Here is a 288,358-nt window from a genome sequence, read left to right as displayed (position 1 = left end):
CATGTTGCAATCTTGGCTATGTGCTTCAGTGGAGTAGTTGAGAGCATAGGGTCTGAGCACAGGCAACAAAAGGAAAAATATATGAACTGGACTTCACCAAAATTAAAAATGTTTGTGCATCAAAGGACATTACCAACACAGTGAAAGGTACCCTTCAGAATGAGGAAAAATATTTGCAAACTACATATATGATAAAGGATTGATATCCAGGATCTATAAAGAACTCTTACAACTCAATAACAACAAAACAACCCTCTTTAAAAATGGGCAAAAGACTTGAATAGACACTTCTCCAAAGAAGATTTACAAATGGCCAATAAGCATATGAAAATATCCTCAACATCACTAATCATTAGAGAAATGCAAATCAAAGCCATAATAAGATACCAAGAGGATGGCTATTAGGAAAAAAAAAACGTTGGCAAGAATTTGGATAAATTGGAGCCCTTGTGCGCTGCTGGCAGAAATGTAAAATAGAGTAGCCACTATGGAAAACAGTATGGAGGTTCAAAAAATTACACATAGAATTACCATAGATTCCATTTCTAGTATATACCCCAAAGAATTGAAAGCAGGAACTCAAAACAAATATTTGAACCCTCATGTTCACAGCAGCATTATTCACAATAGCCAAAAGATGGAAGCAACACAAGGATCCATTAATGGTTGAATGGATTTAAAAAATGTGGCATATACATACAATGGAATATTATTCAATCTTAAAAAGGAAGGATATTCTGACACATGCTACCACATGGATGAAACTTGAAGATATTTTGCTAAATGAAATAATCTAGACACAAAAGAATGTGTATGATTCCACCCATATGAGGTACCTAGAAGAGCCACACTCATGGAGACAGGAAAAAAGAACAGTGATGACCAGAGTCTGGGAGAGGGAGGAATGGAGAGTTATGATTTAATGGGCATGAAGTTTCAGTTTAGGAACATCAATAAGTTTTGGAGACGAATGGTGGTGATGGCTGTACAAAATGTGGACACACTAAATGCCATTGAACTGTACACTTTTAAACGGTTAAAAAGTAAATTTTACAACATGCATATTTTACAATAAAAATAGAAAAATTAAGAAAAATACAGCATAAGGACTGGAGTCAAAGTGCCATGATTGACACCCCAGCTACCCCACACTACCTGTGGGGCAAATAATTTAGCCTGTCTGGGGGCTACCAGGAAGATGGCAGAAGAGTAAGACGCGGAGATCACCTTCCTCCCCACAGATACACCACGAATACATCTACACGTGGAACAACTCCTACAGAACACCTACTGAAAGCCGGCAAAAGACCTCAGACCTCCCAAAAGGCAAGAAACCCCCCCACGTACCTGGTGCGCGAGGAGAGGGGATTGAGGGCGCTGCTTAAAGGAGCTCCAGAGACGGGCGCGAGCCGCGGCTAAAAGCACGGACCCCAGAAACGGGCAAGAGACGCTAAGGCTGCTGCTGCCGCCACCAAGAAGCCTTTGTGCGAGCACAGGTCACTATCGACAACCCGCTTCCGGGGAGCCTGTGAAGCCCGCCACTGCCAGGATCCCGGGATCCAGGGACTACTCAACCAGGAGAACGCACGGCGCGCCTCACGCAGGCGCAACGTCTCGCCGGCGCAACGTCACGCCGGCGTAACGTCACGCCCGAGCAACGTCACGCAGGCCTCTGCCGCCGCAGGCCCGCCCCGCACTCCGTGCCCCTCCCTCCCACCGGCCTAGAGTGAGCCACAGCCTCCGAATCAGGAGCTCCTTTAACCCTGTCCTGTCTGAGCGAAGAACACACGCCCTCCGGCGACCTACAAGCAGAGGCGGGGCCAAATCCAAAGCTGAGCCCCTGGGAGCTGTGAGAGCAAATAAGAGAAAGGGAAATCCCTCCCAGCAGCCTCAGAAGCAGCGGATTAAAGCTCCACAATCAACTTGATGTACCCTGCACCTGTGGAATACCTGAATAGACAACCAATCATCCCAAATCGAGGAGGTGGACTTTGAGAGCAAGATTTATGATTTTTTCCCCTTTTCCTTTTTTTGTGAGTGTGTATGTGTATGCTTCTATGTGAGATTTTGTCTGTATAGCTCTGCTTCCACCATTTGTCCTAGGGCTCTATCCGTCCGTTTTTTTTTCTTTTTGTTTTTTCTTTCTCTTAATAATTATTTTTTTATTTTAATAACTTTATTATATTTTATCTTACTATATTTTATTTTACTTTATCTTCTTTCTTTTTTTTCCTTCCTTTCCTCCTTCCTCCCTCCCTCCCTCCCTTCCTTCTTTCTTCTTTCCTTCCTTCCTTCTTCTACTAATTCTTTCTTTCTACCTTTTCTCCCTTTTATTCCGAGCCGAGTGGATGAAAGGCTCTTGGTGCTGCAGCCAGGACTCACCAACTTCAGGACACTAGTCCACAAGAGACCTCCCCGGTCCACATAATATCAAACGGCAAAAATCTCCCAGAGATCTCCATCTCAACACCAGCACCCACCTTCACTCAACGACCAGCAAGCTACAGTGCTGAACATCCTGTGCCAAAAAACTAGCAAGACAGGAACACAACCCCATCCATTAGCAGAGAGGCTGCCTAAAATCATAATAAGTCCACAGACACCCCAAAACACACCACCAGACGTGGACCTGCCCACCAGAAAGACAAGATCCAGCCTCATCCACCAGAACACAGGCACTAGTCCCCTCCACCAGGAAGCCTACACAACCCACGAACTAACTTTAACCACTGGGGACAGACACCAAAAACAACGGGAACTACGAATCTGCAGCCTGCAAAAAGGAGACCCCAAACACAGTAAGATAAGCAAAATGAGAAGACAGAAAAACACACAGCAGATGAAGCAGCAAGATAAAAACCCACCAGACCTAACAAATGAAGAGGAAATAGGCAGTCTACCTGAAAAAGAATTCAGAATAATGATAGTAAAATGATCCAAAATCTTGGAAATAGAATAGACAAAATGCAACAAACATTTAACAAGGTCCTAGAAGAACTACAGAGGAAACAAGCAACGATGAATAACACAATAAATGAAATTAAAAATACTCTGGAAGGGATCAATCGCAGAATAACTGAGGCAGAAGAACAGATAAGTGACCTAGAGACACATACACACTGAAAGTAAGGGGAGGTAAAAACATATTTCATGCAAATGGAAACCAAAAGAAACCAAAAGAAAGCTGGAGTAGCAATACTCATATCAGACAAAATAGACTTTAAAATAAAGACTATTAGAAGAGACAAAGAAGGACACTATATAACGATCAAGGGATCGATAAAGAAGAAGACATAACAATTGTAAATATTTATTCACCCAACATAGGAGCACCTCAAAGCATAAGGAACATACTAACAGCCATAAAAGGGGAAATTGACAGTAACACATTCATAGTAGGGGACTTTAACACCCCACTTTCACCAATGGACAGGTCATCCAAAATGAAAATAAATAAGGAAACACAAGCTGTAAATGATACATTAAACAAGATGGACTTAATTGATATTCATAGGACATTCCATCCAAAAACAACAGAATACACATTTTTCTGAAGTGCTCATGGAACATTCTCCAGGATAGATCATATCCTGGGTCACAAATCAAGCCTTGGTAAATTTCAGAAAATTGAAATTGTATCAAGTATCTTTTCCGACCACAACGCTATGAGACTAGATATCAATTACAGGAAAAGATCTGTAAAAGTACAAACACATGGAGGCTAAACAATACACTACTTAATAACAAAGTGATCACTGAAGAAATCAAAGAGAACATTAAAAAATACCTAGAAACAAATGACAATGGAGACATGATGACCCAAAACCTATGGGATGCAGCTAAAGCAGTTCTCAGAGGGAAGTTTATAGCAATACAATCCTACCTTAAGAAACAGGAAACATCTCCAATAAACAACCTAACATTGCACCTAAAGCAATTAGAGAAAGAAGAATAAAAAAACCCCAAAGTTAGCAGAAGGAAAGAAATCATAAAAATCAGATCAGAAATAAATGAAAAAGAAATGAAGGAAACGATAGCAAAGATCAATAAAACTAAAAGCTGGTTCTTTGAGAAGATAAACAAAATTGATAAACCATTAGCCAGACTCATCATGGAAAAAAGGGAGAAGACTCAAATCAATAGAATTAGAAATGAAAAAGGAGAAGTAACAACTGACACTGCAGAAATACAAAAGATCATGAGAGATTACTACAAGCAACACTATACCAATAAAATGGACAACCTGGGAGAAATGGACAAATTCTTAAAAATGCACAACCTGCCAAGACTGAACCAGGAAGAAACAGAAAATATGAACAGACCAATCACAAGCACTGAAACTGTGATTAAAAATCTTCCAACAAACAAAAGCCCAGGACCAGATGGCTTCACAGGCGAATTCTATCAAACATTTACAGAAGAGCTAACACCTATCCTTCTCAAACTCTTCCAAAATACAGCAGAGGGAGGAACACTCCCAAACACATTCTACGAGGCCACCATCACCCTGATACCAAAACCAGAGAAGGATGTCACAAAGAAGGAAAACTACAGGCCAATATCACTGATGAACATAGATGCAAAATTCCTCAACAAAATACTAGCAAACAGAATCCAACAGCACATTAGAAGGATCATACACCATGATCAAGTGGGGTTTATTCCAGGAATGCAAGGATTCTTCAATGTACGCAAATCATTCAACATGGCACACCATATTAACAAATTGAAGGAGAAAAACCATATGGTCATCTCAATAGATGCAGAGAAAGCTTTTGACAAAATTCAACACCCATTTATGATAAAAACCCTCCAGAAAGTAGGCATAGAGGGAACTTTCCTCAACATAATAAAGGCCATATATGACACACCCACAGCCAACATCGTCCTCAATGGTGAAAAACTGAAAGCATTACCACTAAGATCAGGAACAAAACAAGGTTGCTCTTATTCAACATAGTTTTGGAAGTTTTAGCCACAGCAATCAGAGAAGAAAAGGAAATAAAAGGAATCCAAATCGGAAAAGAAGAAGTAAAGCTGTCACTGTTTGCAGATGACATGATACTATACATAGAGAATCCTAATGATGCTACCAGAAAACTACTAGAGCTAATCAATGAACTTGGTAAAGTATCAGGATACAAATTTAATGCACAGAAATTTCTAGCATTCCTATACACTAATGATGAAAAATCTGAAAGTGATATTAAGAAAACACTCCCATTTACCATTGCAACAAAAAGAATAAAATATCTAGGAATAAACCTACCTAAGGAGACAAAAGACCTGTATGCAGAAAATTATAAGACACTGATAAAAGAAATTAAAGTTGATACAAATAGATGGAGAGATATACCATGTTCTTGGATTGGAAGAATCAACATTGTGAAAATGACTCTACTACCCAAAGCAATCTACAGGTTCAATGCAATCCCTATCAAACTACCACTGGCATTTTTCACAGAACTAGAAGAAAAATTTCACAATTTGTATGGAAACACAAAAGACCCCGAATAGCCAAAGCAATCTTGAGAACGAAAAACGGAGCTGGAGGAATCAGGCTCCCTGACATGAGACTATACTACCAAGCTACAGTAATCAAGACAGTATGGTACTGGCACAAAAACAGAACTATAGATGAATGGAACAGGATAGAAAGCCCAGAGATAAACCCACACACATATGGTCACCTTATCTTTGATAAAGGAGTGTACAGGAATGTACAGTGGAGAAAGGACAGCCTCTTCAATAAGTGGTGCTGGGAAAACTGGACAGGGGCATGTAAAAGTATGAGATTAGATCACTCCCTAACACCATACACAAAAATAAACTCAAAATGGATTAAAGACCTAAATGTAAGGCCAGACACTATCAAACTCTTAGAGGAAAACGTAGGCAGAACACTCTATGACATAAATCACAGCAAGATCCTTTTTGACCCACCTCCTAGAGAAATGGAAATAAAAACAAAAATAAACAAATGGAACCTAATGAAACTTCAAAGCTTTTGCACAGCAAAGGAAACCATAAACAAGACCAAAAGACAACCTTCAGAATGAGAGAAAATATTTGCAAATGAAGCAACTGACAAAGGATTAATCTCCAAAATTTATAAGCAGCTCATGCAGCTCAATAACAAAAAAACAAACAACCCAATCCAAAAATGGGCAGAAGACCTAAATAGACATTTCTCCAAAGAAGATATACAGACTGCCAACGAACACATGAAAGAATGCTCAACATCACTAATCATTAGAGAAATGCAAATCAAAACTACAATGAGATATCATCTCACACCAGTCAGAATGGCCATCATCAAAAAATCTAGAAACAATAAATGCTGGAGAGGGTGTGGAGAAAAGGGAACCCTCTTGCCCTGTTGGTGGGAATGTAAATTGATACAGCCACTGTGGAGAACATTATGGAGGTTCCTTAAAAAACTACAAATAGAACTACCATATGACCCAGCAATCCCACTACTGGGCATATACCCTGAGAAAACCATAATTCAAAAAGAGTCATGTACCAAAATGTTCATTGCAGCTCTGTTTACAATAGCCCGGGATGGAAACAACCTAAATGTCCATCATCGGATGAATGGATAAAGAAGATATAGCACATATATACAATGGAATATTACTCAGCCATAAAAAGAAACCAAATTGAGCTATTTGTAATGAGGTGGATAGACCTAGAGTCTGTCATACAGAGTGAAGTAAGTCAGAAAGAGAGAGACAAATACTGTATGCTAACACATATATATGGAATTGAAGGAAAAAAACATGTCATGAAGAACCTAGGGGTAAGACAGGAATAAAGACACAGACTTACTAGAGAATGGACTTGAGGATATCGGGAGGGGGAAGGGTAAGCTGTGACAAAGTGAGAGAGTGGCATGGACACATATACACTACCAAACGTAAAATAGATAGCTAGTGGAAAGCAGCAACATAGCACAGGGAGATCAGCTCGGTGGTCTGTGACCACCTAGAGGGGTGGGATAGGGAGGGTGGGAGGGAGACGCAAGAGGGCAGAGATATGGGAACATATGTATATATATAACTGATTCATTTTGTTGTAAAGCAGAAACTAACATAGCATTGCAAAGCAATTATATTCCAATAAAGATGTTAAAAAAATTAGCCTGTGACTCAATTTTCTCTTCTGTAAAATGGGATAATCAGAGTGCCTAAGTCATAAGGTTATTGTGAAGTCTGTGGCAGATGAGAAAAAAAGAAAATCCTGGCACATAATGAGTGCACAAAACATGTTAGCTATTGTTATTGTTTCTTTGGTATATGTGCTAAAAACTCCTTGATGCCGTGGACAAATATTTCTTCCTTTTCTGCATCCCCCATAGAGCATGTTATATATACTATTAAATACTTATTGACTGATTTATGTATTTATAGACAAAGATGAACCTATTGACTCTCTATCAGTGGTTGTTTTTCCAACAGAATATAAATTAATATTGATCCATTCATTTTCTTGAATAAGCCTCTTTGAATCAAAGATATTTATTTACAGACAGCTGGCTAAAGCTGGGGTATTATCTTGAAAAGGACATAATGCACATGTTCCAAGGCCAAGGGAATCATGAGGTCTTCCCCCTCACTATTATGTTATTCTAACCAACCTATAGAACCAGCCACAGAGTACAAAAACCACGTAATTGTCTGGGACACCACCATCTAAAGAAAGATTCAAAGTACGTTAAATAGATGGTAAAAACCCTGAGCCCCAGAAGCTGGTACCTTCTTAAATCTTTCCACATCACTGACAAGAGATTGAGGTGTGAAGGACATTCAGACCACTATTAATAAACTCTGGCCCAGGTGAGGTTCAAGACCCCTATTAAATGTTTTTTTCTCATTATAACAGTTTAATTAATTAGACTGATTTCTCTTTTTTTTGTAATAACATTGATATACAGTATTATGTATGTCATAGGAATACAGAACCATTTTCAGGGATAACTGAAGACCCCTATTAAATTCAAAGGTAAGTGTATCTGAGGATGCTGTTGGTCTCAAGTTGATGGCAGGAACAGGGCATTTGCTAATTCTCTCCATTTCAAACAAAACTATTTTAAAATAAAAGCTTCTTCTCCCCCACCCCAAAATGCTATAATAAAATATTAACATCCATTCTCATAAATAACAGGTGATTTCTGAAATGTACACCATTTTCACAAGCATTTCCTAAGGTGGGTTTTTCAAAACCATGGCTGATGCTGGTTTCTAAAGTGATCTTCTATCGGACTGACAAATTCATTTAACGGTTTATTTCTCCAGCAGCTTGAGTGACTATTTCCCCTAGATATCTTTTGCAGAGCCCATACCCTAAAGCTTCATAATTCCATTAAATCAGTGCACAGCTGGGCAATTCTTTCTTTGCTCACATTATAGTGATCCCTGGGGAATTTATGTAACTCTGCGGCAATTCATTTTCAAGTCTGTACTCTGAAAAGGAGGATGCATCCTCATAAGCAAGCTAAAAGCAACATGTTGGAGAGCTAAACTAAACGTTCCATCAGGAAAACAAAACCATTTGCTTTCATGTATAGGCTTTACCTAAATGCCACCAAAATTATAAGACAAAAGATTTTTATGGGGCTTCCCTGGTGGCGCAGGGGTTGAGAGTCCGCCGGCCGATGCAGGGGACACGGGTTCGTGCCCCGGTCTGGGAAGATCCCACATGCTACGGAGAGGCTGGGCCCGTGAGTCATGGCCGCTGAGCCTGCGTGTCCGGAGCCTGTGCTCCGCAACGGGAGAGGCCGCAACAACAATGAGAGGCCCGTGTACCGCAAAAAAAAAAAAAAAAAAAAAAAAAAAAAAAAATTTTATGTAGTCCAAATAGATACCAAGGAAAGTGTAGCTGAGCAACTATTGCAGGGCACAGCCTCCTTTCTGGTACCACCACTTAATTTCACTTTGGGCGATGCTATGGGAAAGGGTTCAGCCTTAGAATTCATGGGCCCTCAGGAAAGACTTCTCATACAAGGGTAAAAAGACATGAACTCCCCTAGTCCTTCAAAGAGCACCAAAGTCAACCGCAAGAAACCCTGATAAGACCAGAGAGTCTGAAAATTAAAGGACAGATATTGTGAGCTGGAAAGAGGACAGGCCTTATTTACAGTTAGACTTACCTGCATTCCAATCCTTTATTAGCTGAGTAAATCACCTAGACTTCAGGGTCTCAGTTTCTTCCTCTGTACATTAGGGATAATAATTCTTTACAGTTATAAATTTTTAATGAGTTAAACTATGTAAAGCGCTTAACCCAATACCTAGAACATGACTGATGCCCAAATGCCCTCACCTGGACCAAAAGATAAGGTCTGAAAAGATCTGGGCTACAGAAATGAGGAATTCTTCCACTTAAATGTTTTGGGTCCTCAAATAGCTATGGTGCCTTCCCATCTTAGTAGATCTGCCCACCTTTCCTACTGCTGGGAAAGTAAGGCTAAGGGACCATGGGAACATTGACTCAATATTACCACATCCCTCACCCCATTCCAACATTTACTCTTTTGAGCATAGACCTTCTCATATCTGAAAACTCCAGACTCTGTTATCTCCATCACTGGCCAATTTCTCACATCCCTAACTAACAATATCCCTCATTGCTTTCTTACATGTCAACCACAGCCTCTCAGCCTCACGTGTCTTTTTGTCTTTTGTCTCAACTGCTGCTGCATTAACCATCAACCAGCTCTGCATGAGTTTGGAATGATTTGATTCAGGCAGAACCTGGCAGTGCCTTACTTGAAGGCCATGCCACGTGCCTCTCATCAACTTAGGACTTCCTTGTTGACACTGAGGTGTGAGTGGTCTTGCTTAGTATCCACAGATGCATTCTGGAGTTTCAGGGAAGTCCCATCCCAGCAGAGCAAACCTTTAACCAACGGCTGACAAGAAAAATAGATAAATACTTCCCCTTTCTCCTCAACTATCTATAGTCCTGAGATGTCCTTTCACAGGACAGTCCAATGACAGGAAGCAGGCTTAATTAGTGCTACTAGTTCAGCAACACACCTTCCAATTAGCTTTCCCTCCTTCCCTACCTTGGTTCTTTATACTCATTCTTGCTTCCCTTCAGAAAAACAGTAGCATAAATTCTTGTATCAGGCTCTGCTTTCTGGGATACCTAGGCTAAAACACCTGCCCCTGCTGAGGGGACATGACCTGTACCTGTACCAGGTAACTCTCCCCATTTTGCAGGGGAAGATTGAACAGGGATGAACATCTAACACAAAGGCTGCCAATCTACTGCCTAAGCCAGTAAGCAAGACTCTAGACCTTGTCTGAAAAGATGAGCTACACAAACTGAATTCCTCTCTAGGGAACGGGAAATACAAAATAATAGGTGAAGCTAATTAGCAGACTGTGTCATAAAGAGAGAAGGTAGCAGGGCAGCCATGAGGGTCTAATCGATCCATTCAGCAGGGGAGGGAGGAGGAATTGTATTCATTTATTTGTCATTGTAACCCAGTACCTGGTAAAGGGCCTACCACATAGTAGGAGCTTAATATACTTTTTGCTAAATGACAAATAAAATTTTACTCCCACTTTTCTCCTTGAGTTTAACTCCTCTGCACCCAATCCTTCCCTGCAGTCAGGACAAGAATCATCTAGCATTTTCTCAACTGCATCGACACTAGTATCTTCCACTCCCTGTAGCGCACAATAAACCACACCTTAAACCTTGCCATATCTCTTAACTGCTTCCCCTTCAGAATGAAGCCTCTTGAAATGCCTCTCCCTGACCATCACATGTCCTATTCTGTCATCTCACTTCTGGCATGCTCTTTTCCCTCATTGTTCTTCCTTCATCACGGTCCTTCATTCCTTTTCTGGCCTTCCTTATTTCATGCCTCTCTACCCAGTCAGCAGCCCGTGGTTAATTATATAATAAATACTTCTATTCCTGCATTTAACTAATCCTTTTATAGTACACATAAAGGCATAAATGTGCCAGTTCCAACATTAACAGACCACACTGTTTTCCCCATTCTGTTCCTGATCTAACAAGCACAGCTAGAAAATACCACATCTAACTTCAGCTGGACCTTCCACACAAATGAAATTATAACTTTTTTTCTCGCATCCCATGATCTTGCTCATACCACTTTAATAATTTCTCCTTCTGTAGCCCATACCTGGTAAGTGGCAAGACCTCAAGTCTTTTTCATGATTCTCTATGCGTTCATAAATGGAGAGTTGTTTCAAGTTCCTTCCCAATGGACTCAGGGACACCCTGCAAATCAGAGGATGTAGCTAGATGCTAGGCATCCACCTAACTCCATCCAGTAGTATATTCAAGCCTCAGCTAAGACCCAGCCAAGACTCCTGGTTGAGTAATTCAGTGACCTTCCCCACTCACTGTGTTACAAACTTTTTATACATGTTTAACCTTAAAAATAACTCCATAAGGCTCTCATTATCTCAGTTTCCATATGAGGAAACTAAGATCCAAAGAAGGTTGAGTAAATTTCCATAGGTCACAAAGTTAAAAAGTGGCAGAGTTAGTATGAAACCCAAGCTTTCTTATCCCAAACGATGCTCTACTACTTGATAGTAGTCTTTCAAGACTACTATAAAGATACTTAGCAACTTGTTTTTATTCCCAATGACGTCAAAATAATACTAAGCCTTCAGGATTATATCCTTGGATAACCGACAGTATCACTGTTATTGTTACTAACATGTTGCTTCCTTCTTTCTCCACCAACCCCTTCTTAGATGCTACCAATACTTATGAAATCTCTCAGAGAATAGCTTTCCTTTCCAGCTCCTAGTCATTATTTTAATTCAGCCCTTTGCCATTATCTTTGATCAATTGGAAAAAAAAGGGGGCTTCTAATCTGTATTCTCTCATCTCAGTATCTTCTTAACTCAATTCGTATTATTCATAATTGCTATCTTTCTCCAACAGTTTTCATCACATCATTTTCTCTTCTACCAGAAAAGTTAATAACTTTTCCTTTTTTGATAAATGTAACATTAAGTGACTCCCCTCCTTCATCAATCCGTTAACATTAAACTCAGTTTCATCTTTTATGCTATTTTTCACTAGAATTTCACCCTCAAGCCTTACCCTTAAAACACAATGTATGGACTTCCAACTCGAAGAACACTACTTTGTGTTATTTGTTCAACAAGTCTATACTCCTAAAACTATCGAAATGACCAAAGAAAAAAGTTTTAAGGGTAAAATATGTATCAGTGTTCGAAAATATTGAGTTTTCCCTTAAAAGTTGGAAAATTTGACAATTTTTATAAACTATGGTCCATGCCAGACCAGATAAAGGGAAACAATGACCACAATTCAAATCAACCGACAGAAGGGTGGAAAAAGTAGTATGTCCAGATAATTTGGATAAGACACAAAGGCTAAAATATATCTGGTTATTGGATAGACTATAGCCCACAATCTTGAAAATATTCTTCTGGATCCAGAAGAAAGTAAGGAAAAACCTCAGGGATATACTACCAGTGAGAGAGAGAGCACCATGAGTTGAAGCTGGAGAGGAGAGGAGCAAGAAAAAATAAAATCTGGGGTTACTATGAGGGAAATGCTGGTACTGAGATACTAAGCCTGACTCAGGGTTGGGTGAACAGAAGCTAAAAGTCCAACATTAGAATGAGACCCTTGATGCTGAACAAAATGGATGGACCTAGGTCAGTAGCAACCAGGGAATCCAGGCAAACCAAACTCAATCGTCCTTAGAGGAAAGTATTTCTATTATAACCCCAAGGATTTCCATAGATTATGAAGTCATCATAAAAACTAAGTAAACCCACAAGGAGAATGTTTACCACAGCAATGAATAAGCAGAAAAAATATACAACATATTTAAAACCACCCCCATAACTTCAAATTGTAGAATTACCATCTATAAATGGGATGAAGTGAGAATGTAGCATTGACATATATACCCTTCCAAATGTAAAATGGATGGCTAGTGGGAAGCTGCTGCATAGCACGGGGAGATCAGCTCAGGGCTTTGTGACCACCTAGAGGGGTGGGATAGGGAGGGTGGGAGGGAGATGCAAGAGGGAGGGCATATGGGGATATATGTATACATATAGCTGATTCACTTTGTTGTACAGCAGAAACTAACACAACATTGTGAAGCAATTATACTCCAATAAAGATATTTAAAAAATGATAAAATATGAAATAATTCTAAATAAAATACTGAAAGAAATAATAAATTCAAAAAAGGAAACAGCCAAGATGAAATTTTTAAAAGATCAAGCTACTGTTAAAAATATAGTTTTTAGAATGAAAACATAATCATTGCAATTATAAAGTTTCTCTATAAGTAAACTAACAACTTAGATAAAGCTGAAGACAGAATTAGGAAATTAAAAGATTACCCTAAAGGAAGTACACAGAATGAAGCAGACAGAGAAAAGGAAATGCAATATATGAAATTAAAAGATAAATAGCCTTGGACTTCCCTGGTGGCGCAGTGGTTGAGAGTCCGCCTGCCGATGCAGGGGACACGGGTTCGTGCCCCGGTCCGGGAAGATCCCACATGCCGCGGAGCGGCTGGGCCCGTGAGCCATGGCCGCTGAGCCTGCGCGTCTGGAGCCTGTGCTCCGCAACGGGAGAGGCCACAACAGTGCGAGGCCCGCATACCACAAAAAAAAAATAAAAATAAAATAAATAAATAAATAAAAGATAAATAGCCTTGAAGAACTGAACGAGGTCTCATAAAGTAGTAATAGAAAGAATGGAGGAGAGGAAATATTCAAAGACATAATGTTTGAGAATTTTTCAGAACTGATGGAAGATTCTGAAAGATATATGAAAGATATCCATACCTACACATATTGTAGTAAAAGTTCAGAACACCACAGCTTAAGAGATCTAAAAAATAGTCATTTCTTCTGAAAAGAAATGATAACTATCTAAAGGCAGGCTTTCAATAGCCACAATAAAAGCCAGTAGCCATAGAATTGTCTTCAAGAAATTATTTCAAGAAAATAACTCTCAACCTACTATTTTGTATCCATCAAAATTTCTTCAGGATTGAGAGTGAATTAAACATATTTCAAGCATTTTTAGATGAACAAAATCTGAGAGAAAAACAGTATACTTTCATAAGAAATTTCTGAAAGATATACTTCTGAAAAAAAAAAAATCCCAGAAAGAAGATCTAAGAAGAAAGGTGAGCAGAAATTGGTAAACATACAGATAAATCTATATAAACTGTGTCTTATAAAATAATAAATAAAATGTCTAATTTGGGAAGTTAAATGATAGAACTTAAAGAGTAATAATAGCATGGAAGTCAGAAGAGATGATTGGAATAATTGTTCCAGAACCCTTGTATTGTTCAGAAAGGGGAGGGTATAAATGGTTGATTAAATTTAGTCATTGTTAAGTTAGTGGACACCCCCTTAAAATGTCAAAATTATAAAAGAAAATAAGTTAGAATATATCATTTCTAATCAGTAGAGTAAGATAATTGGATAATAAAACAAGCAAATTTGAAAGAAAGAGAAAGAAAAAAGGAAAGAGAATGAAAAAAAGAAAGAGAGAGAGGGAGGGAGGAAGAAGCATACAAAAAAACAAACAGAAAGTATAAATGAAGATCATAGAAATAAGTAAATATATATCACTAATCACAGTACTTATGTATTGATATATAGACCAAACTTGCCAGTTAAAGACAGAAATTTTAAGGCTAAACGTAAAAATTCTACATTAGACACACCCAAAATATAAAGAGAAAATTGTTGAAAGATATGTCCAACAAATAATAGCCCAGAGAAAGCTGGGGAGAGCTATATTAATAATATAAAAAGAGTCTTTAAGATAAAAAAAATTATTAGGAAGAACAAGAGATACTACCTAAAGTTTCAAATTACAGTAAGATTTAACAACTAGGTATGTAATATGGTCCTATCTCAAATTACACAATGCAAAACATTCAAGAACTCCAGAGAAAAATTGATAATCATCATGATAATATAAGAATGAAACACACCTTTTTCAATTATTGATAGTTCAAGCAGAAAAAAGTCTATAAAAATATGAATATTTTGGACTACCAAACTTGATTTAATGAAGACAGATAGATTTCTTCTCAAGCACACGATACATTTATCAAAATTGAATACATTAATCCATAAAGCAAGACTCATCTTACATACAATGTATATGTGTGTGAATATATATATATGTTCTACATTATACAGAGAGAATATAAATAGTCTGTGTGGCGTGTGTTTTTGTGTACTTGTATATATATTGCATTCTCTAGCCACAAAGCAGTTAAATCAGAAATCATTATTTAAAGAGATGAATTTTTAACATCTTCTCATGAAAAATTTCTAACACATGCAAGAGTAAATGAAGTAGTACATGTTGAATGCTCATGTATCCTTCATCTAGCTTCAATGATTATTCAACTCGTAGTCAATCTTTTATCATCCATACATCCACTCCCATCTGAATTTTTCTGAAGCAAATTCATCCATAAATATTTGTAACTCTATAAAGGAAGGACTTTTTTCTTTAACAGTATGATAATACCATTATATATATTTTAAAATATATAAAATTCCTCAAATATCCAGTCAGTGTTCATATTTCCTTGATTATCTTATACGTTTTCTTAGTTTGTTCAAGTCAGGATCCAAATAAGGATCATACATTGCATTCAATAGATAAATCTGTTAAGTCTCAAGTGGGTATATTATTAAGACCCCATATGATTGAAATTCTAAAACCACACTTCCAAATAACTCATAGACCACAGAAGAAATGATAATGGAACATTGAAAATACTTGTAACTGAACGAAGAGCAAAATACCAACGTAGTGTTACTTTGAAAAGCAATGAAAGCAGTAATTTGAGGAAAACTTTACACTTTAGTGCTTATATTAGAACAAACTGTGGAAATTAATGATTTAAACATCCAACTTAAGAAATTGGGTAGGGGGTAGAATGATAGACTATAAACAGAAAACAGAAGGAAGAAATTTAAAGCAAGAAGGGACTACTGAAATAGGAAGCTAAAATATAACACGGGATCAATGTGATGGAATACATAGCTCCAGTTCTTTGACACTCATCCCATTGATAGGAGGGGTCTATTTCCCCTCCCCTTAAATCTTTGTTGTGCAACGACTCTGACCAAGAGTATGGCAGAAAGGATGCTTTGCCAGCTCTACATGCAATTTTCACTTCCCATAGAACATTCTTAGCATTCCAAGCTGCAATGTAAGAAGTATAAATACTCCATTGGAGAGGCCATGTGGAGCAGCCCTGTGATACATGGATAGAGGGAGAAACCTGGCTGAGCTCAGCCCTCTGGTTCTCCTTGCCAAGGCATCAGGCATGTGAGTGAAGCGATCTTGGACTCTCCAGACCAGACCAAGAACCAATAATACCACCAGGTAAACCCAGTCAATACCATGTGACACAAGAGAATGAGCCAGGAAAACTATCCCTGAATTCCTGACCCACAAAATCATGAGATAATAAAATGGTGGTTGTTATAAGCCAATAAATTTTCAAGGTTGTTACACAGCAAAAGATAATGAGAGTAATAATGCCAAAAGTTGGTTCTTTGAAAAGACTAATAAAATTTGTCTCTCATCTCTAGTGATATTTGCCAAGGGAAAAAAAGACATAAAACATATTTTTTTAATTAAGGAAAAAAAGGGCTTGGATGCTAACTAGACTTATTGTGGTGATCATTTTGCAATATATACAAATATTGAATCATTATGTTGTACACAAGAAAGTAATATAATGTTATATGTCAATTATACCTCAACTGAAAAAAAAAAGGACTACGTATCAGACTATATATCGAAGAGGAAACTCTGGATTAAAGCCATCAGGCAGGATGGGGACAATCTGATGCGGTAGAACAAGCAGTTGTTTGAGGTTTGGATTCTTCCGCTAATTAACTTTGGGAAAGTTATTTAAATCTATCAGACCTCAGTTTGATAAAAATGAACTAACTAAAGCTCTTTCTATAGTTATAATTCTTTGACATTGTGATTTTTCATATGTTTAGTCTCTGCTATTTATAGGGGCTGTACTTAAGAAATAGTGAATTCAGGGCAAGGAACAAAGTAGAGTTCAGAAGGTAACCAATACTACTTGTTCTCTTTGCTTAAACTGGGGAAAATAATTTGGAGACTAACTTGCCTTTTTTTTTTTTTTACAAAATTTCACTATGTCTATTCAAGATCTTTTTGGGTCAATAAAGTCAATAAATATCTGTTGAATTAAATTCACACCAACACACAAAAAGGTTATTTCCCAGAATAAAAGAAATATCACATTAGCTAGTCTGATAGACATAGCCTACGATGAAAGAATTAGTTTTTATCCTTATATATTCTATACAAACACTGTATACTAAATTCTATACTAATTTATAAAGATTTTTCAAGACTTTGAGAGTCCTACAAATGGCTCATGCTACAAATATGATGTGAAGCTCAATTGCATTTAAGTGCTTATCGAAAACATGGCCACCATTTCTACTTTGCTCTACATTTTCAGCAGTAACTTAAAAGTTCTGTAAGACTTAACAATTTATTTGTGTCTTTCTGTTGGTTTTTAACATGGAATTTAGTTAATGATGTTTTGTAGCATGTTAAATTTCTGCTGATATTTTGAAATGATTTTGAACCTTATGGATGGAGGGGGTGGAAGGGCCATAGTTCCATCAAAATGTTCTAGCTTGTTACCTTAGAGGAAATAAAAAGCTCTATCATGTTTCCACCTTAGTTTCTGGTGAGGAAGTTTATTAGTTTAAATGCCTTTTTAAATTTCAAAATACTTGTATCTCAATTCTAAAATTTAGTGTACAAAAAAAAAAAAAGCTAGACCAATTGACATAATGAACAGGTTATAGGCTGCAATGGAAAGATTAGGCCATCCTAAAAAAGATATCACCAGGATTTTTGAAATTTCATTTTAAATTAGCAAAGCCATTTCCCATATTCAGTTGTTTTCTAATGAGGATAAATATTTGCATGGTAAAATTAAGAAACAGTTATGATTTAATGTATGCAGTATAAACATAAGAAGCATCATACTCACAAATAGATACAGATGACTCTTACTCTGAACATATAAAGACATCTTTAAATAGATATAGCTATATAATATTGACATATTTATGTAAGAGTTCTTTACATTCGTACTACAATTAAGATTAGGACATCAACCTTGACGCTTACCCGTTACCATTTCAAAAAATAAAATGAAAAAACCCTAGCCACATGCTTTTTTATTTCCAAGTGTCTTCTTTATCTTTCTGAGCTAGTTCATCTACTACAAGGCATTAATAATTTATTTCTTTCCAAGTTATTTTTAGGGTGCTTTAGCTTTATTAAGCTGTCTACCAAATGCTAAAACATTAAATAATGAGTTTTCTCTTCTATGCCTACCCCATAGATAGGAGATTTCTTGCTTCAAACCTCAGTGCACACATGTAAACACAATTACTCAAAACAAAGCAACAAGTGAGAAGGAGGATTAAAATAAGAACTCAGACATTCTAACTCACAATCCAGCATTCAACCCCCTAGAACTTGCTGTTTTCCTTTGTCCTCTTTGCTGTGAACCAAGATACTTGTTCTTTAGCAGGGTGTTTCTGCTGCAAATCCAGTTGCTACTGCATTATGCAATGAAGTCAGAAGCCTGAGCTTGTGACATCAATATAGGTTGCTATGGTAACTCTTTCCATAAGTATTACAGGTTCATTGTAGGCTCAAAAAAGAGGACTTCAGCAGAGTAGCAAAATAGCTGGCATTATTCAGCCTAAATTACAACAGTAATTGATGCAAAAAATGTCTTATACTAGCTATAGTAAATGCAGATTTTTATATTTATGTCGTTATTGAAAGTCATTTTCTATTTTTTTGAAAGAAATGAAAATTCTTCAATAGAAGTAGCATTGTCACTGACCTTCTGATATTACAGATCTACATGATCCAAGGAGAAGAGAGTCACACTGTAATATAGTTAATTATTCCCCACATTGTGTCATTCCAGAAGTCAAGTAATGTTATACATTATCTGTTATGAATACATTCATAATAGCATGATTCCAATCCAGTTTTCTCATTACAGGCATTATAAAAAGGTCCCACAGAGCTGTTTGTATGAAAGCAATTTTAGATGACAAGTTTTCTCAATGAGTGTGCCTATTTTTACCCAAACAATAGAAAAGATCACCTTTTTATTGCACATGTTCATCCTTATTTCCCTGAATATTTTTGCTAATGCCTCAGTTTTAACGGTTAAGTCCATCTCCCTGTGTAGGAGACATTTGGAAATATTCTTTATCCATTACATTCTTCCAACCTGAATTTGAAGCTTGTGGCTCACAATTACAAAGCCTGAATTCCTTTCTTCCATAGCTCCTTTTTTTTTTTTTTAATCATCTACCATCATCAACATGAGGATGTTAGTTCAATTCTGCAACCAAGCTCAGGCTAGCCACTAGGGTTACAATGTGTCGGGCATTAGGTATAAGAAGCATAAGACATACATGTCACACATGTAATAGCAGCAACAACACTAACAATATTTACTGAGTACCTGCCATGTGCCAGACACTATGGTAAGCACTTTACATCCATTATCTCATTTAATCCTCACAACAATACAGGGAGAGAGGGAAGTACTTTTATCCCCATTTTCTGCATCGGAGAACTGAAGCTCAGAGGGGTAAAGTCACTTGCCTGAAGTTGCAGAGGTAGCTAGGGAACACAGCTGGCATTTGAACTTAGATCTGACTCCAAATATTTATCTTTTGACAGAAATTAAGGAAAATTTCTTGTTACTGTGTTAAAATTTAAAATTGCATCACAATCCTATTGATAAAGAACTCCTTCACATACACTTCACTGAAGCATAAAGGCAATGATAGTCTTCAGGTTGACTTCATAAACACTTTTGATGACTGACTTTCCTGTTTTTGTAACACTCAGCAGTTCAGAAAGTGTTTGCATGAAGATATTTTTATTCCCTTAGGTTATAAATGAAAATATCTCTCAAAAATATTGGTCTATAACTTTTCTTAGACAGTTGCATTGATATTCTCATACACTCCAAGCTACTGGACTATCTTCAGCTCAGATAAATATATTACTAATGTATATAGTGTGGCACAGTTTACAAATCATACTAAACATTCACCCGTTCAGCACATTTTCACTGAGCCACTATTATGAGTCAGGCACTGTGCAAACTGTTAGATATGAAACTACAATAAAAAACTGAAATGGTCTCCAAATTAAGGAAGCATATAGTCTAAAATGGGAGTCATTGATCAAATAACAACATAATAAATGTAAAACTGGAACTGTGTCCAGACAGTAGAAAATAAGAAAGGCTGAAAATAAACAATCAACCCTGAATGATACAAAGAGAACAGAAGAAACACAAAGAAGCAGAAGGAAGAAAATAATAAAAAGAAAAGGAAAACCTGAGGAAATGTAATGCAACATATGATGGGAACACAGCCAACTTCGTTCTTTGAAAAGACAAATAAAATTGACAAACCTCTGGCAAGGGTGATCAAGAAAACAGAGGCAAGGCAAAAGTAAACACCTTTTGAATGACAAAGGGAACACAATTAGAGATACAACAGAGATTAAAAAGGAGGTAAGATGCAATGAACTTTATGTTAATACATTTGAAAGCATAGATAAAAGGAACAAACAAAATTGATCAAGAAGAAACAGAAACTTAAATAGGCCTAGACACACCAAAGAAATTGAATTAGAAATATAAAAACTTCCCAGATCAAAAGCGTGGATGGTATCACAGGTAACTCTACCAAAATTTAAGAATGGATAATTCCAGTCTTACAAACTCTTCTAAATAATTTTTAAAAGCAGGAACTATCCAAATAAATTATTTTATGAGTCTAATATAATTTGATTAAAACAAAAAGCTAAACAAGAACAGTATGAGAAAAGAAAAATAAAGAACAATATCTCCCATGAACATAAATACAAAAATCCTAAATAAAGTATAAAATCCAGCAAGTATAATAAAATGCTGTATCCCTCTTTTCTTCCAAATGCAACCATTAATCAGCATTTTTGAATCTATTATTCTCCACTTCTTATTTTACATCTTAGTAATAATACTGAACTGTGGCATTTCCATGGACATACCTTACATTTCTCACCTCTGTGCCTTTCCTGATAATAAGTCCTCTACCTTGACCGCCATTCCTCGTTTAGCTAGATAACTTACTTAATCTTGAAAAAAATCACCTCATCCCTCTCTCCTTCTGGCCAGAACTTTTTCTTATGATTTACCATATAGTACAAAGTATTTTAATGGGTGTCTTTCCCACAAAGAACCATATGGTTACAGATTATGTCTTTTTCATCTTCTAACCCTTGGCTATTAATATGTGCCTGGAATGGCACTAAATCTTCTAAATCAACTTCATGTAGTTTGCATTTCGACCACATAGTCAGTCTGATGAACTAATACAATGACCTTCATTTAGATCTTCAATATCACTTATATTTACCTCCAGTACTCAGAATGTAACCTTATTTGGAAGTAGGGTCTTTACAGAGGTAATCAAGTTAAAACAAGGTCATTAAGATGGGCCCTAATTCAATATAACTGTTGGCCTTTTACCAAAAGGAAATTTGGACAGAGAGACATCTGCAGAGGGAAGACTATATGAAGGAAGAATGCTATGTAAAGATAAAGGCAGAGATTAAGGTGATACGTCTACAAGGCAAGGAATGTCAAAAATTGTCACAAATCACCAAAACCTAGGAGAGAAGCCTGAAACATAGTCTACTCGACAGCCCTCAGAAGGAACCAACCCTATTGACCCCTTGATCGTAAATGTTTACCCTCCAGAACTGTGAGACAATAAATTCCTCTTGTTTAAGCTAAGCCACCCAGTTTGTGGTACTTTGTTACAGCCCTAGGAAAATAATAAGTATCTTCAAGAAATCTTAGAATAAATCTAAGCTTCTTGCTAATGAATAAGGCAATTCCCAACACTTTCTTTCATTGGGTACCATATTGATAGAGCCAGTTCATGATAAAAATAGCTAGATCGAAATTTCACCTGTGTTTTTATAGCCTCACAGGGAAAATTTGCAAATAAATTTGTACAACCTAACACGTTGCCACCATTTGCTAAAAGAAGGTTAATATTTTTTCTGGAAAGAATGCTTTCCTTTCTTCCAGAAAACAGACATCTGATTCCTAAATAATCATTAAAATTTTTTTATTCTAGGCATCTAAGACACATCTAAATACTCAGAATGGATTGTTTACCCGTCAGTACATAGTTAAATTCACATTAAAACAGTCTCAAATATCAAAAAAGTGTTTTATTTTAACAACAATTAATAATTCATCTAATGTCTAACTTTAAGGGGTCTGATGGGAAGCATGGTGGAAGATTCTTATTGAGGTTTTGGAAGAAGACAAAAACATGACATGAATCATAGTTAGGAATCTATATTAATAGCCACATTACCAAAGAACATACAGAGCTAAAACATTAAACATTTGCTATGTTCCTGTCGAACACTGCAGTCCCCTTTAGGGAAAAAGGCATAAATAAATATGTCCCTCTGAACTTACTTTTTCCAGATGGGTGGAACTTGAGGGATGCTCTGAGCCAGCAGAACGGTCACTCCCATGCACCTTCAGGGGGAAACGTATGGCTTTTAGTAGAATCTAACAGAGTCACTGATCCTGTTCCTGGACTTGATATGATTTCCTTCCTTTCTCCCCCCTTTCTTCTACTGTCCTTCCTTCCTTTTTAGTATAAATGTGCTTTTCTATTAAAGCAATGCATGTTTGAAGTTTTAAAGAAGCCCCATTGTTTTGTGCACAGAACTGTCAAAATGAAGGAGCATTTTGAAGCAGGCATCCTGTTTCTTATTTTCTCAGTTCTGAGTATGAATTTAGCAGCATAACATATTGGTTGGGTACATGTTTCAGAGTCAAATAGCCCTTGTCAAACTGACAAGATCTCTTATTAGCTGTATACAAATTTAGGAGTAGTATTTAGCCATCCTGTGCTTCCACACCAGTAATTAAGGATGAAAATTGTACTGCCATCACATGGTCTGAGAACCAAAAAAAGATGGTACCTGAAGAGCACATAACATAGGGACAACCACCTGGTGAATACTTAATAAATGTAAGCTAATAATTATGCTTATAAAGAAAGAAAACACCAATTATATGACATTCTGGAAAAGTCAAAACTATAGCAATGGTAAAAAGATCAATGGTTTCCAGGGGGTTGAGGCAGGGAGGGCGTTAGGTGAGGTTTGAACACATTAAGCACCTTTTTAAGATGGTATAACTATCTGTATGATACTATAATGGCAGATATATGATAGCACACATTTGTCAAAATGAATAGAACTTTATAACATAATGAGTGAACCTTACTGTATGAAAATTTTTTTAAAAACCTATTTGGAGGTCAGGGTATTCCTGGATGGAATGCAGAATGTGATAAAACTAATTATATCATGAATGTATGAAATAAATATAACTATTACAAATGTATGAAGCAACTCACTGCAGGGGCTGGGGGGAAAAGAAGACCTAAGTAAGTCTGGAAATGAATGAAGTCTAAAAGACTCTAGGCAAAATAAACTGTTACATAAGCACTGTGTGTTGGTAAAGTTGATTCTCATGAGGATATCAGTAATTTTGATACTGCTGTACATATATACTGGAATTGAACAATTAAGTAATTAGATGCTGGATGTTGGAAGCCAGGTTGCTCACTGTAGCTGTGGGAGATTACAGATAAGAAAGAGGAGGAGGCCAGAATGAGCCATGTGGTAATAGATGAGTGTTGGAGACATCAGTATGAACACATGTTTAGCTTGGTATAGATACAGATGATTACATATAGAAATAATTATAGAAATATGTACATACATGGGTTAGTATATACACATATAACCCCTTGCTCTGTCAGTAGAGAGGGCCTAGAAATAATGACACCCCAGCAGCAACAAGCACACCTATCATTCAGATCTTGTTTTCTAATACCATATTCCAATTTTAACATCAGGGCTTCTTGGAGAAAGGCTGATTCTAGGACTGAGACAAAAAATATATAAGATGATCCTAGAGCATCTTGTAGTGCCAGAAAGTAAAAAAAATGCTTTTTAATAAATAATGGAGTATGCAAAGGGACATAGCAGACAACTGAAAAAGTCCCCAGTTGTCAGGTTGGAAAATTTTATCAACAAAATAAGTGGCATTGGCTTATAATCCAAAACAAAAAATAAATCTATGAGTCCATACTGATATAGATAAATAATTGAAAAAATAAATATCAATCAAAAAATAAGGAAGAATAGACAAATCTCCCACACAGAAAAATTCCAAATAATTAGTGTCAATACTCTGCCCTCGAGGAGGTGAAGCATAAATTCCCACACGTTGGATGTGAGCTGTTCATAGTGACTTCCTTCCAAAAAGTACAGAATAGAAAAGGGGGAGAAAGAGCAACTTTATAGAAAAGAAACCTGGCACACTAACTCAGCCAAGTGACCAAGGTCAACATGGACAGTAATAAGTCATGTTGATAGTACATACCCTTCACATGACGCGATGAAAATGGCACTTTACCTTTTTAGTCTTCTTCCCAAAAACCCACAACCCCAGTCTAATCATAGAGAGAACACATCAGGCAACTCCCAATTGAGGAGCATTTTACAAAATACTTGACCAGTACTTTTCAAAACTGTCAAAAGTCACCAAAAACAGGGTAAGTTTGATAAACTATCACAGCCAAGAGGAGCCTAAGGACACATGAGGACTAAATATAATGTGATATCCTGGAGGGGATCCCCAAAGAAAAAAAGGACATTAGGTGAAAACTAAGGAAATTAGAATAAATTATAGACTACGGTTAAAACAACATATCAATATTGATTCAAAATTGCAAAAAATAGGGCTTCCCTGGTGGCGCAGTGGTTGAGAGTCCACCAGCTGATGCAGGGGACGTGGGTTCGTGCCCCGGTCCGGGAGGATATATGGGAACTTTGTAGTGACTTCATCTGTTTTAAAATTTAGAATTTGTTTTAAAAAAGAAAAAAATTAAAGACAATTATATTGAACCTAAAAACAAAAACATTAACCAGTATTACTAAGTATTATTTTTTTTAATTCGGTAGACAATTAGTACAGGAGATACCTAGCAACTACTAGGACTTATAAACTTGAATGGTTTAATCATTACTCCAACTAATCCTGATCTAATTATTATACTTGATTCAATTCACGTTGAATCTCTTCTCAAAGTGAGACCCTCCTTAAAGTTCATCTGTTATGTTCAGAACCTTTACCACCCACTTTAATTTGCTTACAAGGAAATCTTACAGATGTCAGTGGCTTTTATACTCAACCTGCAGTTCCTAACACTCTACTCCATTTTTCAGCACTCCTTGATTTATAGCTCAAAGGACAATTTGCCCTTTTTAATCCAGTGAAAAACTATTTAAAAAGCAAGAGGTTCGTCACAAATTACATTAACTTACTAGTAACACAAATCCACACATGATGATTTTTCCCAATGTAAATTAGGTTTCACATCACTTATGTCTCCTGTGTTTAGTTCTTGGCCTTCTGAAGTCAGAGTTTACATATTTAGTTTTTTCCTCAAGTAATTCCTCATCTAACAAACTTCACCACCCACAGTAGATTTTATGTGGTACTATTTTCTTTTAAAAATGTGAAAGTGCAAAAAAAACAGTAACTTAATAGTTTTCTATATGCTCCCAGGAAGTTGTTCCTCCCCTCCCTACTGTAACACAGAAATGTACCTCTCTGAATTGAAGTTTTTTGTGACGCCTATGCTTTGGGGGGGCTTGAAAGTGACTATGAACAGAGAGATGAAAAGTAACAGTAGAGACAGGAAGTTGAGCTCCGCCATCATACAGTTTTTGAAGGAGCTGTTTGCATATGGTTATTCATCCCATTTCTCTCTCCTCTGCACACTCTGGATTATACTCCATAATCTCCCTATCAGTGTTCTCAGGTCTTGCACATGTAGAACCTGATATGAGTATAGGATAAGCATAACTTAGAATTTTATGATTCTTCACAAGGTCCTAAAACACCTAGAGACAATGGCCCTTGACTTAGATAGGGCAGGTAGAAACGTAGATGAAAAGAGAGAGACTGAGAAATTTCACCACTTCTCAAGTGCTCAAAACCAGCTCATCTATTCCCAAGCCCAGTGGACCTTCCCCCCCACACGCTGTGTACATACCACTCGGAGCCAACTTGAACCTACATCTGGAGGATATTTTACTCAGTGTGAGTATCCCCTTTCTTCCTTCTTGGTAAAGTATAAAGCGATGTGGTAAGTTGGTGATCAGCTCAGTGCTCCTACCTTGTTTACTGGAAAGAAAAAGACTTCCTCTGGTGACTGGTAAAGGGAACCAGCCTTGTGTCCAGATTGAAACTCTAACTTGAAAATTCCTCCCAACCATAGAGAATATTTGCAAACGAAGCAACTGACAAAGGATTAATCTCCAAAATTTACAAGCAGCTCATGCAGCTCAATATCAAAAAAACAAACAACTCAATCCAAAAATGGGCAGAAGGTCTAAATATACTTTTCTTAAAGGAAGATATACAGATTGCCAACACACACATGAAAGGATGCTCAACATCACTAATCATTAGAGAAATGCAAATCAAAACTACAATAAGGTATCACCTCACATGGGTCAGAATGGCCATCATCAAAAAATCTACAAACCACAAATGCTGGAGAGGGTGTGGAGAAAAGGGAACCCTCTTGCACTGTTGGTGGGAACGTAAATTGATACAGCCACTATGGAGAACAGTACGGAGGCTCCTTAAAAAACTAAAAATAGAACTACCATACGACCCAGCAATCCCACTACTGGGCATATACCCTGAGAAAACCATAATTCAAAAAGAGTCATGTACCAATATGTTCACTGCAGCTGTATTTACAAGAGCCAGGACATGGATGCAACCTAAGTGTCCATCAACAGAGGAATGGATAAAGAAGATGTGGCACATTATACAATGGAATATTACTCAGCCATAAAAAGAAACGAAATTGAGTTATTGGTAGTGAGGTGGATGGACCTAGAGTCTGTCATACAGAGTGAAGTAAGTCAGAAAGAGAAAAACAAATACTGTATGCTAACGCATATATATGGAATCCAGAAAAAAAAAAGGTTCTAAAGAACCTAGGGGCAGGACAGGAATAAAGACACAGATGTAGAGAATGGACTTGAGGACACGGGGAGGGGGAAGGGTAAGCTGGGAGGAAGTGAGAGAGTGGCATGGACACATATACACTACCAAATGTAAAACAGATAGCTAGTGGGAAGCAGGGGCATAGCACAGGGAGATCAGCTTGGTGCTTTGTGACCACCTAGAGGGGTGGGATAGAGAGGGTGGGAGGGAGATGCAAGAGGGAGGGGATATGGGGATATATGTATACATAGAGCTGATTCACTTCGCTATATAGCAGAAACTAACACAGTATTGCAAAACAATTATACTTCAGTAAAGATGTTAAAAAAAAGAAAATTCCTCCCAAACAAAATTCCAGCCTGCCCAAATTTCTATACAGTGTGGCTTCTGAGTGAAATGGAAAAAGCAAGTGGAGCCAATTTATATACCCTATACTTTAACATATTTGGTAATTCACAAGCCTTAGAAAGCCTTATGCAGCTGAAAGCTTGGTGTCTATGGTTGAGTTTGTGTGTGAGTGTTGGGTTGATTTGCCTTTTTATGCACCTGAAAGTCAGTTACAAAAGGAAGATAAGCTATTTTGTGAAACTCAAACTCTTTCAACCATAGTACTTGTGACAACTGCTACTGCATGTTTTATCAAATGACATGTGGACTTAAATTGAGATAACACATTTTTAAGCTACTAGGACTCTTTGAAATTAAATGTACATGCAAGGTTATACACATTGGAGATGCTAGATCCCCACAGAACCATGAGATAACATGGTATAGAAGACAACATAGCTATTTGCACCTTGCCTCACCTCCAATTCTGGAAGCTGGCTTAATTCCATAACCAATCCTGACTGCGTCTGGTCAAAGGTATCTTGTTCTGTTCCACAGAAGCCCTGTGAATCTGACTTGTGCCTGGTCATCTTCATTCTGTAGTACCCAAGGGAGGCCAGATTATTTTACAGTCAAACCTCAGAAATGTGTCTGCCCCACAGCAAAGCAAGCAATCCATTTAACACCTTAACTTTTCCAACCAGACCAGACCTAACCTAAAATTAACCCTTCCATACAAAGTGACCCAAATCTGGTGTCTGAATACAGGCCTTTTAAAAGACTTGTCCAAGGGAAGGCATAAGACTAACTACTCCGGTGTACTCACAATCCTTCTTTCTTCTACTACCACCCCCCTGCCCAGATCCCACTTCTGTGATGATTCTGGATTAGCCTACTGAGTGCAGGATTCAAAAATAGAGGCTCAGGTTCTCATAAAAATGTTCTGCAACTTTAGGTCAAAATCACATTATTAATTGTGGTATTTTGCTCAGTTCCCAGCCAGGGTAATTTTATTCAGTTCACCAAAGTATGCCTTTGCAGTTTCAACTGAACTCCTTTTTTTCCTCGTTATTAAATAGAATAGCCAAAAAACTATAGGTCTGCTAGTTTTCACCCTACAAATAGATATATTTTTCGGTAGGTGAAGTGATGCCCTACTTATTCCCTTTCCCTGCCACAGATCTGAGTCTTGTATTAACCGCTCTGACTCTCCAGGACCTGCAAAATTGTCAGTGCCTTTCAGTCTAATCCCTTTAAACTTTAAAAATTATTATTCTTCTGACATATTGTTTTTTTATGTCATGCTATTTTTCAGAGAAGTGGTTAGGAATGAACAAGTGATTATAGAAATGAGCAAGTCTCTCCAAAAAGAGGAAACATAAAAAATAAAGGTGACACTGAGAAGCAGAATCTCTTTTTTTTTTTAAGCTCCAAGCTAAAGCACACTGCCCATCGCACTGTGAAGGAATGCTAAGTAAAACTCAGTTTCCTTTTTGTCTTTTAAGATTATATCATGTGTACTAAGTTTATAGAAAAACAGCCTCTGCTTTTATGGAGCCTGAGAGTCCTTGCTTTATCACAGGAAGAAATCTGCAGACTGTCAGGTTCTAAACAGCTGTGGGTTCATTCATTGGTCAGAAGGCAGCATGATGACAATGGGTCAGGGGTGTCAGGCTCTGAGGAGTAGTACGAGTAAACAACACTTCCTAACATCTAGTAATGAATAAGGTTCTACTTAGTCTTTCCCCCAAAATAACCCCTTGTCACTTTTCCCATTCACCTAATACTCCCCTATATACATCCTAGTTATTGTAATTTTACTTGTTATAAATATGCTCAGGAGTAGACCTGGTTTTAGAGAATCAATCATCTCTCTACTCATTGGCGTCTTTATAAAATTTTAGACTAGTAGAAATCCAGTAAACTAATAAATGACAGAGTCAGATCTACTACAAATGGCTGTTGCTGAACAGAAGCAAGGGCATTACCTTGACATTTAGTGATAGAACTTTAGCAAATGGCAGTTCTTAGAAAAGAGTTTAAGTGGGAGTGGATTTTGAAGGCCTCTATAAGAAGAGGAAATTTTGCAAACATCATATGTATAATTGTTCTTGCATTACCCAAAAATTTAAGGTATGTAGACTTGAGCTCACAAAAAAAAGTAAATAATAGATGTTCTCTTAGTCAACAGTTAACAAATGTTTATTGAGTACCTACTACATGCCAGGAAATTTCTAGGCACTGAGGATGCAATGGAAACAAGGCAATGTCCCTATTCTCAATATAAGCTCTTATATTCAGAAGAAGAAAGAAAGAGGGTAAACATGTAAATAGACAAGATCATTTCAGGAGATAGTAAGGGCTATGAAGAAGATAAAGTATAACTGGGAGTTACTGATGAGATGGCATTTGAATTGAGACGTGTTGAAGTCATGCATATCTGACCATGTCTTTATAAACGTGGTTCTGAGATTGGCTTTCCCAATTTGAAATGGGTGTTTCTGAATAAAGGCCTTACCTCCATATCTCTCTCCACATACCTTTTTTTTTTTTTCCCTATCTTTTTTCCTGTGTCTCCCAATCTAACCTTCCTCTCTTTCTACCTTTATGCCTACAGGTCACTCTCCTTTTTCTTCTCTCTCCCCTTCCCCTTTTCCCTTATATCTTCCATTTTGCTTTCTTCCTACCTCTTCCCCTCAAGCTCATTGCTTCCTCTCTGCAATGTTTTCCTTAGCTTCTTAAAAAACGTGCCTGCCTGGCCCACTGGGGCCACCTGAATTTCTGTTCTAACACCTTCCTTCTTACTTTCCTTACCGTAGAAGGAAAACTCTTCTACGTAGAGCAAAACTCTTTGTATTTCTTGAGGAATTTAACAAATATAGTCTTACATTTGCTTCTCTAAAGTAGTTATGTCCTTCTTAACTTACTTTAGCCTTTGAGTTCTCTCTCTGTGCCCCTTACTAGGAAAAGAAATTGAGATATGCAGTGTTATGCCAGGTCAACAATACATAAATATTTGAAAATTTTTGAGTGTTTTGATTCTCCTGAATACACGTAAATTTTAAAACACAGTGCTATATTTTATATTTGGAGGAAGTATGTGCTCCAATTTTATGCTTTTAACTGCAATCTCATCGATGTGTTTCAATGGTTTTCTCTACAATTAAAGTATGCAATTATCTATACTTATTATGAAAGTCATCTTAATAGAACTTTTATTAAAACGGGGAAGGCTTAATGTACCATAATAAGACACACTGAAAATATTTATTTTCAGCTACAGCCTCATAAAAAATGTACGTTTCCTTAGAAAGGAACTCTGTACAGAATTATTTTGTGTTAATTCTACTAAAATGGAAGTACCTTTTACAAATTAATACATACATAAAGTAACACATTCTGGTAGGTAATTTCTAATTTTTGTTGTAATTTTCTTGAATGAAACTATAAGTTTGAAACTATTTACAAAGTCAATAAATGACTTAAATAAGACTGGGTAAAAATAAGAAAGAATAAGGACATAAACATTTAAACAATGTCAAACAGGACTCACTGTAAAGATATTTCACCCCAGTACATTCTCATTTCAGAAATATGGTAAATACTGGGACGTCCCTGGTGGTCCAGTGGTTAGGGCTTGGCCCTTTCACTGCCAGGGCCCAGGTTATATCCTTGGTCGGGGAACTAAGATCCTGCAAGCGGTGCGGCATGGCCAAAAACTAAAATAAAATAAAATAGAAAAATTTAAAAATTAAAAGAAATGTGGTAAATACTGCATGTTTATCTGGTAAAATATACAGTAATAAGACACATCCTCAAACTGATGAAACTCCTGTATGTTTAGAAGATTCTACCACCGCAGACAGTATTCCCCGGCCAATAACCCTCCCTCGACATGCTCACACAGTGTCCCATCTAGCTGCCAGCTTTGGCCTAAGGAGGTTATAGTTTGGCCCCACAGCTTAAACAGGAAATTTTTTTCTCAAAAGGGAGTACACCTTTATCTTCTGAATTTAAGGATAGGCAGGCCCATCTTCCAGAAAGCAAAATATTCCAAAGAGGAAACTCTAGGTGTAAGGGGACCACAGTGAAACAAGAGCGCCAGTAGAGTCTGAGGGCTGTGGCAGAAATCTGGGGCATTGGCTACTGGGTATTCGTTTCACTCCACACCAGGACTTCAAGGGGTAATTCTAGGACAGACAGAAGTGTTAAACAAAAGAGATTTTCAGCATGTTCTCAAGTGAAAAAACCTACTAAGTCATTTCCACTTCACTCTTCTGACGTAATTACCCTGTGCCTTCATTTCCGCAGTTTGAAAATGGGAACTGGATAAATCTCATAGTGTTGTTGTGGGGATTGAATTAGTTAATTCAGTTAAAACACTTAGAATCAGGCCTAAAACATATTTATCATTCAGTTAATGACAGCTATTGTCCTTGCTGCCACTGCTGCTGTTGTTATGGTAGTTAATAGTACCAAATGCAGAGATGGTACTAATTATGTGGTTGTGGGACTTAAAAGAATCTGTAAATCTGAAACATATACGTAACCTAGACGCTAGAAACATCCATGTTTACCATCTTTTTCTAAGATCCTTGTCAGATATACTTCATCATTAAACTCATCTTTCTAACTACCTAGAAAGAAAGTTTTATAAGTCTAGTTTTATTTAATATATTTTAGGCAACTATGCTTGAAAATGCTTTAAGGAATAGAGAAAACAAATTCAAATTATGCTCCTAGTTTTCAGGGAAACAACCAACATAAGACACCATTATCATCTGTGGGCGAGTTATTTGGAAACTATGGGATTTACCATGTAAAACAGATAAGGAGGACTTTGCCTATCTTGGTAAATTGTTTGCAAAATGGCTGATTTAATATCCTTCTCTGCACCATGGGGAGTTCCCTCCTATGATGACTCTGCATCTGGCCATGTGACTTGCTTTGGCTGAAAGAATAATAGCAAATGTGGTGCAAGCAACAGAGTGAAAGGTGGTTGTATTAGTCAAGGTTCTCAAGAAAAGAAGAACCAATAACACTCCCTAACACCATACACAAAAATAAACTCAAAATGGATTAAAGACCTAAATGTAAGGCCAGACACTACCAAACTCTTAGAGGAAAACATAGGCAGAACACTCTATGACATAAATCAAAGCAAGATCCTTTTTGACCCACTTCCTAGAGAAAAGGAAATAAAAACAAAAATAAACAAATGGGACCTAATGCTTTTGCACAGCAAAGGAAATCATAAACAAGACAAAAAGACAACCCTCAGAATGGGAGAAAATATTTGCAAATAAAGCAACTGACAAAGGGTTAATCTCCAAAATCTACGAGCATCTCATGCAGCTCAATAACAAAAAACCAAGCAACCCAATCCAAAAATGGGCAGAAGACCTAAATAGACATTTCTCCAAAGAAGATATACAGATTGCCAAGAAACACATGAAAGAATGCTCAACATCACTAATCATTAGAGAAATGCAAATCAAAACTACAATGAGATATCATCTCACACCAGTCAGAATGGCCATCATCAAAAACTCTACAAACCACAAATGCTGGAGAGGGTGTGGAGAAAAGGGAACCCTCTTGCCCTGTTGGTGGGAATGTAAATTGATACAGCCACTGTGGAGAACAGTATGGAGGTGCCTTAAAAAACTAAAAATAGAACTACCACACGACCCAGCAATCCCACTACTGGGCATATACCCTGAGAAAACCGTAATTCAAAAAGAGTCATGTACCACAATGTTCACTGCAGCTGTATTTACAATAGCCAGGACACGGAAGCAACCTAAGTGTCCATCATCTGATGAATGGATAAAGAAGATGTGGCACATATATACAATGGAATATTACTCAGCCATAAAAAGAAACGAAATTGAGTTATTTGTAGTGAGGTCGATGGACCTGGAGTCTGTCATACAGAGTGAAGTAAGTCACATATATATGGAATCTAAAAAAAAAAAAAAAAGGTCATGAAGAACCTAGAGGCAAGATGGGAATAAAGACTAAAGACACAGACCTACTAGAGAATGGACTTGAGGATATGGAGAGGAGGAAGGGTAAGCTGGGACAAAGTGAGAAAATGGCATGGCCATATATACACTACCAAATGTAAAACAGATAGCTAGTGGGAAGCAGGGGCATAGCACAGGGAGATCAGCTCGGTGCTTTGTGACCACCTAGAGGGGTGGGATAGGGAGGGTGGGAGGGAGGGAGACGCAAGAGGGAAGAGATATGGGAACATATGTATATGTATAGCTGATTCACTTTCTTATAAGGCAGAAACTAACACACCATTGTAAAGCAATTATACTCCAATAAAGATATTAAAAAAATTTTACAATGACTTTAATATATAAATTGGCCAGGTTTCTGGAAATTGCAAGAGAATTTTTAAAATAATAAATAAATAAATAAGTTTTAAAAGTTCATTAAAGAATATCAATAAACTCTAGTATATTAAGAAAGCATAGAAATTAATTAAGAGTAACAAACAAAGAAAAAGAGTGAAAATGAAATCTACAAAACTTGCAACAATAGAAGAAATCAGTCTAATATATAATATGTGTACCTGTATATCAGTCCTAAAAGAGGAAGTGACTTTGGTAAAGATCTAGTTGAACTTTACCTCAAATTAGAGAATCAAAGCAAAACTGTGGAAGGTCATCAGTAAACATCTGACACTGATGTAAATGCAATTGTAAATTCAGTTAAAATGTTCAATATTGAAGGTAACATTATTTGATTTTTGTTGATAATATAATAAATACAAATTTTGGAAGAAAAAAGAAACAGTAGACTTTTATATTATATAAAATATTAATATTATTACGCTAAAATATATTAATATTATATTAATGCATATAGGTTTATAATTTAATATATTAAATATACTATAATGATAACATTTATAATACAATAATATATTATTTGTATGTATAAAACCTATTGGTTCTGTTTCTTTTTTGAACACTAATACAAGCATCTTTCACTCCTCTGCTTGCATCACATTTCTCTCTCACTCTCTCTCTCTCTAAATATATACATGTAGAGAGAGAGAGATAGAGAGAGGGAAAGAGAGATTTATTTATTCTAAGGAATTGGCTCAGGTGATTATGGAGGCTGAGACACTTCATGATCTGCCACATGAAAACTAGATACCCAGAAGTGCTGGTGGTGCAAGTTCCAGTCCAAGTACAGAAGACTGATGTCCTAGCTTGAAACCAGTCAGGCAAAGAGAGCAAATTCCCTCTTACTCACCCACCTTTCTTTCTAGTCAGGCCTCCAAGGAATTGGATGAGGCCCATCCACACTGGGGAGGGTAATCTTCTTTATTCAAACTAACAATTCAAAGGTCAGTCTCATCTCAAACACCCTCACAGACATACCCAGAATAATGTTTAACCAAATATCTGGGCACCCGTGGCCCCATCAAGTGGACACATAAAGCTAGCCATCAGTGTTCATCAGCGGGCTTCCCCTCTTTTGCTGCTGGACTCTTCCTCCATCATGTAAACAAGTTCAGGTGAGCCAGCCGGAGGCTGTGGGACCACATTGCAGAGAGAGACTGCAAGTCCACCTGTCTCAGCTGAGATCCCAAATGCATGATTGAATTCCACCTCCACCAGCCAGACCACACAGGCCCACAGAAATATGAGAAACAATAATTGAGGTTTAAACCATTAGGTTTTGAAACAGTTTTTTATATAACAAAAGCAAACCGATTTGCTAACTGAACACAATTTTAAAAGCTGATGTCACAGTTAAAACCAAGACCATATTCTAATCTGTGCTTAATAAATTTCAGTCTAAGACAGAAAATTCTACTCTGTACCTGTTGCTTGGATACAGAGCATGTGAAATATGTAAAACTATTTTGGTTTTTTGTTATTAGCATCAAAGGATTTATACAAACTTTTAAAATAACAGATCAAACTTTTAAAAATCATAGTTGAGTAGACACAAATGTAAAATGAATCCCAAGGTCAACTTACAAAAAATGACAAGAAGCAAATTAAATTTTATGTGAGTATAAAAAAATACTGGAGATACCACTTCATTTCTAAAATAATGACATAAACATTAACTTCAATATCAAATAGTAAAAGTTTTTGTAATATAATTCACATTCTATAAAATTCATTAAGGTGTACAATTCAGTAGATTCTAAAATACTTAGAGTTGTGCACAAATACCAGAATATTTCATCACCCCAAAAAGAAACCCTGTACCTGTTAGTAGTCACTGCCCTCTTCTCCCCCCGCTAGTCCCTGGCAACCACTAATCTACTTTCTGCTTCTATAGATTTGCATATTTTGGACAGTTTCTTACTACTATGAATAATACTGCTATAAATATTTGTGTACAACTTTTTGCATGAACATATGTTTTCAATTCTCTTAGATATACACCTAGGAGTGAAAATGCTGGGTCATATGTTAACAGTATGTTCAACATTTTGAAGAACTTCCAAACTGTTTTCCACAGTGGCTGCACTATTTTTTATTCCAGTCAGGAATGTATAAGGGTTCCTATTTCTCCCGATCCTTAACATTTGTTATTTTTCCTTTTTATTTTTATTTTTTTATTATAACCATCCTAGTTGATGTGAAATGATTTTGGTTTTGATTTTCATTCTCCTGTAACTAATGATGTTGAACATCATTTACATGCTAATTTTCCAACTGCGAATCTTCATTAGAGAAATATCTGTTCAAATCATTTGCCCATATTTTAGGGTATTATTCTTCTTCTTTTTGAGTTGCAAGAATTCCTTATATATACCAGATACAATGTTCTTATCAGATATATGATGTGTGAATGTTTTATTCCATACTGTGGGTCATTTTTTCATTTTCTTGATGTTCTTTGAAGCACAAAAATTTTTAATGTTGATAAAGTCCAATTTGTCTATTTTTCTTGTGTTGCTCACGCTTCTTGTGTTATATTTTTAAAACTATTGCTTAAACTAAGATCATGAATATTTACTCCTATGTTTTCTTCTAAGAGTTCTATCACTTCAGCTCTTACTTATAGGTTTTATCCATTTTGAGTTAATATTTGTATTGATAGATAGGGTGAGGAAGGGTCCAACCTTATTCTTTTGTATATGAATATGCAGATGTCCCAGCATCATATGTTGAACACACTATTCTTTCCCCCACTGAATTGTCTTGGCATGGTTGTCAAGTCAATTGACTATAGATGTGTGGGTTTACCTCTAGACTCTCAGGTTAAAATGTTATGTGATCTATGTGTCTATCCTTATGCAAGTACCACACTGCCTTGATTACTGTAGCTTTGTAGTAAATTTTGAAATCAGGAAGTGTGAGTCTTCCAACACTGTTTTACTCTTTCAAGACTGTTTTGGCTTTTCTGGGTCCCTCACATTTCCTTGTGAATTTTAGGATTAGCTTGTGCCTTACTGCAGAAAGGGGAGTTGGAATTTTGATAGGGATTGCATTGTCTGTAGATCACTCTGGGGAGTACTGTGACCTTAACAACAGTAAGTCTTCCCACCATGAGCAACGTATGCCTTTTTATTTATTAGGTCTTCTTTAATTTCTTTCAACAATGTTTTGTGGTTTTCAGTGTACAAGTCCTGTGCTTCTTTCGATAAATTTATTCATAAGTATTTTATTCTTCCTGATGGAATAGTAAATAGAATTGCTTTCTTAATTTCATTTTGGGATTTTTTTATTGCTAGTGTACAAAAATACAATTAAATTTTGTACAGTCATCTTGTATTGTGCAACTTCACTAAACTCTTGTTTTGCTCTAATATGCTGTGTGTTTGTGTGTGTGTACACTTAGTGTTTTATGTGATACATATTATCATATATATATGATATTGTCATCTGCAAACAGAGATACTTTTACTTCTTTCTTTTCAATCAGGATGCCTTTTGTTTCTTTTTCCTGCTTAGCTGCCCTGGCTCATACCTCCAGTACAATGCTGAATAGAAGGGATGAGAGGGTACATCCTTGTCTTGTTCTTTATCTTACAGGGAAAGCATTCAGTCTTTCACCTTAACTATGATATTAGCTGTAGGGTTTTGTAGATGCCCTTAATTAGGTTGAGGAAGTTCCCTTCAATTCCTAGCTTGTTGAACGTTTGATGCTGAAATAGTGTAGGATTGTGTCAGATGTTTGTTTTGTCAAATGTTTGTCTCGAATTTTTGTCTATTGAGATAATAATTTTTTCTTTATTCCCTTAATATGGCATATTACAATGATTTTCATATGTTGAAACAACCTTGCATTCTTGGGATAAATCTCACATGGCCATGGTGTTCACTTTTTATACGTTTTGGATTAATTTGCAGGTATTTTGTTGAAGATGATGGTATATTTATTCCTAAAGGATATTGGTCTGTAGTTTCCTTTTCTGTGATGTTTTATCTGGTTTTGGTATCAGTGTAATACTGGCCTCATAGAATGAGTTGGGAAGTGTTCTCTCCTCTTCTTTTTTTTTTGGAGGGTGGGAGCTATGTGAATAATTGGTATAAATAATTTTTTAAATGTTCGGTAGAATTCACCAGTTTGCTTAGTGATATTCCTGAGCTAGTTCTGTAAAGTCTCTGTTCTTTGTCATGTGTGGCCACTGAAATCTTCTTCAGTTAGCTTAAGAATCAGCTAATGATAAGTAATTTTTTTTAAATTCCTGAAACCAATAAATCTCCCATTCATTATTGAGGAGCTTTGTACACATGTTAAAGTAATCTCCAATACTCAGTTTACAACTCTGTCTTAGCTTCCACTTCCTGCTCGGCTGCTTCAAGGTCAGCCAGAGGTGAGAGCTAAGGGCCTTCTCAGGTTCCTTCTGAGAATGCACACAGCACTACACATGTGCATGAACTTTTAGATTCCCAGGAACACGTCCAAACTTTCCAAAGCCCCTATGGACACCTCATTGCTCGGCTTTTCTTTTCAAGCTGTTTTGGTTAATCTGTTGTCTGTGCCAACTGTTAACTATCACTTTAGGCATTATGGTTTTGAAACATTTGCCTGTAAATGTTTTTCATAAATGCCCCTTGGGGAGAGGCTTTTAGTACTGGGCAACCTTGAGTCAGATCAAATAAAGACAAGCATTTCCAGTTGGAAAACCATCTAACAGACCAAATAATATCAATTCTTTGCGAATGCAGCTTTGAAAGAGCCCCAGCTCTGTTCTACTTCCTCAAGTACTGGGAATGCAGGCTCTTTTTTTTCAAGGCCACTGCTGAGTTGGGGAGTGGGAGTTTGGAGTTGCTATCCTTACCAACATTTGGTAGTTTTTCTTGAATAAATACTTCCTGGCTTGCTTCCTTTGGTTAATTTCCAGAGTTCTGGAAAAAAAAAAAAAAAATGATCCTATTTTGCCAGTCTGTTGATGTTGCTGTTGTTGCTTTTACGGAAGGATACATTTTTGGATGCCAGTTTCACTACGCATCTCCATTAATAGTAAATTAACCTCATCAAAATTGAACTAATATGATACAGTCAGTTCACCAGTATTGACCAGTAATCTTATGACAACTCAATCTTGCATACTAACAGAGGGAAAAATATACTATAATTAATTAATTAATTAACTAAAATAAATAAAAATATGCTAGTGCAAATCAGGTATTTCAACCATGAAACATGGCTGCAGGTAGTGACACAGGAATATCTTCTGCAAATATGAAGAACAATTAAGTATAAGCATACTTGTGTAAGAGAAACACTATTCAATGGCAGCTCCAGGATCTAAAAGAATAACTCAGAATTTTTAAAATTAGGACTAGAAATTATAAGATGCAGCTAAGAAATTAAGAGTAAATTCTATTCGTAGAGTTAACTCATCAAAATGAAAGCAAAGGCTCTTTATTAAAAACAGCCTGCATAAGAATAGTAAACTCACTTTGTACTTAAACTCTCATCAAGGATGATTGATGACAGAAGAAAAAACTAAGAAGGAACATATTTTTGTGACCATACTTTTATTTGCTGACACTACAGAAAAACAAATCTCTACTACACAAAGAATGAGTTCATAATGGAAAAACACCGAAGCATCTAAACTTGACTGTATACTGTACTAAGGCAAAAACAAACTCAGAAAATGCTCTACGTGAAAACAAAGTTGATTTGCTGTTGATCGTATTGGTAATTTTGCATTTTCTTTCAGCTAGAGGTTTATTTTAAAATTCAATCTCCCCTGACTGAAATGAGGTTTTTAAAAATCGTGTATTTCATATTTGTCCTCACAGCAGTCAATGAGGTAGATGAGATAAACAGAACTATTCTGGGAGACACAGAATTCTAAAGTAAATGATAAAGTGTGCCTTAAAGTGACATGCAGTGCTTTGTGACCACCTAGAGGGGTGGTATAGGGAGGGTGGGAGGGAGACGCAAGAGGGAGGAGTTATGGGGATATATGTATATGTAGAGCTGATTCACTTTGTTATAAAGCAGAAACTAACACACCATTGTAAAGCAATTACACTCCAATAAAGATGTTTAAAAAAAAAAATGAAATGGACTAAGTGCTCTTTCAGTTGGATCATTCAGTATTTAAAAGGCCACTTTAATCTGATACCTTTTGGGGCACAGACAACAAAAACAGTTAGTTAATGATTGTGCATCATTATAAGAGGCAATTTAGAAGTGTATACAGAGCCAAACCCTACCTACAAAGTCATCACAAACCCCTAGGTTAACTAAGAGGACTGCCATTGTCCTTCAAATTACACCACATGGCTTTAAAAAGCTAACATCCTTCTAAGAGTTTGCCTGTCTCTCAGGATAGTGGATTAATCCCTAATCTCACTTATCTGACTTCCCATTGCAATTACAGTCACTTCTACAATGTGAACAATTTATCATCCACTATTAGTTTTATGTGTTTTAACACTGTCTTTTTATGTAGATAATATGCTCCAGGTGTTCTTAAATTTCTCTATCACCCTCTCCTCTCCTATCCTCTCTTCTTTTATTCACGGGGTCTCCTTATTCCATTCCATCCCATTCTTTCCTGGGCAACAAGTGCCGCAGTGCTTCCCTCTACTAGAGCAATTCATTCAAACAGTTTTGAAACCCTAAAATCTTGCCTAATTAATTAAAAGAAACATTTCAACTTTACAGTGGTTCTGTCCTGTCTAAATATAATTTTGAGACTTTCTCCTGTTTCATTCCTCATTTTCAAAAACTCACTTTCCAGTCTTATGTCTGTAGAGGGTTGCCTATTTTACTGTCCCCATTCCTCATTATCTAGTCACTGAAATATGGATTCTACCTCAACTATGCCACTGAAACAATTCAGAAAAATGGTACAGATGAACTTATTTGCAAAGTGGAAATAGAGACACAGATGTAGAGAACAAACATATGGATACTAAGGGGGAAGGGGGTGGGCGGGATGAACTGGGAGATGGGATTGACATGTATACACTACTATGTATAAAATAGATAACTAATGAGAACATACTGTATGCACAGAGAACTCTACTCAGTGCTCTGTGGTGACCTAAATGGGAAGGAAATCCAAAAGAGAGGGCGATATATGCGTATGCAGAGTTGATTCACTTTGCTGTACAGCAGAAACTAACACAACATTGTAAAGCAATTAGACTCCAATAAAAATTAATTTTTAAAAATTCCACCTCTAGAGATTTTGATTAAGTAGGTCTATAGTGGGACTCAAGAATTTGCATCTCTGACAAGTTCCCAGGTGATGCTAGTACTGCTTGTCCAAGGAAAGTACTTTAAGAACCACTGGTTTAAATCACTGACCCAAGTTTCCTACTATGTGCAGCCAAACGCATTTTAATGGATAAAGCGACGCACTCCATTGTCAAAACCAGAATCTTGTGTCTCACTCCAAACTCTCTTCTTTTCTCCACATGTATAATCTATCCTGAAATGTTATTCATTCTACCTTCTACATATTTGTATGCTTTTTCCATAGGGAACATCATTTCTTAGTTTAAGGCACCGTCATCTCTCCCTTGGATTACTGCAACACTCCAACTAGCCTTCTACTCCCACTCTCTCCCCTTTTAGCAAGCAGTTCACTGCCATCAAGGGAAGATTTCAGAAATGCAAATTTTGTCATTTCTCCTTTGCTTAAAACTTCACAGAGGCTCCCCGGCCTTCTAGTACCTTGAACAGCACTCCTCGGTCCCACATACTGCAGACCCATTCCTGGTCGCTCTGCATCTTACACTTGCCTACAACAGGTTTAGGTTTCCGGAATGTCTCTACTTCAGAATGTCTTGAGTTCACTGTGCTCCTGGCTCCTCTGTGCCTTTCATATACTCTTCTGTTCTCTTCCACCCTAGCCCTTCTCCTTTACTTGCATGGACCTTATTTATCTCAAACTAAAGGTTCTGTTTAGATATTTCTTCCTCAAAGGATTCTTCCCTGATCTCCCAAGTGTGGGTCTGAGACACCTCCCTCGAGCTCTCACAACACTCTTTGCTTCCCTTCCAACGGCATGTCTTTTATTGCCTCGTAATGACCTCTCTCCTCATCCGTACACTTGGGGGGATCAGGGACCATATCTACCTCATCCGCCTTATGAATCCCTCACATAATGCTTAGGACCACATTGCCATTATCCTCTCGTCATCTTCATCATCATCTTCATCATCTCACCTTCCTCCTCCTCATCTAACAGACACTAAACTAAAGGTCTTACATATTTAATGTTCTAACTACCGTATCTTGCCCATAAGGAAAATTAGGTCCAAAGAGATGAGGTAATTCACCCCAGGGAGCAGTTAGCAATGAAAGGGCAGGATTTGAACCCAAAGCGAGTCTAACCCTAGAGCTCACTCTCCATTCCTTCTTCTTCTGCTACAAGGACCCCGATTTTCCTCCAAGAAACCACCCCCTCTCCACCGGTTCCCCACCTTCCCTTGCCTGAGATTCCACTTCTTCTATTACCAGCCATCCCTCCCACCCCCAGCAGCACACCTGTGCCACACATCCAGTGGCCTGCGGGAAGAGGCTTAACTGCAGTTTGCCAGAGGGGTGCAAAGCCTGTCACTGGTCCCATTCCCAGTTCACCCAGGTATCTCTTTACCACTCTCTGGGGAATGACTGCCCAGTGACCCTTTTCACTACACAGGTAAGACTGGGCATATATTGGAAACAAAGTGCTATCCTTTCAAGAATTTATGTAGTATGCCCCAATCCAAATTCTGAAAACACTAGGTTCTAAGAGGAAAAATAAGTGTCAATGGACTCTTTAGGTTTGATAAATTAATAAAGCTAATAGAACAAAAAGAAAAATTATTCTGAAATACAAAAATGAAAAATCCAACTGTTTATAAAGCCCATCTCCAGGCCTCTCCTGACACTTGCACACTCCTCTGTTGCTATCCTGTCTGTCTCTGTGGCATATGACAAATTCTGTGAACTCTTGAGCACAAGGACTGGTTTTCATCCCTGGATGCCCATCATCGACAACAGTTCCTGACATAATACTGGTGGTCAAAAAAAATGCGAAAGCAGTTGTGCATATAACCCAATGCTTCCATCAAAGTCTCCTCCCTCTCAGCAAGATAGCTGAAAAAGAAATTTGGTTGAATAATTTTGAATTTGAGCTTTAAATTTGTCTGACCAGAGGCAAGTATTAGCATCTGAGAATTAAAATGGAAAGTTAAGTTGTCCTCTCTTCTGTCATCTCCCATCCTCTGAGGCAGAGAGATTTACATAACTGTCACCCTGCCCATACTCCATCCAAATTTCACTTTGCTGCCACGCATGGCCCCTCTGACCCTGAAGTAGCACTCTCTTACGCCTTAATCAACTTCCTTCACTCTGGGGCAGCCTATATACAGCCTCTCATTTTCTACACAGGCAGGCATCTTGATACCATTCAGTATTCTCTAGTGACAAGGCCACGCAAGATAGAGCAGAGGGAAGGGCAAGGTGAAGGACAGACCCCGGGGCTTTCCTGCCATCACTCCTCTCTTTCCTTAGCCAGGCAGTGGCTGCCCTGGAGAAACAGTGCACAGATGTCTGGCAGCCCACTGGAGCAATCTATTCTTGACACTGAAGAATTTTTTTTCTAGTCAGCACTGTGATAATGTAATGAGTAGACTCAGAGCCTCAAAATTAAAGTTTCCTGAGAAAAGAACATCCTGAAGATTGTTTGACCTGTATCACTGAAATTCGTTTTGATGCGTGGTGACTCAATCCTCTTTGTTCATTGCAAACATAAACAGGGCTGATTTTTAAGGGTGTGCCTGGTTAAACATATGGTAGACACCCTCTTTATTAAGACTAACACCTGGTTAGAAGCTGCGGTTTATTTTGTGGAGAGTGTTTAGTTTTCACACAGAATAGAAATTGAGAAAGAGGTAGTTAAATGATATTGACAGATGTCAGATCATGAGTGTCCTTCTATATCCTTCATTTTTACTACAAAGGACATTATTAGGACACTTGGCAAAACTTTGAATGGGGTCTGAAGATTAGAGGGAGGTGATGTATCATTGTTAATGTCTGATATTGATGGTTGTATTACCGTCATCTTGGGCACCTACCATATGCAAAGAACTGTGAGGTACAGAAAAAAAAGGACAAGAATTGTCCCAGGTTAATTACAGTGTAACAGGAAAGATATCAGGTGCATGTAAAAGACGGGACCTCAGACACTCCTGAGAGAAGCTTTTGTATAGTTTTTTGAACCAGGGTTTCTCTATGGTCCATCAGAATCTTTCTTCAGCTATTTTTACATCTTGATTCTGATATTTTGTCCTATTTTAAGGGACTTACAGAGTTTGGTTTGTTAGGTTGGGAAAGAAAATCTTATGTATTATTGCGTTTTAGTGGTACATTCCACAAAGCTTAACAGTTCTTCCTTTATTTACCTTATTTTTCTAGGAGAAATGTATGGAATTAAAACAGACTAAAGGACCAGGCTGTATAACACTATTTCAGGAACCTCAAACTTAAAGCCAAGGTACATGAACTTCAACCCTCACTCTATTAATAAACTACTTGCTGTGCAAATTTTGGAAAATATTGACCTGTCTCCCTCAGGAGGTTTTCCTGAGGAGCATATTAGATGATTTGTAAAAGTAAGTTGACAACCATTGTAAAGTAATTATACTCCAATAAAGATGTTAAAAAAAAAAAAGTAGGTTGACAACATATAATATGCAGTATAAAAATAGGGTGTCATATTTAAAGAAGTTACTAAAATAAGATAAACACAAAGACTGTGTGAAAAAGAACACGTGAGACTACTTGTTGCTAGAATTACCTATTTTCTCTGCATACTTTCAAAGACCTTTGGAGTAGGGAAGACTTTCTGAATCTTAAGTGCTTGTCTGAGAAGTCTAAAGAGGTAGAAGTCCTCTTCTACTATGTGATATTTAAATTACATCTATAAGTAAATTTAACCCAATAGGTGCTAGACTGTATTTTTGGTTATTTGGCGTAAAGGTCCAAATCAAAAATTGAAGTTCAAACTCTTCTCTCTGGATAATTTGATCAATTATTCCTTAGAACTATTTAGAAATAAGGCATGACATAACCAAAAGACCAACTGACTATGACTAATATCATCAGTGTGGGGAGCCTAATTGCATAATTTGGGCTCAAAGTGGATATGAGGAAGTGGACCCCATTTTCTCCTGTGCACAGAGCTTAGTTCATACCCCAGGCTTTCACAGTACTGAAGGCACTCACAAGAGAATAAGATTCTTACCCAAATGTCTAGGACTTTGTTCCTGCAGCATAGCATAACCACCTAAGCCTTACATCTAATCATTATTTCCTTTTATCTCAAACAGTAACCCTTACATTTATTAGCAGAAAACCACCGTATAACACCCTTTAGTCTACATTGCTATTTTTTTTTTACTGTGATGCTTATATTCTCAGTACTACTTATGTACCATATATTCACAAAATTAAAAAGGGTTAAAAACTTTTTTTTTTGGTCTAAATATCGAAGATCAGTTCATTCAGGTAGTACAAAGTAGATGAGTTTTCTAAAAGAAGATTTCTTTTCTTTCATATGTTCTTTGCAGGCTGGCCAAGAAAATGTATAAATACTCCACCAAGTCACATCTTGTTACGAGTCATTTGATTACTGGTAGCTGGCATGTAGAGCAATGAAAATGCAGTTTTAAAAACTTAAATGCTGAGCTGGTCGCACTCAGACACCAGGCAAATATAAATACGAATCCTGTGATTTTATCATAAGGAGGCTACTTGTTTTATTTATTTCCAGCTTCCAGCACAGTGTCTGATCATAGTAACCACTCAGTAAATATTTGTTTTACATGATCTGGTAAAATAGAAACAGCCAGAGAAAATAGCTAGATCTGAATATGGACTGTGGTAAGTTTTCTTCTTTGCTATGCTTTTCCTTTCTTTTCTAGAAGCCAAAAGTGTTTTCTATACAGGTAATTCACACCAGCAATTCCCTTACAGCAAATTTCCAAGTAACTGTAAGTCTCCTTAAAAGGTTACATAGAGAAAGTCACTGTTCACAGTGGTTAGAAAGCATTCTAATGAGACAGACTGCAGCTTTTTGAAAAGGATATGAAGTAACCTGAGCCCTGCACAATAGGCTCTTACCCCAGACCACCCTGTATAGAACTGCTCTTACAACACGATTTGCAGGGGGAACAATCACCAAGGAAGAATAAATTAAACATGCAACCATTTTTCAAAGTGAGTTATTTTATATTCTAATAGTTTTTATATGAGATACTTTCTAATTAATCTCAAACTCTTCAACATAAGCAATGAAAAATAAATCCTTAAATTTCTTTTCTCTAGGCAAAATGTAAAATTGAGGCTAAGAATCTATACTGATTGTGGGTCTGGTTCATCCAATGACACTGCAAATTCTTTAACTTTCTTCCCATCTCCCTACAAAGTATTATAAACCAAGAAGAATTTTCAACTTAAACATCATTATAAATTTAGGAGATGTGGTAGACACAAACGACAAATCTGTATTAAAATGAAAATATAGACACAAGGTCTAGAAACATTGTCTGTTTTTAATTTGTTTAAGTGGATGTGCTCTATGTCGTGAGGCCAGGAAGGAAACAAGGTTATCATGTTACAGTCAGAACCTGGAGAAGTTAGAAGCCTTTGTCCAGACAGGTATGGACACAAACCACCCAGAGGAAGACTTTTCCAAGCTTTGAATATGCCAGTGCAAGAAGAAAAGAGTACAAAAAACAACTAAGATAAAAAGATCAAAGATGGTGGGTCTGAGAGACAGTAATACGAGGTGGGCGTGAGAGAGAATGAGGAAGTAGAGGAGGAAAATCAAAGATAAATATGTCTATTCCAACGTACTTGAAGACTTTTAAGAATGTTTATATACACAATGGAATATTACTCAGCCATAAAAAAGAATGAAATAATGCCATTGCAGCAACATGGATGGACCTAGAGATTGTCATACTGAGTGAAGTCAGACAGAGAAAGAGAAATATCGTATGATATCACTTATATGCGGAATCTAAAAAGAAATGATACAAATGAATGTATTTACAAAACAGAAACAGACTCACAGACTTAGAGAATGAATTTATGGTTATGGGGGCGTAAGGGTGGAGGGAAAGGATAGTTAGGGAGTTTGGGATGGACATGTACACACTGCTATATTTTAAAAGGATAACCAACAAGGACCTACTGTATAGCACAGGGAACTCTGTTCAATGTTATGTGGCAGCCTGGATGGAAGGGGAGTCTGGGGGGAGAATGGATACATATATATGTGTAGTTGAGTCGCTTTGCTGTGCACCTGAAACTATCACAACGTTGTTAATTGGTTATACTCCAATATAAAATAAAAAGTTTAAAAAGAAGTGTTTTAAGCTAGGACGAAGTAAGAGAGTGGCATGGACATATATACACTACCAAATGTAAAATAGATAGCTAGTGGGAAGCAGCCACATAGCACAGGGAGATCAGCTCGGTGCTTTGTGACCACCTAGAGGGGTGGGATAGGGAGGGTGGGAGGGAGACGCAAGAGGGAAGAGATATGGGGATATATGTATATGTATAGCTGATTCACTTTGTTTTACAGCAGAAACTAACACACCATTGTAAAGCAATTATACTCCAATAAAGATGTTTAAAAAAAATAAAATAAATGTGATGGTAAGAACTCCAAAAAAAAAGAATGTTTAGATACTTTGACATGGTAATTTTACTTCTAGGAGTATATAATAGAGGAATAGTGTGAACTTTGAATAATGCATAAGAGTAATTTATGTTGGAAAAATACTGGAAACAATCTTGCGCAAAAATAGGAAAATATTAAGTAAATTATGAAGCACTAATAAGATGTTTAATCTTGAATAGAGTATTTCAATGACATGAGAAATTATTATGGCAGAATGTTAAAAAGAAAGAATAAAATTGTAACTAGAGTATAATGTCAACTTTGAAAATAAAAAAGAAATAAAGCTTGAAGTAAATATTTTTAAATGGTAAAAAAAGAAAAAAATTATAAACATGTCCATTCCAAAGAGAAATTCCTGGGACCAAAGACAATGATCCCACCTACTACATGGTCAGCAGTGGCTTAAAACCCTTCTTAGCATAGTTGAATTCGTAAGACTTTATCTTCTCATGACTCTTTGTCCCTAGCCCCTGCACCTACTCATGCTGTTTATTTCACCCCATGTCAACCTAATCTGGACACCTCAGTATCAAGCAATTTTTTTTTTTTTTTTTTTTTTGCGGTATGCGGGCCTCTCACTGCTGTGGCCTCTCCCATTGCGGAGCTCAGGCTCCGGACACGCAGGCTCAGCAGCCATGGCTCACGAGCCTAGCCGCTGTGCGGCATGTGGGATCTTCCCGGACCGGGGCATGAACCCATGTTCCCTGCATCGGCAGGCGGACTCTCAACCACTGTGCCACAAGGGAAGCCCCTTCATCACTTTAAATATGTCCTGCCAGTCCCTTCTGGCTTGCAGAGTTTCTGCTGAAAGAGCAGCTGTTAACCTTATGGGGATTCCCTTGTGTGTAATTTGTTGTTTTTCCCTTGCTGCTTTTAATATTTTCTCTTTGTATTTAATTTTTCATAGTGTGATTAATATGTGTCTTGGCATGTTTCTCCTTTGATTTATCCTGTATGGGACTCTCTGTGCTTCCTGGACTTGATTGACTATTTCCTTTCCCATATTAGGGAAGTTTTCAACTATAATCTCTTCAAATATTTTCACAGTCCCTTTCTTTTTCTCTTCTTCTTCTGGGACCCCTATAATTCGAATGTTGGTGCATTTAATGTTGTCCCAGAGGTCTCTGAGACTGTCCTCAGTTCTTTTCATTCTTTTTTCTTTATTCTGCTCTGCAGTAGTTATTTCCACTATTTTATCTTCCAGGTCACTTATACGTTCTTCTGCCTCAGTTATTCTGCTATTGATCCCTTCTAGAGTGTTTTTCATTTCATTTATTGTGTTGTTCATCACTGTTTGTTTGCCCTTTAGTTCTTCTAGGTCCTTGTTAAATGTTTCTTGTTAAATGTTTCTTTTCTCTATTCTATTTCCAAGATTTTGGATCATCTTTACTTTCATTATTTTAAATTCTTTTTCAAGTAGACTGCCTATTTCCTCTTCATTTGTTAGGTCTGGTGGGTTTTTACCTTGCTCCTTCATCTGCTGTGTGTTTTTCTTCTCATTTTGCTTAACTTACTGTGTTTGGGGTCTCCTTTTCACAGCCTGCAGGTTCGTAGTTCCTGTTGTTTTTGGTGTCTGTCCCCAGTGGCTAATGTTGGTTCAGTGGGTTGTGTAGGCTTCCTGGTGGAGGGGACTGGTGCCTGTGTTCTGGTGGATGAGGCTGGATCTTGTCTTTCTGGTGGGCATGTCCACGTCTGGTGGTGTGTTTTGGGGTGTCTGTGGCCTTATTATGATTATAGGCAGGCTCTCTGCTAATGGATGGGGTTGTGTTCCTGTCTTGCTAGTTGTTTGGCGTAGGGTGTCCAGCACTGTAGCTTGCTGGTCGTTGAGTGAAGCCGGATCTTGGTGTTGATATGGGGATCTATGGGAGGTTCTCGCCATTTGATATTACGTGGAGCTGGGAGGTCTCTTGTGGACCAGTGTCCTGAACTTGGCTCTCTCACCTCTGAGGCACGCCCGGATGCCTCGCTGGAGCACCAAGAGCCTTACATCCACACAGTTCAGAATAAAAGGGAGAAAAGGAAGGAAGGAAGGAAGGGAGGGAGGAAGGAAGGGAGGGAGGGAGGGAGGGAGGAAAGAAAGAAAGAAAAAGAAAAAGAAAAAGGAGGGAGGAAGGGAGGAAGGAAAGATCAAATAAAGTAAAATAATATAACGTTATTAAAATAAAAAATAATCAAGAAAAAAAATTCTTAAAGTAGGAAAAAAAACGTACAGACAGAATCCTAGGACAAATGGTAAAAGCAAAGCTATACAGACAAAATCACACACAGCAGCACACACATACACACTCACACAAAGAGATAAAGGGAAATATATAGATAGATAGATAGATAGATAGATAGATAGATATCTTTCCTCCCGAAGTCCACCTCCTCAATTTGGGATGATTCGTTGTCTATTCAGGTATTCCACAGATGCAGGTAAATCAAGTTGATTGTGGAGATTTAATCCACTGTCCCTGAGGCTGCTAGGAGAGATTTCTGTTTCTCTTCTTTGTTTGCACAGCTCCTGGGGTTTAGTTTTGGATTTGGACCCGCCTCTGTCTGTAGGTCGCCTGAGGGCGTCTGTTCTTCGCTCAGACAGGATGGGGTTAAAGGAGCCGCTGATTCGGGGGCTCTGGCTCACTCCGGCCCACTCTGGTCGGGGGGGGGGGGGGGGGAGGGAGGGGCACGGAGTGCGGGGCGGGCCTGCGGCGGCGGCAGACGCCAGCGTGACATTGCACCAGCCTGAGGCGCGCCGTGCGTTCTCCTGGGGAAGTTGTCCCTGGATCCCGGGACCCTGGCAGTGGCGGGCTGGACAGGCTCCCGGGAGAGGGGTGTGGAGAGTGACCTGTGCTCGCACGCAGGCTTCTTGGTGGCGGCAGCAGCAGCGTTAGCGTCTCATGCCCGCCTCTGGGATCCGCGCTTTTAGCCGCGGCTCATGCCTCTCTCTGGAGCTCCTTTAAGCAGCGCTCTTAATCCCCTCTCCGCGCGCACCAGGACACAAACAGTTAAGAAAAAGTCTCTTGCCTCTTCGGCAGCTCCAGACTTTTTCCCGGACTCTCTCCCGGCTAGCCATGGCGCACTAACCCCCTGCAGGCTGTGTTCATGCCGCCAGGCCTCTCCCTGCGCTCCGAAGCCCGGGCCTCAGCTCGCAGCCCCAACCGCCCCGGCGGGTGAGCAGACAAGCCTCTTGGGCTGGTGAGTGCCGGTCAGCACCGATTCTCTGTGCAGGAGTCTCGCCACTCTGCCCTCCGCGGCTCCGAAGCTTCCCCCCTCCGCCACCCGCAGTCTCCCCACCCACGAAGGGGCTTCCTAGTGTGTGGAAGCCTTTCCTCCTTCCCAGCTCCCTCCCACTGGTGCAGGTCCCGTCCCTATTCTTTTGTTTCTGTTTTTTCTTTTGCCCTACCTGGGTACGTGGGGAGTTTCTTGCCTTTTGGGAAGCCTGAGGTCTTCTGCCAGCGTTCAGTAGGTGTTCTGTAGGAGTTGTTCCACATGTAATTGTATTTCTGATGTATTTGTGGAGAGGAAGGTGATCTCCGCGTCTTACTCTTCCGCCATCTTGAAGCTTCTTCCGGGTTTTATAATTTACACGTCTTCATACGATTATTAGATATTTTAAGTACAAATTCTACATACCTCTAGATATATCTTTATACCAGAGAAGAGCCTCTAATTGTAAACCCAGTGACCATGAAAATTATAAGAATGAAACAGCACTTCTATTTTCTCCTGAAGAGTTGAATAAATCAAATTCTCTTCCCATTTGCTGTGATTCAGAGTATTTGTAGTTTCTAGGTTAAATGTATGGAGTTAGTGAAATGCCATTAGAAATTTTAAGACTCATAATACATAAAAAAGACATTTTTAGCAAGACAAATATTAGAATAATACTGTATCTTTTTATTAAATGTATTCATCAATTTTTATAGAAAGAACAGTCAAAATTTTAAACTCAGGTTTGGTTTTTTAAAAAAATGCTGTAGGGCTTATTTGTATTTTTCTCAATACAGTTTATAGTGTTTATTTTTAATATATACCACATTATAAAATATTCCATATAACTTTTATAAGGATCAATTTTACAGTAAAATGTCTGTAATATATTAATGTGCTTTTCAAATAATTTTGACTATAATAAAACATTTGAGCAAAACTCTGCTAAGCATATCTTACCAGAATCCACTTTCTATGTCTGACCTTAAATTACTTTGAAATAAAGAGTAATAACATGATACATAGCCATACCTCTAATGTATAAAAGATACATTTATAAGGAAAAATATATGCACACTTTTTGTCTGATGGAATCATTGCCTTTAATATAGATCACAATAAATAAAATGGTCTTTGTTTTTCCAACACATCCACTCATCTTTCTCTCTTTAGAAATCCAAAACTTCTAAAATTCTCATTTCTGTGATTTGTTTATTGAAAATTTGATGAAAATTTTACATTGATTTGTATAAACTTTGAACGGAATAACTTTTATTGAATAAATTTTTACTGAGCATCTACTATGTTCCAGACACTATGTTAGGCCCTCTGGATATGCTGATGAACAAAATTATTATGATCCTTGCCTTCACAGAACTTAGAAATTGAAGGAAAATTAGACATTTCATAATAATCTCACAAACAAAAACACAGCTACGCACCTGAGGAGTCCAATGAAAGAGAAGCACGGGTTTTACAAAAAAGCTTAAGAGGTTGAGGGAAAGGGTTAACTTAGGTTAGGGAAGTTAAGGAAAATCTATCTGAGGGAGTAACTAGTTCTGCCTGGAAGAAGAGAAGGTTTTAGCAGGTGAAGCACTGGAGGAGGAATGTTCTAGGCAGAGAAAGGAGTGTATGCAAAAGGCTTCCAATACAAAAGAGCTCCATGCACCTGAGGTACTGAAAAATGGCTGGGTAGCAGCAGCCTGTGGGGATGATGGGAGATTGAGGCCAGCAAGATTGACAGTGGTCAGAGCTCACCTGGTCTTATATGTTTTTTATTGAGATAATTGGCACAGCCTGAATGGGGCTTCAACATAAGAGGGTAGTGATGTTAACTTCCTGGTTTTGATGGTTACATTTTGGTTACATAACACAATGCCCTTATTTGTAGGAAATATACACTAAAGTACTCAGGATTAATAAAGCATCATTTGGGCAATTCACGCTCAAATATTTCAGGGAAGGAAAAAGTTCTTTGTGTGGTACTTGCAACTTTTTAGTAAGCTTGAAATTGTTTCTAATAACGAAAAAAGAAACAAAATTTGAGAGTGAAATTTCCTTTCTCCTACCGTTTAAGAGATTTCCATTCCATTTTTGTGGTTTGCTTTTTTTAACAACAACAAACATGTGAATGGAATAATTTTGCAGTATTCAAGGAAATATAACTTGTGGGGCAATTTGTCTTCCTTATTAGATACAGATTCATGTAATATGTTTCCTGTATATTCAGAAATGAGATATTAGGAAGCAGGTGTTTTTTTTTAACACCTTTATTGGAGTATAATTGCTTTACAATGGTGTGTTAGTTTCTCCTTTATAACAAATTGAATCAGCTACACATATACATATATCCCCATATCTCCTCCCTCTTGCATCTCCCTCCCACCCTCCCTATCCCACCCGTCTAGGTGGTCACAAAGCACCGAGCTGATCTCCCTGTGCTATGTGGCTGGGAAGCAGTTATTTTTAATCTAGCACTCTAACTGGTCTTTCTATAGACAGATACACTACTCTGTGTAGACAGGTGGTTTGGAACAGAGAGAGGGAAAAACAGGTTCCACCTGGGTGATCTACCTGTAGAGCACCTTTCTTTGACCCTTCAAAGTTCAGTCTTCGGGCTTCCCTGGTAGCGCAGTGGTTGAGAGTCCCCCTGCCCATGCAGGCGATACGGGTTCCTGCCCCGGTCCGGGAAGATCCCACATGCCGCACAGCGGCTAGGCCCGTGAGCCATGGCCGCTGAGCCTGCGCGTTCAGAGCCTGTGCTCCGCAACGGGAGAGGCCACAACAGTGAGAAGCCCACGTACCGCAAAAAAAAAAAAGTTCAGTCTTCCCCCAGGCTCTAGGACAGGAAAGACACTATCAGGCCTGCTCCGAACATTTGAGGAACGAATGGAGGCCTACATACCAAAGGTTGCAATATTTTTAAATTATAAACGAAGCTAATAAACTATCAAATAAAATATATTTTATCTTTCTTGACAGTATACCTTCATAGACATCTAGAAGGTGCATTTCGAATTTATAAATAAAAATTTGAATTCCATCTTAGAATTCCTCCCTAGAATACATAGTTCAAGGAAGAATGACCCATACCCATTCTCTTCCCACATCAGGGTCCCGCCCACATGCAAAGGCTGTTCCTCACACTTATGTGGACATCTCCACAGAGAGCTACTCCCTCTACCCCTCTACCACCACCCCTTGGGTCTAGGAATAAACTATAGGAATTCCTCCAGTATCTCAGTGATTCTCTTGGGATTTCCATTACATGATTTTTTATAACATTCCAGGACTTTTGATAAATATATACATTCACGTCTAATATTAGTTAAACATTATATGTTTACTAAACATCTATAGTTTTGTTTACATAGGTTCTTTTCTTTTCATGTAATATAAATAATAACTTGTATAGCTCTTCAGCATGTTTTGTTGCTTAAGAATAAGGCTTGAAGATCTATCCAACTTTACCTCTGATTTTGCCCTAAAAAATCATAGATATCATTATGTACATCAGATTGAATGTACAATGGCCAGACCATGTAAATGGAACTCCGTCACACAATCTACAGCAACCAGCTCAGGAAATCAAACTATTAGCTAGAGTAACCAGCCCAGAAAGCCAGCCTGCTGACTGTAAGTCAGACTTGTAGGAACTAGCAACTGACCCAGGAAGTTAAACAATAATCCCTAAAACAGTTAGCCCACATGGCCAGGACTTGATTAATAACTGACAGCTTCCCTAACTTTTGTCCTGGCTTCCAACTTAGGGCCAATTAGGGGGCATATACGCACCCCTAACCAATCACACAGGATTTCCCACTTTTACTTAGCCCACCTACAGCTTTCCTATAACAACAGCCTTCAGCCTTCAATCACAGCACACCTGAAGCCTTTCCTTTTATTTTGTATAAAGCTTTCTGGCTCCTCTGCCTGTCTTTGCGTCTCTGCCAAACACAAGTAATAGTGGCTGACTCTTCCTACAACAAGCTCAGAATAAATAATCTTTGCTTGTTCTCATTTGGTTACTCTTTGTTTATTTCCACATGTAGCAGGCAGTGATAGATTTCATGCTTAATATCATTTATTGTAATGAAGCAGTTGGCAAATTTAACTCTAACATATGTTTGGTTAATATTTATTTATTTTTAATTTACTGAATTAAGTAAATAATTTAAACAAATAACTATTTATTATTTTATCATTAAAATCTCAGTTGGACTTGTGTCCTTTATAGAACTAGCTGTGGCTCTAGTAAAAAATGGAATTTAGACTGCTTAAAAAATATATTCACAAGGCTTTATTCATTTCCACAGTTAGAAATAAAAGCAAACTTTTCAACAGTAATTTATGCAGTGAATGATAGATTCCTTGAGTTCTGCACATAAGGATGAGTCATCACCAGGGTGTTTTATATAGTGAAAAATAATGCTCATACCTATAAAGACTTTTTACATAATTCACTTAACAAAAAGATGTTAAATCTGAATATATAATTGATTTTATTATTGCAAAAGCATTTGGTAAGTGGAAGAAAACAGCATGACACTTAGAGCAGTAGAATTCTAACTCATCATAGGTTGAAAATTGACATGAGTTCCCAGATATCTTCTTAGTCCCTATAGTAAACTGTTTACGAGGTCTGTGACATGAAGTTATTTTAAAATTCAAACCATGAATCAGAAGAAATAATTCTGAAGTCAGATAAAGTAACTGGTAAATTCTAATTCCAGTATTTTCTGTTCTCCGCAAATAGTAGCAAAGCCATTTCCAAATTGCAGCCATCTCTTCCTCTCCCCTTCACTGGGTACAAATCTTCCTCCAGTCTTCCAACTCACTCCCAAAGTCATTTCTTCAACTTTTTCTTCTTCCATTTTCCCAGGAATTTCTCAAGTTGTAGATGTGAGGTTCTCCCTCAGAATCATCAGAAGGCACCTGTAAAAATGCAGCTTCCTGGGCCCCGCCCCAGACCTTCTGAGGGGCCAGAGGAATGTGCATTTTCACAAGCTCTCCAGGTGATTCTATTGCACATCTGGAGTTGAGAATTACTGTTTAAAACAATTGTCTACCTCAGAAATCTCGTCAAATCTCTTGGATTCACAGATGGTTTAATATGATAATGACAGCATAATATATATTTTTAACCTTAGTTTCTTTTTTGAAATTGAACTGGTTTCTCTAACTTCTGATACGATATATTTACTAGATAACTTACTGTCAATCCACAACTCAGGAAAAATAAAACCAAATTTGTCATATTTCTTGCAAAAGAATCTCCTGCCCTCCCTTCTATCAGTCTCTTAGTTACCAACTATTTAAACATGTAAAAATAAGAGTCACTAATCATGTAGCTTCTTCTTTCATTAAGTGTCTGACTATAGGCAAATTTGATCTTTAAGTCAATTACTATTACCTGAGCACCTACTATGTGCTAGGAAGCGGTGATATAAAGATGAATCAGGGGCTTCCCTGGTGGCACAGTGGTTGAGAGTCCACCTGCCGATGCAGGGGACATGGGTTCGTGCCCCGGTCTGGGAAGATCCCACATGCCGCGGAGCGGCTGGGCCCTTGGGCCATGGCCGCTGAGCCTGCGCGTCCGGAGCCTGTGCTCCGCAATGGGAGAGGCCACAGCGGTGAGAGGCCCGCGTACCGCAAAAAAAAAAAAAAAAAAAAAAAAAAAGATGAATCAGACCTGATCCTTGCCTTGAGATACTTACAGTCTAAGTAGCATGACAGTCCAATAAATAAATAATCCTCTGTGCTAAGTGCTATGGTATGAACATGTCAAAAGTGCCAAGAATACATAGATAGTGAACCAGTTAATGATTCCTATGGGGACTGTGAAAGGTACAAAGAGGAGGCAACATTTAAGCTAGCGTTATCTGAAAGATAAGTAGCTCACCAGTCAGAGAGCAAGGAAAGGACATTCAAAAGAAAAAAACAGGACCAAGAACATGGGGATATAAAAGCAGGTTGGATAGAATAGTTCTTTTCCTGGTACATGCTGTGGAGTGACTGTGGTATAGCCATAAAGGTGGGCTATGCCCAAGTTATAGAGTATCTTGTGTGACATGCCCAATAGTTTGGGTTCATTCTATAGGCATTGAGAGTCACCAAAGGGCTCTGTTTTCTTTTTTTCTTTTTAATTAAATTATTATATTTAAGAAAAATGTAGACGTAGGAATTTAAAAGTCAAATTTTAATGGTTCTGATGAAACTAGGGGCAGGACAAGAATAAAGACGCAGACGTAGAGAATGGACTTGAAGACACAGGGAGAGGGAAGGGTAAGCTGGGACAAAGTGAGAAAGTGGCATGGACATATATACACTACCAAATGTAAAATAGATAGCTAGTGGGAAGCAGCCGCAGTGCTTTGTGACAACCTAGACGGGTGGGATAGGGAGGGTGGGAGGGAGACCCAAGAGGGAGGGGATATGGGGATATGTGTATACATAGAGCTGATTCACTTTGTTATACAGCAGAAACTAACAACATTGTAAAGCAATTATACTCCAATAAAGATATTATTTTTTTAAAAAGTCAAATTTTATTACAAGGCTTAAAATAAAATCAGTATGTTTTCTATTTCATCCCTTTCCATCCCCAAGTCCTGCTCTCCTCAGGCAGCCACTTTCCTTACTTAGAGTTACTCCTAGTATTTGCCTCCATATTTCAAAATAATATGGACCATTGAAGAAATTTCATTGTGAAATCAACAAATATCTGTATCACTGAGTCTTTTCTTTTGGCTGATCTCTTCTACAAAGAGGAATTCTCTGGTCTCCTGCCCAAGAGAGGCAGTGGGATCAGGCTTCACTATTAGTTACACAGATTCTGACTCATCCATCATATGTTCTACTTACTTGACTTTTCCCTAGACGGCAGTTTCTGATGCTTAGCATGTCCAGTAGACTTCCTTTGATCTGAAATTACGTCAATTATTTACTATCAAAGAAATTATTACATTAATTTCAGCTTTATACTTTGAAGATTATAAGTCACCTAAATTGTATATAGCAACTGGACCTAGTTTCTATGAGACAGATGAGGAAAGTGAATACAGCTATAGTAAGGGTAAAGGTTGGGAAATGCTGAAGTCTTCTAATGTAGAAGTCAGTAATCTATGGTGCATGGGCCAAATCTGCTTCACCACCCATTTTCCTACAGCCCACGAGCTAAGAATGCTTTATATTTTGTAAGTAGATTAGAAAGCTCCAAAGATGGGGGAGACCTTCAAGATGGCAGAGCAGTAAGAATTGGAGATCACCTTCCTCCCCACAAATACATCAGAAATACATCTACACGTGGAACAACTCCTACAGAACACCTGCTGAACGCTGGCAGAAGACCTCAGACCTCCCAAAGGCAAGAAACTCCCCACATACCTGAGTAGGGCAAAAGAAAAGAATAAACAGAAACGAAAGAATAGGGACGGGACCTGCACCAGTGGGAGGGAGCTGTGAAGGAGGAAAGGTTTACACACACTAGCAAGCCCCTTCGCGGGCGGAGACGAGGGTGGCGGAGGGGGGAGCTTCGAAGCCACGGAGGAGAGCGCAGCCACAGGGGTGCGGAGGGCAAAGCAGAGAGATTCCCACGCAGAGTATCGGTGCCGACCGGCACTCACCAGCCCGAGAGGCTTGTCTGCTCACCCGCCGGGGCGGGCATGGGCTGGGAGCTGAGGCTCGGGCTTCAGTCGGATCGCAGGGAGAGGACTGGGGTTGGCTGCTTGAGCACAGCCTGAAGAAGTTAGTGCACCACGGCTGGCCGGGAGGGAGTCCGGAAAAAGTCTGGACCTGCCGAAGAGTCAAGAGACCATTGTTCCGGGGTGCGCAAGGAGAGGGGATTCAGAGCACCGCCTAAATGAGCTCCAGAGATGGGCGTGAGCCGTGGCTATCAGCGCGGACCCCAGAGATGGGCATGAGACGCTAAGGCTGCTACTGCAGCCACCAAGAAGCCCGTGTGCAAGCACAGGTCACTATCCACACTGCCCCACCTGGGAGCCTGTGCAGCCCGCCACTGCCAGGGTCCCGCGATCCAGGGACAACTTCCCCAGGAGAACGCACGGCGCGCCTCAGGCTGGTGCAGCCTCTGCAGCCACAGGCTCACCCTGCATCCGTACCCCTCCCTCCCCTGGCCTGAGTGAGACAGAGCGCCCGAATCAGCTGCTCCTTTAATCCCATCCTGTCTAGTTGAAGAACAGATGCCCTCAGGCGACCTACACGCAGAGGCGGGTCCAAATCCAAAGCTTAACCCCAGGAGATGTGCGAACAAAGAAAAGAAGGGCAATCTCTCCCAGAAGCCTCAGGAGCAGCAGATTAAATCTCCACAATCAACTTGATGTACACTGCACCTGTGGAATACCTGAATAGATAACGAATCATCCCAAAGTCGAGGCGGTGGACTTTCGGAGCTACTGTAGACTTGGGGTTTGCTTTCTGCACCTAATGTTTTTCTGGTTTTATGTTTATCTTAGTTTAGTATTTAGAGTCTATTATCATTGGTAGATTTGTCTATTGATTAGGTTGCTCTCTTCCTTTTTTTTCCTCTTTATATATAGATATATATATTTTTTTCTTTTTATATATAGATATTTTTTTCCTTTTTCACTTTCTGTGATTGTGTATGTGTATGCTTCTCTGTGTGTTTGTCTGTATAGCTTTGCTTTTACCATCTGTCCTAGGATTCTCCGTGTCCGCTTTTTTCTTTTTTTTTTTAGCATAGTTTTTAGCACTTGATATCATTGGCGGATTTGTTTTTTGCTTTGGTTGCTCTCTTCTTTCTTATTTTTATTACTTTTTAATATTTTTTTATTTTTAATACTTTTTTTAATTTAATAATTTTATTTATTTATCTTTTTTTTCTTTCTTTCTTTTTCCTCCCTTTTCTTCTGAGCCATGTGGCCGACAGGTTCTTCGTGCTCCGGCCGGGTGTGAGGTCTGTGCCTCTGAGGTAGGAGAGCCGAGTTAAGGACATTGGTCCACCAGAGATCTCCTGGCTCCATGTAATATAAAACGGCGATTGCTCTCCCAGAGATCTCCATCTCAAAGCTAAGATCCAGCTCCACTCAACAACCAGCAAGCTACAGTGCTGGACACCCTATTCCAAACAAGTAGAAAGACAGAAACACAACCCCACCCATTAGCAGAGACGCTGCCTAATATCATAATAATGTCACAGATCCCAAAACACACGAACGGATGTGGTCCTGCCCACCAGAAAGAAAAGATCCAGCCTCAACCACCAGAACACAAGCACCACTACCCTGTACAAGGAAACCTACACACCCCACTGAAGCAACCTTAGCCACTGGGGGCAGGCTCCAAAAACAACGGGAAATACGAACCTGCAGCCTGCGAAAAGGAGACCCCAAACACAGTAAGTGAAACAAAATAAGAAGACAGAGAAACACACAGCAGATGAACGAGCAAGGTAAAAACACACCGGACCAAACAAATGAAGAGGAAATAGGCAGTCTACCAGAAAAATAATTCAGAATAATGATAGTAAAGACTATCCAAAATCATGGAAATAGAATGGAGAAATACAAGAAACTTTTAACAAGGACCTAGAAGAACAAAAGAGCAAACAAACAATGATGAACAACATAATAAATTAAATTAACAATTCTCTAGAAGGAATCAATAGCAGAATAAATGAGGCAGAAGAATACATAAGTGATCTAGAAGATAAATAGTGGAAATAACTACCACAGAGCAGGATAAAGAAAAAACAATGAAAAGAATTGAGGACAGTCTCAGAGAGCACTGGGACAACATTAAATGCACCAACATTCAAATTATAGGGGTCCCAGAAGAAGAAGAGAAAAAGAAAGGGACTGAAAAATATTTGAAGAGATTATACTTTAAAACTTCCCTAATATGGGAAAAGGAAATCATCAATTAACTACAGGAGAGTCCCATACAGGATAAATCAAAGGAGAAACATGGCAAGAAATATTAATCAAACTATCAAAAACTAAATACAAAGAAAAAATATTAAAAGCAGCAGGGAAAAACAACAAATAACATACAAGGGAATCCCCATAAGGTTAACAGCCAATCTTTCAGTAGAAACTCTGCAAGCCAGAAGGGAGTGGCAGGACATATTTAAAGTGATGAAAGAGAAAAACCTACAACCAAGATTACTCTATCCAGCACGGATCTCATTCATAGTCAACAGAGAAATGAAAACCTTTACAGACAAGTAAAAGTTAAGAGAATTCAGCACCATCAAACCAGCTTTACAACAAATGCTAAAGGAACTTCTCTAGGCAGGAAACACAAGAGAAGGAAAAGACCTACAATAACAAACCCAAAACAATTAAGAAAATGGGAATAGGAACATACATATCAATAATTACCTTAAATGTAAATGGATTAAATGCTCCAACCAAAGACATAGACTGGCTGAATGGATACAAAAACAAGACCCATATATATGCTGTCTACAAGAGACCCACTTCAGACCTAGGGACACATACAGACTGAAAGTGAGGGGATGGAAAAAGATTTTCCATGAAAATGGAAATCAAAAGAAAGCTGGAGTAGCAATTTTCATATCAGAAAAAATAGACCTTAAAATAAAGGCTATTACAAGAGACAAAGAAGGACACTACATAATGATCAAGGGGTTGATCCAAGAAGAAGATATAACAATTGTAAATATTTATGCACCCAACATAGGAGTACCTCAATACACAGGGCAAAAGTTAACAGCCATAAAAGGGGAAATCAAGAGTAACACAATCATAGTAGGGGACTTTAACACCCCACTTTCACCAATGGACAGATCATCCATAATGAAAATAAATAAGGAAACACAAGCTTTAAATGATACATTAAACAAGATGGACTTAATTGATATTTACAGGACATTCCATCCAAAAACAATGGAATACACTTTCTTCTCAAGTGCTCATGGAACATTCTTCAGGATAGATCATATCTTGGGTCACAAATGAAGGCTTGGTAAATTTACAAAAACTGAAATCGTATCTAGTATCTTTTCCGACCACAACGCTATGAGACTAGATATCAATTACAGGTAAACATCTGTAAAAAATTGGAGGCTAAACAATACACTACTAAATAACCAAGAGACCACTGAAGAACTCAAAAAGGAAATCAAAAATACCTAGAAACAAGTGACAATGAAAACACGATGATCTAAAACCTATGGGATGCAGGAAAAGCAGTTCTAAGAGGGAAGTTTATAGCAATACAATCCTACCTCAAGAAACAAAAAGCATCTCAAATAAACAACCTAACCTTACATCTAAAGCAATTAGAGAAAGAAGAACAAAAATACCCCAAAGTTAGCAGAAGGAAAGAAATCATAAAGATCAGATCAGAAATTATGAAAAAGAAATGAAGGAAACAATAGCAAAGATCGATAAAACTAACAGCTGGTTCTTTGAGAAGATAAACAAAATTGATAAACCATTAGCCAGACTCATCAAGAAAAAAAAGAAGACTCAAATCAATACAATTAGAAATGAAAAGGGAGTAGTAACAACTGACACTGCAGAAATACAAAGGATCATGAGAGATTACTACAAGCAACTCTATGCCAATAAAATGGACAACCTGGAAGAAATGGGAAAACTCTTAGAAAAGCACAACCTTCTGAGACTGAAACAGGAAGAAATAGAAAATATAAACAGACCAATCACAGCACTGAAATTGAGACTGTGATTAAAAATCCTCCAACAAACAAAAGCCCAGGACCAGATGGCTTCACAGGCAAATTCTATCATTTACAGAAGAGCTAACACCTATCCTTCTCAAACTCTTCCAAAATATGGCAGAGTGATGAACACTCCCAAACTCATTCTACGAGGCCACCATCACACTGATACCAAAACCAGACAAAGATGCTGCAAGGAAAATAAAACTACAGGCCAATATCACTGATGAACATAGATGCAAAAATCCTCAACAAAATACTAGCAAACAGAATCCAACAGCACATTAAAAGGATCATACACCATGATCAAGTGGGGTTTATCCCAAGAACGCAAGGATTCTTCAATATATGCAAATCAATCAATGTGATACACCATATTAACAAATTGAAGGATAAAAACCATATGATCATCTCAGTAGCTGCAGAAAAAGGTTTCGACAGAATTCAACACCCATTTACGATAAAAACCCTCCAGGAAGTAGGCACAGAGGGAACTTACCTCCACATAATAAAGGCCATATATGACAAACCCACAACCAACATCATTCTCAATGATAAAAAACTGAGACCATTTCCTCTAAGATCAGGAACAAGAAAAGGTTGCCCACTCTCACCACTCTTATTCAACATAGTTTTGGAAGTTTTAGTCAGTGCAATCAGAGCACAAAAGGAAATAAAAGGAATCCAAATCGGAAAAGAAGAAGTAAAGCTGTCACTGTTTGCAGATGACATGATACTATACATAGAGAATCCTAAAGATGCTACCAAAAAACTACTAGAGCTAATAAATGAATTCAGTAAAGTAGCAGGATACAAAATTAATGCACAGAAATCTCTTGCATTCCTATACACTAATGATGAAAATCTGAAAGAGAAATTAAGTAAACACTCCCATTTACCATTGCAACAAAAAGAATAAAATACCTAAGAATAAACCTACCTAAGGAGACAAAAGACCTGTATGCAGAAAATTATAAGACACTGATGAAAGAAATTAAAGATGATACAGACGGAGAGATACACCATGTTCTTGGAATCGAAGAATCAACATTGTGAAAATGACTATACTACCCAAAGCAATCTACAGATTCAGTGCAATCCCTATCACACTACCAATAGCATTTTTCACAGAACTAGAACAAAAAAAATTCACAATTTGTATGGAAACAAAAAAGACCCCGAATAGCCATAACAACCTTGAGAAAGAAAAACAGAGCTGGAGGAATCAGGCTCCCTGACTTCAGACTATACTACAAAGTTACAGTAATCAAGACAGTATGGTACTGGCACAAAAACAGAAATATAGATCAATGGAACAGGATAGAAAGCCCAGAGATAAACCCATGCACATATGGTCACCTTATCTTTGATAAAGGAGGCAAGAATATACAATGGAGAAAAAACAGCCTCTTCAGTAAGTGGTGCTGGGAAAACTGGACAGCTAAATGTAAAAGAATGAAATTAGAACACTCCCTAACACCAAACACAAAAATAAACTCAAAGTGGATTAAAGACCTGAATAAGACCAGACACTGTAAAACTCTTAGAGGAGACCATAGGCAGAACACTCTGTGACATAAATCACAGCAAGATCTTTTTGACCCACCTCCTAGAGAAATGGAAATAAAAACAAAAATAAACAAATGGGACCTAATGAAACTTAAAGGCTTTTGTACAGGAAAGGAAACCATAAAAAAGACAAGAAGACAACCCTCAGAATGGGAGAAAATATTTGCAAATGAAGCAACTGACAAAGGCTTAATCTCCAAAATTTACAAGCATCTCATGTAGCTCAATATCAAAACAACAAACAACCCGATACAAAAATGGGCAGAAGAACTAAATAAACATTTCTCCAAAGAAGATATACAGATTGCCAACAAAGACCTGAAAGGATGCTCAACATCACTAATCATTAGAGAAATGCAAATGAAAACTACAGTGAGGTATCATCTCATACCAGTCAACATGGCCATCATCAAAATATCTACAAACAATGAATGCTGGAGAGGGTGTGGAGAAAAGGGAACCCTCTTGCACTGTTGGTGGAAATGTAAATTGATACAGCCACTATGGAGAACAGTATGGAGGGGCCTTAAAACACAAAAAATATAACTACCTAGCAATCCCACTACTGGGCATATACCCTGAGAAAACCATAATTCAAAAAGAGTCATGTACCAAAATGTTCATTGCAGCTCTATTTACAATAGCCAGGACATGGAAGCAACCTAAGTGTCCATCAACAGATGAATGGATAAAGAAAATGTGGCACATATATACAATGGAATATTACTCAGCCATAAAAAGAAATGAAATTGAGTTATTTGGAGTGAGGTGAATGGATCTAGAGTCTGTCATACAGAGTGAAGTAAGTCAGAAAGAGAAAAACAAATACCGTATGCTAACACGTATGTATGTTTTCTAAAAGAAAAAGAATGGTTCTGAAGAACCTAGGGGCAGGACAGGAATTAAGACGCAGATGTAGAGAATGGAGTTGCGGACACAAGGAGGGGGAAGTGTAAGCTGGGATGAAGTGAGAGAGTGGCATGGACATATATGTACTACCAAATGTAAAATCAATAGCTAGTGGGAAGCAGCTGCATAGCACAGGGAGATCAGCTCGGTGCTTTGTGACCACGTAGAGGATTAGGATAAGGAGAGTGGGAGAAGGTGGGTGGGAGGGAGACGCAATAGGGAGGAGGTATGGGGATATATGTATATGTATGGCTGATTCACTTTGTTATAAAGCAGAAACTAACACACCATTGCAGAAAAATTATACTCCAATAAAAATGTTAAAAAAATAAAAAAAATTTAAAGTAAAGATTTCAAAGTAAAAAAAAAAATCCAAAGATGAATACTATTTCATGATGCACAAAAATTATATGAACTTCTAATTTTAGTGTTCATAAAGTTTTATTAGAATATTACAGTATTCAATTCTTACATATTGTCTATGGCTGCTTTCATGTTACAACTCTGTAACTGAGAAGTTGTGACAAAAACTGCATGGCTTACAAAGCCTAAAATATTTACTATCTGACACTCTTTACAGAGAAAAGTTTACTGACCCTTGTTCTAGAAGAATTAGTTGTGGCAATGCAAAGAGCACTAGGTATGAGGACTAAATGCAGGTAGTCTGGGTAAAGAAAATAGATCAGTAGTAGACAAACTGGGAGGAAAGGTTTCTGCCTCAAGTTTTTTCTACAGTTCCTTCTAATAGTCATCATTCTTCTGGTTAATATTAAGTCATGGAGCATTATCCCTGAGCAAATTTCAATCATTAATATTTCTTCATGGAACTTTCCATTTCAGCTTCCCCCCTCACTCTCTCCTACATCATTATTGTCTATACCACTTACCAATATATCTTTAATTATCTGCATACTTACACGCACATGACCTGTTCCTCAAATTAACTGTAAGCTCCTAGCGTTTGTTTTTTTTTAAAAAAAGGGAGACTACTTTACCCTCTTTTGTTTTCTTATATTTCTAAGACCTAGAATGAGATGCTTATCCATGATGCTCATAAATGTTGAAGGTGATAATAATCTCCTGGGCATTTTTTGCACTTTTTTCTCAGGGAAAAGAAAATAAATCCTACAAAAAATATATTTCCAATTCTAAGAATTCCAATAAGATAGACTTTGATGGAGCTGAACCTTTTAGATGAATAGCACAGTCTGGCAGTTTGGAAAGTACCCAATAGAACATGTGTTCTTTGGTTGAACAGTTGATGAAAAGAGACCTTTAGATCTCTCTTGATTTCCTTTCTTTGGGACTCCACCCGGTCGTCCAACACACACACACACACACACACACACACACACACACACACACACACACACACCCTTCAATCATTCCATCCTGCTGTATTCAAAATCAGAAAGAAAACTTCTTGACAGTGAAATAAAAGTAGACGAGCTCTGAAATAAGCATGTGCTAAGAGGTAGAGCAAAAAGAAAACAAAATCCAAAAATACTTCAGGCCGATGTAGCTTGTGTCTCTGAATTTCACCCAGGATTCGGAGGAAAGAGTGAACTGCAGTTTTCATTTAATTCAATAAGACTCCCATTTGGCAGGGTTAACCTTTTCCCTCTTGTGTCTTCATTGTGACTTAGTTGATACAAATTGCTTTCATTAGGGCATTAATGGGCTTCTGGCTGTGGTCTCAAATGGAACCTGTTGCAGTGGTTCAGTACACAAGTAGTCAGGATGCTGTTAACTGTGGTTTAACATTAGGAAGCAGGCTTATAAATGATTGTTGAAAGATTCTATCTGAATGGAAATTTTGGAACCTTAAGAGATCTAAACAGAATCACAGATTACACACCTTTCTGGACTAAGATGAAATCACTGACGACATTCTCAAACCTTATTCATTGACATCATCTGTATATTTTATGAAGGAAGCCTTGGTATATTTGACGCTAATACATTTCTCTAATGTGACCAAGTAAGAGTCAAGTTGGAAGAAAGGGAAACAAAGTGTGTAACATGGGCTGAAGGATTTGCCAAACAGAATGCAACGGAATGCCAAAGGCTCTGAGACAGACTTTAAGGAATGATAGGACGGGAAAAACAAACTGGCAATTTTTCAGAAAGAATAATAAAGATTAAACCGTCGGACTTCCCTGATGGTGCAGTGGTTAAGAATCCGCCTGCCAATGCAGGGGACACAGGTTCGAGCCCTGGTCCGAGAAGATTCCACATGCTGCGGAGCGGCTGGGCCCGTGCACCACAACTACTGAGCCTGTGCTCTAGAGCCTGCGATCCACAACTACTGAGCCCGTGTGCCTAGAGCCTGTGCTCCACAACAAGAAAAGCCACTGCATTGAGAAGCCCGCGCACCGCAACAAAGAGTAGACCCCGCTCACCGCAACTAGAGAAAGCCCGTGCACAGCAATGAAGACCCAATGCAGCCAAAAATAAATAAATACATTTATAAAAAAAAAAATTAAACTGTCATTATCTCTATCCCCACAATGCCAGCCAGCTGATGATGCAGAGATACCAGGCTGCTTTGGAGACAGTTTTCCCAGCTTGACTCAGAAACACAGAGGACAACATATATCCAAGATGTTTGGTACTTTGCTACTAAGTTTGGAACTCAAATGTGAGGAAATATTTCTTCAGTAATTTCAGTAATCCCATTCAAACCACAAAGTAGAACAATGGACCCATTGAGCATCCTCCATCTCCATAATAACTGAATATCCCTCATTGTTTGAACCGTGTCTAGGCTGTAAATTGCAATAATGAAGCTGAGAACATGGAATGTAGTAGGCGCTTGGTAAATATCTTTCGAACGAATGTATGGGTGAACTACTAGCTAAATAACAGGAGGTCTGAGTGTATGGCTGCACAAATCCCGCCAGTGCAGATAAAACAAAGCATAAAGGAGTTTGTATGTATCATATAAAGGCAAACATTTTAAAGACTAGGTCCAAAGCAGATTTGCTTATAGAATGCTATGTGGGAGAGTTCTTGGTGAACACATTTCTAATTATGATAAAAATAGCAGCAGCACATTAAACACATTTGTTTATTTATTATCCAGCAGACATTACCAAATTAGTGTCTGTTCTTGTCGTTACTGTTTGATAGATCCTGTTTATTAAAGAATCAATCATTTCATCCTTGGAGAGAGAGGGATTTGTGATATTGCTATGGAATCTTTCTGCTATTCATTTGGGTAACATTTTGATCTTCTCTGGAATAGTACACATTGATCATGGCATGAAAATATTTTTTTGTCATCTTGTGTGAATAGTACCTAGAATTTGGAAAATATGCTATTCCACATGAAAGTTGAGGAACTTGCTTGAGGGCACATAGAAAATTAGGGACGGGACAGAATTATGTGTCCCAAGATTTAATCTGACCCTAAATTCTTTTGCTCAGAATAATGCTCTGTATTAATCCTTTAATTCCTAGGAACACATGCCCTTCTAACCGAAAAGCCGCCTTTCTGAAATTTCCTTTTGTAAGCTCCAATAACTATTTTGTTTCCACTACTCCTCGAAAACAATGTTTTTGTTTCAAGTGTCACAAAATCAAATGTCTACAGGGGCCAGGCAGGTAAAATACACAAATGAAGTGATGAGACAAGTGGTAAGTGACACTGAGCCCCAGTTTCTGGGGGATGTAGATGATGGGACTGCGAGAAACTGGAGATAAAAGCCCAATGTTGAGGATCCAATTTTCTGAGAGAGGGCAGAAATTCACATTTGTGTATAAGGCTTTTAAATTTCATTGTGTTTATTTTGGTAACTAATTAAAATGTAAAACACTGTCCAGGCCAAAACCACAGGCCAAACTAAGCATGTCTATGGGCTGCATCTAGTGAGAAGGACAGCTCACTTCCTTTTTATACTGCCAGATTGAGCTGCTGGGGGTATTTCGCTCTGTTTAGATTGGCTTTTAATTTATCATCAATCAATCACATTGAAGAAAGTACAGGAATGTCTTCAGTAATGCCAACATAGATGGAATTGTACAGCCTCCCAGGATGGCTACTCAGCAGGACAACACATTTGAAGTTGAGAGGTAGTGTTGTCTGCTAGTTAAGTACATAAACTCTGTTGCCAGGTTGCCTGGGATCTTTCACTTACCAGCCACGTAACCTTGGGCAACAGATGTAATTTCTTCCTGGCTCAGTTTCTCATCTGTAAGATGAAGATAATGACAGTTATCATGACAGTTACATGAATACACACACATACACACATGATACTTAAAATCTAAGTTAGTGCTATCTAATTATTTGCTATTACTTATTAATCACAAATCATAGTATTGTTGAAGAGTAACAAACATTTACATGTTTATGTCACATTAGACAGCCACTGACTCCACAAGTGGCCTCAGAAAACTTTCTTCCTCAGACAGAACAGGTGCAAGAATCAGGCTGCTATGGTATAAATTCCCACTATTTTGTCTTTAACACCAAACGCCATCACTTCTTGGAAATGTCATAACTGCATATTTCAATGAGAGGAATATATAAACAAATTTTCAAAACACTAAAAATACTAGCAGTTAATAATATGTTAAGCTATCTTTTCATTTTTCCCTTCTTTGGAGATGATCCATTTTAAGTCAGGGATATTCTGTTCCAGAGTTGAAAGGCAGAAAAACTAAAGGAACTTTATTTTCCTCTTTTATAGGTTTTTGAAGCATGAAACTTATTGACAGATGCTTGAGGTAGATATAAGTTACCATGCTATTTCATCCAAGACTGTTTTCACATTCTGGAGGTTTTAATTTTTTTAAAGGGTACCCCCAATTTTTTTGAATGTCTAGAAATAGAGAAAACAGCAGGTCACATGTCATCTTATCTATGTTACTGAAATAATCATATGTTTGTGATAGTAAATGATGACACAAAATTCATTTTCTGCGGCACAAGCATATTTACCCACCAATGAAAATTCAAGATATACTGCCCATTAAAGATTCCATGACTTTGTTTTTTATTTCCTGTACTCCTATAAATAAATTTAAATTGTCAGGCCCATGTTCTTTCATTCTACCAAATCCTTTCTTCCCAAGGCAGGAGAAGAGAATCGTGAACTCTCAAAAATAATGCTGGTTGAATTTATTAAGGTTGAGAACATCTCCTTCCACTCTGATCTCATCAAGTGCTGCTAGACAGTGGCCTTATGCTCATGTGAAACCCAACCCAGGAGCCAAGAAAAGCAGGAGTGTAGAAGCACTGACTCACATAAGATGGGAAGGCACATTAGAAATAACACACTCCACACACCACCTCACCCTCCATTTAACAATGAAGTACCAATGCCCAAAGCGGGATGTGATTTACAAATGTACAACTGGATATCCAGGGGCCAGAAGCCAAACCTAATATTGCCAATTGATTAAAATATCTTTTCTATCCTGAACTGTGTCTACAAGCTTCTAGAAGTGTATTAAAATTGGAGATGCATAACTTACAACATTAACTGGTTTTCCTCTCATAACTATTTCAAAATGCTCAGTTCTTCTCAAATATGATGGGTGATTCACCGGCATACAAATCACCTGAGGTCTATGGAAACTACAGATTCCCAAGCTCATTCCAGACCTACTGGACGGGGAGGAGATTTAGAATTTGGCCAAATGCAGTTTCAGTATACAACTCAGGGGATTGTTATAAAAAATAAAGTTTGAGAACCACGGACGTCTAGGATCTGTGATGTACATTAATACAGGTGGAATTATTGGAATAGGGAAAAACATTCCTATTTAATTTACTCACAAATTGACAAACTTTAAAATCTCAAACCTGAGTGGTTAAACTGCTTTAAGGAATAGTTGCTTTATAAATTCTAAATGTGCTCTCGTGTATGTGTACTTAGTGATTTTTCATAGTCAATTTCTCATCTGGTTTTGAATCTCGGGGAGTGACCCAAAACGACTCTTACTCAACAGTCAATGAAAGCATTTAGCATATATAAGGTTAAGGAGTTGTACTTTGCTGCACTTAAAACAGATGTGCAGCTAGAATTTCATCTTGTGTTTCTGAAAGGAGACTGTATGTGCAGGGTCAGGGCATCTCAAACCCAAACAATGGCATAGGAACTATCATCTGAAGATGATGCTTTTGTGGCACACTATTTTCTTGATTTATTCCTTAATGTAAAAGAACTACCATAATTAAAATGAAACATTAATATAGGTTAGAGTTTAAATTGTATATCAAATTTAGAAACATGACAACTTTTAAAACGCATTAAACCAGGAAATGGCATTTCAAATATAGAAGATCCACAGACAAATGTTTAGAATTTGAACTTAAATTTGGCTCTCTTCCTTGCCCTGCAGCCACTATTTCCTACCAGCATCATTCAGAATAAACCTGGCACTCTATGTACCATGTGGGTGAATTGAGGCTTTTTTTGAGATTCTATTTTAAGACCAAAAATATTTTTGTTTTAATTTATTGGTAAATCCCCATGGATGCATGCTTAATATTTCATGACAAAGGAGCTATTTCTCCTGGTTTTCGGAAAATGAATATAATATTACATCATTTTTGTATTCTTATTGTGGTAAAATATCTCTGCTTATTACATTTCCAGTATGCATAATTCATTTTTATTATTGCCACATTAAACTGGAGCTGTTTTCTCGATGACAGCTATTCCTTTTAGACAACTAGAAACCCAGCACTCTTCTACCCATGATTTTACATCTTATAGGAAATGAATGTATTTAGAACAATAGTCAAAATTAATTTAACAATAGTCTAGAAAGATTAAGAAAGTTAAAATTATCCTTCTGAATTGTCACAAATTCATTGAAGATAATGAACATCTATAAAGTAGGGTGCATTATGCACCATTTTCATTACATTTTCCATGCATTTGTTTTACATTGTCATATAAAGCTAGAGCCATCTGTAATATTATCACACATTTTATTCACAATTATATTAGGACATAGGTTGAGTTTCAAAGATTGCTTTCTGCAAATATTTGTGCAAAGATCTTAAATAAACTAGGTGGGGCTGGATAAATGTTTCCCAAATTTGTACTAGATTGGTTCTATAATGACTCAGAAAAATATTAGTATGCTTATATCTAAAATTTTATTGGGAAATGAGGGGCAGAGAAATTCCATCTGATTGGCTGACATTTAGAAGAATTAAGACCAATAATCAACCACTTCCCAGGAGACAAATGCAAGGATCCAGATCCTTCCATATCTGGAGTGTTATATGAATGCAAATCTATGACTTGCTGTGAAACTCTACACCTGGGACCACATTTCTGCACCTGGTCAGCCTCACACTTCTTTTTTTTTTAAATTATTTATTTATTATTTTTTGGGTTGTGTTGGGTCTTCGTTGCTGCATGCAGGCTTTCTCTAGTTGCAGCGAGCGGGGGCTACTCTTCATTGCCATGCGCAGGTTCCTCATTACCATGGCTTCTCTTGTTGCGGAGCACGGGCTCTAGGTGCATGGGGCTCAGTAGTTGTGGCACACGGGCTCAGTAGTTGTGGCTCACGGGATCTAGAGCACAGGCTCAGTAGTTGTGGCGCACGGGCTTAGTTGCTCCGTGGCATGTGGGATCTTCCCGGACCAGGGCTCAAACCTATGTCCCCTGCATTGGCAGGCAGATTCTTAACCATTGCGCCACCAGGGAAGCTCTCAGCCTCACACTTCTAATCAGTAATCTCTCAAAAGTTCATTCCGGGTCAGTTGTGCTAAATTCTTTACAATCCCATTAGCCTGTAAAATTATGAAATCTCATTCTGCAGATGAGAAAACTAAGAGTCTGTGCCCTTAATAACTGTAGCATATAATTGGAAACATCTTTTTTTCTTTTCCTTTTTTGTACATATTTTTGTTTCTTATCCTTTTACATTTGGTTGCAATTCCTTTTCTTTTACTAAAAATATTACCTAGGTGAATATACATAATACATGCTACCATATTGCACATAAATAGTGTAATATGTCCTAGGTTCCAAATGTAGATATTTGTACCTTTCTTAAAATGGGAAGCATCCTTTTTTACGTAAACGAAACTAGTGACTAGTAGTGTAATATCTTTGGACTGAGAAGTCATTCCAGTCCATCCTAGCCAGTATTCTTCTATTGCAGAATATTAATAAGGCCTTGTTGTCTATAAACACTTAACATTTTCAAAGCGGACAACTGATTATTACAACTCCAAGGTAAGCAGGAAAGAAATTATGGTCTTTACTTTAGAGATGACATAACTGAAAGGAGGGGAACTCCAGTCAACTGACCTACCCAAGATTATATAGTTAAATAATGGCAGAGTTTTGTCTAGAACCTTGGCCTTCTGATGACTCATTCAATGTTTTTCTAGTAGAATGTCTCTCAAATAACACTTAACTTTCTGATTATTCAGTCTTTATAGCTCACAACTTTTATGAATTTGATAATTTTTTCAGAAATAAATAACTGTATATGGAATACAAAATTGAGCTGAAAACAAAAAGATATGGAGATATAAAGCAAAGATGTAATAAATTCCAAGCATATCATAAACAATCATAAAAAATATTTTCTGGAACATTGGATTTGAATTCTCAAAAAATTTATTCTCCTCTCTGAATACCTACTTTCTCTGCTTATCCATTATCCCTGTTTTTCTACGTTCTGTCTGTAGTTTTGTGTCTATTTCCTTTTTCCTTTCTAAGGTCCTAAATTTTCATATTTTACAAGTCTAGCAGCCATATTAACCAGCCATAGTTTTGTCTCAATTCAAATTTTCAGTAGATATAACAAATATACTCAGCCCTGTCTTTGGGTATGTTTCAATCAAATATGATAAATAGGGTGAAGAATCATATATAAATAAAACCACTGAAGCCCACCAAGTCAGGATAGAGGACCAGGCAAACACCCAAAGCATGTCCACCATTAATAAACACTTGTAGAACATTATCCTAATTGCCACAATAAAGGAAACACATGGTGTTATGGATGAACATGGAACACATGCTTAAACTAGACCAGAAAGCATCAAGGAAAGTTCCTAGAGGAGGTGATATATGAGGTGAGATTTGAAGGATGAATGGCTAATAAGAGTTCAGGAAAGACAATGAAGTAGTGTGTTTAAAGCAACGGAATCAACATATACAAAAATAAGAGGTATCAAAGAGTTTGACATGTTAAGGGAACTGTAGGTATTGCAATATGAATAAAGCAGAAGGTTAGAAGGGGAGAATAACAAGAGATAAATCTGGAGAGTTCAATAGGGACCAGATTACAGAATGTTAACCAGGCTCACTAAGGGCTGCGATTTTACCCTAGAAACAATAATACTCCTTTAAGGAATTATAGGATTACCTTTTAAAGGAATAATAACCCTTTAAGGAATTTTAAGAATAGTTATAGTATGGAAATTCTAATAATAATGTTAACAATAGCTAACTTGTTTTGAGTCCTGCTGTATCTCAGGAACCATGCTAAATGCTTGGCATCTAGCCAACATTAGTTCTCATAAAAACTCCAAAAGGTAGATACCGTGAGTATCCGTACTTTTCAGATGAGATCATTGAGCTAGTCAGTAATAAAACCATAGCCAAGAATAAATTTGAGGGGAGCAAGATTAGAGACAGAAAAAACAGTTAGTGGGTTGTTGCATCAATCCCAGCCTGAGATGACTGGGACTTCGTCTAAAGCAACAGACAAGAGCATGGAGAGGAAGGGTTGGAGAGGCAAACGATAAAGGCGTCAGAACCAAGATGTTCAGATTCGATATGGGCGAAAGGGAAAGGAAGTAGCCAGGAGTAACTCCACGTGCAATGGAGAGGTCACCTGGGATGATAATAATGCCAGAAATGAGAAGTAAATTTGAAGAGAAATATGTTAGACTTGAGACATCTCTGAGATACAAAAGTAGAAATATCTAGTGAGCAGTTGGATATACAAGTAGGGGACTCAGGAGAGGCACCAAAAAAAAGGTAATTGCTCAAACAATTGTAAGGTATTTCTCACTCACATGAAATTCTAGAGCAGGTATTTCAGGCCGGTGGGTGGCTCTCCCTCATGCAATTATTCAGTGGCCCAGGCTGATAGTAGCTGTTCCAGGTTCAACATGTGGTTTCTCTAGTCTCTGTGCTTGGAGAAAAGAGTGGAAGTTTGAGGCCAGAGAAGTCCTCTTAAGCAAGTGAGGAGGAAGTTGCATATGTAACTTTTAATCATATTCCCCATGCTAGAACCACTATATGTCCACACCTATTGCAACAGGGCTAGGAAATGTGATCCCTAGCTTAGTTGACACAAAGCAGTCAAAATTCTACAATTATGGAAGAAGCAATAGCTATAGAAGAGTAGCTGGAGAGTTTAGAGCCTTGGAAGTGAATTAGATTACCTAGGAAGAATGTTTAAATTGAGAGGAAAAGAAGGCCAAGAATGGGATGGACATATTAATAGTCTTTTTCAGTCTATGTGAGGGCCATCAGGGAGATTTCCTTGTCTTTTTGTAAATCTTGAGTCACATTTCTTTTTTTTATTTTTTTTTTATTTTTTTTTATTTTATTATTTTTTTTTTACATCTTTATTGGGGTATAATTGCTCCACAATGGTGCGTTAGCTTCCGCTTCACAACAAAGTGAATCAGTCATACATAAACATATGTTCCCATATGTCTTCCCTGTTGCGTCTCCCTCCCTCCCACCCTCCCCATCCCACCCCTCCAGGCTGTCACAAAGCACCGAGCCAATATCCCTGTTGAGTCACATTTCTTACCTTGCCCCTCTGCTTTTTTAGCATCTGATAACCTAACTCTTGATTATCTATTTCATAACATAAAATACTATGGTAAGAAATGACCCCATTTCCAGTTACAATGCCAGGTTTATCACCCTCACCGCCAAAAGTATACTGTAGTCTCAACCTTCTGCTTTATCTTCAGAGAAGTTCAGCTAAAGCCATAGAAAGCATTTTATAAAAATTTTGTATAACAGGTAATTTGTAGGACAATTAATATATTAGCTAAACGAGGTTTAAAGGAGTTTGAAGGGGATGAATGATGGTCAAACGCTAATAAGATAAAATTTCACAGGAATACGTACAATACAGTTTCAAAAAACTAAGTTCATAAGAAAAGAGGTATCAGACCTTGCTTGACAACAGTTAACATAAAGACCTCAAGTTTTATTTGATCACAAGATCAATATGCAGGAACGCTGTGATACAGCTGCTAAAAACGTAAAGCAATTTAAGGATTTATTAGTAGGTTTGGCACACACAACAAAAAATGTTGGTACACAAAACATTTTACACTGAACAGTTGGGAGCGCCATGCTAGCATTTACAATGTATAGTCACCTTGAATTCTTCCTCTCCCTTTTGCTTACACTCAATTAATATCAGGTCCCATCTCTTCTAGTTTTTAGATATTTTGTGACCCTTGTAATATTGAATTGGAATTGGAGATGTGAGTATGAACTCATTTATATATATACACATATATTCATACCCATAATATATATACCATATAATTTTACAGAAAGAGGTATAAACACATGTATCAGTGTGTGTGTACATTTCTTAGATCTGTCAAATGGATGGGCCTATAAGTAAGGGCACCACAAGAGCAATGATCACATCTAACACCCAGATTTTTGTCTCTAAATACCATTTTCCACTAAAAGGAACTAGAGATCCTGAGAGAAATGAGCCCAGGGTGGGGCAGGGAAACCATAAAATGAGTCTGGAACTTTCTGTTGTACCAGAAAGTAAGAAAGTGCTAAGATAGGGACATGTCAAAAAAGACAGGGGATCCAGCTTAATGAATACTAAAGAGAGTGGATGAAAGTTTGATGAGCAAGAAGATATTTACACAGTTTCAGCATAATCACCACAGGTTACTTACTAATTACAAAGAGAAAAAATAATAACTTTATAGTAAGTTAACCTAACAAACACAAATTTATTAAAGTTATCAAGGCTAATGTTACTCATAACAAGACAAAACGATATGATATGCTTCCTGATATGATACCCTGAGAAGGACACAACATCACTTCTATGCTGTTACACTCAAAAATACAAAACCTGAAGCTAATTGTAAGGAAACATCAAAGAAACCCAAACTGAAGGATATTCTGCAAAGTTATTGGCTTTACTTTTCAAAAACATTAGATCATGAAAGAAAAAGAAAGGCTGAGGAACTGTTTTGGATGAAAGGAAATGAAAGAAACATGACAACACAACGTGTGATCCTGGATTGTAACCTGGACAAGAAAAAAAAACTATATATTATTCAAACAAGTTGTGAACTTTGAACAAAAACTATGAATTAGATATAACATTGTATGAATGTTACACTTCCTGACTTTGATAGAGGTACTTTGGTTATGTAAGAGACGGTCCTTAGGAAACACATATTAAAGTATTTGTGCATAAAAAGAAGATATAGAGAGAGGGAAAGAACAAATGCTAAAGTAAATGGGGCAAAATGTTCAGAATTGTTGAATCTGGGTAGAAGATATAATAGAGTTCTTTGTAATAGATTTTGTAACTTTTATGTAAGTAAGGAATTATCTCAAAATTAGAAGCTAAAAAGATAAACTTCTGAATCTGACCCAAATAATTAGCAATAGGTCATTTCCCGAATCTGGTAAATACTTCCAATGCAATCTAGGAGGTTCAATCTGTTATATACAAAGAAAAAAATGGAAAAGTGTATAAAGTCTTTGGTTTACATTACCCCTGTTTTTCAATATGTCTTATTAAAACATAACCTGTACCCGGGAAATCATATCGTCGTCCAGCAATCATCAGGTAGTCAGCTTTCAACAAGGGAATTTCAAAAACTAAGAAAAATATAAAACTAGATCTAAAAGACTATGTTTTAGGATACTAAGTGTGACCTCAAATAATCTAAAAATATGCCACAGGTGTCACATTTGGGCATTTTCATCCTTAGGATATATCTGCCAGAGCTAACATTGAATGCTAAAAAGAGAATTCTTAGCAGAGCGCTCTAGCCTCAGAGTTATAATTCAACTTCACTAGTCACTAGATGAATTTTAAAAGATACCACTTATATATTTAGTATATTTGTATTCCTAACAAGAACCCTATAAATAAAATACTATTACCCCAGTTTTACAAATAAACTAAAGCGAAGAGATGTTGAGTAATTTTCCGAAGTTCACACAGCCTGTAAGAACATGAGCTGAGACTCGAGCCCCATAGTGCCACCAAAGAGAGTGCCTTTTCTCCTTTCTCGTCTCTACTGCTATGTGACTGACATAAAGACTCTAACACACATATTCTAAGAGAGACTTTGCTCAGGTGTGGTAAGTAGAAGAAATTCTATATAGAGTCAGTGTAGCTATCCTCTCACCGAGGAGTGTCCAAAAATGTTATTCATACTGGCAAAAATACATATGAAAAAAACCTAAATGTCCAATAATAGAAATTGGTCAAATGAATTGTGGTAGATAACATTTTCAGAGAACGCTAATGATCATAAGAAAACAAATGCCATAAAATGATCATTAAAAAAGAGAAGAATACAAAACTATTTAGACAGTATGATTCACATATATATACCTATAGAATAGATTTAGTATATATATGTGTGTATATACACATATATAGGAAAAAGGCTAGAAAGAAAGAAATGTTTATCACTGAGTATTGCAGGTTACTTAGGTTTACATTTGTATACCTTATCTTTATTTTCAAAGCTTTCGAATAGTAGTCTCCATTATTTCTATAATTTAAAAAAGCCAATCAACAGCACTAAAAAGATTCTATGTAGCTTTTGAAAAGATAAGAAGAAAAATAATAGACAAGTAAACCTAAGAAAGCTGGGAGACTGGGTCTACATTCATCAAATAGGCCAGGAAGTGAAACGAGAGAGTCCCAACCAGTTGTAGGCTCTGTAAGGAAGAGATCTGGTGAGTCACTGACCAAAAGGGCTAGTAAACAGTATGGGAGAATTGTCAGTCTCACAAATACCCTCACATAGGTTTCCAATGACGACCCTGGTGCCATCTTCTAAGTAAGGGATAGCAAAAAAGAGTCAAGAGACGTGTAGTGTATCTAGTGTTTATAAAAACGTTCAGAGAACAAAATCAAAAGTAATAAGTCTTTGAATTCAGAAATTAAAAAGAAATGAAAATAGAGCACTGAAACTATTCTGTACAATACTGTAATGATGGATATGTGGCATTTTGCATTTGTCAAAACCCATGGAATGTACAACATCAAGAGTTAACCTTTAATGTAAATTATGGACTCCGGGGCATAATGATGTGTCAGTATAAGTTCATCAATTGTGACAAATGTACCACTCTCATGTTGATAATGGAAGAAGCTGTGCATGTGTGGAGACAGAGAATATATGGGAACGCTCTGTACTTTCCACTTAATTGTACTGTGAACCTAAAGCTAGTCTAAAAAATAAAGTTTCTTAAGTAAAAACTAAAATGAAAAAGAAATAAAAATGGAATTTTCTTATAAAATCTAACACAGTTCTCTAATCATTCCAACTTTAAGCTATGAAATCACTGAAGGAGATTTAATTGGATTGATTTAACTTGGATTGATTTAATCCAGTTGGATTTAATCGAACTTAAATGTTAATATGTGCCTCTATATTTTATGCCTACATTCCCTAAGAAGTAGAATTATTTTTTAGGTGAGTGTGCACATGTGTGGGCATGTATGTGGACTCATAGATGATAGAACTAGCTACTAGAGATAAAAACAATTAAAGGCAAGTTCTTGCCCTTTAAGAGAGTGGATAGTCTAGCAGAGAGGCAGACATGCAGTCAGGGCCACCTCTGCTGACATACATGCTGTGCACTGCATGTACTCCGGGGGTCATCCACATAGCTGACTAGGAAATGACTGTTATAACTTGGAATTGCTTGGCGGTCCTATAAAAAGTTACAGAACAAAAAGAAGGGTGGGCCATGGGGGCCTACATGACTAGGCACCCAGTTTCTTGGGGGCAGTGATGGAGGCTTCATAGACCAGGTGATGTAGAACTTGAGACTAACAGGATGAAAAGATTGACCACACGTTCCAAGCATGAGCAAAAGCAGAACCGGGGAAGAGAAGATAGTGTTCCATGCAAGGTGAGTAGTGACAAAAATGTAAAAGTAAAGTAAAAGTAAAATGCAAGGTGAGTAGTGACAAAAGATATAATGGTGAATTAGGCAGGGACCAGAGGGTTAGGATATAGAAAGTGAAAATTTTATACTAAAGGCAGGGAGTGAAGAGACATGAGGAGATATGAACAAGGACATGACAAGATTCGATTTTCATTCTAGAAAAATAATCTTTGGGCAGCAAGGAGGTGTTCCACACTCAAGACAGGAAGCCAGTGAACTCAATACAGCAATAATCTAAGGGAAAATAATGAGGATCCAAACTGGGGTGAGTGGTGCAATGGGGAAGAAAGGAGGAAAGAGACCAAGAGCTACTGAGAAGGTAGAATCCTGGGAGCTGGCATCTAACTGAACATGGTGGTGAAAGAGAAGACAAACTCACAAATGACTGCCCAGGCCACCTGGCTTGGTCACTGGATGGATAATAATAGTCTTTTCTGAGGGGGAGAACATAAGAAAGGGATCATGTTCCAGGGGAGAAATGAGCATGCTGAATTAGGAGTGCCTGTGTGGCATCCACATAGAAATGTGCTGATGACTGCTGGATATTTGGATCATTTTCCTTTCACTGAAATAGAAGAATCAGTGCCTTCAGGATCTATAGCTCCTCTCTGTTTGCTATGTGGACACACATGAGAGGACCACACAACCTGTCAGCTCAGAGACGACCTTCACCCTGGGAGCAGGGAAAGAATGATGCTAGACTTGAACCAAGGTAAACAGTTTCCTCTCTTCTAAGGCATCATTCTTCTTCTGCCTGGGCTGCTGTTCTAGAGAATGCTGGCAGGATACAGCGTCTGTTTTCTCTCTGATCAGGAGGGTGCCTAGCTAGTGTCTTCATACAAGAAAATGACAAAAATGAACCTGAGTGTACACACAGTGAGTATTTAAAAACATCCAGTTCAGAAGAAACAAATAAACCACTAGCTATCTTGCTAGATTAGCACCAAAAAAACACATTTATTATTAATAATATCACTGAATGAAGCCCTCTGGTAGGCATTCCATAAAAATCATTAAACACTGTCCATCATCCAAGAGATTCTAGAGAACAAAACTTCAAATATAAAAATGGCACACAGAAACTCAGCTTTAAAGTGATTGAACATGAACAAATACATAAATATCAAAGTGTGTAGTTTGAGGAATGGGGAGCTCAGAGATCTGTACTTGGAGGCAAAATAAAATATAGAGAAACAGACGCCTCCCTTTCAAACTACTAGGACATTGAGGACACAAAACTTTAGCTGTGTGTAGAATGATGAGTTTGGACTTCTGGGAATAGGAAAACTTTCCACATAAAAGAAACAGCCTAGAATAGTTTGTAGGAAGAGGTGGGATAATCTGATAAAAGGAGAACTGTGTCAGTTTTCTTGGGGAGAGCTAATCTGTTGGATCTCTGAGGTAGAGAGTAGGGAATCATAGTTGCAACTTTCAATGGGGAGTCGTTTTGATTAATGTTACTGATATAATGCCTGCACTTATTACTTAATAATAGTAATTGCTAAATTGAACTATGTAAGTTATGAGTACATATAAAATTCACCCCATATTGTGGCTTATTAGATAGAAGTAAACTTCGAATTACATTATAGTTTTCTTATGCATTCTTTCCAGGGTTAATTTGAGTGCTGTTACTTCTATTGTTATAGGTTTCCAGTTTTCAAGTATAATGACAATGTGCTTAAAAGTGCATATTTTAGCAATTAAAAATATATTTCTATTTTAGGTGAGAGAAATAAGCTGCATGACAAGAGGAACTCTTGAACAACAAAGAAATTATTGTCATCCAAATATCCTTAGTGATTAAAAAATAAAAAGAAACTGAAAAGAATTCAGAACATGTTCAGTACTACAATATTTCTGCCACAAAATATTGGTATGATGAGCATGTTTATAATTGCAGCCAAACAACCTTCACCACTGGTAACTATAGGGGTAGAACAGCTTTTGCAATCTATAGCTTGTAAACAGAAATTTACCAGGCTAGAATTCTTTTATTCCTTATAAACATTAATGATAATATTTATTTTAAAAAAACACCCAAATAAAGGCAGTGATTTATCTTTTTAAATTTACAAGTCAGAAAGACAACACATGGGGCTTCCCTGGTGGCACAGTGGTAAAGAATCCACCTGCCAATGCAGGGGACACGGGTTTGAGCCCTGGTCCGGGAAGATCCCACATGCCGTGGAGCAACTAAGCCTGTGCGCCACAACTACTGAGCCCACATGCTGCAACTACTGAAGCCCACGTGCCTAGAGCCCGTGCTCCGCAACAAGAGAAGCCACTGCAATGAGAAGCCTGTGCACTGCAACGAACAGTAGCCCCCGCTCACTGCAACTAGAGACAGCCCACGTGTAGTAACAAAGACCCAATGCACCAAAAAATAAAAGAAAAGTAAATTTATTAAAAAAAAAAAAAAGGACAACACGCAACTGTCATTTAGAATTGAATACGTTTTGTTTTGTTTTTTTTGCGGTACGCGGGCCTCTCACTGTTGCGGCCTCTCCCGTTGCGGAGCACAGGCTCCGGACGCGCAGGCTCGGCAGCCATGGCTCACGGGCCCAGCCGCTCCGCGGCATGTGGGATCTTCCCGGACCGGGGCACGCACCCGTGTCCCCTGCATCGGCATGTGGACTCTCAACCACTGCACCACCAGGGAAGCCCAGAATTGAATACATTTTTAAATCTTCATCAAGCTGATCTGAGAGGGATTCACTTCTCACTCCAGTGTATGCCAAAAACTGAGAACAATAATAGCAATAACAAAACAATTTCTACTGAGCATGTACTATATGTAAGGCATTGTTCTAAACGTGTTCCATGTGCTGAGTAATCTAAACCCCAAAATCCCTGTGAGGAAGTACTTTACATGATGGGAAAAGTTAGCACTATCTACAGTTTTAGGCCCTGAAACATTCTCATAAAGATTAGTTAATGTGTTCTGGGTATTAACAGGGAACAGGATACAGTATAAAAATTTCAACTCCTGAATTAAGATACTCACAAAGAAATTTAAGGATGTACTATAGGAAAGTCATATTAATTGGACTTTAAAGAAGATTTTTAATGAGGAGAAGAAAATTTGGCTGATGAAGAATGTAATTTTAGAGCTGAGTCAGATTTGGCCCAGAAGAAGAATTCACAAGAAAAAGGATATTGAAAGGAATGGAGAATGGAGAAAATCTAGTAGAGGATAGAGACTCATCTTTAAAATAAAGCCAAAGCATAATCCTGGTTCTGTCACTGTGTTTTTTGTTTTGGGGGGTTATTTGTCATTCTATAACTTGAGCTATTCACAAAGGCAGTGTGGGTAGAAAAAAGGGTTCTAGACAGAGGGTCCAAAAAACTGAGTTTTCACCTTTACTCTTTACTCTGTCATTTATGACATTTATGGCTGTGTGACATTTTACAAGTAATTCTTCTTCTCTGAGCTCTATTTCCTCACTCGTAAAATAGGGGCAATGAGAGGTAAGTATTGTTGTGAATATTAAATAGATAATATCCGTTTAAAAGTGTAAAATGCTATACAGATGAAAGATATCATTTGCATTAGTTTCAGGTTCAGTCACTGAACATTATTCTTCCTTTTCTTGATGTTTTTTCTTGCTGGCATAACAAAGTATCTTGGCATCAGCTTAGAATTCAACTATGCTAAGCTTTTGAAATTCTTAAGTGGAAAGGCAGTTAGATGACAGAAAGGGAAAGTGTTTCTGAGCCTGGAGCAGGACTGAATTCCTGAGCCCACACTTCAACAACCCCTATACTCAGGTTAACAAGCCCCAAGTTAATAGAATTGTTCAGCCAACCCAGTCCATTGCTCATCAGGGAATCTATCCTTTGTGGACAGCTCCGGGCAAGGGATAAGCCTGATCTTGGAATCAGACACAACGGAACAACAGATATACAAATGACCAACTGAACAAGTCTATATTGTGGTAAGAGATAGTCTATTTTCTGATCACAGTATATATATCTTGGAGAAGTTTAGGTTAACGGAACGTTACTGTATATATCGTAGGTCTAACCCTCTTCCTCACCACCCTGTCCTGATGAACTCAGCTGTAACAGTGTCCGGAGGTTTGGTATTACACAACAGTGAGTAGGGGAAGGAGAGGCGGCCAGTCTGTGCCTCAGAGTTAGGGTGGTGGTGGCTGGAATCAGTGGAAAAATATCATACTTTGTGCCCAAGGGAGTGCCATTACCCCAGAGCCAGAGGTAATGGCAGCAAATCATGTAATGTATCCACTGGGGCAGAACAAAAGCCTGAGCCGAGATCTGGAGTAAAACAGGACAGAAGAACTGAGCCAATGAGGCAGGAAACCAGCCTAACAGAATTATGATTTGCTGTGCTGACATTCAGTGTAGATTCACTAAAGGAAGGTACAGTTAAAGAGTGTATAACTACAGTGAGTATAATACATACATGTATATTTATTATTGTTGTTGTTTTCATTTGGTTTTTGTTTTTTTCTAACATTTTGAATAAACACCTCCATACATAAAACATTTCAAGACATAATTAATTATGGATTATTGATTATGGGGACACCAGCATCAGGCACCATCACAGCAACATCACTCTGACCACCAGCTGTGATGCTGAACCTTAGGATTGTGACAGTCTTTTGAGTTTTCTAGTTGTTTGGATTGTGAGCAATCAAGAGTCTATGCAACATTTTCCAAGTTACCAATTTAGAAAATTCATGAATCACAAAAAGTAAATAAAAAGTCAGTGCCAACAAAGGAAAATCACAAAGGCACAGATAGTAAAATATTAGGAGAAATGACATTTATTCCAGTAGCTGGGTAGAAAATCAACTAACAGCAGGACAAGTGAATTGAAGTGAAATACAATGAAAACCTGGGAAAAAGATAACTGACTCCTGGAGAATGGTTAATTAAACCTGGGAGGAAAGACAAAGTCAAGGTGAATGAACAGAATATTTGCTATAGATGCTACTTAAAACTTTGATTTCGAATCTTGAAATTTTCACTGATGAGGTGTAATATACCCCTAAATTCTAATCATGTCCACAGGTTATAAATAGATATAAAAACTTGATGAAATGTTTTAAAACAACATATAACGTGATAGTTTTTAAAAATGGAATGGGAGACAGAAATTGAAACATGGAGAAAAAAATAATGCTCATTTGTCATAAATTCTGAAGTTTATACCTACTATTCCTTTCCTTAGGTAAAGGTCAAGGGGGATAGTAAAACCTAGAGAGGTGGATGGCTTAAATTCTTCAGGGGAGCATAGGTTCAGACGTGTTATGTGGAGGAGCTGAGGTCTCATATAAAAACTACTGCACTGTGCAATGTCATCTAACATTGATAATGTATGTCAGAGTGTCTTGGTCTCTTAACAAAAAGGATTGTGGGATGTTATGTGATTTTATGTTGCTGACAGCAGCCCTTGCCTTACCTTGAATCCATGACTTTAGATAATCTGGATGTCAACATGTTTTCTCTAAAGGGAGAAAAAAAAAACTGTGACACTTTTCAAGTATGTAGGAGAAAACCAAGGTGAACGTGGATAACTAACTCTTGGGATTTTTATGATAAAATTTAAAATAAAATTGATGACTTCTTTCTAGAGTTTATAAAAACTTACGCCAAAATAATAATAATAGTAATAATAATAATACAAGGATGTTGAATATAATGAAATATGGTACGATAAGAAAAATGAGGTATTTAGGACTTCTGCCCATTTTTGGATTGGGTTGTTCTTTTTTTTATTGACCTGCATGAGCTGCTTGTAAATTTTGGAGATTAATCCTTTGTCAGTTGCTTCATTTGCAAATATTTTCTCCCATTCTGATGATTGTCTTTTGGTCTTGTTTATGTTCCTTTGCTGTGCAAAAGCTTTTAAGTTTCATTAGGTCCCATTTGTTTATTTTTGTTTTTATTTCCATTTCTATAGGAGGTGGGTCAAAAAGGATCTTGCTGTGATTTATGTCATAGAGTGTTCTGCCTGTTTTCCTCTAAGAGTTTGATAGTGTCTGGCCTTACATTTAGGTCTTTAATCCATTTTGAGTTTATTTTTGTGCATGGTGTTAGGGAGTGTTCTAATTTCATACTTTTACATGTACCTGTCCAGTTTTCCCAGCACCACTTATTGAAGAGGCTGTCTTTTCTCCATTGTATATTCTTGCCTCCTTTATCAAAGATAAGGTGACCATATGTGCGTGGGTTTATCTCTGGGCTTTCTATCCTGTTCCATTGATCTATATTTCTGTTTTTGTGCCAGTACCATACTGTCTTGATTACTGTAGCTTTTTAGTATAGTCTGAAGTCAGGGAGCCTGATTCCTCCAGCTCCATTTTTCTTTCTCAAGATTGCTTTGGCTATTTGGGGTCCTTTGTGTTCCCATACAAATTGTGAAATTTTTTGTTCTAGTTCTGTGAAAAATGCCAGTGGTAGTTTGATAGGGATTGCATTGAATCTGTAGATTGCTTTGGGTAGTAGAATCATTTTCACAATGTTGATTCTTCCAATCCAAGAACATGGTACATCTCTCCATCTATTTATATCATCTTTAATTTCTTTCATCAGTGTCTTATAATTTTCTGCATACAGGTCTTTTGTCTCCTTAGGTAGGTTTATTCCTAGATATTTTATTCTTTATGTTGCAATGGTAAATGGGAGTGTTTTCTTAATTTCACTTTCAGATTTTTCATCATTAGTGTATAGGAATGCCAGAGATTTATGTGCATTAATTTTGCACCCTGCTACTTTACCAAATTCATTGATTAGCTCTAGCAGTTTTCTGGTAGCATCTTTAGGATTCTCTATGTATAGTATCATGTCATCTACAAACAGTTCTCCAAAGAAGATATACAGATTGCCAACAAACACATGAAAGAATGCTCAACATCATTAATCATTAGAGAAATGCAAATCAAAACTACAATGAGGTATCATCTCACACTGGTCAGAATGGCCATCATCAAAAAATCTAGAAACAATAAATGCTGGAGAGGATGTGGAGAAAAGGGAACCCTCCTGCACTGTTGGTGGGAATGTAAATTGATACAGCCACTATGGAGAACAGTATGGAGGTGCCTTAAAAAACTAAAAATAGAATTACCATATGATCCAGCAATCCCACTACTGGGCATATACCCTGAGAAAACCATAATTCAAAAAAAGTCATGTACCAAAATGTTCATTGCAGCTCCATTTACAATAGCCAGGACATGGAAGCAACCTAAGTGTCCATCAACAGATGAATGGATAAAGAAGATGTGGCACATATATACAATGGAATATTACTCAGCCATAAAAAGAAATGAAATTGAGTTATTTGTAGTGAGGTGGATGGACCTAGAGTCTGTCATACAGAGTGAAGTAAGTCAGAAAGAGAAAGACAAATACCGTATGCTAACACATATATATGGAATCTAAGGAAAAAAAAAAGGTTATGAAGAACCTAGAAGTAAGACGGGAATAAAGACATAGACCTACTACAGAATGGACTTGTGGATATGGGGAGGAGGAAGGGTAAGCTGGGACGAAGTGAGAGAGTGGCATGGACATATATACACTACCAAACGTAAGGTAGATAGCTAGTGGGAAGCAGCCGCATAGCACAGGGATATCAGCTCGGTGCTTTGTGACCGCCTGGAGGGGTGGGATGGGGAGGGTGGGAGGGAGGGAGACACAAGAGGGAAGAGATATGAGAACATATGTATATGTATAACTGATTCAATTTGTTATAAAGCAGAAACTAACACACCATTGTAAAGCAATCATACTCCAATAAAGATGTTAAAAGAAAAAATAAGGTATATGGATGAGCAAGTGGGTATGTTAATTAGCTTGATGACAGTAAAAAAAAAAAAAGAAAATGAGGTATTAATCAACATGATTTTTCTCTCACTCATTGTCTGCCCCTCTAACCACCCTCCTGCTTTTAGGCTCAGATGTGGATTCCTGTTTGGTCCATTGGGAGATTGTGAAAAATTTGCTGGCTATCAAACAAGACATCTTAATTTTTAAACTTAAATTTTAAAAAGCAGATTTAAGAGGCAGACAAAAGTGATGAGGTGAAGAAAAAGGAATTCTGTCTTTTCTTTCTGCCCTCCCCATACAGACATGAGAAGGGTAGGAAGGAAGGGTTGAAGAGTTAGGTGTAAGCCTGGGGAGCCCTACTCCTCCCACGTCCTCAGATGGAGTGCAGAGTTGGGCAAGGGCACCACACAAACATAACCATCTTTTCAAGTATCTTCTTTCTCCTTTCACTCCCTTTAAGTTTGATGATCCACAAGTGGAGAACCTGTGCCTTCTTGAATCTGAGCAGAACCCTGCAGGGCCCCTCCAAGTACAAAAGTCCCTCCGTGTCCCCTACCTCTTGTTTGTAGAAAAGCTGAGGTATCCCAGTCTTCCCCTGAGTCACAAAAGAGCAGGCTCAAGCAGTTAATGATTAGGACAATACAGTGACAGAATCTTAAATTCCAGTCTGATGCACATTCCTGAGTTGTTTTACAGATACTATAACTGCCACTAGAGGGAAAAAGCTAACTGCATGATGACCAGGCTATAGCTATGACATAAGCTGCTCCCTCTTGAGCAGCACTGAATCTATGGCTAGCACAATTCCAAGAACTGGCTTCAAGAGAATGGGATTAACACTATTACTCATAATAATCTGCATCTTTGTGGGCATCAAAATAACCGTGGCTTGTTCTGACCATATATGTAAGCGGGCAACTAAAGCTGTCAGCAGAGAGATGCTGCAGACCCATGTCGACATCTTCCACTCTAAGAATATGGTGCCCTATGTCAGCATGAAGAAGTTACAGAAGATGAACCTTCACCCCTAATCCCATAGAAATGGAATCATGTCTGACAGTGGGGATTTATAAACAGCTCTTTGCAGGAAGCAGCTCTTTGCAGGAGGCCCTTTGCCTTGTCACTTTAGTAAAGCTATATCTTAGCTAATTTTTTTTTAAATTTATTTATTTATTTATATTTTGACTGTGTTGGGTCTTTGTTGCTGTGCGTAGTCTTTGTCTGGTTGTGGCGAGCGGGGGCTCCTCTTCGTTGTGGCTTCTCAGTGTGGTGGCTTCTCTTGTTGCAGAGCATGGTCTCTAGGCGTGCGGGCTTCAGTAGTTGTGGCTCACGGGCTCTAGAGCGCAGGCTCAGTAGTTGTGGCACACGGGCTTAGGTGCTCCATGGCAATGTGGGATCTTCCTGGACCAGAGATCAAACCCATGTCCCCTGCATTGGCAGGCAAGTTCTTAACCACTGTGCCACCAGGGAAGTCCCTATCTTAACATTTACATGAGATGCCCCCATGCTTAATTTACCTCTGGCCCAAGCACACCTTTCAAATATTTTGCTCACACAATGCCTCGCATAACCTGTTGATCCTTTTCTTAGATTAAAGAAGTAGAAATGAAGAATAAGTGATTAACAGATCTTTTCCCCAGCTTCCCCTTCAGTAATCTGGAGAGCAGACTGTGTGAACAAGATAGAATCTAAAAAAAGATCACAAGAAGTCAATCAGCTTGCACACAATGGGAGATGGTGAGAATCTGACCCCCCTAACTTAATGATTTACTAAGATTATTTCCCTTTTCCCTTTAAAAACTTTCATGGTTGAGCAGAATCTTCAGAGTTGGTTCTGGGACATGAGTCTGCCTTCTCCCCGGGTTGCTGGCCTCCTGAATAAAGCAATCTTTTCCTTTTCCAACCAACACTGGCTTCTCGAGTATTGGCTTTCGAACGGCGAGCAGCTGAACCTGAGTTCAGTAACATTCTGTTCTAGGTGAGGTCCAGGGAAACTGTAAGCTCCCCAGAAAAGAAAGCACCCACCCCCATCTGGTTGGTGAATCCAGTAAAGTAAAAAGATAGCAGGATAAAAATAAATTAAAAAAAGAAATATTCTCAGCTATTATGAAAAAAAAACAACAACAAAAAAGATAGCAGGACAGTAGGCATGAGAAGGCTGAAGAAAGGTCCCCTGGTTTGAGTCTCACAACTGGACAAAGGGAGTTCATATTAGATGGGCACTCCCCCCTGGAAATCTGTTGAGTCCATGGTTACAACTCAGCAGACTGTCATCTGCAGGGAGTAGAGTTGGCCTCCTAGGACCATCTCTTTGCCCTCTGAAGGACTGTGATTTTTTTCCTGTGCTGAAGACCTGGCAAGTCAAACCAAGGCTGAGAAGTTGACACTTCTCTTTCTCCACCAGGGCAGCATTGAGAGAGGGGGACAAAAAAGCAAACACCTTGGAATGACTGCGTTTACAAGCTTATGGTTGAAAAAGCCCTTAGTTTACCTGATGTGACAAGACTAATTTTCTACATCAGGTTCAAAAAAATGGAGGGTGGGCTTCAAGTCAGTAAATAATTTTAGCATTTGAAGATGAAGAAAGTTTCACTTCCTTGTACACTGTGAACTTTGTGCCTGCTGCTATAATAATCATATTTTAAATAAGCTCTTTTGGGGATCTCTGTCCGTTTCCCAAGTATCCTCCTGGATAATTATTTGGCTGCCATCAAAGCAGCAATCTGAGTTGTATGGCAGCCAAGAAAATCTCAGATCCTACGAGTGCTAATTGGACATAACAATTCATGCTCAGGGGCATCAGGCAAAATGGACTTTACTCTGCCAGAATTGTTTTGGCTTCCATTGTTTGGTTAGCCTCAATCTCTCATTCAAAGTTTTCTGACCCCTGAAGCTACTTTCCTGGCAAATAGCACCCAATTCTCCACCCAGGTATAAGAAATGCTCATTCCACTGGATCTGGAGAGGCCAAGGCTTCTATGGGAGAACATGAGGGTTTGCAGCTGGGTAGAGTTTTGTGCTTCTCTGAAACTTGATCACTTTAGAATTAATAAGAGCAAGTACGAGAATTAATTCACAAGGAACTAGAAGTCATAAACATTAGACAATAATATTCTGGCATATGATCTTTCTATTTAAAAAATACTATAAATATAAATCACAGCTTGTAAATCAAATTACTGAGAAACAAATGGGTCAGTGATATAACTCTAGATTTAACTGATTAAAATTTGCAAACTTTTAGTTCTTAAATTACAAAATGGAGGCCCAAATAATCACCTCTGCCTGATCTCTGTAGTAGATGTTTTGGTAATGAAGGAATGTTTGGGAAAAAAGGAAATTAGTTAGATTGAATCTTCAAACAACTCTTGAAGATTTCAACTTTTTTCCTCTATATACAAAGTTTGAAACAGAGAAAATGACCTAAAGAGAACACTACTTTGGTCATTTAGAACTCTGAATAAGTCAAAGTTCTTTGATTTGAAACATACTTATATTTTTCCTGCAAGAGATTAGTGTGCAATGTACTAACAAACAAAACTTACATTTCTATTACCTTTTTTTTTTTTTTTTTGGTTTTGCCTTGTTGGCATTTACTATTTAATTTGATCTCTATAGCCTGTCTTATCTTTTCCCCATTTCACAAAGGGACATTCATAACCTGAGGGGTTAAGTGATATGCTAAAGGGTTATTTGGCTTTTATAGGAGAAACCAGAAGGAACTCCTGCCTTCCGGCCCAGAGCCCATTGATTCATTCTATCTCAGTCAACTGTTCTATGCCCCAGGGGCACAGCAGAGATGAAAACAAAGTCCCTTCCAAATAAATGGATAGTGTGTCAGGTAATGGGCTTGGCTCTGCCAGGACTGTTTTGGCTTCTATTTTGGGGTGAGCCCCACTCCCTCATTCCAAATTCTATGACCCCTAAAGCTACTTTTCAGGTGAATAGCACCCCAATTCTCCACTCAGGTGTAAGAAACACTCATTCCATTATATCTGGAGATGCCAAGGCTTTCTGTGGGAGAAGATGAGGGTTTACAGCTAGATAGAGTTTTGTGCTACTCTAAAACTTGATCACTTTAGAATTAGTAAGAGAAAATATTAGAATTAATTCACAAGGAACTAGAAGTCCCTTACAAAAAGGTGGAAAAATAAGACAGGGTAAGGGGTCTGGAGTGCAGATGGGAAGTACTGGGGTGGTGTGTGTGTGTGTGTGTGTGTGTGTGTGTGTGTGTGTGTGTGTGTGTGTGTGTGTGTGTGTGTGTGTGTGTGTGTGTGTGTGTGTGTTTGGGAGGGAGGGAGGCGGTAAAATGTGGAAATGGATCACACAAATATCTGGGGAAAGAGAAATATTGGCCAGAGGTCAGAGGTTGGCTAAATTCAGCCCACTACCTGTCTATGTAAATAAAGTTTTATTGGAACACAGCCACACTCTGAGGTTAATTCTCTATGGCGGCTTTTGTGCTATATTGGCAGTGTTGAGTCATTGTGACTGAAGCTGTACGTGATCCGTAGAACTTAAAATATTTACTCTCTGGCCCATTAAAGAAAACATTTGCTGACTCCTGGTTTATGCAGAAGGAATAACAAAGGCAAAGCCCTAAGGCACAAGTGCGCCTGTTGTGTTCAAGGAATAGCAAGAAAGCAAGTGCGGCTAAGGTGAGTGAACCAGTGGAGCATGAGAGGAGATAAGGATGAAGAGAGTGGGACAGGACCCTGCAGGGCCTTTACAGGCCACTGTATAGAACTTTGACCTTTACTCAGAGTGAGACAGGAAACCACTGGAGGAGGCTGAGTACAGAACAGACATAATCAGACTTACATTTTAAATTGATCACTCTTTTTAGAATAGATGAGAGGGGGTTAGTTTGGTATATACTGTAATAATCCAGATGAAAAATTATTCAGGCCTGGACTAAAACATGAAGGTGGAAGTTGTGAGAATTTGTCAAATTCTTGATATATGAATATCTTGAAAAGATAGTGCTGATGAGATTTCCTGGTAAACTTGAAATAGAGATATGTGGTGTGTGTGTGTGTGTGTTTGTGTGTGTGTGTGTGTGTGTGTGTGTGTGTGTGTGTGTGGCGGGGGAGGCTTGGGAAGTAGGTGGTCCCAGTTTACTTTTATGGGCCTGCACATCTGGGAGGACAGTGACCATGAACAGATGAAAGGAAGATTGTTGGGGGTGTAAGGTATAGCTTGTGGTTGGAAGTGAAGAATTCAGCTTGGACAGTAAAATTGTAGATGCCATTTGGATAACCGAGTGGAGATGTCAAAGAGGCATATATGAATCACATCCGGAGTTCAGGGGAAAGGTTTGAAACAGGCATACAAATTTGGGAGTCATCAACGTTTAGATAACATTGAAGTCACAAGAACAGAATAAGATCACCTAGAGAGTTAGCTACAGATGTCACAGAGAATGACTTTAATAGCTACCATTTAATTTCAATGTACGTGACAGGTTTTGAGCTAGGAACTTTATACTTTTTGTCTCTCATCTTACAAGCCTCTACTTGGGTTGTATTTACACATGAGGAAATGAACACTTAAGTGACTAGTCTGACACTACCTAGTTAGTGACAGAATCCAGGTATGCCTGCCTCAGTGGTAGAGCCCTCTCTTCTCTGCCAGGACATAAGGAATAGAAATACAAGAGTGAGCATCAGCTCTGCGTATCTGAATAGTTAAAAGAAGCAGCAAAGCTTCCCAAGTAGGTTACCCTTTAACACGACATTATCACCAGATGGGTACCTCTGCTCTAAGTTTCAACTGTAGTGAGACGCTTCTTTAAGGAAACCACTAGGCTGGTGAACTGTGATAATGCTATCATGGAACTTCCTTCTCAATTTCCTGAATTTAACAAACTCTCTCATCATGAATAAGCAGAACATTTCTCATTTAAGAGCAGATTAAGAGGTGGACACTGCAGAGGAATTTATGCATCGATGTCATGCACTGCATTGTAGGCAAACTACAGGTTACTAAGGTTAGATGCTGTTACAGGATGCTGGACAAATCCTTGATTAAGTCAGAGGAAACAAACCTCGTGACTGAAAACTGCATATGAATCATTTGAAACAGCACAGAGACAGAGAATATTACTAGCAATAGATGTGACCCAAGATGTTACTAAAATCCTTATAGTGTTGCTTTCATCCTCACAAAGTAAAAGTTTCTTGTTTCACTGATAGTCTCAGACTTGATCTTGTTTCCACTGGCCTCTCAAAAGTGCAGTCATTCAAACTGCTAAAAAAATGTGGAGCAAAGAAAAGCCTGTTATCCTCCTTCCCTGTCTTCCTACAGGCCTGGGCTGAAAGGAGTCATCACTTGTTTTATGCCTACAAAAATCAAAAGAGGCTCATCTCTCCACGTTGAAGGGTAAATAGGAACTAACCTGTGTGCATAAGTGAGAACTTCCACTTACCCCAGTAAGGGAGCCACACCTTGGGGTTACACCCTAGTTATAGTTATGAGGAAACCAAGGAAGGGAAGTTGCGTTTGGGGCCTGCTGAACAAGATTAAGTCTTGGTGGAAATATTTAGGTCATGCTGGTCTGGACAAAACGTAGTGGGAGTAGTTGGAGGTTTTGGATGAATAATAGAGAAGTGAGTGATTCCAGTGTCTTTCCTCCTCCACCTTCATGTTTCCCAACCCCAGGTGCTGCTTCCATGGTAGCCCATCCTCTGGAGCAAGGTACCATGACGATGAGTACATACCCAAAGGGAGAGCGTTATTAGTATGGAGACTTTGAAATGATATAAGGTAATAATCCTCAGGAGAATCAAAAGATGCATTTGACATTGATGCTTGTCGCTCCTTTTAGGGATTTTGCTTCTTTATCACTGTATTGCCATCTTATTGAGTGCCACAAGCAAGTTGGGTCGCGTTTGTATTTCCCACAACACCCAGCAAAGTAGCTGTCACCCAGTGGGCACAGAGCACATGTTTGCGGAATGGAATACTAATCATCACCCTGCTGGCAGGTACACATAAGCAGCAGGATTCAGATTCCTGATCCTCTGTTTTTGAAACTGTACTAGTACAGCACACTTCTGTTTCACTCTTACTTTATAGACTTTAGACATTTTGTGTCCCCAACATCATGATTATTATCTCTCTGGATGTATTTATGAGCCAGGAACAAATAGAACTAAACGACTCAAGTGTACCTAGTCACATTTCTCGTCCCTTCCCTGTGAAGAGTATTCTTTGTGCTTCTGGGCTCTTCACTCTTTTTTTTTTTTTTTCCTGATTAACTGAGAATATTAGCTGAGTGTCAGAGAGAGGGGATTGAGGCTGCTACACAAGAAAGTATATAGAGAAGAAAATGTCAAGAGGTTTGAGGAGGGGGAATTCAGAGATAGTGAGTAAGCTATCCAGCAAAGGCTGGGCTTTCTAAGGAGAGAGGGATCTGGGGTATTGGAAAAACTGCCATGAGGTGGGGAAGAGTTGGGGGGGGGTTATAAATAGGTGAAGAGAATTCTGGGGCAGTCGTCCTAAGTATTTCATCATCCTTCAAAGGTTATCTTAAGAAATCATTCAAGAAAGATCTAAATGGTTCCCCAAGGCTTTGGGAGCTAGGGGTGTGTGTGTGTGTGTGTGTGTGTGTGTGTGTGTGTGTGTGTGTGTGAGAGAGAGAGAGAGAGAGAGAGAGAGAGTTATTGTGCTGAGAATTAAAAGGCTCAGTTTTATTTGGGGTACAGTTAATATCTTGTATACTGACTTTAGTAGCATTTTGGTTTACTAACATGTTAGTAGGTTATTTAACAGAGATTTTTCATTAAAAATTGCATGCCTGAAGGAACTTAGTTTGTGTCATTGGTCATAGAACCAGGAACAGGACAGTGGCCACTGGAGGTAGAATTGTGACCACAGGTGTATGAAAATAGAATAACAGGGTAATATAAAAAGAGCAGATGACAAGGAGGCCAGAGGTTACCTAAAAGTTGAACTTGTTTGACCCAGAGTTGAGGGAAGCAGATACTACAACTACAGATTTGTAGGCACATGGTTGTTGGACTAAGTGTGTGGTGTTTATTAAAAACACAGTCAAGGAGTCCATTCTGAGTTTAAAGCTAGACACCTGGTCCTATTTTGAGGAGCTCCATCTCTTGTATTGAGATTATGCTTACCCATCTTCTATATACATCCTCCCACACTTAGTAAGTATCCCTTGCATATTTTCATTGTTGGTATTATTCTCTTGACTCTTGATGGGTCCTTGGAGAGAGGGTTGCTCCCACTCTCCTTATGTTAAGGTTTCTGCTTTGATTCCTTTTGATTTCTCAGGTCTTTAGGATTAACCAGAGAGAAAGGAGAGTTGGCATCTAAGAGTTCTACAGCCAGATGGCTGAGACATGTGACACAGCTGTGTCTAGCCTCAGCGCCAGAGACGGAAGGCCCTGTCCTATCAGCCAACCGCAACTGACACCATCTCACTGGGCTGCCGTGTCAAGTGATTCTCTGAGGGAAAGAGGGTTCAGTTCTCTGTTAGCATGCTTCCACTTGACTATTGACCTGTGTGCTGAGTAGCGTTTAATTTTTTTTTTAAAGTGTGGCCTGACAATTCCCTCAGAATCACACTTGGTGTGCTTGACCTCCCCTAAGGAATACTTTTCAGAAGTATTATCATATACAATTTATTCTCTTTTGTGTGTGTATGTTGGGCGGGGCATATTTGGAGACAGGGGACAGCTGGGGTGGAGAAGAAGGGAGCACTGGGGTTGGGGGTGGAACAAAATATTAACTTTAACAGCTTTTCAAAGCTTATTCAGTTTCCACAGTATACTAAATGTATATTATACAGTGTATATTCAATATTATACACAGTATAATTAAATTTGTACTTCATTAATTGCATAAAGTACAAACTTTGTCATTAGCTCTTCAGTCCACAAATCAAATATAAGAAGTCATTTACAACAAGATTTAAATCCTAAAATAAGATACTGAAATTAAAAATTCTGTGAGCGTTATTCCTCACCTCAAATATGGTCCCCGTTGTAGGAATATTGTTCCCATTGTAGAAAGAGAATTTGAAATATTTGAGAATTTACTGAGGAAATCCTGATTGCCCAGTTTCTAAGTTTTAAGAATCTGACAGTACTTTTCACTTATATTACTGAATGCCTCATATCTTACGCTTAAATGCTCATTTGGTTCAATTTGTTTTGTTTTGCACTTCTGGAATTTTCTCTTCCCTTTAATTTACTGACTTTTGCTAGGCATTTTTGTATTTAGTTTAATGATACTCTTACAAATGATATTAAATAGTGATAGAGGTAATCTATGGAATAATGAAGGCTCATTAATATCTGCCTAATCAATTTTTCTAAAAGGCTAGAGCTTGACAAAGAAGATCACAACGTAGTGAATCCTATTTTTTCCCAGACAAGGCTTGTTTATTTAGCTGATAATATTTGTCGAGTCCACTCAGGTACGAATGGTAACTGGAGATTATCCAGGAGTCATAAGTGTGGAAATTACATTGTAACGTCACTCTTCTAAATGCTCAGGCCAAAAATGGGGGCATCATCCTTGCCTCTTCTCTTTCTCTGATACCCACCCTCCTGTCAGCAAATCCTCTTGGCTCTACCATTAAAATATAGTCCAGAGTCTGACCCTTTCTCAACACATACCATTCCACTCTAAGCCACCATTTCCCTGCTGGATCACTGCAGTATCCTCCTAACTGTAGGGAGAATTGTGAGTATAAGGTAAAAATGACAGTGAAAGAAGGCTACAATATCTCTACATTCCTTTACATTTTGGGCAGGTCGGGGCTAAATTTCTGGCAGAATATTTGATTGCAAGAACAAGAAACCTATTCAAACTCATTTACACAAAGAAGGAAAGAAAGTGTTGCCAGATTTCACAAGTAATAAAGACTGGGAACTGGAAAGTCAGGAATGGAGACTTTTCTCTCTACCTCACTAGACTCACTTCTCTGTGTGTAGTTTGTGTGTCTGGTCTGTTCTCCTGGGTTCCATAGACGTCTACACACTCTCAGCTTTAATCCCAGCTCTGCATGATTTTCTAGTTGAAACGGATTAGCATCTTTATGACTCAATGCCAGATTCCCAGAAGAAGATGATCTCCCGGGTTGGCTTATTTCAGGTGTTTGCCTTTGATCCAATCAGTTTAGACCAAGACATATGGTCACCGGATCAAAACACAGTTGCCCAGTTCCAGCATTTCAGCAGGGCCTAGGGGACCCGTTCAGAAAACGGGTCATCAACTAGGCAAACTAACATTTCTACTGCAATTTACAGATAATTTAAATTCAATATTCTGTTAAATGCTGTAGTGAATCAATTATTGTCATGCATACATCCTTTGGGACTCAATAAATGAAAATTAAGTTGATATAAATGAATGCTAGCAGGTGAGGTACAGTTGGTCTACCTTCCAGAAAGCTTTCGCCAATAACATAATTTCTTTTAAAAATATTTATTTTTAGTTTCTACTTTATTCCTCTCAGTCAGCATCCATCTGCCCCTGTGAGACCAATAACAGAGCCTTTGTTAGCCTGGTAGCCTTTAAACAAAATAATGAAGATCGGCAGATCGTTATGGGAATGTTATGGATTCTTAGTCTTTGGCCTTTCATACCAAATAATTTAGTGAGCTGCCTTTTTGTGTGTGAATTTTTTTTTGCATTTTAATTTTCATTGTATTAACTAACTATTGTTTAGAGCTGTCCTGACTCAGCTAAATGTAATATAGCTATTTATAACTTGTCAGTGGTATATATTATTATGCCATCATCTCCTGGTCCATTCTTCAAAATGCTCGGGCCAAAAATGGGGGCATCATCCTTGCCTCTTCTCTTTCTCTGATACCCACCATCCTGTCAGCAAATCCTCTTGGCTCTACCATTAAAATATAGTCCAGAGTCTGACCCTTTCTCAACACATACCATTCCACTCTAGGCCACCATTTCCTTGCTGGATCACTGCAGTAGCCTCCTAACTGTAGGGAGAATTGTAAGTATAAGATAAAAATGACAGTGAAAAAAAAAAAAATGACAGTGAAAGAAGGCTACAATATCAGGTAAGAAAGCAGGTAAGAAAGAATTCCATTTGGGAGAATGTCACTTACCCAAAGGCAGAAATCTATTAAATTGTTTTGAATCAGCACACTGATTCACTCATGAAAACAAAACAAAAATAAATAAATAAAATTTTGTTGAGAGATTACTATGGGTAAATACTATGGGTATGCTATGTGCTAAATTTTAAAAGGAATAATACAAATTATTGAATTTTTAGTCATTTTTAGACTTTAAATTCCTAATTAATTTTAATTCTAAATTAAAATCCTAATTTAAACATCAATTGATCAATTTAAACTGACAAGAAAAATCATGAGTTTGAGGATCCATTATTTTATCTTTGCCATCATAAAGGTAGATATTTGGGAGCATTGTTTTTCTTTTTTTACCTAACAGAATTCTGGATATGTCTCTGAGCTAGGAGAAGATAGACGGCAAGTTCACAAAGCTAACCTACAGTAGCAGATACGCTCCATATTCATCTTAAATTCTACGTTTCCTCTATGAACCAAAGTTTTGGGAATGCCACGATGAGTTCATAATCTGATGAGAGGGATGAGGTATGAAAATCAAAACAAAATTCCACAAGTCAAAAAGGCGGGACTGGCTTATATTGGAGATCTGTTGAAGTTCCTTTCACCCCAAGGACACTGATAGTAGTTTTTCCATTCTACTATGTGTAACTAATGTAATGCAAACTTTACATTTTCCCCTAGTTTATCCTCCAAAACCCTAGGAAGCAGGTAATATTAATCTTATTTTTCACATGAGGAATCTGACCCTTAGTAACAGTAAGGAATTTGCCCGAGGTTGCCCACATTACCACGGTCTGGATCGAAATCCATGTCTGGCAGACAACAAAGCCTAGGATTTTTCCACTCTACCACAAGGCCTTTCAGCAAGAAATTGTCCCTTCTCCAAAGGGTTTCATAATCCAATGATGACAAATCATCCAACAGATTTATTTTCAAACTAGATGAAAAGGTGGATCATAATCTTCTGCGGGGAAGTGATCTCTCTGTTTTGCAATTTACCCCTATGGAGGCATTTGTATTTTTAAAAAGCTCCCCAGGTAATTATGATCACCTCCCAGCTGCCTTCCAATGCTCTTCTCCCTCCTCTTCACCTGGTCTCCTCCTCCTCACCTGGACTGAACTATGGTGAATTCACCATCGCGGGGCCTTTTCCGGCCAATTAATTTACCCTCTGCATTCCTCTTGCGTGATGCCATCAATGAGCTCATCACATCTATTCACAATTACTAATTTACATGAGGTTTGCCACCTTTTGACTAGGGAGCTTGTTGAAAGTAAGAGTTGCATTTTGCGTCTTCAGTACGTAGCACAATGTCTCACACTCAATAAAATGTGTTTCAGAGGACTAAACTGGTAAACAAAAATCCCAGAGCCACTTGGAAATAGCCTGAGAAAAATCTTCAAATCTGGTTTATCGCTCGTTACACCTAGTGAATTAACTTTGTAATTCAGTAAAAATTAAAACACAAAACAATTTTCTAAGTTCCACGCGTAAGCCATCGCCCTTTGATGCGGAAGCTCCACAGAGAACTACGTTTGCCGAAATCCCTGAGGCCCAGTCGTGGTTGGTTTGCTGACGGTTCTTGAAAGCCTGTCACATCAACCAATACTGTGACGAAAATTTCCCTGCGCAGGGCAGTAGGCGGCCAATCACAAAGTAGAGGGCGGGCACTTCTGATTTGGCTTCAGAAAACCCTCAGTAGCTCAGAGCCCTCAGGGCTAGGGAGTTAGTAGCCTAGGAGAGTATCCTTCCTCTCCAGCCCCTCCCCACGAATTAGAGTTAGTCTTTATGCGCTTGCATACTTCTTTACGTTTTCCTTAGTTTCTACATCCTTCCTAATCAAGTACCTCTGCTTCCCATCCACCTTTCCTTGTTGAACTCACTCTCGGGAAAGGGTACCCGCATCATTAATCTCTCCTCCTTTTCAAACTTGAGACAGATATTTGTCTCTAAGCATCCAAGTGGGATTGTGACAGTGAAGCAGTGGAAAGGTTTGAGCGAAAACTTCATTCTTCCCTCCTTTCCCCTTGCAAGAGTGGAGAAGCTACTGGGGATTACTTAGTGGATAATCAGCATTACCGGGCGGATTGAAGGTCTGAGTGTCCGCGCTGTGTTTACTTCCACGCTCGCTCCCGCTCGCATCTCCACCCACGCTAGCGTGCGGACTGAATCCAGGACTGGCGTGTCACTGGTCGGGGCAAACACCCAGCCCTGGAGCCGTTTCCCTTTGGCATCCTCTTCCCATTCTAGCAGCTACCTGCCATTGGCCATGCTTTCATCCTACCAACAGTAACAGCTACAGGAAAGAATTCATTTTTCCCTTTCTAGATTCATCTTTCCTGGTACCCTTTCTAAGTCTGTCATCCCCTTGCCACAGACATAACCGTTGTCTAGACGCTGTTTTTCAAAATCCAAATCCAAATCAATCCAAAACAAAGCCCATCAATAAAGCAACAACAATAATATTGCAGCCAGCAGCCGGGAGTGTGTGCCTCATTAAAGGGTGAGAATATAAACCCCCGCTTCAATGACCGATTTTGAAATAAAGGATTCCTGCTGCTTGTTAGTCATCAACATTTTTACTCTCCCAGCTGCAGGAAAAGCAGCTGCATCCTCTGGCAAGGAGATTGAGATGGGAGAAATTTAGCCACGGTCTGGGATTTTCGCAGAGGATAATTTAAGCCCCAGCTCCACTCCGGTGGCTGAGGAGGGGGTGGGCACGAGCGGTGCGCATGCTCAGCAGCCCGGCTCCGCCGAGGCCCAGCTGCCGCCACCGCCGCGGCCGGTGCTGTAACCGAGGCTGTCGCTGCTGCTCCGAGCGGGCGTTGGTGCCGTGTGCCGAGGCGCCCTGTCAGGCGAGAGGGAGCGGCCGGGCGGGAGCGCGGGCGGCGGCGGAGCCTGAGGTGGGCAGCCGGGGCTCTGAAGGAGCGAGGGCGGGCTGAGCCAGCCTCGGAGGAGCGAAGCGGAGAGCTCTGGGACCCACCCCGGGCGCCCTGCGTGCCATGGCCGGCGGGCAGAGGCGCTGAACGGCCGGGAGGCCGAGCGGCGGCGGCGGCGGACGGAGAACCGGCGACCCCCGGGAGGAGGAGAAGCAGGAGCGGGAGGAAGCGCCGAGGGACTGCGGGGCCCGGGTGGGCGGCGGAGCCGCGGGCCATGGACTCGGCGGCGGCGGGGGCGAGCCGGGGCGGCGGCGCGGCGCAGAGTCAGCCCGCCGCCAGGTGAGGCTAGGCGGAGCGGGCTCGGGGCGCCGCTGCCACTGCTGTGCCGCCGGGCCGCGGAGCGAGTCGGCGGCAGCGGCGGCGGCTCAAGTGGCGCCGCAGCAGCCGCGGCGAGCAGCGGCGGCCTCGGAGGAAGAGGGGTCGGCGCCCGGGGTTCTGGCGGCCGCGGTTCTCCCGTCGCAGTATATCCTGCTCGGATTATCTTTTGCTTCTCCCCAGCTGCCTCCTTCCCCTCACACGGACACTCTGTCCCACACCTCCGCGTCCTCGGTCGAAGCTGCCCTCGGCCCGGGCTGGTTTCCCCCCGCCTGGGGACGCCCCTTACCTCTCCTCCCGGGCTGCGGGGGACCCCGCCGAGACCATGAGGAAATTCAACATCAGGAAGGTGCTGGACGGCCTGACCGCCGGCTCGTCTTCGGCCTCGCAGCAGCAGCAGCTGCAGCAGCAGCACCCGCCTGGGAACCGGGAGCCCGAGATCCAGGAAACGCTCCAGTCCGAGCACTTTCAGCTGTGCAAGGTGAACGGAGCGCGCAGACCCGCGAAAATCGGGGTCGTTTTAGGGACAACTCAGGCTTTACACACGAGTCGAGGGATAGAACGCCAATAATAATCATACCTCGAATAAAGGTCTCGCTCCTCTAGCACACTTTGCTTGGTGGGCTATTTTGGAGATTGACCTCATCTTACTCCTTTTCGTTGATTTTCACGTGCGGCAGTCATTTCAAGGTTGCTTCTAACGTATTATACTGACCTTAATCTTATGGCTTTTATATTCAAGCATTTTAATACATAATTCACTGACTTCCAAGTTTCCTTTGGGAACAGTGTCTAATGAATGTTGTTTATCAAAAAGCCAAACGTGTTCAACTAGATATTTGCGCATCACTTTTCCCTTAAAATGTGGTAGGAGGCTTAAAATATGAAATTATAGGGTCTTTCTATCATTTTGTTTGGTGAAAAAGTTAGAGCTGTGATTTTTGCCTATTAATGGCACGACAGTTGCCATAGCGGTCTGTAATTCAGAAAGAATGATGCAGCGAATTAATTCACCAGCTGCTCAATGAGAAATACAAACTTGTGTTGGTATTAATACCAGGCATTCATAAGTCAGAGTTTCTTAAAAGTGTGTGCATACTTTTTTGCCCCAGTGTCCTAAAATTATTAAGGATTTAATAGCAAAATGCAAAAATATATGCTGTGTTTATTTTCATTCTGTTACAGTTGCAAAATGATGAGATAGATGTTTGCTAATTGCTTTACTGAATCCTTAATTAGAGTAATTATGACAGCATTTCCTTAGAAGTACTTGTATTTAGCATCCAAATAAAGTAATGATGAAGTTAGCACACTTGAAAAAAAGCATGAATTGCATTTTTAAATGAATATACAGAATTTTTGACCACTGCAAACTTCAGTAATTTGTTCTCAGACATAATATTATAGAATATTAAATTTTCTTCTAAAGCCTACCACTGTGATGGAAAAGCAGAAATTAAGGTGTAACACTGGGATAGTGTTTTTGTTTTTTTGGTTTCAGGTTCTGTGTGCATAGGTTTTTGTTTGATGTAGACTTCATAGTTTTTTTTTTTTATAGCAGTGCATGTATATGTGTTTTGCATCAATTATAATTGCTTCTCGGTTCTAATACCTCTATTGACTTTTCTGTTTTAAAACTTTGCTTTCTGCCTTGGTTGCTGTGATGTCACTTGCCCATCCCTAGACTGTTCGCCATGGATTTCCCTATCAACCCTCAGCCTTGGCCTTTGATCCTGTACAGAAGATCCTGGCAGTGGGAACTCAGACTGGTGCTTTAAGGCTGTATCCTTTCATTTAATTTAATTTTATTTTTTAACTTTTACTGTATTCTCCCCAGTCCTTCTGTATTGCTGATTAGTTGCTTTTCCTGTTTAATGCCAAAGAAATGGTATGATCAGGTATTATGTGAAATCATGTGGTTGTATCTCTCCCCATGATTATACTTGCATGCAGGTTGTATGTTGCTGTGATGTTTCTTAGCTCAATTTATAGTAGCTAAACACGTATCCACATAGAGTTCTAAAGTTTTGCTATAATAATTACTGTCTTTGCAAGGAAGTAGAAGTTTCTAAGGGGAAATATATCTGCTTATACTAGTGGTCTATTGAATGGACTATGTAGAGGATGAGGTTTAAAGACAATAGCACAAGGCACATTTTATTTGCTTTTTTAAAAATATTGTGCATGGTAGATGTTGAAATTATGACTATTTATTCTAATGAATTAGAGGTTGAGTTTGAATTTGTTTCTGACTTGTCCATCTAGAAAAATCATTGGAAAACAAATACAAGTTTTATATAAATAGTTATGAAGTATTGCTATTTCTAAAAGTTTTAGAGCATTTTGTTAGTATAATGCAAATGGAGAAGTGTACTGTCTTGATAGTTTTCCCTTTGATGGTCTACGTTTGTTATGTATATGTAAATACTGTTAGGTTAGCTGTACTCTTAAGTATTAGTATAGAGGATTATTTTTCTTGGTTATGCATGAACTGTAATTGTTTTGTCATAGCATTTTTTTCCAAATACCTACTCATTCTTCAAGATAATTTTTTCAGTCTGAACAATGGAGAATACTTCACAATTCCTCTCAAACTATTTAACTTGAAATAAAATTGTGTTTACTTTTACTATGATATTTACCCATATTAACCTAAATGCCCTTAATTTTAAACTTAAACATAAAATTTTAAAAAGAAAATGCTTTGTTCATCCATCAGTAGGATATCTGCTTCCTACATATTATTGAAGTAACATGTTGGTAATAAATAGACGAAAACACTAGATGATAAGAAACACGGAGGAGCAGGAAACTTTACTCCCCACGTGTTAGATTTATCTGCTCCTGAGAAGGAGGGGAGCCTGCATTTGAGTTAAACATGTGTCTTACCTTTTTTTATAATCTTTTAAAATCTTCATTTCAAAGTAGTGCTATACGTGGTATCAGGGTATTTTATTTGTGATTAGTGTGCTATGTTCAAAATGCTTATAAAAGTTTTCACTGAATTGTGTTACTAAGTGAAGTCTATCATTCATAGTAAATACCAGTAGTGCACTCATACCTGTAAAAATGGTAAAATCTGACCAAGCTAGATCTGAATCTGTGAATTTCTAAGACAGTATATCTAAATAGTTCTTACCCAAATATCTAGATAGTTGACACTAAAATATTTTTTACTTTAATTGTATAGATATTTTTATTCCGGTATCCAGTGATCAATACCTTCTAGTTTAGGGCTCCTATTTTAGTCCTGTGAAGACGGGAATAAAATTAATTTTGGTAGTGTGGGTGCTAAGTGTTCAGCAAAACCCCGTGTAGTGACAAAGTAGTGTGGTATTGGATCCAGATGGACTGTTTAGAATGAAAAGCCAATTTTTTTTTGTTCACAGCAAAAGAGTATCACCTCTGGACTAAAAGGGGGAAAAAAAAGTTGAATTAAATCAACTATTTTTAGATTATTTTGGTTTTCTTTTAAGTGGGTTCAATTTTTACTATTTTCCCAGTTGAGACCCAGTGTGGTCTCAATTTTCTTACAATACATAACTTTTTTCTTTTAACAGCCCGTCTGCTCCTTTTATAACTTAATATAATCATGAGTACCGCAAGCAAGGCTGATTTTATAAAATCAAATGTTTTTCTTAGACAAGACTTTTTACCCCTACTGCATTTGAGGAATTAGCATATTACACAAAGGGAGAAGTTAAAATTAAAATGTTAGTCCTAATGCTAACTGTCAAATGAAAAGGATCAAGTGTACGAAATCATCACTTATATGTCTTTTGCTTTTATACATTTTTTATAGTTAAATACTGTATGAAAAGTGAATCTGTAATTTACAGTTACACTCTAAATTTTTTTAGAACCTCTCTTATTGTACTTACAGTGAAGTTAGGAAAACAGTTTACCAAATACATTTTTATTTTACCTTTTTATGAGATTTATATGAACATTCCATAGTGATAAATTGGTTTGCCTACCAGTAATACCACTAGTCATTCCTTCTGTTAGGTTTAAGTAGGAGATAAGCTTATGAGCTTTATTATGGCTTTGATTTGTAGAAAATCTAAAGTAAAATAGAAATCTTTTTTTATTTTAAAGTAAAATAAAAATCTTTATCTGAAATAAGACTAAAATCTTTTTAGTTTTACATAATTTCCACATGCGTGGCTTAAAATTTGTTAATTTCTCTGTTCTTTGTTTTGAAAGCTAGACAACTATAGTTTATTTCAAAGCTCCATATTGGTTTAATGTGCAGACTTAATAATAAGTCTCTTCTCTTGCCCTAGTTCTTTTATATTTTTCACTGTTGCATTTGGCTTCTTACAATCCTTCTCTTTATTTTCTTCTCATATTAGACTCTTGTAGTCTGTCATACATTTGTTCTAAAAGATGTCTTCAGAGCAGAAATATACTTGTAAATAAAGTCTTCTTTCATCTAACTGTCGAGCAGAGTAGGAGGTTTTCAAAAGTGGGACTGGGTTATTAGAATTTGAATTGCATGTCTAATTTAACGAATAGAATGTCTTCCTAAATGTTGGAGGACTATACTAAGTTATCTATTTTGAGGTTAGAAAAAAAATGATGAAGAATTTACATCTGATATCTAATGTTTGTAGACAAGAATTGTGAAAATCTGAATCCTTAAACAGTATCTAACAAATGATGAAGCAAGATAAATTTAATGTATTTCCTGCATTAACGTATAGCAAATGGCTGATGTCATTATAAACATGCCTTATGTTCAACCTTTTTGGCTTCTGGAGTGAATATGAGGTTGGAATGAACTTACTGATAGGAAGCAGGGAAGCATAATTTTATATGCCAAGTTGTACAGTAGTGATTTAATTATCTTAATTCTCCTCCTTTTGCCATGTAGAAATAGGTACAGTTTGGTTCTTCTGAGTAATCTAAGCATCAGAACTATTGAGATAAAGTAATCATCTATCCCCATAAGGAATAAGTAAAGGGGAGAAAAAAGGTTCTAAGTGAAGAATGAAGGCATTTCTAGTAATTCTGCTGTTGTCCTTATCTGGACTCCTGGTTTACTAGTATAATTTTGAATTGCTTCATAGTCTGTTGTAACTATGGGCTACCCTGATCTTATTTTAAGGTATTTTCGTCTAAACACAACAAGGTTGTTTTATGTATGAGTATTTCAAGGACTGTGCCAAAAAATGGACTTTCAAATTTACTTAATCTTTGTAAAAAATTGAGTTTTTAAGTATCACAGTTATCAAAGGATCTCATTTATTGTCTTCCTGACTTGTGGAAAATATAGTAGGCAGTCTCTGCTTTGATAAGGCATGGGCTTGTCTTTTAAATTGCAGTGTAATTTTGCTGAATGCAGGCTTACAAAATGATTTCTGTACATTGGAGTTCATTTAACAAGCACTTGTTAAGAGTTAACATTCGATTATGAATTGTGGCCTTATTTCTTGTTCGTGTCTTGCCACTAAAGAATTATGTGTCCTTGAGTTAGTTTTTTCTTACTTTTAAAATGAAGGTGCTGTATTAGATGATTTCTTCGAGAAACAACTTTGTGATTCTAAATAGCTATATATTGTTCTAGGTGAGTATGCAAAAGAAATGAAAATATGATTCTTATGTTCAAGGACTAGAACTAGATAAACATAAGTGAAATAAGAGTTATTTAGGGTCTACTCACATAACACAAAGTCAGATTACAGGGAAGTTTATTGCGTTTAATGACACTTCTGCACATTAGTAGATGAGGCTTGAGAATGGCAGGGAAGGAGGAGTCGGAAAATTATTCTCGGCTAACAGTGTGGGCAAAAGTAGAGAAAAGGGATCATGGTAGTTTAGTGGAATACTAGAGACTGCTTGGAATTGTGATCCTAATTGAGTTGGAGGGAGAAATAAGGAACCAGTAGGTGGAAAACCTTGAGTGCTAGCCTGAGTTATCTGGGTGTTATTCAGTAAGGAATCATTGTAGGAATCATTATATAAGGAGATATGCTCTCAGGAAGACCTTGTGATTTTTAGGATGATTAATAATGCAGTGGTGTCATGGATGAAAAGAATAGAACCAAGGGAACCTTAATATGTAACTAAATCCATATGGGTAGTAAAGTGGATCCAAAGCAGGGGTAGTAGAATGGGAGCTGGAGAAGGACTTGACTTCTTTGTATCAGATCTTAGAGGGAGCAACTAAAGGTGGTGATAAAGTTTTCAAATACAGCACCGAGGCAATTACAAGACAGAAATGGAAAACTTGGTAAAGAGTGTGGCAGAGTGATGTGGAGTTTGGATTTATGTAATCTTTTACTTTTATCCTATTGCCGTTTCGAGAAGGTAGCCTAGACTGATTCTAGCTTGAGAATTTGATACGCTTTTACATTTGATTTCCTTTGGGTTGGTCCTCGGTGATTTCCTGGATTTTGTTATTGAATCGAAATAATTTAAAGTCACTGTTAGCTGTTTGGCTTTGTCCATTTATCCTTGGTCAGTGTCTCTCAGTAGTGCTAGTATTTGGGGCTGGATAATTCTGTGGGTTTGCCCAGCACATTGCAGGCTATTTAATATCCCTGGCTCCCACTTACTAAATGCCAGGGTTACCTCTGCTGTTAGTGTGGTAACCCACATGCCCTCTCAGACTTCCAGGGGCTCCTGGTTGAGAACAACTACACTTTGTCCTAGTTCTTCACCAGTTAAGTAGGAATAATAACCCAACTAGTTCATGAAGTGAGCGTCAGGATTAAATGCAATAATGTGTATGTTTTTAGGACCATGCAAGGACTGTTTTGGTGACTATTCAATATGATATTATTATAAATATGAGAGTTTTTCTATGGTTTTAATGTTCAGTTCTTTCATTCATTTATTTCAGCGAATACTTGCTGAGAAGCAGCTAGCTGCCAGGCTCTGTGTAGGAAGGCCTTAATTTCATTATTTTTGTAGCTGATGTAGTCAGTCTTCGAAGGAAAAGGTCTTAAAGTACTGTTTTTGTCTTCTTTAAAATGGTTGTGTTCTTTTCAACCACAAGTTTTAAGGATTGCTATTTAGATGTGATAAGATAATATGTGAAAGTTTGTTTCACATAGTAGGTGATAAATGATTGTGAAAGTTTGTTTCACATAGTAGGTGATAAATGATTGTTTAATGGCTTTGTACTATAAGGTAGCTAGCATTGCAATGTTTGACTTGCTGCTTATTAATTTTATTTTATTGTAATTAACAAAACTGGAAAAAAGGTTTGGAAACAGATTTTTGCTCAAAGTAGTTAAAAATGAAACAGTTCAGCTAGAATTTAGCCAAATTTTTGTTACTCTTCTACCCCGCCATCCTTTTTGTTCATAGAAGAACTCTAGTCATTTGAAATTCTAGCCGTAGAGGAAAAACAAGGACTTTGAAATACTTCTACTTCTCAACTCTTAGCTCCTCACTGAAGAGGACTTTGTATAAAAGGAAGAATGAGTACTGTGTCAGCTGTAGGTTATGATTCTCAGTGTGGATTACTGCAGCAAGGAGAATAGGCACATTTACTTTAGAAACTACCAGAAAAGGTGTCTGCCTGGAAGCAGTTATTTTGCAATGAATTTCCTGTGGAGGGAAACAAGGTATGATAGAATCTAAATGGGATTGAAAAGGGATATGTTAATTACTGGGGAATCAAGTCTGTGCTTGGTAAGCCTTTTTACTTTAAGTAAAATGGGTTTTTATTTCTGCTAGGTATTCTCTTTGTTTTCCATTTGTTTTTTAGTATAATTTGCTTTTAAAAATATAACTTGACTTTGCCATCCTGACAGAAAAAGGTAAAGGAATGTTCGAAGAATTCCCTTATTAAAAGCTTGTGTTCTAGTCTTCAGACTAATTTTGGATAAGCCAACTAAAATCTCTAGGCTTTAGTTTCCTTTTCTGTAAAATGAGGAAATTGGGATCTGTGATTTCTAAGAGTCCTTCCGGCTCTAGGATCTTGAATTTTTTTCTGTGGAGGATTTGGGAATGCTCTGGACCATCTCTGTCTAGAGTTGTCTTCTGATTGGTTGTTCTGAGTATCTGTTAAAGCGGGTGAAGTGTTGGACTCAATCCCATTGTGGGTCCCTTTACTTTGTACCCATTGCCTGCATTCATAATAAGTCAGCAGATACACAGTTGTAAACTTTTATTTACAAAAGGGAGGAGGAAAAAGCATGTGAGATACACTTTTTTCGTTGATGAAACAGCAGCTCACGTTGAATACTAGGATGGTGGGTTGTTGCTTTTCCTTTGTTTAATCGGTAGGGCCTCATTAATGACATAGGAAACTTGGGCCATTTTCAAATATTATTTACAAAGTTTACTTTTCCTTTATTGGGTGTTAATGGTCAGGATGTAAATTAAAATGAGATTGCTTAAAAATAATACTGGGTTCCTAATCATATGATTTTATTAATTTTTATGTAAGAAATTTAATAGAGACTAATTTCATCGACTTGCCAGCATGTAATTTGAGTAATTGTATAGTAAGTTGGAAAAGTAATAACTAGCACTGTGCATGTAAGTAAGTGGACTATAGGGGTGATTATCACTAAATAAAAGATAAGCTTTGGGTGTCACTTTTTGACTTTAACTTCATGCATTGGAAGTGACACCTTGTTTACAAGAAGGAAATTAATAATCAGAGTGTCAACGCTGTGATTGATAATGCTTGAATGAGAATATCCGGTCCTGATTTGGTGCTGTCATCATCGGAAGGTATATTCAGTACCTTGGGATTGCAGATTAATGAAATGTATTTGGTTTGAACTAAACAGATGTCTGTTTAAGAATATAGCAGAATGACAAAGAGAAAAGGATGTTTTACTATATACTACCTTTATATTTGAATGCCTTTTATTAAACATAATATAGTACTATGAAACTTCCTAGGAAGCAAAACAAAGTGACTGTTGACTTGATTTTTGTAAAATAAACTAAGAGTTCATAAACTATAATCATAAAAGACTACCAAAAGGTATTTGATACATCTCCCTTCCCTTAGTCACATGTGATGTAAATCATTCTAAGGAGGAAATATCAATAGTACCTTTGGATTTAATTACTCAAACTTCTTCCTGTGAAGATGTTCAGGCTTCTATATAATAGGTCTTGTACTTTAATTTAAACCTATTTCTAATATTTATTTGCAACACCAAAGAAGAAAGACAAGTTAGTTGTCTTCCACATACTGTTATTACAATTTTTAACATTTTTGAAAAATTTAAATAACAGTCATCTACTTGCAGATTTAGCAGTCCCAATTGCTTTAATCTCTCATTCTTTTGTATTTCATTTTAAAGAAATTTTGGATACTAGCTCTATTTTATGTGTAACTTTTGTTTTTATTTTTGGGCTTGGGTGGAAGGAGGGGAAGGGGAAAGGATCATTGACAGTTTATTCCTTACTACTCAGTGTTCCACAATGGGCCATGTGTTTAGTGATTCCTTAAGTCTAGAATAGCGTTCCCCAACCTTTTTGGCACCAGGGACCGGTTTCATGGAAGACAGATTTTCCACGGATGGGGGAGGGGGGATGGTTCAGGCGATAACGTGAGCAATGGGGAGCAGTGGGGAGCGGCAGGTGAAGCTTCGCTGGCTCGCCTGCCGCTCACCTCCTGCCGTGCGGCCTGGTTCCTCACAGGAACCCGAATGTGTTGGGGACCCCTGGTCTAGAATACATTTTTCCCTGTTAAAGTAATCCTTTAAAGCCCAGTGCCTTTCTCTTTGTGATGTATTTTTGGTTTTACTTCCATCCCTTTTTCCACCCATGTAGCAATCTTTTTCTTAATTCAGCGTTTAAAATCTAAATTTCTACATTACCATCCTTTATTCATAATATCACATAGTCATTAAATGGCTAAAACTAGTCCTTCTGGAAATTATAGCTATAATATTGAGGTATTTTTATTTTAAAATAAACTGTCAGAAATGTTAAAGCATATGAGAAGATGCAGTAGAGTCCAAAGCAGTGCAGATCAGAATCGAGCAGTATCCTCTGCCTTATAAAGAGGCCAGAAATTAGACAGTGGTCAATATACAATTATAAAATCAAAACAGAAAGAACATACAGATTCTTAAATGATTAGCTTAATATCTTCTCTACTAAAGACCATATAAAAGATGAGTGTGTGTGTGCCTACAAATGAAGTAATGAAGGTCTAAATCTATAATTCAGGAGTCTGCAAACTTTTTCTGTAAAGTGCTAGATAGTAAATATTTTGGCTTTATTGTCTCTGACCCAGCTACTCAACACTGCCAGTGTAGCGCAAAAGCAGCCATAGACAATATGTGAAGGACGGAGTGTAGATATTTCAATATAACTTTATTTATAAAATCAGGCAGTGGACTAGATTCAGCCCACAAGCTGAAGTTTGCCATGCCTTCTTTAGTTTATTAGGCTTCCTTGCTTTTAAATTGGAGAGGAATACTCAGGAAGGAATTACTACTGACATTTTTATAGTTAAGTTTCATAAATTACACTCGCATATCAGTTTAATCTTTTAGTCATAAATAGAAAACTATTTTAAAGAATCAATGATATATGGTACTGCTATATACCAAGTTAAATTATTTGCATAAGTATTTTTTGATCCTATGAAAGATGCATTATTTTTCTGGTGAATTATAATTAGTATGATAAGATGACTTATTAGGCATTGTTTGGGGACAATTCAGTGATCAGTTCTATTATTGAAGTATTGTTTGAGCCCTTTACTTCCTAATTTTAATTTAAAATATATTGGCATTTGTAGCTTTTCCCTAATATTTTCATTAATATTATATAGAGCTATGTAGAAACAGATACTTTTAAAAATAACAGTGAATGTAAATATTTTATTAAAATATTGTGATTTCTTATATGTCTGCAAATTTTGATTAAAAATAAATCATTTACACTGTGGGAGAAAATAACCTGAAAAAATGTATTAACAACAATAACAAAAAAAACTCATAAAGCTCTTAGAAGCAAATTTAGGTGCATGGTTACCTTCTTTAAGAGTCAGATATGTTGCATGTCCCTTCTTGGAATGAACATACATGGGACAAATTGAAAACATTATATCCGCCATGAAAAATTTTTATAGTTGCTCACTGTTTACATCGTTTTTCATTAGCAGTAAATATAAATTTTATTCAGTAAATAAGGCTAATTTCTACTTAGTTTCATTTCTCCAACTGGTGTTAATCCTTTTGGAAGTTGTTATATAAGGCAAATGAAATGATGACATACTGAGCATATTTCTTTATATTTACTGGTGCTATGATTTAAAAATGAGCCTTGATCTAGAGTAACATTCCCTTAAACTGGGAGTGAATACAAAGGTTTTTACCTAAAAGCAATAGCTAATACTTTTGGTTTTAGTACAGTCTTCGTTTGGAAGTTAGGGTTTGCTAAACACAGGATGTTAATTGGAAAAATAATATAGACTTAGAGATTATATGGTAATTATTGTTAAATAATGTTTTGTTTTATGGTTTTTGGTTGTGTTTCCCTTTCAGTAAGGGCTCTCTGGAACTTCTGAAGCTTTTCCTGGTGAGGTTGTCTGTTGAAGAGAGATTAATCCTACCCTTTCTTGAAAGTACATAATCTTTTCTTGTAATAGCAGCACCTCTGCTTTTTCACAGCAGTACTCTGCCAAAAGTGACTATAAATCTAGTGGCATCAACTGTTGCAGTACTTTCTGCCAAATTGCTTTCCTTTTGTGTATTTTTTCCTTTTTGTCTTTTGAAAGGGAGGAAAAGTATTGAAACAGATTTTCCATCTCTGCAGTCTTTGTACTGTATTTTTCATAATGTGTTTTATTTTTCTTTTAAGCCATACTTAAGAACTTAGCCATTAAGCATCTGAGAATGGATGCTGGGATAAAAGATTGTTATATGATATGTGAGAATGTATGTTCCTTTTTGTTTCTTTAACCCAGGCCATGATTATTTATGACTATATTTCATAGACGACTAAGCAAATGGTTCATTTGAAAGTATATTTATGTATCAAACGCCATTCTGAAGAATTGCCTGTGATAATAAATATAATTCATTTTGACCCCTTTAGAGACAGTCCTAACTCCAAAGCAGTAAATAATAAGGATGAATATTTTTGAACCACTCTATTCAAAAATAATAAAAAATTCTTATTCAGAATAATAGTGGAAGATGTAACTAGAGGCCTATTTCAACCCAGTTAATGTTATAATTATATTTTAGTGTAGATGCTGCAATTACTTTCTTTTGATGTTTCCCTCACATGAAAAGAAAGCAGTTGACTGACAATTTTTCAAATACCATTTGACATTTACTGTAAAATATTACAATTGTGTTGGATTAAGGAAGTTTTAAATGTTGACCTATGCATCTTTCATGGTTAATTTTAGCATTTCGTTAAATTTTTACTGTAGAAATAGTGCACGTTATAATTTTGCTTAAATAGCAGACTAGCAGGATGTTAGAATTGTGAGTGAGCAGTAAAAATTATGTCCACCCTTATAATCATGAGAATGTGGCTAGCTTCATTTCTTAACATATTAATTTTTTGGCAGACTTTACTTTTTAGAGCAGTTTTGGCCTCACAGCAAAATTGAGCAGTAAGTACAGAGATTTCCCATATACCCCTGTTCCCACTCGGCACAGACTCCCCCATTATTAGCATCCCCCACTAGAGTGGTACATTTGTTACAGTTGATGAACCTACATTAACACATCATCACCCAAAGTCCATAGTTTATGTTAGGGTTCATTCTTGGTGTTGTACATACTGTGGGTTTTGACAGATGTATAATGACATGTATCCACCATTGTATTATCGTATAGAACAGTTTCACTGCCCTAAAAATTTTCTGTGCTCTACCTTTTCATCCCTCCCTTTCCCCTACCTCTTGGTAACCAGTGATCCTTTTACTGTCTCCATAATTTTGCCTTTTTCAGAATGTTACATATTTGGAATCATACAGTAAGTAGCTTTTTCAGATTGTCTTCCACTTAGTAATATGCATTTAAGTTTCCTATGTTTTTTCATAGTTGATAGCTCATTTGTTTTTAGTGCTATATAATATTCCATTGTCTGATGTACCACAGTTTGTTTATCCATTCACCTGCTGAAGGACATCTTTAGTTGCTTCCAAGTTTGGGCAATTTTGAAAAAGTGGCTCTGCATATCCATGCACAGGTTTATGTGTGGATATACATTTTCATTTCCTTTGGGTAGATACCAAGGAGTGTGACTACTGTATTGTATGAGTATGTTTAGTTTTGTAAGAAACTGCCAAACTGTCTTCCAAAGATAGCTGTACCATTTTGTATTCCCACCAACAATGAACAAGAGCTCTTTTGCTGCACGTCATCGTCGTCATTTAGTGTTGTCAGTTCTGGATTTTGGCTCTTCTAATAGGTTTGTAGTGGTATCTCCTTATTCTAGTATGCATTTCCCCAATGACATATGTGGGGCATCTTTTCATATGCTTATTTGCCATCTGTGTATCTTCTTTGGTGAGGTGTCTGTTAAGGTCTTTGGCTCATGTTTAATTGGGTTGTTTGTTTTGTTGTTGTTGAATTTTAAGAGTTCTCTGTGTATTTTGGATAATGGTAGTTTATCAGATGTGTCTTTTGCAAATATTTTCTTCAGGTCTGTGGTTTATCTTGTCATTCTCTTGATACTGCATTTCACAGAGCAGAAGATTTTGATCAAGTCCAGTTTACCATTTTTTTCTTTCATGGATGGTGCCTTTGGTGTTTTATCTAAAAAGTCATTGCCATACACAAGGTCATCTAGGTTTTCTCCTACGTTATAGGAATTTTATAGTTTGGAGTTTTACATTTAGGTCCACCATCCATTTTGAGTTAATTTTTGTGAAGGATGTAAGGTCTGTGTCTGGATTCATTTTTGGTGGTACGGGGAGGGGAAGCGTTGTTAGATCGTAGTCTTTGAGCAAGCCTGTGCTTCTGGACTGTGAACTACACAGGCGCTCCTCAGTTCCCCTCTCCTCCCACTTCCCTCAGAGGAGTTAGGATGGCTAGAGTGGGTTGAAGTTGTATATTTCCCTTCCTTCGGGTCAGTTAGGCTCTGATAAGCCCCCCAGCAGTTTAGGCTCTCGTTAGTTTCTCCAGAGGGCAGACCTTGTTATGAACAGAACGCTCCAGTGTATTTAAAAATGGTTGCTTTTGGGCTTCCCTGGTGGTGCAGTGGTTGAGAGTCCGCCTGCTGATGCAGGGGACACGGGTTCGTGCCCCGGTCCGGGAAGATCCCACATGCCACGGAGCGGCTGGGCCCGTGAGCCATGGCCGCTGAGCCTGCGCGTCTGGAGCCTGTGCTCCGCAGCGGGAGAGGCCACAGCGGTGAGAGGCCCGCGTACTGCAAAAAAAAAAAAAAAAAAAAAAAAATTGGGAGAAAAATGGTTGCTTTTCCCTTTCCCCCTCCTGGAAGTGGGAGGGGATTTTTCTCAGATAGTCACTGTGAGAACCTGGTAGAGCCCATGGAGGTAAAACTCACTAATGTATGGGGATCCCTCCCATGACTGGGTCCTCCTGGAGTTTCTAACAGACTTGTCTACTTTAGGCCTTCAGCAGTTCATCAAGTACAGTTTAGGTTTTCCTACCCCAGCACTGATTCCTGCAGAGGTGTCTGCTGGTTGGTTTGTTTCAGTAAGTTGGGATTTTCTGTATTGGCCTATCTGCATCTGCAATTTTAGGGGCAGCCATTTGCCCTGTGACCTCACTTGTTTTATGAATCTAAGAAGAGTTGTTGATTTTTAGTGTGAACAGCTTTGTTTGGGACATTGTTAGGACAGAATGACAACTTCCAAATTTCTTATGTGCTGGATGACAAATAGGAAGTCTATTAATTTTTATAGGTGAAAAACACATGATCTTCAAAAAGAGGTTTTTAAATTGATGTTGGTCAAGCAGATGAAACTATAGAGTTAGGGGTACTGTACTATGAAAGTGAAAATAATTGCTGTTTGACAAAGGCTTTGTATTGCAAATACATTCATAGGTCATAAAATACAAAATGAGATGTTCTTCACTATCTTAAACTTTGGTAAAAACTTAAGTTCTTGTTTTGAGCATATTCCTATCAAGTTGATTAGAACTAGTTCAGATGGAAGTAGCAAATTTTTAGAAGTTTGGAAAGTAAGACCTGTGATGAGATATTAAGGGGATTCATAATAATTTTTCAGACTTTTTTCTTCAAACAGAATAATTTAATTATTCATATATATATACACAATATGTGTGTATGTATATCAATATATGAATTTTGTGGAAGATAATGTTTAGTTATACTTTAGCCCACAAGGTTTTGCAATTGTTCTGAACCATGGCTATATACGTTAGAATGATTTGTGGAGCTGAAAAAGAAAAAAAAAAAACAATGCCCAAACATGTGTTTGGATTTCTTCTCTAGATATTCTGATTCAGTGAGTCTGGCATGGGGTTTGACATCTGTAATTTTTTTTTATCTTAAATGTCCATGGATGCTTATAATGTAGAGCCAGAATTGAGAAGTACTGGTTAAATGTTTGGTAGACAGGGTGGTAGTATTCTTAGTGAGGCAAATGATACATGAGAATCATGTTCAGTACAGTGTGTGTAGAAAGGATGTCATTTTAAAGCAATCGTAACATCTTGAGATTTGTGGTATAACCAACCATAAGGAAATAAGCTGACACTGCTCTATCATTGCCTTTGGAGACAGAGCTGTGAAGCTGTACAAAATATTTATGAAGATGGAAAGGAACTGGAATTCCGGGTTTCAATTATTCCTCTTCCTAGCAGTGTGTCACTGGATATGAGAACCAGCAATAAAAAAAAAAAGACCATGGAGTCTAATTATGAGGTTGAAAAGTCTAGTCTCAAGCTTGCAGGTGATCCTCACACTGATGAGACGAAGGAGGCAGGCGAAGCACTTCACAGAAGAGAGCTCTGCAGCACACATAGGTTGTCTTAGTTATCACAGATCAGGATGTGTATTTCCATTTTTTCTCTGGCTATCTGCTACTTTCAGAAATTTTATTTTTTTGAATAGGTTGTATTATCTTGACCAGGATAAATGTATGATGTACTGCCCCTTTTATTTGTTGCCCCCCATTTATTCCTCATAACAGTATAGAATAACAAAGAAATGAAAGCTTTCATGTGCTAATTGATTTGTTGTTTATGTTCAGGGTAAATGGTAGAGTTGGTCTGATGCTAAAGTTCACCCTCTTTTTGTTTTAAGGATGCTTTCATCAATATTCTTTGACCACACTATGGTGGTATTTAGATTTTAACTTCGTTATTGAAAAATAATCACATTATGGATCAAGACTTAGGCCATTAAAAATAAAAATCATCCACTGACCTTTTATTCACAGAAAAGTAAGCCAATTCAGAGTAGACACCTTGAAGGCTTACTAGACTACTTAAAGAGTTATGAATTACCCTGTTTGCTAAAAGTCTAAGAATGTACTAAAAGAAGTGGTAACAGAAGTTAGTGGAAATCTTCAGGGTTTCTGATGGATTAAAATTGTGCTCTTGGGTTTAGTATTTTTACTGTGGCAGGAAGGAACAATTTACCCTTAAAAGCCTTTCTTGGTTTGTTAGCAGAATATCTGCTCAAAGAAAGTTATTTCACAGAATATTACATAATTAAACATGGGATAATTTATTAGTCACTTACGAGTTCATGAAAAATACAGCTTTCCGTATTCTTATTTTTAAACTTTGCAGGATATAAGTGTATCTTCAGAAACTGCACAGGATATCAAAGTTCTCCAGTTCTTTCCCATTTTATAGGTACTCCAATCTTCTCTTTCTAGGTTGGAAAATTGAAGATGTCACTTCTGTAGATGTTGGAATAATGCCAGTACTTTCTTTGCCTTTTTCCTTGGTGACAGGAATTAATGAACAGATTCTCTGAGAAGGTACATGATCTTAAAAATCTTAACAGTTTCCTAAGTATATACCACTCTAGATATTACCACATTCTTCATAAAAGTAGAGGTTGTCAAATATGTGTGTAATCAGTGGTAGTGGCAGCAGTGAAACTTGCCTAGGAGTTGTACTTTCAGAACTTATCACTGGCTGGGGTCCCATTGCCTGATTCTTTTACTATATTTTATTCTACTAGTCACAGGTGATGCCTGTTGAAGGAAACAAGGAAGTACCAACAGAATTCAATATAATTATATAAAAAGGAAGGAGGAAAACAAAAGAACAGCATGGACATAGAATACTGTAAGACAGGCTAAAGCCCAAATGAACTGACGATCGTGAAAGTAATTGGAAAGTGTTTTTTCTTTTCAAGCTAAATTCTTGTCTACAAAAATGAACACCATTTGGGAGTATCTGTGCACCTGTCTGCTCTCTTGCTTTTATATTTCCATTACTAGAGTTTAAGACTTTTGAGGATAGGGACTATGATTTATATCCCCAATGCATATTAAAGTTCTCAATTAAGAGAAATGAGTGGGTTAAGCAGACATGGTTAAGGAATATTCTGTTGCTTGCTCTCTTTACCTTTTAAGAACTACAAGATGGGAAATGTGGAGACAAAGTAGAGTCTTTAGTATAAGAAGCTCTGCTTTGTTTCTTCTTTCATTTGCGTTATTATTGCCATCCAAATGGTAATTTTTTTCCTGATAGGCTATAGGGTCTTAAGCGTTTGTGCGATAAGATTTTACAGTGGTATATTTAGGTATGGGTCTTATTTCATTTATCATTCTGGATACTTCCATCTGAAGACACATTATTATTATTATTTTTTTAGAAGCTAAGTAAAATACATTTTTGACCTGTTACTTCTTTGATAACATTTTTTTCTCTTGTTCGATGTTACTTTTCCTAAAAGTCTTTTATAGTGCATTTTTTTTTATATTTTCCAAGTTTTTTTTATCTTTTGGCTGTACTTTTTTTTTAGCAGGTTCTTAAAACAAAGTTATAGCAGACATATATGTTCAGCTTACTATCTTGAGCCAAAGCATCTTTTCCCTACTTTTTTTTTTTGCGGTATGCGGGCCTCTCACTGTTGCGGCCTCTCCCATTGCGGAGCACAGGCTCCGGATGCACAGGCTCAGCGGCCATGGCTCACGGGCCCAGCGGCATGTGGGATCTTCCCTGACCGGGGCACGAACCCTTGTCCCCTGCATCGGCAGGCGGACTCTGAACCACTGCGCCACCAGGGAAGCCCAATAAATTGTTTTTTATATTGGAATTACCTGAAAATTTTTTATATGTATATTTTAAGGATTAATGTGTATTTTACACTATTAGATGGAACATAAATGATCATGATTTATAAAGGAAAAGACATATTTTTCTTGGGATTTTTCTTACGTGTTTCTAAAACCATACTATTTCTTTATATGATTGAGGTCTTCATTTGTTTAAGAGAACACTGCGTTTTCATTGTTTCTTATCTGTTGAATACTTCCTGTGTTCAAATCTTGAATGAAATTAAAATGTTTAAAAATTGGGTGCAGGACAGAAAGAAAAAAGCTTAATTGCAAAAATGTTTAGTCTTATTTTGCCCTCTTACTATGCTGCATTTCATTTAGATTGCTAAATAGTTATATTCATTTGTTGCTTATAAAAGATATTTTTAAATCTCAGATAAAAGGGATTTTTAAATTATATTTAAGAATATAATGTTTTAACTTGTTTCATTAGTAACTACAATCATTTTTGCTTTAAATTCAGTCTTTTATTTTTGGCTATTTGTTTTCATTCATTCAAGCTGATTCTTTTTTTTTAAGATACGTTTTATTGAAATATTTGAATATACCATAAAATTCACCCTTTTACAGTGTACAGTTCAGTGGTTTTCATTATATTCAGAGTTATGCAATCATCAGCACTTTTTAATTTCAGAGCGTTTTCATTACCACAGTAAGAAACCTTATACCTATTAGCAATCCGTCCCCATCACCCTCTCTACCCAGTCCTTCACAGCCACATATCTACTTTCTTTTTCTATAGATTTTATTTAGGACATTTCATATAAATGTAGTCATATAATGTGTAGTCTTTTATGATTGGCTTCTTTTACTTAGCGTGATATTTTCAAGGTTTATCCATATTGTAGTGTGTATTATTTCTTTTTATGGCTGAATATTCCATTGTATAAGTCTACTACATATTATTTATCCAGTGATCAGTTGATGGACATTTGGATTTTCCTCTTTTTTGGCTATTATGAATAATGCTGCTGTGAACATTTGTGTAGAAGTTTTGTGTATGTATGTTTTCATTTCTCTTATTTTTATCCATAGCAGTGGAATTGCTGAGTCATATGTTAACTCTGAGTATATAATAGAGGAATTACCGCTCCATTTTCCAAAGTGACTGCACCATTTTACATTCCTCCCAGCAATAATTGAGGGTTCTAATTTTTCCACATCCTCACCAAACCTTGCTGTTGTCTTTATTACAGCCATACAAGAGGGTGTGAAGTGATATTTCATTATGGTTTTGATTTGCATTTCCCTAATTACTAATGATGTTGAGCATCTTTTTGTATATACTTTGGCTATTTGCATATCTTTTGAGAAATGTCTATTCATTTTTCTTTCCCCATTTTTAAATTGGGTGGTCTTTTTGTTCAGTTGTTAAAGCTCTTTATATATTCTGGATATTAAATCCTTATAAGATATGATTCACAAATATTTTCTCCCATTCCGTGGATTGTCTTTTCACTTTCTTGATGGTGTCCTTTGAGGCACAAATGCTTTTAATTTTGGTGAAGTCCAATTTATCTTTTTTTTTTCCTTTGTGGCTTATGCTTTTGGTCTTATATCTAAGAAACCATGACTTTATCTGAGGTCACAATGATTAACTCGTATGTTTTCCTCTAAGAGTCTTATAGTTTTAGCTCTTACATTTAGATCTCTGTTCCATTTTGAGCTAGCATTTGTATATAGTGTGAGATAGGGATCCAAATTCATTCTTTTTCATGTGGATATCCATTTGTCCCAGTACCATTTGTTGAAAAGATTATTCTTTCTCCATTAAAGTGTCTTGACATCCTTGTCAGAGTCAATTGATCATAAATATTTGTTTCTGGACTCATAGATCATTCCATTGATCTATATATCTACCCTTATGCTAATACCACACTGTCTTGATTACTATAACATTGTAGTAAGTTTTGAAATTGGGGAATTGTGAGTCTTCCAACTTTTTTCTTTGTCAAGATTATTTTGCTGTTCTGGGTTCCTTGCATTTCCATGTGAATTTTAGGATCAGCTTGTCAGTTTCTGCAAACAGCTGGGATTCTGATATTGTGTTAATTTTGTAGGTCAGTTTGAATATTGCCATCTTCACAATTATTATGTCTTCTGTTTCATGAGTATGGGATGTCTTTCCATTTACTTAGATCTTGTTTCAACAATGTTTTGTAGTTTTCAGTGCACAAGTCTTGCACATCTTTGGATAAATTTATTCCAAAGTATTTTATTCTTTGTGACATTCTTATAAATGGAAATATTTTCTTAATTCCACTTCAGATTGTTTATTGCCAGTGTGTAGAAGTACAGTTGATTTTTGTATATTGATCTTATGTTGTGCAACCTTACTGACCTCATTTATTCATTCTAATAGTTTTTTATTGAATTTTTTAGTTTATTGTAAATTTTCAGATTTTGAATTTTCCATCTACAAGATCGTGTAGTGATAGTTTTACTTTATTTCTTCCTTTGCAACATGGACACTTTGTATTTCTTTTTCTTGCCTGTTTTCCCTGGCTAGAACGTCCTGTATAATAATGTTGAGTAGAAATGGTAGAAGTGGACATCCTGTCTTTTTCCTGAGCTTAGCACAAAAGCATCCAGTCTTTCAGCATTAGTATAATAATGTTAACTGTGGGTTTTTCATATATGGCCTTTGTCAAGTTGAGGAAGTTCCTTTCTCCTTGAGTGCTTTAACGTGGAAGGGCATTGGATTTTGTCAAAGGCTTTTTCTATTGGGATGATCATGTGGTTTTCTTCCTTTATTTTACTAATACAGTGTTTTGATTCTGTTTTTTGAAGACAGGGTTGTTTACTCATTTTAGTATCTTATTTAACTTTACTAAGAACTGTTCCTCTCACATGGCTATAGTCTCTAAAATGTTTGTTGGCTCATCATTTTACACATGATGATATTTGTAAGGAGACTATTCTAATTCTAGTTGAAATTTTGAGATGCAGAACTCCAGATTTTGAGAAAGAAAACTCCAGCTTTTTGCTTATTCTGCTTGTCCATAGTGCTTCATTATTAAAATAGGTGTTTATTACCATGAACAAACATGAAGAATGAACCTAGAAAAAAATTTTTGATTGGTTTATTGTTTATGCCTAATTGGTTTTATGGTGTTTACTTTCTACTAAAAGTTACATGTGGTCTAGTTTTATTGTTTTAGACAAGTCTGACTTTAGTGATACTGATTTTAAGTATTTCCTCATTGTTAATTCTCCAGTTTTAAAATGACTTAAAATAAGTCAGGAAGTGACATTTACATGTGAAAATTGGCTGTTTGGGCAGTGAGGTTTGATTTGTGTGTGTCTCTGCCTATCTGTGTATGTTCTGGTGTTAGACTGTTTGGGTTCAAACCCCAGCATCCTTACTAACTAGCTGTATGGCTTTGGCTAATTTATTTAACCTTGTTGTACATAATTTCCTAATTTGTCAAAACTGAGCTTATAATAGAGGGTACTCCTTCTGAGGTAATACATGTATAGTGCTTGACACATTAAGTGTTCAACAAGTCTTAACTACTACGATGATGATGATGTACTTAAAAGCCTCCAAATTCCTCTTTTCTCTCTCCCTTTCCAACCAAATATATATGTATATATAATAACCATTTAGACAGTTGGATGAATGCTTATTTTGATTTTTAATTTGTGGTACAGTATTATAAAATAAAAGATTTTACTGGATCTAGTCTTTGTTTCTGCTTATCTGTCATTACATATGTCTTCCTGATTATTCTTCATTAACTGGTAGGTTTATTATGTTATTTTTTCCTTAAATATTTCTTTTTCCCCTATTGCTTGGCATTACTAAGTATTAACAGTTTTATTTAAAAATGCAGGACATTTGGTCCTGTCTAAAACACTCATAAGACATTTGGTCCATGCCAAAAGTTTCTTTAAATTTAGTCCTATCCAAAATGCCCATGAGCGTATTTGGTCTACGCAAAATGGTTTTGGACAGGACCCAATATCAAGAACCTTTTGGTGTGGACCAAATGTCTTATGGTTGTTTTAGACAGGACTGAATGTCTGCTCACCCTGAGGATCATGTCTGAACTCAAAGATCATGTCTGTATTCAACGACTCTATTCCCAACCAAACAGCCTTGCCTTCTGCAGCTCCTCTTCAGGAGTCCTAATGGTGCTTATCTGGACAAAAACCATGAGTGTAGCTGTGCAGGAAGTGTCTGGCCTGTGTCATGGGTCAGATAAACTGCTGGTTTACTCCAGAAACAAAGAGGACTGGTTGGTTAGGTAGACATCAAAGCTCTTGATAGGTGAGCAGTAGAAAAATTGAGACTAAAGGTATCTAAGATAGGAAGATTGCAACATTTTTAAAAGGATACATTGGAGTTCAGAATTAGAAAGTAAGATAAATTGACACCAAGAAATATTCAGTGTAGCCTATAATTTGGATTTGCCTTACAGTGAATTAAAAGGGCAGATGTCAGATCAATAAGTGAATATTTCTACATATAAAAAATATCTTTGCAGATTATTTATATGTAATCTTTCCTTTTGGTTTTTCTTCATTTTCATTTCAGATGCTTTGTTTTCTCATGTAGTTTTGAACATAGCCACAATAAATGTGAATTTTCCAAGAAGACCTTTGTTGTAGAGAGTGACCATTTTTTAATAAAACTGTTAATACTTAGTAATGCCAAATATTAGGAGAACCATATATGCAATAATCATTATAGGTAGGAAAGGATATGAATATTTGCATCTATGACATGGTCTTTTGTGATCTAATATATTGAGTTGACATTCTTACATTACGATTTGTTCACTGTAAGATAACTTTAATTCTTGTTAAAGTAGTGAATACATTGTGTTAAATAACGATAATAGCCACCATCTGGTTAGTCTGCAGTTTTAATTCTCACCACCATTCTGCAAGCTAGACTAGATAGCATTTTATAGAGAAATCTGAGTGGTGTAATAATTCTCCACAGATCCCAGCAGCTAATTACGGAGCTGGCATTGTCTTGAAAGTAGGTGTCTTAATTCTCGCTGTGCCTCAGATGTTCCTGTGGCACCTAAACAATAACAGTGGACACAACAACAACAACAAAATACCCACTCAAGCTGCTTCTCCAGCAATTTGGGTTTAGTAAATCTGCAGTAGAGCCAGAATTCTGATACCACCAGGATTGAGAACTACTTGCTCTGAAACTTGTGTTCTTTCCACACTAATATCTCTTGATTATATATAAGCAATATCCATTACTTAAAATTTAATTTTAAACTTTGTTATTATGAAGTAATGATTTGTTATAAAATTTTTCCCCATAGGGCTTTTTTAGTGTTAGGACCCTTCAGGGTTGGCTGCAGCACAGTACTACCCTTTCCGAAGGAAAAGGGAAATAAATCAGTAGTAACCTGGGGAAAAAAAAAAAACAAAACACTTCTCTAAGCCTCAGAATTATCATCTGTGAAATATGGATAACAAACTTTTATTTATTTATTTATTTTTGTCCGTGCCATGCGGCTTGTGAGATCTCAGTTCCCCGACCAGGGATTGAATCCAGGCCCCAGCAGAGAAAGCCCAGAATCCTAACCACTAGACCACCAGGGAACTCCTGGGGTAACAAACTTTTAAAGTTACTGTGAGGATTTAAGAAATGGTGGCTAAAACTTAGTAGATACTCAGTAAGTGGTTCTTATTTTTAAGAAAATATATTTTTCATCTTAGCTAGAAGTAAAATGACTATATTAATACTAATGTCATAAAAAGTATAATTTTGTCTAGAATAGTGTCACACACAGAGTAAGAGTAAAACCTTTCTTGATCTCCATATAACTGACTTCCTGGATTTACAGACACTTTTTTTTTTTTAATCTATTTAGTTTTTCATATTTTATTTACTTATTTGGTTGCACCGGGTCTTAGTTGTGGCAGGCGTGCTCCTTAGTTGCGGCATGCATATGGGATCTAATTCCCTGACCAGGGATTGAACCCGGGCTCCCTGCATTGGGAGCTCAGAGTCTGAACCACTGTGTCACCAGGGAGGTTACTACAGACACTTTTCATTCTCTGTGAATAAATATTGATAGATGCCCACAGCATACTGAAGTTTCAAGACCAGTAGGCTATTTTCCAGGAGGCCCAAATTAGTAAAGGTGTTTGCATATTCTTTACTTACCATGAATCTGTTTTGTGTGTTCACAAATCTGTTTGTGCCTTTTATGTTTGATATTATAATCAAGAAATTCACTTTAATAATATATAATAATAATGATGAAATGTGAATGCAAATAGTGTTTTTAAAAATACAAAAATCCAAAATAGATACTTTGGAAAGACTTGATGAAGGATAATCAGTTAAAATTTCCTGTCTGATGCAATATGGATGAGAAAGCAGTAGATGACTGGAAAAGAAATAATAAGACTCTGTGCGAATGTTGCACTTAGTTTGCATTTCCCGTATCTTTAGAATGCCATTTAAAAAAGTAAACTGCAAATCTTATACCCGGGTAGTTCCAGCTATGTTTTATTTAAGAAAAACAATTCTGAACCCTAAGTAATAGATCCACACTTAAAGAAAATAATCTTTGGTGAATATCACAAGATTAGCAGAATTGTGTATGTTTTATGAAAAAATAGGTAAGTAGAATTTTTAATCCTCTACAGTAGCTTTTTTTTTTTTTTTTTTTTTTTTTGAGGTACGCGGGCCTCTCACTGTTGTGGCCTCTCCCGTTGCGGAGCACAGGCTCCGGACGCGCAGGCCCAGTGGCCATGGCTCACGGGCCCAGCTGCTCCGCGGCATGTGGGATCTTCCCGGACCAGGGCACGAACCGGTGTCTCCCGCTTCGGCAGGCGGACTCTCAACCACTGCGCCACCAGGGAAACCCGGTAGCTTACATTTTTAATTAACTTAGTTAATCCTGATATGGTCAGATAAGAGAAATTTTACTCCGTTTATATAAGGTGGGAATATAGAATATGCTAATTGGTGCCAGAAAGAATTTTAACTGGAAAGATTAGAATTACTTAGAAATTAGTAATTTCTTAGACTTACTTAGAAATTAGAAATACTGGCTAAAAGGTGAAGGTCTTTGCTGTCATCTGACAAAAGAAATGGAGGAACAGAAATGTAGACCTATCTTTGACCTATCAGGGTGTGAGGTAGCACTACCAAGTGCCAATAGTAGCAATTTCAAATTTAGCTTCATGTAGTTGCATTTGGGCAATTGATGTAGCAAAAATACTACTACTGATATTAATAATAGTCATAAAAATTTTGAAGTATTTAAAGAGTAGGGTACTATAGGCTAAACATGTTCAATTAGTCTACTAGTTTATAAAATAATAGAAGAGTTAATTGCTAGTAATAAAATAAAAACCATTGAAAATAAATATCACCTAGAAAGACTTCTAGAAATCAAAGGAAAAAATATATATATAGAAAATAGGAATTTAACCTTTTGGTACAATTATTTTTAATTAAGAAGAACCATAGACCTGTTACTTGCTGGGTAAAAATATGAATGAGCACAATAATGAAATTCTTTTACACTTATTATTTTGCTGTCTGCTTTGTACCAGTTGTCATTGAAATACCTGTCTATATATATTTTGGCTACCTATACATTCACATTTATTGCATTTTGTTTGTTATGCATTTTTACTGATATATCTTCTCTGTATGTATTGGCTAGGAATTCATTTAAAATCATCTTCTATCGTGTTTTTTGGTTAATAGTATTCACTAAAACAGAGTGGGCAAAATTCACTTTCATAATATTGCATGTATGGTACAGAATGTCATTTGTTAGTAAATTCATTATGCTTTGATACTTGCCACATACCCCAGTTTTCATTAATATCTATGTATTTCTCTTTCGTTATGTAATATGTTTTTCATGATTTTTCTTTATCTTTCTAGAACTTATTGTATCTTCCTCCATATAAATCGTACACAATATATATAAAAAAAAGAACCATAGGGCATGTACTAATAGAATATAGAAATAGTCTGTTCACTTGAATGTGACTTTGTATAAAGAGGGCTATAATTTTATTAAATCCCATCAAATTTTATTTTTAGATTTAACTTTTTATTTTCAGTTAATATTAACTAATGAAAATATTAGTGTAGCAGTGTGTTAAAATGGCTAACTTATCTCAAGTTTATGAAGGTAAAAAGCGTATAACAATACCTGGCATGTAGTAAGTTCTGTAAGTGTTTGGAGTTTTTTGGTTTTGTTTTTTTACTCAGCATAACTTACCAATTAAAGACTATAGACTCTGGAGCTAGAATGCTTATTCAAATTCAATTTCTGCTATACTTTCTAGTTGTATGACTTGGGACAAGTTAATTTCTCTGTGCTTCAGTTTTCTTATCTGTTTACATGGGGGAAATTACATATTCTTCATGGTTGTGAGGATGAAATGAATTAATATATATGACAAGTTTACTATAATGCTTAACATATAGAAAATGCTGTACGTTTCCTGTTATATGCAAATTAATGGATATTTACGTATTAATCTGTGTTCAAGCATATTGTAAAACATTGATACATTCATTGGTGATATAACCTGCCACAATTACAAACATAGTTATGTGGTTCTTCATTACATTTTTAGCTTACACTGTTTAAAAATGACACTACAGGAATGAAAGATGCCAGTAAGAAGATTGTACCTAAAAGCAATATTCTAAAATGACATTTGTCTACTTTTCAGATTTGTTTCTTGACTTCAGCAAAATTGGAAGCACTACAGATCAACTCCCTTTTCTCTTCTTTTTACTTTAAGGGAAAGAAAAAGACTTGGGCCAGAGTAAAATGTATTAAATACATGTAGCTTGGTTCTGTATATTGCTATTTTTAATTGTTTTTTTTTCTAGAAGGGACAGTTGTCTTATTTCTGTTAGACCTGAAATCTCTGAAAATTCTGATTATCAACAGGAACTAGCTGATTAGATTGCTGTGTAATCACCTAACTCTAAATCTCAACCTTAGTAAATAGCCTGTATCAGGTCATTGAAATATTTGAGTCTATTATATAACTTATCAATTGCTATAAAACTCACACATACCATAAACTCCTTAATGAAATTAATGACAGCTTTGGTCGTCCAGGAGTAGAATGTTATTGCCAGCATGACAGTGGAGCTGCAGTAATCCAGCTCCAGTTCCTGATTAATGAGGTTAGTGAATTGCTTTAATCTCACCAGCTTATGTATGAAATAGGGCCACATCCCATCTTTCAGAATTCTTGCATGCAATTATATTTAAATATTTGAACAAAAATGAATTTCTTGTAGGTCAGAGCTAATAGTAATTCACTTTAAGGCATCATCACAGACAGTTACATAAATAATGTAAGATGTTTCTCAAAACAGTATTGAAAATAGAATGGCATAAGGTAGATCTTTTTGGTACAGTGTGCTGCATTTAAATTTTATTTCAAGAATATTGAAAGTTATGTAACATATAAAAATCTACATTAAAGTTTTTTCAAAGATTGACCTTATTATAAATAACAAATTGTATTTCTCCAGTGGGTTGTTTTGAAATACATCCAGGAAACCAAAGTCCATTAGAAACTGGTTATTGTCCAAAGTTCTTGTTGTGTCACTTATTGGTTGAAGTAATTGATGCCTTTCTTTCTGATAGAGTGTAAAGTTTGGAAAGAGCTAGAGATACATCATTTTATTAGCAGAGTAAACAATGTGTTTGCATGTCTTAAAAAAGTATGAGCAGCTCTGACAGTAGATGTTTACTGCAAGTAGTGACAGGCAGGAGAAGCTAGAAGGAAAAAAGCTAGAAGGAAAAGCTAGAAGAAAAATTACTCTAGAAAAGATTCTGCTATACTTAGATGTGAGGATAATTTGTGGGCATTCTTTTTGCCCCTAAGTCCTTGGGTTTCATGGAATAAATTTCTAGATGTATATGAGAGAAAAAAAAATACTCAATACTTTCGGCTTTTGATAAATCTTTTCTTCATATCAGAGGATTTAAGAGAGGCAGTATTGACGTAAAGAGTTAAAGAGGGTAATATAAAAATTTTAGTAAAACTGTGATCCAAATGATATGCAATTGTGTAGGTTTTTCAGGGTCAGAGGAAGTGTTTAAAAACTTCAGTATTCTGTGTAGGGCTGAATAATAGGCATCGTAAAATGTTAAAATACACATAAAAATATCACAGTGTAGAAAGTTGTTGAATCCATATGTGAGATTATTTTTCCTTTTTTAAAAAAAATTTTATTATGAAATAATTAGACTGGCAATTAGTTTCAGAATAGAGAGGTCCTATGTACCCTTCCCCCATTTCCCCCAATAGTAACATTTTATGTAACAATAGTAAAATATTAAACCAAGAGAAAGACATCAATACAGTACTCTTAACTAGACTACAGACCTTATTTACATTTCACCACCAGTTTCTACATGCACTCATCGTGTGTATGTGTGCAGAGTTTCATGCAGTTTTATTCCCTGCATACATTTCATGTAATGACCAGCAGGAACAAGATTACAGATCGGTCCCATCACCGTGAAGTCATGCCCTCAGGCTATCCCTTTATAATTAATTGCACCCCCTCCTGCTCTCAGTCCCTAAGCCCTGGCAACCACTAACCTATTCTCCATCTTTATACTTGTGTTGAGATTATTTTTTTTTAAGCAGTATGAGCCAATGTAAATAACACATTGCAAATAGATTACTTATATGCCTAAATTTTAGAAATCTTAACTAGTTGATGCTCTCATTATTCATAACACAAGCTGCTTTTCTGTAGAATTTATCATAAAGTTCTTTGCTATGACTGTTATTTTACATGCTTAAATGTTACATTTTTAAGTACTTAAAAATGACAGTTTTAAAAAAATGCTTAGCAGAATATGAACATTTACATGGTGATGGCTATGGGAATCTGACAACTGGGAGTAGCTGTTTGCTTTCAGTTTTGGAAAAGCACATGTAGGTAAGTGAGCCACCGCAGGCGGTCAGCTGTGATTGCCATTTTGGCCCCACATCTTCTCTTCTTCCTTGAAATATAAAGATGGGGCAAACACCTTGAGAAAGAAGATGACCTGGTCTGAAACTGCTGGAAGTAAGAATGAAGAGTACAAAGCTTTGATACTCTGAATCCTTTTAGTTTCTCTGCTTCAAAGTGATAGAGATAAGAGGATGCTTTCTACTGAAAGGAAGAGTATGTGGGCTTCCTGTATTTCTGTTTTCCAATAGTCATGTTGTAGCAATAGGAGTTACACAGTAGAGGAGCCGTCATAGAATTTCAAATTGGAAAGCACTTGGAGATATCATTTAATGTAAATCTTGTCTTCAGAGCTATTTTAGTTCTCTTAGATAAATGAGAAACTCTCCTATTTTAAAAGAGGGAAATTTTAAGATTTCTCATAATAACCTAAAGGACTGGAATTGCAAATCTTTTTTGAAATTAAAATTCTTCGTGTTGCGTCTTTTGTCTTATTCTCTCAGTGCAGATAAGGAGTACCTTCCTCTTTTGAGGAAAAACATTCATATGTCTTAATAAATCAGCCTTAGCCTATAGATTCTTAATCCTATTCACACATCAGAATCACCTCTGGAGATTTTTAAAAATACACCTGCAATGGTCCTTGCTCTGAAATTTCTGGTTTGTCAGGTCTGGGGTGAGACTGAGCCCCCTGCATGATTCTCACATACTGCCAAAGGTTTTCTTCTCCAGACTTAATAGTATTTAATAGTATCAGCTGTTTTAACTTTCTAAATTGGTCAGATTTTTCAGCCCTTTGGACACTGAAATTATACAGTGCTGAATGCTATTTTTGTTTTCCATATCATTCTAGTAGTAGAATTATGATCCAAGCAGAGTACGTTCATAAGGATTCATAAGGATTTGTCTTAAGGCAAATAAAATGGGAAGGTTGCTTCATATCATATATTCATAAGGATTTGTCTTAAGCCAAATAAAATGGGAAGGTTACTTCATATCATATAGTCAAGGAAGGATGAACTATAGGGACCAAGTAACTTATAGTCTGACTTCTAATTTTACATAGCTAGTTATCAACTATAACTATATCCAACTAGATCCTAGTACACTTTTAGTTAATAAGGTTAAATTATACTTTAAATTGTTGAAGTTGAAACAATTTTTATACATATGTATACACATGAAACACTCTTTTACATCTGCTGTTTAGAATTTGGGTGAGGCAAATGTTTCTCAGAACTAAATCTATTGGCAGAGAGTTTTGAAATTTGGGAAGATTTTTTTGGTAGCTCTTTAGTAGCATTAATGTGTGTAAATGTATTCTATATAAAATATATTACACTTTATTTTTAAGGGAGCTCTTGTGAGTGCCTTGGCTGATGACACCTTACATTTATGGAATTTACGTCAAAAGAGACCTGCCATACTACATTCACTTAAATTTTGCAGAGAAAGGTAAGAATTTTCTCAGTTATTTTATATATATATATGTTATTTGCTATTCTTTTTTGAAATTTTCCTTTGAATTTTATTCTTTAATTTCATTTTTCTGTGATGGATTTTATGCACAATCTAAAAATTAATTCAAAAACTTCAAAGCATATACGATAAAAATCAAGTTTCCTTCCTTTCCAGACCCATCTTCCTCTCCAGAGGCACCCACATAAATTTCTTTTGTGTCCTTCTAGAAATACTTACAGTCTGTATACATAAGCAGAAATCTCTCCATATAGCTATTTTATTTGCATAAAAGGGAAGGCATTACATATTCTTTCTGTAACTTGTGTTCACTTAGCAATATATCTGATAGGTCATTTCATATTGGTATATTTAAATTTTCTTTAGTCATTTTCATAACTGCATGATATTTCATTGTATCGAAATGCCATATTTTATTCAGTCAGACTTCATCAATTGACTGGACATTTGATATATCCAGGACTGGATTTGATATAAGTGGACACATATCATTTTCAGCCTGCTGTTCATTATGCTCTGTGATGTTACATATATTTCTTTGTCCACTTATGCAAGCATATCTGTAAGATAAATTTGTAGATGTGGAACGACTTGATCAAAGAAATCTCTCACATGACCTGAGTTTTGTGCTTTTGATTGGAAAGGCCATTTTCACTCCAATTTTATTAAACGTTCTCCCATATTTTTTTATAGTGCTCTTATAGCTGCGTTTTTATGCTTAAACTTTGATTCATATGGAACTTACTTTGGCATGAACTATGAGTAAGGAATATAGTCCCCCCTCCCCCATTGCTTATGAGATATATTTTTGATGTGTGTTTGTGTGTTAAGGTTAAGAAGTCTAGCTAGTATCTAAATGCAGTGGAGTTAGTGTCAGGCCATGCCTGGGGGAAGGCAGGCATTAGACTGCCCAATCCATGTCCAAGGATCAGGCCATGTCCCTGTTTTGATAAATATCAATCCATTCAGGTTGTATAAACTGATCAGTCTGTTTGTGAGCCTGGGCTTCTGCCCACAGTGGCTTTCTAAAGTAGGCAAGCTAAAGAGGCTGCTGGGAATATAGCAATCCAGACTTTTCTGGCCAACGTCAGGGCATGTCTACATTGTATGCCAGGCCAGAGCTGGCAGGAGGTCAGTAGCAAAGTTTGCTATTGGGCTACATCTTGTCTGGGAAGATAAATCATCTAAGTAGCTTGGAATCATGGTTCTACTTCTAGGAGAAGTAGAAGGAGGGGTTAATGGAAGGAGGGAGGGATGAGATAGGGGAGGAAAAGCAAGCAAAAAGTCAAGGTTCATTCTTTTCTGCCTGATGGGAGTAAGGCTATCTCAACTTGCTGGGCAGAGTTTCTTTGTCTGTTTGCCAGTGGGATGTCAAGGGGAGCCCTCCATCAGCCTCAAATGCCATAGGGCTGGTGGAAATAGTGGTGGGCATCTTAGTCCCAGTACATATCTTCTTGCCGTCAGTCTCATACTGGAAATGGAAGTGTAGATCTAGCAGAGTTGTTGTCAACCTGGTGCATTTTTACCCGCCAGAGGGCATTTGACAATGTCTGGAGACATTTTTTTATACAGTTGGGAGTTGGGGGTGGGCGAGCAGTGCTAATGGCATCTAGTAGATAAAAACAGGGCTACTGTCAAATATGTTACAAATCGCAAGACAGCCCCCCATTCCATAACAAAGAATTGTCTGGTCCAAAATATCAAGTGTCAAAGTTAAGAAAACCTGTGCTCTAGCACATCAGAGTGGTGTCATTTGATTGGTGTAGTGCTGTAGAAGTTCTCTTAAACCACCATCCACTGAAGGGTTTCTTCCAGGATGTAGAATTCTAGTAGAAGAATATTCTCCAGTGGCGTGCCCATATTCCTCATTGAGACACAGGAATGTGGCACTATGTGGTCCAAGTTCACAAACATACACTGCAGGTCATCATGGTAACCTTCAGGAAGGATCATACCTCAAGGAGTTCCAGAGTGGTCAGTCCCATGATTGTCTGGCACATAGTAAGTCTCCTCTAGAGTACCCCTAAGGATGGTCTCCAAGAAATTCTGATAAATGTGGATAAGGAACAGTAAGCTAGTCTCTAAGGTACCTGTAGGCACATATCTTGACAAACAGAAGGCACCTTTGTGTGAAATACAAAAAAGTAGCCCTTCTTGGTGGATGCAGCTTCAGAGTCCACCACTCCCCTCCTTGGTTGGGTGCTGTTATTCAGGCCACAGCCTGTACAATTGTATGAGGTGATCCTAAAAGTTACAAATGAAATGAACTGATGGAGTTCCCAGTTTTGAGTTCTGTAATACACTTTACCCACCTCACCAGCAGAAACTAGTTGATTCTGTTCAAAGTTGAGCTTCTCCTCGGCCTTTATTAGGACAACAAGAAACAAGAAACTGTAGCATGAGTAACTTGGTCCTTGAATATCTTCTTTGGATGAAATCCTCTAGGATGGCTACAAACTTGTATGGCAGCTTTTGTACTTGCATGCTAAGAAATGGGCCTGACGCCTCATGGATGAACCTTGTTATATTCTCTCAAGACTAAAGTTCAGATTTCCTCAAATGGCAAGAAGGAGAGAGGTGGCATTTGGGAGGAGCCTACTTTTCCTCAGCACCTGGTTACAGGTTGGGAGGGGAAGGCATAGTAGAGGCTTTCCTCCAGCTCTAGCAACCTGCCTATGGTGGCAAGGCTTATTCTGCCCCTCACCCTGAGCTCTCTGTCATTCACGACTTTTCCTAATGCCCTGTAATCAGTACTCTGATGGAAGCCTTCTGTTGGAGCAGCTGCCCCAGGCAGGGGAGGGATAGAAGCCTGTCACTTCCTGCCCATCCTTCCATCTCTCTCATTTGTAGAAATCCATTCTTTTCTTTACACAGCTGCCTTGCATGCAGTTTTTATATCTGTATCGGGATAGTCTGGTGTTATGCTGTGGTAACAGAATACTCAAAATCTGAAAGACTTAAAAGAGCAACGGTTTATTTTTACTTATGCTGTATGTTCTTTGTGGATTTGCTGGAACTCTCTTCCTTTTCATTATCAGTTTTATTCCAGAATCCTGGCTGAGGAACAGCCAGTCTTTACAATATTACCAGTCACTGAAGCAGACAGAAAAAGAATATGGTGAAGCATGTTTTGGCTCTTAAAGCTTCTGCCTGGAAGTGATACTATCTCTTCCACTCTCATTTCTTGGCCCAGAGCAAGTCCCATGGCCATCCCTAGTTTTACTCATCTAACCAAGAAGGAAAAGAGCTAGAATCTTTATGAATACTTGTAATAACTACCACACAGCTTATTTTTATTGTTGACATTGAAGTACAATAAGCAGTAGCCTAGTTAGTTTTCCCCTCATTCCACAGTGGATTTGGGCTAACTTAATAGTTAAGTTACTCTATTTCATTTTTATGCTATTTGCATTTTTATTTCCGAAACTAGGAAAGGGAGGAGAAATATGAAAATTTTATAAACCAGTTTTATTACATTCTGAACAAGTGTTACTAATTCAGAGATTTTATTGTAATATTGTCTTATTTTAATAACTAGTTAAATTCTCTTATTTTAGTAGAAATTCACATAAATAGAAATTGTAATGATTTAAACTGTATTTTTTCATAATGTAGATTTTTTTTCTGGTTTTAAAAAAATTGTGCTATAATATACATAACATAAAGTTTACTCTCTTAACCATTTTTAAGTGCACAGTTCAGTAATGTCCACACTGTTATGCAACCATGTGATATGGATATTTTGACAGAATTTCACTTTTATGGTTTTTAAGAAAAAAATATAGAAATTGGAGTCTCAAGTCTTGGTTTAACTACATGAATTTAGACGTTACTTCACTGCTTTGTGTGTTGGTTTTGGTAGAAACTGTGAATTTGACACGTAAAATTCTATCTGGCAGTTGCCTTATCAGAATATGTTCCATTTAGCTTCTATGTTTTTTTTTTCCTTTAAAGGAAGTTTAATTGGAGGAAGTTGTGGGTTTAAAAGCAACTACAACTGTCAGCTAGTCTTTCTTCATCACCTTGAATTAGCATGACCAATATTCTTATCCATGTTAAATTTTTGCATAACAGTTTTTAAATAAGAATAAACTATATATCTGGGCTTTCCTATTTAGGACTTACTATTCCCTAAGTGAAATTTCAGAAGATAGAATCTTTTCTCCATAAATATATTAGACCCCTGAATTGCTGAGTCTGTATATTGAAACCAATACATTTCTTTTAAAGGTATGTTTTCTTTTACTCTAACACTCTGAGTTACAGTGTATTTACTCTGACTTAAGCTTTTTCATTTGATGATAGATACATCTATTGGTTTAGGGAATAAAATAAGCATGCATGTATTCTAAACTAATGGTTAGGAAAATACAGTATTATATGGATTAATAATCCATTAATAATCAAAATTTCATCTTAATAATTATCAATGGAGCATCAGTGTCCAAAGTCCTCTAAAGGGGAAAAAGAAAACCTGATAAAAGGAGTAATCCATTCAGATAACAACACAGCAGTTGGGAGAGTTGGTTCTTATAAGGTACTTCAGGAACTGACTGCTGCCGTAGCATCAGATTTTCTTAGTAGCATAGATAAAATAATGTAGAAACAAAAACTTAATTTGTCCCATTATATTCTTATTATGATACTGCCTAAATACTGTGTTTTGCATATTTGTGAGGCTTACAGTTTGCTTAGTCTGCACAAGAACAGGGCATAGCTGTAAAAGAGAATTTAGCTAGATATCGGCCCTCAAAAAGTCTACACAGGTCTTCCAAAGCTTTTGAATTAATTCATTCACGTATTTAACAAGAAAAAAATCATAATCTTGGAACAGATTCTACACCTAGAATTACAGTTTTTGTGGTAATGGCAAAATATTTTTCTTTGAAAGCAGGTTAATGAAAAGTATACAAGCATTAGAAATGAGAACGATTTGGTGAGAGGAAATTCAGGACTGGAACAAAGGAATGGAATGATATCCAGGCTTGTTAGGAAGGCAGGCAGAGGGGTCTACTACTCCAGACTAATTCTAATCCACAAAAAAGAGTTCCTTGTTGATATGGAAATGATGAGTCACCTTGGGAATTTTAAGTGTAGAGAACCACATACTGAGACAAAATTTAAAAAGGAAACAAACATTCTCAGGGTTCAGAGAAAAAACTTTTGATTTGTTGGCCTTGAGACTGTGAAAGTCAGGAAATGTTGGATAACTTCCTAGAGTAAATTAATAACTAAGAAATCCTGACAAGGGAATTAGAGACAGTCAAAGAGACTGGCCTAGTTGCACAAGGGCTTTATAATGTACTCAGGTATAAAAAGATATGGAAGGAGGAGATACCTGTAACAAATACCTACAGATGTAGAAATCACTTTGGAATTGGTCAGTGAGCAGAGGAAACATGATAGAGAGGCCTAAATTGTTTTGACAGGCTGTTTGCAGGACTCTGGACTTGGAGACTGCTGCCAGAGAGAGCTCAGAAGGAAGAGAGGAACATGATTTTGGAAATTGGAGGAAGTTCCTTGTTATGTAGTGGCAGGAAGCTTAAAGGAAGTGTCCCTTGCACAATGTATAAGTGGTAACTTGTATATTTAGCTGAGGAGATTTCCAAGGAAAGGCTTGGAGGTGTGATCTGACTTTTTCTTGCTGCTTTATAGTAAAATGCAAGAGGAGAGAAATAAATTGATGGAAGAATCATTAAATGAACCAGGACTTGATGATTTGGGAAAGTCTTACCCTGATCTATATGGCAAAAGGGATATTGCTTCTGAAAGTGTGGCAGAGGGAAAAACAAGAGGGTGTGGCTGAACAACTTTTCACTAAAAATCTTCTATAGACCAAAAGGTCAAAGTATTTAATCACATAAAGGGCTCTTTTAAGATTTTGAGAATCTTACAGATCTTCTACAGAAGATCTACAGATCTTCTCAACCAGATAGCCTGTAGGAAGTTTGAGTATCGTCCCTCAGGCCTCTCAGCAGCAGCCTAGATAGAGAAGGTGTTATCTCCAAAAGATCTGTGGGTGTGACTTTTGCTAATGCAGAAGACCCAGTGAAATGTGTTCAAGACCCACAAGTTTCTTGAGAAAGTTGTACAGAAGAAACGTTGCCAGCTGGGACTTAAAGAAACAGAGTACAATGTGAAAGGAGGCTGCATCCGGAATCAGGCCCATAAAAGTTCTCAGCTGTAAACAGTTGCTGTCTTTCATGAAAAAAGATGATTAGCAGGGCAGAACTGAGAGCCACAGAGGCTTATTCCCAGGCCTTGAAGCTAATTAGGACAAATCCAACATCTGCCCACCTGGATTTCAAAACTGTTATGGAGTCCTTTTTACCTTCCACTTTTTTTCATTTTGAACAGGAATTTCTACAATTGTTATCCTATGCCTGTCCAACCATTGAATGCTTGGAGTGTTGGGGGCAGATAATCTGTCTCTTCAGTTTCATAGGTCCACGGATGGAGTGGAATTTTGCCCAAGATCTATCTATACTGAATGGTAACACGCAGGACCCTCATCTGCAACAAATTTAGATGATGAGATTTGGAATTTTTGAGCTGAGATTTTGAGATTTTGGACTTGAGTTAATGTTGTGATTGGTTGAGACTTTGGGAATATTGAGATGGGTGAATGGAGGGATTGAATCTTTGGAGGGTAAAGGGAAGACTATTAGAGGCAGAATTCTAAGATGATCCCCAAGAGTCCTACTCCCCTGGTAAACACACATCTTCTCCTAAGTATTCAATTCTAATCAAGGTACTGCTGTGGAGGGATTTTGCAGATGTAATTGAGATCCCAAATCAGTTGACCTTCATAGAGGGAATGTATCTAATTGGCTTTAGACTTGGATTATCTGACTTAAAATGGCAGCAAGTACATGGAATTGCCCTGCCTGGTTTGGCTTATCTCTGGAATTCAGTATGGTTTAAGTGTCTCCCAAAGTATGAATATACAGGTAACTTGGGTAAGATACAGGCACCCTAATGAACATCTAACTAATATTAGGGGAAGTGGACTGAAGAGTGCATGGTAGGTAGATAAACAACCAATGTCCACTGTACTTTTCACCGCCTTCAAAATGAAGTTGAAACTTAAATATTTAGCATTCCCTAAAAGATCTTGCAAGATCTGTGACTCTTCTTTTTAGTCACCATAATTTTATTTCACTATATCTCTCCCTCTCTTTATGATTATGGTCCAGCCACCCTGGCTTTTCAGTTTTTTAATGAACTATCCTCTCTCCTGCTTATTTGTATGAGCTGATCTCCCTGCTCAGAAGACACTTAGGATTCTCTTTCCATGGCTGGCTAATGCCTGTTCATCTTTGAAGTCTTGTCATTTCCTTTACAGGTTTTTCTGTAAGTTCCCAAGACTAGGTTTTGTATTACCCCACAGTATGGTGTTCTTTCCCTAAAATAGCACATACCATTCTTACTCTTATTGCCTTGGTTTCTTGATTATCTTCTCGATTAGAAAATAAATGGTAAGTATTTTCCTTATTTTATTCTCAGCAGCAGTCTCAATGCCTGACATCTAGTAAATGCTCAATAAAAAATGTTTGATTGGTACCACATTGCCGTTGCAGAAACAGAGGGGAATCTCTTTTTTCTAGAAGGCATGATCCTCCACAGACTGTGTTAATTACCTGGGAGATAGGTTCTAAGAAGGAGAGTCTTCAAACAGAAAAAACAACAAGAGTATTTGCTCCAACTAACTTTATATATAATCTTTATTCCTCTCACTAATCCAAAACTGGCTAGGTTGTTTGATTACCCTTGGAGTGCTATTTGGTCTTTGGCCCATAGCAGAGCTTTTAAATTTTTTCTTTTTTTTTGTAAAAAGAGTGAGATGGGAGAATAGAGCTTTGAGCAGTGTACTTCTTTTTCCTAAACCAGCATGCCTGTGAGGTACAGCAGACTTCCATCTGTAATAATTTGGCAGGGATTTTCAAAATGAAAGTGAAAATTTTATTTTTCATTTTCCTGCCTTACCGTATTAGCAAGAATTTCCAGAACAGTGTTCAATGATATTGTTGATAGCAAGTATCTTTTTCTTTGTAATAATTTTAATAATACTGCTTCTAGGGTTTTACTGTTAAGCATAATATAGGATGTAGATTTAAGATAGAATTTTTCCCCCTATGAGTTGGTGGTCAATTATGGAAGTTAAATTTTAATTGAATGCCTTTATAACATCTTTTTAGATTATCATGTGATTTTTCACTTCCCTTTTCCATATTGATTTAATCTATGACATTAATAGATTTCCTAACACTAAGCATTCTTGTATACCTGTGAAATTTTTTGAATAAAGTTGAAAATTATTTTATATTGTTAAATATGATTGTTAATATATTCTTCAGGGTTTTTACTTCTGTTCGTGAGATTGACAATAACAGGAAAACGTTATATTCCAATTTTGGTATCAGGGCATCCTTCCCTCATATTAAAGAATTGAGTAACCTTTCTGTCTTCCTTCCTGTTCTAGGTCAGAGAAATTAATAGAGGAATTATCTATTTTCTGAATATTTTCAGAGTATACTTAAACTTTTTAGGGCTAGAAATTTTTTTGTACATACTTTAAATATATTCAGTTTCATTTATGGTTATTGATCCTTTTTGTTTTCCTCTTGAATAAATTTCATAATTCAGAGTATGATGAATTTCATTAAGATGAGAGGCTTGTATCCCACTGTATTCTTGTGTACTTAAATTTACTTCTGTATTTCCTATATTCCCTTTCTCACTTTGTATTAACATATTTCTAATATGATTCATCAGAAGTTGTTCTGTTTCACTGTCTTCCAAATGAAGTAGTTTGTGGATTTATTAATTTTATTCTTACCTCTTATTGATACCTAATTTGTTGATTTTTATCTATCCTTCTCTTTAATCTAACTTAAAGTTAAAATTTATTTATTGTAATTTGCTTAAAAATAAAAATACTTTAGAGCAATGGGGTGAATATGATAGAGACAGTGATAAGATAAAGGCAGAAGATGGAGATTTCAGCCCAAGAATTGCAGGGATCTTTTGGGTGGAGAAGACGGGAGAAAACAGAACAATGGGGAGAGAAGTAGTGATCAGAGGCACAAGTGAAGAAAGTTTTGTGGAGCTAAAATATCTTTAGGTTGAAAGGTCTAACTTCTGACATAACCAATAAAATTAGAAATACCTTTTTGAGCTATATTCTAACATTGTCAGCTATGAAAGAACTCAAAAACTATAACATTTACCTGACACTAAGCCCCCCGCAATACTCATTCTTTCAGACTTTGTTAGGAAGCTGTAAAGTTAGATGTGTCTTAGAAGTGTAAGAGTAACTGCTAAGATAGAAAATATATAATATTAAAACCATTAGAGAAGGAAATGAAGAAAATAAATAAGGGTCAGTGAAAGAGATAAAATGATAGAAAGAAAAAGGATGTTTAAATAAGGTTAAAAACTTAGTTCAACTATATCAGTAATGAAAATCATTGTAAATATACTAAAATCATCTACTGAGATTTTGAGATTGGATTAAAAACAACAAAATACATCTATTAAACTGTTTATAAAAGATATACATAAAGCATAATTACACAAAGTTTGAAAGTAAATGGAAGGAAAAGGGAAAAAAAGCACAGATCGTGCAACAAAGGTTACAGTGTTCCTAGAAATAACACTAGCAAAAATGTATACGATCTGTGTGGAGAAAGTACTAAAACTTTATTGAAGGAATAAAAGAAGATTTAAACAAATGGAGAGCTTCAGAGGAAGGAATACTCAAGTTTTAAAATGTCACTCCTCTCCTAATCTATAAATTCCGTAGTATTTCAATCTAAATTTTAACACCATTGTTCATTGGACTTAATAAGCTGATCTAAAATTCATTTGGAAATAAGCTGATCTAAAATTCATTTGGAAAAAAGAAAGGCTCAGAGCAACCAGGACAGTTTTGAAAAAGAAAGATGATGGGGCTTATTTTATTAAATATCAAAAATTATTATAAAGGTATAGAAATTAAAATGGTACAGTGATTACAAGAGAAAGAGAAATGAATGAAAACACAGTAAATGGACTCCAGAAACACATATATGAATAGAGTGAGATCACACACACTTGATATATGACAGAGGTGGCATTACAAACAAAAAGAATGCAATAAACAAAAGATGCTGTGACAACTCTTACCTAAATAAGGAAAAGTGGTCCCTACCTCATAAATAAAGTAAATTGCAAGCCAGTTAAAGACTTAAATGCGAAATGAACACAGAAAAATTAAAACTTGTAAGAAAGTGACACAGGGAATATCTGTAAGACCTGAGCCAGGTGTGCTTAAATAGCATACAAAAAAACTCACAAGCTAAAAAGGAAAGGATTAAAAGTTCTGTACAACAAGCACACTTACCATAAAGTTAAAAGACAAACGCCATCCACCAGGTGCTGATGCATAAGAACACAAGATTCAGAATAATTTGTACAGAACTCTTTAAAACAATGACTCCCTCCCCACCCCAAATTTATGTTGTCTTATGTGTATTTAATGAACACGGAGAAAAAATATGGAAGAATATGTTGTTCCAGGCTGTTAATATGACTTATGGAAAGAGTAAATTTTAAAGGAGACAAACATAATAAAAACTAATAAAAAATGACTGAGATAGTAAGTTTGCATAAATGTACAAATAGGGTAATATTTATGTGTGTGTATATATATACACAGAGAGAGAGAGAAACTTCTTTAATAATCAAGCCATAGACTGGAAGATATATAGAGTATACCTATCCAAACAGTAAAGAGCAATCTAATATAGAAATGGAAAAAAAGTATAGCTAACAGTTGCTGATGAGTACCAGATTGCTTTTGTTTATCATAGCATTTGTTATATAAAAACACTCCCATCTTCATTCCTCAAGATAATATCATTGAAAACAGAACTTAAAGAAACCCCCCATACAACAAGGAACAGTTTGTTTGGTTTTTTTTTCAGATGTTATTTATTATTTCTGTAGTTGACATATACTGTTTTCCTATTTGATATTTACTGTTTTACTTACTGATACTCAGTTTTTTTGATAGCCATTGATGATGTTACAGTAAGGTCTCATTTCACAAGGAAGGTTAATACCATGATTTATTTGGCATATTTCCAAAAGTTCTTAAATGTTTTGTAAAAATTGAGATGTAATTGATAAAGCATATAGTAAATCAATACAAATGTAAAATGACCTTCGAAAATCTCTGAAGCTTATTTTTTGAAATATTTATTACATTGTACTGCTGTGTTATAGATGTGATGAAGATTTTTCTAAAGTAGCTGTGACAGTTTATCAGAAGAGATATGTGGGACTACAAATAAAAAGGAAATCCTTTGAACAGATTTATAAATTGCTTTCAGCTGACTGCTGTTTCCATGTTCATTGATGCAAACTTAAATTTTCATCTAATAACAGTGTAAGGTACAATTAATTTAAGAAAAGTATCTAATATTTGCTTTTTTATTTTCTTTTGCATTAGTTCACTTGATAAACATTGATTAGGATTCTGGTTCATGCAAATACTGTCATCAATTCCAGAAAAATATGGAAGTTATAATTGTCTAAGGTAGATGAAATGACGAATTACAATGCAATGGAAAACGTGATATAAATGTAGTGAAATATCCTTATGAAATTTTGAAGATTAACCAGAAAAAGGACATATCACCATGTTTGGGGAATTTTAGATAAAACATTACAAAGGAGCCCATATGAGCAGATTTATAGAGTTAGTAGTAATTTCCTACACTGACGAAGGGGAAAGGGAATTTCCATTATGTTCAGATGTACTAAGTCATAAAGCAGTCTCACGTGTTTTGGGAACTGTATCTTGTTAGACTTGTTAGGTGTCTAACAATGATAGGATAATTTTGGAAACAAGGACAAGGTCTACTTCTTGAAAAGCGTTTTATGCGATTATAAGAAAGTTATTCTTAACCTTTTTCCAACTTTAAAACATTAAATGAATAATGTTGTCTGAACAAGATACTTTATAAGTGGGTATTTTTTTGGTTCCTATAAACTATCGTAGATAAGTAGCAGATATGGTATATTTCTCTGCTGTATTAGTCAGGGTTCAACACACGAACAGAAAGCACTGTAGATATTTTTAGCATAAAGGGATTTAATTCAAGGATATAGCTGTTTATAAAATGTTTGGAAGTGTGCTAGAACTACTGAGTTTTAGAACTTAATATTCCTGCCACACAACTGCGTCTCACCATGTGCATCTAAGGAGTAGATCTGGGAATGCTGTATCTGGTCCCCACTGCTATGTCTTAGTGCCTCTTTCCTCTCAGGTTTTTATGAACATTCTTGTCAGCGGAAACAGCAGGAAGATGGTCTCTGCCTCACTTCTGCTTATAAATCTTAAGCACATTCAGTTAGTAGAAACTTAATTTCATCTAGAATTCCAGTTGTAGGAGTGTCTGGTAAATGTAGGTTTTAGCTTTCTAGCATCTGCAGTACAAGAAGGCATGTAGGAGGATATGGGAGAGGCTGCTGAATATCAGTTGACCAAATCCAGCACACTTTACATCTATAACCCCCTCTCTCAGACATGTGTACCACAGTGTGTCACTAAATATTGCTTCAGAAGCATTATGGTAGAAGGTAGGAAGCCATTAGAGTTTCAAGTAAGATAATGGTGTGTGTGACCTCTCTTGGCTTTGAAAGATAACTCTGGATAGGGATGGTGGGAGGGAGATGCAAGCTGGGATGGCATATGGAGATATATGTATACATATAGCTGATTCACTTTTTTGTACAGCAGAAACTAACACAACATTGTAAAGCAATTATACTCCAATAAAGATGTTTAAAAAAAAAGGAATATCTGATTGTTAATTAACGTAATAAATCCTCACAAATTTTTATAGTTCATTTGTCCATTTAACAAATATTTATTGAGTACTTATTAGGTGCAAGATAGTGTGATTTTGCTGAGACTATAAAAATGATGACATATTTCCTGTCATGTCGGGCTGATCAATGGTGGTATAGGCACGTAGAAGAGCTTATTGGTTCATATTTCTTTCTATGGATTAAACTGTAAAGTTGTAATCATCTGTGTATTATGCCCTTGCTTATGGATGATTAATGTCAACATAGGAGGCTGTGCATGTTCTTTTGCTAAAGAAAATTGGTAATAGTAAATCTTCCTAATATGGAGCTTGTTGACTACATAGTATTTGAAAAACTGCTGCTAAGGATAGTGAATAGGATATACGTATCACTCCCTAAAACTTAGCATGTTATACATTTTTTTAAAGTCCTTCAAGCAAGTATAAAAATTATCGTGTTCCCAGTAACGCTTTGAGTAGGATAAGTATATCTGTGTCTAAGTCCAGTATAGGGATTCAGAATGCAGCTCCATTTAGTGACACACTGAGGGAATGCAACTTTATCATCTGTGTATTTCTGTTATATTGGTTTCAGTCACCCCCTTTTTTTGGCTTAACTTGTCCATTTTAAAGTACCTTATCAGTCTCAATTTAATATGCCATTCTTATAATATATAACCTTATTAGTGTTCACGGAGTTTTAATGTTTTCCATGTGATCTCAACTATATGTATTATAAATTATTTTTGGTATAACCTTTTGCCTTAATAATGTCAGCACATAAGCTTAAATTAACTTGGTCTCCTGGTATCAGTAAAAACTGAAGTCACTGTCATTTATTATGATCTTTATCACATTAAAATAAAAATTAATCTTTATAATAAAAGTGCATGAAAAACAATAGTCATGAATTTGGGGTTTTTTTGTTTTTGTTTTTTAATTTATTTATTTATGTATTTATTTTTGGCTGCGTTGGGTCTTCGTTGCTGCACGCGGGCTTTCTCTAGCTGTGGTGAGCAGGGGCTACTCTTCACTGCGGTGCGCAGGCTTCTCATTGCGGTGGCTTCTCTTGTTGCGGGGCACGGGCTCTAGGCACCTGGGCTTCAGTAGTTGTGGCTCACGGGCTTAGTCGCTCCGCGGCATGTGGGGTCTCCTCGGACCCGGGATCGAACCCGTGTCCCCTGCATTGGCAGGCGGATTCTTAACCACTGCGCCACCAGGGAAGTCCATGAATTTGTTTTTAATCTAAGGTAATGTTTTAGCTTCATGATACATGCACTTGCATTCCTAAAAAGTTTTCCTTCGGTCTTCCCCCTTCCCGCCCCGCCCCGCCGGTACGCGGGCCTCTCACTGTTGTGGCCTCTCCCGTTGCGGAACACAGGCTCCGGACGCGCAGGCTCAGCGGCCATGGCTCACCGGCCCAGCCGCTCCGCGGCACGTGGGATCTTCCCTGACCGGGGCACGAACCCGTGTCCCCTGCATCGGCTGGCAGACTCGCAACCACTGCGCCACCAGGGAGGCCCTGTTTCATGACTACTTTTACTGAAAAATATTAGATTTCTATCATGCATCACTTTCTTAGATTCATTAAATAACAACAAATCTCTCTATATGTATATGTGTTCGTATCAGACATGTACATAATATATGTATATAGTTTTTAATTTGTGTATATAGTTTTAAGTCTGCTAATATACGTTATTCCTTTTAAATAATCAATATAATAGTTTCATCAATTTAATTATTACATAAAAGCTTACTTAGTTATATATTCTCAATTTTCAACAGAGGAGGCTAAGATTCTTATTTTGTAAACAAGGAAATAAGGTCATGTTTATATAACAGATTGAAAAGACACTCTTAATTATAATAAGTAAAGTCTAGTTTGTGTTAACCACCAGTTTTATGTTTTGGTAACTGACTGATTAAATTGCCCCAAATTTAGAATCTTGCAGTTCTTGGTAGGGCATGTTGATTGACTTGCTTTTTTTAATAATATGTTTTGGGGGACCACATTTTCTTATTGGCCTTTCCCTAAATCACTGGCATGGTATTATTTTATTTAATTGCAGCATGGAATTTTATTTTTCTCAATATTCCTAATCCAACCTGTTCATTACCCATTAAAATTTGCTAGTTAGGGGCTTCCCTGGTGGCGCAGTGGTTGAGAGTCCGCCTGCCGATGCGGGGGACACGGGTTCGTGCCCCGGTCCGGGAAGATCCCACATGCCGCAGAGCGGCTGGGCCCGTGAGCCATGGCCGATGAGCCTGCGCGTCCAGAGCCTGTTCCCCGCAATGGGAGAGGCCACAACAGTGAGAGGCCTGCGTACCGCCAAAAAAACAAAACAAAACAACAACAACAACAAAAATTTGCTAGTTAATAAATTATCAAGTTAATTGTGGTAAAAACTATTTGACTTTCCCCCTTCTCGGTTGACTCAAATAATGATGGTAATAATGTAACAGAGTAATTTTTAAATTTGGTTGTGCATTGTACAAATACACTCCTATGATGCGTATTTTCTTTTAAAGTGTACAAGACTCATTCTAGGGACAGTATTAAAGTCTTCGTGTCAGATCAGTAAGTAAACAGTTTAAGTTCCTGCTTAATATGTTAAATATCAAATAGGATAAAGATTAAAACATAAAGTTGCTTAAAATTTCCCAGCAATGTAAGTTGGTTTTATAGTTGACTGGGGAAAAAAATCTTACTATGGCAGCTCATATTGAAAAAGTGAGCCTAGGGAAAAGTTCTAGATATTTTTCTGAACAGTAAAAAATTTATTCTTCATTTCTTTAAATATTTGAGAAACAGCTGCAGTATGGTATTGCTGTGCTAGGAACAGAAAATATTGTATGATATATCCAAAATGTCTGCCCTTAAGGAGATAAGTTCAAACTTTGTAAACATTATTTAAATAATTTTGTTAGTATTAAAATCAAAGATGGATCATGTAATTGTATTAAGCCAGTAACTACTGTTTTTTGAAGAATAATGGGAAATTGCAAAATAGCAGAACAGATCAGGAAGTTGGATATTTCTGATTTTTTAAAATCAAACTGTCATTATTTTGACTTATTTATTTTGAAATTATTTTTGAATTTTCAGAATATTTGAGCTCTATTCATGTTTTAGTTTAAGGTACATTTCAAATGAAATATTTGGGTTTTGTCTGTTTTAATATTTATTTGGTTGCTCTGGGTTTTAGTTGTGGCAGGCAGGCTCCTTAGTTGTGGCTCGCCAGCTCCTTAGTTGTGGCATTCGAACTCTTAGTTGCGGCACGCGTGTGGGAGCTAGTTCCCTGACCAGGGATCAAACCCCTGTCCCTTACATTGGAAGATGGATTCTTAACCACTGGACCACCAGGGAAGTACCAGAAATAGTTGTTTTTATGATATTTATTGCATTGTTCATTTTGTATCTGGCATGCTATTATTGTACCTTATTTTCTTCATGTCATTAAAATTTGCCCTATAACTTCTAATTGGTAGAGTATCACTTAGTTTTTTATAATAATTAGCTAACATTTATTGAGCACTTACCTGTGTCAGGCCCCATTTTAAGCATCTACCATGCTTTGTCTTATTTGATCCTCAGGTGAACACTAAGGTAGATGTGCTTTACCACTTGGAAACTGAGGCTCTGAGAGACTGAATGGTTTACTGAAGGCCACATGCTAGTGAGTGACAGAGCTGAAATTAAATCCAGGCAGTTTAACTCCAGAGCTTGTGCCTATGTATTAATCAGAGTCACAATCTTATTTTTCATAATTCCTAAAGCCACAAATCTCTGAAAACAAAACATTTTAAAATAGCTTAATTTAGGTATAATTGACATATAATAAACTGTACATATTTAAAGTAATAAGCCATGTGATAAGTTTTGATACATACACTCATGAAACTGTCACCAAACTGTCAATCAAGATAATGAACCTACCCATCACCCCAAAATGTTTCCTTGTGGTAATCTCTCCCCTCTTCTGTTACTGGCCTCTACCCTCACAATGCAGGCAACCATTGATTTGCTTTCTGTTACAATAGCTTAGTTTGCATTTTCTACTGCATATAAATTGTATGTGGAATGATAAAATATGTCTTTTTTGTCTGGCTTTTGCTCATCTTAAGGATTTTGAGATTCATTGGTGTTGCATGTATGCATGTTGTATGTTGTATGCATGTCCTTATTTACTGCTGAATAATATTCTAAGTATAGAACACAAGTTTTTCATCCATTTACCTGGTGAAGGACATTTGGGTTATTTCCAGTTTGGGTCTGTTGCAAAGCTGCTATGAACATTTGTGTACTGGTCTTGTGTAGACATATGCTTTCCTTCTTTTGGGTAAATACCTAGGAATGGGATGGGTGGATCATATGGTAGGTGTAACTTTTTAAGAAACCTCCAGTGACTATAGGTAATAACACTGTGTTATGTATTTGAACTTTGCTAAGAGAGTAGATCTTAAATGTCCTCGTCACAGGAAGAAGAAAATTCTTACTATACCTGTGGCTATGGATGTTAACTTGACTTACTGTGGTGATCATTACGTAATACATACATATATTGAATTATGTTGTACGACTGAAACTAAAGTTATAGGACAATTATATCTCAAGTAAAAGAAACTGCCAAAAATTATACCTCAGAAATAATCAGTGTGTTTACAAGGTGCTACCACCATATTAGGTAATATGTAAATACTTATTATGTACCTTGGTAAAATGTGGAAAATTCTGAATTCTGAAACCTATATGGCCCTAAAGTTTTCATAAAGGTACTGTGGACTTACTGCCTTGTGAAGTAATAAGGTACTATAAGATGTTTTTTTGATTCAGTAGCCATTTCTTTGCTTTGTTAAATTTACATAAACCCTTTGGAAAGATGACATGCTATCATATAAAACACTCAACAAAAAATATAGATGATGAACCTTAAGTAATTATCTAAATGAACATTAACTCTAGGAATTAGTGAGACCATGAGTTGCATGTATTTATTTGAAGTGTGTTCATCTTGAAAATTCTCTGTAATGAAATTATGTTAATGGGAATAGCAAATGTTCTGTATGCTGTATCTTGCCTAATGACTGATGTCAGTTTGAGGGTTCAGCAGTGATTATCATCATTGTGTATTATTGAAAGGGCTATTCCATTAAAATTTTAAATAGTATATTTTGAGAGACACAATAGGTAGTCTGAAAAAAATGAGCATTATATGGTTTCATAACATACTATCTTTATTTGTTTTTCCTAAAAATAAGTTCTACAAAAAGGACAAGGTATTTTCCATTCTTAACCTTGTTATCAACTGAGCTTATATAGAAAATGTTAGATATTGTTGGAATGATTATAAAGTTTAATACATGCATGTAAATTATTATAATGTATCAATGAAGGACTTTTATATCATCAGGACTTAGAAGGAGATAGTTTTGAGTATATTCCAATATCAGTGTCTAAGCCTAAGTACAGAGGATCTTAGCCCTTGCAAAGGCTTACAAGTTAGTGAGGAAGGTAGACTCTCTTACAAGGCAAGCCTGATAGAGATACAAAAGTGTTGAGGTATCAATTTGAGTGAAGGTGGCATTTTAACTAAATCTTGAACAGGAGAAGAACATGAGGAGGAGGAGCATTTTGCATAGAGGGAGTAGTCAGCACAGGTACCAAGATGGATTCGTGTGGTTAATAACTTCTGAGAAATATGGTAGTACCTAGGGGTGATGTGTTAGACTCACTTTGTGGCTTTAAAAGTTACATTTGTCATACGTCTGAAGTAACACAGTGAATGACATAGCCAGATTTGAAACGCATACTAATGTCAAAACTCATCTTCTTTCTATCAGGTTATGCTGTCTATTTACTGTAAGGACTTATATGTGACATTAAAGCTGAATTAGCATAATTGAATATTATACAGTGAGTATCAACTCACTACAGTGAGTTGATAAATCTGATGGTTGTATCTTTTTTGCTTTTCCTAAATTGTATATGTCATTATTAACCCTCTAATACAGTTAATAAAGTTTACCAGATATTTTTCTGATTTCCTTTTTGGATATATTTTCTCTTGCAGGGTTACGTTTTGCCATCTGCCTTTCCAGAGTAAGTGGCTCTATGTGGGCACTGAACGAGGTAATATACATATTGTCAATGTGGAGTCCTTCACACTCTCAGGCTACGTCATTATGTGGAATAAAGCCATTGAACTGTGAGTTTGAGCAAATATTCCATATCTGAAACTATCAGTACCATATATGATAATATTATGTAATAGCTAATTAGTAAATATAGAATTAAATTTTTAATATTAAATACAGATTTATCAGCCTTTTGCAAGTATTGCCCCATTGGCAGTTTGAAAATTTAAATGCTTTACATATATCTGTATAGATACATATACGTATTATATATAAATATGTTCACATATATATAAGCTATAGCACAAGTTTAATAAAACCATTATTCTTATTAGGTGAAAAACATTCCAGATTTTTTTCTGTTCATTTATCATCTAATTATTTTTCTTTCAAATGCTTGGTCATGCCCCACTAAATTGATTTCATGACCCACTAACAAGTTGCCACCAATGTTTAGAAAACACTGATCTAAACCACTACTTGCTATGTTTTAGTAATTACCAAATATAATGTAAATGTTTATAGTGTAACATTGCAGAATTAATTTGACAGTTAATTTTCCTTAGTTTTGATATGGTAATGATTGCTTTTATTTAACAGTAATGACAACAAAAACTGTGTTGTGCTATAGGGCCCTAAGGATCTTTAGTGCTAACTTTTCACTGTCTTAGAATCTTATCTCTTTCTCTTATCTTTTTCATATATTATTTAGATATAAAAATCAGAATTTAAGGATATTGGCAAGGTTCATTTTCACCATTTCTTCTTGTTTTTAAACAAATAGTTCCATATTGTTGCATTCCACAGAATTTGACATAAGGATAAATTTATGGCATATCTCCTAAGTAATGTGTTGTTGCAGCTGTAATGGTGTATTAAGTTTGGTTTTCCTTCCTTTATCAGGAACATTGTTATTTCTTAGTCCCTTGGAACAAGGTTTTCTAGGTCTGTTCTTTGAGTTGATCACAACATATAGCGGGGAGGCCTGGTGCAGGTGTCTGTGTGGTTTCACAAGTGGTTCTCAATGAAGTAGACCGGTCTCTCAACTCTTAGAGTTTATGAATGGGTTATTTCTGCTTATTTCTACTCTATAGACATCAGTTCAGCTGCATTCTTATCTGTATGACTTCTTTTTTCTCTGAGCAAATATTGGTGGCATTATTTTGTTGATTTTTTAAAAGCCATAATGGAATTTTTCTTATTTTTGGTATGAAGTGTGTAACTAGATGAGATGCCCCAACTGGAGGCTAGAATTGAGTAAAATAAAGATAGCAATATTTTAGATGCTGCTTTATTTTAAAATATTAACTTTGAGAATTCTACCATGAGAATAAATTTTCTGTGCTAAAATACAAAATTGAAGATTCTTTCCTATACAGAAAGTGTACATAATTTTTTTTTTTTTTTTGCGGTACACGGGCCTCTCACTGTTGTGGCCTCTTCCGTTGCGGAGCACAGGCTCCAGACACACAGGCTCAGCGGCCATGGCTCACGGGCCTAGCTGCTCCGCGGCATGTGGGATCTTCCCGGACCAGAGCACGAACCCATGTCCCCTGCATCGGCAGGCGGACTCTCAACCGCTGCGCCACCAGGGAAGCCCAAGTGTACATAGTTTAAAATTTTTGTGACTTATATCAATGTGAGAGTCACTGTTCTTCCTGATTCCTATTTTGATCCATATTGAGAACTATATATCTGTTACTGATCACTTGCTGAAATGTTTTCAACCTTTGTAAATATATCTTTATTTTCCATTCATTATTCTTATTGTAATGAGTATGTAATAGTATTGCAATTTTTACTTGAGAAAAAACATCTTAACTTTTTTTCTTTTAGGTCATCTAAATCTCACCCAGGACCTGTCGTCCATATAAGTGATAATCCAATGGATGAAGGAAAGGTAGATTTTTTAAAATATATATATTTATTACTTAAATGCATGAATTTTGTATTTTTTAAATATGCAAACCATTCCAGAACTACACTTACTCTGCAAAGTTGAGATTGATAACAAAGGTTGTATATCATATATACTTAATTGCTTATTTATGCATTATGAAGAACAAGTGAAAATTAAAATATTTACATTTTAAAGAAGAAATCTCTAAAACAAGTAAAATTTAATAAATACAGTTAAAGGTTGTTAACTTGTTTTTGGCTTATTTAGAATAATTCCCCTTATTTTCTGATAATCCTGACAAAAACCATTTTCTTTTGGTCTTGAATTCTTTTTTACACTAGTTAAACAATTTTTATAGCACTTATCACATAACATCTTATGTTAGAGTTGTCTCTGTATCTCTCTCCCCTAAATTTTTCTCCATAAATAGCTCAGATCAATATAGACTTTTTAAAAATAATACTTAATTTTTTTATACTTGAAACCAGTTTCATGCAGTCATTACCTAGCTATTGTTAATTTAGGTTCATTAGTACTCTGAATAATAATAAAATTTTATTTTCCATGAATCTCTACTTCCTAATTTAAACCAATCTCTCAGTAGTTCTATTTAATGATATTTTTTCTACTTACAAAATTTCATGAAAATTAGTCTACATCAGTACCAGAAAGTTAATCACTATCAGAAATCAGTGAAATGAAAGTTCTGGATTTTGTGAAGTTTATTCGGGTTTTTCCTTTTCTCAGTTAGTGAGAGTGGTAGAGCCTATATGTTGTGTTAACACTGTTCTGTTAATACTGGGAAAACAAAAGGATAGCGGTACTGTTTAGAGCTAGACTATATCATACAATTGTATGGTTTGAGAGAAACTACATGAAGCAAGTTACAGTAACCTATATTTTCACTTTACTTACTTATTTTTGGTATAAGATAATTGTCTAAAAGCCAATCTTTGGGTGGGAGACCTGGTGGAAGAATTGAAAACTTCCCTTTCTTCTACATTGAATCAGTCAGTAAGTCATTTCAGTCCTTCCATTGCAGTGTCTTTTCTATTCAATCTCCTTATGACCACTGCATTTCAAGGCATTCCAACCCATTCTTGAGTCATTTCCAGATCAGTCTTCCTAGAGTGCCATTTTAATCTTATTGCTTTCCTGTTCAAAAGCTTTCAGTGGTTCTGCAGTATCTAACAAGCAAAACAAAGCTTCCTTAAAACATAGCCCTAGGTTTCATTGTCTTTGAGAACATCTTTACCTGAATGCTATGCTGAAGCAAATAGTTATTGTTGCTCAAATGTGAGCTGCTCTTTACTATCTCCATCCCTTATTTATATAAGTCCCTCTGTTTGGAATTCTTTCCCACTGTTCTTTCTCTGCTGAATTCCTACTCACATCTTGAGGCTCAGATTAAATACATACCTTTCATGATACCTTTCCTGATAATCCTAACATAAAATGCTTTCTCTCACTTCCAAATTTATTAGCACCTTAGTTGTGCAATTTTCTATTTATAAGTACCACATCCTTCAGTTAGTTCTTCTATTTTTTAATATTTAGGAGATTGTAGGGATTAAAGTTTAACTTACTGGCACAAATTTCTAACATTCTTAGGAAGATACAGCTGGCTAGAGAGGTTAAAGTTTACTTTAACCCTCTTATGTTATTAAGATCTGGATGGGTAAAATTTTTTTTTTTAAGTTACATAGCTACTAAGTGGCAGATCTAAGGCTAGAGCTTAAGTTACCTGTGTCCTAAGCAATCCAGTATTGTTTATACTGTATATCACTTCTTAAATTTTATATTTTTCCATCTCTTTCCTTATTCCTGAAGTTCCTCTCTTACTTCCCCCATCAGAAAATGCCATATACATGTCCAAGATATTTAGAAGGACTAGAAAAAGGTAAAGGAAACAAATACCAGTTTTGTTTTTTTTTTCCAGAAAGAGTATGTATTTCAGATTGCCGAAGAAAGAAGAGTTTATGTTAGGAAAATTAAGTGTACTTCCTACCAAGGTGGGAAAATCTATTTTGTTAGTTTCAATGACTCGTTCTTCCAAATGTCCCCGTAGTCTGAAATCCACTAAGTTGCAATTTAGTTAAAGTTACTGGGTCTGCCCCCAAATTTGTTCATATCTCCAGATCATATGAACAGTTATTGGCTAGCTACCAATCATTCATGTATTTATTAAACAAATATTTATTGAATAGCTACTATGCATTAGGCAGTATATTAGGTACTAGAGACATATAGATGAAAACACATTTACTTGTGTAAGAGAAGAAGCATCTCCGTCTGTCCAGAGGAATTGAGTAGGCTTACCCAAGGAAGCAACACTAAATGCTTAAAAGTGAATAAAAAGTGAATAAAAGTGAATTAAAAAGGGAGAAGGTTTCAAGCAGGGGAAATACTGAGATTTGGAAAATGCCAGTGCAGGAGGTGGTAAACAGTAGAGAGTTTGTGAGGCAAGAACATGCATTTCATTCCGGAACTTATTCATTCACAAAAAATGTATTCATTCACAAAAAAAGTACCTACAACATATCAGGCTCTCTGTCTTACGTTAGAGGTATAGTAGTAAACAAGGTAAAACCAGTTCTTGCTTAAATAGACCAGTGTTTCAGTTTGCAAGATAATTCAGATAAGGAAAAAGACATTATTTTATTGTCTAGTGACCCTTCAGGTTAAAAAATGTACAGGTTGCTGTTGGAGCACATAGGAAGGACATTGGCTTACATTTGGTAGGTCAAGGAAGACTTTCAGGAAGAAGTGATAGCTAAAATGACATGAAGGATTAGTAGGATTAGTCCAGCAAAAAGGATGACATTTGAATGGAGTGGCCCAGTTAGGGTGACAGCATGGGCAAAGGCGTAAAGGTAAGAGAGAGCATGACCTGAAAGATATAATGGAATGTATTGGGTAAGAGGGATGTGGAAAAGGATGAAGCTGGGGAGGTGAGCAGAGGCCAGACCATGATGTATCTTGTAGGTCAGATTATTCAGTTTGGACTTGATCTAAAAATAATGGTAAGGCATTAAAAAGTTTTAAACAAAAAGCTACATTACATGATCAGATTTGCATTTTAGAACTATCACCCTAGCTACAATATAGAATGGGTTATAAAAAAGGGCCGAGACTGGAGAGTCAGAGAGACCAGAGACTAGAGAAGAGATTTTTGTATCTTGAACCAAGAGAGAGACATTGGAGGTGGAGGAAAGTAAATTAGAGAGATATTAGAGTGTACTTTTTAAATTACTTGATGATTTTACCTGGTAGGGGAGAGACTAGAGTTAATGATGACTCCAAGGTTTTTGCCTGAGCGACTTAATGAATATTAAAAAAAAAAAGAATGCTGAGAGAGACACTGCAATAGGGAATACCAGAAAAGGAAGGTAGGGAAGAAAATAATGAATTCACTTTGGACACATTTATTTTGAGGTTCTTGTGGAATAAATATGTGAACATGTGGCCACTGGAATTATAAGTCTGAATCTCATGAGAGAGGTCCAGGCTAGATATAATTTGGAACTAATCAATATATAGACGAGTAAATGAGATTGCCTGATAATGTGTTGAATTAGCAAAGTCTGTAAACTTTAAAGCACATGAAAATGTTAATTTTTATTGGTGACTTATATTAATTAATGAAAATATACCCTCTGGACTTCAAAATGGTACTGTTTTCATTTTCAATAATCAGTTGTATGATATATGTTGAATCCCTAATGATCAAAGGCATATAAATATGCAATGCAGTATTCCCATATGTCATCCATGAGATAAGTAATTAGCAATGCAGATGTTTAATTATATTATAATTTCATACCTTAAGCATATGAATGATAATAATTATCTTTATTATCAGCAAATAAATGTTTCATATGATTCATGTCATTCCTAGGTAATGTGGCATTTTCTTTTATTACAGCTTTTGATTGGCTTTGAATCTGGAACAGTAGTGTTATGGGACCTCAAATCAAAGAAAGCAGACTACAGATACACCTACGATGAGGTAATAACATTATTTTTGCAACCAAAAGCTGTTGTCATTTCTCTAGCTCAGAACGGCTTCTCTAAGAACTTAATTAGTGATTTTTTTAGGCAACCTTTTTAATTGCAATAACACATAGTTTTTGCATATATATGAAATAATATATTAAAATAGGTCAAAAGATAGAAAAAAAAAATCTCTGCAACTCCTATCATTTGGTCATCCGGTTCCCTTACCTCACATTGCAATGTTAGTTTCTCATGTATTCTTCCAGAGATATTTTCTGCATTTACAAACAAATTAATAAAGTATGCTATTTTAAAATTTTATACAAGTGATAGTATGCTGTAAATATTTATAGTTTGCTTGCTTTAGGATCCAAATAAAGACTGTGATTGATCGATTTTGTCTTTTTTTGCCCTCAGACTTCCTATAAATTGGATGGTTTACTGAGGCATGATCATATTTAGTTTCATTTTTAGCAGGACTATTTCATAGATGATGCTGATGTTCTTCTACCAGGTTGAATATTAGTGTCTGTTTGTGATATTAGCAGCCAGTGATGTTCAAGGCCTAGATCTATTAGTGCGTAGTTGTTGCAAAATAGGGAAGTTCTAATTTTATAATTCCTTCTCTATTTTGTGGGACACTTCAGTAAAGAGAAACTTCTTGTCTACTCTTTTGGTTATATAGTAGGACAGTTCAGATAGGAAAGGCAGGATAAATGCTTAATTCTTTCTTTTTATTTCAGTATTTACTCTAAAGGGGTTGTTCTCTAGTAATCTTAATGATGGGTAATTTGTTCTTGTTTTCTGTTTCACTATGTACTCAAAGATTTAAACGTATTTCATATGCTTCAGTACACTGAAGTTATTATCCTTATTGATTTTCAAATTGTCCCATCTTTGGTCAGTGAATCTCTTCCAGTTGTTTCCCGAGTCCTCTGGTGATAATACTCTTAGATAGCTTCCTTGCCATCTGTTATAACAAAGTATACCTATTAATCTTTTATATTTCTGTCCCAAATGTATAATATCTTTTTCCATGAAACTGGCTTCTTTCAGTGTGAAATGGTATCTAGTGACCCTAATTTGGGTACCAGGAGTGTTCACAATTTCCAATTCAGTGAATAGATCTAGGAACTGTGTAAGTGGTTTTGTTTGCTTGTTTTTGAGAAATATGTCATGTGTTCATATCGATGCTTTCAGTTACTCAAGCAGACTACCTTGAGCAACTGTAGCAATACTTGGAATACTTTGTAAATGTCTGTGTATTATCTTTTAAGCTTGACTAAAAGAATTTCCTTTGCTTTCATAGCTGTATACTTTTTGTATTTAAAGCTTTTTAGTTAGTAAGTATTCTGTGGTTCACCAATCAAGATCTTGAAATTATTTTAAAAGAATATTTTTAATAAAGAGTTCTTGTCATTTCTCTGGAAGATTTGGCCTGTAGAGCTGTTTCCTATGTCAAAATGAAAGCACATTTGAAAAACTGACTTTTTTTTGTTTTGCTTTTGTCATTTAAATAGTTATCTTGGCTTTAGCCACTATGGAGTCACAGGGAATTTACCATCTCACCTTAAATACACTGGAAAAATACATGAAAGAACAGTTTTTAGAAATTAGCAGGTAGTGTAGAACCAGGATTCCTTAGAGAGGGGAAACAAGGTGAGCCCTTCAATTGCCTTAGCTTATGACCTGGAGAGATCTTCCAGGTCTCAGCCCATGAAGGGGGAAGGGGGAAGGGGGGAACCTAATTTAATAAGCCCAACAGTCTCCCTGAGTTGAGGAGGCAGAGTTGGGAAATTGGGGAAGATATCCATAGCTTATAAGACAAGGTAACAGAGAGTAGAGAACTGCCTAGAGATAGTTTTAAAAGTTCGCAAGGAGCCCTTCACCCTGCGTCTTCAGCTGAATACTGATTACTGCATGGGTGTGAGGCTTGGAAAAGATCCACTGGAAAGGAGTAGGTAGAACAATTCTCATAGCACACAGAGGACTGAGAGTAGTTCACATTCCCAGCAGAATGGAGAAAGCTTGTAGTAGACAGGGCATCAGGAAGAGTGCTCAGAAAGGTACTGCCTCAGTAGTGGGGCCAAACTAGCCCTGCATTACAGGCTGGCTCAGGCTAGCCTAACAGAGCTTAAAAGCAAGCCTTAAAAAGTCTAAGCTGTTTCCAAGCAGTATTTTTAACTGCATCCCAGAAAAAAGGCCCAAAAATCTTTAAAAGAGTATAACAACCCATCATAAATTTCACAATGATTAGCATCCAGATAAAAATCTATGAGGCATGCAAAGAAGCAGGAAATGTAATGCAAAAGGAGAATAAAACACAGTCAATAGAAACAGACTCAGAAATGATACTGATGGTATAATTAGTAGACAAGGATAGTAAAACAAATATTGAACAGACTCCATATGCCCTAAAAGGTAAATGAAAGCATGAAAATGTTGAGGAAAGACATGCAAGACTTCAAAAACACAAGTGTAATTTCTAGAGATGGAAAATGTCTAAGATGAAAAATTTTCTCTGGGTGGGTTTACCAGAAGATTTGATATTGCAGAAGAAAAGCTTGATTAACTTGAAGACACATAGCAATAGAAATTACTCAATATGAAAGATGAGCAAAGAATGAGCAGAACATCAGTGAACTGTGGTACAACTTCAAGAAGACTAATATATGTGTAGTAGGAGTCTCAGAAGGGAGCATGTGGACAGAAAACATATTTGAAGAACTAATGACCCAAAGTTTCCCAAATTTGATGAAGACTTTAAACCCTATAAACTTCTAGAATATACAGATATCTTAGAAGTTCAATGAACTCCAAGCAGAAGAAACATGAAGAAAACTACACAAAAGCATGTCATATTTCAGTTGCTTAAAAGTAGAACCTGGGCTTCCCTGGTAGCGCAGTGGTTGAGAGTCCGCCTGCCGATGCAGGGGACACGGGTTCGTGCCCCGGTCCGGGAGGATCCCACATGCCGTAGAGCGGCTGGGCCCGTGAGCCATGGCCGCTGAACCTGCGCATCCAGAGCCTGTGCTCCGCAACGGGAGAGGCCACAACAGTGAGAGGCCCACCTACCGCAAAAAAAAAAAAAAAAAAAAAAGTCTGCCTATAAGTGGACCTGCATGATTCAAACCCGTGTTGTTCAAGAGTCAACTACACAGTATACATATACTTACACTATACTTACATAGTATATACATTACTGTAGCATAAAGTTTACTATACTATATACACATTATTGACATTTATGTTTACATATATATATATACTTGGGTAGCACATATGTAGTATTACAAGTAATGGTATTAGACTATTAGGAAAAAAGAAATCTTTTATCAAGTTGTATTTGTACTTTAAACATTGCAGAAATAATGGGAAAAGTTGTGCATGTTTGTTGTATTTAAAAGTTCACATTTGGCTATTTCTTTTTGTAGGGTATTTTCTGTTACTTGTTTCTCTCTGTTATCCAAAATATTATGAGCTATTGGTCCCTGTAATTAGCTAGTATTTATTTTTGGAATGCTTAGTGATTTAATATCCTAAAAATAAAAGGTACTCTTAAACAAAGATGTATATTGTTTTCTTTAGCAAAGTAGAAATATTAGTTCTCTTTATATAATATATATACTTATGTATATGTTACACATTTTTATATATGATAAGATTAGAATGTTTTTATTTATAAGTTCCAGATAACACTGTAAACCTCTCTTGTACTTCTTTTATCACTTTAAAAAAATATATTTAAGTAGCTTTGTGTATAGCTTCTTAACATTACTTATATTTTACAGAAATAATTTCATCTATTAAGGCGACTAAGTTGCTTATTTTAACTTTTTTTAAACAAATAAATATATTTATTTATTCATTTATGGCTGCTTTGGGTCTTCATTGCTGTGTGCGGGCTTTCTCTAGTTGCAATGAGCAGGGGCTATTCTTTGTTGCGGTGCATGGGCTTCTCATTGCAGTGGCTTCTCTTGTTGCGGAGCACAGGCTCTAGGTGTGCAGGCTTCAGTAGTTGTGGCATGCAGGCTCAGTAGTTGTGGCTCACAGGCTCTAGAGTGCAGGCTCAGTAGTTGTGGTACATGGGCTTAGTTGCTTCACAGCCTGTGGGATCTTCCTGGACCAGGGATTGAACTCATGTCCCCTGCATTGGCAGGTGGATTCTTAACCACTGCACCATGGACTTCTGGGAAGTCCAAGAAATTGCTTATTCTAAGATTGAGTTTATGGAATGTCATGTGTATGTTTTGGAATAAGTTTATTACTATTTTAAGATTTTATTTAGAATTTTGTTAGAGATACTTTGACCATAAAACATTGTATTAAATATTGGCATTTAAAAATACAACTGAGGGACTTCCCTGGTGGCACAGTGGTTAAGAATCCACCTGCCAATGCAGGGGACACGGGTTAGAGCCCTGGTCTGGGAAGATCCCACATGCTGCGGAGCAACTAAGCCCATGTGCCACAACTACTGAGCCTGAGCTCTAGAGCCTGTGAGCCACAATTATTAAGCCCCACATGCCACAGCTACTGAAGCCCGTGTGCCTATAGCCCATGCTCCACAACAAAGAGAAGGCATCGCAATGAGAAGCCCATGCACCTCAACAAAGAGTAGCCCCCTGTTGCCGCAACTAGAGAGAAAGCCCATGTGCAGCAACAAAGACCCAACGCAGCCAAAAATAAATAAATAAATTTATAAAATAAATAAATAAATAAAATACAGTTGATTGTCTTTGTCTATCATCATTTAAATTTTAAAATGTGATCCATAAACATTAAATTATTTTATTTAACTTAAATGTATAAGCATATGAGGAACCCAAATAAATGGACATTGAATGATGATACTAAATGATGACTTTGTATGTAAGTAAAACTCTTAACTTCCAGTTACATGGTTTTTGGGCTGCACTTGGCAGTTCAAGACATTCTAGTAGGATAGCTTTTAGATTCTGTTGACCATTAAGAACAAGAAGTGTATCAACTTGAATAAAAAAGAAGTAATTCAAAGAGAACATAGGAGAGTGACTTTTTAAATTTTTTACAGACAAAATATAAATAATATCAGAACAAAAAATTGAAGAGTAACAAACTTTGGTCATATAAAAATATTTTTCATGAACATTGGGGTGCATGTATCTTTTCGAATTAATGTTTTTGTTTTTTTTGGATATATACCCAGGAGTGGAATTGCTGGATCATATGGTAACTCTATTTTAGGCTTTTGAGAAACCTCCATACTGTTTTTCACAGTGGCTTCACCAATTTACATTCCCAACGACAGTGTATGAAGATTCCCTTTTCTCCACATCCTCGCCAACATTTGTTATTTGTGTTCTTTTGATGATAGCCATTCTGATAGGTGTGAGGTGATATCTCATTGTAGTTTTGATTTGCGTTTCCTTGATGATTAACCATGTTGAGCATCTTTTCATGTGCCTGTTGGCCATCTCCATTTCCTCTATGGAAGAATGTCTATTGAGTTCTTCTGCCCATTTTGTAATCAGGTTGTTTGTTTCTTTGATGTTGAGTTGTATGAGCTGTTTAAATATGTGGGATATTAATCCCTTACCAGTCATATCATTTGCAGATATTTTTCTTGCGTTCAGTAGGTTGTCTTTTTATTTTGTCGATGGTTTCCTTTGCTGTAGAAAAACCTTAAGTTGAATTAGGTCCCATTTGTTTATTTTTGCTATTATTTCCTTTACTTTAGGAGACGGATCCAAACAAAATATTGCTGCAGTTTATGTTGAAGAGTATTATGACTATGTTTTCCTCGAGGAGTTTTATAGTATCCAGTCTTTCATTTAGATCTTGAATCCATTTTGAATTTATTTTTGTATATGGTGTTGGAGAATGTTCTAATTTCATTCTTTTATTGGGTTGGCCAAACCATACGTGTAGCTGTCCAGTTTTCCCAGCATCACTTACTGAAGAGACTGTCTTTTCTCCATTGTACATTCTTGCCTCCTTTTTCATAGATTAATCGACCATAAGTGCATGGATTTAATTCTAGGCTCTCTATCCAGTTTCATTGAGCTATGTGTCTGTTTTGTGCCAGTACCATACTGTTTTGATGACTGTAGCTTTGTAGTATAGTCTGAAGTCAGGGAATATGATTCCTCCAGCTCTGTTCTTCTTAAGATCATTTTGGCTATTCAAGGTCTTCTGTGTTTCCATATAAATTTTAAAATTATTTGTTCTAGTTCTATGAAAAATGCCATTGGTATTTTGATAAGGATTGCATTGAACCTGTAGATTGTCTTGGTAGTATGATCATTTTAACAATATTGATTCCTCCAGTTCAAGAACACAGTATATCTTTTTATTTGTGTCATCTTCAATTTCTTTCATCAGCATCTTATAGTTTTCATAATACAGATATTTTGCCTCCTTAGGTAGGTTTATTCATGGGTATTTTATTCTTTTTGATATAATGGTAAATGGGATTGTTTCCTTAGAAGATATATGCACCCCAATGTTCATAGCAATTGCCAAGTTACGGAAGCAACCAAAGTGCCCATCAAGAGATGAATGGATAAAGAAAATATGGTGTATATATACAATGGAATACTACTCAGCCATAAAAAAAGAATGGAATTTTGTCATTTGCAGCAACATGGATAGACTTTGAGGGCATTATGCTAAGTGAAATGAGTCAGACAGAGAAAGACAAATACTGTATGATATCACTTATATGTGGAATCTAAAAGATACAGCAAACTAGTGAATATAACAAATAAGAAGCAGACTCACAGATAATAGAGAACAAACTTCTGGTTACCAGTGGGGAGGTTGGGGAGGGGCAATCTAGGGGTCAGGGAGTGGGAGGCATAAACTGTTGGGTGTAAGATAGGCTGAAGGATGTATTGTATAACGTTGTACAACACAGGGAATATAGCCAATATCTTGTAATAACTGAATGGAAAGTAACCTTTAAAAATTTTATAAAAATTTTAATTTTTTTAAAAAAATAAATAAATTTTAAATAAATAAATTTAAAAGTTTAAAACTTAAAAAATATTTTTCAGATAGTTTTTAAGTGGCTCAGACATATAAAATAAATTTCAGATTTTAAAAGTCACCTTAATAATTACTGTGAGAAATGGGTAACCTGTCTTAAAGCTCAGTCTGAGGTATTTTTAATTGACCTTAATTCCAAATGTACATTTTTGTCTAAAAATTCTAAAATTTTAGTTAATTTCTAAAATTTTTTCTCATCTGTCAATGCAACTAGTTTTTCCAATGGAATATTGATTATAATTGCTTGGTAATTTATGTTTAGTTATTGTTTATTGTAAGAATACATTTTGTTTTCCTGAACTTGTCAATAATACATATATCACTATCATATTATCCTTACGCTCACTTAAGGAGTAAATAAAGTAAAAATCATTAAAATAGTGTCAGAACCAAATTAAATCTCATAATGACAGGAGGACTGAGTTACGGGAATTTAAGATTAACATTATTGACGTTAGCTTGGGAAATAAGAAAAAGTTTAAAATGAAAAATTAATTATGAATAACTTGGTGTTTAAATAAAATTTTGTTTTTAAAAATGGAATTCTTTACCCCTCTTCTATAGGCTATCCACTCGGTTGCTTGGCATCATGAAGGAAAACAATTTATTTGCAGTCATTCAGATGGCACTTTGACTATATGGAATGTGAGATCCCCTGCTAAGCCTGTACAGACGATAACTCCACATGGTAAGAATGTATCCCTTTTAAATACCACCTAAATTGTGATGCACAGTAAACTGTTTTGAGTTTGCATTTGGATTTGTTTGTTTGTTTTTGATGATAAGGATGGGTTTTCTTTCATTCTGAATTTTAAATATTTATACATATAGAAATAATTTGTAACAACCAGGTAAATAAAATCTCAAATAACTATATTTGCGGTTGAAATTGCAAATATGAGCTTTGAGAAAATGAAGTTACATAATCTTCTGAGTATTCTTTTCTCCAGTAGTCCAAAAAGTAGATAATTTTGTGAGTGATATAGGACTTACTTTAAACTGTTGTCATCTTAAAGTTATCAATTGCAAGTTGCTAATGTATATATAATATGTACTGAAACACTTGGAACTCTAGGAAGGTAATTTTATACATTAAAGTATGTTTTCAGAGTCCCCAAAATGACCCCAAGTTTGATTCACTAGGAAGACTCATAGGACTCAGCAAAAGGATGCAAAGCAAAATCAGTACAGGGAAAAGGCACATGGGGTGAAGTCTGGAGGGAGCCAGGTTGAAGCTTCCAACAGTCTTCTCCCAGTGGAGTCACACAGGACATGCTTAATTCCTCTAGCAATGAGTTATTACCACATGTGTGAAACGTTATCTACCAGCGAAGCTCACCTGAGCCCAGAAGTCCATAGTTTGTATTGTTGTCAGTCCACAGGTACCCTCTGCTTTAGCATGTACCAAAATTTTAGATGCTCAGAAGGAAAGCAGAGATTGGTCATAAACCATATTGTTTGTATAGATAATATAGCATAGTGTGCCACCCTTATCAGTCTTGGAATGGTGGAAGCTGTCTTGAAAGCCAAGTTACCAGTTGCCAACCAAGAGAGCTAATCTTACAAGCTGACCTTTCTAGGGATAGCGGTCTCAAGCCTGCTTTGTTAACTTTTTTCTGTACAAGTAATATATACAGAACCTCCATGACGGTTTTATTAGGGTGCTTATGAACATATTAGGAAGACCTTGTTTGAATTTTGGATGAGGCATAGGAATTTGTATTTCTTTATTAATCTGCATTCTCCCAATTCTACCCTAAGAGGTTCTTAACCAGCAAATTTAGGGAAATAAAAAGGAACTGTTTTTTAAATTGGTAGCATACTAAAAGAGTACTTTTGTAGTTATTGCTAATGTTTCATTGTTTGCTTTAAAATATGAATGCCCACTTTTTTAAAAAAAATTGGTACATTCTGAATTATTACAATGTAGAAAATAAACAGTCAAATAAAAAACTTATCTTTCTGTAGCAATATGCATTTTTAGACTTGTTTGTTTTCTGATAAAAATAATAATTCTTTTAGCCACATATTGTAATATATTTTACCACTGCTTTTTGGTAGCAGTCATCTTCTGGAAAAGCACTTATTTTAAATTTGCTACAGGTCTATTTATGTGTGCCTCCAGAAGATAGCCCTTTTGATAGTAGGTTCCAGTTTTCCCTAATGTATTTTTGTTCTTCCTTCTGTTAGTGCCTAAGTCCCTAATCTTTGTGGTACTCCTGAGTATTCCCATACATTTTAGCATCTCCCAACCCCACTGGAACCTAGGAATTCAGAAAACCAAAACAGTAGATGAGTAGTTTCAAGACCTTTAATTTCAAATCCAGAAGGAAATAAAAATAATATTGAAGATGGTAGAAATATGTAATATTGGTTTTAAAGTTTTAAGTTTATCTAAATTTTTATCTGTTTTTGTAAGTCTAGTACAAAGAGGTTTTTTTCTTTCAGACCATTTGAGAGTAAGTTTTCAACATATTGCCCAATCATCCCAAAATATTTCAGTATTTGTTTCTTACAAAGACATTCTCTTATATCACCAAGTTTTGCCATTTATCAGAAGGGTCTATATGCAGGATAGAGTTAGTTGTCATGTTTCTTTAGTCTCATTCAAACTGGAACTGTTCTTGAGCCTTTTCTTGACTTTCCTAACTGATAAATTTTGAACATTACAGGTCAGTTATTTTATAGAATGTGCCTCCATTTGGTTTTGTCTGATGTTTTTTCATGTTTAGATTCATGTTGTACATTTTCAGCAGGAATATCCCAAAAGGATTGATGTGTTCTTTCTGCAGCCTCAGGTGGAGCTTATGTTTGATTTGTCCTAGTGATGTCTCATACTCTGATCCCTTGATTAAGCTTCTGTCTACTAGGTCTCTCCATTATAACGTTATTTTTTCCTTTTGAAATTAATAAATGTTTTTGATTTTTTCTTGTAATCAATAAGTGTTTTGATTTGGAGGAAATATTTGAGACTCTGTAAACATACCGTTCCTCATCAAATTTTTACCCCCTGGTTTTAGCATCTGTTGTTGTTTTCTTGGATGGATCACTTATTGGTTGCCAAATGGTGATTTTCTATTTAATCTTGATACTTTTTTTATACTAAAATCTTAAGACCTTGAGAGCAGACTTTTAGAAGTAGCATAAATAGATTTCTACAGGGTTTGTAATATCTTAGCAAAAAAGGGTAACTAGTTAAAATTACTTTTTTCAAACAAGACAAAGAATATTTGATATAATATGTTTTTTTCAAAATTAGAATCCAAACAAAATGTAAAAGTACATTTTTTTCTGTGGCAGATGTTAGGAAGTTGGATGGCGTTTGTTGGCACAGTATAGCAGCCTAAAAATGTAGATCATCAGAAGTACTGTTTCTTTATAAAATATGAATTATTTTCAGCAACAGTAATGTGGTAGATACCTGCCAAAGTTAAATTTATGCTGATAGTTGAGTTCAGTGGCAAAGCTAAGTGCATTTTTATACATTAAAGCACAAAAATGTGTTTTTCATACAGTAACAAGGTATCACATATTCCATATATACATATACCATATTTGTGGTATGCAGTTTTTGGTATACTAAATATCTGCTTTGATGGATTGAAATTTAGGGCTTTTTTTCATTACTATCTTGTGTTGTGGATTTGATGGATTGAAATTTAGGGCTTTTTTTCATTACTATCTTGTGTTGTGGTCTCTTGTTCTTACTTTCTAACAGTTACAGTAAATCTTGGGTTTTTTTCAGATCTAAACCATGTAAGGTAGTGGTTAAGTATATCTTATTCTTAAAAAAAATTAATAAGCTTGATAATTGATTAGAACTGATTGTACTTTTATTTATTCATTCAACAAATATTGGTTCTACTATGTGATAGGCACCATTCTACACCTTAGAACAAATAAGCAAAATGTAAGTGAAAGTACCTGGAAACTGACATGCTATATACATATGCGATTATAGTAAATATAAATTTGGATATCTTATTTACTTGGTAGGATAGGACCAAAAGATTTTTAGATTAGTTTTCCCCAAAATGTATTTCACGATACTAATTTTTCCTATGTTAATGAGTTATTTGGTGAAAAATATGTCATGATCAAAGAAGTTTTAGAAATGCTGAATTAAAGTTGAACATTTTCTTCACTACAAGACTTCTTAATCTTTAACGTACACTATGAATTTCTAAGAGGGAAAGTACATATACACATGTATACATACATATATTCGATTGACCCTTGAAAAGCGCAGGGTGTTGAGGTGCTCACTACTGCCTAGTAGAAAATCTGCATATGACCTAAAGTCAACCCTTGGTGTCTGTGGTTCTACATCTGTAGTAGTCTAGTATTTACTACTGAAAAAAATTTGCGCATAAGTGGGCCCATGCACCTCAAACCCATGTTGTTCAAGGATCAACTGTATATTTATTATTTATGTTGGTTTATATATTAATTTATTTTATGTACCTTTTCCCAAACTTATTTGACTTTAGCATCTTTTGTTCACAGAGCATCTTGTGGTTGTCTAGGGTTCCGTGGAATACACTTTGAGAAATGACGGCCTGGTGCTTGAATTATAATTTAATTATAAGACAGTTCCCCAGATTTGGTAGCTATGTTCAGTTTACCCTCCGATGGCATCATTCATTGCCAAAGCTGTTTGTTAGTGGACTCTTATTCTGAGGGGCATAGCAGTTATCTAGATAATGATGATAAAATGGCCAAGAAAGGAGAATAATTTGAATTCATTTAAGGTAATTTTCTGATATAAGGTTGTATAATTTTATGCATATCAAGATGGTTGATAGTCATATTTTTTCAGAAAGTCTCTATTTGGGTATCTGAAATTACTCGACAGATGATTTTTGACCAAAACAAACAAAAAGTGATATCTCCCTTTAATCTACTTTTTATGAATATCAAAGAACATTTCCCTGGCAGTCAGACAATCTGGAATGTAATTCTAGCTCTGCTGTCTGTGAAATACTTTGTAGAGATAATTACTGTTTTCTGGGACTTCGTTTCAGCGTATGTAAAATGAAAGGATTGAGCAAGGTGATTTTTAAGGTGTAAAGTTTTATGATTGTGTGGAAATTAAGCAGGATTTGTACCATCTATCGACTCTGCAAAGTCATTTCATCTTGGTGGGCTGTAAGTTCTGTATGTCTGTATGGTAAGCCTAGTGGGTAAGCCGTACTTCCCTCTCTCTCTCTTTTGGCTTGTTTCTCTCCTATGGCAGATAGGCTTTCATTTTTTAGGAGGGAAGAACTTTGGTAGTCCTGGCATGGCTCAGGTACTTACCCTGAAGCAGTCATCATGGTTAAGTGATTTGCTGACCCAGGGCCCCAGAGGATCTCCCATGTAACCCTGGGTATGTGCGTGTGATGTGTTGCAGAGTGAGATTTTTCTGCTATTGTCATGGTCACCAAAGTCAGATTATTCTCAGAGGAAATGGAGATGGTAGATAGTCAAAATCAATAGGTATCCATTATAGGAAATGACATTTTAAGACTTAGTTCGTGGAGCTTATTCATCAGTACAATCAATCCATTTATCAAAGAATAACCCAGGATTAGAGAACTTTTATTCTGTTAAACGTTGCTGAAGGAAAGATAAATTCAAACTTCACATAAGTAAAGCTAACTTAATGTAATATTTTAAAGATGTGACATATTAAAAATTTCTATTAATCTACTTTTAAGATTTACCTGAAGCATAATACATTCAATAAATAACAAATCCATACAGCAGTTCTTTAATGTAGTCCATTACAGAGTTTTCCCTAGTTTTTATATTTGAGTGTTATAAGATAGCAAAGAGCAGAGCAAGGTTATTTTAGTCAGAAGGTGCAAAGACATAATCAAAAGCAGAGTATTCTTGGAAAACTGTTAATAGTTTAATATGACCAATGTTTAAAATTCCTTTGGGCGAGTAGCAGGAAACTAAGACAGAACTGCATACAGAGGCAAAAATATACCTTGTAGTATGCTAAAGAGTTTGGACTTCATGATGGAGACCTAGGAAATGATTTTATAGTGAGAAACATAAAATTTATATTTGGAAATACTGCTTTGATGGTATTGCATCAGATGAACTGGGAGCAGAAGAGGGAGGTCAATTAGGAAGCTGTTGTTAACAGTAAATAATGAAGATGTCAATTGTGACTGCTAATGAGAAGAAATGGACATACATAATGAAATTCTGGAATTAGAATCAATAGGACTTTGTTGATTATGGCTGTGTAATTTTAGGGGATGGGAAGCAGGGCATAATAAGAGACAAGAAGAAATCACATGTGACATGGAGGTTTATGTGATTTACTAAGTCGAGTTTTATATTTAACCAGATCTTTTCAATGATTTATCAAAGTAGTTCACAGGTAGTTGAAAGAGTAAGCACACATTTTTCTACGGAGGTGGCGTAGCAGTTAAGAAGTGAAATGACACTGAATGGTGAAATCCAGTGATGCTCTAAGTGTCGTTTAGCTATATGTGCTTTATAAAATCTTAGCTAGTGCCTTATTACTTGATTTGATTTAGAAAATGGTTAGTCTAGGATTACAGATGAATAAACCTTTCAGGAATATAAGCAATAATCAGTGGCATAATTTTAAAAACCTGAGTTGAAAAAAGATCAGAGTATGCAAATCAAAAGGACTCACTAATTTCCAAGCAAGATTAATGAAAAATCACTATAAAAACTGTAACATTTTTAATTTATAGAGATAATGAAACTACTCTCTTAGCATCCTTGTATGCATCCTTGCATCCATGCATTTTGTCCAAACTTTTATAAAAAAAGTTTATTTATAAAGAAGTAAAAATCAGACCGGCTTTAAACTTTAAGTTTAAATGCTGGACACAGTAGAGCAATACCAAGAGACTATTGAGCAAGACAAACCTTAAGAATTTTGTACCTGGTCAGGTTTCATGTATCTGGTCTTCTTCAGAGCAAACATTTAAATTCCTGACTGGAAAGGTCGTATATCTCTGAACAGATTGAAATAGAGGTTGAAATTCTTACTTTGTTCCTTGTACAGCATGAGGGACTAGCTTTCAGATTTCAGCCTCCTTTTTTCCATACCTTTCTGATTACCCCAATTCTCTCTCCCACCTCAAGAAACCAGTCTTCTCCCCTGGCAGTCCTTTCCTGTCCCTTGATCTGGTGTTCTACTTAACTCTATCACTAGTCACTTGTTGGTTCTTGTAAGTTAGGATGCCAGAGGTTCAAGAGTCCATTGCATCATCATTTTCTGCATAAAGAGGTGAAGAGATGTTTCCCTAGGATCTTAAGGCAGGATTAGATGTTCTAATAGCAGTTGAATGGTGTGTATTTATAAAAATTTAATGTAATAAAAGTGCCATTTCATATCAATGGGGAAAGCTCTGATGGATCAGTAATAAGGCTGGCAGGTGCATACCTGTATCACAACTCATCACATTGTACACTTTAAATACTTGCACTGTATTGTCTGGCAATTATAGCTCAATAGAACTACACAAATAGTGCTGAAATTATTAAAGAAAAAATACCTTCCCTATATCAAAATATACTTCAGAAAATAAATGTAGTAAATGAAACTATAAAGCAATTACAAGAAAAAGGAAAAAAAAATTGTAATGATATTTGTGTGGGGAAGAACTTCCTAACCATGAAACCAAAGAGGCGGTGACAAAAAAGAATGATAGTTTTTTTTCATACACATACACATATGATGATACGGGATCGTAGCGTACCAGCCTCTTCTCCCTAAACGTTCCCCGACATTAGCAGCCCAGTCCCCTTTCTTGCCCCACCAGGTAAGCTATGTCAAAAATCTTACAGGTGTTCTTCCAAAATATATGCATTTCTAAAATCGTATGTATTTACACACACATATACAAACATATGAGATTTTTTGGTCATTGTTTTACAAAAATAGAACTATATTAGTCTTTTTTGCATCTCACTTTTCTTAATCCACTGTACTTGAGGAAAATCTCTCCATGTCATCTGGCACAGCCCTGATTCCTTCATTTCAATGGTAGTGTATCAGCCAATTGTTTGTCTCACAGTTTTTCACACTTTATTCAGCCATGCCAAATTGATGGGCGTTAACTTTATTTTCGGTTTCTGATCACTACAGATTGTGCTGCCTTTACCTTTCTGTATGTATTCGATAGGAATTTGTCCTTTTGTTTCTGTGGAATAAATGCTTATGAGTAGAATTGCTACTCCTTGAAATTTACTAGTTTTACATATTTCCATTTTTCATAAATGTTCTCAAACTGCTTTTCAAAAAGACTGTATCCTTCGCATTTTTACTAGCCATGTATAAGTACCTCTCTTCCATTGTTCCTGCCAGCAGTGGTACTATAGCTCATTTTACTTTCCTTTTTTGTTAACTTCCTGTTGGCCCAGAGTCTTAGAGTTGGCCAGAGATGAATGACTGGGGCCTTTTCCTTTCCTAGGTCTTTCCTGGGCATGCACACTGCCTTGCACATGTATACAGCCTTTTAGATTCCTAGAGTATGTCCAGTTCTTCAGGATTTTTAAAAAATTCCTGCCCAGGATCTTATTTGCCTCAACTAAAACCACAGCCTTAGGCAGCTGTGATATTGCCAGCAGATTGCTATTATTTCTGTGATGCCCTGGAGGTAGGGCTTTTTGTCTCCCTGAGCTGATGTCTATTCTGTCAAATGAAATTGCCACAATGCCTTGGGAGTAGAGTTTTTCAGGGAGCTGCAGATTGGGACAAAGTACCGATTGCCCTCTAGGGAATCTGGTTTTAATGGAACTGCAGATAAACTTCAGTCCTCTCTGTTGGCTGATGATGCTGTTGCCTTTTCATGGTACTGGGCCACTGAGCTGGGGAACAAGGGGAATAGGAATAGCCCTTGTCAAAGCATCCTAGTCCCCCTTGTCTTACCAAGGTTTGGTCATTTCCATTGAGTAGATAATGTTAACGCTCATTTTGTGGCTTCAGTTAATTTGCAGAGTTTATAGTAAGTGAGCGAGTTCAAGGAGGGCACACTTTGTCATTCTGGAAGTCAGTCTCCTTTTTTAGTTTTGTTAGCTGTTCATAGGAATTGAGTCCACCATGTGAACTTTAAGGTCATTTTGTCCAAATTTAAGAAAAGCTGTTGGAATTCTAATTACATTAAATTTGTAAGTTAATTTTGGAAGAATTGCCATTTTAGGATTTTAAGTTTTCTTAAATAGAAACATGATTAAGACTGATAGACTTATTTAATCAATCACAAGTGACACTAGGGATAGTATTTGCAACATATGGATACAATGTTAATGACCTTTGAATATTAAGTTTATTTTTAAATATAAAGAAGATAACATACAAGCACGGGTAAAAGATATAAGTTATTTTTAAAAGAAGAAATACAGATGATCATAAAGCCTAAGAATTTTCCGTTAGGGATTAAATCAATACAAATTAAAATGAGATACCCTTTCCACTTACCAAATCAGAAAAAAAAGAGCACTGTTCAGGAAGCGTGTGGCAAAATACCCTCCTACACTTTCTTCTTCCTTTCTGGAATACAGTTCTACCTAAGTATCTCTTTTCTAGAAATTAATCCTAAAGAAAAATTATTAATTTATTCACTGATTAAATAGTTACTGAGTGTCCACTCTGTGCCAAACAATGTTTGTCACCATGGATGTATCAACAGAAAACACACACTTAAAAACCTTTGCTTTCATGGAATTTACCTTCTTGTTGGTGAGGCAAACAACAAACCAAAGAAAATACAAACTTCATTAGAATGAACTAGTTACTATGGGGGATAAAGCTGGGAAAGAGGATAAGAAGTGTTGGGATAGCGGTGTGTGTTTGGGATCTTCACAAATAGTATAATAATGGTGAGACTGATTAATCCCTAAGAAATGGGAATAATATGTTTTATTTTCTTTAATTTTTCTGAGTTGTTAATACAATGAACATGTAAAAATAGATAATAGAAATCAACCTTTTTAAAAATAATCAAAATTCTTTGACAGTATGAGTTTCTGACACATTTTATAGAGGTTGGTTTATTTTAGCAATCTTCTGGACATCGCAATGGATGGCTTTTACTTTAAGAGAGTAAATGTAAATGAGTAAGAGAGTAAATGTAAACGTAAATTTATGCTAATGAATTTATTAGCATAGGGATTTAATTTTGCAGCCTGTCACTTTGGGTGAAAATATGACTTAGATTTATTTTTCTCAAATAAGCTGTTTTAAAACTTGAATTCATTGAGCAAATTGAGACCCTATTTTGCTTATCTTCAATTAAGAACATTGGAAAGACTGAATTTCTCTTACTAGAATTTTATCACATAAATGTTGTTGTCAAGTTATTTTATTTACTTTTTAGCACTGAATTTCAAACAGTAAATTGATCATTTAAAATATCTTATTTTGTATTAAATACTTCTTTCAAGACCACTTTAAAATGTTTCATGGTGGATTTCATTATATTTCATTTTATAAACTGTCAATGTATAAGAATTTAGAGTAACTTAGAATTTTAGAATTTAATGCAGGAAAATATATTTTAGGAAAACAGTTAAAGGATGGGAAGAAGCCAGAACCATGCAAGCCTATCCTCAAGGTGGAATTCAAAACGACTAGACCTGGGTAAGATTTTACTTCACTGACAGTATTCATTGTATATAATTACTGAAGTAGCACTGACGGCTCTCTTATCATTTATTTTTGAAAGCCTACTTTAGAATGGTCTAACCCAGTCATAAATTTTATGCTTTCTTTATTTAGCAAGATAACTAAAATGGATAATTTTAAGATAAAATATTTCATTGTGTTCTCTCTGTCTTTAGTAATTTCACAATATATCTTGGAAAGTTTGAATTATTTTTCTTGTCCAACTTTATATGTTCTATTAGCTTAGTCTTCAGTAGCAGTAGTGTTTATTCACTAGTGAAAATTGTGGAATAAGCAATGAAGAAAAAAGATTTAAAATTTAACCTGTTTATACAATATATGTTCATTATGAAAGTTATAAGTATTCTTCAAAAATTAAATCTTATTTTAAGAATATTTGGCAATTCCAATAATAAATACAGCTTAATATCAAAAGAAGATCATCAGTAGTATTTGAAGAGACTGATTTACACTGTGAATTAGGTATAAGATTTATATGGTTTTTACGATTTACATATCTTACATATGTTTTTGTATATACCAAATGTTATATTTTAAAATATAATAAAGGAAAAATTTTTTTAAGGTTTCTTTGAAAATTCCACATCTCTTTAACCTCTAAAGGAGCCCCTTTATTTATGTTCTAGTTTCCTAGGAAAGGTGTATGGTTTTATTTACTAGAGCTATGTTGTAAGAGAGTGAATTTATGTAGTGTATATAGTGCAGTGGTTCTCAGATTATGGTCCCTGGGCCAGCAGCCTTAGATGAGAACTTGTTAGAAATGCAAGTTCTCAGAACTCACCCCAGACCCACTGAATCAGAAACTCTGTCTGTGGGTGAAGCCCAGCAATCTGTTTTTACTAGACCTGCAGGAGATTCTGATGCACACTAAAGTTTAGAACCACTGGCACATTTTTTTGTATACCAGCTTATAACCACTGGTTATTATAACTGGCTTACTTCCCTTTTCAATCTGTTCTTTTCTCAATCTAATTCAACTCAGCCTTTTTCTCATTCGAAGAAAAGATAGTAGGCTGAAGAATCTTAAGATTGCTGTTATTTTTCCTTGATCCCCTTTAGCCTTCCTCTGGGACCCAGAAGATATATTGTGTTCAGACAAAAGATTGACTGAACTCCAAGAGGAATAGCATCTGTTTAATTGACCGTGGCATCCCTCACTGTGTGACCTTTGGCACAGAGTTATATGACTTCTTTGTGCTTTAGTTTCCTCATTAATGACATAGATGTGATAATAGGTCAAAAGGTTGTTGTAATGAATTAAGTGAGATAATCATGTATTCAAAACATTTCACACAGTGCCTGGTACATAATGAACTTTCTATAAACGGTTGCCCTTATTTTTATTGGGAAACCTCCAACCACCAATTGCCTTTTATTTGCTGTAGTTGTTCTATGGCAAATGTATGTGAATAGGAAAGCATAGCAGCGAAACGGCGTGGGGTGGGGAACCAGAAGAAAAAACCCTATGTTTATAATACAACATAAAATGAACTGTCTAAACATTTAAACTGACAGTGCTAACTGTCTTCTGAATTATCTAATCATTTTAACAACTGTTGGTTGGCAACAAAGGCAGAAGTACAGGGAAGATTTTTTTTTTTCCTCTCTGTGTTCTACCTATTCCCGTTTTCACTCCTATATAGTGGTAATATTTATAAGTTCCTGGTTTCTTCAGGATGGCAGTGATGTTTTTCCTTTCCTAGGATCAGAAATGAAAGAAGTCTGGCTCTTTTGTATGCATTTGTAGGCACTGTTAAATAGATCCATAGGCTAACCCTCTGGTAACAGTCTTCTCCAGCTTCCTAATTTCTTTTTTCACCTGGGATAAGATTTTCAGTGAATTAAATGAGCTCTCTTTTTCCTCACTACATGACTCGTTTCCTTGAGATATCGCCCCAGAATTCTAGCACATAGCCAACATTGGGAGCTACTGGAACACCCCTCCCATCGAGAGCAGAATCACCCTCCAGTAAGCAAGCTAGGCAGCTCTCATCCTTTCCTGTTCCTAGCAAGTGTCTGGGGCAGGTGCCGGCAGAATGTGTTCTATCAGTTCATGTTGGCAAATTACCAGATTTTATTAGAAGGGCCATCCTTCCCTGCTCAGAATCTTCCACATTTTCTTCTCTTTACCTAGAAATAATTCAAGGCTGAAGGATTCCCTCTCACCCATTATAGTTCAGCATAGATGTCACTACTTTTAAGGATGTCTTGGCCATGTGGACTAGATTGTGTCCCCTAGTAATATACTCTCAAAGCATGCTGTATTTTTCCTTTCTAAAACTTATACTTGTCATTAATAATGAAATTATTTGTTTAATGCATGCCTTTCCCATTAAATATTCAGACTGATGAAAGCGTGAGACATAGCTCTCTCACTTCTAATTGTCCTGGCAGAGTGTTATTGAACGTAAGGAAGAAGAAGATAGGCTGGTGTATAGAAAAGCACAGCCATGAAGACTTAGCTGTTTTCTGTTAATGATAAACTAGCTGTTACTGTTAATGTTAAAGGTAAACTGACAAAAAATGGAATCAAGATGTTGTGTAACTTTTATTTTCTAATAAAGTATATATTACACCAGGGGAGACAAGATTTTTCCCTTACATAGGGAACAGTGACAATTTAGTTAATATTACGTTTTAATAGCACTTTTATTAAAGATATGCAGGTATTCTTTATATGGCCAGTTCTTAATAAAGAGTCAAAAGTTGAATGTTAAGTCAATTCTGTTGAAACTGTTTTTCGTAAAATCTAACGTGACTCAGGTGTGAAGTCCTGCAGCCGTTGATGCTGGAGCAAAGTGATTAGAGCCTGAGCTCTCGAGCCGCACCACCTGGGTCTGAAATCGACCTCAGCTGTCCACTCAGGTGCTACCTTCGGCAAATCAACTAAGCTCTCTGTGCTTGCTCCTTCTCTGTAAGGTGGGAATGAGAGTAGTATCTACCTCAGAGTTGTTATGAAGATTCAACGATTTATATAAAGCACCAGGTTGAAGGGAAGCCTCTCTGTTAGGGAACCTAAAAGTGAATATGATCACGGCTAAATATGGCAGTTTAGTTACATTTGGAGAAGCACAGCTAAGAGGTTAATTTACTCCTTTTCTTTATAACACATGCTATGACAAGCCTTGTGTGTACAGGACCAGAGAGTAAATATTTTAGGCTTTACAAGCCATATGGGTCTCTTGCAGTTATTCAGCTCTGCTACTATAGCCCCAAAGCAGCTGTAGACAGCTCTTAAATGAATGAATGCAGCTGTGTTACAATAAAACTTTATTTACAGACTTGGAAATTTGAATTTCATATAATTTTCAGGTATCATTATTTTGGGTGATTTTTTTAACTATTTAAAAACGTAAAATCCATTCTTACTTTGCAGGCCATACAAGAACAGGCAGTGGACCATAGTTTGATGACCCTTGATAGGCACACACATACATATGCATGATGTAGTTAAGTTAATCTTTAAGGAAAAGGTGGGCTTTTGTGTTTGTTTTCCACTGACATTACCCCACTCCCACCCCTGGTGCCAGTATTTGTTTTCAAGTAGTTGAGTAGATGTGGTGATTTCTTTAATTTTATATGTGGGCTAAAAGCTGTAGGTAGATTACCTATGTAATATTAAAAAACAGATTACAGTAAAAACTCAGGGTACATTCATGATATTCATGAAAATATCTAAAGATCTATTTCAATAATCCTCACAAACTTGCTACCCTTGAGTTTCCCCCACTGCTACCAGTGTTGTGTTTCTGATGAGAGAATCCTAACTTTCAGAAGCCCCAAAACTCCCCTGTGCACAGTTATTTCTCCAGAACACGGGCTCACTTTCTCTGATTTTTATCTTTCTCAACTGTAAATTGTTCTTAAATAACTATATCTGTTAACACTTGTGCTGCCAAAGTGCTTTACGCATATTTATTTAATCTTAGCAACAACTGCATGAGGCAGGTATTATCTCACAGATGAGGAAACTGAAGAAGAAAGGTTGAGTAACTTGCCCAAAGTCATACAGCTCATAAGCAGAAGAGCCCAGATTTAATCAAGTCTGTACTCTTACCTGTACTCTACTACTGCCTGCTCTCTGTTCACATTAACCACCAATCCCCAAGATTACTCCCATACCTGCAGATCTCCCAGCAACAATTGCTCTGCTAAACTATTGCTGAAACTGCAGATGAAGAAACTCACCTTCAATTCATTTACAGATATGTCACTCAATGAGAACAATGTTTTGGGATCACAGGTTTGGTAATAGTCTTTACATCAATAAGTATGTTTGTATATTCTCATTCATGGAGCCTCTGCTTTTCTCTGAACTCTTGCCACCAAAGTATTGTTCAGCAGATGTTCCATCTGCTAATCCATCTCTCTCATCCATCTCAATTCTTGCTAAGCCATAGCAGCAAGAAGAGAAACCACATTCAGAATCACAAGTTGTTTCCTTTTGTCTTAGCAATTCTTATATTCTTAGTTGAGACAAAAATAGCATCTTATATCTTGAACTCAAGACCCTTACTTAGATGGCTTGGCTTTCAAGCACCAAGAAGAAAAGAATTAGTAGATAAAGTGAACATCCATTATTTGCCAGGTACTCTGCTCTGCAATTGGAATGCATTATCTTTCATAATTCTCATAACAGCACTATGACTTGGGTACTTTTATTGTCTCCTTTTAGGATTATAGATAATGAGTCATGGAGAGCTTAAGTAACTTGCCTCATGAAGTAACAGAGCTGGAATTTGAGCCCAGGTTAACTCCAGAGCTGGAGCTCTTAATCAGTGTACTAGGCAGTATCACAAATAGCCTGGGTTAGGATGGGATTATCCTAATGATTCACAAGTCACTCAGTTCACCAAGAACTGTATTCTCTTTTATATTTGCTAGTTTATCAGGTCATCTTTTTAAAGTTAATATTAAATCATACTCAATACAAGTAATCACACTAATGTGAGATGCGAGATCTGTCTGTGCCTCTAACAGGCTGGATAACTTAATGCAAGTAACCCTAGCTACTCAGGACTAGAGAGTTTCACAGATTGCTTCCAGGCTGCATATTTAATTCTAATTTGATGATTCCCACATTTGATTTTATGGTATCCCTTTGTGGTCATGGCACTTGGTCTTATACTGACTGTTTAGGAAAAATCCACAAGCAGATTTACATTTAATTGTACCTAATGAGAAAAGACCTCTTTGAGCCATGGACTCTTAAAATTTCACATGCATCATCAGATAACCTTCCCTGTTTTCATGTTACTTTTACCATGTTGGTCAGCACGTTTCAACCAAAAATTGGCTAATTCTCATTGTATCACTATCTTCAGAGACATTCTTATGACCCACCACAGATTTATCTGTATTATATTCATTCTCTCAAAAGGTGAACATTTTCTCCCAGTCTTACTCTTCAAACCTTGTACCTAACTGGGATAAATTATTGTTTACTTTCTTGATTTTAAGATGACATTTGACATGCAGTGCCTTAACGAACACTATTATTGTATAATCCTGTGTAGCTAGAAAAGTGAGACTACTAGATTGAAAGCTGTCTTCTGACATCAGAATACTTCATTTAGTAGCTATATAAGTATATGCTCAAGATTGGGTTTTCTGTCCGTGGCTTCTATCAATTTAAAGTACTAAGATTCCTCTATTTTTAAGCTTCTCTTACATTAGGTGTTTTTTTTTAATTTTTGTTTTTATTTTTTTATAAGCAGGTTCTTATTAGTTATCAATTTTATACATATTAGTGTATATATATTGATAATTCATTACTGCTAAAATATAATTGATATCACATATTTAATTAAGTCTACTGATAAACAAATCCATTTTTGTTTCATTAGCAAGTTTTACTTGTTAACTTTGTTTGAAAGTAAACATGTATCAAGCCATTGAAATATATTTAACCAGTAGTGGTTACTAGAATGGAGGTGATGTTTCCTGAGTGTAAGACAAAGAAGCACATATAGAATGGTTCCCTGACAGCTCAGAACCCTTTAGCACCAAGGCTCCCAGCACTGGTATTTTATCCTGAAAGACACTAAAATAAAGATGTAGAAAGGAAGACTAGTAGACTCTGAACAGGGGGAGAAAAAAGGAAACCCAGGATATCACGTTCTTGAAGTTTTTGTAGGAGAGAGTAAGTAAGCATTGTATACTTCTGTAGAAAGATGGATTTGAATGATAACAGAAGAAAAATTAGGAGATATATATTGTAGGAAGGATTAATTTGTAAGGGTACTTTACTAGCATCATTTCAAACATGAGCCAGGATATAGGGGCATTAAATTTAAGAAAGAAAAAGAAATGGGTGGATTCACAATAGAAAATACTCATTTAGAACATGTATTTAGTGAATTCACCAGTGTATATGAGTAGCAGTTATATGTCATCAAGAAGAGTAAGATGCAGATTTTAATTTTTACCTTAAATTAGGGAAGACCTCCACATGAGTAATGGCAGAAAAGAAAGAGCCTTTGGAATAGGAGACACTGAAAATGAAACAATTTAAAAATTTTTTTTACATTATTATTTTTTTAACATCTTTATTGGAGTATAATTGCTTTACAGTGGTGTGTTAGTTTCTGCTTTATAACAAAGTGAATCAGCTATACATATACCTATATCCCCATATCTCTTCCCTCTTGCGTCTCCCTCCCTCTCACCCTCCCTATCCCACCCCTCTAGGTGGACACAAAGCACCGAGCTGATCTCCCTGTGCAATGCAGCTGCTTCCCACTAGCCATCTATTTTAAATTTGGTAGTGTATATATGTTCATGCCACTCTCTCACTTTGTCCTAGCTTCCCCTTCCCCGTGTCCTCAAGTCCATTCTCTATGTCTGCGTCTTTATTCCTGTCCTGCCCCTAGGTTCTTCAGAACCATTTTTCTTTTTTTCTTAGATTCCATATATATGTGTTAGCATACGGTATTTGTTTTTCTCTTTCTGACTTACTTCACTCTGTATGACAGACTCTCGGTCCATCCACCTCACCACAAATAATTCAATTTCGTTTCTTTTTATGGCCAAGTAGTATTCCATTGTATATATGTGCCACATCTTCTTTATCCATTCATCTGTCGATGGACACTTAGGTTGCTTCCATGTCCTGGCTATTGTAAATAGAGCTACAGTGAACCTTGTGGTGATGACTGAAAATGAAATAATTTTAGAAGAAAGTTTTAGAGTGGATTTCTCATGTTGAACCCAAAGTGTACACATAGAGAAGATAACTTTCTTAAATATTGAAAGCATTGTCATATGATTATATGATCCATTCTTCTGGAAAAGTTTTTTGGCCACAGAACCAATGATCTTAGGATTAAGATTAGGTTTTAGGTCCTGAAATGGAACATTGAAGTAGATGACAAGAATAAAAAGTGTGGTAGAGGGGAGTGTGCTGGCTAAAGGATGCAGTGAAGCCAGGGAAATTAAATGATGGAAAACAAGAATTCTTGGCTCGTGCTGCAGTGACCAGCACGTATTAAGCGCTCAGTAAAATGCTTGTCAAATGGATGAATCATAATAATATCGTGACTTGATTTGTATAGTTTTTCTTGAGTGGCCTAGGAAGCAGAAAAAATTTCAGCGTAAGCTACATTTTAACAGTACTTTAATACAAAGTGTAATGACCAATACGGAAATGACATTAAAAATTGGCAAACTATTTTCATGGTATTTCATATGAAAAATGCACCTTTTAAAAAGTTTGATTAGTCGTAAATACTGTTGTAATTCCACTATTCTAAAATAATGTTTTTCATTTGTTCATTTTCCCTAAGTCTTTTTTCAAATACATATACATTTTCACTTAATTATATTCTTAGAGCATATTCAGTTTGGTATTTTTTTTTCTACTTAGTATGTCTAAAGTATTATAGTCTTTATCAATTTTTAAAATTATTTTCAAGGGCTGCGTAGTTCACTCAGTCATACCTCCCTTTTCTGAACATTTAGCTTTAATATTATAATCAGGTTTATAATATAATTAATACAGTAGTGAGTGTATTTCTCTTGACATTACAGAGAATTCAACAGAAGATTTTTACTATTTTACAATTACAGTAAATTTCCAGTGGTGAAATTTTGAAGATAAAATATTTTTATAAATCTTGACAAATTGCCACATTGCTTTTTGAAAGTATACTTTAAAGAACTGAGTATAAAATCTAATAGTTTCATCCATCTCATCAGTGTGGGATGACTTTTTTTGTTTTATTAATTCACTACCTTAAAAATCAGCATTTATGCTTTAGATTTATCTTAAATTCTCTAACCATAATTTGAACTCCTAAATGACTGCTGTTAATGGAAAGGCAGCCTGCTGTCATAATTGGGGTTGAAGTTAAATTTGTTTGTATCTGCAGGCAAAGCAGCAGTGATTCATAGAAACTTTCTAATTTAATTTTTTGTAAGCAATTGTCCAGCTAAGCTTTTATGTTTTGAGGGGGACCAGAAATTATTTATATGCTTTTCTATAGTTTTGAATATGTATTATTTATTAAAATGTACAGCTTTATTTCAAACCTAATTGTTTTCAAAATTGTTGCTTATTTGTTATGGCTATTCAGATATCCCCTTCTTATACTGCCTCTAGTTGATTCATTCTACTTTACCTACTACTGAAGCTCATTCTGAGCTTTCCTTCAGTTTCTTCTTTTAGAGCCATGCCTCCTCCATCTCTAACTTGGTTCTCTGGTGCATCCTTAAAGCTTTATGGATTGTTCAAGCTAATGTAAGGGTATATTTTCCATCATTATACATCCTAATCTACATTTTGTGCCATCCCTAAAATGCTTACACTTGAGATCTATACATAGACTAAATATCTTAGTGATAGTTCACTGATTATTCTAGTACTTTTACTTAGATGTTTATTATATATATTGATATCAGCTTATATAATTTAGATTATATTTTTCTAGAGGACGAGAATCAAATCCATGTAAGGCTTTTTCTGCAATAAATGACTTTTAAATGTTCTTTTATAAACAAGCTTTGAAATCATACTTGTAACACTGTGAACCCTCATATATGGTCCATTTAATCAAAAATTAATTCCATATGGCAAAGATTACATTAAAAAGTTTAGATTTCTTTTTGAGAAAAAAGAAAGCCTAATTGTTACATAGTTAAATTCTCCTATGTATATTGATTCTAGAAAGAACCAGAGTAATCCACTAATATGAATTGCTGCTATATCCTTATAAATCTTATGCATCCTAACCAATCCGTATATAAAAACTGTAACAGATTGAAATACCAAAGCATAAGTTTTGTGGAATTTGTATGGTTAGGATAAGTCTTCTAAGCTCTGTATCTTTATCTCATTAATTTACCATGTTGATGCTTACTGTTTGTTTTGCTTTCTAGTTTAACTTCACACTACACTTGATGCTCTGTCCTGCAAAGCACAGGTAGAGAAAAGTTATGTTGCCGTAGACATGGCAACTTCATCATACTAGCTTTTGTTATGATCATCAGCCATTTGGTCTACAAGAGAGTACTGTAATTCTTCTAAAGTTATTAAGGTTCATGAAATATTCAGTTCATAGGAGCACTTAAGCAAATTTCTGCATCCAAGTTAGGGAAGGTGTTCTGAGATCTTTTTTCCCTTTCATAATTAATCATTTTGGTCCATTTAATCACAAATTAATTCCATATGGTAAAGACTGCCTTAAAAAGTTTAGATTCATGAATTCTTCTTCTGCCCTTATCTCCAAATCTGTGGCTTGTAAGCCAGTCATTTAAGTGAGGATTTCACATGTTAGAGGACCAATGCTAAATAACTCTTAAAAATTCTTAAATAATTAAGGAAGACATTAAAATTTGTCTAGTATGAAGAGAAATCATAGGACTTTGATAAATATCACTATACTGAATGGTCAAAAGTTGATAACTTGGAAAAGAATGCTACTTTATTTCTTTGCGTTGTACAAATAGAATCCCCTTTAACAAACTCAAGCCCACTATTAATACCTTTATTAATTATAATACCTTTATTAATTATAATACCCTTTTATATAATTATATAATCTCTTAATAATTACAATAACCAATTAATTGTTATAACCTTTATTAAAATGAAAACCTGTCATAGCATATTTTCTTTTGTGTGGGCTTAATTTTTAGGTGTATACAAACAGTCCACAAACTAATCTAAAGACCCTTTACACTTTTAATTATGGAAAATCCCAAAGAACTTTTATTTATGTGGGTTTTATCTATTGATAATTACCATATTAGAAATAAAGATTAGAATTTTTAAAATATATATTACTTCACATGAAAATAATAAAAAAACCCTTTGCATGTTAACGTAAAAATATATTTTAAAATAACTTTAAAATTCCAAAAAGAATGAGTGGAATTGTTTTATTTTGGAAAATACTGATTCAGTGAATCATTCATATCTTCTAGTGTTGATGCATTTTATTACGTAATATATATTTTTAATTGTTAATATTACCACTGATCTCATCAGGAAAGTCTTTAAGTATTGGGAAGCTGTGAAGCTCAGCATGACAGATAAAAGTTTTCCAGACTCTTGATATTTTTACCTGAAAGCCTAGATTTTATCATTGTAACCAAATAATCTCAATTGTTTTTCTTAAAATAACAGACTCATTTGATTCATTTTTGAGAAAACAACTGTTACCCAAACCTAACTAATGATAGTTCGTCAGTCATCCTTTAAGCAAAAATAATAGCAATTCAGTTCATAACTCAAACAGTAGTACAAGTGCTTTTCTAGAAATAACTGTCCAGTATACGGAAGCAGTGCTTTATGTATACCTCCCATTTTCTCAGCACAGTATTAAAAAGACATTTCTTTACATGCTACTAATAGAACCCCTTTTAATAAACTTAAGCCCAAGGGTCAAGATGAAAAATTTAAAATTAGTCATTTTACTGCTTCATCAAGGACATTCTAAAGTGAGAGAAAAACACCTCTTTAACGTGTGGCAATAAAAAATACAAATAACTAGTGCTGTTTGGTGCCACTGCTTTGATTCATGCTGAGATGCCAGGAGTTTTATTCACCTACTGTTACTTTTGTGCCATCAGTGCAAATATCAACATAGTAAAAAGGTGAGCGATGTCTTAATATCACAATGAAAAAGGTTTTGTTTTACCCTTAGTGATTTTTTGGAAAAGGTCCTGGGAACCCCTAGTAGTCACAGACCACACTCTGAGCATCACTGTTGTGTGTTATATGGGTATTTAGAGGAGTTATCCAAAAGGAAATATTTTGAGGTTGCATATTTTTGATACCTTAAAGGATATGTATTAAGTCCAATTACTCTTAACAATTTAACATAACAAAAATAATAAAACATTTAACATACAATTATATTAAAATCTTATATTTTATGCAAATACTGTAATATACAAATCCACTTTACCAAAGCTGTATTATCATTGCTAAATTGGTCAGTAAATGAACAGGAACTTGTTTAAATATGTTATGTTTCTTTATTTTTACCCCAAACTCATATCTTTTTATCTGAATTAGCAAAAGGGTCTTAGGGTTAGTCACTAGTGAAACATGGTCTGGAGGTGGCTCCCCTAGTTCCAGAGGGTCCTCTTAAAATTGGCAAAGGTACAGATCTGAACAAGAAAGATACTGGAGTATCATCATCATCGTACTAGTAAAATACTCACTTCATTATCATAGTGATTGATTCTTATGGTACCCAGGTGTTTCTCTGTTCACTCAAATAGTACTGTGATGAAAACTTCTCATAACTAAGCAGTAAACTTGTTCTTGGGATCAGTCTGTCTACCCAGCCAGGCCCAGCCAAAGAGTTCTGTGTTTACTGACTGAAGTCCATAGAGTGTGAGGGGTGTGGGGCCTTGTAGTGAGACCCTTAATGACACTAAGTCAAGGCTAAGTCAAGTAGTACCGATGACTAGGAGGCTCAACTTCCCGTGCTCCACTACTCAAGGTGTGATGCATGAATGGTTCCAGTCTGCTAACTGGTCTGAGTGCAGAGGTAAAATACCATGCCGTGTCCTGAAGGAGCTCACAATACAAATGGAAAGTAGATAAACACTGACAATTCAGTGTGGAAATGTTGAGAAGAGGGTGCTTAGGAACACAGGAAGGGTACCCAACTCAGGGCAGGAGGATGAGTCAGGAAAGGTTTTTTGTAGAAGATGATGAATGATTGGACTGAGTTTTAAAGGAGGAACCAAAAAAATGAGGGGGAAGTACATCTCAGGCAATGAAGAACTAAATGCGATTGTAATTATATAAGCTGCAGGTTATTAGGGTGAGAACTAAAGAAATTGTGAAGATGAAATAGAGGAGACAGATTCTTGAGATCCTAACGGTGTAACAGGATATGTTTGCAAGATTTGGGGGTCATGTTATCCATTACCACGTATTGCTTTACTCACTATATTGCAGCTCACTGTTGCAACCATGCTGACCTTTTAGTTCCTCAGATATTCCAAGCTCATTCTTGACTTGAGGGCTTTGCAGTGGTTATTCCTGCAGCCTGGAATGTATATCCTTCTCCCCCAACCCCAAGATTTTGAATGGCTGGCTCCCCTTCATTCTGGTTCCAGTTCATCTGTCATTACTTTAGGGGCCTTTCCTGACTGCTCTATTTTACAGTAACCCCTCTAGCCTCTCCCTTACATTCAGCACATCACTCAACTTTGTTTTATTTTCTTCACAGTACTTGTCACAATGTGTTTACTGTCTGTCTAGACTAGGCATGAGAGCACCATTTTATTCTCAGGCGTACAGGTGCTCAAAAACTATTTGAGTGAATAAATGGGTAGCGTTATGGAACTGAGTTGAGCAAGTTCGTTATACAAGTGGCTTTTTGGGTAGAAAAGATAAAGAACGTTTCACGTGGAAACACAGCTTCAGCCAAAGCTGTTATCAAGGCCAGCCAATGAGGTTGATCAGAATCAGGAAGCATATATGCTTTCTTAAGTGTCTAGTCTCTTAAAAACTACAATCAAAATTATAAAAAGTTCAAACTAACACCTTCCTAACCTAGATGGCTTCAAAAGTTAAAGTCTTGTATAACACCCAACAACATCATTAAAGAAATTCTTCTTAAATTCCTCTTAAAGTAATGGAATAAAACTTAATTCACATATTACCTAGAAATAATCTAGATCCCTAGAACTTTTAATATAATTCCAAATGCCAACAAAACCTTTGAATTTTTACAATTTTCACCATCTAGGATTAAAATATTTAATTTTATTTTATCATTGTATTTAAGACAGGTTTTTTTTCTTGTAAACTATTTCATTAATATTTATTCCTCAAGATTTGGGGCATTACAATGAAAAAAATACATAGCCTGTGGGATTTGTAAGTCAGGTGATTCCTGCCTGGCAAACTGCACATAATATAAGATTTTTTAAAAACAGTACATAAAATAAGAAAAAATATATATATATGCATTTATTGCTGAATTATGGAAACCTTTATTATTATGAAAAAGAATATTACTGTGGTATTCCTTTCAAACTATTTATCCATTTATTTTTATCCATGTTTTTTTCACTACATTTTTTTCTCCTAAATTTAGAAAAGAAGTACAGGCCATTTACAAGGCCACTGAACAAACACATAGTTGCCTTTTGAGGACAAACCTACCTAAATGCCATCATGTTATTTAATATGTTAAAAGTTTGTCCAATAAGCTGATCACTTACCTGGCAATACCTACTTGGTATCTCCATGGAAATTTTATTCTGTAGTGTAACTCAGCATCTTCCTGTTCATGGTTCTTACATTAATAATACTTGTGTTTTTTTTTTAAGTTGGCTATATGTAAAACCAAACTTGTCAGACTATTCTTGAAATACTACATATAAAATACCTGTCCCAGGCCTCTCACTCTATAAGAGTATAAGTTGTTAGACTCTTCACCCTTCTTCTTAGTATTTTATATTCAGTTGTATGTTATATTTCAAAATACAGATGAGAAGAGATATATTCTGTTTATTCATTATATGTGATGAAAAGTAGAAGAAAATTAAATATACTTTCCTGACCACAGTCAATAATCACAGTAAGCCAGGAGATTAGAGCAATGAATATATGGCTATACAGTTCTATTCAGGACAAAGTTTTAAGCTCTGGTTACTGTCACTTAGCTGAAAAACTAAGATTACCCAAAACAGTTTAGCGCTGAAAAATCTAAACGTTAGTAAGCTAGACAGTGGTTAACGTAACATACATTTCTGTTCATTCATTCATTTACCAACGAGGCACTGTTTTGGATACAGCAGTGAACAAAGTGGACAAAAACCCTTGCCCTCATGGAGGTTACATTTTCATGAGGAAAACAATAAGCAAAATAAATTAGCTCAATGGGTGATAATGATTATTTGATGATAATGACGATAATACTAGGTAATTCTTACTAAGGGTGGTCTGTGTGCCAGGCACTGGCGCCAGTGTTTTGCAAATATTAATTCAATAATTGTCTGAAAATAGATATCACTCTATCTCCATGTTATAGATGCAGAAGCTAGGCATAGAGATTAAGCACCTTATCCAAGGTCATACAGAAAGTAAAGCCAGAGCTGAGATTTAAACAGACAGTTTAGTTCCAGAACTAGCACTTTTAACTGTTACATATTATTACATACTGCTTGTACTAAGTGTGAGAGGAGGGAGATAGCTACACTGGACTTAGAGTAAGCATTATGAAACTACCTAAAAAAATTGTAAATGAAGAGATTTAAGAAACTCATGCATGGAACATTTTAAGTCATCTATATAATGCACCATAAACAACTTCCCCACCAACCAATGGGAAGGTACATGTGGCAGATCAAGAGCTAATTTCCTTAGAATGCAAAGAACTCTTACAAACCAATTAGAAAAGAGTTACTAATCCAATAAAACATGGACAAAAAACATGAACAGGCAGGTGAAAGATAAAGAAATACACACAGACCAAAACAGAGGAAAGGATATTTAGGGTTTTTTCTTTTTTGCGTATTTAAATATATTTAAAAGTAGATCTAGATAAATCATTAAATTTAATAATGACTAATAGGGAGACAAGAGTTATAGGGCTAATTAGAAGTGTCAAAAAGGCAGCTGATAGATGTGCATGGAAGTTGTAGTTTGAGAGCATACCAGCCAAGGTTCTAGGAGACAATTAAGCCCTACAGAAAATGGTTTGAGCGACCATTTTTCTCAAGGGTGATTTGTAGCTAGTACATTGTTGATGCATCAATGAGAAGTTAATTCATTACATACAATGGATGCCTTAGGGTATTAGCATTCTCTCTTAGAATTTCTGTTGAGAAGGTCTGGTTAGTAGGATTGGAAATAATGACAGTACCTTTAAGAGACTTATCAGGAGAAACCCAGAGAGAATATTTTGAAAATTGTATGAAAAGGGTAAAGGGAAAAAAATTAGGGACCAAAGGGGAGGTATGAGAGTCAAATGTGGTCAGTGTTCATTCTTACTGTAGGTTAATTTTCAGGAACTCACCTGGGTCTTACCTAACGCAATTTAAAAAGCTACATGTGAGTATTCAATTAAATGATGCGTAAAAATGTTAAAATTTAAGATTTTATTATTTCACTAAAAAACAATTTATGATACAGCAAGAAAATAGACTCCACTATGCTATTTGTAATCCTGACTATGTATTTTATTTCTAGGGAACCTTTTATTATTTTATCAGGAGGTTTGTCATACGATACTGTAGGAAGAAGACCTTGCTTAACAGTTATGCATGGGAAAAGTACTGCAGTGCTAGAAATGGACTATTCAATTGTTGATTTCCTGACGCTGTGTGAAACCCCATACCCAAATGGTAAGCTTTGTGTCTTTAAAGTTCATTCGCTATAGATATGTTATTCAGAACAAAGACCTATTTGTTATCTAAGTAGTTTCCTTATCCTGTTGTGCCAGTTCTTCCATGGGAGAGATGCTGCCTTCATAACTTTGTAAATTTTATTTGAGAAGTAAATTTTGTTTTTAAACTGTATCTGTTTAATATTACATATTAGTAGTAAGTGCCTTTGAAGAATAAACAAAACTGTCCACATTAAGAAACATTTAAAAATCCTCTAAATTACTAACGTATTAGTTACAGTTCTCAAAAAAAACAGAACCAGTAGGAGATTTTAGAGAGAAAAAGAGAGCAAGAATACGAATTTATTTTAAAGGAATTGTGAAAACTTACTGCAGACTGAAAATTCAGGAAAGAGTTTGATTTGCAGTCTTGAGTCTGAATTCTGAAGGCTGGAAACTCAGGCACGTTTCTGAGTTGCCATCTTGAGGCAAATTGCATTTTTCCGAACACCTCCTGTCTTTGCTCTTCAGGCCTTCAACTGATTGGATGAGACCCACCCACATTATCTAGGATAATCTGCTTTACTCAGAATCTACTAATTTAAATGTTAGTCACATCTAAAAAATACCTTCACAGCAACATCTAGACTGGTGTTTGACCAGCAACATCTAGACTGGTGTTTGACCAGACAGCTGGGCACCACAGTAAAGACAAGTTAACACATGAAATTAACCATTACAACTGGCATGTTATTATTTCAAGAGGAATTTATCTGGATCTTTTTTTACTTTATTTGAAGCTAATTGAGATATAAATATGTAATGCATTTCATAATTAACATGCACATAGAAAATACCCAAGAAAGAGATTATAATATTATAGTAGTACTCTAGTGGGTTCCTGTGAGATCCAGTATGAGTTGTTCTTATGCGTATTAAGATTTAAATTTGGGGTTTGTTGTTCGTGTCCTGCCTTGGACTTTGCAGTACCGTGGAAGGTACTGTGAGCTTCTTGTCTAATTCATCTTTACAGAATAACTAATTTTTTATGGGGTGTTATATAGATTTATCTCATTTAAAACATACTGGCCTTGCATTGTATGAAGTATAATATCAGAATGTTAAATACTTGAGAGAATGGAACAAAATAAAATAAAAACTAAGCAAGAAATGTTTGTTATCTCATTTGCTGTGCTCTTGCATATTTAAAACTACTGTTAATGCATTGTTTTCCTATTCCAGATTTTCAAGAACCATATGCTGTGGTTGTTCTACTAGAAAAGGATTTAGTACTTATAGACCTTGCACAAAATGGGTAAGAAATAAAATTTGGTGAGCAATTACTTTAGTGTGTGGTGAAAAAAAGAGTCTTTTTAGCATAGGATTGGCTGTTTCATTTCTTTGAAAATGCTACATTTATATCCATAACCTGGACCTCTGTTTAGAACTACAGGTAAACATTTCTCACTACCTGCCAAATTCCTCTGTTATGTTACTCACAGAAATTTCTTGTTTAAGTCAAGATTTGTTGAATTTCTGAAATTTCATATGATTCAACTTAATACTTGGATACTCTGGGGGCACACAAAATCAGATATGTCCAAAATTCATCCCCATCACAGCTTTCCTCCAGAATAACTCTTGTAGTCTCTCCACCCATATTCACTTTCTGTTGCCGTGTGTCATGAACATTGTCAGGTAATTTTACATGCAACCCCAATCTTGTTACTCTTTTCTTTAAACCACTATAGTTCTCTATTGGTTTTTTGTGTAAAAACAGTTTCTCAGCCTGCTACTCTACACTGACGGAATTAAGGGTACATTTCCAACCTGGTGCCTGTTCGCTAGAAAAACTGAATGGTGTATTAAACAAACACCACACTTCCATGTCTTTTCTTATGTAGCTCCCAACAGCTGAAGCATTCCACTTGCTTCACTGCCATCAAAAATCCACATAACTTTCAAAGGCAGCCTCTTCAAGCTTTTCTTATTCTCTCTTAACCACATATATCATATCTGATCTACAGATTCTCACCATAGCTCCTTTGCAACTTTTTGTGGTATTTCCCATATTCTTCTTGTTCGTAGATGATAGTATGTTAACTTATAAATTTTTTGAATGGAAGAACATTGTATTACTTATTTGTATTTCTTGAGAGATAATCATTAAATATGGTTTTAAACGAGTTTACCCATTCAATATTTCAGTGTTTCTCAACTGGGGGCAATTTTGCCCCCCAAGAGACATTTGGCAATGTCTGTGTAGACATCTTCTCTTGTGGGGAGGGGTGCTACTGGCATCTAGTGGTAGAGGACAGGGATCCTGCAAAACATCCACAATGCATGGGACAGTCCCCATAATAAATTATCTGATCCAAAATGGGAATAGTACTGAGATAGGGAAACCCTAAAGTGTAAGTGAACAGTATTATTTACCTTACTTTAAGGCATTCCTAAATTCACATCAACTTAGTGTATGCTACCTGTAATAATGAATTTTTTTTCTTCTTGAAAATAACAAGACCATGTGGAACAAAGGATAACTTATTATTAAATAAGTTTAAATATTTTTTTAAGTTTTCATTGTTGTATTAATCATAGGTAATAATTCATTAAGTTAATATTTTTCTTTTCCTGTTGTTAAAGGTATCCTATATTTGAAAATCCCTACCCTTTGAGTATACATGAATCCCCTGTTACATGTTGCGAATATTTTGCTGATTGTCCTGTGGACCTTATTCCTGCACTTTATTCTGTTGGAGCTAGACAGAAACGTCAAGGTTACAGCAAAAAGGTACTGAACATGTTACATTTCAGTATTTTATATTTATCACCTTGGAGTGGTTGATAATGATACCTTTTCTAGAGAAATTAAAATCCTTTTTGAATATGAAATATGTTGTGTGCTCTTGTCATAGATGTATTATGATGTAAATTGCTTTATACTGTAATCTTTTCTTATAGGAATGGCCCATTAATGGAGGCAATTGGGGCTTGGGTGCTCAAAGCTACTCAGAAATAATTATTACAGGGTAAGTAAAAGTCCATTTTCACCTAATGAATCAATAATAACTAAATATGATTAAGACTACATGAAAATTAATTGGGCAGGTAGTGCTTGCAGTAACATAATAAGAAATAAGTTATTGTATAGAACCTGCCAGTTTACCCTAAATTTTACCTTTTTCCTCATTTTGGTGACTGTCTTTTTAAGTAACAATATATTTAACTTAAAAGAGAGAAATAATGTAATTTTTTTTTCTTCAACACATTCTTAACTCATTTGCTTTTCATAGGCACGCTGACGGGTCAGTTAAGTTCTGGGATGCTTCTGCGAGTAAGTATTCTGAATCGTGTTTGTTACATGCTCTACAATCATTGCTTTTATATAGCCTGTTTTGTAATGATTGCATAACCAACATTTAATTTGAAATTTAGAGACTATAAATTTAATACCTGACTTATCAAGTATATGAGTTTAGAATTTATAATAAAGACATTTTAAGGATGTTAATTAGTAAGTCAAGAATAATTTTCAGCAGAAATACCCAAGTCCTTTCTTCAAACCTTCTCTTCCTAACTCAGAGATAGGAAAAGTGCGCATATGTTTCAAATCAACAGAAATCTGCTGAATAATTTTAATGCCTGATTCTAAACTTATCTTTGCAAAATATATATGGTCGCTACATTAGCAAAAAAGGAAAGAATGCTTTGAATGAATAATGTTTGCAATTAGAATCCAGTTAACTGAGGGTATATTATGTTTCACCATGTAGAAGTGTTAGATAATATTGGTACCTTTCAGAGAGAAAATATGTAGAAAATAAATCTGCAAAGCAAAATATGTGCCTTATTGTTTTTATTATATTTATGCAATTGTTTTTTACAAAATCTTTTTGTTACTCTTTTGTTTTCAGATAATTTAAATTCATCGTAATGGTGGTTTTTTTTTTCTTTTTAATGAATACAATGAGTACATCTTTTTTGGTCAGTGAGTACAGTGAATGCATTATGTAAAAGAATAGTAGAGAAATGTAGACCTAGGAATAAAACTGTGGTTCAAAAAATATAGTCTATCTTCCTTACGTGATATGACTGATTAAATATTACCTGATATTTGTTCCTTTTATATTAAGATATCATATTTTATCTTTTTTTTAGTAAATCTACAAGTATTATATAAATTAAAGACATCTAAAGTATTTGAAAAGTCAAGAAATAAAGATGACAAGCCAAACACAGACATTGTAGATGAAGATCCGTATGCCATTCAGATCATCTCCTGGTGTCCAGAAAGTCGGATGTTGTGCATAGCTGGAGTTTCAGCTCATGTCATTATTTATAGATTCAGCAAACAAGAAGTGATTACAGAAGTCATTCCGGTAGTAGTCTCTTAATTAGTTTCAATGTCAGATGCCTGACATCTTAAAGTTTTAGTATTATTTAGGAGGTTCTTTGCAGTCACTTTTAAAACACCTCAGTATTTACATTGCCATCTATCTTCTGTGACAGAAAGTCATATTTCTTTGTATATCTTCTTACTGAACATTTAAATCTTTAAATATATTCTGTTTCATTTAAGGAAAGATAATATAAGTATGAGCATACCCTAATTTAGTATTAACAGGAGTGCCGTAAATTCTAAAATCATAATGCATGTGTGCATGTACTTGCACACATACACATGATCATTTTTAAAAAGCTGAGTCAGGAACCTTTTTTCCTTTGCTAAATCCTTACCTTTAGAAATCTCACTAAATTTTTCCTTTAAAAGTGTTCTTTCCACTGTAGTGTACGTGTGTGTATGTATAAACTGTAATAAAATGAACAGTAATTATTAGGAGAGGGTAAACTTTTTACTTTTACAACAGATGCTTGAAGTTCGATTGTTATATGAGATAAGTGATGTGGAATCTCCAGAGGGTGAACAGGCACCACCTTTGCCAACACCAGTTGGGAGTGCCAATCCTCAGCCCGCTCCTCCTCAGTCTCATCCTTCTACCAGTAGCAGTTCATCTGATGGGCTTCGTGATAACGTCCCTTGTTTGAAGTAAGTTACCTAAAAATACAGGTGTTTTGGAAGTTATCTTTTAATTTAGATAAATTGTAAACATTCGTAAAGTGAAGTAACATCTTCCTGTGATGGAGTACAATGACATAACCACATCTCTTTTTGTGTTTCGCCGTGGTTAATTCAACTCTTTTTTTCTGTGGCACCAAGAGAAATATGATTGCATTCCATGATTTTATCCTTAAAGTACTAAGATTTGATCTCTAAACATACTGGTAGATGAGCATGGATCTTTCCTCTATATAGAGCTTCGTCTTCTAAATCCGTCATTGTTTTTTAGTCTGGATTTATATGTGGATCAAATGTATATTTAGGCTGCTTTCTTCCACTCTGAAAATTCTGTTTTTTCAGTCTTTAGAGATTCAGTTGTTGGGTAATCATTTTCTTGTCTTTTTCTGAATCTTCTCTAGCATCACAGTATCGTTATTTAAATGCCTTTATTGTGGAAATCCAGATTTGAATACATTTTGCTTTTTTACAGGAATAAATTGGACAAGGTTTAGTTTTCCTTTTTTTCTGTCCAATTTATATTATTGAGTGGTTAAATTTTGTTAAGCATATGTGCCTTAAATATGGCACAGAAAGAAAAGAGGAAAGAGTCAAAATCATTGAAGGAGTTCATGAAGACTTATTAAAAGTATTACATTTACAGAGAAGTCGGTTAGGGCAGTGACTGAAAACTGATCGTGGAAAACGTCAGAGATTCAGTACAAGAGTGGGAGACAGAAACCAGGCTGTAGTAGGTTCAAGCTGGGGCCGGTGGCGAGAAAGACAGTTTGCATTTGTTAACAGAACCGGGATTTATGCTGTTTTGGCTTTAGATCTGCTAGAATCTTTTATTGGTGAATAGTTCAGCAGTTCCTGTGGAGAATATCCGTGTAATCAAAACTGCATTCACCCCAGAGATGAGGCAGATTGGTTTATGTGACAATCACTTGTGATATAAATCTATAGAAAAGTAGAGTTTGTTTTTTTTTAAATCTGCTTTATATGTTTACATGAATTTGAGGTTGTGTGTTCTGTGCCAGTGGTTCTCAAATGGGGATGACTTTGCTCCTCAGAGTGTGCTTGGCAATGTCTGCAGATATTATTTGTCACAACGGGAAGAAAGGGTGCTACTGGCATCTAGTGTGTAGAGGCCAGGGATGATGCAAAACATCCTACGGTGCGCAAGACAGTGCCCCATGACAAAGAATGACCTGGTTCACAATGTCAGTAATGCCAAGGATGAGAGACTGATCTGACCTAACGAATATAAGCATTGAGGTTAAGCACCTATCAGTACATTCTCAGAAAGGTCTCAAGTTTCTCCTCCCTCTCTCCCCCCCTCCCCCTCCCCCTCCCCCTTCCTTTCTCTCTCAGGTATATATACACACACCTCCTTTCTGCTACAGTCTGGCATATGTTTAGATAGAATGAGACTTGGTAATAAAAGAATTCTACATCTTTCCCTTTTGTTACTTATTCTGTACTACTTTACTTTAAACTTAAATTTGTAAAATTTTTGTTAATGTCATTTCTTCTGATTTTAATGTGTATTTCTCCTGCTTTTTGTCAATTTAATTTTTATAAGCATATAAAGTACAGTTTGTCTTTGAGGTTTATTTTGGTAACGTATTTCTGGTAACAAGTTTGAGATTTTTGTCTAAAATCCACACATTCACTAGTGACTTTTTAAAATCATAGGCAATTTGAGTTATATTTCTTTTTTTAACCATTTTAATAGTTTTCAGGTTAATGCAGTTATTTATTAACTTCATATTGTTTTAGTCAACAATCTCAAAAGCCAATTTTTAAAAGTCATAAATATAGCTAAATTGATGTGAAAATAACTAATACTTAGAATTTTTTGTTTGTTTTTATATAAAATGTTTTTGTACATAATTGGGTTGGGGAGTTGTTTTTTTTTCCTATTGAAGTCTAGTTGATTTACAATGTTGTGTTAATTTCTGCTGTATGGCAAAATGATTCAGTTATACATACATATATATATATATATATATATTCTTTTTTTAATATGTTTTTCCATTATGGTTTATCATAGGATATTGAATATAGTTCCCTGTACTATACAGTAGGACCCTGTTGTTTATCCACTCTATATAGAAGAGCTTACATCTGCTAACCCCAGCCTCCCACTCCATCCCTCCCTGTACAGTAATTGTTTTTCTGAAGAAACATTTTAAAAGCAGCTATTCAATTTACTTCTTTTACCAATAAACTTTTGGTTTTATTTAAGTATTTTAGTTGTGCTTTTGCAGGGTGTTAGTCCAAACCTACAAATTATTTTGAAACTACAAAGCCTCCAGACATTATTTTGACATTTAAAATACATTTGTACAAATTACAGAGCTTTTTATAAAAGTTCAACCTTTATCTTTAAAAAGTAAACAAATTAATTTGTATATATTAAAAATATTAAAATGGTAACTTGCATATAACCATTGTAGACATTAAACGTAATGCCCACCCAACCCCCATTTTGTATTTTTAAAATCTAACATATTTCATCATTTCTTGATTCGGTTTCTAATTTTATACCAATTGGGGATTTTTCAGCAAGTTTGACTTATTTTTGCTTTAGAACTTTTTTGTTCCTTCAAACTAAGTAAAATAAGAATTCCATGACTTCTGTGTCTTCATCACTTACATCTTAAATGTGCCCGTCTATGCAGTTCTAAAATTATCCCTGAATGCCTGTTTCTGCTCTTGAGAATCTAATCTAATGTGCACATTAAGTATGCCAGAGGGAGGGTAGACACTTCCTTGAACCTTATCTAATTCATACAGGGAGAAAATAGCACACTCAGACTCTACGGGCTGTGCTTATATCAACAGAGGCTGTCTCTGGTGGAGGTGAAATGCTACTCAGTCTTTATTTTTGTCTTTCAAGAGGGATGGCTGTAGCCAAGCAGTGGGTGTTTCCCTGAGGGAAATAAAAACTTCTGCATCAGCCAGTGTACTGTTCTGAGTGTATTAACTGGAAGACTTTGCACAGGCAGATGTGACCGCAACTCAGTTTGTTTTAGGGGTACCCTCGGTGATTCACGTTTACTCTGAAATTTGGACAACATCCTGACCGTTTTCTTACCTAGAGTGAGTCTAGCAAGTAGGACAGCAAAAAGTCTGGTGTCATGGTGTTCTTCACTAGAAGCACCAAGTAAATGATCCAAAGGGTTCTCTGAGTTTAGTGTCAGGAGATTGAACATCGAATAGACTTCCTGCTGTCCTTCCTTTATACACTCACTCTGGAGCAGAAGCCCCAAGAATTGTTGGAGTAACCAGGCTTTATATGTGTTTTGCAAGAACAATTACTGGAGAGAGTCTTTGCAATCAAAAACGTTCTCACTTTAAAGTAAAAGTAGATTTTTTTTAATAGTAAAAGTAGTCACAAATAAATTGCTCACATTTTAAAAAAATTTTATCTTCCAAAATCACTTGAAGTTTGCAAATATGACAAGGTATTATATCTAAGTAACTTTATTTCTTAGAAAGTCTCACATTTATAAACCACCCCCCCTTCACTCCCTCTAACATGCTTATAACAAATTTAACCAGTATAAGTTTTGTATGAACTCACTCAGTACAAGTGAGTATAACTGTTTGCTGAATAGTTCACTTGAAGATCCTACCTCAAAGTTAACCACATCTTACTCTAAAACTGCCTCTTCATCTTGACATCTTTTATCTTTCTTTTTTTCTTTTTTGGAACTTAAAATCACTGTCTTCTTTTTCTCCCCTCCTCTATCTCTAATCAGCCTCCAGCTCATTCATTCATTCAGTAAATATTGAGTACTGCCTCTGCTGGAATATTAAAAGTAACTGCAAGGTGTCTACCTTAATGGAATTTATGAGCCCTTTTGAGAACTTACTTCATGTGTTTGAAATCTACCTTATTATTTCTCATCACAAGGATCACAGGAACTTCCGCATGGGTCTCATTGTACTTCGTCTTGCATGCCTCTACGGTTAATCTTTCCAAAATATTTCTTATAAATCTTCACTGGCTTTTAATACTTTAACAATGAAAATATATTACTTTTGTATAATCTGACCATTGGCAAAACTCTTTCATAGGCACTCACAGTGCTGTCATACTGTGATTAGGTAATATTATTCCCACTTCTAGACAGGAAGACGACGAGTAAGTGGCAGAACCAAGACTCAAACTCAAGCCTTTTTGAGAGCCCTGAGTTCTTTCTACCAACATCAAACCTTTGCAGCTGGACCTCAAAGACCCTGGAAAGTCTGGCCCTGGCCTGTCTCGCTATAGTGACTTTTTTTTACTGTTACTACACACACCTTCCACTGTGACCAAACTTAGACACTTGTTAATTTTTGACTATGGGTTTTCCTACTTCTTTATCTTGTTGGCATATTTTTTGCAAAAGCAATTTTTTTAACACTATGCAGCAGTTATTACGGGAAGCGTCTACAATCAAAACTACTACGAACTCAAAGTCAAAAAAGATTTTTTTTAATAGTAAAAGTGGTTATACAAACAAAAATAAATCGCGCACATTTTTTATACTTTTTCCTTAACTCCTTATGTTTTGGGCCAGTTTTCATTTAGTTATACCATACCTTTTTCAAGTTTTAAGCCTACTTTTCTAACTTGGATTTTTTTCTCTAACTTGATTTTTTTCCTCTTAATACCTAAGTCGTTTCTTCTCTTCATTCTTCTCCCCATCCTTCCCTATTCTTCTTTCATCCCTCTCTACCCACTCCTCCCCTTCTCCCCCTTCCTTTCTCCCCTCCCTCCCCAGTTTATATGTGGAACTTACATATAATTTCTTATTTTTGTGATTTATCTAGGTGTTTCATCTCCAACTAGACTAAATGATTATAGAGGACAGGATTCTGATTGTGACATTTTTTTATATTTTACAATTTTATATATAAAGTTATTTTTATATAGTTATGTATGCGTGACTTTATAATTACATAGGCTAATAAGATAATTGAAGATGGGTTAACAGGTAACATGCTTTCCTTTCTTACAGAGTTAAAAATTCTCCACTTAAGCAGTCTCCAGGTTATCAGACAGAATTAGTTATTCAGTTGGTATGGGTGAGTGGAGAACCACCGCAACAAATAACCAGTCTGGCAGTTAATTCTTCCTATGGATTGTGAGTATAATTTCTGTGTTTCTCCGTCTCTTCATCGTATTCCATGCATTTTTATATTTTTAAAAACGGAATGATCTTTATTATAGTATCACTTAAAAAGATGTTGTATAACTTTAATTTCAGACCAAACTCAGTGTTTATTTGGAACATAGTTCTGTTTTGAATAATTTACTCTGGATATGCTTATACTGCTTCCTGATTTAAAGTTAAATATCTTATGGACCAGTGAATCTATCCTCTCCTGGAAGTACTCTGAGAAATAATTTCCTTGTTAATGTTTGGTATAATGAAGGTCTAACAACATCAACCCAGAAGACTATGTTCTAAATTGATTCTATAAATGTTGAAGCATAGCTGTATAATTTGTTCTTTCTCCTTCCATAGTTAACTTGTGTAAATTGTAAAGGCATAGTAATAGTTAAGTAAAGTATTCATCTATACTACAGGTGTATTTTTATTTATCAATTCATGCCTTCAAGTATATAGTGTTAGTAGTACATACTTTCCATTATAATAGGATAGATTGATTTATTTTTTAATAAATAAATTTATTTATTTATTTATTTTTGGCTGTGTTGGGTCTTTTTTTTTTTTTTAACATCTTTATTGGAGTATAACTGCTTTACAGTGGTGTGTAATTTCTGCTGTATAACAAAGTGAATCAGCTAAACATATACATATATCCCCATTTCTCTTCCCTCTCACATCCCCCTCCCACCCTCCCTATCCCACCCCTCTAGGTGGTCACAAAGCACCGAGCTGATCTCCCTGTGCTATGCGGCTGCTTCCCACTAGCTATCTCTTTTACATTTGGTAGTGTATATATATCTATGTCACCCTCTCACTTCGTCCCAGCTTACCCTTCCCCCTCCCTGTGTCCTCAAGTCCATTCTCTATGTCTGCGTCTTTATTCCTGTCCTGCCCCTAGGTTCTTCAGAACCATTCTTTTTCTTTTTTTTTTTTAGATTCCATATATACGTGTTAGCATACAGTATTTGTTTTTCTCTTGTTGACTTACTTCACTCTGTATGACAGTCTCTAGGTCCATCCACCTCACACCAAATAACTCAATTTCGTTTCTTTTTATGGCTGAGTAATATTCCATTGTATATATGTGACACATCTTCTTTATCCATTCATCTGTCGATGGACACTTAGGTTGCTTCCATGTCCTGGCTGTTGTAAATAGTAAAAATCAACATTGTGGTATAAGAGAAACCACATGCTAACTGTTCAGTCTAGAGCTATTTATTATGTGTAGGTCACTGTCTCCTTCCCTTGATTCTAGCCCTAGGGACTCATTCATCTTTCTTCTTCCTCCTTATAGCTACTACCACCTACTCTATCTCTTGCAGTTGTGCACCCAGCTAAGACTGGCTGTAGTCTGAGATAGTATTCTCTAATGTCTTTTATTTGGGCCCCACCATGTAAGAACACAAATGTTCCCCTTTTTAATATTTTACTGCCCACAGCCATAAGAGAAACAGGGAATAAGAAAAGGAACCAATAGGATGTTTCAAAGGAAATTGCAAATCAGTTGATCACAGTCCCCATTGGGCTCACAGATGTATTTTGTTTAGCCTTTTTTGTGTATTTTTTAAATTTGAACTACTTGCCAAGACTATTTAATGTGAAAATCCATATTTAGAGCTTTAATTGAAAACTTTGATTATCTGGCCCATGTCTCCATTTCTGTTCGGCAGTAGTCAGGAGGAACTGGGTTGAAGCTTCCCCTCTTTAGGTGGGCTGTCCACTCTCCAGTTCACCACGGTCCTTAGTTGGCCTGTTTACTTACTTATATAGCCCCTCTATATATTTTAGCTTTCGATTCCTGGCTTAAGGGATCTTAAAAGAATAAAATTCCTTTATTCATAGTTGCTTTGTTCATAGTTGGTTTGTACTTCCCGACTCATAATTGAGAAGGTATTTGGAATATTCCAAAGGGAGGCCTCCAAGATTTATGCTTTCTACTTGTTATTCTTGACTATAGGGATTACCAAAACTTTTCCAAAGGTATAATGCCCTACTTCCCTAGTGGAAGGGAGCGTCTTCCCCTGAAGCATTCAAAATAGCCCTAAGTCCGAAAAATAGATGTCATATTGCCTAGTGTGGAGATGTATGTCCCTGGTTGAGTTTCAACTCCTATGCCAAATTTTTTCTATATTAATTTGTAATCATTAATATCTACAGAAAATCTGCACAGTTCCATCAGAAGGCGTATGTAACCTGTATTTGCATGGCCGTAATAGTGTTTTGTTTCAAAAGGAATTTTCTTAAAGACCCATCATGATTTTTTAGCCCTGTAGACTGCAATATGTTTTCTTATAGCTGTTTATCTGTGCTAAAATATTTGCTCTTTCCCTATTCCTAGGGTAGTTTTTGGCAATTGTAGTGGCATTGCAATGGTTGACTACCTCCAGAAAGCAGTACTCCTCAACCTGGGCACTATTGAATTATGCGGCTCCAGTGATCCTTATCGGAGAGAACCCCGATCTCCTCGTAAATCTCGACAGCCTTCAGGAGGTAAGAAGAAAAAAGTCCTGAGCTTTAGGATTTCCATAAATGCTGAGTTACTTCTGTGAATATAAGTACTTCCATTGGGTAGATAGCTTGTCTGATTTCATCTGTTTGTATAAAATGTATCAGCCTGCCTTTTTGTTTTGTGTTGTTATTAGCTTATGCTTTTGTTTTTAATATTCTAGGATTTTATTTAACATTGGGAAAGCACCACAGTTTCAGACTTCTTTAGCTAAATTATAATGACAGGAAAATTCATCCCATTATTACAGAACAAAAGTTAATTTCACAATTCTGTCCCTTTTATTGCGAGACCAACAGTTTATTGTTTTGACTATTTAATTCAAAGGAATCATTTCCCATGTGAAAAAAAAATGTAGATGCAAAAGTGAATTTGAACTCTATGAAATACAGCGTTCTCTGATAGCTTTGATTCAGTGCAAGCCCAGATCCATTAAGAATTCTCTCCGTAGCATTCTTTTGTGTTTGCTAGGTAATTAGTCTTATTTTAAATGTTTTAATACTAATTCCTCATGGAACATATGTATAGTTAGCTGTTTATAATAGTACTCCTCACCTTTTTTTTTTCCAAACCTCATGGCACACACAGAAAATGGCACTGGATCTCTGGCATATAGGGATATATTAATGAGGCCTCTAGCAGTAACTGGCCTCTGGGCTCCAGACTCCCCAGGACCTGCCCAGCTGGACCAGGGATTGAGGGGAACTGCATCTGGGGCAGACTTAACCTAACCCATTTGCAGAATGCCATCGGGAAGCTCTGATATATACTGCCTAACTCAATCTCTCTGAATTAAAATTCTTTCTGAGATTCATTTCTCAGTTGCTTTCAGGACATTATTAGCTGATACTAAATACTTCTCATAATTCATGAGAGAAGAAAAGAAAAAGGTGATGGGATGTAGACCTTACTATCATTTTGGTGATAGTTGAATATTTTTTTCTGTTTTTGTTTGTGTGATCATTTTGTCATGTGTTATCTTCAGCAGAAATCGTTGTCCCAACCATACCATTCTAGTATCTTTGTCTCCTTTTTTTTTCCTTCTGCTTTTCATTGCTTCACTAAGGTATGCTGATTGTGACTTCTTGCATGTGCGGCGTTTCTAGCTTATATTCTGAATCTGTGAAAAAACTCCGTTCTTCTTTTTTAAGTAAGTTATTTATTCCATGTCGGTAAAGTCATGACAGTGTATTTTGTCTGTAAAATTATTTTTTCTCAGTTATTTTTAGAAGAGCCTATTAAAGCATCCTATATCTAAAATAATATACTCACTATTTAAATTCATCTCATAATATGTATATAAAAACAGCTGTTGAAATGTTTGTGTCACAATCCAGTTTCTTTATAAAGCGAAGGAACTAACATTTAGTGTCAGAAAGTTAAACATTGTCTTGATAGAGGAGTAGTAAAAGTTTTATTACTCCTGAAATTAATTAATTTCTTTTCTTGTTGGTACCTCATCATAGTTTACATAAAAGTACTGGAAATTAAATACCTAAATTCATCCAAGGATAGAGATCAATTCTACCGTGTGATTTTAAATTTTTTTTCTTGAATTCCATTGCATGCTACTTTATTCTGTAGTAAAGCTTACAATATTATTCATTTTATTATTTGCTTCATCTTGTATTGAAGCGTTACATGTTTAGGCACAAGAGAACTACTTGAGTTTTCATCATCGGTTTAAGATATTTACTTATGGTTGTTATGCTCACTTGAACAATATTTAGGATTATGTTTTAAATAAAAATTAAAAGAACGTTATTTTAAAACACACTTTAACATTTTAAGAATATTTGTGCCTTCTAAAATATTTATATTTCAAATAAAATCAAATGTAGAATAATTGGTACTAAAATTCTTTAATTGCATTGATACGAAAATGATATTTTTGCTAAAGTGTATATTTTATAATACGTTCTTGAAGTGTAGCCCAAGTACCATGAAATTGTCCTTCTATCTTTTGTAATAGATCAGTATGGATGGAGAGATTTGTTTTTTTTCTACTAATAGGTGCTAATATATTTTCATAAAGAATAAGATGGCACTCAAATTATTTTATAAGATAAAATGTTACTGTTTAAGTTTATATATTTTATAGCTGTATAAAATATCTACAGTATTTTCATAATAAAAATTATGAAACTGTCACAGGGACAGGTAGTGATAAAGTATTTCAACTACGTGTGTATATATATATATATATATATATATATATATATATGCTGATAGTCTTAATTCTGTTAAGAGTGAAACGTGATAATATACGTCTTGGTTTGTTGGCCACTTTTTCACTCAGTGAAGGACACAAAAAGGAAATTCCTATTCTGAATATAATATCTAATGATGTGAAAGTAATAGACACATGAGAAAAAGTGCTTACTTAGGCTTGGAAATAGATAAATATAGAATTTAATAAAGAAGGAAATTAGATGCACAAAGCTGTATCTAGACTTTAGGAAAGATATTTTCAAAAGTTATAGAGAGGAGGCTCTAAAAATGAAGTTTTGGGCTCTACAATTGCAGTTACTGTCAAGTCATCAATATTTTCGATAAGACAGTAAAAGAGAAATAGCCCAGTAGTACTAGTTGAAATTTCTGTCTTTGTGTTTCTTATAAGAAATGAAAGAGACTATATAAGAAATAAGGGATACAGTCAAGGATGGATAAAAATGTTGCATAGACCAGTAAGTACTGTGTTGAATTAAGGCTGAATTCCCCAAAATGAGAAACACAGCAAAATGTTTGGTTATAGTGAAAATATAGTTAAGGAAGGATTAGGATACCACTTTAAGGATGATTTGCAATGATAGTTGAAAAATAGAGTATAGAACTAAATCACTTTGTTTCTCAGCTCTCCATTAAGAATGATTTTTCTCTCTGGAAATTATTAAAAATAATAAAGAGAAATTAAAGTTTAAGCCACATTTTGCAAATAAGGCAAACCAAGCAATAATGAAAAGATATCAAGAGAATTTGTAAAGAAAATTTGTAAATGGTACCCCCAATTGATGAAGGTCAAATATTTTACAAATCAGTAAATTTGATTTACAAGTCAGTCAGAGTTCTAGAATGATTTGCTAAGTAGTTGATGCCTTACATGCATATTGAAAATAGGGATAATAATAGAAGTCAGCAGGAATTCACTAAAAGTAAGTTGTTCCAAAATCAGCATTACTTTTTTAATCTGGTAGCTACATTGATAGTTCATGGCAGCCTGTTGACATAATATTTCCTGAAGTTAATTGGGTATTTGATAAAGAATTCCATGATACTTTTGTGAACCAGACAGGTGGAAGTGACCTAAATACCTAGTTCAATTTGATGGTTGCAAGATTAAATCAGGAGTCAGCAAACTACAGTCTGCGGGCCAAATCTGGCCCATGGCCCACTGCCTGTTTTTGAAGTACAGTTTTATTAGAGCAGCACCATGCTAATTCGCTTAGGTGTTATCTATGGCTGCTTTTGTGCTTCAACGTTAGAGCTGAGTAGTTGTGACAAATTGGCCCCAAAACCCAATCTGGACCTTCACAGAAAACATTTGCCAACTCCTGGATTAAAGCATGGTACCTAGTGGGTCGGTTTGTGGCCTGATACTAATTTGATGTAGTGTGCCTCAGTTAGTGGATACGTAATACTGAATAACATATGATTATGCTTTGTTCAACATTTTAAGTAGTTAATTAAACTTACTGTTTAAACAATTGAAAGAGAAGGTGTGCTTATTTTTGCTGTTTAAAGGATAACTAATACATTTGATGGCAGAATAAAAACCCCAAAGGTAATTATAGGTAGAAATCATAAGCTTAAACCAGGGAAATGAAGTTTATCAGCAATAAATGTTAAGTCCTGTGTTTAGATTATAAAGATACTTACATGTATACAGAACAAAAAACTGGCTCAGGCAGTTCATGTGAACATGCTTGGAGGTTTCGTTGTTAGTTTAGGCAGATTTGTGTTAAATCTCAGCCCTCTTTTTATGTGTGTTATATTAGAGAAGATGCTACTCTGAGGCTCAGAGTCCTCAAAATGGGGGTGATCACCTCATAAAGTTAGTGTAGTTATTAAGTGAAAGGGCATATGTAATGTGCCTCATCTTGTGACTGGAATATTGTTGGCGTTCAAGTGGTTGTTCTGTTACCACAACTTAAGGTATGCCAATAATATGACATAACTGCTGAATGTACTAGTGTGAGAGATACAGAAGATTTTAAGTTATCCATTTATATTGTATTTCTTCCTCTTTTTAAAGCAGGCTATAGAGAAAACAATTTGGGGCCCAAATGTACTCAAGAACTTCTGGCCAGTAAAATACCTATTACAATGACAATGAAATTGACTGTCTCTAGACGTAATTAGGTGTTTGTCACTGAATAAGATACCTGAAACACTCAGTGCCTCAGTTTCTTCTTCTGTAAAATGAGGATAATGCTGTCTACCTCATTCGCTTCAGTGAGAGTTAAATGTGTCAAGAACTTTGTAATTGTCGTTTATTACCAGCTAGCTAATTGGATTGGGATACATTTGAGCAAAACCTAGATAACTGTATTGCTAGGAATATTGCTTGAAGGGATTCTGGCAGCAACAGAGAAAATGGATTAGATTATATGCTATGAAATCCTTTCATATATATTCATTCAGTTATTCAACAAATATTTATTGAGCACCTACTATGTGCTATGCACTGTTACAGGTAATAAAACAGACAAAAATCTCTGTCCTCATAGAACTCACATTATACTGGAAAAGACAGAAGTTTTAAAAGATAGCTAATGTACAGTAAGTTGCATAATAGTGCCAAAGGGAAAAATAATTAAATGAGGGGCATTTGAAATATCAGTGACAAGGGTGTTACATTCTAAATAAAATATCTTGAGCAAAGATTTAAAGGAGACAGCTGTTTTCCGTGACGATGTCTGTAGAGAGAACATTTCAAGCAGAGAAGAGCAAGTACAGTGGCTCAGAAGCAGTGTAACTGGTGAGTTCAAGGTTACAGTGAACAGTAAGTGTGGCTGAAGTAGGGAGAGTGAGGGAGATGGAGAAGTACGTGGAAGGAGAGGAAATAAAGTCAGAGAGGATACACCATAGCCACATAATATATACCACAGTCATATACCATAGGATCATATACATCAGCCAGTCATGTGGAGCTGGACTTCGGCTTTTACCCTAAGTCAGACAGAAGGCACGGAAGGGGTTGTTAGCTCACTCAGTAATTTAATATCTAAATTAAATTATCACTATCACACTCTTTAATTTAGCTTCTTAAATGTTTCTTCCTAGGCTATTTTAAGAATGGGAATTATATCTCATACTACATTTTTATAGAGTTTAATAGCAGTTGACAAAATACCAAAGGCTTTAAATTTCAAAATTTACTTAGTACCAGGCTCATTGTAATACTGGACTATATAATCACTACTATTTATTTATTTACTTAATTGAGGTATGATTTACATGTAATGTTATATTAGTCTCAGGTATACAATATGATGATTTGATATTTGTATACAGTGCAGAATGATTGCCACGGTAAGTCTAGTTAACAACCGTCACCTTACGTAGTTTAAAAAATTTTTTTTCTTGTGATAAGAACTTTTAAGATCTACTCTCTTAGCAACTTTGAAATATGCAATACAGTGTTATTAACTGTGGTCATCATGGTATTCATTACATCTACATAGCTTATTTATTTTATAACTCGATGTTTCTACCTTTTGACCCCCTTCACCCATTTCTCCTCCCATCCCCTGCCACCTCTGGCAACCATCCATCTTTTTAGATTCCACATATAAGTGAAATTATATGGTATTTGTCTTTCTCTGCCTGACTTACTTCATTGAGCATAATGCCCTCAAGGTCCATCCACATTGTCACAAATGGCAAAATTTCATTCATTTTTATGGCTGAATAATATTCCATTGTATATGTATAACTCATTTTTTCGTCCGTGCATCCACCAGTGGACACTTAGATTGTTTCTATATATCACTACTGTTTAAACACCTGCTATCTTAGTGTTTTATCAAGAAAAAGTTTATTTATATATACAGATATTTTGTCAGAGATTAATAAATGCATACCTGTAATTACATATGTCATCTTAGAACTGTAAAGACTAGTTTTATTATTTATTTTCCAAAATCTTTAGTGTGATGAAAGTTGAAAAAAAAAGAAAAAAACTACTTGTTGTCATTCAAAAGCTTCCTATCCAATGAAGACAAATAATATATAGTTCAAAATAGAAAACACTCCTCATAAACCCAATTCAGTACTCAGTGTTCTCTAAATGTTACTGTAAGAGCTTTCTTAGGGACTGTAGAGGTTGTGACGTCATAAATTTTACCAGAGGAATAGAAAAGCAGATACTGGTCATATGTGCACATATGTCGATATCAGACCCGACAACTTCTGAGGCCTAGTCATGCAGCCTCTTGTCTGTTTCCCAGCTATCCCAAGCTCCTGGTGTGTGTTTATTTGTAATTTTTAAATACTTTGGAAGAATTCTTTTCATTTCTATCTCCAAGCAAATTAATTTCCATATTGTTTACTTGGCATTTTGCCATGTCTTATAGTTTTTGTCTATAGCGTAAAATACCTTGCTAGGATTTCTCCTAAGAATTGAGGCCATCCTATAAGATAGATTAGTTTTATATGATTCATATATATCTGAGAAAAGAAAGTATTTCTTCAGAGCTCTTTTAAAAATGTGATAGTATAGTTTTTAAGAGTTATAGCCCCAGAAGAAAAGTAATGTGCAGTACAGGCATACATCTGAGATATTGCAGGTTCAGTTCCAGACCACCACATTAAAGCAAATGTGGCAATAGAGCGAGTAACATGTATTTTTTGGTTTTCCAGTGCATATAAAAGTTATGTTTACACTATACGGTAGTCTGTTAAGTGTGCAGTAGCATTATGTCTAAAAAAACACAATGTACTGACCTTGATTTTAAAATACTTCATTGCTAAAAAATCTAACAAACCATTATCTGAGCTGTTAGCAGGTCATAACCTTTCTGCTGGTGGAGGGTCTTGCCTCAGTGTCAAAGGCTGCTCACTGGTCAGGGCAGTGGTTGCCGAAGGCTGGGGTGGGTATGGTAACTTCTTAAAATAAGACAACAGTGACGTGTGCTGCATCGATTGGCTCTTCCTGTCACGATTTTACTCACAATCGAACCCTCTCAAACCCTGCCGCTACTTTATCAACTAAGTTTAGGTAATATTCTAAATCCTTTGTTCTCATTTCAACAGTCTTCCCAGCATCTTCACCAGGGGTAGATTTCATCTCAAGAAACCAGTTTCTTTGTTCATCCATAAGAAGCAGCTCCTCGTCTGTTAAAGTTTTATCATGAGATTGTAGCAATTCGGTCCCATCTTCGGACTCCCTTTCTAATTCTAGTTCTCGTGCTGTTTCCACCACATCTGCAGTTACCTCCACTAAAGTCTTGAACTTCTCAAAGTCAAACATGAGGGTTGGAATCAACTTCTTCCAAATTCCTGTTAATGTTGGTATTTCAGCCTCTTCCCATGAAATCACAAATGTTCTTAATGGTATCTAGAATGGTGAATCCTTTCCATATGGTTTTCAATTGACTTTGCTCAGATCCATCAGAGGAATCGCTATCTATGGCAGCTATAGCCTTACAACATGACAGAAATATATGTAAAATGTATATATATATATATAGTATATATTTTTTAAATATATAATATTATTTAAGAAATATAATAAAATGTGAAAGTTGAAATTACTCCTTGATCCATGAGCTGCAGAACGGATGTTGTGTTGGCAGCCATGAAAGCAACATTAATCTCATAGTACATTTCTATCAGAGCTTTTGGGTAACCAGGTACATTGTCAATAAGCAGTAATATTTTGAAAGGAATCTTTTCTTCTGAACAGTAGATCTCAACAGTGGGCCTAAAAGATTTCATAAGCCATGTTATAAACAGAAGTATTGTCATTCAGGCTTTGTTGTTCCATGTATAGAGCATAGGCAGAGTAGATTTAACATAATTCTTAAGGTTCCTAGGATTCTTCAGAATGGTAAATGAGCATTGGCTTCAATTTCAAGTCACCAGCTGCATAACCCCTAACAAGAGAGTCATCCTGTCCTTTGAAGCTTTGAAGCCAGGCATTAACTTCTCCTCTCTAGCTATGCACGTCCTAGATGGCATCTTCCAACAGAAGGCTGTTTCAGTTACATTGAAAATCTATTGTCTGGTATAGCCACCCTCATTAATTATCTTACTGGATCTTCTGGATAACTTGCTGCAGCTTCTACATCAGCCCTTGCTGCTTCACTCTGCCCTTTTATGTTATGGAGAGGGCTTCTTTCCTTAAACGTCATGAACCAACCTCTGCCAGCTTCAAACTTTCCTGCAGCTTCCCCACCTCTCTCAGTCTTCATAGAAATGAAGAGAGTTAGGGCCTTCCTCTGGATTAGGTTTTGGATTAAGGGAATGTGGTGGCTGATTTGATCTTCTATCCAAACCACTGAAACTTTCTCCATATCAGCATTAAGGCTGTTTCACTTTATCATGCATGTGTTCACTGGCGTAGCACGTCTAACTTCCTTCAAGAACTTTTCCTTTGCAGTCACAACTTGGCTAACTATTTGGCTCAAGAGGCCTAGCTTTGAGCCTGTCTGGGCTTTTGACATGCCTTCCTCACCAAGCTTAATTATTTCTCATTTTGGATTTAAAGAGAAAGGGGAGCGACTGACTGACTCTTCCTTTCACTTGAACACTTAGAGGTCACTGTAGGGTTATCAACTGATCTACTTTCAATATTATGTCTCAGGGAATAGGGAGGCCTTAGGAGAGGGAGAGGAATGGGGGAAGGGCGGGTCAGTGGAGCAGTCAGAACACACACATTTATCAACTGAGTTTGCTATCTTACATGAGCGTGGTTCATGGTGCCCCAAAACAATTAAAATAGTAACATCAAAGATCACCGATCACAGATCACCGTAACAAATGTAATATTTCAGACTTTTTTATTATTATTTTTAGAATTACTGAGATGTGACATAGAGACACGAAGTGAGTAAACGCTGTTGAAAACAATGGTGCTGTAGGCTTTCTCAGTGCAGGGTTGCCACAGCCTTCAATTTGTAAAAAAAATGCAATACAAGCAAAGTGAAAAGTGCAGTAAAAACAAGGTATGCTTGTATTTTAAATATTGCAAACTTGGAAGCACACAATATTTTAATTATTATTCAGTGATATTTAAGGGAGGTACTTGAGATATACTTAGGGGAAACCACTTTGGGGTTTGAGTTGAGAGTCCATATGATGTAAAAGTCACCAAATTTATTACCAAGTATTTATTCTCCTTCAAGTGAAATCCAATAAGAAGTATGTACGTCATATGCCCTCAAATTGCCGACTTTAAACAAAATCCTGTGTTATATCTAACGTCCCTGAAAAATAGCAAATTATCTCTTTTGGAAATTGTTTCTTATTTGTTTAACTGATGACTGCTGTGTTAGTTTGAGGTGTTTTAATATCAGAATACTCCTATATTCTGATCTCAAAACTAATGAGCATAGTATCAATGCCAGCGTAGTCTGCTAACCTGCTGGGGTTTTTTTTTTTAATGGGCTGTCATTAAATACATACTGTAAATAGGAGGTAAAACTGCACTTACATACACTTGTGGTGTGATTTGGTTTTGGTTTTGTTTTTTAGCAGGTCTGTGCGATATTAGTGAAGGGACTGTAGCTCCAGAAGATCGCTGCAAATCTCCAACTTCTGGTAATTTGCTTTTTATTTTATTAATAATTATAATTCTACAAAAAATACAGCTTGTCAAATTTGTACAGATAAGCGTTTAAAACACACCTACAGGGAACTTCTGTGTCACATATTTATTCTTAAAATCATAACTATTCTTTGCATTCTCATTAAGTGAAAAGAAATGCATTAGATAAAAATCTACAGCTACTACCTGTTAAGAGTCGTGTAACTGTTTACTTAGCTTCTAATATTTACACTTTTTTGGGAAAACGTATTTTACTTCTTACCATTGGATCGAAGGTTTCGTCATCTACAGTTTTTGTCTTTGCTGTCAGCATGCCTGGAGTCATCTGGTAGAATAGTGCTCTAATCCATGAATAATGTTCACCTAAATGTTATGAAAGATTTTTAACACTTATCTAATGGTGACCGTGGACAGTTAGAATAATTGTAGACTAGTTACATTTGATTTTGATCAAAGTAATATGAGATATAATTTTATAGCTGTATTAAAGCATTTGTCCTTTCTTATCCGTATATTAGTCTTATGTAACCTATGTATGTATTAATATTTCAGAGTAACATTACTTTTTGAGTCCCCGTACAATTAAGAGGATCCTGAATTCACTATTTTTTTTAGTGGATTGAAACTTTGCTAAAATTTAATAAGGTTAACTTCATAATTTTAACTGACAGATTTATTAAATCATTCTGGCTGGGAATTTTCATCAGCTTTCTACTGGAAAGATTGTTCTTAACAGAAAGTAACACTGTTCTTAGACAGATTTTGATCCTTGCGTAGGTAGTTCTACATCAGAAATAATTTTAAGAATGGGGAAAATTGAGAGGTGCATTTTACTTTACTCCCTCATATTTCAGTTTACCATTCTGTTAGATCTAGGACCAATAGATCTTTTGTGAGGTTTTCTTTTTAAAATTGCATTTTCCTGATATTGCTCAAGTTAATCATTTCTTTTCTTAAAATATATGCACCTTCTGGTTTTCTTAATATTCAAATTTCATATTTAAGTACACTCATTACACCAATAAAACATGGAATACAGGAATCACTCATATCATTAGCACCTAATATTAAGCCTGAACGTTGGTAGAATAACATTGAACAAGTAATATGGAGCAATACGTACTTCCCATCTCACAGGACTAGAGTTATTTCTGAATATGATTTAGAATTATAATATCTCTTAATTATTACTGTTCTTCCTCCAACCATATACAGTACTGTTCTGATGTTCTCACCTTCCCTAAAGGCCATATGAATGCACTTGTCAATATGTTAAGACTATAGGCCACATTTGATAACTTGGACATGTGATATATTGTCTTTCAATATATTAAATGACTATCAAATGTGTTTTAACAAGATTCAGCCCAAATAAATTAATACTCCTTTTCACCCTAAGTCAGACTTTCAATAGGTGTATATTTCTAGCAATTTGGGATAACCCAACGAGAGGTAATTGTAGATAAATATGTAAGTACACTTCAGTATAATTATTCAATAGATAAATATAAAAGATGCATACTGGTAAAAACCCTCCAGATTCTCTCTGGTACCAGAGAAACTCAGACATCATTCAACATTTTCAAATATACTGTGCTCTTTGGTTCACATGAAAAGAAAATATAGTTTTAACGTGCAGAAATATGTATGACACCAGGCATCCTTTTAGGTGAATTTTAAATACAAAGGAAAAATTGTGACCTCAGAAATCATTGATAAATCACAAATTCTCATCTTTAGATATAACCTCTTAGTTTATTTAGTTTAGTCTTTGATTATGCTCTGAAAGAGCGAAGAGTTATATTCATTCATGCATATCAGAAGACTGCTTTTACAAAAAACAGACCACACTTTGGTAGACAACAGTTGTACCTAAAACATGTTTCATATACCGGGAGATGGATGTCAGTCATACATAAGTACTAAGAACTACCATAGAAACTAAAATAAAGCTCTGGAAATAGTTGCTAGAAAACAATGTTTGTGTTTATGAGAGAAGAAATGTATAAAAAGTGGGTTGGGAGTTCAACTGAATTCCTAATACATACTAAGAAGAGGACCTCTATTATAAAAATGAAAAGTAACCATATGCCCTTTATCAAAACCAATATGTTCATTTGAAATAATACGTATAATTGAAGAGAAACTTTTCTGAAAAGCTTTTAAAGCCCGTAATCAAGATTTGTGATCTGAACAGTTTAGCCAACTGATATCAAAGCTCTATTCAAAAATCATCCTGAGAAAATCCAAGTTATGAATATAGTTTTCCCTTTCCATTTATCTTTAAATAAACCAACAATCTCTCTGAAATAGAAAATTAATTCTGCCATCCTGAATTAACATAGAAAATTATTTCTGCCATCTTCATTTGATCTTTATTTCCAAGAACTCAGATTGCTTCACTGAGCACTTCTCTAATGTTGGGATATATTTTAGTGCTGCTTCCAAAATTTATGTGTGTGTGTATGTATGTATGTATGTGTGTATATGGATATATACATTTCAAATTGAAGAAAACCCAAGGCCACATACCATGAGATGGTGCCCTCAGGAGTTTCTGTGTACCCTAGAAAAAAACGAAAGCTGTGTGTATTTTCGTGTGTTTATTTAATCTAAATTTTAAAATATATTCAAGTAGGAAATGCTAAAAACATTTTTGGAACTTCTTCATGAGCTGTCACAGAAGTTATTACAACTGGTAGTAGGCATTTTCAGTTCAGGGAAAAATATATCTGCTTCTTTTATTCAAATTTACAGCTTATGTTGCCTATTTTTATGTTAGAAATACTGGGCATTTTTAGAATTTTATATTCGTGTTCAGATATGCTATCTTGCTATTAGTCTGATATGAAATATATCAAATAAAACAAGTGTTAATAAATATTTGTACATCCATGTGGTTATGTAGTATCAGAGATGAATAATATTTTAAAGTATATGTAACATCTTCTCATAACCATTATCTTCTTTAAATCTGAATTATATTATGGGAAAAAGGAGTGTACCCTATTTCTATTCCTGAAAATGTTGCTGAGCTCAGTGTTACTTATGTCATATTTTTTGATATAGGATTTATGAGGATCTATAAATGCTATTTAGCAAAAATAACATAGTTTTAAAAGAGCAATTTTTATAAGACTGTTTTAGAAGTAATCGGATCCTGCCAATGTTGACAGGCTTTACTCGGTCTGAGAAGAGACTTCAAGGATGTTTTCCACCTGGCCACAGAAAGAAAGTACGATTTTGTGGGGGAAGGTCAAATTTTGACCTTATTTGTGAAGGCTCAGTAGTTTCACTGTGATAAAAAAAGGAATCAGCATAGAAAAACCATTTTATTTACTTCCAGTTATGTTCTAGCAGAAAAGCTATATTCGTTCAGCAAATGTTTACTTAGAGATTCCTACATGAAGGGCACTCCACTGAGTCCAAAAGAGATGCAAATATCAATCACATAGAGTCCCAGCTTCTCAGTTCAGTTCAGTGGGAAAGGTCAGGTGTATGTAAACTTAAAATATAAGGCGTTAAGTGATTAACATAAGAGAAGTAATAGGTGAACTTTTATAGGAATTCAAAGAAGGGGAGGTGATTTATAGCTGGAGAGATGGTGAAAATTTTAATGGGTGAGATATCATTTGAAATGTGTTACAAAGATAGGTAGTTTGACTCTAATAATAAAGTCAACTAGAATACTACTTAGGATTCCCTTTATAATAAAAAGTTTGTGTTAGAAATTAAAGAAATACAATGAAAATTAGGAACATCTTTTTAAGGAAAAAGGACTAAAATCTTAATTATAAAAATATTAGATAAACGTATTGAAAGTCACAGTTGAAATAAAATATTTCTTACCTCATTAAATTTAAGTAAATATTTGAACATATCTAAAATTATAAGTATCATCCTCAGTATTTTAAAGACCTCTATGGTACTAGTAGAATTTATATATGATTTTAAAGTTTGTATCTAGAAAGCTAACTCTAAAATAAACTTTACCAGTATAGTACTTATACAGGACTCTAAGTGCTACTAGATAAACCTTATTCGGTTAACTAATATCAAGAATTTTTATGTTTTCTTTCAGAAACAGATAACTTCTTATATTTTTCTTTATCTGTTCTCTAACTTATAATATATACCAAGATTTTGCCAAATGGTTGTAACTTTTGGAAAAATTATTATACATTAGGGTTAATATTTATACATACTAGAGATTGGTCGACGAAAGATAATGCACTACTGATTGCTGTTCTTACTGTAATATTATAAGAATTATTATTAACTATATACATGATATTTTCTTCTGGCCAGTAGTATGGGAACTTGTTTTAAGGGTTACCAGATTACTTTGTACTTTTCCCTGTGACAACTCAGCGTTTGTGACTGACTATGTGCCTGTTCCTTCCATTGTCTTCATTTGTGTAGGTTCTTCATCACCACACAATTCAGATGATCAACAAAAAGTGAATAATTTTATAGAAAAGGGTATAGTATCTTTATTTTACAGTATTTTCTTTTAATTACATTTAATTCATGTAGTTTACTTTGAATAGATTTTGACATTTTGTATCAAAATATTATTTTCAGTGAAGATCAAAAGCAGAAAGTTTTCCAAGATGGTAGCCAGTGATATAGGTAGGAAATAGACATTTCTATTTTGTTTCTAATCCTTGCTATTTGCAATGCTAACTCAATACCAGAAAATTATCTAATGCATTGCATTTTGTATATATTAATTTGTTATTCCTATGCTAAACAATCATCTCCTGGGCTGTGTTTCTTCTAAACTCATTGGGGCAATAATTATTAAAAATCAGTTAAACTGGGGTTGCAGTTCTTCCTCTGACTTAACAGTGAGAATTGTTCTATTAATTTTTATTTTTGCTTTATTTTAAAATAAAACAGGGTTCAATTTATGCCATATGTAGTACAGTTTTATACTCCAAAGTTTTGAAATTTTTTTCTTTATAGTTTTACTTGTATTTTTTCCTACCTGTCTTCTATCCTCACATTATCCAGACTCCAGATTTCAAGGAAGTGGTTCTTTAAAATATTGACTTGTAGTCCGTAATCTGTACTACCCTTGGGTTAAATGGGAATTTTCTACCACTCCTTCCCCCCAAGTAAAAATGAGTGCTACTTTGAAATTAATTACTCAGTCCAAGATTTTCAGAGTTTCAAACCGGGGGATAAAATATATAATTAAACTTCAGGGACATAATCAAACTAGGGTTTTTTAGTCATAAAAATTTGAATTTTGTCTGAGGATTTTTTGTGTGTATGTGTGTGTGGTACGCGGGCCTCTCACTGCTGTGGCCTCTCCCGTTGCGGAGCACAGGCTCCGGACGCACAGGCTCAGCGGCCATGGCTCACGGGCGTAGCCGCTCCGCGGCATGTGGGATCCTCCTGGACCGGGGCACGAACCCGTGTCCCCTGCATCGGCAGGCGGACTCCCAACCACTGCGCCACCAGGGAAGCCCTGTCTGAAGATTTTTACAAGCCTGAGAAACACCATTTTACTAAAAGAGAATACGTTTAATCTTTGATGTAAATCCAAAAATTTATTACACTGTTAACATATTACTTATTTCCCCCGAAACTCCCACAATTCATTGAATTGTCTTAAATTAGATGAATTTCTAGGCAGCTGGAATAGATTTACATTTTTTCAACTGATAAAGTTTACTATGTGGTAAATTTCTAAAATTCTTAGAAGTAGCATCCATATTGTTTGCATGTTGTAAATTGAACCCTGTTTAGTCATATTAACATTGGCAGACTTTTAGCACCTCTGGTCATTTTCTGAATAACGTGGTTTATTCTTGGGCAAAGGGCTCTTCATTTATGGAGTATCAATTATTTATCTGTTTGTATTTGTGGTACTTTAGTGAATCATTTGGTAACATTTAAATCACTTTCATTATCTACGAGCACTACTGCATACTTCTTTTTCAACCAATTTCCTTTTTAGTATATACTATCTTAATAGTACTTTAGAGGTTCTTTTACTGTCATGTAATGTAAAAAGTTAGAAGGGACTTTTCTACGTATAATTTATCAAAGAACTTGTAGAATTTAATTACCTAGGAATTTTACCTTGCATGAAAGTTACTTTGTACATAATTAAATTTTTCAAATAATTTATCTATTTGATTTTCGATCCTGGGGTTATGTTTGCTTTGTTAAATGTTTTGACTCACTTTCCTTTTTTTTCTGGGTTATGAATAGAATATGAAACATGGAATATCTGAGTGTGATTATTTGAAAGACTTTAATAAATTTCTTAGGACTGAGAACATTATTGGAAGGATAGTTCTTTGGTAACATAAAAAAGAAAGCAAGAATGTTACCAGCAAGTTTTTTTGTCATGCCACTTTCTGTAGTTATATTTTTGGGGAAACATTAACTTTATTCAACTTTTCAAACTTATGTTAGCTATACAGTTATGAATAATTATTTTTCATCTCCAGAAACCACTTTTATATCTCCTATTTTATATATAATTTTAAATGTTTTCAGTTGGAATCTTTCAGTATTTTTTTTGAAGTATAATTGACTTAACAATATTATAATAGGTTCAGGTGTACAACATAGTGATTCAGTATTTTTATACATTACCTACCATACAAAGTTATAGTATTTGTGACTGTATTCCCTGTGCTATACATTACATCCCTGTGACTGACTTACTTTATAACTGGTAGTTTTTTAATTCCAACATATATCCCAAGGTATATAGAAGGCAAGCTTACTTCTCAATTTTTTCTTCATTCAGATGGAGACTATGCCATTTTAGATTGTAAAGTTTTTTCAGTTTAAAAAAAACCAGTTTATCTCCCTACATTAGTGTCTAGTTTCGTAATAAGACTTAGCATAAAATATGCTACTGAAAAACACATAAAATGTCAATGAAACATTGGGAAAAAATTCATAAAATCTCCTAAAGACCTCTCTCTTTTTCTATCAATACTTAAAGCTTAATAGTATCAAATGTGCTAGGACTCCTTGAGCGTTCTGACCTCACTACGTTCCCTATCATCCAATCCCATACTTGCTCTAAAGGATCCTGAACCTCATAAAATTATCACCTTGTTCTTCCTCAATCTACAGACATTTATTGCTTTAGCTTAGGCAGTTATGCTGTGACCTAATAAGGGAAGGCATAAGAATTAAGCCTCGAACCTCCAAGATCATCACTGGTGAAAGAACGACCTTATGTGGAAGGCTGACAGAATGTATTGGCTCTGAAGTTTTGTCCCTAAGTTTCACTTACACTTTGAAAGTAACTGCTGCTTGTGTCATATCAGAGAGGATGGGGCCAGGGGGTGTACAGGATGTCATTCTCACTTTAACAATCTGACCCAACCGTGGAAAATCAACTGTTTTTTGCTGCCTGACAGTACAGCTGAAATAGCTGAGACAGTAACAATTTTTTAAAAATATACTTAACAATTACAATTTTCCTAGCACACTGTAGCAACCATTTATAAATATTTTTTTCTTATTTAATCCACTCAGTAACCTCAGTTAGCTACTTACTGTTATTTCCCTGTTTCACAGATGAGGACACTAAGAGTTAAAGAGTATGTAGAGTATCTATTGGTTACACAGCTAGCAAATGTCAGAGCCGTGATTTATACTGAGCTTGTCCAACTCCACTGTTTGTCCTCTTCAACAATATCCTGTATTACCTCTTAAGAAGATTTACTGAAGGCTGTAAGGATTCAAAAACAAATCTGTTGTGTGATTTGAAACTAGATAATCTGGCTCTGACCCTGTTCTATCTACATGGTAACCTGGAAAAAAGGTGGCTCATGTTAAATTCTGTCCAGGCACTAGGTCATGGGGGCCATCATGGTACCCATCATGCAAATATAATATGCAGTGCCTGGAAGTCTACCTTCCTCAAAGAGCAGACTCAAGTGAAAGTAAATAGAGTGGACAGTAGGGTTCCCGAACCCATCTACCCAAAGCCTGGCTTCATTGTTTGTTTCCTGACCAACAGCTAACTCAGGTAAACGATACTGACAATGACTTCATTGTTCGTGCATAAGAATAGCAGCCTAAAAAGACATAACTTTAGTCTTGTGAATTTAACAGTAAAAATATAGCATAGTATAATGCAACTGCAGCATCCCTATGCATGTAATACACATATAGTGATTTGTTTTGCCTGTTCATACCTTATGAATAATTTTTGTTAGTAAAATCTTAATGGCCAACATTTCCAAAATCAATAACTTTCCTGTAGTTAGTTAGCAATTTCTGTAAATCATTTAGAAAATAAGATTGCTTATCAATTTTTTATTTGTTCATTATTTATATTTTATAAAATTTCAGAAATATGTAAAGCTTTTTATTATTCTAAGTTTATATAAAAATAGTCCTAAAATATGTATCTTTGTTAAAGTATTAAACAAATTTTTCATGATATGAATAAAATATGGTCCAGATGTTAGCATTGTTTGGTAGATCTTCAAATTACACGATTAAACTTCTCTAAAGATCATTCTATTTCATTATGAGTCTATTTCAGTCTGAAAGTAGATTTCTAGCTGGATTCTATAGTCTACAACCCTGCCCATGCCCCATTTTATTACTAATTTTCATATAGAAGGAATGATTACATGAAACTGTGAGGGGGAAATACTACTGGAGATGAAAGAATAAAGATTCAAAAGTATGGTGACTTAATTAGTGCTGTGCCAAAACAAACAGAATAATAGCTCTATTTTTTCTTAATTGGGGTGTAGTTGCTTTACAGTGCTGTGCTAGCTTCTGCTGCACAGCGAAGTGAATCAGCCATACGTATATATGTATCCCCTCTTTTCTGGATTTCCTTCCCATTTAGGTCATCAGAGAGCATTAAGTAGAGTTCCCTGTGCTATACAGCAGTTCTCATTAGTTATCTGTTTTATACATAGTAGTGTATATATGTCAATCCCAATCTCCCAATTCATCCCATCCCAGTAGCTCTATTTAATGGACACCTCCTAAGTTCTAGATATTATACTAGATATTTGTCATATGATATTTATTAATATAGGAAAGATAATACCTCCAGGGCCCTTTTTATGTCTCAAATTTTTGAATTAGCAGTTACTTGGGGAACAATTAATTTTCTTTCTTAGCAAAAACTGAAGTAATTTTTGAAGTCTACTTAAATGAAGATAATGTCCAAGTGCTGTTTTCATGAGTTCTCCTATACATGAGTCCCAATGATCCCTTTTTCATATTAAAGTGTTCTAACAGACTTAAATCTGTTCTGAACCATTATATTCTAAATCACTAACTTATTAAATCCTACAGTTTTAAAGCAGCTCAAGCCCCTTTATTTTTCAAGAAAAAAAATTGAGCCTATCCAAAGAAATATCCCATGATCATGACTTAGTCAAGATCAGAATCCTGGTCTGTTCACTATACACTGTAGCATGTCACTGCTCTCATAGTGTATGGTCTCTTCTTGTGCTGTCTTCCCAATTCTTTTATATTTACAATTCGAAAAATAAGTTCTCAGAGGTTTATTTGGAGTTCGCCATATGAATTTGAAAAGGTTTGTATGAAATTAAATAGAATTTTAAGTTTTAAAATTATTCTAATTCATTATAAAACAAATTAGTACTGATATTTCTAGTTTATATTCCCCAATATTCAACCCAAAATGTGGCTGCTACATCTATAGAAGTTCATCTTTACATTTAATCCACAATGTGGCTACTGAAAGAACAGAAGCTCATCTTGAAAGAGAAGATGAGTCAAGTGTGCAGTAATACCGTTTTTACAGGTAACTTTAATATTTTCCACTTTGAAAAAAGCATATTACTTTTTTTTTATATCTTAATTGGAGTATAATTGCTTTACCATGGTGTGTTAGTTTCTGCTTTATAACAAACTGAATAAGTTCTACATATATATATGTTCCCATATCTCTTCCCTCTTCCGTCTCCCTCCCTCCCACCCTCCCTATCCCACCCCTCTAGGTGGTCACAAAGCACCTAACTGATCTCCCTGTGCTATGTGGCTGCTTCCCACTAGCTATCTACTTTACGTTTGGTAGTGTATATATGTCCATGCCTCTCTCTCGCTTTGTCACAGCTTACCCTTCCCCCTCCCCATATCCTCAAGTCCATTCTGTAGTAGGTCTGTGTCTTTATTCCTGTCTTACCCCTAGGTTCTTCATGATATTTATTTTTTATTAAATTCCATATATATGCGTTAGCATACGGTAATTGTCTTTCTCTTTCTGACTTACTTCACTCTGTATGACAGACTCTAGATCTATCCACCTCATTACAAATAGCTCAATTTGATTTCTTTTTATGGCTGAGTAATATTCCATTGTATATATGTGCACATCTTCTTTATCCATTCATCCGATGATGGACACTTAGGTTGTTTCCATCTCTGCAATAAACATTTGGGTACATGAGTCTTTTTGAATTATGGTTTTCTCAGGGTATATATGCCCAGTAGTGAGATTGCTGTGTCATATGGTAGTTCTATTTGTAGTTTTTTAAGGAACCTCCATACTGTTCTCCACAGTGGCTGTATCAATTTACATTCCCACCAACAGCGCAAGAGGGTTCCCTTTTCTCCACACCCTCTCCAGCATTTATTGTTTCTAGATTTTTTGATGATGGCCATTCTGACTGGTGTGAGATGATATCTCATTGTAGTTTTGATTTGCATTTCTCTAATGATTAGTGATGTTGAGCATTCTTTCATATGTTTGTTGGCAGTCTGTATATCTTCTTTGGAGAAATGTCTGTTTAGGTCTTCTGCCCATTTTTGGATTGGGTTGTTTGTTTTTTTGTTATTGAGCTGCATGAGCTGCTTATAAATTTTGGAGATTAATCCTTTGTCAATTGCTTCATTTGAAAATATTTTCTCCCATTCTGAGGGTTGTCTTTTCATCTTGTTTATGGTTTCCTTTGCTGTGCAAAAGCTTTGAAGTTTCATTAGGTCCCGTTTGTTTGTTTTTGTTTTTATTTCCATTTCTCTAGGAGGTGGGTCAAAAAAGATCTTGCTGTGATTTATGTCATAGAGTGCTCTGCCTAGGTTTTCATCTAAGAGTTTGATAGTGTCTGGCCTTACATTTAGGTCTTTAATCCATTTTGAGTTTATTTTTGTGTATGGTGTTAGGGAGTGATCTAATCTCATACTTTTACAAGTACCTGTCCAGTTTTCCCAGCACCACTTTTTTTTTTTAACATCTTTATTGGGGTATAATTGCTTTATAATGGTGTGTTAGTTTCTGCTTTATAACAAAGTGAATCAGTTATACATATACATATGTTCCCATATCTCTTCCCTCTTGCGTCTCCCTCCCTCCCACCCTCCCTATCACACCCCTCCAGGCAGTCACAAAGCACCGAGCTGATCTCCCTGCCCAGCACCACTTATTGAAGAGGCTGTCCTTTCTTCACTGTACATTCCTGCCTCCTTTATCAAAGATAAGGTGACCATATGTGCGTGGGTTTATCTCTGGACTTTCTATCCTGTTCCATTTATCTATATTTTCTGTTTTTGTGCCAGTACTATACTGTGTTGACTACTGTAGCTTTGTAGTATAGTCTGAAGTCAGGGAGCCTGATTCCTCCAGCTCCGTTTTTCGTTCTCAAGATTGCTTTGGCTGTTCGGGGTCTTTTGTGTTTCCATACATGTGTGAAATTTTTTGTTCTAGTTCTGTGAAAATACCAGTGGTAGTTTCATAGGGATTGCATTGAATCTGTGGATTGCTTTGGGTAGTACAGTCATTTTCACAATGTTGATTCTTCCAATCCAAGAACATGGTATATCTCTCCATCTATTTGTATCATCTTTAATTTCTTTCATCAGTGTCTTATAATTTTCTGCATACAGGTCTTTTGTCTCCTTAGGTAGGTTTATTCCTAGATATTTTATTCATTTTGTTGCAGTGGTAAATGGGAGTGTTTTCTTGATTTCACTTTCAGATTTTTCATCATTAGTGTATAGGAATGCCAGAGATTTCTGTGCATTAATTTTGTATCCTGCTACTTTACCAAATTCATTGATTAGTAGTTTTCTAGTAGCATCTTTAGGATTCTCTATGTATAGTATCACGTCATCTGCAAACAGTGACAGCTTTACTTCTTCTTTTCCAATTTGGATTCCTTTTATTTCCTTTTCTTCTCTGATTGCTGTGGCTAAAACTTCCAAAACTATGTTGAATAAGAGTGGTGAGAGTGGGCAACCTTGTCTTGTTCCTGATCTTAGTGGAAATGCTTTCAGTTTTTCACCATTGAGGACGATGTTAGCTGTGGGTTTGTCATATATGGCCTTTATTATGTTTAGGAAAGTTCCCTCTGTGCCTACTTTCTGCAGGATTTTTATCATAAATGGGTGTTAAATATTGTCAAAAGCTTTCTCTGCATCTATTGAGATGATCATATGGTTTTTCTCCTTCAATTTGTTAATATGGTTTATCACATTGATTGATTTGCATATATTAAAGAATCCTTGCATTACTGGAATAAACCCCACTTGATCATGGTGTATGAGCCTTTTAATGTGCTGTTGGATTCTGTTTGCTAGTATTTTGTTGAGGATTTTTGCATCTATGTTCATCAGTGATATTGGCCTGTAGTTTTCTTTCTTTGTGACATCCTTGTCTGGTTTTGGTATCAAGGTGATGGTGGCCTCGTAGAATGAGTTTGGGAGTGTTCCTCCCTCTGCTATATTTTGGAAGAGTTTGAGAAGGATAGGTGTTAGCTCTTCTGTAAATTTTTGATAGAATTCGCATGTGAAGCCATCTGGTCCTGGGCCTTTGTTTGTTGGAAGAAATTTAATTGCAGTTTCAATTTCAGTGCTTGTGATTGGTCTGTTCATATTTTCTATTTCTTCCTGATTCAGTCTTGGCAGGTTGTGCATTTCTAAGAATTTGTCCATTTCTTCTAAGTTGTCCATTTTATTGGCATAGAGTTGCTTGTAGTAATCTCTCATGATCTTTTGTATTTCTGCAGTGTCAGTTGTTACTTCCCCTTTTTCATTTCTAATTCTATTGATTTGAGTCTTCTCCCTTTTTTTCTTGATGAGTCTGGCTAATGGTTTATCAATTTTGTTTATCTTCTCAAAGAACCAGCTTTTAGTTTTATTGATCTTTGCTATCGTTTCCTTCATTTCTTTTTCATTTATTTCTGATCTGATCTTTATGATTTCTTTCCTTCTTCTAACTTTGGGGTTTTTTTTGTTCTTCGTTCTCTAATTGCTTTAAGTGCAAGGTTAGGTTGTTTATTCGAGATGTTTCCTGTTTCTTAAGATAGGATTGTATTGCTATAAACTTCCCTCTGAGAACTGCTTTGGCTGCATCCCATAGGTTTTGGGTCATCATGTCTCCATTGTCATTTGTTTCTAGGTATTTTTTGATTTCCTCTTTGATTTCTTCAGTGATCACTTCGTTATTAAGTAGTGTATTGTTTAGCCTCCATGTGTTTGTATTTTTTACAGATCTTTTCCTGTAATTGATATCTAGTCTCATAGCGTTGTGGTCGGAAAAGATACTTGATACAATTTCAATTTTCTTAAATTTACGAAGCCTTGATTTGTGACCCAAGATATGGTCTATCCTGGAGAATGTTCCATGAGCACTTGAGAAAAATGTGTATTCTGTTGTTTTTGGTAGGAATGTCCTATGAATATCAATTAAGTCCATCTTGTTTAATGTATCATTTAAAGCTTGTGTTTCCTATTTATTTTCATTTTGGATGATCTGTCCATTGGTGAAAGTGGGGTGTTAAGGTCCCCTACTATGATATGTTACTGTCGATTTCCCCTTTTATGGCTGTTAGTATGTTCCTTATGTATTGAGGTGCTCCTATGTTGGGTGCATAAATATTTACAATTGTTATATCTTCTTCTTGGATCGATCCCTTGATCATTATGTAGTGTCCATCTGTGTCTCTTGTAATTGTCTTTATTTTAAAGTCTATTTTGTCTGATATGAGAATTGCTACTCCAGCTTTCTTTTGGTTTCCATTTGCATGAAATATCGTTTTCCATCCCCTTACTTTCAGTCTGTATGTGTCTCTAGGTCTGAAGTGGGTCTCTTGTAGACAGCAAATATATGGGTCTTGTTTTTGTATCCATTCAGCCAGTCTGTGTCTTTTCGTGGGAGCATTTAGTCCATTTACATTGAAGGTAATTATCGATATGTATATTCCTATTCCCATTTTCTTAATTGTTTTGGGTTCGTTATTGTAGGTCTTTTCCTTCTCTTGTGTTTCTTGCCTAGAGAAGATCCTTTAGCAGTTGTTGTAAAATTGGTTTGGCGGTGCTGAACTCTCTCAGCTTTTGCTTGTCTGTAAAGATTTTAATTTCTCCATCAAATCTTAATGAGATCCTTGCTGGGTAGACTAATCTTGGTTGCAGGTTTTTCTCCTTCATCACTTTCAATATGTCCTGCCAGTCCCTTCTGGCTTGCAGAGTTTCTGCTGAAAGATCAGTGGTTAACCTTATGGGGATTCCCTTGTGTGTTAGTTGTTGTTTTTCCCTTGCTGCTTTTAATATGTTTTCTTTGTATTTAATTTTTGACAGTTTGATTAATATGTGTCTTGGTGTATTTCTCCTTGGATTTATCCTGTATGGGACTCTCTGTGCATCCTGGACTTGATTAACTATTTCCTTTCCCATATTAGGGAAGTTTTCAACTATAATCTCTTCAAATAGTTTCTCAGTCCCTTTCTTTTTCTCTTCTTCTTCTGGAACCCCTATAATTCGAATGTTGGTGTGTTTAATGTTGTCCCAGAGGTCTCTGAGACTGTCCTCAGTTCTTTTCATTCTTTTGAAAAAAGCGTATTATTTACTCTTAATTGTCAAGAATGAAATTTCAGACAGGTATTTTAAAACCATTATACAAGTAGGGATTCCTCTAAATGAATTCTTTTTTCTTTTTCAGGATGACTAAAATCCGAAGAGTATGGCATATTGTGTACTCAAACTCTAATTCTATTTCTTAGTGTATTTTCTGTCAAATTTCATAATAAAATCTGCTCAGCAAAGTCTGTTCGTTTTATTACCAGTACTTACTGTGTATGCGTCTCTCTATAGAATCATCTTTTTCTTACATTAGAAGGATATGCAGTGATCTTTCTAGAAATAACTTGCTGTTTGCTTCCTAACATAAAGAAAATTAGTCCAAATTAAAGTTACGTTACTGAAATAGTTTTTCGTCAACTATCGTTTGAACAGAACTATTGATGTGGCAATTTATTTTCTGTCATTACTTATTGTATTTATTTGCTAGAGTTGCCATCTGAAAATACTGCAAACTGGGTCGCTTAAATAATAGAAATTTACTTTCTCTAGAATAGTTCTAGAGGCTAGAAGTCCAAGATCAAGGCATTGACAGGTTTTTTTTTCTTTCTGAGGCCTCTCTCCTTGGTTTACAGATGGTTGCCTTCTTTCTGTGTCCTCACATAGTCTGTTCTTCTAGGCACGTGCACCCCTAGTGTGTCTGTGTATCCAGATTTCTTCTTCTTACATGTACCAATCAGATTGGATGAGCACCCACACTTAGTGACTTCATTTCAACTTAATCTCCTCTTTAAAGGTCCTATCTCCAAATAGGTCATATTCTGAGTTAGTAAGGGTTAAGGCTTCCACGTATGAATTCGGGGGGAATAATTCAGCACGCAGCACTTATTATGTTACATTTATGTACTACCTTCTATAGGAAATGCTTTGAGATGTTTTTGATTATGGTGATATCCTAGACGTTAAGTTTTATGAGTTTGTGGAAAGTATGTAGAGACAGGAAAAATAATGAAGACAAAAGCTCTAGGAGTTCAAGAATTAAGAGAACTTGTAATAGCCAGATCTTTACCAGACAGGTATTAGTATCTTTTTAAAGTTTCTCCTTCATCTTAGGTAATGGATAAGTGTTTGTATTTCCAAAAGTTGTCCTTTTGATTAATAAGCCTATATTTAATTTGTCCCCTTTTTCTCTCTTTTTCACTTCATGAAGAAATTCAGCTTCTTTCTAAAAATTCTAACAGTTTTTGTTTATTTTCATTCATTGCCATGTTTATTGAACATACACATTAAGTGCTAGACACATGCATAGATACAGTAATTTGCAAAATAAATTCTGTTCCCAAATTCATAGAATTTATATTCTAGGATGGGAGGTAGAAACTGACATTATTAGTTCAAATGACTATTAAAATAGTGTGTGATAGGAGAGTTTCTACTTCTTGGGCCCACTTTCCCCCCCTTGGATTGCTTGCTCTATCCTACAAGCTGATTTTTAGTCTTTTTTTTTTAATTATTCTGATTGCTTTTATTTAATATGCATACATTTCGACATTATCCATGAAAAGAGTTGCATTGTATCTCTGCAGGTGAGAAAAGTGATATTGTCACTTTATTCTAACTATTGAACTGCTCTCGATGTAAACAAAGATCCGTTTGCTTTTTTGGCATCTTCTTCATACTGTCATAATAAGAAGTCATTTCACCTTTTATTGTTGGTACATTAATATAAAAGTCATAGTTCTGTTTTCTTTTAAAAAACCTTCCTTAGAAGAATAAGATGTGGAACACAGTGGGTAGAAAAGCTAAAGGAAAATTTCAAAGCATCTGTTTAATTTCAGAGAAGTGGTAAGAATCTCTATAATTGAGAAACTTTTCTTTGCGAAGAACTAAAAAGCATCAACCGTGAGGGAACTGTCATGTATGGTATAATGGCCCATGCAGTCCCCTTGCCTTAAGATTTACTTCTCTTGAACATCATGCGTCTTTCCTTGGTGTTGAAACTACCATTGCAGACATGATTGTTGTGATTAAGTGTAACTTCATTATTCTTTACAATCAAACGCAGCTCTTTACTGCTTATTCAGCGAGCCAGCTTGATATTCTCATTCTGGTTTATAAGAAGAGAGAGCAAACACTCAGGTTAACAGCCTGCTGAGATCCATCTTTGACTCCAGTTTTCTTCAGACTGAAGAAACTTCTTTACTGTCATTCCCATTGTTTCTGCTGTGGACAAAGGCATAGAGAAAGAGAGCTATTTTATAGTTTCTAGTGACAGAGGATTTCAAAGCAAGGAAGATACTGGGTACCAGGGCAAGAGTTGCAGAATACACAGATAAAGAAGAGAAAAACAGGCAATTTGCCTTCCAAGAACTCATTCAGATCATATGTTTTCAGTTTGAAAACCTCAGTGGAAGCTGAGTAACTTCAAAGCATGAGCAGAAGTTTCTTTTTCAGTGTGATGAAATCAGGTGACAAGGTAATTGTGTTGCAAGTGCTTCTGGGACTCCTGAGAAGTAAAAATATGAGCTTCAGAAAATACTGGATAAAGTCTGCAACTGCTTCCTCACAAAATTACAACCAGAGTACAGTTTATAAGCCAGGAGGACTAACTAGAGGTTCTCCAGAAGTGGATCTGCCTCTCCTGGACCTGCCACCAAGGAGGTTGATTAAACAGACCTGAAAACAAGGATATTCCTCTGAAGTAGTCACAAAAACTGAAAGAAACATTTAGCCTAAATTTCAACTTTAGACCTTGGGTTTGGAACTTAGCCTCTCACAGAAGACAACAGTAAAACTAGCCAAAATACATGAGGCTCTTATTGCCAGGCATTGAGCAGTCCAGGACTGTCATCCTCAAGAGAAAGAAAAAACATGAGGTGAAACACAGTTCTCTGCCAGAGAATACTTTTCCTGTTGCAGTGCAGAGTGATTAGAACCCAAGTGGAGTTGCAGTCTCATTAAGCTAAGGAGGAGGAAGTTGGAGTTCTGGGCTTCTAAAGTGACTGGAATTTGTGAGGGAGGGCACTAGAGAAGAAGGAACTGCTTCAAGGGGGATTCCTAGAATCCCTGTGGAGATTCAATGCAGGTCCTTGCCTTAGGGCTGGGCCACATACGAGCTGGTCAAGACTTCAGTAGGCCTACTTAACAACCACCTGCTGTGAGGCTGAGAGCTGGCCAGTGATTCATGCGATGCTGGGAGTAGAAGTAGTGAGACCTTGCTGAGCACCTCATTCATTCTGTTTATATCCCAGCAAGGCCACTCTTGAAGAGTAAGGATCAGTTCTTAGCATAAGAGCCATACCCTAGAACAAAGTTCTAACTGAAATAGACCCACCCTAACAAAGAATAAAACCAAGCTTGTTATCCACCAGTAATTTAACTGCATGGCAGAACAAAACTCAACACCAGTTAAGGTTGATGGTATAATCCAGGCTCCCTTCAACATATTATCTACTATTCAGTCAAAACATATGTCCACATTCAATCAAAAGTTCCTAGACAAGTGAAATAAAAATTCAAAATCATGAGAAAATATGACCCATAATTAAGAATTTAAAAAATCAGTAGAAATAGACTATAAGATGACCTAGATGTTGAAATTAGCAGCCAAGAGTTTTAAAGCAACTGCTATAATATTATATGTTCAGGTACTGAAATGGGAACATGGTCATAGTGAGTGAACAGATGGAGAATATCAGCAGAGAAAATTAAAACTTTATAACAAAGTGAAATACTAGTACTGAAGAGTTCAGTATCTGAAACTATATGATCAGTTCATCAGATGGGTTTAGTATCACTAGATGGAGACTACAGAAGAAAGGGCTATGGAACCTGAAGGCATAAATATAAATTACACAGGAAATGCCAAGGAATTAAATCTTTTCACCCCTCCACCGCTTCCCCATAAAAATATCTTATGAATTACTCAGGTTTATTTCACTTCTTATGTTTAGATATAGAACTTAGTTTTTGAAATGAACTTGAAAAGAGGTTGAGCTTATAGTTGTGCATGCCATTCTATATTTATATCCTAAAAGTTTTTTTCCATTTTCTTGTTTTAGTTAATTGGAATATTACCATAGAATTGGAATAAAGAAATATTGGATTGTTTACAAAAGTATATTAATAGCTCATCTGTGTAACATTTTACAGTTTATGAAAAAGTCATTTTATTTGTTTATTATTCATAAATAATGTTTATTAAATCCACACTGTGTGTAAGGTATTATGCCTAATGTTTTGCTTATGTCATCTTATATAATCTTCACAACTATGAAATTGTCATTAATATCTATTCCCATTTTACAGATGAGGAAATTTAAGGTTTAGAGAGGCAAAGTGATTGGCCTAAGGTCACACACCTAGTAGTTGGTTGAATTAGATATAAACTCATATTTGGTCTGATTCCAAATCCAGTCCTAACCACCGTACTTTACACTTCCACATTTTACAAACTAGATGTTGAAGCTTCTTCAAGAAATGTTCGCTGTGGACTTACTGTATCTACGTACTGGGTTTGATGAATTAGTCTTGTTCCCTATCCTGAAGTTGCTTTTAGTCTAGGGACGTTGATGCTGTCTGTGGTCCACATAGCAGCAGCATCAGCATCTCCTGGGAGCCTGTTAGAAGTGCAAGAATCTGATTTCACAAGATACCCAGGTGACTGGTGTGCACATTCAAGATTTATAAGCACTTGATTAAGTTTCAGAATAACTTAATCAAATCAGAGTAGCGGGGTCTAGAGAGGCATCCACATCATCTGATTCTGAAAGAGTATCTTTAGACTGTACCTGACTGATTTTTCTCCTTCAGATATTGTATAGATATTATGTATCAGTCTACGTACATTGTACCTTTGATATTTGGTGAAAACCTCTGAATTCTTTCAAAAGTTTAATATTGCATTTTAAAAAACATTTTGAGAGGGGTATAGTATCTTCTAGGTTTAAGAGAATTGGATATTAAATACAAGAGCAGCCATTTATATGAGATCAACCAACCATAGATTTGGCTATTTTAGTTTTCTATTACTTTTTGTCTTTTAACTGAGATTGATTAAGTCTGTGTGAAAATGGGATAAGACTGATTCATATATTTGACCCATTGTTGTTATTTTTTAAAGGATGCTAATTAGATTAATGACGCTTAGAAATAAATACTTGATTTCCCCCTATCCCTTCCCAGTTTGCCTAATGCCTCTTTCCTAACACTGGATTTGTCATTTTTTTAGATGTGGAAGTTATGTACTATGACTGGATTTCTCTTTGCTTACATGGCGCCCTTATGGACTAGCAGGGTCTGTTCTTTAAATATCTCCTAACAGTCCAAAATTTAACCCAATATACACATTCATGTATTAACAAATGCTTTTTCAAAATTTCACATAGGAAGCACTATTCTGTTACGCATGCACTGCCACTAACATAATAGATATAGTTAAACACCTCCTAACTTTAAATCACTTCCTAGATTTAGGCAATAACTGATTTTCAGGATGGAAAGTGAATTTCAGTAGTTTTTTACCTAGGCTTTTGTATTATTCTAATCCAAAATAGAAGTATCTGTAGTTTATATTTTTGTAAATACTCTAATTTTAGACTGAGCATGACTTTGTTTTTTGTTTTTTACTAAAATGTAAATTGAGTTGACATATATGAAGAAATGGATGAGCCAAATATTTTTGTGAAGTAATCAAATACTTCAATTTGATTGTAGATATAGGATGTCCTATATTCAAGAGATTAAGTTAAAAAAGAATGAGCCTAATAGCTGTGAGGACGAGGAGCTGGAAAGATTTTATTGTATCACATACCCAAATTCAGTCCTATGCCTCTATTGTCCTTATCTGCAACACCTTCTTTCTGAGAAATGATTTTGCTTCCTTAGAAAAGCCTAACCCTTTCCTGTGAGCCTAAGAAATAATTAACAGTTAGAATTTAAAAGGCTTTCTTGAAGTGAGAGCTTCAAGCACTCAAAGGTGTTACAATCAAGTAAGTACAAACTTTTTAAAAAGTTGAAAATAAGATTTACTTTCCACCCATAACATTATTAATCATATCTTAATTATCTTAGCATCTAGACTTAGTAAGAAAAATATTCACCCCTATCTTGAAGACCAGTTGGTATGAATAAGCATGAATCAGATATTCTTCAGAACTTTAAAAATGCATTTTATTTTTCAGCAAAAATGTCAAGGAAGTTAAGCTTGCCTACTGACCTAAAGCCTGACTTAGGTAAGTAAAATAAATAAATGAAAATACATAGTAGTTAAACTCTCTTTAATGGGAAGACAAGGAAATCAGGAGATTTAAAATGACCATAGACTAGATTTTCATTGAAAATCAAGTTTAAAATGACTGTTTAAGGATTAATAGCCTTCAGGATGCTCTCTGTAGATTGTAAAGGATAATTATAATATAACTTTAAGCAAATCAAAATAATATATTTCCTCAGCCCTCTCATACTTTTATCTAAACAAAATTTAGTGTAAGATTAAAATATGTGTGATTTTGGATTAATTTCTATTAACCGTCTGAAAACTTATTTTGAACTTTATTATTTATAAACTTATTTTATGAGAATTTAATATTTTCAAAATAAATGACTAGTTTTCTATATTACAGTGAATCTCATACCAAGAATCATTATTACTTTTTGACAATAATAAGGTGGAAAATATATCTTTTTCTGTAGCACTCTCTATGCAGCCTATCTATTAGGAAAGCAGAGTGAATATATTCACACATTCCTTCTGCTTTATATCCAGCTCCAAAACAGCTCCCTGATATCCCAGGATAGGGACAAATGACATTTCGATAAAGACAAAAATAAGATTCCATGTAGTAAATATAAAGCAGGATTTCCATTTTAATTTTAGAATTTCTATTGCCTTTAAGTGGATAAGAAGTATGACTGCATACGGATGATTTCACGCATGTTTGTCTTAGAAACAACTAGATTTTCTCCTTTTTATTTGCTCACCCACCTCATCTTCTCACTGTTAATTCTCTAGATTCCTTGACTATCTTCTTATGCATAATACAGACTTAGGTATTGGTCCATTTCACCTTACTGATTTTAGCATTTCCAAATCATAGTCTTATCTCAGTTATACTGATAGCATGTTATTATGAGTGAGTAGGCATAATATCTTCCACTGTCATCAGTGAAAGGTTCCATTCCTGAACATAGGGAGAACAGTTTAGTAGAACCCTGTAATACCCCTGCTGTTAAGGGAACCAGAAATAAATTCTAGAATGTTGGTTAACGTATGTTTTGAGAAGAGCATAGTTCCCTTCACTATAAAAATGAAAGATGCCATTTGAACCCACATGTATCTGAGGCTACCGTTAAGCATTTTTTTCCCCAACAAGAGGATCCAGAGTTTTCATCAGACTCTCAAAGATGCCCATGATTTTAGTAACACTGAATACTACTACTTAAAATGGTTTTGTGTCTTTTATTACCTAAAAATCTGTTGAGAAAACACATGTAGAAGTACTTTTTAAATTAGTAAAAATAGGATGTCAATTACTTTTTAAAAGAATATTCACACTTATGAATTATTTAAGTAATTTAATCAAAGTGTGTGCTCTGTGCTTTTATAGATCATCTTTATTCAGTTTATCTTTTACTTGTGTGCCCCTGTATCTCAATGCCCTAAGCTAATTATAACTTTGATTAATATATATGTTGAAACAATACCCATGTTGCCTCAATAATTTTCCCTTAAGTCATTGTGCTACTGAACTATTTTTTGATAGAGATTCTTAGCTGGTAAATCTTTTACATTGTCCAGAGAGTCAACGGGGAAAAACAACTATTATCCATAGGCTCAAACTGCCAAATGTTGCTAAAGTAGCTGAGCTGTTGGACTTTTCCTGCAGCTATGGAAGCTTCTGTGAATAGAATTCACTTTTGTTTATAGGGGAATTATGCAACATTGTACTTTCACCATAGCTTCACCCTAGATTCCATGGCCCACAACTCAGGAATCATGGGCGATATTGTTAGACTGCTGATGTCACTTTTCAAGTGTCAAGAACAGGAGGCAAAATATCAAACTGTTATGTATCTTTATGTGAGTAAGTATTTTGTCCTAATTTTTACCCTGACCAAATTTACCTCTTGGCACTATGTTTTGATTGGGGGATATAAAATTTTGTTGCATAAGGCTCTATGTGACAGGAGAGTGTGATATACACAGGTGGAATGTTCTAGGCATCCAGAGAATAACAGGAAAGCAATGATTTTATGACATGGTTGTATCACTAGAGCTGGATGGAGGCATTAATGACAATTTTTTTCTGAGTTTAGATCGGCCAGAAAGACCACATGTTCCAGTTTTGTTTTTTTTTAATCTAAACACTGAACTTTAATGCTCAATAATAATTAAAACACTCCACTCGTATGATATTGGTGATATGACTAATCCCATGTTTATCTGGAGTTGCCTAACAGATGTTTTAGACTTGAACATGGGCACAAATCCAAACTCTTCCATTAACTAGCTTTCTCAGTCATTTAACCTGTCTGAGCCTCTACTTCATTATTTGTTAAATTATGGTGATAATACTTTTCAGGGTTATTATATAGATTCAATAAAATGGTAAATGTAAAGTTTATGATAGTATGAAGCACATGGTAGACCCTACTTAGTGGTAGCTATTTCATTTCTGCTCTTATTAGTAGAATGAAAATGAAAATTTCTATTCCATTTGTTAAGCTTGCCCAATTTCTTATATTTAAGCCACAAAGACCCACAACATCTAACTTGAGAGCAGTCAGTGGTAGTTACAATTCGTGAACTGCTGAAGATTCTAACTTGTTTTCAAACAGTTCTACACAGATAAAATAAGCAACCTAATTCTCTAAGTTCAGAGTTGATTCTGATTCAGTTCATTTTCCCATATGGATCTAGCCATAGGAGTTTCTCTGGCAATCTAATTTTTATAGAGAAGTCATATAATAAAAACACAGTTGTAGTTTATGAATTTTATATAGTTAAATTAGTCTATTAAATTAAAATAATGTTTACTTGGCCTGTGAATTAACATTTGAAGTATAGATTGTTGTGAATCACCTATTGTAATTTTAATAGATAACAGTAAAGGTTTTCATACAGCTTAATTTATATTGAAATTTATAATATTAAATTTTCTTGTATCACTGATTTTCATTTTTATCACTAGGTCACAACTGATAATATAGGTGAATAAGTCTGTTCATCTTGTTATGTGTATGTCTTATCAAAGTAACAAATATTTTTATCATTGGAAAATAAATTTTAAATTTCTGTTTTTTTACTAAAATAACTTTGGGAACATAAAGAGTTAACATTTGGAATCAATATCATATTACAAGCTCATCCAGTAATGAGCTGTTGCTTATAGAAAGTTGTTTTATTTACATTAAGTAGTTCTTTTCTACTGTGTCATAATCTGTAACAGGAAGCACAATCTCAGGCAAAAGAAAAGCATTTTTAGAAACTATAGTTAGAAATAACCCATGCTGTTGTCATAACTAGTGGCTTTATTGTTTTCAGAGGCTAACTGTAATCAAAATTATGTTGTATATAATTATTGTTTGGGAGAATTTTTTTTAACCTATGAATCTAAATTTGATTACAAGAAGCTTTTGGGGGGTATAAGTAGGATTCAATTATGCCTTTTTTATTCAGTAAAATACAACTTAGAAGACTTGAACGTGTTTTTCATTTTTCACAACATTATGAAGTCATTTCTTTCACAATAGCATTGGAAACTTGTGATTTGAGGAATGATTTATTAGATGTGAATAGCAGAAACTACTAGAAATTTTAATATATCCCAGTGGTGTAGCAGAAACACATTGCTTCAGATACTTCGAACTGTAGGTCTGTCTTCAGCAAGTATATGTTGAATACCTTCATATGCAAGGCACTATGCCAAATTCTGCAGGGCATCAAAAGGAGAGAGCCCTTGTTCTCAAGAAATTTACAGTCACATTAGAACAAGGCCTAAGACAAGTCAGTAACTACAGAACAAATGTACTATTCATGCCAGGGGGGAGATAAAAAGCTATCAAGATTCAAAAGAGAAAAACTGTGTATGGTTTTAGGAATCAGGATAAACTTCATGAGGATGACAGTACTTGAGATGGAGAATAAACACCATCTAGATAGGTAGAGAAAAGGCAAGGGCACGAATCAGAAAGAAAATCACAAGCAAAAAAGTAGGTAAGCTCCAGGTATGTTTGGAGAACATTGAATGGCTCGGTTTATTTCCCACAGTGAACTGAAGCAGGGCAGCACTCTGGCAGATAGGGCCGGGAGGGTAGGTTGAGATATTTTGTGGAGTCTTAAAAACCTAGTAAGAGTATAAGAGGAACTGTTGCGGATTTTTAAGATAGAGGTGATAGAATTAAAACTGTACCTTGTAAATTTTAGTTGAGTTTTGATAGAACAGTGACAGAGTGAAGGTGGGGAGATCTCTTGGGAATTGTAGTCTAGATGAATGGTGATAGAGGCCTGAACATAGGGTGATGGAAGTTGATTAGTAGTGGAAAGAAGGAAACAGAAACATTAGAATAGCGTAGGACTTGGCATCCCATCAGAGACATGTAAGTAAAGTGAAAGGGAAGAACCGAAATTGGGACTTATTTCAAGTATTGTTTTCCTAGGAGACAGAGGTGTCATTAATATAAATAGTGCCATTAGAAGAATTTAGAGCCTTGGAGAAATGATGTATTTTGATTTTGCCTAGTGAGACATAATAGGAAAAAATTTTTTATATGCGTTTGGAAATGCATTCCAAGAGAAAAGAGACCAGGGCTTGAAACAGACTTGAGATTGGCCACAGAGAAGGTAGCTGAAGACAAGAGAGGGTTTATTAGTATAATTTACAAGTATCCCTGTCATTACAGACAGAGCCGGGGTAAAGGGAATATACCTGGCATCAAGTTAAGTATGAGCCAGATACCAGTTGTACAGTTTAATGAAAAACGCCTTAGATGAACGTTAGTTACAGTTAAAATCGCATTTAAAAAAAAATAAAGCTAAATTTTTATGGATTAAGGCTTTCATATGGACAGATTTGAAGGAAAAAAGTCCATCATACAATAAATTTGAAGGTAACATCAGAGTACTTATAAAAGCATTTTTTTTAATGTAGAAAATTGAAAATACCCACTTTCCTGATTCTATCTACTCATGAATTATATTACCAAAGGAAGAAACAGCACCATGAGAAAGGGTAGTAAGGGCTAAGATTGGAAAAGCAGCCAGGATACTAACAGAGAGCTGCACCAGAACCACAGAGATCATTACATCCAAAAACTCACTGAGCTCACTGGGATGACCTCAGCTCAGTTCTGAGAAGTGTGGATTTGTCCCTCTGTGTTTCAAACACAAGCAAAGGAAAAAATTGTTAGCATAAAAGTAAATTGTTTTTCTTTTCAATTAAAAGAAACTTAAAATTAAATATGCTGTAGATTTTATCTTTTTGCAGATTAACTATTTGGCAAAACTTATACCAAGCAAAAAACATGATATTTTATAACTTGAGCAATCTCACAACGTTTTAAATTGTTTCAGATATAAAAGATAATTCCTTCAGCCGATCACGGAGTTCAAGTGTAACCAGCATTGATAAAGAATCCCGAGAAGCAATCTCTGCTCTTCATTTCTGTGAAACTTTTACTCGAAAGGCAGATTCAGCCCCCTCCCCATGCTTGTGGGTTGGTACTACATTGGGAACAGTGCTTGTCATTGCACTGAACCTTCCCCCAGGAGGAGAGCAAAGACTTCTTCAGCCAGTAATTGTGTCTCCAAGTGGTATGTATGCTCTGGTGCTATACTTCTTTTGAAGGTTTGCTTTAGTATAATTTAATAGAAGCCTTTGCTTTTCATTTTTGAATCAATCTAAGTCTAAATGGGGATAGTTATAGTCTTATGTTTTTAATTGAAGGAATACATGGAATAAGATTCCAGAATATCATTTACTTATACAGCCATTCAGGTTTTATATTTTTTTAATCCTAGAATCATGTCTAAAATGATTACTACAAAAGAAAATGAGAAAAACAAACAAACAAAAAAAAACACTTGTTCTACTGCATTCTAGGATACCTCAGAATAGTATGTTCTATAAGCAAAAGGATGGTACATATTTAGAGAAAAAACAAAAAAGTGTATTTTTAAACATTATACACTTGGCTATTTTTAATCTCTATGTGTGAACTCTTAAAATACATTAATTTTCTTATTTGAAGAATTAGAAAAGGTGATTTAATAAAAAAAATTAAGAAGAAAAAATCTACAGTCTTCCTATATTGAAAATGAGATTGAATTTTATCACATGTATGTGGAATCTGATAGGTCTTGAAATAATTGAGAATTCTGGTTTCCATTACTAATCTATGCTGATCTAGATAGAAAAAAAACAAAAACATGGTTTTGCTTACTAGTGTATTTCTTGTTTATATAGTACATTTTAACAATACTTAGAATTTAGAATTAAAATGTAATTATGATTTCTAGTTCTACCATTTCTGAACTACCTTTACATTAAAGGAACAGTTTGATTTATTCATTCAGCTCAGTAATTTACTATATACTACATACCTAGTTGTTAGAAAAAGTTACATAATGATGAATTTCTTAACCAATCTCATTTCTTATTAGTAAACAAGTATATGTATTGGAAAAAAAAACTAGAAAGATGAAAATCAAAATGTTGATAGTAATTATCACTGAATAGTGGGATTGGGGGTAATTTTTATTCTTTTTACTGATATGTAGTTTCTAAATTTTCTACAACAGACAGTTTGTGATAAGAAAATGTTTCCAATAAATAAAAAAGAGAGAGGGATTAAATATAAATAATCTACTATTAACTATATTAAAAAATACTTAAGATTTTTCCAACTGGCAATAAAGTCAAATTAGCTGTAAATCTACTTTGATATGAAATAATTTTCATGTGTAAGAAAGAACCTTTGGGTTTCTTTTCAACGTTGGAATCTTTGAGGTTTGTTTCTAATAGGATGCCTATTTTAAAATATAACAATGACATTTATATTATATTATCTCTATTGGAACTATGAGGAAAAGAGAGGTGTTTTCCAAGCAGGTGGGTTTCCATGCCTAAGAGCCTGAAATGGTCTATTTTGTCCCCAACTGTTTTTTGTTGTGGTTTTTTTTTTTTTTTTGCCTTCAAGAGGAGAACTCAACAATTACCACTACCCTGCTGGAAAACATAACTATAATCCTGCCAACTGTAGGACAAGCATATATTTAAATATTGGTACATTTTTAGAAAATCTACTTACTGGAATTACTATATCTCATATATGTTCATATGGACTATAAACCATTCCCAAATTAGCAAACCATTTAAAATAATTAAATTGTCTACTTTCCAAACCTGGACAATAGACTAACGCCAGATGTAGCAAATGAATTGCAGGATGCCCAGTTAAATTTGGACTTTAGATAGCATATTTTTTAATATAAATATGTCCCATCTTTCTCTTTGGAAAAATAATGCAGAATTTGGGACACACTTATACTAAAAAAAGTATTGATTGTATATCTGAAATTCAGATTTAACTGGGCATCCTTTATTTTATCTGGCTACCCTGCAATAGACAAAATATATAAATGTGAAGAGGAAAGGAAAATTTTGTCTTCTAAGAAAAATTTTGACAGAACACTGGGATCTCTTCCTCTTAGAAACAAAAGAATACAATATATGGATAATTTTTTGCAAACTATAAAATATAAGTATAAAGTAATAAAATATGAAAAAAATCCTCTAAAATAAAAACTGAAATGCTAAATCGGTTCTATACCCTCCCTTCTATTGCTTTCCAAATCCTTAATAGTATCATTTAGCTTACTTAGAAATGAGCATATATCATATTTACCTATTCAAGGATATGGACGAAAGGGATTCCCATTAATTAAAGTAAATCAAGAAATATAACTACTAATTTAAGACTGTAAGTTGACCAAAGCAATGTCTGGAGTGTATTTGACCTTTACTGGTAAATAGTTTTTTTGAAGTAATGTTTAGAAATATGTGGAAACTTTTTTTTCTCATTGACCCTGTAGATCAGTTCTGTCCATTAAAAATGCAGTGTGAGCCACATAAAGTATTCTAAATTTTCTAGTAGCTGTTTTTAAAAAAGTAAAAAAATTTAAAAAGTGAAATTAATTTTAGTAACATATTTCATTTAGCCCAGTCTATCCAAAATACTATCATTTTAGCATGTAATCAGTATTTTTATATTATTGTGGTATTTTCTTATAATTTTTTCTTTGTACTAAGCCTTCAAATCCAGCATGTATTTCACTCTTACAACATGCCACAATTTGGACCAGCCACACTTCGAGTGGCTAGTGGCTGCCATATTGGACCGTGCAGCTCTAGATGCCATCTGCTTACTCTCATACTCAATGGTAGTACACTTGCCAGGTATGAGGCCTAGTTCCACACATCCTAGCGTTTATCTGTTTGGTAGCAATTATAGTAGCACTTATTTATTTGGTAGCACTTACTGATATCTTTTTCCAGATTCAAATATCATGCTTGAAGTTTGAATCCTATCAGTGAGCCAGTGTACAATTTCGGTTCAGTATACATTCTACATATTTTTGAGTGTCTAGTATGTGTCAGAGTTGGAATAAACATATTTACTGTGGGATTAAAATATTTTTTATTTACTAAAATTACAATTTTAGGTACTATATTGAGGTTAAAAGGGGCAGTCCTGAGAATGGCATTCCTGGATTCCACAGGCTGCTTAATGCCACCCGCATATGAATCCTGGAAAGAACACAATGTTCCTGAAGAGAAGGATGAAAAGGAGAAATTGAAAAAACGAAGACCTGTCTCTGTATCTCCCTCCTCTTCTCAGGAAATTAGTGAAAACCAGTATGCAGTGATATGTTCTGAAAAGCAAGCAAAAGTAATCTCACTGCCAACTCAGAACTGTGCTTATAAGCAAAACATTACAGAGACCTCATTTGTTCTTCGTGGAGATATTGTATCATTGAGTAACAGTATCTGCCTTGCCTGCTTCTGTGCCAATGGACACATTATGACTTTTAGGTAAGAGTTAGATTTTTTCTTTTTTTAAACACAGATATAACATTTCCTCCCTCAACACATAATGTTGCAGAATTATATTCAGTTTGAAAGAAAGGCTTTTATTTGTTTACAGTCTTATACACTGAGAATTTATTTTCATTCAGTTCATAGTGAACAAGTATGTGAGGAAAACAAATCAGTTTTATCTCCCACTCAGGTGCACTAAATCATAAGGTTTATAAGTTCCCTGCTATTTTTACCTCCTCTAGTATTTGTTCAAGACTAAAACCTACCTGTTTATTAACAAGTTTTTAATTTTTTTCTCAAGTTTGCCAAGTTTAAGACCTCTATTGGATGTGTATTACTTGCCCCTTACCAATATGCGGATAGCCAGAACGTTCTGCTTCACCAACAATGGACAAGCATTATATCTTGTTTCACCTACAGAAATCCAGAGACTCACTTACAGTCAAGAGACCTGTGAAAATCTTCAGGTAAATAACAATAATATTACTATAATTTCTTCAGAGGTGAAATATTTTCTAAGGTCCCTTATATTGTCCATCCCTTATACTCACAGCAGTGAACAAATAGGCCTACATGAGAAAACTCAAAGCCTTTCTTGAGAGTTTGAGAGCACATGTTTTGAGATTGGTGGTAAAGTGTCTTCATCAAACTCTTGTTATAAGAGGGACTCCATCTCCTTGATCCATATTTTTTCTCTCCAGTGATGTCAAAGAAATACAAAATACTACATACATTTTATACCCACTCTCCACATAGAATAAGTATCTATTATACAGAAACAAAAAAAATCCTTTTTAAAGACCTACATTAATGTGAAGATAATTGTATCTCTTTTAGAGTAAATGTGTCATTCCTTCTCATACTCTGTAGTCATGAGGATGTATATGCATTATAAGAAAAAATAAGATTTGATAGGTTTCCTCTGAATATTTTTGTTCATCTATTTGTGAGAGATTACAAATTCTTTAAATACAAAACTATATCTTTTTTAAATATCGAGTGCTTTATTTGCTTGCATATATATTAGAAATTATCGGTTTAGCGTCAACTTTTAAAATAAAAGTGCTCTTAAAATGTTGTAGCTAAAATGTTAATCGATATTTGATATTTAGAGGAAACCGTTATTTAAGGGAACTTCATAATGAAAGCTTTTGCAATTTATCAGCCGTATTTTCCTGGTTTATAAAATTGAATTTGTGGCTTATTTTTAGAACATGAGCTTTAGAGTCAAGAAGACTGAATTTAAGTCCTAGCCATGCTAGTTACACAATTATGTGACGTTAGACAGGTTTCTGTGTCTGAGCTTCATTATCTTTAAAATGAGGATAGAAGTAACATCTAATGTCATAGGGCCTGATGTAAATTAAAGGAGATAATACACGTAAAGTGCTTATTATTAGCACAGTGCTTAGTACTGAATATATGTTCAGTGTCAGATGTTTGTGTTATTTCAGTAAGGTAGACTATACTAGAAACATACTCTTAAATGATATCATTATAAATCTTGAGAGTGAAACAAAATTACATATCTGATATATTAAATTCCCATTTACATTTGGGTGGATGTGTTTTTTTAAAGATTCCTAAATTTCTGAATTAAAATTATGCTTTTTATGGGAAAGGTAAAATTTTCCTTAGTGTTTTCTTTCATTAGTAAAATGTTACTCTATTAAGAAATAATATGGACAATTGAATATATTCTTAATTCATTTCAGTCTGAAATGTGGTCTTAATTCAACTGCTCAAAATTCTAAACTTCATCACTTTTCTGGAATCAATTTATTCTATCCTTGGATCAGTGTTTTATTATTTTAGTAAAAATCAATAGCAGCTACAGCAACTTTACCTATTTATGTTTAAATGAACTGGTCACTTAATAGTACACTCAATTTATGTTGATAACTATCTGCTATATGCCTTCATGATATGGTAAGTGAGAAATGAACTCTGTTCAAGGACTTTGTGATAGAATGTTTTCTTTGGGCGATATTGGCATTTTATTTACCTCTGTATTTTCAGTGCCTAAAAATAATGCCTTGTTAAAAACCTGTTGACTAACGAACTCTGTGGTTTCCAGAGAACCCTGTTACATTGTGCATTTATTTAACTTTAACCAAAAAAAAATTAGGAAGATATTTATAAACATTAATGGAATTTTTAGCCAAGATGGAATAATAGGAACCAGATTAACCCTCCTGCCTGAAACAACAAAGCATACACAAACATGAAATAATAGTTTTCAAGATCCTAGACATCAGGCAGTGAAATGAAAGTAATCCCTGAGAGACAGGAAGCAAAAGAGGTGCCCCAGCATTCATGCCTTGATAGAGTTTCCAGAACGTTGCAGAGAGAGAACACTAGAGATCTACAAAGGGTGCAAGAGTACTCCGTAGAGTTCTGTTCAGCATATACGTATGGATAAACTCTCTGGCCAGAGAAAGAACCATCTGAAAGGAATAGAGGATTAGAGGGAAACACGCCTTTTCCCAACAGCCAGATGGGAAAAACTTATAATTCATTTATGAGTGTTTTAGTTTCCTAAGGCTGCTGTAACAAATCACCACAAACTTGGTGTCCAAAAACAACATAAATTTATTCTCTTACACTTCTGAAAATTAGAGATCTGAAATAAGTTTCACTAAGCCAAAATCTAGAGAAGAATCTGTTCTTTGCCTCTTCCCTCTTCTTGTAGCTGCCAGCATCCCTTGGCTAGGGGCCGCATTACTCCACTCTCTGCCTCCGAGGTCACATTGCCACCTCCTCTTGTGTGTGTCCAATCTCCCTCTGCCTCTCTTTTTAAAAAGACACTTGTAATTGGATTTAGGACTCATCCAGATGATTCAAGATAATTTGCCCGTGGCAAAATACTTCATTACATCTACACAGACCCTTTTTTCCTTACAAGGTAACATTTATAGTTTCCAGGGATTAGGACCTGATGCCTTTAGATGACCATTTTTCAGCAGACTTCAATGGGAAATTGGGTAAAGTACTCAGGAAGGTCTTGGCTCATTCGGGAGGAATACTTAGCCTTAAACTGAGCACTGTTCCAGAGTTGCCTAACAAATCATGAAAGCAAGACCCAAAAGGGTCAGAATGTTTCCTAGTATCCCAGAATGAAGCTCAAGATGACTCACAGTAAATTAAAAATATTCAACACCCAACAAAATAAAAATCATAATGTCTGGCATCCTGTCAAATGACCAAGCATGCAAAAAGATAGGGCAGCATGACCCATAATGAGAAGACTAATCAATCAATAGAAACCAAGTCATAACTGACACAGACACTAAAATTAGCGCAGAAAGACATTAAAGCAATTATAACTGTATTTCATGTGTTTAAAAAGTTAAGTAGGAATATAGAAGATATAGAGGCCAAAGTTGAACTTCTAGAGATGAAAATCCACAGTGTTAGAGTTGAAAAATATACTGGATGGAATTAACAACAGATTAGACATTACAGAAGAAAAGATTAGGTAACTTGAAAGCACAGCAATAGAAAAAAACAATTGAGCATTTATACTTGGAAAATTTATAGCACTGAAACACCTATATTATAAAACAGTATATTAGAAAAGTTCTCATCAAACCAGTGACTTCAGCTTCTACCTTAAGAAACAGAAAAAGAAGAGCAAGTTAAACCCAAAGTAAACAGAAGAAAGAAAATAGTAAATAGCCAAGTGGAAATCAATGAAATAGAAAACAGGGAAGCAATAGAAAAACATCAATGAAACCAAAAGCTTGAGCTATAAAACCAGTAAAATTGGTCTCAAGCCAGACTGATTATGAAGAGAGAAGTGACTTACCAATATCAAGAATGAGAGAAGTGACTACTGTAGATTCTACAAATGTTAAAATGGATAATAAGGAAATATTATGAACAACTTTAGGCCAATAAATTTAAAAACCTGGATGAAATGGGCAAATTCCTTGTGAGACATATATTACCAAAGCTCACTCAAGAAAAAATAAATAACCCGAAGAGTACTATAGGGAAATTGAAGTTAGAAACCTTGGACAAAGAAAATTCTGGGCCCATGTGTCTTCACTGGTGAATTCTATCAACATTTCAGGAAGAAATAGTACCAGTTCTATACAAAACTCTTCCAAAAATTAAAGTGGGGAAATGCTTCCCAACTTGTTAATGGTAGGTTCATAGAATATGGTACCAAAACCAGACAAAGATTTTAAAGTAAAGAAAATTGCTTATAGACCAATATACTTCACAAATATAGATGTTAAAATTCTAAAGGAAATTTTAGCAAGTTGAATCCAGTGGTATATCAGAAGGATAATTCTGGTCATGATAATTCATCATGACCAAGTAGGATTTATCCCGGGAACATGGAGTTGACTTCACATTTGTAAATCGGTCCATGGAATTCACCATATTAGTAAACTAAAATAATAAGAAGCAGTTGACAAAATCTAACATCCATTCCTGATTTAAAAATAGTCAAACAAGGAATAAGTGGGAACTTAAAGGGCATCTAGGGAAAATCTACACCTAACGTAATACTCACTGTTGAGATACTGAATTCTTTTTTCCTTAAAATCGGAAGCTAGAAAGGGATGTTCGCTCTCAACACTTCTATTCAGTGTTGTATTTAAGGTTCTAGCCAGTGCATTCAGGCAAGAAAAAGAAAGAAAAGTCATCTCGATCGGAAGGGAAAAAATAAGCCTGTTGTTATTCACAGGTGACACGATCATCTATGTAGGAAATCCAATGAAATCTACTTCTAAACACTACTAGAATTTGACAAGGATGCAGGGTATGAGATCAATATGGGGAAGAAATTTATTTCTTTACTAGCAATGGACATTTGGAAATGAAAATTTTTAAAACACCACTTATAATAGGAACGAAAAATATGAAATACTTTGGGATAAATCTGAAAAAAATATGAACGACTTCTACATTGAAATTCACAAAATATTGAAAGAAACTGTTAATAACCTGAATAAATTGAAATATGTTCTTGGGTCACAAAACTCAATATTAGGATATTGATTCTCCCAAAATTGACCTATAGATTCAAGGCAATCCAAAACAAAATCCAAGTGGGATTTTTTTTTTTTTGTAGGAATTGACAAGTTTACTTGAAAATTCATGGAAATGTATGGGAGTAGGCAGAATAGCAGAAAAACTCAAAAAAGAATAAAGTTGAAGGGCTAACACTACCTGATTTTAAGAACTATTATAAAGCTACAGTGATCAAAAGAGCATGATATTGGCATCAAATTAGATAAATAAATCAATAGAACAGAGTAGAGAGTCTAGAAGTAAACCCACACATACCTGGACAACTGATTATTTTTGTTTCTTGAAGTATAGTTGATGTATAATATTATGTAAGTTATAAGTGTACAATATAGTGATTCACAATTTTTAAAGGTTATATTCCACTTATAGTTATTATAAAATATTAGCTACATTCTGTGTGTTGTACAGTATATCCTTCTAGCTTATTTTATACGTTATAGTTTGTACCTCTTAATCCCCTATCGCTATGTTGCCCCTGTCCCCTTCCATCTCCCCACTGGTAACCACTGGTTTGCTCTCTATATCTGTAAGTCTGCTTTTTTGTTATATTCACTAGTATGTTGTATTTTTTGGATTCCACATATAAATGATATCATACAGTATTTGTCTTTGCCTGACTTACTTCACTTAGCATAATGCCTTCCAGGTCCATCCATGTTGCTGCAAATGGCAAAATTCCATTCTTTTTTATGGCTGAGTAGTATTCCTGTGTGTGTGTGTGTGTGTGTGTGTGTGTGTGTGTGTGTGTGTGTTGCATCTTCTTTATCCATTCATCTGTTGATGGACACTGAGGTTGCTTCCATATCTTGGCTGTTGTAAATAATGCTGCTGTGCATGTATCTTTTCAAATTAGTGCTTTTTATTTTTATAAAAAACATATGTAATATGTAATATGTAACCAGGAGTGGAATTACTGGGTCATATGATAGGTCTATTTTTAGTTTTTTGAGAAACCTCCATACTGCTTTCCACCATGGCTGTACCAATTTACATTCCCACCAGCATTCCTAGTGTACAGGAGCTCCTTTTTCTCCACATGGGCAACTGATTTTGACAAAGACAATGCAATGGAGAAAGAATTGCCTTTTCAACAAATTATGCCAGAAAATTGGATGTTAAAATGCAAAAAAAAAAATATGAGATTTGATCCATGCCTCTCACTATATACAAAAATTGATGGATCAAAATGGATCATAGACCTACATGTAAATCCTAATACTGTAACACTTCTAGAGGGAACCTAAGAGAAGATCTTTGTTAACTTGAGTTGGGCAAAGATTTCTTAGCTATGACACCATAAAAGAACAAATTGATAATTTCAACATCAACAAAATTTAAAACTTCTGCTCTTCAAAAGACACTTAAGAAATAAAAAGATAATCCATAGACTGGAAGAAAATCTTGGCAATGTGTCTGATAAAGGATCTGTATCTAGAATATGTAAAGGACTCTTAAAGCTCAATAGAAAGAAGACAGACAACTCAGTAAAAACATGGGCAAAATATTTGGACAAATGCTTCACCATGAAGAGATGCTTGACATCATTAGTCATTAGAGAACTGCAAAGTAAAACCACAATGAGATATTGTTAAACACTTACTAGAAAGGCTAAAATTAAAAAGAATACCATGCTAAGTTTTGAGAAGGATGTAGAGAATCTAGAACTCTAATACACTTCTGATAGGAATGAAAAAACAAAAACAATACAACCACTTCGGAAAACAGCTTAGCAGTTTTGTAAAAAGTCAAACATCAATGAACGAAAGACATAGTCATTCTACTCCTAGTTTTTAACCCAAGAGAGAAGTAAATTTATATTCATAGCTGTTTTATTTGTACTAGTCAGAAACTGGAAGTTACCCAAGTGTCCATCAACAGATGAATGCATGATCAAATTATAGTATATCCATACAGTAGAATACAACTCAGCAATAAAAAAGAGTGAAATGTTGGTAACATTCAGTATCATGGATGAATCTCAGAACAGTTATGCTGAGTGAAATAAGCCAAGCAAAGAAGTGTACACATTGTATGATTCTATTTACATAAAACTAAAGAAAATACAAATTAATCTGTGGTGAGAGAAACCAGATTGGCAGTTACTTAGAGATAGGAGGTCGAGAAGGGGGTTGAGAGAAGGTCTTACGGAGAGGCACAAGGAAATGCAAGTGATGGATATTCACTTTCTTGATGGTGGCCGTGATTTTACGGGCATATGTGTATGTCAAAACTTGGCAATTTTTACACTTTAAGTATATGCAGTTTATTATGTCAATTACCTCAATAAAACTATTTTTAAAAATTAATGGATTTCAGGACTTTTTATTAGCATTAAAGTGCAGTTAGTCAAAAGTATATGTTTATGGATCGAAATACTTAAATTTCTTTCTACAGCATTATTCTAACCATATCTTGAGTGAAAACACAAGGAAAATTTACAAGTTGTCTTTCAAATTGATGACTTGATTTATCTGTGAAACTTAAATAAAACTTACCATAATCATAAAGAGGTGGAACATACCGATTAATTCAGTTTAAACAATTAAGTTAATAACTGTTCTAAGCACCTCAAGATTGTAACTTATAAACAAAACTCCATGTGTTCACTGTAAAAAATCGATGACAGTTGAACTGTTTAGGTTCTCTTGAATATATTATGCAGCAATACTGAAATTTATTACCGTGCTTATCTTGGAAGATATTTATGTAGTCTCAATATTCTTATAACAGAGTTTTCTTAATCAAAGTTATTAAAATCAGTGATTATTTGATGTAATAAAAAGAGTTTAGTTATTACAAATAATACTGCTGTGAATATTGGTGTTTTCATTTTCTTCAGATATATACTGAAGAAAGTGGAATTTTGGATCATACGGTAGTTCTGTTTTTAGTTTTTTGAAGAACTTCCATACTGTTTTCCATAGTGGCTGCACCAATTCACATCCCACCAAGAGTGCACGATGGTTTCCTCTCCTCCACACCCTTACCATCATTCGTTATTTATAGGCTTTTTGATGATAGCCATTCTGACAGCAACCAAGATATGGAAGCAACCTAAGTGTCCCATCAGCAGGTGAATGGATAAAGAAGATGTGATAGATAGATAGATAGATAGATAGATACATGCATACATACATACACACATACATACACACACACACATACAATGGAGTACTACTTAAACATAAAAAAGAATGAAATTTTTCCAGTTGCAACAACACATATGGACCTGGAGGGTATTGTGCTAAGTGAAATAAGTCAGACAGAGAAAAACATACTGTACATTATCACTTATGTGTGAAATCTAAAAAATAAAACAAATGAATGAATATAACAAAACAGAAACAGACTCACAGATAGAGAAAACAAACTAGTGGTTACCGGTGGGGAGAGGGAAGAAGGGAGGGACAATATAGGGGTAAGGGATTAAGAGGTACAAACAACTACGTATAAAATAAATAAGCTCTAAGGATATATTGTACAGTACAGAGAATATAGCCAATATTTTGTAATAACTTTAAATGGAGTATAATCTATACAAATATTTAATCACTCTGTTGTACATCTGAAACTAATATTATAAATCAACTGTACTTCAATTTAAGAAAAAAGAGTAGTGACAAACAAAGCACTTACATTGACTCATTCATGAAATTAGTCCTATATTTTACCACTTAAGCTTATAAACACAAATGACAAATGAAATCCAACTAACATCAAACAAGTATACTTGTTTCTATATATTCATATTTTAGAGTAGTTTAAAAGTTCCAGACATCGTTTCAGAGATACAGTTTCCCATTACTAGATGTAGAGAAATCTCAGATAGTACAAATCTATTTCGATTTCACCAACATGTATTAGTCATTAAAGTTAAGTGTTCTAAAGCATAAATTTATCATAATTAAAATCCTTATTTAGATACAAGTGAAAAAATACCTATAGATTCTATTTTATATTCTTGAAATATGTACGTTTTTAACATCAATACTTCTCCCCAAATTCTAATACTAACTGCAGACAGTGCAGGCTCATTAAGAAATACCTAATTTTTTTTTTTACATCTTTATTGGAGTATAATTGCTTTACAATGGTGTGTTAGTTTCTGCTTTATAACAAAGTGAATCAGTTATACATATACATATGTTCCCATATCTCTTCCCTCTTGCATCTCCCTCCCTCCCACCCTCCCTATCACACCCCTCCAGGCGGTCACAAAGCTCCGAGCTGATCTCCCTGTGCTATGCGGCACTTCCTTCAAAGATATCTATTCACAATGTTAATCTAATGATAAATGACTTGCATATTTTCTAATTTGTTTCATCCCTATGTGAAAGGAGATTTTTCTATTTAGTGTATACATCATTGAGTGTCTGATCTTGGAATTGTATGTTATCTTCAGTTTATTAAAGATAATCTTCATTATCTTTAATCCTGGTAACATTCCCGAGAGGTAAGTATTTTTATCACTTCTTTATAAAGTTGAGGAAGCCAGTTCCCTGGGAGACTGATTTGCCTAAGCTTCCTCTGCAAGTAAAAGTCAGAGGTGAGAGTCAAACCCAGGTCCACGTGGTTCCAAAGTTTATACTCATTCCAGTACACTGTAGTGATTCTTGATTTATAACTGTAATCTTTGGATTTTTAAATTTCTTAACTTTACATTTGTAAGATTGCAAGCTCATTAAACACCAAATAAATTAAGAGCTGTAAACCGTAATTCTAAAGTGAGGTAAATTTCAAAAAACATTTTTATGCTGTGACTCTCTCTCTCTCTATATATATATATGTCATATTACTCTTGATTTAGCATAAAAGACACTCAAATGGTAGCTATTTGCCATTTGTTTTATCAATTTAATAGATACAGTTTAAATTAGAATCTGTGAAGTACAGTATAAAAAAGATTGGAAATATGCCTAAAATCATCTTCTTTATATAGGCTAATATAAATTTGAATTAAATAATAGGTATTAGTATATTCTATGGTGGGTTTTAGCAAGTTCAATTTATTGACTTCAGGAAGTTTTTCGTTCTACTTTTACTCCACTTTATAGAAATCCAGAGGAAGAGAATGAAAATGTAAAGCCTTCAATCCACTTCAACATTATAAATTAAACTCTGTGTTGTATAGTGTTAATATATATCTCCTTTCATTTATAATCTGGTTGGAGAGACAGCATTAATATGGATAATACTGGGAATTCCCTCATGGTTCAACGGTTAAGACTCCGTTCTCTCACTGCCGTGGGCCCAGGTTCAATCCCTGGTTGGGGAACTAAGATCCCACAAGCTGCGCGGTACGGCCAAAAATATATATATATGTGTACAGATATACCTAAATGTAAAATCTTTGGACATCCTTTATTAACTTTCTTAGCCCAGCCCTAAGGAAGAAACTCTAAAAAATACATACTTTAGCTCCAACTGTAATAATGTAATATCAGAATACAACAGAACTACCTGGAACCAGTGGTGTACTTGTCCTTTGTATCATAGCTACTTTTCTTTAATGGGCAGAAATGCAATCCCAAAGCCTCACTATACTTTTATTTTGCTTCTAAAGCTTCCCAAAACTGCCTTGCAAATAATATTGCTACCATCCTTTTTTTTTATAGAAACTCCTCTTCCCTCTTTATGTCTCATCTACAAAGTCAGTAAGATGTCAGCAATTTTTCTTGTCTCCTGACTTACTTTTACCATTTCTGTGCTTTGAAAAATATTGACAAAAATTTCAGAAAACTCTGACAATATAAAAAGAAGCCTTTCCATCTCCCTGCCAGATTTCTGAAATTCCAGGTTTATGTTGGCATAATTCTCTTCCCAGCATTTGTTTATGAAAAAAGAAGTATGTATGTCTTTCTAAACTACTAATTTTCTGACTCAGCTATTTTGGATAATCCCAAGACTGTGTATCATCATCACACTGGACTTTTCAACTTGCTAATAGATTTTCTTCTTTCTAATTTAAGAAGACCTAGTTATTAATCCAGTTACCAATTCCTGATAAGAGTTATATGAACACTTTGTCATTAAGATTGGAATCTCCTTACAATTTAAGCAGGAATATCATCTTTGCTTAAAATGTGAAAAAAGTAATCTAGCCAAAGTAGCAAGCACCAAGTTATTCTTAGTCAAGTTAGTCTTAATAACTTACTGTTTGACCAAGTCAGAATGTTCCAGATCTGATCATTTGAAGTGTACTCATTGTTTGTGAACCTCAACAGGTAATGTAAGTTTGAGTTAAAGAGTTTACAGTGATGGTTTTGTGAATTGTAGTTTAGTGTCCCTGAAGCTTTAACAATTACAATTTGTTTTGATTTTAAAGGAAATGTTGGGTGAACTCTTCACTCCTGTAGAAACACCTGAAGCACCAAACAGGGGATTCTTTAAAGGCTTGTTTGGAGGTGGTGCACAATCTCTTGATAGAGAAGAACTATGTAAGTTGATTTATTTAATTTGGATAATATGTCTATAAAACAGAAACATCCAAGCCATATAAATTTTTCTTACATGTATAAATTATGTTCACCTTTTTCCTCTCTGTCACAACAATTGATAGACCCAAGTTTTTGCAAAATACATAAAATTATATTCTGCCATATTCTAACTCAAGTCAGGGGAATAGTTTACTCTGGAAACCAAAATCGGAATGGCTTCAGGTGACTAAAAAGGAATATTCACAGCTTTAAATGAATAATTTAAAAAATTTTTTTGACTTTCATTAAATATGATCTACATTATTTTAATTCTGTAATTGACTTTAGTTGATGACCTTAACTTTGAAAGCGTTTTTACTTAAACATTTATTTTATCTTACAAAACTTCCAGAACTAGTCTCATTGCACTTAGAAGGTTATTTAAAAAATAAAATCTGGTTCATCTACTACCTTCCATAGAATTGGCACAAATCAGAAATTGGTCCTTGAATGAACTAATGAATCAATGAATGTCTGACCTTTCTTTCACATAGGAGCTCTTAGCTATCCTTGAATTTTTATTTTCTTTTATTCTTTATTTTTTGCTAGAATATTTTAGAATTTCCCTTTTCTGTTTGGTTGACTAGAAAGACTGTAAGATTAAATACCAGCAAGTAAGTGTGTAGTGCAAGTTCATTTTAAAAACTTACCCAAATGATTGTTCAGTCATCTGGGTAATGAGGATTGGTCAGTTTTAATTCATTTAAAAAATGAAGACTGTTCTTCAAGTCACGGGGGGATGGATATTTTAGAATAACATTCTTACTGAGGTTAATAGACAAAGTTATACAAAATTCAAACATATATACATTTTTTACTTCTCGAAAACATCGAAGAGCTAACAGTATAGTGGAGACAGTATCCGTGGGGAAAGGTGGTGAGTGTGGCAACCTGAGGCCACTTTTACCCTGGAGTACTTTGCTAATCTAAAGCAGCAAGCTGAGATTCTAAACTGTGTTAGGACTAGCAAGGTAGGCTCCCAGAATTGGCTAAGATGGGAACCCTGATAAATAACTCTTTCTCTTTGCAAAGACCCCAAAGGGCCACAGCTTAAGAGTAAAGGTGAACTGGAAGTAAATCAGCACATACAGACACACAGACTTTCAGCTCAGCCTGAGATGATCTGAGTGGCCCAGAAAACTTTCAACTTCAATTAAGATTTTTTCAAACTGCTAAAGTCCCCAGCAACTGGCAGATTCCAATGAAAATGTTCTGTAAAGAAAGATAACATATTCAGAGTCCTCATATCATTTTTAGAAATAGTTTTTCAAATATGTAGTCAGGTAATCTGGAATACTAGGAATCAACACCATGATCAATAAAACAGAAAAAGCCAAAGCAGAATCACAGGTACTTCAAATATTGGAGTCATCAGACAGACTATAAAATAATTATTCATATTATGTTCAAGAGGATAAGTATCAATACCATGCCTGAACATTTTATCAGGTAACTGAAAACTATAAAATCAATACAACAAATGTGTAAAAGACTAAAATGAAATTCTAGAAATGAAAGATTCAGAAACCAAGATTAAAAGCTTAGTGGATGAATTTAACCACAAATTAGACACAACTGAAGAAAGAATTACGTAACTTAAACGTAGGTCAAAATAAAACGTCCAGAATGTAGCACAGAGAAACAAAAAGATGTAAGATACATAGGAGAAGATAAAGGAAATAGAAGTTGCAGTGAGAGGGGCTAACATATGTTAGACCTTCTCAAGAAGGAGATAGGAAAGAATGTGAAGAAGAATCAATATGTAAAGAGATACGGCTGGGAATTTTTCAGAATTGATAGAATACAGCACTTCACACATAAGAAGCCAATTAATTCCAAGAAAGATATTTTTTAAAAATCCACAACTAGTTAGGTCACATGAAAATAATGTGCATCAAAAACAAAAACTTTCAAGTGGCTAGAGAAAAATGATAGGTACCTTTTAGCAAGTTATGGACTGAGTTCTCAACAGGCAAGGTAATAGGATGATCTTCTATCATCCTATTATCAGAAGATAGTACTTAATCTAGAACTATATACTGAAAAGAAAATATTCTTCAAGAACGAGAGAGTTTTAGACAAGTGAACAAATAAGCCTCACTATCACACTAAAGGGAATGCTAAAGGATGTACTTCAGATAGAGGGAAAATAATCCTGATGGAATGTCAGAAATATAGGAGACAATGCTTTGGAAAGAAAGTAATAAATACATGCATAATTATAATTACTGAAATCTTTATAAACTGTAAAGCAAAGTCTTGTGGTATGTGTATACACATATAAATAAACAATGTGATCCAACATATTGCATAAAATCAAGGAAATTAGAAAGGATAAATGGATTTGAGGTGATCTGAGATCCCTGCATTTTTTGAGAGACTTGTAAAGATCTATTAGCATTAATAAGTTAAGGATTCTTGTTGTCATTTCTAGGGTGACCTCTGTAACCTAGAAAAGTAGTACATAACTTGATGAATAGCAGGAAGATCACAGTCCTTCCAAAAGGAGGGAAGAAAGAACACAAAACAGGTGAGATAACTAGAAAGCACATGAAGGATGGTAGATTTACTTAAATATAAATAACCGTAGTAAATGTAGGTAGAATAAATATTCTAGTTAAAAGATAGAGACTATCAGACTAAATTTTAAAAGAAGGATAAGTATATTGTTCACAGAAGACACATTTAAAATATAAGAGATAAATACTACCAAATGTAAAATAGATAGCTAGTGGGAAGCAGCTGCATAGCACAGGGAGATCAGCTCCTTGCTTTGTGACCACCTAGAGGGGTGGGATAGGGAGGGTGGGACGGAGACGCAAGAGGGAGGAGATATGAAGATATATGTATATGTATAGCTGATACACTTTGTTATAAAGCAGAAACTAACACACTGTTGTAAAGCAATTATACTCCCAATAAAGATGTTAAAAAAATTTTTTTAATAAAAAATAAAATGTAAGAGCACAGAAAGATTGAAATTTTAAAAGGTAGAAAAGCACAAACGCAAATGAATCATCTGCCTGGTACGACTATGTTAATATCAGAAAGAGTAAACATTAAGGCATTATTAAGTATACCTAATATTTTGACTTCAGTATATATAAAAAACAAATATGGACATAACTGCTAGAAGAGACAATTTCTCAATCATAGTGGGGACTTCTAAAATATATCCATTGATTGAGATATAACAGCAGATAAAAAATAGGTTGCAAGGGTACAGAAGATATTAACAACACAGTGAAGGAACTTAAACCTAAAGAACATTGCAGAATATACATTTTCAAACACATACAGAATGTTCATAAAATGTATTCTATTGATATTTGTAGGGAAATTATAGATGAATACTGAAGTATTTTGGAGTAAAATATCAATTTCTATAATAAATTTTTAAGTATTCCATTCAAAAATTATATATATACAGACACAGTCAAATGGCAAAAAAAAAAAAATGTTATCTATTACCAAAATTAGGTCATGGATATATGGATGTTTATTATACAATTCTTTTTACTTTCCTGTATGTTTGAAACTTACATTATAAAAAGTTAGGGTTTTTTTTTTAAGTTTACATTATGTTAGATGATTTTTTTTAAAAATCAACAGATTCCAATGGATTAGAATTAAGAATGTGTGATCTAATCACAATGCAGATGATATGTCAAGACCAAGTTTGCATTGTTCCAGGAATTCAAAGCTGATTTATTATTTTTTAAAAAGTTAATTGGTACTTCACCACATTAACAGATTAAAGAGAAAAATCATACCACCACCACAATAAATGCAAAAGAGATGTGTTAAAATTCAGTATCCATTCATGATAAAAATTCCTAGAAAGTAATTTGATCAATTATAACTACAAATGATACAACATTTAACTATCAAAACTCTATAGCAAATATCACACTTAGTACAGGAACATTAAAAAATATTTTAAATTTTTCCTTTGACATAAGGTATGAGATATAATTCTGTTACCACATATATTCAACAATGTATTAAAGTCCCTAGAGACTTTAAAAGGGAACTAAAAAGAAATAAAAGGTACAATAATAGGATAGGGAGAACAAAATAATCACTTGTGAATGTTTGATATGATGACATATTTAGAAAGCCTAAAATATCTGTAGCTAAATCATTAGAAATAATAGTTTAGTAAACTGACTAGATACAATCAGCATATAAAAATAAAATTTATTCATATCATATTAACAGTAAAAAATGAAATTTTAAAAATTGCTCTTTGTATTAGTTTTCCATTGCTGCTATAACAAATTACCACAAACTTAGTGACTTGAAACAACAGAAATTCTATTATCTTACAGTTTTATAAGTTAGAAATCAACATGGGTCTCACTAGTGTGTTACCAGGACTGTGTTCCTTGTTGGAGGCTTTAGGAGAGAATGGTTTCCTTGCCTTTTTCAGCTTCTAGAGGCCATCCACATTCCATACCTGGTGATGCCTTCCTTAATCTTCAAAGCTAGCAACTTTTTTGCATCTCTCTGTTTTTCTGAAGCCACATTTCTCTGCCCACAGCTGGGGAAAGCTCTTTGCTTTTAAGAACACATGTGATTATACATTGGGTTTACCTGTATAATTAGTCTACCTTTAGGTCTTTAACTTAATCACATCTGCAGAGTCCCTTTTCCCACGAAGGTAACATATTCACAGGTTCCAGGAATTAGAGTGTCGTCATCTTTGGGGGTTTGGGGGGGGCATTATTCTACCTACCACAAGAGTATCAAAAAAAATCAAATACCTAGAAATAAGTCTTAACAGAAGATGTTCAGGGACCTCCATGGGGAAGGTAGAAAATTATCAAACTTCGTTGAGAGAAGTTAATGACCCAAATAAATGAAGAGATATACCATGTTCGTGTGGTAGAAGATGCAATAAGAACATCCCTTCTCTCAAAACTGATATATGCATGTACACAAATAAACATTTAATGAAGTCCTTATCAACACCCCCCCAAAGTTTGTAACTGATTCTAAATTTTATATAGGAATTCAAAGGGTCTCACTACTTCTATTAACATTATACTAGAGGCTTTAACCAGGACAATTAGGCAAGAAAAGTAAATACAGGCATGCAGGTTTGGAATGGAAGAAGTAAAATTACCTCTCTTCACAGATGACATAACCCTGCATATAGCAGATCTTAAGGAAACCACACACACACACACACAAAAACATTCTAGGGAGTTCCCTGGTGATCCAGTGGTTAGGGCTTGGCACTTTCACTGCTGTAGCCCCAGATTCAATACCTGGTCAGGGAACTAAGATCCCACAAACTGCACTGCGTGGCCAAAAAATTTTTTAAATTAAAAAATTTTTTAAAACACATTCTAGCCAATAAACAAGTTCAGCAAGATTTTATACAAGATCCATATAAAGAATCGATTGCATTTCTGTACACTAGCAATGAACAAACCAAAAATTAAATTAAGCAAACAATTTCATTTATAATAGCATCAAAAAGAAAAAATACTAAAACATATACTAAACATATGGAAAACATATACTAAAACATATACTAAAAACTTCGAACATCATTTAAAGAAATTAAGACATAAATAAATGGATTAATATCTTACATTCATGGATTGGAATATTTAATATTGCTAAGATGGCAGTACTCCTCAGGTTGATCTATACATTCAACACAGTCCTTGTCAAAGTCCAAGCTGGTTTTTTGAAGAAAGAAACAAGCTGTTCCTAAGATTCATATGGAAATGGAAAGGATCCAAAATAGCCACACACACAATTTTTTCTGAAAAGAAGAAAGAAGATACAGGACTCACACATTTTGATTTCCAAAGCTGCTACAAAGCTGTAATCATCAAGAGGGTGTGGTACTGGCATTAGGGTAGATACATAGACTAATGGAATAGAATTGAGAGTCCAGAAGTAAGCCCATACATGTATGGTCAATTGATTTTCTACAAGGATACCAAGAAACTTCAATGGTGAAAGAGTGGTCTTTTTGACAGATGGTGTTGGGACAATGGATATCCACATGCAAAAGAATGGATTGGACCCCGACCTCACACCATACACAAAAATTAACTCAGAGTGGATCAAAGACCTCAGTGTAAGAGCTAAAACTATAAAACTCCTAGAAGAAAACCTAAGTATAAATCTTTGTGACCTTAGATTAGGCAATGGTTTCTCAGATATGACACCTAAATCATAAGCAACCAAAGAAAAAAATAGGTAAATTGGATTTCATCAGAATTAAAAGTCAAAAAAGATAGTCTGATATCTCATAAGAGTCTAATATCGAGTATTAAAAAATTCTTACAACTCAACAATAAAAAAACAAATAGCCCAATTTTTAAATGGGCAAAAGGTTTGAATAGACTTTTCTCCAAAGAAAAGATACAAATGGCCAATAAACACACGAAAAGATGCTCAATATAATTTGTCATTAGAGAAATGCAAATCAAAACCACAATGAAATACCACTTCACATTGACTAGGACGGTTGTAATCAAAAAGATGTACAGTAACAAATCTTCTCAAGGATATGGAGAAATCAAAACCCTCGCAAGTTGCTGGTGGAAATGTAAAATAATGTAACCTCTTTGGAAGACTCTGGCAGTTCCTCAAGAAGTTAAGCATAAAATTATATGACCCAGCAGTTCCACTACTAAGTATATACCCAAGAGAATTGAAAACACATGTTCACACAAAAACTTGTACAAGTGTTCATAGCAGCATTATTCATAGTAGCCAAAAAGTGAAAACAACTCAAATGTCCATCAACTGATGAACAGATAAACAAAATGTCATATATCCATATCCATACAATGGAATATTATTCAGTTATTAAAAGGGATGAAGTACTGATACATGCTACAATATGGTTGAATCTTGACAGTAAGTGAAAGAAGCCAGACACAAGCCCACGCAGTGTGTGAATCATTTGTATGAAATGTTCAGAACAGGAAAATTTATGGAGACAGAGAGTGGATTATTGATTGCCAAGGACTGAGAAGTGGAGGAAATGGAAAGTGACAGCTAATAATCATGGGTTTGTTTGGGTGTTTTGTTTTGTGCTTGAGTAAAATGCTCGAGAATTAGTGATGGTAGTTGTACAGCCTTCTGAATAAACTAAAATTTACTGAATGGTTCAAGGCCAAATTTTATGATATGAGTTACATTTCTAAAAGAAATGTATGCTGAAGAAAGAGGGAATCTGACAGCAGTCTTTAACGTATTTTAAGACTTTTGCAGTTATCTAGGTGTTAGGTGATGAGGGTCTAGGTTATAAAGGGAAAGGAAGCAATGAATTCCTGAGATCTTTTGAAAGAAGAAGTTGATCTATTTGGTAAGTGACAAGATAAATGGATAGAAAGAAAGGGATGTGGTTATCTACAACTTTTGGAGACTGAAAAGAAATACTGAATAAATTCTACATTTTCCTTCTAAGCCTAAGCATAGTATTTCAAGTAAGAGAAAGTGTGGTATAAATAAACTAAAATAAATATGTATATTTAAATCTATGTCTTTGAATTTAAATATTTTTAAGTTAATTTATCTTTAATTTTTTGGACACTTAAGAGTGATTTTTTTACTGTTATTAAAGTGGTATCAGTATACCCATTATTCATTTCAACAAATAATTACCAGTCACTTTTTTGCTCAAGTTCTATTATATGAACTAGTATAGAATAGAATATTTATTAATGTACGTTGTGTTTTTGTATGTTTGAAAAGTATCTACAAATTATTAAAACAATCATAACTAAAAAGTAATAATTATATAGTAAAATAAATACTTCAATTATATTGTCAATCAAGTTTGTTTTAATGCTATCAGGTAGTAGGATTTTATTAGTAAAAAATTTTCATTTTCTGGGTTACTCTTTCATTTATCAAATCGTTCAGTTGGAGAATCATCCTCGGGAAAGGCTTCAAGAAGTCTTGCTCAGCATATCCCTGGCCCTGGTGGCATCGAAGGCGTGAAAGGAGCAGCATCTGGAGTTGTTGGTGAATTAGCACGAGCGAGGTTGGCACTAGATGAAAGAGGGCAGAAACTTAGTGACCTGGAAGAAAGAACTGCAGCTATGTTATCCAGTGCAGATTCATTTTCTAAACATGCTCACGAGGTATGTCTGTCAAATATTTAAGCCAAAAAGCCTAGGTAAAGCAAGTATGAAAACTACTGTATTTTTATAGCTGTTGTATTTCTTCACATGAATTTTCATGTATCCTCAGTATGGTTGCAAATTCCTAATTTTTGCCGCCAGCGGGAACCATTACAAGAATATGTCTCAGTAGCCTTTGGTCTCTTACTGTAGTTTATAAATTTTGAAGGTACCTGCTCACCTTCAGCCTTTTTGTAAACAAAGCCAGTGGCTTTGCAAACAGTTTCTTAGGGGTTACAGTAACAACAACAAAGCTAATTTTCCTAAATGCCTCAGATTCTACTACAAACTTCTCCTAGAGAAGGAAATAATTTGCCTCTTGATCTTTAGGTAGAGTTAAGTAACTGAAATTGGCCAATGTTTTTATTCAATGAAACAATACTGAATCTGTCTGTAGACCAGCTCACACAGAGGAGTAATGTGCATTTTTGCAACGAATTCATCTTGATGAACTAGGAAGTTGTGGTGGAGCTTAAAAACAGATGCTCTAAAGTAGGGGATCCCTAACTGGCCTTCTTACAAATACACTTTGTTAGCCAGAATAGTACCCTTGGAAAACTGAATTTAAAAGCCGTCAGGTGGAATACACATTCTTCATTTCGACACAGAGTTCTGCCACTCCTTGATGCTTTATACTGGGCTACTTCACACATTTAGTTCCTAGCCTAGCCCTCAAAGGCATTTTGAGTGTATTATCTGAAGAAGCCATATTAAGGTTATTTTTATATTTGAGTACCCACTCTGTCAGTAATAGCTCTTCTTTAAACTTTTCAGTCAAAAGTCATCTCCTCCTTGCTCAATAATGTTGACAACTAGAATGTATGAGAGGTAACTTGACTTGGGAGAGAATTGTCCAGGCTTTCAGAGGAGATTCAGAGATCTTTCGTGAGTCCATGTACTAGGCCAACACACCTCAGATACAGGCTAGTGCCTTAAATCTAGGTCAGGCCTTTTGTTGGCATAACCGTGCCCCTGACTGTGATCTCTAAGGCATATAACAGTTCAGTTAATCTCAGATATATCTACAGTCAAAATATTTAGCAAAGAGCTCAATCCCTAGCTGTTCGCTCTTCCCTTCTACCAGACGTTCCTGAGCCATATGTGAGAGTCTAAGGAAGACAGTACGTTGAGGTGGTTAAGATCATGGGTTCTTGAATTAGACTCCATGGGTTCAAATCCCAGTTTCACCATTGTGTTACTGCAGTTAACCCCTATAAGCCTCAGTTTCTTCATTGGTAAAATAGGGAGACTTTAATAATGCCTAACAGATAGAGTTGTTGTGAGGACCAAGTGAAATCATGTAGAGAAAGTATGTTATACAGTGCCTGGCCCAGAGTTAAGTGCTCAGTAAACTGTAGATGGCAGCAGTAGTAATTTCAGCCTTTCATTCTCCAGGTTCTTTAAGTATTATTTTTAATTCACTTTAGAGAACTGAAAGTTACCTTATTTTTTAAGTTATTAGCTTAGGTCACCAAAGAATGCACTGAGCCAAAATTTACTTATGTCTTATCTTTAGGAAATGTGAGGACCTTCCAGGCTTGTTCTTCATAGTTACATTCCTTTTTCCTTGAAACGGAACAGTTCCTGCTTCCTGCTTTCCATATAAATACTAAATATAAAAATGAGAGGATGTTTCAGAATGATATCATGTTTTAGAAAAGTATAGCAACCAGTTGTAAGTGTTGTTATTCTGGCATTTTTAAAATGTGTTTTTTTGTGTTTTCTCCACTTTAGATGATGTTGAAATACAAAGATAAGAAGTGGTACCAGTTCTGACAACCAGAAATCCAACTAAGTCCAACTTTAGCCAGAAGGAAAAAGAATTTTCCTATTTTATTTTATTGATTTCACTTTAGGAAAGTTAACATTAAAGAGATGTTCATCACTGGATACTGCTCTTTCCTAGCACAATCATGCACTGTTTGACCTCAGTCATGCAGCTTTAACTGAGGAGTGTTCACACACACTCAATGTGGAGTATATGCTGTGGACCAGCTACGAGTTGACAGTTTGGGAACTAGGATGGTCACATGTTACAAATGAAGAAACAGGGATGTTGAGGGGACATAGCAGGGACTTTTCCTGGGTCAGTCCTGTATAAAACTTTCACATGCCGAAAGATTCTGTGCTGTCATTATCTGCCATCGTTGTTTGACCTCTTTGAGGGAGAGGCAATAAGTCAGAAGTCCTGAAGCTGAAACAGTTATATTTGTGTCACTGACTGACTTATAAATGGCTGTCTTGGACTTTCCCTCCCTTCAACTGACTGGTCATCAGTATCATTAGTGAAAAAGAAACAAACTGTTTATTACCATATCTTTAGACAGATAAGCTGAATGGTGGGCTTTAAATAATAAAAACATACACATAGTTGACTTGTGTATGGGCTACTCTTGGATTCTTGTTATTGTATACTTGTGTTTAGTCCATATTTTGTCAAAAGCAAAACAAGGCGATACATCACTTTTCATTGAAAAGAAAAGTGTAGAGCATGACTGAACTGCTCATCATTCTGGGAGTTTCCATGTAATGGCTATGCAGTGTGGAAAGTGAGAAAAACCTCCATTGTGGTGAGGAGAATACTTCAATGTCCCTTGTCCTTGTTCTCATTAATTCAGCTAAACGTGGATTTGACCAAAATAGTTACTGGTTAAATTTGTAGAAATGTTGAAATTGGCTAAGTTTTTAATTTTGCTTGAATTTTTATAAAATGTTTAACCTAATGTACCTTTGCATTACTTAATTAAAATTGCTTAAAAAAATGTTTCATTATTTCAGTAAAATGTTCAGCTCCCTTTTTAATATGCCCTTTACTTGCTAACAGTTCCAGTACACTCAGGTGATGAGCCAATTAAATCTTAGTGCACATGCTGTCGCATGGAAAAAATCACAAGCATCCTTTGTCAATAATTATCTATGTAAGAGTCTAGTCTGATGACGTACAAAGTATTTTCTGTAGAAATATACTATAAAACTGTTCATGTCCTTTCAAGGTTTTAAAAAGCCAAAAGTAAAGGAAAATATGTGCATTTTGGTAACTAAATTATTCCTGTATTGGAGTATAAAGCAGATGAGACCATCAGTGGACAATAAATGATTGGTCCCTAGAATAGCACACAGACAGAAAAGAGATGACGGGGTAGATCTGAAGTAGGTAAGCTCATTCTGCAGGCTCATCTGAGATTATTACTGATTGTTCTTAAAGCAACAAAGGACGAATAATATAGAAGATTATACGTAGTATTAATGAAATTTAAATATTTTCTTCTATAAAAAATAGTTTAAAACAGTTTTCTTTTGTCATTAACAGATAATCAGAGCACAAACTGATAGCAAACATGATGGTTGTTTTTCTATTCCATATGATCATTAAAGATATATTGTAGAACACCTTAATTTCACAGTCTGTTATGCATTTTTCCTCTTTCCACTTTTCATTAATAAAGCTCTTATGTTTACATTTTATAACATGCACTATGGGATATGAAAGTTTACATTAAAATTTACTTTAAATATCATTAGGGAGGGATTAAATATATGTGATGGAAATAACTGATCAAGCCAAAAGAAATATTTTAAAAATAGTCATTCTCAAAAGTTTTTGACTTTGTATAAAGTACCTATGAGTAACATTTCTGTTAGTTAATGTCAGCTATATGATGAACATGTAGCAGTTTACAAATTGTTTAATTTGTATCATATATTATCTAATAAACCCATTGTTCCATGATATGTCACAGGAAGTATTAAGCCGTTTTTTAAAGGTACAGTTTTGTGAATGTCACCAATAAAATCAGTAGTTAACGGATTTGAAGTTGAGAAGCACTAAGTAAAGTAATATACTGGTTGATTCCCCATTCATGTGTAAGGGCATATTAGCTCCAATTATTTAATTTGCTGTGTTATTTCGTGTTAATTGTATATCAACTTAATTTTTATATCAACTGTCATTTTTCCTGTTGTATATAAAATGAACCAATCTTGTAATTATTTTCAAATAGAGAAGTTAGATACATTTACCTGAGATGGGTTTTATAAGAAAATCTTAAATCAATATTTCAAGTTATTTTATTTCATTTTTAAATTAATCTACAAATTATGCACAGCAAACTAGAAACTCACTTAGGATTAGAAAGCTTGAAGTATTTTTGAAAATAGGAAATAAGCTTCTCAGAGTTATACTTGATTCAGTCTGTAGATAAGAGACAGTCTGCAGTAATAAACTAACCCAGGGAATTTATTGTAATTTGAGAGGTAACATCTCTTATTTTTTTTCTAACGCAAAAAGTTGCAGTCACCAGCAAGCCAAGATTTCAGGAAAACAAACCAAAAATTTAAAAAAAATAGTCAAAATAGAAAATATTAGAAAAGTGAAAGATTTTTGTGTGCTTCCTCCATACTTCAAACATTATTCTTTGTTGCCTGTGTCCTTGACTCTCAAATCATTGAAGTATTCACTGATTAGCAGTTTGTCAGTAGGAAGTGGTTTCCCTATATGTACCACATATCTGGTTCATTTTACTCTTCAAACTAAAATCCATATGTATTTGCTTAGAACGTTATTTGAAACCTTATATTCTGACCACTTCTGTATATTACAACATTTGAAGTTTTCAATTATCTTAATTCCCTTGGTTTGCATTTCAATTGTACAAGGTGTTTCCAAAAATGGTTATGGATATAACTGAGCTATTACTAACTTCTTAATTTGATTTTTTTATGGATGGGAAAAAGTGCTGCTAATTGTCTATGTTATGTGTACTGTATTACAATTTAAGTACAGTACTTTAAAGAAAGAAGCATTTTCTTTTGCTTAGAACTTTTTAATTGTAGGTTTCTCTGAAGTTATTTCATGTAGATATGTGTTTTAAACAAGTCTGAAAGTGTTACATACTTTTAGGTTACAGGGGGTGGTGAGAAAACAGCAGAGGAAAGAAAAAACATGTGAAAGATACCATGGACTTCAAAGTTTTACCCTGAGTTCTGTATTCCATATATGTTTTGCTTAAGGCATTTTTTCATGTGACATTAGAAAAGCTATATCCAAAGGTAAATTTTTTGTGGCAAAGATTTATTTTACATTTTAACTTTTGGGATTTTGTTTATTTGTTTTTCCAAAATAAAGAGCACTGAACTTCAAACTTGAATTTTTTCTGCAATTTTTTATGTAATGAAAACTTTTTATTATCATTTAATTCACATTTCTCCGTTCAAATCAAGTGATACGTATGTATAAAACATACCAAAATTGTGAATATGCTGCTAGCTGCACCTTAAATGATCATAGTTTTAAAACCTTCAATAAGGTTTTATATAGTTTTGAAGGAAAAAAAAATAGTAAAATCATTTGCTGTTTGTTTCAGCGTTCTAGGTCTTAAATTATTGCAACACTTTCAGATTTGTTTTAAGATCATACAGTAACGTGTTATATTTATACATACTGCTAGAGAATATACTTTTAGTTTTAAAATGGAATTTTTATAAATGTACTCTTTAATTTTAAAAATGGTGAACTTGTTAAGTTTAAGTCAAAGTACTTAAAAAGTATGTATATTATCCATACAAAAAGTTATGTTTTACGCTTATAATAAGAAATATTGGTATCTCATATCGAGATACAATTAATTTTAAAGAATCATACATCATTCAAAAGTCTTCACACATGACAGGAAAGATATCATTACTATGGTTTAAAAGAAACCCTCTATTGAGCATTTTCAAATATTAATTTTATTTTGGGGAAAATGCCCACAACAATAAGTACAAAATCTTTCTCAATAGCTGCAGCTTGCTGTTGGATGCCTACCTTAATTATTGTTTTAAAATATATATATATTTAAAATAGTTTTCCAGATATTTTCTTCTACCTTTTTTAAAAATAAATTTCCAAAAATGAAAACAGAGTTTATGTATTTTTGTCAATGACGGTTTTTATTTTGTAGTTTATAGAATTTGTTCCTTATCAGTTTGATACTTGATCAAATATTCCTAGACTTTTTAATCTGTATTTACTTTGAAAAAGAGCACTTCTCTATCTTAAGTGTCCTCCTTTTTTTCTTTTCCCTTTTAGGGTGTTTGTTCTCTTGAACTGAAATTTATGCCCCCAAATTATTTTTTTTTCATTTGAAAATGAATGTGAAGATACTGTTTACAGCTTTTGTTAATTATACTTTTCATCACTCTGATCAATTTCTTGTAAAGTGCTATGGGGATGATTTTTCCTGTGACTCTTAATGATCTTACTGTTACCACAGAAGTTTTAAAGCTTCTGTGGACAGAAAATAGTTGTAACAACCCCGACAAAAATCAAAGGGGAAACTTTCGCTTACCTTTCTCAGCTGAATTAAATGGTTTTAATAACTTCCCAATTATCAGGGTTATAACATTGCTTTCTTCAGTTGCTCACACAGTCTTAAATTATTAGGCACAATTCCTTTACAAACTGAGTACAGTAGTCCAGGGCTACGTGTAATTAAATTGCTCTTTTCATCGCACTCTTTGCATCAGAAAAATCGTGACTGTGTTCTGCCAATATTTTGCAATGAGGCTTATAGTTTAAAATTTTATACTGTATGAGTTGTAAATAAATCAGTATTAATTTATTGTAGGTTGTTTGGCTCAGGCATTTAAAATGGATATAGGCTAATGACAATGGAATCCTATTTATTTGGGAGTTTGGGGTTTTTTTTATACTTTTGCAATGTGTTTTGTGTTGTTTAAATTTTCTTCAACTGAGGACAACGTAAGGAGGTGGAAACAGATTTAACATATCAATAGAGAGCAACGCAAAGAGGGTAAATCATGTTTTAAATTAAAAAAAATTTTTTGTGTAAATAAATGGTACTGTGATACTTTAGGTGTGACCTCTGCTTAACGTGGTAGTTAGAACCAGAAAAACATTTTGCTTTCGAGTTATACTATTGGTTCATTGTAAATGCAACACCAAAACCAATATTAAAAAGAGCAAGATCAAGTTTTTCTAACATTGTCCACTTCAGGGGCAAAGCATGGTTGGTATAGAGCTCAAGCTTGTGTACACCTCAAACTGTACATGCAGGTAGTTTTCAGTTGCTGCACTTTTTTTTTTTTTAATCTTGCTCAGTCCAGTAACTATCTCAAAGGTGATTGCTGGAATATGCATTTTAAATATGATTTAAAAACCCATCTCTGTGTACTGTTTCATTTAAAACAAAAAAGCACTATTGCAAACACTAAAAACGTGTTAAACTTTGTAGTTATTTTGCATTCCTGTACTTTACAACTGTCATCACAGCAAAAGGTTTAAATTAGGTAATGAAATATTTTTGTAAATAAATACCGTTAAGCTGGTATTTTAAAATAATGTATTATAAACTAATGTTTCTGGAAAATGTTCATATATATGTATATGAATGTCTCTTTATGCTGAAGGGCTCTGACTGGGCAAAATAAAATATTCTAATCTCTCCTGAAACTAAATAAGCCCTTTTTTCTGGGAAATTTGTTTTAATGTTTTTCTCTGAATTGTGGAATTAATCCAGTAGTTCAACCTCAGCAAATAATAGATAAAATAGATTTCTACATGTGCAAAGGGAAAGTCAAGCTAATCAGGTAATTCAAGTAAAACAAACTGTACTTTTGTTAACGATCTGGACTTTTTGGTGAAAGTTACCTGCCACTACATTGAGTGGGAAGTACAGTAAAGGGTGAGGGTCCAGACAGTAGGCACCAGCTGTAGATGAAGACATCTTGGCCTTGGGTGTGTATGGAAATCCACAGCATCTTGTTAAAATGCTGATTTGGATTCCAGGTGTCTCAGGTGGGGCCTGATTTTGCGTCTCCGATAGGCTCCCAAGTAATTACAGATGCCACTAGCCTATGGAACATACTTGGAGTAGCAAGGTTGTAGATAATTTCCATAAATGGCCTTTTGCTAGTTGATATTATCAGTATCGGTGTCCAACTACTTGTGCCAAAAATGAACACCACATTAATGGATGTAGAATAATGTAGCTCAAAGAGGACCACACGTCCTTATTTATCATTGTTTCCATTGCATTTCAGAATAAAGACTATGGTAATTCTCATTAAATTGAAGCTTTATTTGATTTTGAAATCTGTATCATCTTAACTGCCCACAAGGTGGCAGTCATGTGTCACCTTATTGTCAGCCTTTAACAAGAGGCGGTTACAGTATGGTGTAACAAGGGAAAACTGCAGACTTTGCAAAGGTTAATTTTTATGTTGATACTTTTCATCCAGAAAATCATTAAAGTCTTAGATACGGAACTGACAAAATATCTAAGTTATTTGTTGTAAAGTGATGTAGATCTTTTGGTAGTGATCTGCTATATTATCAAAAATAGTATTTTTCCAGAAAATATAGGCATAAAGTGATAAAGTTTTAAAAAATAGAGAGGCTGTCTTCATGTATCTCTGTTCATGGCTTTTTAAAGAACCTTAATTTAGGGTGTGTCCTGTTTAAATGGTACAGTGCTGTCCACTGTTTTAGACAGAAATATATTTGTCATTGTAACTCTTCATAGGTGTTTATAAGACGATTCTGATCTTCTTCCATTACTTTAAAAGGTAATGTGATTGCTCTGTCATAAAACTTTTTTTAGTTTTTGTACAAATGTGATCTTTTAAAGAAGAAAAGATTTCTCAAAGTCATTTTACTTTTTCAAATTTAAATTTACATCAATACTCTAGTATGTATTCACTCAAAACTTATGGAAATATTCTGACCTTTAGTTTTGGTCACATTATCCAATTGTACACTATTTTAAAAAACAAAACCCCATAGTTTTTCATAACTGCTTCTAGAAACAACATAACATTAAGCTACACATTTAATTAATAAAAACAGTTTCAGGTAATACAGAATATGTTGTTACTAGCAAAGTCTAGAAGTCTGAGAGCTTCATTTAAATATCAAACTCAAGTCCTTAATTTACTTATCTGTTGCAGATTTCTGTCATCCATGGAAGACCTAAGGTACAGCTCTCAACAGGTACCCTGACGCAAGGTTAACCGACAGTGTTACTATTTCACAGTGTGTGTGTGTGTGTGTGTGTGTGTGTATGTGTGTGTCTGCTCCCAAACAGAAGACCCCTTTGTGCATCTCTCCCTAATTGAGTTTTATCTCCGAATGTTTCTCTCACCCTCCCTCCCTCTCTGTTTCTCTTTCTGTCTTTCTTCCCTCTCCCTATCCCCAATGCCTCTCACTCCAAATCTCTTTACTCTTTAGTAATGTTTATTTTAACCCAGCACAGTTCTTTGCCAATTTTGGGCAGAAATACTATAATTTCTTAATGTTTCTCAGGGTCTCCCCCTAAATATTGGGTGAATTTGTAAATAATTTTTAAAAGCAATAATGTCATCCCAACTCATTGTGACCTCCAGACCTGCAAAATCTCAGCAGATAAAGTAAAAACAGTTTAGCACACAGAAGACCTGTGCTGAGGCAGAGATTTTTAAAACGTAAACGCTGGAGGGGTGTGAGGTGACAGAACGTGCAGGCAGCGCTCAGTGCTGGCCCACCCGCTTCCCTAGGGTGGTTAACCAGATGATGACTTTGCTTTCGAGATCAAAGATTCCAAGAAACCATTAGCGTCACATGGGTGTAAAAGCCAGAAAACTACGTTTCAGAAAATGTAACCTCCCTGTCCCTTTAACAGTAATGTGACTACAGGTACCGTTAGTCTAAGCAGTGGTTCTCAAACTTGAGAATCAGAATCTCCTGGAAACCTTGGTAAAACGCAGATTGCTGGGCCACACCCCCAGAGTTTCATATTCAGTAAGTCTGGAGTAGTAAGAATTCGTATTTTCAACAAGTTCCCGGGTGATGCTGATCCTACTGATCTGCAGACCACACTTTGAGAACCCTGATCTAGAGCAGTGCCCTAGAGCCAGTTTCCCATTTATATCACAGATATTTTGGATGTTTCCTTTACTATCCTTTAATGAAATTCATAGATAATATATTTTCCTATATATGTAATTTTTAAAAATTGACCTAATAACCTAATACACTAAACATATGAAATGTGATTTATAATTTTAAAACTGTTTTTTAGTATGTAAATCTTAAGGTTATACACTAGAAGAACTACAAAAAAAAAAAAGGCCCCACGAATTTCCAAAACACTCCTCAGTAGGGTGGTCCCTTTTTCTGGCCTCCCTCCCCTTCTAGAACTCACTCCCACCCTCTACCATGGGAACCACTGGCCTAGAGCATTCCTGAGGGGCTGTCAAAAATATGTTCATAAAAGCTCTGCCATGGTGTAGATAAGAAAGTAGAGAAGTCTAGGCTACCTAAATGCTAGTTTGGATTTTTAGTGTATTTGCACTAATTCCTCTTATAAGTTCACTTTCTCTTTTACATTTAATCCATGCTTTTGAACTAGTTGGAGTGGATGAGTGAGCCCGGACTTACCTTTGTAAATTTGTGCCCAAAGCTCACAAATCTTAATATGTGGTGTGGTGCTTCTAACAAAAACTCCTCATGATAAGACAGAGCAGTGAATCCATTAATAAGACTTCATTACATAACTTTTCTAATGGTTAGTCTGTTGGAAACTTTATTTACTCCTCCTGATATCACCAAAACTCAATGAGTGATTATTGGTTAAATGTTAGGCAAGTGGATTTACCTCTCATTTCATTCCGAGTTTAGCAAAAGTGGGCATTATATGTAGCTCCTTTCAAATGCCTAGCATGTTGGCCTGCGTATGAAGGCCAGTTTTCCATCCCTAAGTTTGGTACTAGTTATGCCAGTGAACTTTCCAAGTAACTCAGCCTCTATTTGCCTGTTTCCTCATGTATAAAACTAGGCTCTAAATATTGGCCTTACCTACCTCACAGAGTACTTGTTGGGATATAATAAACCTCTGAAAATGGTTAGAAAACAAAATTACTACACAAACACAAGGCTTTATGACCTTAAAAATAGTAGTCCCTTAGAAGCTCTGTGAATCAGAAATATATGTGAACAGGAAAGAACAAGTAGCAAATCTAGTACCAGGATCAGCAAATCAGGTAATATTAAAACTGCTATAATCAGGATAAAAACAAATTGATACATGGTCTTTAATAAAGTAATTAATGGAGAATCAATGAATTAAAACATGTTTGAATTTAATAAGCATCTTTAGTTCAACTGAATTTCATCTTTGTGGTGTGGGACCCCAGGGAGCCAATCCAGGATGCATTTATCACCAACTATCATCAAGATATAAGATCGGATTAAAATTAATATGTAGTTGCCTTTCACAATAGAACAACCAGAATCCCAGTGCCTGGCAATTTTTTGGTAATAATTATGTTCAAATTTATAAACGTAATTTTTTTTCTCCCTGGTATAGAGAATAAATACATTGAGGGGGTTTAGTCATAGCAGAGTTAACATATTTTCACAGAGCATTTATAAAATACCTCTATAAATAAAAATAAAAATTGTCTGAAATTAGGATGTTGCTTTCCTGTCCTTTTACAGAGCAGATTACCTTTCAAAGACTTAGTTTCCATTTAGCTGGTAAGAGAGAGACTGGATCAGGCCAAGGTCCAAGTCCTTGTTTGCTGTTTACCAACAATGTGACCACACCTTACTTAACCTCTTTTAAACACTTACTTCCCTCAGATATTAAATAAGAATGAAAGCAGTACCAGTTTATAAGATTGTCATAATATAATGTAACAGCAGAGGGACCTCGCTGTTAGGGCACCCTCTGCTCTGCAGCCTTAGAGACATAGTGTACAGATGAGCATGGGCTCTGGAGGGAGAAACTGAAGGTGTCCAAAAGAAAGATGCTACGTAAATCTGAAGAAAAAATTAAAGAAAATGTCTACATTGTTGTAAAACATGTGCTATACTAACGCTCAGTGCATTTCCAAAAGAGCTGAGTTTAAACTGAGTCCTCATTCTGGATATTTCATACATATTGTGCAGCTTACATTCATTAAAATAAGTGAGTATGTATTTACTCACGTTTTCGTTCAACAAATACTTGAGCATATAATATATACCAAGCAACACATTCAACCATCGACGTATGAAGATGGTTAATTAGACAGAGCTCCTGATCTCAAAGACAAAGACTTGGAAGTAGCTGGTAAAATGCTCCAGCAAATATCATGAACACTCTCTGAATGAGGAGAAAGTTTGAAAAAATTCAACAAAAAATACGAGATATAAAGAACCAAAACTGACAAGGGACTAAAAAGTATAATACAAAAAAAACCTCATTGAATGGAATGAACTGAAGAATTGTAATAACAAAGGAAAAAATCAGGGAAGTTGAACATAGGTCAAGAGTAATAATCCACTGAGAACAATAGAGAGAAAAGAGATTGAAAGGAAAGATCAGAGCCTTGGTGACCAGAGATCACAGTCAGCGTAATCAGTGCTTTGATAACAGTGAGGCCAAACTCTGAGGACAGGTACCGACTTGGTCTTAGAAGGGAAGGTAGTGCTTCCCCAAAGGGAGAGGGGAATGAAGAGAATCCAAAGGATGAACAGAACTGGGCTAAGCAAAAACTGAAGTGTCATAACGTCATTCCAAACATTTAGGGTCAATTTGGGAAATGCAAGCAGTTCTGAGTGACCAGGATATATGGAAGGAGGGAAATGCCAAAAGTTGAGCCTGTGGAGGACAGATGGTGAATTTGGACTTAGCCTGAGAGGAATGTGAAGACACTGGGGAGTTTTAAGCTGGAAAGTAAAGAGAGTAGGTAAGTGGGTTAGAAAGATGGCCACAGCCCCAGGCACGGACACAGTCATTCACTGGATTCAATACGGGAGGAAGTAAACTCCATGCTGGCTTCAGTATGAAAGTTCAGCCTGTTTAGGAACAAAAATGCTCTGTGGCTTTCACTGAGTGGGTAGAAAAGTAGAAAGAGAGTGCCTCCCCCTCTAACAACTAGAAGAAGCCAGGTAAGCTACTGGCCAAAATCATAACTTGTCTTCAACACATCAGAGACCTAAATCACAAGGTCGCCATGTGACAACAGAGCAAGTCTCCATCATCACCAGGATTCCCTTCCCCCCGGCCCCGGCCCACCTTGGCAGTCCCTTCCCCTGTATCCCCAAAACTCACAATCCTTAGCAGACGTCCCTGCTCTCCAAAGGGTACATGTCCTCCACATTGTTGCCCTCCCTGTGCCCTCATGACTCTTCTCACTGTCACCCTCCAAGTAGAAGCTACACTTCCCCCCTCATATTCCAAGTCCCTAAGGGCCTAGAAGTGGGGCAGCGATCGGGCTTGCTCTCCTTACTTCCTTGAAAATAAGAAACAATTAGACGAGAACTCCCTCCTTGTCCTACCACAAAATGTACCAGCCTTCTTGCAACTCACTCATACCGAGTCCCTTCTGTCCCAATAGGAGCATTCAGGCCCTATTGGGACCGCCCTCCCCACTTGTACACCGGATTCTATCTCTTCCACCTGCTCAAGGATTTGCCTCCAATTTTCCCCTCTCTTCTGCATCAATTTCTCTCTCTCTTCTGAATCATGATCATCAGCACATAAACATACTCCAGTATCTCCCATATTTAAAGCAGACACTCCCTTGACCCCCAAGTCACGCCTCTCCAGTTACATCACCATTTCACAGCAAAGTGATCAAAGTTATCTGAAATCACAGCTTTCAAAGTTCGTTTCCTTTTAACTCTCCCCAGTCAAGCTTCTCTCACTTTCATTCTCCTAAACCTGCTCTTGTCAGGTTCAGCTGTGACTTCCATGTCATCAAACCTCACGGGGATTCTGCTCTAAGCAGCATTTGATGTACTTTCTTCTCTTGGATTCTAAAGCACTGGCCTCTCCTCGTTGTCTTTCTTCTACAGGGAATGCTTTCCCGCCTTTTCCTTTGTAAGTTTCTTCTTCTCTACTAAACGGTAGGATGCCTTCTCCGTTCCATTTGGTCTCCTGGCTTTGAATATCATGACTCTGAAATTTATATCTTCAGCCAAGATCTTTCCATGAACATTACAAAATTAACATATTCAGAACAGAACTTTTATGTTTTGGAACTAGACAGAAGTGGTTGCACAGCCTTGTGGATGTACTAAATGTCACTAAATTGTTGACTTTAAAATAGTTACTTTTATGTTATGTAAATTTGACCTCAAAAAAAAAAAAAACTAAAAACCCAGAACTTTTGATTTTCTTCTGCACCAAAATTTAGTCCTCCCCTAGTATTCCCCATCTCAATAAACAGCACAGTTACCTTCCTCAATTTCCCACTTTCCCTTACATCCAAATCACGAGCAAGTGCCGTCACACCTACCTCCAAAGTTTCTCTCCAGCCTGTCTATGTCTGTCCATCTCCACTGTGGCCACCTTCGCCCAAGCCTCTACCATCCATCCCTACAACTCTGATTGGCCTCCCTGCCTCTCTACAGTTTGTGCTCCACACAGCAATCAACGTGATATTTTTTAAATGTAAATCAAACTATATTACTCCCTGTTTCAAGCATCTAATGGATTCCCATAATACTTAAAATAAAAGCCAAACTCCTTACTAAGGCTTATAAGACTCTCCATGGTCTGACCCCCTCCTACTACTTCTCTGCTCTAAACTCTAACCACTTTGTTCTTCACTTACTATGCTTGAGTCGCTTTGGTCTTCTTTCTTTTCCTTGAAAATGCCAAGTTTATTTCTACTTCATTTGTTAATTTGTTCATCTTTGCTTCATTTGTTAACTTGTTTGTCTTTTTTTCTCCTCTTAGAAGGTAAATAAGTGCCTTAGTCCGTTCATGCTGTTATAACAAAATATCACAGACAGGGTGGCTCATCAACAACAGAAATTTATTTCTCACCATTCTGGAGGCTGGGAAGTCCAAGATCAAGCTGCCAGCACGGTCACATTCTCATAAAGACCCTCTTCTGGGTTGCAGATTGCCTACTTCTCACTGTGTCCTCACATGACAGATGCAGCTAGAGAGCATTGTGGGGTCTCTTTCATAAAAACACTAATCCCATCATGGGGCTCCACCCTCACGACTAATCACCTCCCAAAGGCCCCACCTCCAAACATCATCACCTTGAGCATTAGGATTTCGGCATATGAATTTGGGGGAACACAGACATTCAAACCATAGCAGTAAACTCTAGAAGCAGGGAACTTATTGGTCTTGTTTAGTCCCATATTGCGAGTAACTAAAAAGTCCCACATAGTAGGTGCTAAATAAATGTGTTAAATAAATGAAAAAAGGTTTTCTCCTCTAGCTTTGTTCTTCACAATATCTTTACAGTCTCACAGCACTATAAGATAACAAAGCTCTACGCCCTATTTCAGACTAAAAACATAATTTCCAAAGCGATTTGAATTAAATACAAAATAATAAACAGAGAAACAGAAATAAGTATATTGAAAGAAAATTTTAAACATGTGTACAATTGTGGGGTGATTGATATTTTCCAAAGCAACAAAGGAAATCAAGGCCATTAAAGAATAGACAGACGTATTTATCTCTACACACACACAAAATTATTATACAGCAAAAGACGAAACAAAGTCAAATTTTTTAAAATGTATAGAAAGAATAATTTTCAATACATATGACAAGATTAAAAGTGATGTTTCTATTATACCAGAGGCTCCTATTAATTAAGAAAATGATGAACAACCCCAAACAAGCAGATATATGAATAGGCATCTCATAGAAGAGGTGAATCAGGTGGCCAATAACCATGTAAGAAATGCTCATCTTCACCTATACTCATGAAAATATAAAAGAAGCAATGAGTTGCCAGTTTTTACCTGTCAAATTGACACAACTTTTTTTGTTTTTGTTTTTGTTTTTGCGGTACGCGGGCCTCTCACTGTTGTGGCCTCTCCCGCTGTGGAGCACAGGCTCCAGACGCGCAGGCTCAGCGGCCATGGCTCACGGGCCCAGCCGCTCCACGGCATGTGGGATCTTCCCGGACCGGGGCACGAACCTGTGTCCCCTGCATTGGCAGGCGGACTCTCAACCACTGCGCCACCAGGGAAGCCCTGACACAACTTTTAAAGAACAGCTAGATCCAGGCCAGGAAAGATTCAGGAGCAAGTAGTCAGTTCATTGCCTGTGAGATTTGTGGCTGATTTGTACCTTCTCTCCTTGTGTCTGGGCTGGCCTTCAGTGACTTGCTTGACAAATAGAATACAGAAGAAGTGACTGAAAGGAATTGCAAATGCTGGGTTATAAAAAGACCTGCAGCTTCCACTTGAACCCTGAGGCTGCCATGTTAGCGAGACCTCTATTTTGGAGATGACATGAAGAGGCCCTGAGAATACGTGGAGAGAGAGAGATGTCTGGCCAGCCCCCAGCTGTGTAGCCCCAGCTATGCAAGTCATCCCAGCTGTGGGTCCAGACACATGAGGAGCAAAAACCAAATCAACCCCTCTGGATGACAGTCAATTTGCAGACTCATGAGTAAAGTAATTGATTGGTGGTGTTCTTAGCCACTAGGATTTGAAGTGGTTTGTGATACAGCAATGGACAACCAAAACAGGAATGAATTGCTACTACCATTCAGTAAAGTAACCTGGTAACACAACTAAAATAAAAATATAATCCCCTTCAAACCAGAAATACCACTCCTTGTTTATATATTGTGTGTACTTGCTAGATTCCAAGCGTCTTATGAAAGATGCAGTGGAAAGAGAAAAGGAGTGAGAATCAGAAACAAAATGGTTTTTTTCTCAATCACCGTAGCCGGGCACTTATGGCCATCCCAGATCGCCACTCGTGGACTTAATTTTTTCAGCTGTCCAATAAGCTGATGACAAGGTCTGATGACCTTTTCTAGTGTTTCATTTCTAACATTTAAAGAAAAAAAATCCAATAGTCAAATTTATAAATTTAGAAAATTTTTATAAATTTGTATTTCTTTGGGGGACGAGAAGAATTCTTAAATTCTTTACCCAGCCTCCTAAAGCTAAATATTATCTTAACTGAATGTACTTCAGGTACATTTAGGCACCAAAACCATTTCTTTAGTACTCAATGATAATGAAAAGGATTTCACAAGGTCCAGATAACGAATGAAGACAAATGTTTCTATAATCCTCTTTCCATAAAAGTACACAAACTTGGGCTTCCCTGGTGGCGCAGTAGTTGAGAGTCCGCCTGCCGATGCAGGGGACACGGGTTCGTGCCCCGGTCCGGGAAGATCCCACATGCCGCGGAGCGGCTGGGCCCGTGAGCCATGGCCGCTGAGCCTGCGCGTCCGGAGCCTGTGCTCCGCAACGGGAGAGGCCACAACAGTGAGAGGCCCGCGTACAGGAAAAAAAAAAAAAAAAGTACACAATCTTCATTTATCTTCAGGGATGACATCTGTTCCTTTAAAAATATTTCCTTTATTAGTTGCACTTCAGTGTCTGTGCCTCTTCCTGATTCTTACATCTATTATAGACTGTCGAGCCCTCAAATCTCTCAGCTGAGACTCAGATCTGCTGACTCCCTGCAGGCCTCCTGCTGACCGATGGGCTTCTTTCTCATGGAGCTGCCAAAAGAGCAAAATGCACAAATTGTACTTTGCCCCTATTATGACTCTGGTCCAATAGAATTCTTGTCAACTACCGTATTTCACTTCTGCTTCTGCTCACTGAAATGCATGATTGATTTTATAATTAATAGGGTGTTTCTAAATGAACATAAAGTATAATTGATTCAAGCTAACTTTTGAGTTTTTTTGTCTTGTTTTTAACTCATGCAACATCTTTCTTGACACAGTTTTCTAGGTATCATTCATCTGCCAAAAAGAGCCAATGTCTCAGACTAGATACCTCTGAGATGGTTAGTTTTATGTGTTAACTTGACTGGGCCGTAGGATGCCCAGATATTTGGTCAAACATTATGCTGGATGTATCAGTGAGGGGGATTCTACATGAGATTAACACTTCAGTTGGCAGACTCAATAAAGCAGATTGCCTATCCCTAAGTGTGTGGGATCTTCCAGCCCACTGACAGCCAGAATAAAGCCAAAAGACTGAGGCTAAGCGGGAATTTCAGACCCTGACTCTTTGAGCCGGGCGTGTTTGCAGCTGAGGGTGAGTGCAGTTTAGACTCACACTGGGACTAAAACCACACATTTAGTATTGAATAGGGACTACTTTTAAGGAAAGGAAAATTCCTTGGAGTCCAGGATTATCCCTTAGAGTGTAAACTTTTTGCTTACTTACATTTGGCCCCAATGCCTAGAATTGTGTTAAAATACACAGTCATCTCCTAACACATCCCTAAGCCATCCCCCTGCCCCCTTAACCTCCCCAGCACCTTCCTTGACTGTCCCTCCTGCTCACCACGCACTTCGCACTTTTCCCCTTCCAAGGCCACAGCTCAAATGCTTTTCCTGTATGAACCCGTCTTCCCGGCCCATCCACCCACAGTAAATTCCCTCCACTTCTGGGTAGTAAGTTTTTCTTTTTTACATCAGCAATTGCCAGAGGGGAGTTTAGGGGCCGCTTCTGGCACCTGGAGCCCACCCACCCCAAATCCTCCCTACCCAACCCCGCTCCCACCCCTTCCCGCGAAGGCGCTTCTGCGGGAGCAGGCGGCGCCTGCGCAGTGGCCGCTCTGCCCCTGCCTCGGCGCCCCGCGGAGGCTGCTCCCGGCCGGTCACGGGCTGCAGGGGCATCCCTGCCCACTCCCAGCCCGCCCCCGGGCTGATCCTCTAGCCGGGGAGTCTCTCATCTCTCACTTTACCATTGCCTTGGGAAACCTCTCGGGCTCCCCGTGACGCGTCGCGAGTCCCCGAAGGCAGAGAGCCTTCACTCTGGATCAGACAGATGTTTTGCCATCCACGTGCCCTTCAGAGCCTTCTTTGGTCCCACGACTACTGAGACTTTAATTTCTCTTCCATCGGGATTTCCAAAACCCCAAACCAAGGGTCAGACCGAAGTTTGGTCCCTCGGTCTCTGTCTCTCGCCACTGACTTCAAAAGCACTTCTATAACTTTAATTTTTACTTCGTAATTAAAGGAATTTAAAATAACCAACACGGGTCAATCCAGTGTGTGTGTATACATACGGCGTACACGTAGACGGAAATGTAAATGTATGCCAGTAGCCAAGAGTTTAGTGTGTTGATTATTCCTATTAACAGTAGACAGAATATGGTCCTTTTTTTTTTTTTTTTGAGTTGAATTGGATTTGCTTAACTTCTGAACTTACTTCCCATCATCCTTCTTGACACAACTATTACCCATTTTGTTCCTAGGCTAGACATTGTATCCAGCCGTTAGACTGAAGTTGTGTATTCTTCTGTTTTCTTTTCTGCTTTATTATCAAGCTTTGGTGTCTTCAGATTTTAGATCTCTCTTTGTTTTGTAATTATCTCCAAATCAGTTTCATTATTTGCAGAATGTCTCAAAACCTAAAAAGCCCTCTGTGTTCAGCACTCTGAACTTGTTCCCTAAAACTTACCAAAGAAGGTGTACAACAGAAACATCCAGGAAGTTATTTGTTTTTCTTTACCCTCATTCCACTTAACTGTGTCAGAGATAGGATGAAGAAGGACAGCAGATCTCATTCATAAAAACGAGGTGAAAATTCAGAGACTGCGAGTTCTGGCTCTGGCTTTGACGTTCACATATTTACAACCACAGGGAAATTATTTAAGCTTTTTCTCTGGTGTATGACACACTTGTCAAATCATGTAGGATTTATGATAAATGTCACGTGTGATATATGATAGATGTTGAAAACTAAACATGGGCTTATCTGTTGGGCAGGATAGAACAATTAGCAAATTCATTTATTACAACAGTAGTTTCCAAATTCTAAAGATGAACAGAATCACATTTTTGACCTCTAAAAAATGCAGATATTTGAGGTCCATCCCAAACTGGCTGCATCTGTTTTTTAAGGAGATCTCCTGATGTAGAGGCAGGCAGGAAGACTCCCTACAGTTTGCAGGACAGGCTTGAGAACTGCTCCTGCAGTGAACACTTACCATCCATCTTTCAGAGAAATTAGTTCAAGCTTTTGTCATCCTGCCTAGTTTATCAGTAACTAATGAAAGATGACCATGTTTGAATAATTGCAGACATGCCAAATTCGGAACCCATGCTGCTCACAGCAAGATCCAGGCTGTCAGTATGCTCATGTACATTTCTCTGGAACTAGACATGGAAATTTTACTTTAACCAATTAATGATTAGTCTTTATTTAAAATGAAACTATAAATAAGTGGAAAGAGGAGGACGGGGTCAGTGCTTTCCATTGTATAAGTTTCTATTGTATATTTCAAAGCCTCAAAATAATTGGATGAAGTGAAATCTAGGCAAATTATTACACCGCCTAAAAGGAGAACCTTTAAAGAAGAATCTCAGATGTGGAAGTGTGCCTTTGGATACTAGGACACAAAGAAGACTGTTCAGCAAATTCACCACTTCTTAAATAACTTTGTGCCAGGAAAAAAAAAAAAAAATCGCCACCACCCCCCACCCCCGCAAGCAAACATTTTCTCCCCAGAGAAGTATTCTTAAATTTTTTTCTCCAGAAAAGTAGCCCCGGGGGCTTCCCTGGTGGCGCAGTGGTTGAGAAGCGCATCCCCGCCTGCCGATGCAGGGGACACGGGTTCGTGCCCCGGTCCGGGAAGATCCCACATGCCGCGGAGCGGCTGGGCCCGTGAGCCATGGCCGCTGAGCCTGCGCGTCCGGAGCCTGTGCTCCGCAACTGGAGTGAGAGGCCCGCGTACTGCAAAAAACAAACAAAACAAAACAAAGCAAAAATTAACCCTCCCCCCAATCCTGCTTTTTTGTATACTCTTTTTTTCTGCCATTTCAAAATAATACTGAGTTAGTGGCTTAAAGGGCATCAGGATTTTAATCTTTTCTGATACAACAGAATCTTGGACTGTAAAGCATATTTATAATAGGCAATGTTAGCTGGGTCAAATTTCTCAATCCTTCTAATCCCCCTTCCCAAATCAACAGTTTATCTTGCAGAAACTGTGTGCCTCTAATAATTATGTCAGTTAAAACTGGGACTTCAATCTATCTCTTGGTTTATGGACAAAACAGTTTCTGACAGTCAAAGGAATCTTAATGCAGTGTTTCTTTGGGTTCTGTTTTACAGGTTACCTCCTAAACATCCCTAGAAGTCACCCCTTCATCTCCTTTCCCAAAGTACTTTCTTTGCTTCAGAGACCCCACCTGGTATATGACAACAGCTTTCTAATATCTCACTTTTTTCTCTAGGCCATCCTGTATATAATAGTTAAAGTGATCTACTATCTTCTATGCAAATCTAGCTGGGCTAATCCCTCCTTAAAAACACACTCGCCAATCTCCACAGCAAAGATTTTCAATAGCTCTTATGTCCCAACACACCTAAGGAAAATCATGTTTCCTTGCTATTACACTGGCATATTTTCACAATGATAATAACCAGAAGGCTGTGCCCCAAGTCCCCGCCTACACCAAGACGAGCAAGTAGGATTTGAAAAGCTCCACCTCACCTCAAGAACTCTGAACAGGATGCCTGTAATTCCATCTAGTACTAATTATCCTCTACTCTTCCTTGTAGCCCCTGAACAAGTGTAAATGCACTTTTGGCATTGACAAGAAATTCCCTGGTAAAGGGCAGGTCCTTCCGCATCTCTGTGCCTCAGTTCTTGAAGGGCATTCTGTTCCATGGAACACCCCGTGGGGCTCCGTAGTCAGCAGCGTCGAGCACAGTCTGCGTGCCATCCCTGGACCAGTGCTCAATCCACAGCTCTCCTTTCCTGTCTCCCATGGGACTGATTTAGCCCCAGAGTTCTAACAGATTTCAGACTCCAGGGACAGAGACAGGGCTTGCTGCTCTCTGGGGCTTTGGAGGAACAGTGACTTGGCTTTGAAGCTGGGAACCTCGCCCATAGCGCTTCTCCAAGGTCGACAGAATAATTCAGGACGGGGTCAGAAGATTTATTTTGGGATCCAGAAAGGGTGCTGGTGGAGCTAGCTGAGGGGGGACCTGGAAGAAGAACTTAGAGACTTTATTTGGAAATTCTTCCATTTGCACCAACTTGCCATTAAGATAATGGATTTAAAAATAACATAAAATACTAAAATGAAAAATGATAGTAAGACAAATACAGCAAAGAATAAAGAAGATAACATGGTGTATACATAACATAAACTAGTTTACATATGTCTATATGTAAGAGATAATATCAACCAATATCCTTAAGCTGATTTAAGTAGCTTAAAGTTACCAATAACTGCTCTGAGGAATAGAGGCTACCAAGTTGGGAGGACATTTTCAGGGGAGAGTTTGTTTAGTCTGGAAAGTGTGTCCTTCTTGTTTTTTTGTTTTTCTGTTGTTGGTTTCTTATTTAGGGTCCCTACTAAGTATCTCATTTTTCTTGGCAGAGTGACAATGAATACTATCTAAAATTGAAATATGTAGTTTAGAAAGGGAATAACTGTATTTTATTGATATTTTCATAATCTTGTTTCTTACCTTTTTAGAAAGAAATATTTTTTTTTACTGTTAAGTTTTTTCCTTTCAGTTTTGTTGAGATGTAATTGACATACAGCACTGTATAAGTTTAAGGTATACAGCATAATGATTTGACTCACATGCATCATAAAGTGATTATCACAGTAAGTTTAGTGAACATTCATCCTCTCATACAGATACAGAATTAAAGAAATAGAAAAATTTTTCCTTATGTTGAGAACTCTTAGGATTTATGCTCTTAACAACTCTCATATGTAACAAACAACAGTGTCAATTGTATTTATCATGTTATACATCACATCCCTAGTGCTCATCTATCTTATAACTGGAGTTTGAATCTATCGACTTCCTTCATCCAATTCCCCCTCCCCTCACACACACACCGCACCCCCCACCCGCCTCTGGTAACCACAAATCTGACCTCTTTTTCTATGATTTTGATGGTTTGTTTGTTTTTGAAGTATAATTGACCTACAACACTGTGTTAGTTCCTGTTACACAACATAGTGATTTGATATTTCTATACATTTCAAAATGATCACCACAATAAGTCCATGTCATTTCCCTACTGATAACTATTAGGAAAACAGCAAGTCAAAGTACATATGGAGAGACCACTGCTGAGTCTGTTTGTTTGTTTGTTTGTTTGTTTGTTTTTTGAGAGACTGATCCAGAAGACTCGTCTTCCAGAACCATGCAGCTCATGATAATATACAAACCTGGTTCTGTAAACAGCGAAGAGCAGAGCCAGGGCCACACTGCAGTCATCAGTTTTACTGGCTTCTGAGAAGATATAAGCTTCAACGGAAGATTTTCCCAGTTTAGAAGCCGTGGGAATCATGCCTTCTTCCTCGGACTTCGGAATAGCCTCTTTCCAAGCTCATCTCTGTAGAGGCTACATAAAGACGTCCACAAGAGAAATGGCAGCTGCGGCAGGTTCTACGGGAGCGTGCAGCCAGGAAATAAGGTCAGTTTTAGGAGGAGTCTCTTAATAGAATTAGCATTAAACCAGTAAACTATTCATTTCATTTAAGGTTGTGGGTTCAAAGGTGAGAAAACAAGAAAAGACCACTAGCGATCAGAGAACATTTGTCCCATCCACCTGTGGAATCCGTGGACTTGGAGAAAGCCAGATGGACGATGAGAAATCTGCACACACACCTTCCCTTTTCAACAAGTGACTCGTGTATCCCTTCCAGGTGCTGCTATATATCCATGTCCACACCTGGACTGATGTCATAAAGCATCTGAGACAATAGTCTCCAAAATGGGGCATCTACTCCCCGGGAAATGTGCATGACGGAAGAAGGAGGGGCAAGAAGAGAATATTAGGTAAGTCATTTGTATTTGCTTTTATCATTTCCATTTTTGTGATATTTGTAAATTTAAAAATAAAACTATCCTTTCACATACTGTTGGGTGCTCAAAAGCTCTTTACTTGATAAAGATGAGTGGTAACAAAGATTAGAGCTATGGACTCTAAGGACATTCAAGTTAATAATATGCATTCGCAGTTTCAAAAACCTGACCACATTCAACTCATTTATGGAATTGGACTCCCCCACTCCGGGGGTCCCTGGGCTGTCTGTGCCCTCCACACGAACCCCTAGGAGCCCCTTCTCCCACTGAGATGCACCCAGTGCACAGCAGATGAGGCCCAAGGATCAGAAACTGCTCTGAAGCTCTGACACAGATTCCTGGTTTCAGGATCATTAAGAGATCATTAGAAAGGAGGGATTGCGGGTTTAAATTAGAATGACACTGACAGACTTATAATTAATAGAAATGAAAATTGGTAATTAAAATTATATCTTATTTCTCCCTGGTGTGATCTCTATTTGCTACTTGGTTTAGTAAAAATAAAACCTTTTGATAGAATTTGTCAACCCCAAACAAATGTTAAGAAAGTAGAAAAACATTTTAAAAGCTTCACTTTCTAAGGATGACAAACTACCTCACTCAGAGCTCATGTTTAAATTAGATTGTGTCTTGATTTAAAAAAATATGTTTTTTAACTTTTTTGTTGTCAATTGTTATGGGCTGAATTGTGTCCACTCAAAATCCATATGTTGACGTCCTAATACCTCAGAATGTGACCTTTTTTGGAGATGGCTCTTTAAAGAGGTAACTGAGGTTAAATACTGTCATTGGGGTGAACCCTAATCCAGTCTGAGTGGCGTCCTTACAAGAAGAGGAGCTTAGGGCATAGATAAGTACAGAGAGAAGATCATGGGAAAACACAGAGGAAGATGACCACCTACAAGCCAAGGAGAGAGGTCTGGCATAGATCCTTCCTTCATGGCCCTCAGAGGAAACCAACCCTGTTGACACCTTGATCTCAGATTTCTAGCCTTCAAAAATGTGAGAAAATAAATTTCTGTTGTGTAAGCCACCTAGTCAATTTAGGAATACCCAGTAAATTTTAGGGACATTAATTTCACCTCTTACTGAATTAACTTTCAGAACTATCAGAATTCAATGGTCCATAGACTAATTCTGTCTGTAAAATTCCGTC

General features: G+C 36.0%; 1 protein-coding gene and 1 long non-coding RNA gene across 13 annotated transcripts; one reads left to right on the top strand and one right to left on the bottom strand.

Moving 5' to 3' along the window:
- Positions 1–68,968: 68,968 nt before the first annotated feature.
- Positions 68,969–102,819, bottom strand: LOC132530220 (uncharacterized). Its single transcript, XR_009543734.1, has 3 exons — positions 102,678–102,819; positions 75,104–75,217; positions 68,969–69,290 (listed from the first exon to the last, which is right to left on the bottom strand). It is a non-coding gene; the product is annotated as an uncharacterized LOC132530220 (long non-coding RNA).
- STXBP5 (syntaxin binding protein 5) lies at positions 102,401–267,762 on the top strand. Of its 12 annotated transcripts, none has more exons than XR_009543732.1 (30): positions 102,405–102,869; positions 104,073–104,170; positions 129,645–129,726; positions 132,872–132,972; positions 151,928–152,062; positions 153,828–153,891; positions 157,817–157,900; positions 165,481–165,604; positions 175,453–175,531; positions 191,238–191,392; positions 192,616–192,688; positions 194,020–194,167; positions 194,338–194,405; positions 194,670–194,710; positions 195,535–195,755; positions 196,245–196,423; positions 201,448–201,573; positions 203,945–204,096; positions 205,179–205,262; positions 208,995–209,114; positions 213,809–213,874; positions 218,304–218,363; positions 218,466–218,513; positions 234,833–234,883; positions 240,223–240,462; positions 243,373–243,742; positions 244,050–244,215; positions 255,120–255,231; positions 257,705–257,800; positions 263,170–263,304. XR_009543732.1 is itself a non-coding variant. In XM_060167219.1 (30 exons), the coding sequence occupies exons 1-30, from the start codon at positions 102,714–102,716 to the stop codon at positions 265,203–265,205; spliced, it is 3,642 nt and encodes a 1,213-aa protein (XP_060023202.1). In that variant the 5' UTR covers positions 102,412–102,713; the 3' UTR covers positions 265,206–267,762. The 12 variants fall into 12 exon arrangements, 10 of the variants coding, with proteins under 10 accessions (XP_060023202.1, XP_060023201.1, XP_060023203.1 ...); XM_060167219.1 differs by lacking the exon at positions 257,705–257,800 and adding an exon at positions 265,164–267,762 and having other exon boundaries at positions 102,412–102,869; positions 208,995–209,090; positions 263,170–263,390; XM_060167218.1 differs by lacking the exon at positions 257,705–257,800 and adding an exon at positions 265,164–267,762 and having other exon boundaries at positions 102,412–102,869; positions 263,170–263,390.
- The last annotated feature ends 20,596 nt before the right edge of the window (positions 267,763–288,358 follow it).

Source organism: Lagenorhynchus albirostris, chromosome 12, assembly GCF_949774975.1.
Source record: "Lagenorhynchus albirostris chromosome 12, mLagAlb1.1, whole genome shotgun sequence".
Classification (NCBI taxonomy): Eukaryota; Metazoa; Chordata; class Mammalia; order Artiodactyla; family Delphinidae; genus Lagenorhynchus; species Lagenorhynchus albirostris.
This window is presented reverse-complemented; position numbering and strand designations above follow the sequence as displayed.

What these genes read in the sequence shown, in the direction of transcription:
- STXBP5 (XM_060167218.1), top strand. Translation starts at nt 102,714, where the DNA reads ATGAGGAAATTCAACATCAGGAAGGTGCTGGACGGCCTGACCGCCGGC. An exon ending in ACAGACGATAACTCCACATG is followed by an intron (nt 165,605 to 175,452) that starts GTAAGAATGTAT and finishes AATATATTTTAG; the next exon opens with GAAAACAGTTAAAGGATGGG. An exon ending in TTTCTAAACATGCTCACGAG is followed by an intron (nt 263,391 to 265,163) that starts GTATGTCTGTCA and finishes TCTCCACTTTAG; the next exon opens with ATGATGTTGAAATACAAAGA.